The sequence below is a fragment of the Dysidea avara genome, chromosome 8 (assembly GCF_963678975.1).
Source record: "Dysidea avara chromosome 8, odDysAvar1.4, whole genome shotgun sequence".
Classification (NCBI taxonomy): Eukaryota; Metazoa; Porifera; class Demospongiae; order Dictyoceratida; family Dysideidae; genus Dysidea; species Dysidea avara.
In genome coordinates, this window is record NC_089279.1 from 27,833,609 (window position 1) to 28,075,836 (window position 242,228).

A 242,228-nucleotide genomic window follows, 5' to 3' on the forward strand; every position below is an offset into this window, starting at 1 on the left:
TGGCATCTCAAGCTTCTCCATTGATTTGGATAACTTTTGGATGGTTCCATCGATCTTTCCAATGATTATAAGTTTATTGCTTTCCTCCACATGTATACAATGGCACTCACCTTCTTTGCGAGCTGATCAAAGTATACTACTTGTGTAGTTTCAATTTCTTTCTTGTATTCTTCATAACTATTTAAGTGTATTTTCGTATGGTAGGAAACACTCTACTCTTACTGCTGTACAAATCCCTCATCAATTCCTTTCAATTCTTTGTCCAGCCATTTTTACAGTTCAATGATGTTCTATCAAAGAGTGCATATGTAGTTTCTCTCGTGATTCATCATGCATTACTAGAGCTATGTTTTTCCAAAATCCTAATAGAACGCTCAACTAAACACTTCCTTAGAAACCTTTACCAACCTCAAAAGAAGTTTTAGAAGTTAATTTGGAAGAAGTTTAGGTCCACTAGCAAAGATGAAGTCAAAAGGACTTGATAAAAGTACTTTAAAGAACTGAAATCTGCCATTTTGTTCATCTTCTTATTATTATTATTACTATTATTTTTTCTCACAGCAAAATGTGAGTAATTTTTGGGGATAAAAATTACATAACTTTCCTTCCTATGTCTTTCTTCATGTCCATGACCTATTTTTAAATGCACATTATGATGATAACACTCATTCTCAAGCAATTTTGCTTCTTGTAGGTTCACTTAGCCATTGATCTTCTGACTTAGTTTCTGCAAGGGTATCTAATGTGTTAATTGTGTTAATAAGTATCCAATCTATTTATGTTAACAAGTTCATTTGGAAACCTTATATCATTACCTTTGAGTTAATTGTGATCACATAGCTGTACAAATCAGAAGCCATACTATTGCTGACGACAACATGCTATACACTGCCTATGGTTGGATAAGTATAGTACAAAGTACATTCAATAGTATGGAAACATGTTTGCTAACTAATAATATTAGCTGACTACTTAATAGCTACTGTACATGATGGCTAACTTGATATACATGTTTAGTCTGTGTAATATCAAGCACCACCAGCACCTCTTATTATCATGTTAGCTAGCTATCCATAAATGGATTTATAAAAAGTAAACAAACTAGTGTAAAAATAATTTTCAAAAATTAAAACATGGGAATAGAGATTGCAGAAACAAGAGTCAAACAAGCCAGCATGTTAAACACACAGCAATCTCTATTTGGACTCAAATAAACATTAATAGAAGCATTCTCAGTGCTTACTGATTATTTCAGTACTTATCTACCCCTATTTATATAAAACTACTCATTTTCCTTAGTCTCTAGCTATACCGTATCCATTGAGTCCAAATAGAGATCTCTGTGTGTTCATAGATTTATAAACCCCAGGTACCTGGAGTTAGTCTATACTCTATGGTGTGTTTCACATGCTGCCTTGTTTGACCCTTGCTTCTTTACTTTTTCAGTGATCTCTATTCCCATGTTTTAATTTTTGAAAATTATTTTTACACTAGTAATCATCGATCTAGTCTGGCGCGGCCGCCCCTTCGCAAATAGAAATTTGCGAAGGGGCGGCCGCACCAGACTAATCATTATCAGGAACAAGCGAACCATGAGCGAACAAAGGTGTGAACAAAGAAAGAACTAAGTAATATCTGCAAAGTACGTCGTGTTCAGCGTCAGACAAAGTGCAAAGACACAAGAAACTTCGTCGGTCGCTATTACCATCATTAACGCTCACGTGACCAAAAAATGATTACATATTTTTACGATTTACGCTACTACACCGTGACCGAACACGGAAGGTGTAAGTATTGTAAAGCATGGGTAGCGTATTAAGTGCGAATGGAAAGAACTCGAGATGCTGACCGTTCCCATTTAGTTGTGTCATGTTCACAGAGAGGGCGCCACCGTTATCATAGAGAAGAAAGGTTTGGATAAAATAGGAGACGTGAAGGTGGACGTCATTGCAAGGAACGAGCATGCCGGAGTTCCACGTGACCATCAAATACTGAAGATTGCAAGGAAGCCAGACCTTATCCTAGTTGATTCTTGTGAGATAAGTGAATACCATAAGTGGACCCACACTGTGCTTGACATGATCCTAGAGATAATCAGTGGAGAATTCTATGTTTGTGTATGCTACAAAATAGATGACGGTGAAAATTGTCACTGCTCTAAAAAAGTAGTTTTGAAGGTTAACAGCTTGGTCACCATACTAAGATTAAAATATCTGATATGCACTAAACTGAACATAAAACCAGAAGTTCAGCATTTGAAATATGAGCCATTGTATCAATATGTATCCGAGAAATGTAAATCAACCTCAAGTTTGGGTGAACAACATGTGTTTTATCCATTTGAACTAAATAACTTGTGCACATTAGAAGATCACAACATTTCATTGTTTCGTCACTTGTTTAAGGTTAAGGTTAGGATCTGTTTACTTCGCATTGAGGATGATGGTACGAAATACATTTATTTAGTACAAATATCTGATGACTTGGACTCTGAGCATCGTAGTCCTAATGACTGTCTTCTAAAGGTGGAGTACAACACTTCAGTCAACAAGCTCTATTCAATGGTAGCAGATCATTACAAGATTTCTGTGGAACATGTTGTGCTTATGGTGAATAATCAGATTGTTCATGGTAACACAGAATTGCATGATTGTGTTGTTTTATCCTCCAATTGTTCTAAGAAGGATAATGTGGGTAATAGGACAGGCAGCCACATCTGGAGATTTGTTTTCTTATGTTCCTGATTATCAAAGCCTAAAACATTGTGAACTTACAAAGAAAGCATGTGATGATCCCATCATTAAACAGTTAGTTGATAAAAGAGGTGATGCCTGGGTGGTAGTTCTCAATGCATTTAAGTTTGGTGATGATGTAAAGACAAAGACACAAAAAAACAGTGAAGATAATCAAATCAGGTGTATGGATGTAATACATCGTATGTACCATCAAGATGATGATCTCCAGGGGCGGATCCAGGGGGGGGCTTTGGGGGCTGAAGCGCCCCCTTTCATATTTAGGCTTTACTTGATCAATATGCTGAGTATTATAATGAAATTTTGTCTTAGCATAATTATATGATCACTAATAATACAAATACTCATAAAACCACCTTATAAACATCCTTCCAAGGTATTATCAGTGGATTTATGCTAAAGTTTATTCAACAAGGACCTGGATCAGCATTGGAGGTGTACAAGATCGAGATACTCTAATAGAGCAGTCAGCTAACTACTCTAATAGAACATTCACTGGAAACATGTAGTTGGTTCTGTTATGGAATTTTTCCAAATCTGCCTGCACCTATACATACAATGAAGTGCATTGGTCTGTTTAAAGGGCTTCATTCATCTACTTGTGTAGTTAATATGTATGGCAATATTTAATTCAGGTACACAATTTCCATTGAAAATGCTCTCAGATTCAATCTTGTATTGTTCAAATTTCAAAATTTTCCACTTTCAACATTCTTACTCTAACATGCACCTATTCAGTGTTGTGCAATTGTGAGAGGGGTGCATCATGTACTTGGTTGTCTGTACCTACCCAAACTTTTCCATTAGCAAAATGCTTCAGAGAGCCATACCTATAATCTAAAGGCAGTATATAAAATATCTACAGGTATGAATTTTATGTGGAAATGTCTCCAAATTGCAGTATTTTAGCATCTATTTTTCAAAAATTTCCAGGGGGGGCATGCCCCCAGACCCCCCTAGTTCCAGCATGCTTCGCATTCTGGGAAGTGTGCTTCGTACACCTCTGCCCAAGAGATTAGTACCTGAGTTAGCCCCCCCTTTTATAAATCCTAGATCTGCCCCTGATCTCATGTGGGAATTTGTTGAGATACAAGTGAGAAAAGTTGATCCAGAATTAGCAGATCTTATAAGGACACTCCTGTAGTTGTAATGCAATATAATAGAGCATATTTATGTAACTTGCGTTATGAATTTGTAGCATAAGTTGACATGAAATGAATGTGTATAATTATTAATCTAACAAGTGAATCTGTTACTACAATACTCTCAATAGCACAGCTTGATGTATTATTTTGAAATACACCAAGCAATCAGCCACTAGAATTAGTATTACGCTTATTTGTCAAGATCCCTTGACAAAAAATCTATAATATACTAATCTGATTGGCTAAAATAGTGTGGTGTGTTTCTATTGGAAGTACATGTCTGATTACAGTACCCACAGACACGCTGTGTTCTTGTTCAGTACACAACCCTACACAATAAACAATGTAAAAGGAATGTCCACGCCTTCGAACCGGCCTTCAAACAAGCAAGAGAAAGCCAAGCAGCCACTCAACAAATTTCCCAATGTATTAGTGCACCGTAACTAGGATAGGAAAATAATTTCACGGGCGTTTCCAATCCATTATTATTATTATTAATAGATGAATTTCATAATAAGGAGTTTTAAACCGCTGCCCTTAGCAACCTGAATTTTGCATTATTTTGTAGGTGTGAATGTCAAAAGTAACAACTCCAATTTTTAAATAGCATCTATAGGTCATGAGATATGACATTTTAAAGTTTGCAGCTTCCCCATACATTATCTATGGGAGGGGGTAACAGTTGCTCCTTCTGGGAAATCACATGGATAATATATGGGAAAACCACAAATTTCAGAATGTGATATCTCATGATCTATATACTCTGTCCTTTTAAAATTTGGAGAGGTTAATTGTGAGAGTCACACCTACAAATAATGTTAAATTGAGAAATGACATTAATTGAATTTGTTGTTTTCCCACACATTATTTATGTGATTGCCCAGAAGGGGCAACTGTTGCCCCTCTCATAGACAATGTATGGAACTTTAAAATGTTGTATCTCATGACCTTTTATACTATCATTTTAAAATTTGGAGATGTTACTATATATCCCTACAAATATTGTAAAATTCAGGTTGCTAGGGGCAACTTTAGTTATTATGAAATTCATCCATTAGCAAAGCCCACCAGGGACAACACACTAATGACCATTACAATTACACACAATACCAATCAGATTGTTCTTAAAAGTGTCAATGTCAATCTTGTCAATATCAGAAATAGGTAGTTGGTTCCATTGAATGATTGTTTGTGGTAAGAAAGAGTACTTGTAAACATTGATCCTTGTTGGTAAGTGAAATAGCTTGAGGGGGTGGTTGGAACGAGTGTATGATACTGGAACTGATGGAGGTATACAACGATCAGGTATGACTATTAATCTTCTCAAAATTTTGAATAGCAAAGTAAGTCGAGTCATTGTCCTTCTGTCTTGGAGACTAGGCCATTCAAGGTATGTCAGCATGTCTGTTACTCTGTTGTGCTGTTGCTCACTAGATCTGAACCACGGTTTGTTTAGAACAAAACGAGCAGCTCGATGCTGGATCATTTCCATTAGGAACACATACATTATCTATGCTGGAAGTGAGTTGTTTCAGCACCTCCTAGCTGTATAACTAAATCCTCCAGGCTAAATAAGTTTATAAGGTGAGTGATTGGACAGCACTACTGAATCAATCAATCCTTTATTTAATTGGGAGAGCAGTAAGAATTGAGATATTGATCATAATAAACTAAACCAGTTCAAAGCTTCAGACTAGATCACTGATGAAGTATGTGGTACACAGCATAGGCGGTGGAGACAGGGGAGCCATGGCCCCCCCACTTTTATGGGATACTGTTTGCAAGAAAAGATTGAGATACTCTAATAGAACAGTCAGGATCTGGATACTCTAATAGAGCAGTCACAGTATTCAGAGAAGCAGTGTAGCAAGCTACTTAGCTACGTATGTTCATGTGTAGTTATAAATAAGGAGGTATAATTGGTGGAGAGCAGCTATTGTCAGCAGGCTGTGACTTTTTTTGGTCTTCAACTTACAGGTGGACTGGCCCCATCACCGTTTGGCCTGCTCCACCACCCCTGGTACACAGTGTTGGGCAAGTTACTTTGTAAAAGTAACTAGTTACATATTACATATTACTTGCAACTGAACTATTTAGTTACAGTTATTACCCATAAAATAAAGTAACTATAATAATATTGCACATTATATTACTTCGTGCGGGTCCACAGCCTTAAGTTGTCACGTGTAAACTACCACCTTATCACATGACATGATCGTGTTGTTGGACAATGTGCAAATCTTGGTTATAAGTAAGAAGCTGGTGAATAAGCTTCATTCAGTAGGTTTTGTTACTTCGTTGTGGCTAGACGTTATTCAGAGGATATTACTAACGAGATTAGTAACTTCCGTGTTACTTGTAGTAATAATATTACGTAATATTAGACCCGTTACAGTAACTATATTACTTAGATAACGCATTACATTTGTAAGTAAAGTAATTTGAGTTATATTACCCGTTTTTATAGCGTATTTCGTTATATTACTTAGTTACCACAAAAGTAATAATATTACGTAACGCGTTACTCCCAACACTGGTGGTACACATGCATGTGCTGGCATACATTACATATTTCATCATTTATTTTAACTATAGCTACTAGGTCAGGGTTTCTATGACAACGTTGAACCGGGTCACTACTGCTGACCCGGATGACCCACTGACCCGGATGTGACCCGGATTAATTAAAGCTGAGACGTGTTTCGGCTAGTCTCGAGCGAGCGAACGAGTCTACATTTTCAGCGTTCGATTCGTGTTGAGTAAATATTGCAACTTCAGCCTAGCTGTAGGTTGAAGACCAAAAAAAAAAAAGGTCTTTACCTACTGACAATAGCTACCCCTCACCATAGATACCCTCAATTTCGTGCTACATACTACACTTACTAACGAATGAGCGTGGCTGAGCGTATGTTGGTAATGCGATAAGTGGGCGTGGCTCACGAAAGAGCTACGCGATAGCGTTTATAAGTTTCTACGTCGTCAAACGAACAATTTCGTTTCTCACGTGATCCAATCCGGGTCAGACCCGGAGAAAATGTGACCCGGATGACCCGACCCGGTTTCAACGCTGTTCTATGAGACATCGCTCTGTAATATGTTACTTAATGAAAAGTTATGGGAGCACTGCTGGATCTACCCAGTGAGAACTGAAGATCATAGAATAAGACAATTCAGCTCCTTAATTGTAACGCCATTTGGGAGAAATGCCCTGAAGTAGTTAGTTGGGATCAGACTCAGATGGTATCATAATTATGTGCTATGCCGTCATAAAAGTTTACAATAAAGTAAACTACAGTACAGTTCTACTAATGTGATACATATAGAAAAACTCAACTTTGCATTTCTTTGAGTACTATTTTTCTTGGATGCAATGCAAAGATGGAGTGGAGTGTTGACCAAAAACTGAGGAGCCAATTGTTATCATATTGTTGTGGCTATTGGCTCATTCACCTAGTTAATCTTCAGTTTCTGTACTACACTATTGTATTATACAGAATACATATGTACATGCACAATACAAGCAGTAGAATGACAACTGGTAGCAAGGTGTACAACTTCAGGGATACAAGTACAGTACGTATAATATAAGTTGCTAATATGTATAGAGTACTGAATTGATACACCAATTAGGAAGGTATCAGGGCCGCCCACAGGGGGGGGGGCAACTGGAGCATTTTGCCCCGGGCCCCAGCCTGAAAGGGGCCCCAGGAGGCCCCACGAAGGGCCCCCTGAATACCTGTTTAAAAGATCGATATACTCTAATAGAGCAGTCAGATCTAAATACTCTAATAGAGCAGTCACAGTATTCTTCAGAGGAGCAGTGTAGCAAGCTTATAGATAAGGAGATATGGTTGGTGATGGGTAGTTATTGTCATTGCCAGCAGGTTGTGACCTTTTTTTTTTTTTTTTTTGGTCTTCACCTTACAACTTGGGTGAAGGGCCCCACTTTAACTCTTTGCCCTGGGCCCCTTAATTTCTCTGGGCGGCCCTGGAAGGTATAATCATGCAAGCAATGAATGAAATACTGACCCTCTCTGTTATGCATACATACATGTATTATTTATATAATTATAGTAAAGCAAATCTGATCATCCGGCATAACACATGTAATGTATGTACAATACAGTAATGTACATAATTTGTATCTATTCAAATATTTTGCATAAAAGTTCTGTATAGTATCTTAAATCCCATCCAAAATAAAAAACATGCACATAGTTAACTGTGACAAAAAGTATTGATATCATAATGTGGCCATGTGCGAGGTGTGCAGGTTGTAAAATTAATATTAGCTAATCAGATAATACAATATTATTGTTCAAGTGTTAATGAGAACTATGTGATGTTGCTAGTTTTTAAGTGTGTGAGCATCTTCATAAATGCTACACAAATTTGATTCTCGGCAATAAAGCGATGTGTATAGATTCTATGATAGCAATAAATAGTTTGAGTTTGGCCATCTTTCCTGTATACGGCAATGCTATGAACAAAGGAAAGGCATCCAAACTCAAACTTTTTATTGCTATCATAGAATCTATACACATTACTTTATTGAGAATCAAATTTGTGTGGCATTTATGAAGATGCTTACACGCTTAAAAACTAGCAGCATCACATAGTTCTCATTAACACTTTTATTAACAATAATATTGTATTATCTGATCAGCTAATATTAATTTTACAATTTGCACATGGCCGCATTATGATATCATTATTTTTTGTTGCAGCTAACTCTGCTTTACTTGAATGCACACTTTTTTTGCAGCTACAAGCTGTTTTTGGATGGGGTTAGCTAACTACTAATCATAGTGTACATGATAACTGACTTGATACTGAGTAATATCAAGCACCACCAGCACCTCTAATTATCATCTCAGTATATCCGTATTTATAAAAAGTAAACAAACTAGTATAAAAAAAAAATTAAAATATGGGAATAGAGATTGCTGAAAAAAGTAAGGAAATAAGAGTCAAACAAGCCAGCATGTTAAGATCTCTATTTGGACTCAAATAAACATTTATACAGAAGTATTCTCAGTACTCATGTATCTGTCCCTAGTTTTTGGAGAAACTACTGTTTTTTTCTTAGTTTCTACCATATTCATTGAGTCCAAATAGAGATCTCTGTGTGTTTAATATGCTGTATGGCTTGTTTGACTCTTAATCGTTCCTTTACATTTTTCAGTGATCTCTATTCCCATAATATAATTTTAATTTTTTGAAATTATTTTTACACTAGTCTTGAATTGGGTCAGTATCATATGTTATAATATCATCACAAGTAAATAAGCAGTGCAGTATTATATACTAACATGATATATAGAAAACTATAAAGTTTCCATTCTTTGAGCACTATTCTTCTTAGATGTAGTGCAATGCTGGAAAGGAGTGTTGACAAAAAAAAAAAAAAAACCAACAACAACTGAGGAGCCAATTGTTATCATATTGTTGTGGCTATTGGCTCATTCACCTAGTTAGTTTTCAATTTCTGTACTATTCATGTGAATTGAATTCAAGATTCAAATGTCTGTGTATTCCTGTTGTGCACACTGGTAAGTATGTGTAACACATAGCCACACAGTTGTGTGGACACTTGATAAGTATTGCAGCTATATACTATGCTAAAATGCAGTACCTAGATGTTATAGTATATTTCATCATTCTCCTGCTTCCTAGATCTAATTCAGAATTTCATTTCAGCTGCTGGATTGAGTCATGCAGTAAGTGTGTGTATCTTTCTTACTATGCATGTTAGTATATGCAACCACTTATACAGTTACTGCAGTTTCCAAATTACTATAATATATATCTCATACATGCATGATAATTGCATATGCATATATGCACACAGTTGCAGTATTTTATACATAACTTTTGCTATAGAACTGTACTTGTATTATGCTTTTTACTAATTCGCAGCCAAGCCAAATTCACTGATGCAAAATGTGAAGATAAAGTATTACCCCAACCCTCCTGTAGTGGAACAAAATATTACATTTGAATTACGCGGCACCATAAGTAAGTCCACACATGCACACGAACACCTATACAACACACGCACCGCACTGCACCACACCGCACACACACACACACACACACACAAAACACACACACAAATACATACACAAAACATGTAGCTTTATACAATGTTTCTTTGATACACAGTGGAGAAAGTGACTAGTGGTCGAGTATATACAAGTGTATATTTCAACAACTTCCCACCATTAAAGGAAACTTATGACTTTTGTTATATTTTGTCATACATTGAAGATATACAGTGCCCAGTACCAGCAGGCAAGTGGTTTAAATATTATAAACAATACAAGTATACTGTATTGTATACCATGTATACTCATTGCAGGAGATGTACACTACAAGTACGCGGTTTTTGCTAAGAATTCTATACTCCCAGTAAGTTCCATCACCCAGTAATGTAACTACCACTGCTGTTAACTTTTATTTATGCACATATGTATGTATACACATGATACAATGGTACTCCCTCTGTAACACAGTGTGTACTCTCAGTAATATACATGTGTATACAATTATGAAGATGGTCTGTTTACAAATGCATTTTTATGTATTCTTAATGTGCAAAGATTGGCATTATAGTATGTATGTAGTACGGGTGCATCTCTATAATGCTTGTATACACCCTGAATGTAACACACAATACATGCATCATGTGATATGCGCAATGTGAAGTGGTTACATACAGTTTTCTATCTACACAGGGCAACTACTCTGCTACTTTTACATTAACAGATCAGATGAATGATGAAGTGTTATGTATAAAGTTAGGATGTGAAATTACTGAATAGCCACCAATCAATGCATACGCAGGATGCATGACCATAATGCCCACACTATACCATCACATATGTGGTTTCAGTATGTTTAACACATTAACTAAAGCCTTACACAAGATTGTTATATAGTATACTACAAATTATAAAAATCAAGCTTTTTTTGTATTCAATGAGCCACTGGAAATACCATCTTATATCCCTCATTTTTCACAGTGTGTGTAATTATATTATTCACTTTAGACAATATAATATACCCGCTACTAAACCTGGCTTTATCACACACTAGTGATTCAAACTTCAATGAACAATAGCATATATATGTATAGCTGCATAAATATGATCATTCAAGTGCACACACACACAGAAATTTAGTCACTTTACACTCCTAACATAGCACTGTTCCTGAATGTAATTTTAAGACAATAGGTTAAACACTTGATGAGTTAATATGACTCACCAAGCTTGGAAATTTGGAAAGGCTATAAGACCCCTTTCACAGATCCGATCACATATGTGGTACTACAGAATGATATATATAATATATCCATAATTTTCAAGCTATGTGCATAATTATGTTTTCATCTTTAGATCAAAAGTATGTAGAATGAGACCATTATGCTGACAATTAATTGACATGCGTATATTTTACATGTTAAGCTGCCACACTGGTAGATCAATAGACATTGCTGTATTTAGCTATATTTTTCATTTTACACATTGTGATTTATTTGATCATTCATTATAGCTACAATGGAGAACCACAAAACAGACAACATTTTAGCCACAAACATGAGTTGGCAGTAGTAGTAGTAGTAGTAGTAGTAGTAGTAGTAGTAGTAGTAGTAGTAGTAGTAGTAGTAGTAGTAGTAGTAGTAGTAGTAGTAGTAGTAGTAGTAGTAGTAGTAGTAGTAGTAGTAGTAGTAGTAGTAGTAGTAGTAGTAGTAGTAGTAGTAGTAGTAGTAGTAGTAGTAGTAGTAGTAGTAGTAGTAGTAGTAGTAGTAGTAGTAGTAGTAGTAGTAGTAGTAGTAGTAGTAGTAGTAGTAGTAGTAGTAGTAGTAGTAGTAGTAGTAGTAGTAGTAGTAGTAGTAGTAGTAGTAGTAGTAGTAGTAGTAGTAGTAGTAGTAGTAGTAGTAGTAGTAGTAGTAGTAGTAGTAGTAGTAGTAGTAGTAGTAGTAGTAGTAGTAGTAGTAGTAGTAGTAGTAGTAGTAGTAGTAGTAGTAGTAGTAGTAGTAGTAGTAGTAGTAGTAGTAGTAGTAGTAGTAGTAGTAGTAGTAGTAGTAGTAGTAGTAGTAGTAGTAGTAGTAGTAGTAGTAGTAGTAGTAGTAGTAGTAGTAGTAGTAGTAGTAGTAGTAGTAGTAGTAGTAGTAGTAGTAGTAGTAGTAGTAGTAGTAGTAGTAGTAGTAGTAGTAGTAGTAGTAGTAGTAGTAGTAGTAGTAGTAGTAGTAGTAGTAGTAGTAGTAGTAGTAGTAGTAGTAGTAGTAGTAGTAGTAGTAGTAGTAGTAGTAGTAGTAGTAGTAGTAGTAGTAGTAGTAGTAGTAGTAGTAGTAGTAGTAGTAGTAGTAGTAGTAGTAGTAGTAGTAGTAGTAGTAGTAGTAGTAGTAGTAGTAGTAGTAGTAGTAGTAGTAGTAGTAGTAGTAGTAGTAGTAGTAGTAGTAGTAGTAGTAGTAGTAGTAGTAGTAGTAGTAGTAGTAGTAGTAGTAGTAGTAGTAGTAGTAGTAGTAGTAGTAGTAGTAGTAGTAGTAGTAGTAGTAGTAGTAGTAGTAGTAGTAGTAGTAGTAGTAGTAGTAGTAGTAGTAGTAGTAGTAGTAGTAGTAGTAGTAGTAGTAGTAGTAGTAGTAGTAGTAGTAGTAGTAGTAGTAGTAGTAGTAGTAGTAGTAGTAGTAGTAGTAGTAGTAGTAGTAGTAGTAGTAGTAGTAGTAGTAGTAGTAGTAGTAGTAGTAGTAGTAGTAGTAGTAGTAGTAGTAGTAGTAGTAGTAGTAGTAGTAGTAGTAGTAGTAGTAGTAGTAGTAGTAGTAGTAGTAGTAGTAGTAGTAGTAGTAGTAGTAGTAGTAGTAGTAGTAGTAGTAGTAGTAGTAGTAGTAGTAGTAGTAGTAGTAGTAGTAGTAGTAGTAGTAGTAGTAGTAGTAGTAGTAGTAGTAGTAGTAGTAGTAGTAGTAGTAGTAGTAGTAGTAGTAGTAGTAGTAGTAGTAGTAGTAGTAGTAGTAGTAGTAGTAGTAGTAGTAGTAGTAGTAGTAGTAGTAGTAGTAGTAGTAGTAGTAGTAGTAGTAGTAGTAGTAGTAGTAGTAGTAGTAGTAGTAGTAGTAGTAGTAGTAGTAGTAGTAGTAGTAGTAGTAGTAGTAGTAGTAGTAGTAGTAGTAGTAGTAGTAGTAGTAGTAGTAGTAGTAGTAGTAGTAGTAGAGTCACGTGATCAAATCGTGAGGCGTGAAACAACGCTGCTGGCCGGGTCAGCCTTCCCCCAAGCTCCTTTTGGGTGTGCTTAGCCGTTCCTGTGAAACTATGAAACTTCATAGCTCAAGAACTGTCCGGTCACCGAGTGCAAGTAGTGAACTTACACCTGTAGTCCGAATTAATGCCCACCTGGATACTGAAGTCTCCCATCGCTGTGCGTCCGTGGAAGCCAGCGACGAGTCCTCTGCAAGTTTTCCTGGTGAGCGCGTCGATGCTGGGTTGTCGGGAGCTGAATGCCTACCGTCAGACACAACTCATGGTCGTCGTAAGTGGTCCTATGCTGAGAACATCGAACTGATGCACTGCTTCTATCTCGCCAAGCGTGATGGAGTAGGTTACTGGAATCGACTGAAGGCTATTTGGGATACTAGAAATTCATCTAAAGCGTCGATAAGTGTGAATACTCTTTGCTGTCACGCTAGAAACATTCAATCGTCTCACATGCTCTCTGAACATGAGTTATCTAATATCGCAACTTCTTGTACCAGATCGTCAGTGGATATCACACATGTGGTGGCTTCCCAGCCAACTAAGCCTGATGTAGTGGATCCTAAGCCAGCTGTCTATTCTGAATCAAGTTTACCAGATTCTCCTGAGAAGGTCTATCCTGAATCAAGTTTACCAGATTCCCCTGAGAAGGTTAATTGTCCAAAGTCTGAGGATATATCTGTTGTGTGTGTGGTGCATTTTCCTGAGGATAATGTCTCACAATGTTTGGAACACAAGTTTTTTGAGGCTTCTGCCCAGGGGTTACTAGCCCCTAGTCTCCCTAGAGTTACCATCAACAAACCAGTTTTGGATCTTGTCACCAGTGTAAATGACTCTCTTGAAAAAGTTTTGGAATATTTTGATCCATCATTGCAACAGTGTGTGCATCTTCTATATGCTGCTGCTGCCACTGTGAATACGCTGTTATCGGGATCCCCAGCTCGACAATCACACAATTCATGGAAGTCACGTTTGGAGAACACTATATCAATTTTAAGAGGAGATTTGTCTCGTTTGGTGGCTGGAGGTTTCCCTCCTAGTGGTAGTAAGAAATTTATGCATAAGTTAAGACAATTACATTCTAAACATTGTATAACGTCATTGTCAGATTTTTCTGTAGTAATTGAAACACTTAAACAGAAAATTTCAAGTTATGCAGCCAGGTTAAGGAAGTATAAGTCAAGATTATTGAGACAATGGCAAAACAAATTGTTTCGCCAGAATGAAAAGAGACTGAGTTGTTGAGGGGTAGGGATGAAGTTCACCCATCCCCTGATTTGGCTGCCTTGGAATCTTTCTGGAAAAACATTTTTGAGAATCCAGCAAAAGCAAACTTGGATACCTCTTGGCTCAGTGACCTTGAGGGCAAGATTGCAGATAAGTCATTTATTGTGGAGCAGTCTGTCATTGATGAGGCTTGTTTTAATGGTTGTGTGTCTAGGTTACGCAACTGGGCTGCTCCAGGTCCTGATGGCGTTCAGGGCTTTTGGATTAAACGATTCACAGCTTTGAGGTCAGTGATTGTCTCCCATTTTAACAACATGTTGAAGGATGGGTCTCTTATACCATCATGGTTTCCGAAGGGCAAAACTATTTTAATTCCCAAAGCTTCTGATACAGAACAGCCAAAGAATTTTCGGCCAATAACCTGTCTGAACATTTTGTACAAGCTGTGGACAGGATGTATTAGTGAAGTAGTGCTAAGGCACTGTGTTGTTAATGTTTTACATCCAGCACAGAAGGAGTGTGCTAGAGGAGAGCTTGGATGCACAGATCATTTGTTGTTGAATAGTCATATTTGGAAGCAGGTCAAGTCTAAGAATCGATCACTTTCTGTTGCATGGCTTGACTATAAAAAGGCCTATGATTCTGTACCCCATAACTGGATTGTTTGTTGTTTAAAATTATTTCGATTTGACACCACCATAGTACAGTGTATTGAACAATTGCTCTCACTATGGAGTACTACTTTGTACCTTCGAATGCCTACTTGTGACCCAGTGATGCTGGCAGCAGTCTCTATTAAGCGCGGTATTTTCCAGGGAGACACACTTAGTCCTCTACTGTTTTGTCTTACTCTTACACCATTGAGTATGCTGTTGGATTCCTTGAGTGGGTATCAGGCCACCACTACGAGAAGAGTAAATCATTTGTTGTATATGGATGACATTAAATTGTTTGCAAAATCGGATATCCAGCTTGAAAGGCTACTTCACAGTGTTTATATGTTTTCCAATGATGTTTGTCTCACCTTTGGGCTTGACAAGTGTGCAAAGTCCTCTGTAGTGAGGGGAAAGGTGGTTTCATCTGATGATGTTCCCCTATCAGACGCTTGCTCTATACATGTATTGGGTGTTGGTGAGTCATACAAGTACCTGGGTTTTTATGAATCTGATGGACTAGATTGTGTCAAGAGTAAGGAGATGCTTACCGATTTATATAACCATTGATTGAAGCTAGTATGGAGCTCATTGCTCAGTGGACCTCGTAAGACAAGAGCTACAAACTCATTTTGTTTCCACTCTTGTCCTTTGGCTTTGGAATTGTTCCCTGGACTAAGAAAGAGATCCAGCAATTTGATGTTAGCACAAGGAGGATCCTATCAGCCACTAACAATCATCATCCTCGTAGTGCTATTGAGCGTATTTATTTGCCTCGTTCTGCTGGAGGTGTTGGGTTGGTGAACATTGAGAACTTGTATAACAGAAAGTTAGTCTCACTTGCTCATCATCTCTCTGTTTCTTCTGACCCTCTGGTCTTATTGTGCTGTGAGATTGACAGTGATTTGCCAAGGCGGAGTTCTGTGTTGTTCAGGGCCAATACTGTGCATCTCTATCTGTTACATCAGACTTCCAAAACATCTTGTTCTCTTCACTGAAGTCTTTGATTCGTGACTGTCAGTTTAGCCGGCTAATGTCCTCTATCATTGACAAACCTCTTCATGGTCAGTATTATGCACTTTTAAACAAGAATTCAATTGACAAGACTAGAAGTGTGTGCTGGCTGAAAAGCCATGTTCACTCAGAGTCGGAATCTACAATACTTGCCATTCAGAATCAGGCCATCACCACCAGAGTTCTTCAGGTTAAGATTATGAAGATGAGCATTCCTTCTATAATGTGTAGATTGTGTGGAGAGCATGAAGAATCTGTTGTTCATTTGTTGGCAGCTTGTCCATCATTGGATGCCACTGCTTATTTATATCGTCATAACTTAGTAGCTGGAGTGGTGCATTGGCATTTGATGAGGCTGCATGGATTTTTACCTGGTTCCTCGTGTTGGTTCACTCATAGACCCCCTGCTGTGGTTGAATCATCGGCAGTGAAGATCCTGTGGGATTTAGCTTACAGTCTGCCAGTCACCACCTGAGTAATCGTCCAAATATTGTTTTATTTGACTATGACCTTAAGAAGATCTACTTCATTGAAGTTTCTTGTCCAGCTGATGTAAATGTGTCCTCTAAGGAGCAAGAAAAGTTACAGAAGTATCAATCATTGGCACATGATTATCACATGATGTACAGAATGCCGGTGATAATTATCCCTGTGGTGGTTGGATGTACAGGTGTTGTATCTTCTAACTGTATTACTCACCTTCGTCGTATCCCAGACTTTTCTAACAATTTATTTTGTACCATTCAAAAGGCAGCCATAATTGGAACTGTTCATGTCTTACGGTGTACAAATGTGATTTAATGAACATTATCTTATGTACTTGTACATGATTCTGTTCTTTCTCTGTACAATTGTGTGTACATGTAATTCTTTTAATGAAAAGTAGTAGTAGTAGTAGTAGTAGTAGTAGTAGTAGTAGTAGTAGTAGTAGTAGTAGCGGGCATCGAGGGATGATCTTGTACAGGCCTGCTGTGAGCTGATGTTGCAGAGTCCCTCACGTAGGTCTGTATTTTCTATGGCTGATGATGTTGCTTCTTCACTAGCTTTATGTGATGTGTTGAATTTTAGCTCGGACCAGTTAAGGACCGCTGTGGTAACTTCTCAGAGGAAGAAACTTTTGAACACATTGTATGCCAAACCATTGCATGGTAAATTCTTTACATGGGTACATTCATCCGTTATTAACACTGCACGTAGTTTTTGATGGTTGCAGTGTTCGATGCATGGCGAGTCCGAGAGCAGCATATTTGCTATCCAAGATCAGGTCTTATGTACAAGATCTTATCAGGCCAAAATAATGAAAATATCTGTCCAATCCATCTTGTGTCGTTTGTGTCAGGAGCATGAAGAGTCAATTCAACATCTGTTATCTGGCTGCCCTGCACTTGCATCAACAAGCTATCTTCGTCGACATGACATGGTGGGCCGGGTTCTCCATTGGTATCTGAGTAAGTGTTTCAAATTACCATTATCTGCTAAGCACTGGTATGACCATCAGCCTTTGCCGATGGTTGAGAATGATTCTGCAAAGGTCCTATGGGACTTTAGTTTACAAACTGATGTTCATGTTCCTTCGAATCGACCTGACCTTGTACTGTTCCTGAAACATGAACATAGAATAATGTTTTTTGAAGTATCTTGTCCTGCGGACGTTAATGTACCTAATAAGGAGCAGGAGAAACTAACCAAATACCAACCACTTATCCGGGAGTTTTCTGAGTGTCATGGTCAGCCTGTTGGCATCATACCTGTTGTTTTTGGTCATTCAGGTGTGGTGTCAGTTAATCAACAGGATTACTTGAAGCAAATCCCAAATTACAATGAGAACTTGTTTAATAGCCTCCAGAAAGCTGCTATCTTGGGGACCGTAAACATCTTAACATCTTTGAACATTGGCTGTACTTAGGCTTATGCTTGTATTGTCATTTTATTCTGTACATACTGTACATGTGTGTCAATTCATTTGAATGAAAAGTAGTAGTAGTAGTAGTAGTAGTAGTAGTAGTAGTAGTAGTAGTAGCAGTAGCAGTATATAGCAGTAGTAGTAGTAGTGGTAGTAATTGAGACACAAAATGTTAATGGACTGTATAAATATACAAACAATGGCATGGCAAAGAAAAGACTTGCAAAGAAAGATATAGGCTATAGTTCATTATATAATATAGTTCTACAATTACGTAGCTTGTGGATACTCTTATTGTACTAGATGAATAAAAAAATGGAAATTTTAAAATGGGAATAGGGATCGCTGAAAAAAGCCACAAAACAAGAAGGGATCACTGGGGTGGTAATGTAAACCACAAATCCCTATTTTGACTCTCTGTCATAAATTTTTAGTTACATGCTTTGTCATTTTGAAGTGAGTCAAAATAGGAGTTGGTGGTTTACATTACCACCAACAGAGAGTCAAAATAGGGATTTGTGGTTTACATTACCACCCCAGCGATCCCATCTTGTTTTGTGGCTTTTTTCAGTGATCCCTATTCCCATTTAAATTTTTTTTATTTGTCTAATTTATTTACTTTTTATTAATCCAGTAATGGATTATGAAGAAGATTGTTGTAAATAGTGTAATTTTGCATTCTGCTAGTAACACCGTCAACATTTCAGTACACACATGAAACTGATCAAATTGCAATGTGCATACAGACTGAGAGTCTCCTAATATGAGCTACAATTTACATTACTGGTGCCTTTAATAGCTGTCAAATTCAGTACAAGGATTGTTGTTATACACTTGACTACATTATACATCAGGGCGAACTCCCTTCAGACTGGAAGAGGGCATATGTAACACCAGTATACAAGAAAGACCCGTGTACTAATCCATCGAACTATAGACCTATATCATTGACTAGTATTTGCTGCAAGTTGTTGGAACATATCATCTCCTCAGCAATATCTTCTCACACTATTGACTACAATATCATGTGTACAAATTAACAAGGATTTCTTTGATTGATAATGAAGACTGTGGTGTAATTTTGCATTCTGTGTAGTAATTCCGTTAACGTTTCAGTACAAACATGAAACTGATCAAATTGCAATGTGTATATAGACTGAGAGTCTCCCAATATGAGCTACAATTTACATTACTGGTGCCTTTAATAGCTGTCAAATTCAGTGCAAGGATTGTTGTTATACACTTGACTGCATTATTAGAGCATTTACATGACTGCTCTATTAGAGTATTTAATCTGGATAACTCGCCCACGTACAATAATCACGGAGCGAAAAAACCACCTTGCAACAAAGTCATCAGCCAAGATTAAGCTTCCTGGCCAATAATAAAGACAGATTCTATTAGCTACAAGCAGCGCACATCAAAAACCTAACTTTGAGCGCGATCTTGTATGGCTTCTCGAGCGTAATGGCGCTTTGGCAAGAAGAAAGGGCCCGGTTTGGGCTGTTTCCATCCGAAAACGAAGTCAAAAATAGATCATGGACACGCACAATGATCCATTCAGCTAGCCTTGCTACGTTTTATTCCAGGATTCTCCTTGTAAACTTCGCTATGCCTGTGAAAGAATAATAATAATTATACAACCAGTATACTAAGAATATTATTATTATTATTATTATATATTTGATTAGCAGAGCCCACCTGCATGGGGCATGAAGCTAATTTACAAGTACAATTACAAATATGGTTGTCCTTTAACTCAGTCAGTGAAGGACATCCTTATTGACAAGCATCCCCCTGCAAAAATGGCAGTTCCCAAATCCCTTTTATCATCTGATAATGCTAATGCACCATCCTATGATCCTATTTTATTTGACCGTTTAACTGGAGATCTAATTAAATTGACAGCTTTTCATACCCAAGGCGCTGCTGGTCCATCTGGCGTGGATGCATACTCCTGGCGTAGGCTGTGCTCATCCTTTGGACGTGCTTCAGTAAGCTTATGTAACTCTCTAGCTGCTGTGGCACAACGATTGTGTACACAGGAGGTTGATCCCAAAGAACTTATGGCTTTTGTTGCCTGCCGGCTTATTCCACTTGACAAGAAACCAGGAGTACGACCAATTGGGATTGGTGATGTTTCAAGGAGAATTATTGCTAAAGCTATTCTCTGTTATTCGTACTGACATTCAGTTGGCTGCTGGTGCATTACAGATTTGTGCTGGCCATGATACCGGAGCAGAAGCTGCCATCCATGCTATGAGAGAAATATTTACACATGAGAATACTGATGCTGTTTTACTGGTTGATGCCAGTAATGCCTCCAACCAGGTTAATCGCCAAAGTGCTCTGCATAACATTTCAATTCTGTGTCCATCTTTTGCAACTATTCTTAAGAACACCTATGGGGTGCCTATTAGACTATTCATTACTGGAGAGGGAGAGATAACTTCGACGGAAGGCACAACACAAGGTGATCTTCTTGCTATGGCCATGTATGTTCTGGCTGTTATCCCCTTAATACGTTCTCTTCGTCAGTCTCAGCCAGATGTTTCACAGGTGTGGTATGCTGATGATGTCACTGCAGGTGGACAACTTGCCTCTTCATTGCATTGGTGGAAACATCTTTTGGCTTATGGCCCTATGTATTGCTACTTTCCAAATGCTGCTAAAACATGCCTTATAGTGAAGCCAGATCAACTCAATTTGCTCAAACACTGTTTAATGGCACTAATATACAGATTTCTTGCAAGGGTCAACGTCACTTGGGTGCTGCTATTGGAACTAGATCATTTACAGAAAGCTATGTCTCTAACAAAGTAAAAATGTGGTCTGAGGAGATTTTATCTTTATCAAACATTGCTGAAACTCATCCTCATAGTGCGTACAGTGCTTTTACCCACAGTATCAAGCATCACTGGAATTATGTAATGCGTACCATCGAATCAGTGGGTGCATTCTTTCAACCACTTGAAGAAGCTATTCACCAACACTTTCTTCCTGCTTTAACAGGTCGAATTCCCAGTTCTGAGGTGGAGAAAGAACTACTTTCACTTCCTTGTCGCTTTGGTGGACTGAACATTGCCAACCCCACCTGCTGTAGTGATTCCCAGTTTTCATCATCTAGGTTGCTGAGTGCTAGTTTAGTTGCTATGATGCAACAGCAAACTGAGAACTTTCATATCCCTTGCCTTCAACAGGCTCGCTCTACCATCTGTCAGTCCAGACAACAAATAATGACTTCTAGCTTAGCCAATATCAAGTCTCATGTAGATCCTCTGCTTCAATGAACCATTGAATTAATCAGTGTTAAATGCTCTTCACTTTGGTTAACTGCTCTTCCACTTCAAGAGCAGAGATTTCATTTGAACAAACAAGAATTTAGAGATGCACTGTGTCTGAGGTATGGCTGGCAACTAGCAAATATTCCAAGTCACTGTGTTTGTGGAAGTGTTGATCATGCCATGATTTGTGGACATGGTGGCTTGACTTTCATCCACCATAATGAACTGCGAGACTTAACAGCAGAATGGTTACAAGAAGTGTGTCATGATGTTATTGTTGAACCTCCATTACTGCCACTTAATGGGTAACTAATTACACCATTTTCAGCTAACTGCAGTAATACCGCAAGAGCTGACATCCATGCAAGGGGCTTCTGGGGCAGACGACAAAGTGCATTGTTTGACGTCAGGGTTTTCCATCCCAACGCACCAAGTTATCGTCAGACCCGGGTTGCTTCCCTTTTTCGTCGACATGAGCTCGGGAAGCGAGAATATGGGGATCGTGTACGTAATGTTGACTGTGAATCTTTCACCCGGCTAGTTGTTTCAACTTTTGGTGGTTTGGGCAAGGAGGCTACTATTTTCTACAACCGTTTGGCAGATCTTTTATCACAGAAGCACAATACGTCTTACAACCAGACACTCTCCTGGATACACTGTGCTTTATCATTTTCCCTATTATGTTCCGCTGTACTGGCCATTCATGGGAGCAGAAAGCTGCAGTCAACAGAGCTCCCAGCTGTTTCCACTGAGCTGCGCTTAATGGAGAGCCGTATTCTTACTGATTAGAACAATTGTTTTTTTTTGTTTTTGTTTTTATGTGTTGTTAAAACGTGATATATTAGGCCAGCATTAAAAAAAATTACAAATATGAATTATAGTATCTGTTCAGCAAAGTTCTGAAACTATCTAATTGATTGGCATGAACAATATAATCGGTTCCATTCGGGAATGGTGCGTGGAAAAAAGGAATACTTAAAACAGTCTATGGTAGGCTGGTAATGGAGAAACTTCATGTCATTTCTTGATCTGGTGGTAGTAATTGGTGATGGAGTTGGTAGATAATTTGTTGGAATTTGTAAAATTAATATTATTGATTATTTTATAAAGTAAAATTAGATGAGTGCTCTCTCTGGAGTTGTAAGGTTGGCCACTTAAGTGATGACAACAATGAACTAATACTATCTCTAACATTCCTTCTCCAAGGTTGGTTCAATACAAAGCGAACTGCTCTATGCTGAATCATTTCAAGTTTATTAATTTGATTTTGGTGGTAAGAATCCCAAATAGATGAAGCATAATCTAGTACTGGTAACGCAAACTGCTTGTAGCTTAATTCTTTCAATGCTTTTGAGCAAGTGCATAAGTTACGATTCAAAATTCCAATTAATTTCATTGCTTTGCCACATACATAGTCAACATGTGGTTGCCAAGAAAGTTTATGGTCAATGATAACTCCAAGATAGGAATGTTGTTCAATGATGTTAAGAACTTGACCTGACATTGAGTATAAGAATTCACTTATACTCAATGTCAGGTCAAGTTCTTAATACGAAACGCGGTTAAAATTACGTAATAGCTAAATAAATAAATAAATAATTAATGTTTGAGAAAGACCTAGAGACATAAACTAACCGGGAATCGATTCGCCTGTGAAGTGTGAACAAAGGCATCAACGTATAATCGTTGCGCCCGTTCGTGCTGATGACTTGACCATACGTGTAATTCTATATAACGCCCAGCACCACACCCTTACTTAATTACAGATTGCGCAAAGGAGAAGATTAGCGAATGTCCGTGGAGCAAGGGGGTGTCACGTCGGCTCACGCTGTAGATAGATCTGCGACCGCGGTCAAAGTCTTGACCTTTACCTTTGACTTGCAGCATTTATCATCTTTGACCTGTGACTTGAGCATTTCTTGTCGAACTTTTGACCTTCACATATTTCTCTATTTTCCTAATACGAACCTGCGCTTGCGACTTAGTATAATACTTTCTTAGTGCGTGCTACCAGCAGCTGGGAGAGAAAAATCATAATTACGGCGAAATTCCTGCTGGAGCTTTAAAACATCTTCTTGGAGATCCTTACTTCTTGTGAGTTAAGTATAATTTCGTAAACTTGATAGTAGCTACGTATAGTTTTCGATTGTGGGTTTCAAACCTTCCGTATCGTCTTGACCCTTGACCCACTGTAAGAGCTATTTTGTGGCCTTGATTGTTGACTTAGAGTTTGATCGCGGTCGCAGATCGACATACAGCAAGAGCCTGAGTGACACCCCCTTGGTGGAGTGACTGCAGGAGAGCCAGAGACCACTTTACACGTAAACAAGAAGAATACAAGTAAGTTTTTATGTTTGTAACGTCTCAAGTCTCCATGCCAGCTGCCAGTCACATAAAATATGTAATTAATTAACAATACAAGAAAACATTAAAACACATGTCACCGGTGCTCTTTACAATATAAAATACAAGTAAACAATCTTGTCTTGTGCAGCTGGCATGGCGAATTTCCTTTGTGTTGGTGTCCAATGGCGGATCCAGGATGGGGCATTTGGGGCAAATGCCCCCCCCCTCCTCGTGGAAGACCCAGGAAGAGTCAGCCATACTTGTGATTAAAATACTAAACTTTGTCAGGCCTTAGCTATATAACTCATGAAAGTATGTACATTTTACTAGCACTTATTACAATTTCACCTCAAACTGAAGTAAAGCAATGACAAACTAGCTGTTAAATTGTTACCCTGCACCTTCGTGCGTACTAAGCGCCTCTAAAATTAATTATCGTGTTGTTGTTTAAGACGTTTGGAGCCTTTTAACACTCCACAACCATCTTCAAAGGCCAAAGTGACAAAAAATCATCAGTGAGACACTACTAAGAGGTGATTATTTGCTGCTTCAAAAATGCAGCAACTAGCAAGAGAATCTGGATCTCCCCAACCACCTACAACTTAGCCTGTTTGTGCCCCTCCCCTTGCTGGCTCCTGGATCCGCCCCTGGTGTCAGGCAATATATTCGATAGCTACATGCTTAATCTTTTTTGCCTTCACCTGGCTTAGCTACTAGGTTCTGTTCCTTTATCTGGTTCATCTGGCTTTCATACACCTACAGCATAGGCGGCGGAAAGAGGGGGGGGGCTAGGGGGCTGAATCCCCCCTCAGAATGATATCACCCCGAAATTATCTTTCTTGGAGTGGGGCGATAAAAATCGAGATACTCTAATAGAGCAGTCACTCTAATAAAGTAGTCAGTGTGTAGCGAGCTACGTAAGGATTTTTATGTAGTTTATTAGCTAGAAATGGTAGCTGGTGAGGTGGAAAGCTCTTGTCAGTTGGTTGTGACCTTTTTTTTTGGTCGCACCTTACCAAACTATAGAAATAAGTCTGGGTCAGCCCAGCCCTCCCCCCCCCCCCCCCCCCCCTCCCTAATATCAACTACTTGCTCCGCCGCTGCCCTACAGTATTGTGTAGCTATCTCCTGCAAGTTGTGTATGCATAATTATAGTGTGTCACCCGTTGCTGTGCCATTGCTACACCACTAATGAACCTTATTTAGCTCTATAGCTAGTTGATGTTGATACTGTACTGTCTGTATATTGGCTAATAATTTTTACCTGTTGATGTTGCCTATAATGTATTGCTACATACAATACTGCAATAATGTATAGTTCTCTCCTGTATGTTTTGTATACATAATTACATATGTGACCCAGTCTGAGAAAACCGGTCTTATCGCCCATGTCAGCAGATTCGATTTTTCACCCAGGACACAAAGCTACATGAATAAACTATCTAATTCCACAATCAAAATCAGCTAGACTTGAGTGGTCTGGTTTTGCTGGCTGCTTTTTCCAAGCCCAGTGGCGATCCGTGTACGTGTGGTGTGGGGCCTTAATGGAGCTCTGGTCAGCCTGGGGATGACTGTATGTGGCTGTACAGCTCTGTGGTGTTGAATAAGCACATTTGCTGTGAATTTCCTTTCATTTTAGCCAGTTTGAGACCTCAATGGCCCAAAACTTGGCCTAATTCATCTCCTGGCCTTCCTTTTCAATTTTTAAACACCATCTTGCCCGCCTTCCAGGATCCCCCGCCTTCCACCCAATTTGCAGCTCGCCTGATACAGTCAACCTCAGTTTAAAAACTATCTAAAATGGCGGGAAACTTAGTTGTTGGCTACTTGCACAATGGATTCTCTGGAAGGTAATGAATTGGTGTAAAACGTGTGAAAATTTGGTACACATAGCTTCAACCATTGGCGAGCTACAACTAACTAAATACTTAAAACCGGTGTTTCTCAATACTTTTAAAGCCAGGTTTTCTGAGACTGGGTCACATATACTGTGTACACATCACCATGCCATTACCACACCAATGATGTACTGGCACTTAGCTACTGGTGGTCTTTAGTTACGATGCCACTATTGTGTTGTATTTGTCACTACTGTGACATATTGAGTTGATTTGGGGATCATGCCTTCACCACCTAATAGCCTCATCAGGGGGCTGTCACGTCAGTGCATGTACTTGGTTGTATGTGACGCGGTCCTAGTAATAATAATTCACCCCAAAAACACCTTCGCTGTAAAAAAGGCGTGCCCAAGAAACTACAAGTACCTGAAACCCAATGTAAATAACAAAAAAAACCAGCTCAGCTGAAGTGAAAAGTAACTGGTAACTTAAAGAGCTGATATCTGAAGCGGCCAAGAATACAATTACTAAAGTTTAATCCATGCAAGAACACCTTGGCTATAAAACAGGTGTGTACATGAAAGTAACTGGCAACTGAAATGGCTGATATCTGAAGCGACCGAGAATGAATGGTCATATACAACTAATTCAAAAATTTAACACTGAACCTTTATAATTCAGCTGTGTTCTATATTCACTCTTGCTGCATCGTATAGTAATTTCTTTTAACTCTAATTGGCTGGTAATTTGGCCGCCTTTTTTAATAGTCAGTATAATAGAGCAAAAAAAGGCGGCCAAATTACCAGCCAATTAGAGTTAAAAGAAATTACTATACGATGCAGCAAGAGTGAATATAGAACACAGCTGAATTATAAAGGTTCAGTGTTAAAATTTTGAATTAGTTGTATATGACCATTCATTCTCGGTCGCTTCAGATATCAGCCATTTCAGTTGCCAGTTACTTTCATGTATACACCTGTTTTATAGACAAGGTGTTCTTGCATGGATTAAACTTTAGTAATTGTATTCTTGGCCGCTTCAGATATCAGCTCTTTAAGTTACCAGTTACTTTTCACTTCAGCTGAGCTGTTTTTTCTCTTTGTTATTTACATTGGGTTTCAGGCCTAGGTACTTGTAGTTTCTTGGGCGCGCCTTTTTTACAGCAAAGGTGTTTTTGGGGTGGATATCACTCATTTTTGTCAGTGATAGACTCTACATTTGGTTTAAAAGGTTTTTTTTTTGGAAATGAGCAATTAACATTAATGCAGAATATTATCTTGGAGAGTCAGTAAAATCCATACATAATAGTGATTGTTTCATAACACCGTAAATTCGGAAATATGAATTTACGGTGTAGTATGACTGTTCTATTAGAGTAAATCTATCTTTACTGCCTGCATGTGACGAATATATCTCATATCTGTGCATGTTAAATGTTTCAGACACCTAATTATACTTGCAAGTGCCTAATTAGTTCACAGTTGCTAAACAGCTATAAATACATTTGTAATTGTTATCATCATAATCATTTATCATGTTATAACCATTTTTAATATTTTGGTCACAACTTCAGGATTAGAGCAGCAGAGAAAGGAATAGAGGACTCAACCATCAAGACTTGTATATGGGAGATGGAACAGTATTGCGATGGACAATGCCCGTACTAACCCCTCAAGGGTGTTGCAGTACAGTATAGATGCAAGACCAGAGCCTCGATCATCACCTTTTGACTGTGGTCACAACTTCAGGATTGGAGCAGCAGAGAAAGGAATGGAGGACTCAATCATCAAGACTCGGGGAGATGGAATAGTATTGCCATGGACAATGCCAGCACTAACCCCTCAAGGATGTCACAGTGCAGTATTGATACAACCACTCCAACCAGTGCATAAGACCAGAGCCTCGATCATCACCTTTTGACTGAAATTTTTATACTTGATGAAGCAATTAAAACAAAAAAGTTGTAGAACTTATACTTTCCTGAGGGAGCATGCCCCCAGAGTCCCAGACTCCCTTGCCTGTTCAGCAGAATAATAGGATTGAGCCTTACTACCACTTTCACCTTTATTCTTGGCCCGGTTGTACATATCAACAACATAATACAGTAGCTGTAATAATGCTAGTTAATGCCCCTAGGCAGAGCTATAGGGGTGGGAATTTTTCCCTACTATCACACTATCACAGTAGTTCTTCTCGCAGTTCTTTGCCTGGCCATCATCAACTGCTGTCAAAACATTAGTCTCGTCCCCCAGACCCTTCCTCAAGCATGCTTATCACACAAAAATAACTTAGTTTAGCAGTGCACAAACAATTATTGACAGCTTATACTATATTAAAGTACACTTACCGCATTGTTGAACCATGTATACCACCAGAATCCACCGGATTGGACAACTAACACGTGATCTATTTAGGGGAAATCTCGTGGAAAGTCCCTAATTACCTTAAGCGGACACTCGTGATACGTGGTTTTAAATTGAATGGTTTAAGAATGTAACTGGATGGTGAGGTGTACTTTAATCGGCTCGACTTTAATGAGAAACTCGAGCCCCTCGTGAGAAACTACATCGCTTGAGCAACGCTTGAAGAAGTAAGAGTCAAGAATACTGAGGTACTCTATGATATATCGTGCCGGTCTTGAATGCTAACGAAACGAGGAGTGAAGTTTGTGCAACGTGTCACATCGCCACACACTCATTCGCCGTGTTTGTGCGATAGGGTTTTTGGACCTGTCCACCAGATGTTGAAAGGAAATTCATTCCAACTTGTCAAGTTATTGATATACTCATTGTTGGGATCCACGGGGACATCGATGATCATTTACCAGTCAGCTGTAAATAAGGCCCCTATTTGGTGATTATTAGTTTCTCATCCACCCCCCGCATCCTTCTTAAACTACCGCATGGTAAGCCATTATTTACCCTGCGCATGCTCAGAAGAACACGTGATACCAAACTGTTATAATTTTTTGTTGATGAAAGCTACACTGCGCTATATATCGCCAGGAGAACCGTTGTTTTCCTTAACAAATTGCTGCAGTGCCAGTTGCAATCGTGCTCTATCGACTTCATCAAAGCAGGTTTTCAGTTGACTGTCGAAAAACAGTTGGCGATCACGAAAAGTAGAATCAGCTGGTGAAGGAAATGTTTGTAGTAAGAAAGAAAGACAATTTGGACAAGGTCTGTACATCAGTGTGTTAATATTATAAAATAATGGCATAATGGTAATACCCTCCCGCCCGCATCATAATAATTAGAAAGGCTGGATGAGAAACTAATAATCACCAAATAGGAGCCTAATGTCACAACAGAAGGAAAGGAACCATTTCCATACCCTATGGCATACTGATTTTCCAGTTCAGTTTATGTACACTCAACCACAGAAATGTAGAACTTTGGTTGCAGGTGGAAAATAAATAAACACCTTTTACTCGGTTACAAGAGATTCACCCAGCTAGGATAAAAATTTAATGTTGAAGTGAATGTCATTAGTACCAACTTGTTCATCAGGTATTGGACAATTCCAAGTGTCCAGATTATGCAGTTGTCCTCATGTTCAAGTTTACACGTTTAGGCAAGTTCCACAACATCCTATAATCTATTACTATATCAGTGTGGAATAATGCTTATATAATATTTTTCATATTCCAGGCTTTAGGTGTATTGTATTTAACACCTGCTTGTTGGTTTTTGCAGGCCATCTGGTCATACTGGTTTATCCACTAGCAGTTGAATGTGATCATGGTACATATGTAAGTTGAGACCATGCAAGAACAAAGATACAGGTGTCATGAATTTCAGGTCAGTTAACGTTCAGAGGAATTGTATTATTACAATTGTTCTTTTTGTAGTTATCAATTATCAGTGACCAGTTTGTGATAGCGTACTTTTGTTTGACTGATGACCTAATGTTCTGGTTTACATGCTTACCCAACAGTTATGTTACTCACTTAACCTGCATATGGGATATATTTTTTAAGTTCATTTTGATTATCCATCCTTTATTGGTACAGCCTGGCATATTGATTTTTTGCACATACTCTTTTTAATTCAGTGCCTGCTGGATTGTTTAGTCAGATATCGAAACAGGTGTCTTGGTGTTGCGACCGATGTTCCAGGTCAGTTTGCATGTGTGTTTACAGGTTTTTGCAATTGAATTCGGCGACTTTGCAATTGAATTCGTCCCGTTTGCAATTGAGTTCGTCGCTGTTGCAATTGAATTCGTCCCGTTTGCAATTGAATTCGTCGGTTTTGCAATTGAATTCGTCCCGTTTGCAATTGAATTCGTCGCTTTTGCAGTTAAATTCGTCCGTAACAAGAACGGCAGCTGGAGCAAACACGAAAACATGATGTAGCAGCTGCTACAAGAACTTGTTCAAGTACAACGGTAGTAAACAACTCTTTATAAGGCAATAATTCTTCCTCTACAGCCTATCCAGCAACATTCCAAACTCTACTACGCCATTCGCGATGGGTGTGGTCACTCGCGAGCAAGTTAATTAACTTGTCAGACAGCTATCAACTTCGCGTACTACCAGCTTCAATTACCTTCTAGTGTCTCAAGTGTAACTCTCCAAGGCATAAATAGTTCATCTCGTAATGAACGGGTTGGTTTCTTGGAGCCGTTTTGTTTATGACGAATTGTAATGCAAACGCGACGAATTCTATTGCAAAACCGACTAATTCAACTGCAAAACCGACGAATTCAATTGCAAAACCGACGAATTCAATTGCAAACGGGACGAATTCAATTGCAATACCGACGAATTCAATTGCAAACGGGACGAATTCAATCGCAAAGGCGACGAATTCAATTGCAAAAACCTGTAATTTAAGGTTGACTTCAGTGCCTGCTTATTCTTTTACAGGTCTCGGTATCGAGTGTCGTGAATTTCAGGTCAGTTGACGTACAGAAGAATTGTATTATTGCAATTGTTGTTTTTGTAGTTATCAATTATCACTGTATACTAGTGATGTGAATTTGCAGGTCAGTCTACTCAGATGTATCAGGCATAGTGTTGATGGGTTCAAACAAATATCCAGTGTAGACTGTAGTGGCATCAAGGGTGTTAATTTCCAGGTCAGTTTACATGTTGTGATGTTAGTGATTTTTCCTAGTACCCAGATGTTAAGTGTATTGTATTTAATGCCCACCTGTTATGTTTTTAAATTATGGTATATTAGTGTAGACAGTGCAACAGTAGGCCTTCTGTGTTGCAGTAACTATTTGTTTCATAATTATGCTGTTGTCCCGAAATGGCACAATTTTTGGGCAACCAGTGCGAAGTCCAGTGGTACAAACATTGTATTATGACCAAGTTGTGATAGCGTACTTTTGTTTGACTAATGTCCTAATGTTCAGGTTTGACATGCTTACCCAACAGTTATGTTATTCATTCACTTAGCCTGGGATATAATTTTTCTTCATTTTGATTATCCATGCTATTATTAATACAGCCCGGCATATTGATTTTTTGTACATTCTCTTTTGATTCAGTGCCTGCTGGATTGTCATCAGATATCGAAACAAGTGTTTTTGGTGTTGCGACCGATGTTCCAGGTCAGTTGCATGAGTGTTTAATTTAAGGTTAACTTCAGTGCCTGCTTATTCTTTTACAGGTCTCAGTATCGTCATGCTGACATACAAGAAATCATCACTATTGTTGGAACTATTTTTAATCAAGTCTTGATGTGATGTTGATTAACGTTGTTGCACATTGTTGTATGTTTACCATATGGCAAGAAATTTTCATGGCCATCATGAAATTTGAATATTATATAAGTTGTGTGGAACAACCCCAACTCATACATGGTCACTGGCAAACCACGAACCACATTCGAACCACAACACCACCAACAACATTTGAGCAATACATTACAAAATTTTATTGCACCATTTGTGTGTGCATAATACTTAATGAAAGCCACAACACAAGCTACATGGTACACACTACGTAGAGGTGGTAACCCCTAAAGGCTTGTTACCTTTTGTATTCACCTTATCGGCCTTTGTGGTTAATCTATTAAAAATTACATGTAAATAGAGAATTGAAGAGTATGCTTAAAGCACCTTCACTAGTGATTTTGTTCTTCAAACCGTAAGACAACTGGCGATTTATAAACGCTTGCATGGGGTGTGGCACTAAATCGAATTTAAAAGATTTCTGCTTAAAACGCCATCCCTAGGGAACTTACGGTTCAGCACGCTGTCACAACTTGTGTATCAGGCAATAGAGTTTGTGTCCACATCGTGCCTTTAAAAGTTATTGTAGGGATTAGAGGTTTGATTGAAGAAAATACGCGTATAGGCAAACCAGGATTGGATAATGTCAGTGTTAGATGGACTATACAAACACGGCTATGTTCACTGGTATAATGTGACAGTAGTTGTAACATAAGGTAGAGAAATAAAGTGAAATATGCCTATTTTTTTATTTTGCGATGGTTACTTTTTTATTTTAGCGAGGTCGCAAGAAAACTATGATGACGACTCCTAAAGATTTTTTTATCACGTAACGCAGTACAAATCTATTGAGAGATGTTGCGTAATCTAGGACTAATACTGCGAAACCGGACGTACACGTAAATAACTCACAGTAGTGGCCGCGTGTCTTTTAATTGGGCGTGCGCTTTGTAGTTTCTTGGCCGCGACTCACTACCGTGAGTCTTGATATGAAGAATAAGAAGAATCAATACACACGGTAGTGTGTCGTGCGGCCCAAGAAGCCGGCGTGAAAAACCCATGAGTATATTGACAGGAAGAACGAAAATGCAATTTTCGCACCTCCGTAGCTCTTCGCTTCCTTAATGAAACAAGATGATTTTTGCTGTGGACACTCCCACCAACTCCAGTACTCCAAATACCAAATTTGAGCGAAATCGCTTCAAGCGTTCCCGAGATATGCGACTTCAAAATTGGCTTAGTTTCTTCGTTTTTATCAAGACACACGGCGTGCGGCCCAAGAAGCCGGCGCGCAACACCCGTGAGTATATTGGCAGGAAATAAGAAAACGCAATTTTCGCACCTCCGTAGCTCTGTGCTTCCTTGATGAAACAGGACAAATTTTGCTGTGGACACTCCCTCCAACTTCAGCACTCCACATTCCAAATTTGAGCGCAATCGCTTCACGCGTTCCCGAGATATGCGACTTCAAAAATTGGCTTTTTTTCTTCCTATTTTTCTTCCTCTTTTCGCACACTTACAAAAACTGCTATAAAACGCGAACGCCATATCCGATTGCCTTGAAATTTTGCACACAGAAGGGGGGGGGGGTATAAAGGCGCATCTCTGTACCAACGTTTGCTGGAATACGATGAACAGGCAAAGAGTTATGATCGATTATGAGCGAAAAATAACACCAATGTTGTCACGCCTACAACGTAAGCCGCGTATGGGAAGAAGATGAAAATCGGTCGGTGAATAGATTAACTATTGAACCTCAAACCTTTTGTGGTTTGAATGAAATCGAGCTTAAAACCAGGAAGATACAACGAAAAAACCAACAGTGTGTAACAATTACGCAATCGAGATCAGCTATTAAAAAACGACTGCTTGCCACGCCTACCAGATAGACCGCTTGGGGTAATGCTTTGGAAATCACTGTACAGATGGAGTAATCATCTTAGAAAGGCTATTCAATGGTGTAGAAGAATCAGACTTAAAGCCACGGAGTTATAACACGAAATCCAACTTGGTGTAGCAAGTGCGAGATCGGGATACTCTAATAGAGCAGTCATCCTAATAGAGCAGTCACCCTGAAGAGAATTCAAGAGATCAGCTAGAAACAAGTAACCTGTATAGAGATCAGCTACAAACAAGTCACCCTGTAGAGAGATCAGCTATAAAGAAGTTACCTTGTGGGGAGTTCATGCAACTATGGAAAGAGATAGTTCAGCTAGAAGAAATCACCTTGTAGAGTTCAGCTACAAAGAAACCAGCATGTAGAGAGTTCAGCTACAAACAAATCTCCCTGTAGAGAGATCAGCTAGAAGAAGTTCCTTGTAGAGAGTTCAGCTTCAAACAAATCACCCTGTAGAAAGATCAGCTAGAAGAAGTCACCTTGTATAGAGAGTTCAGTTACAAAGAAACCACCATGTAGAGAGCTCAGCTACAAACTAGTGACCTTGTAGAGACGTCAGCTAGAAGAAGTTACCTTGTAGAGAGTTCAGCTACAAAGAAACCATTCTGTAAAGAGCTCAGCTGCAAACAAATCACCTGTACAGAATTCAGCTACAAACAAATCACCCTTTAGAAAGATCAACTAGAAGAAGTTACCTTGTAGAGAGTTCAGTTACAAAGAAACCACCATGTAGAGAATTCAGCTAAAAACTAGTGACCCTGTAGAGACATCAGCTAGAAGAAGTTACCTTGTAGAGAGCTCAGCTGCAAACAAATCACCTGTACAGAGTTCAGCCACAAACAATCACCCTGTAGAGAGATCAGCTAGAAGAAGTTACCATGTAGGGAGTTCATGCAACTATGGAAAGAGATAGTTCAGCTAGAAGAAATCACCTTGTAGAGTTCAGCTACAAAGAAACCAGCATGTAGAGAGTTCAGCTACAAACAAATCTCCCTGTAGAGAGATCGGCTAGAAGAAGTTCCTTGTAGAGAGTTCAGCTTCAAACAAATCACCCAGTAGAAAGATCAGCTAGAAGAAGTCACCTTGTATAGAGAGTTCAGTTACAAAGAAACCACCATGTAGAGAGCTCAGCTACAAACTAGTGACCTTGTAGAGACGTCAGCTAAAAGAAATTACCTTGTAGAGAGTTCAGCTACAAAGAAACCACCATGTAGAGAGTTCAGCTGCAAAGAAATCACCCTGTAGAAAATTCAGCCACAAACAAATTGCCCTGTAGAAAGATTAGTTAGAAGAAGTTACCTTGTAGAGAGTTCAGCTACAAAGAAACCATTCTGTAAAGAGCTCAGCTGCAAACAAATCACCTGTACAAAATTCAGCTACAAACAAATCACCCTGTAGAGAGATCAGCTAGAAGAAGTTACTTTGTAGAGAGTTCAGCTACAAAGAAACCACCATGTAGAGAGTTCAGCTGCAAAGAAATCACCCTGTAGGAAATTCAGCCACAAACAAATTGCCTTGTAGAAAGATCAGTTAGAAGAAGTTACCTTGTAGAGAGTTCAGCTACAAAGAAACCATTCTGTAAAGAGCTCAGCTGCAAACAAATCACCTGTACAGAATTCAGCTACAAACAATTCACCTGTAGAGAGAGCATCTTGAAGAAGTCACCTTGTAGAGTATTCAGTTACAAAGAAACCACCATGGAGATTTCTGTAATCAATATCACCATGGAGATTCCTGTAATCAATATAATGTATTATATATATATATATATATATATATATAATTTGTACATTTACTGATAAAATATTTAAAGTACATCCACTTAATCTTTTCTTCTTCCTGTGGAAAAGAAAAAAAGATAGGTTAGAAAAGTCCCAAAGCTGGCCATAGGCCAGCTTTGGGGTATACAAATACAAAAAGAAATGAAATCTAATCCAAAACAGCCAAGCTGTAAAAAAACAGTGGAGCCCTAAAAAAGGCTATGGTGAAAAAAGATGTGAAATCCAAGGTGGCGGCCAAGAAATGGCTGTGATGGTAGGTTAATGGTAAAAATTTTAATAATGACAATTCAGGTGAATTTTGTGCCAATTGACCAAGCGGCACCAAAATTCACCTGAATTGTCGTTATTAAAATTTTTACCATTAACCTACCATCACAGCCATTTCTTGGCCGCCACCTTGGATTTCACATCTTTTTCACCTTAGCCTTTTTGAGGGCCGCACTGTTTTTTTACAGCTTGGCTGTGTTGGATTAGATCAAGACACACGGTAGTGTGTCGTGCGGCCCAAGAAGCCGGCGCGCAACCCCGTGAGTATATTGACAGGAAGAAAGAAAAAGCAATTTTCGCACCTCCGTAGCTCTGTGCTGCCTTGATGAAACAAGACAAATTTTGCTGTGTAGATTTCTTTTTCTTCTTATTTTCTTCCTCTTTTCGCACACTTGCAAAAAACTGCTATAAAATGCGAATGCCATATCCGATTGCCTTGAAATATGGCACACAGAAGGGGGGTATAAAGGCGCATATTGGTACCAATTTTGGCTGGAATACGATGAACAGGCAAAGAGTTATTATCGATTATTCACGAAAAATAACACCAATATGTTGTCACACCTACAGGGTAAACCGGTTACGAGAAGACGCCGAAAATCGGTGGGTGAATAGATTAACTATTGAACCTCAAACCTTTTGTGGTTTGAAAGAAATCGAGCAAAAACCAGGAAGATACAACGAAAAATCCAACAGTGGGTAACAATTACGCAACCGAGATTAGCTAATAAAAAACGACTACTTGCCACGCCTACCAGATAAACCGCTTGGAGTAATGCTTTGAAAATCCCTGTACAGATGTAGTATTCATCTAAGAAAGCCTCTTCAATGGTGTAGAAGAATCAGACTTAAAGCCACGGAGTTATAACACGAAATCCAACTTGGTGTAGCAAGTGTAAGGTCGAGATACTCTAATAGAGCAGTCATTCTAATAGAGAAGAGAATTCAAGAGATGAGCTAGAAACAAGTAACCTGTATAGAGATCAGCTACAAACAAATCACCCTGTAGAGGGTTCAGCTACGAAAAGATCATTGTGTAGATAGTTCAGCTATAAGAAGTCACCTTGTAGAGAGTTCAGCTACAAAGAAACCACCATGTAGAGAGTTCAGCTGCAAACAAACCACCCTGTAGAGAATTCAGCTACAAATAAATCGCCCTGCAGAAAGATCAGCTAGAAGAAGTTATCTTGTAGAGAGTTCAGCTACAAAGAAACCATCATGTAGAAAGTTCAACTACAAACAAGTCACCCTATATAGAGAGATCAGCTAGAAGAAGTTACCTTGTAGAGAATTCAGCTACAAACGAGTCACCCTGTAGAAATATGTGTTGGAAACAAATCACCATGTAGAGAGTTCAGCTAGAAACTAGTCACTCTGAAAAGAGTTCAGCTACAAACAATGGGAGTTTCAGCTACAGTTCAGTTATGTATAAGAAGTCACCTTATACCTACAGTATGATTAAGTTTCTTTGTTTAATATACAAATATTTGTAATCAGACAAAAACTGTACACAACATTTCTTTCTTTGTTCCACAATTCCTGCAGAAAAGAAAAAAAAACAAGTTAGAAGGAAGCACCAAAGCCAGTTAATGGCCGGCTTTGTGACTTGCTATACAAAAAGAAGTGATATCTAAACCAAAACAGCCAAGATGTAGAAAAAGAGTGCAGCCCCCAAAAAGGCCAGGATGAAAAAAGATGTAAAATCCAAGGTGGCGGCCAAGAAATGGCTGTGGTGGTAGGTTAATAGCAAAAATTTTAATTATGACAATTCAGGTGAATTTGGTGCCAAATCCTAGTAGAGGGGGTAACGCAAATTCACCTGAATTGTCGTAATTAAAATTTTTGCCATTAACCCATTTCTTGGCCGCCACCTTGGATTTCACATCTTTTTTCATCCTGGCCTTTTTGGGGGTCGCACTCTTTTTTTTTACAACTTAGCTGTATAATAATAACAAACTGGCATATTTCAGTTTTGTCTGAAATACACATACTGTTTCCTTTCCACTTGATACTTACTAGTGGGCCTATACTCATTGCAAAGAACCATCAGTGGGTTGTTTTGAGTTGAAACATGCTTTTCAAGGTGGTTTTTAGGTGTGCATTCTATTAGGATTTTTGCAAAAAACATGGGCAATCCCTATTATGAACCCACTATCGTGGCTCATGATATGAATAAAATAATTATTTTGTTGTGCATACTACTATATTTTTAATTGGTAAGCTCATTCAACTAGTTAGTTTCATTTTCTATACTATTGGTGTTATCTCTGAATTGAGTCCATTCAACTCATGTGTACTGATGTAATTGTGTGTCAAGATACACCTGTCCAGTATAATTATGTTCATTCAGTCTATAGAACTGTTTAGTTGACAAGAGTTGATTGAGTTTTGTGGCTATACATATTAAAACGCAGAGCCTGCTACTTTTCATTATTCTTCTAATTGTGGAATGTAATACAGAATTCCAGTTCAAGTATTGGGCTGAGTCATGCAGTGAGTATACATCTAAATGCATAATAACATAATCGCCTTAATCCGCCTTAATGAGCCCTTTAAGTGTGCCAAATTTCAGCCCGATCTGAATACGCATTCGTGTTTTATGGCGGATTTTGCGAAGTGTGTGAAATGAAGATGAGGAAGAAAACATGAAGAAATTAAAACGAAACTTTGTTTGCTCGTATCTCGGAAATGGCTGGGGCGATTGTCTTCAAATTTGGCATGTAGACTCCCCTAACTGGCCAAAACTTGTGTTGCAAATTTGGTTACAATCAGAGTAGGGATCACAGAGCTACATAGGTGTGAAAATTGCATTTTCTTTATTCCTGTTAATATACTGACGGTGTGGCGCGCCGGCATATTTAATAGTTATACCATGGCCACGAGGGATTTGCCTGATATATATGCCCAAGCCCAAGGGCCGCTGGCATATATATCAGGCAAATCCCTCGTGGCCATGGTATAAGTAATATATACCACTCTGGTATACTCACCTAATAGGTGAAGGAAGACAAATCTGCATTCACCACATTACTTTTTTACAGAGGTTTGCAAACATCGATTGTGGGTTTAAATTGTGGGCACAAAAAAGAAATGATTGTGGGTTTCACTGATTGTAGTGATACCATTTTAAACCAAATAACCACTTTGTGGATGAATAAAGTAACCTAAGGTGCTAAAATAAACACTTGACATATAGGTTGTGAATGTTTGAGGCATCTTTTTATGCAGTTGAAATGTACTCTGTAGAAAGACAATCCCCACATTACAAAAATGATTATTTAGTGATGTCTTGTAACTGAACTATGCAATGCTGACTCACTCAATTCTTTTTGCTTCACAACAATGCCCCTAACTAAACCAACATGTTTAACTCAAACCCACAATGCAAAACTTTAAGCATCTCTATAAATAATCAAAGGGAACTGATGCTTTGTAGCTGCCTCAGCATCAAAGGCAGTTGTGGTCAGGGCTATATCATGATATCGCCCTAACCACAGGGTGATATCTAGATATCACCCTGTGGTCAGGGCAATATGTGATATATAACCCTGTGGTTTCCTTTGATCTGAGGTGTCAAAGTGGTATATATATACCACTTTCACACCTCAGATCAAAGGAAAGCCAGAGCATATATATCACATATTGCACTGACTCAAAATGTTAACAAGATATACGCACTGCTACCAGTGCATATATCTCGTTAAGGCAGTGCGTATTATATCGTTAAGGCAGTGCGTATTATATAGTTATACAACGGCCACGAGTGCTCTGCCTGATATAAACGCACGAGCCTGAGGGCCGTCAGGCTCGAAGGCAAGTGCGTTTATACAGGCAAAGCACGAGTGCACGTTGTATAACTGTTATGTACCACTCACCTAATAGGTGGGGAGAGTCTCACAAGACAGCTGTAACACTTATAAAGGCCAGGTTTCTAACTTTGATTGTGGGTAACCAAGCCGGACGTTGCAGTGACGTTCTCCCTGCAGTAATGCAGCCACCTGAGATATTGAAAGCTAGTGCGTTATGGGTTATATCACTAACCTGCATTCGCAGTTCGACTCTCATCATGTAGTGCTCAGCATGCCATACAGACTAAGCACCAGACTAATCACCATAGTGATTCTCTTGAGCAAAAAAAGCAGCTAAATAGACGGTTTAAGTAAACAATACCTAACTACTAAACGACACTAGTCTAATACTTACTATTCACACTGGCTAAACTAGAATCTGGTGACATGACAAAACTGGTTACCACAATCGAATGTAAAGGTTAGTATTATTTAGAATATATTTGTTTTATTGAGTCATTGTCGAAGTGGACTACAGTTTAATCTGGGCTAAGATGGCACCAGACTAGTAAGGTGTATAAGTACGTTTATATATATGTAGACTAGAGTTGTGGCCACCCGTGTTGGCTTTTTCGATCGCCATTGGCTGCTTGTAAACATTGTACGTATTGGTGACGTTATGGCCCACAGTCGACCTTTACATGTCAGGCTATAAAAGAATTCGAGTGATCTGTGAAGTGTCTTTCCACCTATTAGGTGAGGTGTCGTAGTGTTCTTCGCCACCGGCACTTGTGCTATGCTGCACAAAACCGCAGCCAGTGCAATATCTGTAGATTGCACTGCGGTCGGTGAATTATAACTTATAATGCACTCGTTGTGGTCTACAAAACCGCAACCAGTGCGTTATAAGTTATAATGCACTCACTGCGGTCTGCAGCAGTGCAATATACAAATTATGGCACTGGCGGTGCCTTTGAACTGCCCACGCAGAGTGGTACATATCTTGTTACACACTGCCTGAACCAGACATATGTACTGCCACCAGTACGTATATCTCATTAACTTGAGACATTACATACCTAATAGGTGTGCAACTGTGCATGCTATATCCAGAAATCATCAGTTTTCTTTCATGTTATACTGTTATCCTCTTCTCTTATATAGGGAATCAAGTAAGCTGTGATTATGGGATTGAATTCTGCCAAACAACCTGTGATTGTGGGATTCAATTTTAATACATCAACAGTAGTTTGTTTTTTACTTTTGTAAATGTAGCAATTAAAGTAACATAATTGACACTAGTCTCTTACAATTGCTATATAAATCAAACTACTGTTTGATGTATTAAAATTGAATCCCACAATCACAATTTGTTTGGCAAAATTCAATCGCACAACCACAGCTTACTTGGTTCCCTATATAATAGAAGGGTATAGCAACTAAAGATTTTGTCAATTAGGTGAGTCTACATGTTAAAGTAGAACATATTAGTTATACCACGGGCACTCGTGCTTTGCCTGTATATACGCACTTGGGCCTGTGGCCCTCATGCTTGTGCGTATATATCAGGCAAAGCACTTGTGCCCATGGTATAACTATTACATACATATATATATTATATATTATATATATTTATAACAAATGAGCCAAATTTCAAGAACGTATATGTAATTGCATCCATTATAGATGAAATAACTCGTTGCATTGCAAAATAACTCAATGCATATGTAATGAGTTATTTTTAGGGTTTAGCTCAACGCTTTACCACATGTATCCGTACAATTATAGGGTCATATTTATGCAACTAGCTATAGCTATTACTTTCATTAGCGAGTATATAAAATATTATCTATACTAGTGAAGAATAATACACATACAGTTGATTTACAGAATTCTACGGGATAAAGTCATGTGTCCTACATACATGATGTTGATTGATGACTATTCAGTAATTTCACATCCTATCTTTATACATAACATTTCATCATTCATCTGATCTGTTATTGTAGCAGTTCCAGTGTAGTTGCCCTGTGTAGATATTAATATGCAGAACAATTATATGTAACCACATTGCTTCATGATGTTATACATCTAGTTGCTAAGTAAATTCAGAGTGTATACAAACATTATAGAGATGTACCCATGCACATACATACTATAATGCCAATCTGTGTACATTACATAGAAATGCATTTGTAAACAGTCAATCTGTTGAGAATATACACTGTGTTATGGAGGGAGTGTCATTATCTCTTACTCGTATCATTTTGTGTACAAGTAATAGTTATGCCATGGGCATGAGTGCTTTGCCTGATATATACGCACAAGCCCGAGGGCCACATACCATGGGCACGGGTGTGTATATACAGGCAAAGCATGAGTGCTCGTGGTATAACTAATATGTTCTACTATAGCATGTAAAGCAAAAGCAAAGCCTTCAGCTACCGCTAAGTGGTCACACTGCCCAGTGGCCAGCACTGGGGCACCTGTGTGCTACTCAGGTGCTATGAGTCAGCGCAGGCATGCCCTCCTGGGGTAGGACTAGTAACTCACAGGAGGCTGTACCATGTCTCACAGTTGAAGGTGTGGGTACCCAAAGTCCCACTTGGACCTTCAACTGTTATATGATACATGGACAGTTGAGCATTTGCTCCCCCAGTTTACACCAGGTACCCATTGACGTTACAGCTGGGTGGGCTACTTTAGCATGTAGACCCACCTAATTGGCGAAATCTGTAGTTGCTATACCCTTCTGTTATATAGGGAACCAAGTAAGCTGTGATTGTGGGATTGAATTTTTCCAAACAAACTGTGATTGTGGGATTCAATTTTAATACATCAAACAGTAGTTTGATTTTATTTTTGCTAATAGAGACTAGTGTTAATTATATTACTTTAATTGCTACATTTACAAAAGTAAAAAACAAATTACTGTTGTTGTATTAAAATTGAATCCCACAATCACAGGTTGTTTGGTAGAATTCAATCCCTCAATCACAGCTTGCTTGATTCCCTATATAAGAGAAGAGGATAACAGTATAACATCAAGGCACTGGTGGCAGTGTGTATATCTCATTAAGGCAGTGTGTAACCAGATATGTACCATGAAACCACCTAACTTCAAAACCAAATTTCAGGGTACATCTCTTATAAACCCTGGCTGGCCATGGTACATTTAAGTTAAACCATGGCTGGCTATGGTACATTTAAAATAAACCATGGCTGGCCATGATACATTTAAATGTACCATGGCCTTGATATATCTGATGAAGTAACGTTGTTTGTTTTTATAAGAATCCTGGCAGTATTTGATTGTGGGGGTTTATTATTACTCACGTGATGAAAACCATGAACCCGATTTTACATTCTACAGCACTCATACGAAGGCGATTCGACACCCTTACCACCCTATGAATTGACAAACGGAAGTTTAAGGTGAGAACTAGTGTCATGGTTAATTTACAATCACGTGTCCGCGTGTTTGAATACGTACCACGCCCACTTTTCGTATATCACGAGGTAACCACTCTACAGCGAAGCTTACCCCTCTGAATGTTTAGAAAACATTGTAAACAGTGGTTAAAAGATGTAGCAACTTTGAAACACTTGTTAAATCGCAAAATTGAGTGTTTCCGTGATATTCATAGGATTTTCCCGTTTATGTTAACAAACGTAACTGCAACGTTACTTGCTGCTGACCCATAATCGAATTTTACAAGACTCTCTATATAATAAATCCAGTGGGTTGCTTTGTATTGGCTTGGGTGATTAGTCGCCCACCACAGTAGGCTATTAGCCTACATGGTACATATCAGTTGTATCATGTGCCCTCGTGATTTGCCTGATATGTACACCCACGCTCTCGGGCCTAACGGCCCTCGAGCTTGGGTGTACATATCAGGCAAATCACTCGGGTACATGATACAACTATTACATACGTACTGCTTTAAGGAGATATACGCACTGGTAGCAGTGCATATATCTCGTTAACATTTTGAGTCAGTGAGATTTGTGATATATATGCACTGGCTTTCCTTTGATCTGAGGTGTGAAAGTTGTACATATGTATATATATATGCATAAATTAATGTCAACAACAGTGGTAGCTACGTACATTACTGGATGATGAAACTTACTGGGAGTACAGAACTCTTAACAAAAATTGAATACTTGTAGTGCACATCTCCTGCAATGAGTATACACAGTATACAATAAAGTGTACTTACATTGCTTATAATACTTAAACCACTTGCCTGCCGGTACTGGGCACTGCATATCTTCAATGTATGACAAAAGATAACAAAAGTCATAGGTTTCCTTTAATGGTGGGAAGTTGTTGAAATATGCTTTTGCATATACTCGACCACTAGTCACTTTCTCCACTGCGTATCAAAGAAACATTGTATAAATCTGCATGTTTTGTGTTGTGTATGTTTGTAGTGTGTGTATATGTATATGTAGTGTGTGTATGTTGTAGTGTGCGTGTGTGTATGCGTGCATGTGTGTGTGTGTATGTGTATGCGCGTGTATGTAGTGTGTGTGTGTGTTAGAGTTGTACCAATAATTAGATGGATAATCGGTAGAAGCCAATACTTAGTTTTTTATTACCATAATCAGAAATCAGTTGTAATGGGCTGTGGCCAGCAGATTATTGGTCTATTCAGCTTCAACAGCTGCAGTACCACTGGAGGGCTGGTGTCAAAGGCTCTGGTATGAACTTTGGTAATTTGCTTATGTTTTGTGGTAATCACAATAATAAATTGGAGCCCTAGCCCACTTGTCTGACTAGCAATTTTGAGTTGAGGAAAGTGTACAACCTCACAGCATTGGGTTTATTAACTGCACTTTTAGTAGAGTATGCACAAGTGTAATTTGTCGAGACCTAAAATCGGGGATCAGTTAACTATCAATAAAATAGGGTAAAAAATATTGGATATCAGTTTTTGGGAATTGGTAAAACACTGTGTGTGTGTGTGTGTGTGTGTGTGTGTGTGTGTGTGTGTGTGTGTGTGTGTGTGTGTGTGTGTGTGTGTGTGTGTGTGTGTGTGTGTGTGTGTGTGTGTGTGTGTGTGTGTGTGTGTGTGTGTGTGTGTGTGTGTGTGTGTGTGTGTGTGTGTGTGTGTGTGTGTGTGTGTGTGTGTGTGTGTGTGTGTGTGTGTGTGTGTGTGTGTGTGTGTGTGTGTGTGTGTGTGTGTGTGTGTGTGTGTGTGTGTGTGTGTGTGTGTGTGTGTGTGTGTGTGTGTGTGTGTGTGTGTGTGTGTGTGTGTGTGTGTGTGTGTGTGTGTGTGTGTGTGTGTGTGTGTGTGTGTGTGTGTGTGTGTGTGTGTGTGTGTGTGTGTGTGTGTGTGTGTGTGTGTGTGTGTGTGTGTGTGTGTGTGTGTGTGTGTGTGTGTGTGTGTGTGTGTGTGTGTGTGTGTGTGTGTGTGTGTGTGTGTGTGTGTGTGTGTGTGTGTGTGTGTGTGTGTGTGTGTGTGTGTGTGTGTGTGTGTGTGTGTGTGTGTGTGTGTGTGTGTGTGTGTGTGTGTGTGTGTGTGTGTGTGTGTGTGTGTGTGTGTGTGTGTGTGTGTGTGTGTGTGTGTGTGTGTGTGTGTGTGTGTGTGTGTGTGTGTGTGTGTGTGTGTGTGTGTGTGTGTGTGTGTGTGTGTGTGTGTGTGTGTGTGTGTGTGTGTGTGTGTGTGTGTGTGTGTGTGTGTGTGTGTGTGTGTGTGTGTGTGTGTGTGTGTGTGTGTGTGTGTGTGTGTGTGTGTGTGTGTGTGTGTGTGTGTGTGTGTGTGTGTGTGTGTGTGTGTGTGTGTGTGTGTGTGTGTGTGTGTGTGTGTGTGTGTGTGTGTGTGTGTGTGTGTGTGTGTGTGTGTGTGTGTGTGTGTGTGTGTGTGTGTGTGTGTGTGTGTGTGTGTGTGTGTGTGTGTGTGTGTGTGTGTGTGTGTGTGTGTGTGTGTGTGTGTGTGTGTGTGTGTGTGTGTGTGTGTGTGTGTGTGTGTGTGTGTGTGTGTGTGTGTGTGTGTGTGTGTGTGTGTGTGTGTGTGTGTGTGTGTGTGTGTGTGTGTGTGTGTGTGTGTGTGTGTGTGTGTGTGTGTGTGTGTGTGTGTGTGTGTGTGTGTGTGTGTGTGTGTGTGTGTGTGTGTGTGTGTGTGTGTGTGTGTGTGTGTGTGTGTGTGTGTGTGTGTGTGTGTGTGTGTGTGTGTGTGTGTGTGTGTGTGTGTGTGTGTGTGTGTGTGTGTGTGTGTGTGTGTGTGTGTGTGTGTGTGTGTGTGTGTGTGTGTGTGTGTGTGTGTGTGTGTGTGTGTGTGTGTGTGTGTGTGTGTGTGTGTGTGTGTGTGTGTGTGTGTGTGTGTGTGTGCATGACTCAATGCTGTATTAGATGAAAATGGTGATACTTTGAATAGTCATGGTGATGTTTGTGCTAGATGGCGACACCATTTCTTAAATATTTTGAATATCCCTAGTAGTTTTGATGAGGAAGTTGTGAACTCTATAGTACAGTTACCAGTGAGAGACCATCTTGATGATGTCCCAAGATGCGAGGAAGTATACAGGTAGCTATAGGTCACCTGAAGAGTCACAAAGCTGCAGGAGAGTCTGGTGTACTGCCAGAATTGTTAATGTGTGGTGGTACAGTGATTGTTAAGAAGCTGGTTGAGCTGTTTGACTTAGTGTGGAGAGATGGATGTGTTGTTAGGGATTGGCGTAATGCTCTTATTGTTCCAATACCTAAGAAAGGTAAACTTAAGTTATTGGAGGGGGATCAGTCTACTCGACGTTGTGGGGAAGGTGTTGGGTAGAATTGTACAAGATAGACTGAAACTGGTTGCAGAAGATGTTCTACCTGACACTCAGTGTGGTTTCAGAGCTGGTAGGGGGTGTATTGACATGGTGTTTGTAGCTAGACAGTTAGTTGAGAAGGCTAGGGAACACCAATCAGATTTGTTTGTATTGTATGTAGACTTAAAGAAGGCATACGATTCAGTACCTAGATCTGCTTTGTGGTGTGTGCTAGAGAAGTTAGGTGTTCCTCCTACAATAATCTCCATCATTAGGTCCTTTAATGAAGATATGTGTGCTAAGGTAGTTACTGGTCAAGAGTTTACAGTCTTTTGGTGCGTGCAATGGACTACGTCAAGGTTGCACAATGGCCCCTGTCTTGTTTAGTTTGTATTTTGGTGCAGTAGTTGATGATTGGAGAGGCAAGTGCTCTGCAGCTGGGGCAGAGTTTAGGTATAAACATGGTCATAAGTTGGTGGGTGATAGAACTGCAAAGTCCAAGCTACTTCTTGATTTTATCACAGAGTCACAGTTTGCAGATGATGCTGCTTTGTATGCCAGAGAATTTTGTAACTGTGGCTCAGTCTTTTGTTGGTGTAGCAAGTAGCTGGGGCCTTACAGTTAGTTTAGTCAAAACTAAAGGAATGAAGATAGATAATGAGCCAAGTTTTGTGGATGGTGTGCCAGTGTATGACGAATCAGTAGAAATGATTAGAGAATTTTCCTACCTACTAGGTAGTACTATTTCTTGTGATTGTGGGAAAGATAGTGATGTTAAAGTAAGAATTGCAAAAGCAGCAAATGCCTTTGGTTGTCTCAAGAAGTCAATCTTCACTAACAACTGCTTATCTATTGCTGTTAAGCATGCTGTATACAAGGCAGTGGTATTGGTCACACTACTGTATGGTTCAGAGTGCTGGGCAGTCAAGGTTTATCAGTTGGAAGTGTTTCACCATAGGTGTGTACAGTGCATTTTAGGAGTGTCTAGACATCAACAATGGACTAAACACATTTCTAATCATGAATTGTTAAGAGAGTTCGGAATGATTGGTGGTTTAAATTGTGTAAAAAGAGAGACGTATGAGATGGTTAGGTCATGTTTGTAGAATGGATGATGGTCGACAACCAAAGAAGCTTTTGTTTGGCGAATTGATGAAATCTAGGCCTTTTCATGGTGCAAAACAACATTGGAGAGATGTGGTGAATGCTGACCTAAAGATACTCAATATTCCATTGAACAGCTGGTATGATTTAACATTTAACAGAATTGAATGGTTCCAGTTATATACTAGAGAAGTTGTGGATAGCCAACACCCTGGTATGCAATGTACTGTGGAAGACTTTAAATGTGGATGTGGCCGTTCCTTCCATCATCAAGGTGATTTAACTCGACATTTAAGATTCTGTGATGGCCACCCTAAAGTGGTACAAAGAAAACTTTTTGAATGTTCTTGTAGATGGATCTTCCATTGTCAAGGTGATCTTACACGGCATTTGAAGTATTGCAAGGAGCATACTCCGTCCAGAAGTTCTCAAGGACAAGCTATCATCAGTTGATGGGCTTACAAGGTTACAAGGTGTTTGTGTGCGCGTGTGTGCATGTTATCTGTGTTTGGTTATTTATGTGCATATGTGGACTTACTTATGGTGCCGCTTAATTCCAATGTAACATTTTGTCCCACTACAGGAGGGTTAGGGTAAAACTTCATCTTCACATTTTGCATCTGTGAATTTGGCTTGGCTGCAAATTAGTAAAGCATAATATATACAAGTACAGTTCTATAGCAAAAGCATACAGCAACTGATATGGTAGAAATGTGAGCATATGCAATTATACATGCATGGCATTGCATGCATGAGACATATAATATATATATATATATATATATATATATATATATTATTTAGTACATTTGGAAACTGCAGTAAATGTATAAGTTCATGGCATTAATTAAATTGCATACACTGGTAACGTGGAATGCGCACACACTTACTGCATGACTCAATCCAGCAGTTGAAATGAAATTCTGAATTAGATCTAGGAACTAGGAGAATGATGAAATATACTATAACATCTAGGTACTGCATTTTAGCATAGTATGTAGCTGCAATACTTAATATGTGTCCACACAACTGTCTGGCTATGTATTGCACGTACTTACCAGTGTGCACAATAGGACTACACAGAGTTATTATTAATTGACTTGAATTCACGTCACATGAAAAGTACAGAAATTGAAGATTAACTAGGTGAATGAGCCAATAGCCACAACAATATGATAACAATTGGCTCCTCAGTCTTTTTGTCAACACTCCTTTCCATCTTGGCACTGCATCTAAGAAGAACAGTTTTCAAGAAATACAAAGTTTAGTATTTCTATATACATTATGTTAACAGAACTGTACTATATCTTTACTTTATTGTATATAAACCATTATGATGGCATAGCATATACCATCTCAGTTCTCCCAACTAGCCACTTCAAGCCATTTCCCCCAAATGGTATTACAACAATTAAGGAGCAGAACTATCTTATTCTATGATCTTCAATTCTCACTGGGTAGATCCAGAAGTGTTTCCATAACTTTTCAATAAGTAACATATTGCATAGTGATGTCTCATAGAAATCCTGAAAACTGGTAGCTGTTAATTATAAACTATATAATAGCTGTATGCATACGTGCACCACATACTTTGTCAGTGACCTAGTCTGGAGTTTTGAACTGGTTTAGTTCTTTATAATCGATATCTCAATTCTTAATGCTCCTCCAAATAAATAATTAGGGACCCGCCAATTATGCTGGCATAATTATGAGCATAATAGGTGCCTGAAAGCATTGAGCATAATGCTAGCATAATAAGTAGAATATTTGTGTAATAGTATGAATTCTAGCTTATTAAAATAACGACGTGCTGCAAGATGGGTCCTTTCTGATTTTAGTTGGTACAGTAGTGTGTCAGATATGTTGAACTTCCTTGAATGGCCAACCCTACAAGAGAGAAGACACATTAATAGGTTAAGCCAATTTCACAAAATTGTTCATCAGCTTACTCCTTCCATACAGCTACCATCTTATTTCTTACCAACTCAGTATCCAACTAGACAGCTCCATCAACATCAATTTATAATCTCAGTCAGTTCCACTGTATCGTATCAGAAAAGCTTCTTTCCGAATACTTTAAGAGAATGGAACACTTTACCTAACAACTTTATTGAAGAGCAATCCACAGAAATTTTTACCAACCACCTTGTCATCACACAATAAATAATTTTATGTATGCATGTATATGTTAAATGTTTTTTTTTTGTCTGTAATTACCTGGGTCAATTATCAGCTGTGCTGTCTCGACCCAGTATATAATCATAATCATAATCACAGAAAGATCGATATACTCTAATAGAACAATCAGTAACTCTAATAGCACAATCACATAGCTGACTGTTCTATTAGAGTATATCGATCTTTTCTGTGATATGCATTTTGACAAGTAAGTTAGTGCTTCAGCCACTTATCATTTATCCATAAACTGGAAATTATTAGCAGAGCATGAGAACTGAGGCATAAATAATTGAGCATAATTTGAGCATAATAGGTAAGTATTGAGCATAAATTTAAGCATAATAGGTAAATTTTTGAGCAGTGCAGCATAGCATAATAGGTAAAATTGTGAGCATAATCGGCGGGTCCCTATGAATAATGGAATGATTGATCCAGCATTGCTGTCCAATCACTCACCCTGTAACCCGGCTTATCTAGCCTGGAGAGCTACGAGGTGCTGAAACAACTCACTTCCAGTATGTGGTTATGTCTCAAGCACATGACAATGAAAAAATTGAAAGAGCAGGGGAAGAGACTAATCTCTTCTGAGAATCAATTAGAGGTAGTCAAAATTACATTTTAGAAGTATGACCCAGATGCTAAAATCAAAATACTCTAATAGAACAGTCAATTAATCTCATAGAGCATCCAAAACAATAATAATCTCACTCCTCTAAACTATAAGGGAAAAAACTCTTCATTTAACGTGACCTCTTGACCCATTTATTGCTTTCTTGCATTGTATAAAACATCCTGCCAATTGCTTAAAGTTGAAGTTTGATACTAAAGCAGTTATGTACTAAAGTTAGATGTATATTAGGTTAAGTAACAAACTTATATGATTGATCCTTTGCACTATATAAAATATAAAAAATTACATTCAGCAATTTTTCCTAAAGTTAGCTACAGCTCCAGACAGATATTGAGATTCTATTTACTCAATCAAGCTCCACACATCAGATCTAAAAATTAATATTCTTAACTTTAGTACAACAGATTAAAATGTGACCAGTGTATACATTTGTCACTTCCAAAAGGCTGCATTGAAAAAGGTGAGCAGCTATATAATCATAGAGTTTTATAGCCTAAATACACCATCTCAAAGTAGATGCTCTAGAATAACCACAGCATTAATACCAATAACTTATCAGTTAGGCTATCAAGACTGCTTTACTAATATCACTGCTTATAAAGGTTCTTAATAGTTTACTAATTTGTTAAGGTGCTTTACTGTAGTTATACTGATATATACTGATAGTAAAATATCAGTAACTTTTAGTGTATGGCCGGAGCATACTGTTTCACTAAATTTTAAACTCTCAGTAAAACATCAGTGAATGCGGGTTTACTGAAAAGCTACTAAAGAGCAAATTATTAACTGTTCCATATGTTGGGGATATACCACTCTAGTAACTAAGAAACTTTAAGCAGTGTATGTATATATATATGTAATAGAACAGATGGCTGTGGTATTTGGGATTAATAATGTGAGCAGTGTAAGAAAGGAGTAAAGGTAAGGCAAACATAACTTTGGGACCATAGCAACAATTGTTAGCTAAATGTGATTGGTCTTTTACAGTGGTTATTTTTTTAATTTCTGCTGCTTAGTAGCAGTTGTTATGGTCGTCAGATTATTATTTGTGACCCAGTCTGGGAAAACTGATCTTATCGACAGATTCGATTTTTCACCCAGGACACAAAGCTACATGTATAAACTATCAAATTCCACAATCAAAATCAGCCAGACTTGAGTGGTCTGGTTTTGCTGGCTGCTTTTTCCAAGCCCAGTGGTGATCCATACATGTAGTGTGGGGCCTTAAAGGAGCTCTGGCAAGCCCGGGTATGGCTGTATGTTGCTGTACAGCTCTGTGGTGTTGAATAAGTACCTCTGCTGTGAATTTCCTTTCATTTTACCCAATTTTGAGACCTGACTGAATGGCCCAAAGCTTATCCCTACACCTTCCTTTTCAATTTTGAACACCATCTTGCCCGCCTTCCAGGACCCCTGCCTCCCACCCCTTTTGGAGCTCGCCTGATACAGTCAACCTCGGTTTAAAAACTATCTAAAATAGCGGGAAACTTAGTTGTTGGCTGCTTGCACAGTGCATGCTCTGGAAGGTAAGGAATTGGTGTAAAACATGTGAAAATGTGGTACACATAGCTTTAACCATTGTAGAGCTACAACACTTAAGGGTACTCTGTACAGTTCATACAAGGCTTTCCAAGACATAGTCTGTAGTACACTAAAAGAAATATTATGATCACTTAATTAGTCTGTGACATGTTGACATATTTTAGTACTTGTAAATTAGGTATCCCATAGCAACAAGCGCATGCATCTCGCTATTCTACACCCTCTCACTTAAATTAGAACTACTCCGTCATTTTTAATCCAATAGACATGAAATTTTCACACAAGCTACTTTAGTACTTTTTTCCAAAGAAGAGCATTTGTCATTTTGAAATAATAAGTTCAGATGATGAATAACATGGAAGTTAAGAAAAGGATTTCTGGGAGTGTCAACCCGAAAGATAAATATGTGATGATTGAGAAGCTAAAAGAAAATAATAAAAATGCACAATGGTTTGTGCTGTTTAGCATAGTGTATCATAAAAGTATCAAGGCTCTTGTGCGTAAACTGTAGGACTAGTTCTAGTATAAAGGGAAAAACTGTAATTCATGTTCTAAAGCAAATTTAGCAGTTGGTTCTGGACTAAACTGTGTACTAGTGTTAGGTTACATCCAGTAAAAAAGTACAGAACATTTGCTAAAACCATTTGTAAGTTATAGAACAAATTAAGTTTCATGGGAAGCCATATAAGTGGACTGTACAGAGCACCCTTAAAGCTGGCGTTTCTCGATACTTTTAAAGAGGCGATAAGACTGGTTTTCCCAGACTGGGTCACATTTGTAATAAGGGAATTTGTGATTTGTGCATACTCGAAGTATACGGAACAAATAAAACTGACCAAAACCGGACGTATAAATTTACGAGGTGACTGGATAAAACGTGAAAAACTGAGCAGCCCTATGATAGGGGTTTATTGCATCATCACCTTCAAGCTGTTTATTTTCAAAGGAAACCATGATGAGTCTAAGTACTTGTGTGCTATTTGTAAACTAAAGAGCCTGAACAACTCAAAGTAGTGAACTAAGTACCCATATAGTTTGTAAGCTCTCTGTGCTGTAGAGGACCAGAAACAGAGCTATGTTGAAATCATTCTTTTAATTACCCTACCAGTATTACTGACACCTCGACTGACACTCTATGGCTGCATATTAACTGCTAGCACCTGTTAACATAAACAAGCAGAGCTCAGGAAATTACTGCTCTCTTTATAAGGATATGTTTCATTAACTAAAGATAGAACACAGTTATATCCTGAGCATTACGCTCCTTTGCTCCTTGTGGTGTTTATGAGCTCCTGATAGGACAGATGGCTGTGGTATTCGTGATTAATGGTGTGAGCATTGTAAACAGGAAGGAGTAAAATAGTGCGAGGCGAATCTGAGCATTATTTCCTTAATCCCAAATACCACACCCATCCATCCTATTACAAATTAAAGTCAATGACCATAGCAACTGTTACTAAGCTACAGAAATTCCAAAAAACCTACTGCAAAAGACTGATCACACTGTTGCTATGGTCCCAAAGTGACGTTTGCCTTACCTAGCAGCCATATTGTTGCTACTGTATGTATGGGGCATCTATCACTATGGTAACATTAGTTGTCAAATTGGAAATGCACTTACAATAGAAACATACCACACTATTTTAGCCAATCAGATTAGTATTACAGATTTTTGTCACTTAGGGACCTTGACAAACAAGTGCAATACTATTTCTATTGGCTAATTGTTTGGTGTATTTCAAAATAATACTTCAAGGTGCTATTGAGAGTATTGTATAGTAACAGATTCACATGTCTGATTAATAATTATACACATTGGTTTCACGTCAAATTATGCTACAAGTGCATAACGCAAGTTAGATATGCATACAGGCAGGTATTCTATATTGCATTACAACTACAGGAGTGTCATTATAAGATCTGCTAATTCTGGATTAACTTTTCTCACTTGTGTCTCAACAAATTCCCACATGAGATCATCATCTTGATGGTACATACGAAGCATTACATCCATATACCTGATTTGATTATCTTCACTGTTTTTTGTGTCTTTGTCTTTACATCATCACCAAACTTAAATGCATTGAGAACTACCACCCAGGCATCACCTCTTTTATGAACCAATGGTTTCAGAATGGGATCACCAAATACTCTCTTTGCAAATTCACAATATTTCCCACGTTGACAATCAGGAAGATCAGAAAACAAATCTCCAGATGTGGCTGCCTGTTACATATGAATATCTGCCCTTATATCTCTTAGACAAATTGGAGGATAAACAACACATGCAATTCTGTGTCATAAGAAACAATTTGATTGTCATTCACCATGAGCACAACATGTTCCACAGAAATCTTATGAAGATCTGCTACCATTGAATAGCTATAGAGCTTGTTGACTGCAGTGTTGTACTCCACCTTTAGAAGATACTCTTTAGGATCATGATGCTCAAAGTCCAAGTCATCAGATATTTGTACTAAATAAATGTGTTTTACACCGTCATCCTTGATGCAAAGAAAACAGATCCTAACCTTAAGCAAGTGACGAAACAATAACATGTAATTGTTGTGATCTTCTAATGTGCATGTGTCACACAAGTTGCTTAGTTCAAATGTCGGATAGAATAAATGCCGGTTGGCTTACATTTCTCAGATATATGTAGGTCCACTGACTCATATTTCAAACGTCGATACTTTCAATTGGTTTTATGTTCAGTTTAGTGCAAATCATGTATTTTAATTTTAGTATAGTCTCAAAGCTGCTAACCTTAAAAATTATGTTTTCAGAGCTCTCCCCATCTATTTTGTAGCATACTGTACACTAGTGTTGTTTTAGTAAGGAGTTTCAGTTATAGTCATAGTCAGTTTCTTCAATAATTTAGTTTTAGTTAGTATAGTAATCCTTCTTAATTCATTTTAGTTATAGATTTAGTTATGGTTATATTGTCTTTGTTGTTTTAGTTTTAATTAAAAACATGAAAACGTTTTAGTTTTAGTTTTAGTTGTGCATAAGAAAATCTTTTGGTTTTAGTTTTATAGTTTTAGTAATCTTTCTTAGTTTTAGATTTAGTAAATCATTCTGCTGTTTTTTAGTTATAGTTTTAGTTAACTAATACATATTTGCCTTACTAAAAGTAGCTACTTTTAGTTATAGTTAACTAAAACAACACTACTGTACACAAATCAATGGCGGATCCAGGATGGGGCATTTGGGGCAAATGCCCCCCCTCACCCCCCTTCGAGAAATTGCATGCAAGATCGAGATACTCTAATAGAGCAGTCAATTACTCTAATAAAGCAGTCACAACGTTCATGAGGCAGTGCAGCTTACTTATGAAGCTATAAATAGGATTTTATTTAACATACGTGATATAATATATTTGGTAAAGGATAACTAGCTATTATTGTTGCGACCTTTTTTTTTGCTCTTCAACTTTTTTCAGCAAGGTGCCCCCCCTCTTTCCAAACTCTGGATCCGTCCCTGCAAATATAGAACTCTCCACTGATTATCTCTAAGATCATGTCAAGCACAGTGTGAGTACACTTTATGGTATTCACTAATCTCACAAGAACCAACTAGGGTAAGGTCTGGCTTCCCTGCAATCTTCAGTATTTGATGATCACGTGGAATACTGGCATGCTCGTTCTTTACAATGACATCCTTCACATCTCCTATTTTATCCAAGCCTTTCTTCTCTATGATAACCTTGTTACCATTTGGCATTTGTATACATAAAGTTACCGGTGCATTGTTCCTTAAACTCCGCATCCTTTCCTTGTAGTATTTCCAGTCAATGGCACTACCCTCTCTGTGAACACACAATCATATGGGAACAGTCAGCACTATCGGGAGTTCTTTCAATCTTACTAGTGAGTCAATATGTTAGCCAAACTTGACCGTACACTTGATTTTTCTGTCCACTTCAGCATCAAAACCCTTTTCACTGTTTTCAGTACTGATAAATGAAGTACCGTAGATTCCCTAAAATTTTGGCATCTCTAAATATTCGGCACTCCCTGTGCTTTGAACGCATTGTGCTCTAAATTTTGGCAAACGCAAGGAAAGTTTCTAGTTAGAGTAGAGGCTGGTATTATGGGACAGGGGGTAATATGGGTCACATAGCTTAAAACAAGTGTAGTGGGTTAAATCCTGCAGATTTAGGAGTAAAGAGATAGTACCTATTCAGATCATCACAGATAGTGATTATAAGTCAACCACAATACTAATTAGGGAATAATATAGCTCCTAAAATTTGCTATATCATAATGGAGGACTGTCAATGATTGTCTTTGTACCACTCACTATGCAGTAAAGAATACGAAGATGTGAAGTGCATGTACTAAGTCAACTAATCTACTTTGACTGTCTACAGTGTCCCTGCTACCTTTTACATATGAAATTTACCATAATCAAATACGAAATAGTCAACTTGCAAGCACAGCGTCTCATAATACCCCCTTATGTCTCATAATACACACACCTACAGTGTTCCAGAAAAATGATTAAACAGACCATCAAATGTTATGAAAATTTTTGAAATTTTAGGATAATATAGTTTATGGGCATACCTTTCCCTATTAGTATTGTGAAATACCAGGGTTACAGTTTAAGGTAATAGCAATGCTTTGAAGTTAAGTGTCTCATAACTACCACCACTACTCTATAAGCGCTAATTTTTTGGCACTTGGAGTGCTATAGTTGACGGAGGTCTTGAGTACTGAGGATTCCCAGTACCTCACAAAATAAGCTACCTCGATGCTGGATGAAGCACCAAGTGTGGAATTGTTCAGGGAACGTGCCCAACGTCAACGATATCATCATGTGACAACACGCGCGGGAGGCTATACTGTAAAACGGTCCAGTTCATTTCTGTAACTCTGTTCACAAAATAACATCTTTCCTGGAACCCACAAACATGACACACTTTCAGATAATGCTCTGTTAAGTCATGGAACACTTCATGCAGCATCTGGTAGTGAGATTTAATTAATTGAAGATATTCAAGTGTTACTTACATGTTGTCTTCTCTTAATCTACCATTGTTACAGGCAAGAAGAACCCAAGATAAATTAAGTACTTTTTCCAAAATAATTAACGGGTATTTGATTGTGCCTACAGATGATCTTACCCCTAAACTTTCAAGTTTAAGGAGTGGCTACTATCACCAACCAATGACTCTAATTGATGTAAACAAATTTTCCTTTTTGCCATCAACCATCAAATTATGGAACCAACTCTCTGCTGATGTAATTAATTCCTCTACCCCTAATGAGTTTTGTAATAACTTAAGTAACTTTTATGGTCACACCTGTGCGTTATAATCTTTTGATTGCTGCACAGTAATAAATATATATATATATAATTGTCATGAGATGCGTAGTTCAGTAATCATATTATTGCTTGTGGTTTTTATTTTTAGTAGTTGCGTCTGAGTGATTGTATTCAAAAGCGATGTACCGTACGTAATTCGCTTTATTATCGTGATAAAAATTTTCGTGTAAAAATATTTTCGTAGAATGACTGCTCTATTAGAGTAGTTCGATCTTATGCAAAAATTTTGGTGGGGACTATTCTACGGAACGGAACGGAACGGAATGATGGACTAAACCACGGAACGGAACGCTTTCTCAAACTGAAGCTTGCAACTTACCATTGCTGGAACTTCCCTTATAAGTTAGCAGTGGCATCTCCAGTGGGTGGTTAAACATAAGATAAAAAGAATTAACGGATCGATTGTGGGTTTTTGTTGGTTGTCATTAGTAACGAAGTATTATTGTGGGATGAGCTGTATCAGTGATGTTCATCCATACCGAAGGGAACTTTATGTGAGCTGTTTTTCTTATTTAGACTTTACAAAACAGTCTGGGCCGGTCTTTCAAGTCATAAGTCAGTGTATAAATAAAGCAAGCAGGAAGATACTGGTAACAGGAAAGAGCCAGCTGAATTAAAACTTGAAGAATTTTGTGCAGTGTGTGAGGAGCAAATGTTTTGGCAGACCGCAAGGAGGGTATATTCTGCAAACATCACTGAAGTGTATGCATGGAGTTATTTATATATTAACAGCTGGTGCAGTGGACTAATGCTGTATTCAATAGTGAGCTGATTTTATCTGTTGCACAATTCAAGGATGTGTCTGACTGCTAGCCTTGAATCAGGCTAAATGTCAAAACTCCAAGATCAGCCAAATCTCTATTATAAGCCGCATGTGAAACCATGCCCGTAGCCACCAGGCAAACGTGATTTGGACCGGGATGTGTGTGTAATTTCAATGTATCTAGTCAGACCTGAAATGGAACACTTACATTAATTACATACCACCTAAGAATCCTAGGATTTCTTAAGTGTAACATTTCACATGCTTCACTTCAAACAAAACAGGTTAAATTTGTTCGTCTATTTTCAAGTGATTCCCAGTCCAGCTGGTCCATGAAATTACAATGGGATCACATGTATTTGTTACAGTGCAGGCTGTCCTGTGTTGGATCTACTCTAGAGTTGAGATTTCAAGGTAGACTCACTGCCAATTTACTGACACTAGCACTGTTGTAGCATGTTTAAGTGGAGGACAAATGAAATAGTAATGCTAGATTATTTATGTATACAAATTTTTCATAATGAAATTGATATCCCATTTTGATTTGTACTTCCACTTTGCAACATATTCAAGAGCAAGAAGCTACCACACTTAATCTCCAACCACTGTCATTAATTAACCAAGATCTCACTAGTCTGTAATTCACCTTACTGTAGTGATTTTATTGATTCATCTGTATGCTTTCTTCATTTCCTTTGAAGTTGTACCAAGAGTTCATAATAAGGTGGGGAGTGTCTAACTTGAATGCATTCACCAAACACCCTGCTTAAAGTAACACCTCGGCCTTATTTCAGAACAAAGGCTTTACCTTCTTCAGCAACTCTAATCAACAGTTTTCTATCCCCCAGTAAAGGTGTTGATTTGATGAAAGGTGAACTTTACACAGGGTGTTTGTACAGGCCATACTGAGAGTTAGACACTCTCCCCATACAAATCAGTATTACGAACTCTTGGTTGTACAGTATAGGTAAACAAAGATAAGCTTCTCTCCCATCTTATTCTAGGATTTCTATTGACAAGGAAAATTCAATTATTTGTATACAGGCTCAAAATTGAGAAAATATAAAGAAAGTGAATTAATATTATACAGTCAGTTTGCTTTTGGATATTTAATGTCTCCAACCACAACAAAAATTCGATGAATCCATGCATCTCATCACTGGTCGTCTGAACATTCTGAAAGTGATACCTCACTCAATCAACCATATATTCTGTTTATTAGACTGAATAAAGTCATGATTACCTAAACAATCACTTAATTAATGTTTTATAATTATCCTATTCCATTTTCCTGGAGGTTCCACTGATAAAATGCAATTTCAGCAATGATAGCAGCTAGCCAAGCTGCAAGTTGATTCAGAAAGCACTCCATTCTGTAAAATAGACCCCATCCAGAATTCAACTCAGTACTCAGGCTGAGATATCTGACAATAGTCCACTACTCTGTTAATGAATCATTTATGTTCACACAATATAGCCTCCTTGAGGTATCTGAATGTTTGATCCTCACACACTGCACAAAATTCCTTTAGATTCTACTTAGACTGAGCATGTCACCATACTTGTTTCCTTTGTAGTGTAGCTATACACATACTGATTTATGCCAATTAGAAAGGCTGGGCCTCAGACTGTACATTCTAAAGTCAAGTAAGTAAAAATAACTCACATACTAGTAAAAAAAAGTCATGCATTAAGTTCCCTACTTGATATATCCGAAGATGAAATCACTGAGTCAGCTATTCCCACAATTAGTACTTCGTTACTAATGACAACCAACAAGAACCCACAATCGATCCTTAAATTCGTTTTATCTTTCTTGGGGTACGTTTGATTACCTGCTGGAAGTGCCACTGATAACTTGTACAGCAATGGTAAGCTGCAAGCTTCAATCTGAGAAATCATTCCGTTCCGCAGTTTAGTCCATCATTCCGTTCCGTTCCGTTCCGTTCCGTAGAATAGTCCCCACCAAAAATTTTCGTGTAAGAAATTTTCGTACAAGTTTTGCATACGAAGATTATTTTACAACGAAAAAAAGCTAATTAGTATAGGTAATCACACACATTTGAGTGCAATTAGGGAATAATTGTACGAGTAAAAGTCAAAATTGCACGAGGCGAAGCCGAGTGCAATTTTGGCTGTTACGAGTACAATTATTCCATAATTGCACGAAAATTCGTGTGATTGCCTACTAATCACATAGTGACCACCCTTCGTGGTTTGTAGTACACATCTATCCAGTTCTATGTGGCTATTAACTTCTACCAGGTGATTGCATCATCCTTCTTTGTATTACATCATTTGTTGTTGCACTTAAAAGGCTTCACGTGTCAGCAATTCTGATTGGCTACTCAAAATGTCTACATATGTTGCACTTGAAAGGCTTCTATTGTCAGCTTCTTTGATTGGCTATTCATTATATCACTTTCTTGTTGCACTTAAAAGGCTTCTGTTATTCTGCTATTTTATTGGCTACTTTACAGTGCAATTACAGAAACAAGGCCATGCGATTTGAGATTAATTGCACTCCTACTATTGAGACTAATGTATGGCAAATTAAATCACTATGTGATTACGGTAGTAATAACATTGATCATCTCTCCTGGATAATGTAGGCAATCACGGTATATAAGTTAGTGCTGCAGCCAAGTGAGTGTTGCGGCCATGCAGTATCGTCCGGCAATTCCTCCGCAAGGTCTTCCTGCAGTTGGTCCCTGTAGAAAGAAATGCAGAAAGTAAACAGTAAACGGATCACAAATAACATAGCCATGAAGCGTGTAGACTATATTAGGGATGGATCCCTAAAACTTCGACAATAGCACCGGGTTGCATTGGTACATTTTTTCCTAATTGTTCGGCCAGACACGAATGGAATTAATTTATTTCTGCCGAATTTTTAGGGAATCTACGGTAGCCAATAATCTTCCGTAAATCATAAGGATATTTACAGTTGGAATTCGAGGAAAACACAAAAACCGGAATATAGTAGATTGCAGACAGAAGCTTTTTTGTGCACTGGAGGACTCTCCTGCCCTATATAATTATGTAGCTATATACTAAAGTAGATATGTATTTTTGTATATTGTCTACATGTACTGAAGTTGTTAAGTAATTACAACTAGTAATTAGTTTATGTAGTTGGCACATGTTGCCATCTGACCCTCAAGTTGGCCTCAACACCACCACATTATTTTTGTACAATCATTTTAATTCTGTAATCTTACATCTGGTGCTGTAAAGCAGCAATAAATAAATAAATCAGTAAATAGCTAAATGATGAAAATGCTTAGGAGATGTGGAGACAAGAGATGGTATCTAAGACTGGACTGAGTCCAATATTTCAATATTGGGATAGGGCAGTTTTGCTGGAACATGCAACTGTTGGACCTCATGTTTATTCGATCACGCTGTGAAAGAAATTTTCCATTGCATATTGAAGTCTAAAGGCATTGCCCCATGGTTCTTTGCTCTAGCTAGATCACCACAATCTTCATTGGTGCATGGATTCCAGCACACAATTGACACATGAAAAATCTACCTATAATAAATTTTAAAAATTGTGAGAAGCCAACTAAATACATATGGTCAAGAATGATAATTTACCGTATGTATATATATGAAAACCTTAAGTAATGTTAGTAGCCCATTAAGTGTCATCACTCTCAGTATTAGCTATAGCTATGTTTCTCAATCTAAGCAGTGACAGGTACAGAGCTCCTGTGCATTTCCAACCAGCTTTTCTGCATGAAACATCTGCCACCGCATCTCTTACATTTACAGTCACTACAAGCTTTAGCAGCTATAGGTAATGTGCTCCACACCGGAACGCAGACATTGAACTCATCAAGTGTCCTCTGGAGGTGGCATCTGTTGCTCACTTTGCTCACTGGTGTACCATATTGCATCTTGGTATGCTATACATGTTTGGTATGCTGCAAGAGTGCATTCTGTGTTGGGGGAAGCTTCTCGCCTTGTGGCAAAATAAATCCTTTCTAGCTTCATTCATAGCTCTCCTTTTTGTCACACGTTGTTACTGTAAAATGTTCAGGTATTACAGACTATTGAGAACACTATACTGAGCATTTTTAATGATCTTTTTTGGTATATGGTTAGGTTTCTATGGTAACAAGATAAGTGTTTAGGTTTCTGTGGTAACATTCTACATTGCATCATACTATATATGATTGAATATATCCCTACCATGTCTTAATGATGAACTGATCAAGAGTTTGGCACCAAAAGCTGTATTTGTAATTAAATACATGGGCGGGACCAATTCGATAGGTTTCTGGTTTCTATACATGATCACAACTCCGCAAAGGAACAATCTATTGACCTCAAATCAAAAGAAGTTGTTTCACATTTCACAAAGTAAGCTCTATACTATTATGCCAAATAGCTATTGACAGTTTAAACAATGCCTAAGGAAGAAAAAACAAAAAGCCATTCTACTAGTATGCTTTAGCAATCACCTCAGGGTAATTGGATGAATTGGTTCCTATCAAAAACTGAAAGTTACTGACCTGGGTAGTATGTAAAAAAATATTGGTACGTGTTTTTGTCAGAATGTCCACTTCTACCAGTTAAGCTGCCCTAGTAATACAGGGGCAGATGGCAAGGGGAGGGGCACAAACAGGCTAAGTTGTAGGAGGCTGGAAGAGAATAGATTCTCTTGATAATTGCTGTGAAATCTTAAAAGCTGATTAACAGGCTATGGGATGTCTCAAACACCAGGAAATAATAATTATTTTTAGAGGCGGTTAGTACGGAAGAAGTTGCTGGTAGGGTAGCTATAGGTCGTTTTGATATTGCTTTCAAGTTAGTCCAGGGACGCCGACAGTGGGGGATAACTGGGCCCCCAAAGGTGGGCCCCATAGCTATACATTGTTTATACATACAATAAAAGAGCATACAACAGTGTAAATCTTCTCTGTAGACTCGAAGACACAGAAGTTTCAGGTTTCAGTGACAATGCTAATAGATAGCATCAATTAGATAGCAAATTCAATATCCAGCATAGTTCCAGGGTCAACAAATCATTACATGGGTAATAATATAATGATATAGGCGCTTAAAGAGCACTGTGACGTAGATCCAGATTAAGATACTCTAATAGAACAGTCACCTATACTCTAATAGAGCAATCAAGTGCACTCTAAATGTCCTAATACAAGTACTAATGCCAGTAATGGATTAATGTGACAAGAAACTTTACTGCATTGAATTTCTAAAGCAGACATTGTAGCATTACAAATAATGAGTGATGCAAGACTGAGTATGAGATTATCACTAATATGGTTTGCAGTTGTATTTTTAGTCGATGATGGGTATATAATTTTATATTATGCACTTGGGTGTACAAATATCCTCAATCTACTTATTAAATTGTATAGCAAAAACTCTAATTTGTCACTGCAAAATTCTTCTGTACATGTGTAGACCATCTGCCAGTAGATAACTGTGTCCCAGCTGTAAGTTATACAAAGTATCACAATAATTCATCCATAAGTTATATTATAGCAATCTATTGAGTTTTGGACCATTAAATTATTCAAGATCTTTAAGCGGCTGGGGACAGCGCCCCCAGACCCCTGCCTCTAGTATTATAATTATAAACTTGTGTTCTGTTGGAAACTTCCTTTGAAATCCTGCCCTAAACAATAATACATTAAAAATCAACCTCACATTCAAATTTAAAGGGTGCAGTACTTAGAAAATTCCTAGGTGGCATTGCATGATATCTAGAAAAAAAGGTTTAATTTAAGCTTCAGATATCCTGCTGATAGAGTAATACAAACAATCAATTATACTGTGATAACTACTGTGATAACTACTCAAATCACTCTCATATTCATTCTCAGAGGGTCTAATTTTCAAAAATTTCTTGGGAGGTAGGGATGCCCCCAGACCCCCTATCAGTCATAGGGCCCCACATTCTTAACTTGCCCCGGGCCCTCTAAAGTCTCTTGGCGGCCCTGAGTGAGTCTACAATAAATGACTAATATAGTTAGGAATATTTTCATGAGATCTTGGCCTGACATATAAAGTTTAGTATTTCAATTAAAAGAAGTATAAGTACATGATTAACAACTTCACAAAGGGGTGGGGGGGAGGGGTACTTGCCCCAAATGCTCAGACACCTCAACTCTCATGCATTACGTGTGAGACACACTCATTGGATTGTTGTCTCACGCATGGTTTCCATCTCACGCATTGCAATTCCTGGAAAATTAAGCTCTTACGTAAGTTAATTTCACTTCAAACCTCTTAGAAAAGCACTAAACAGTGCTCTAATGGCTAAAAATGGAGAAGTATAACTGAAAATAGCCAAAGAAAGTTGCGAATTTTGTAATTTTTGCAGTAATTTTTCTACTAAAACGAGACCTCACGCATAAATAAGCAAATCTCACTCATTTCAACCTCAGGTCTCACTCCTAGTGCACTTAATAGGTTGAGGTCTCTGAATGCTCCATCCTGGATCCGCCATTGTAATACGTATTCTTTATACAACAAAGTAGTAGGCTAATTTAGAAATAGTGTGGTGGTGTTGAGAGTAATATGGCCAATCACCAAAACTAATCACTCATAATACTATTATGAGTAATTAGTTTTGGTGGTTGGCACATGTTGCCATGTTGACGGTAATATGGCCAACCACCAAAACTAATCACTCATAATACTATGAATAATTAGTTTTGGTGGTTGGCACATGTTGCCATATTACCCTCAACACCACCACACTATTTCTAAGTTAGCCTACTACTTTGTTGTATAAAGAATATGTATTACAATGGCGGATTCAGGATGGAGCATTTGGGGCAAATGCCCTCCCTCCATGTACTTATACTTCTTTTAATTGAAATACTAAACTTTATGTCAGGCCAACTGAATACATTAGCATGCTTGAAACTGTACACTCGACTTTCATGTCCACTTCGGTGTCAAAACCTCAGTTCTGAAAAATGAAGTAGCCAGAATCTTCCGTAATTAATACTAGTTAGTTACTTCTGTAGCCAACATACAAAAACACATTGCTACTTAGCTACATATATGATTAAAATTTACAGGGCAGGAGAGTCCTTCAGTGCACAAAAAAGCATCTGTCAGGTTTTTTGTGTTTCCTCAAATTCTACTTGATTATTCTGAAAATTAATATCCTTATACGATTTACGGAAGATTACTGGCTACTTCATTTTTCAGAACTGAGGTTTGACACGGAAGTGGATACGAAAGTCGAGTGTACAGTTTCAAGCATGGCTAACGTATTCAGTAAGATTGACAGAACTGCAGATAGTGCTGACCGTTCCCATATGATTGTGTCATGTTCACAGAGAGGGCGGCGCCATTCGTTTCACTGGAAATCTTACTGCGAGGAAAGGATGCGGAGTCTAAGGAACAGTGCACCGGTAACTTTATGCATACAAATGCCAAATGGTAACAAGGTTATCATAGAGAAGAAAGGTTTTGATAAAATAGGAGACGTGAAGGACGCCATTACAAGGAACGAGCACGCCGGAGTTCCACGTGATCATCAAATACTGAAGATTGCAGGGAAGCCAGACCTTACCCTAGTTGATTCTTGTGAGATTAGTAAATACCATAAGTGGACTCACACTGTGCTTGACATGATCGTAGAGATAGTCAGTGGAGAGTTCTATATTTGTGTATGCTACAAAATTGACGGAGAGAGCTCAGAAAACATAATTTTGAAGGTTAACAGCTTTGACACTATACTAAAATTAAAATACATGATTTGCGCTAAACTGAACATAAAACCAAAGTATCAACGTTTGAAATATGAACCTGAGAAATGTAAGCCAACCTATGGCGAACAACATATTTATCTGGTATTTGAACTAAGCAACTTGTTTGACACATGCACATTAGAAGACCACAACATGTTATTATTTCGTCACTTGCTTAAGGTTAGGATCTGTTTTCTTCGCATCAAGGATGATGGTATAAAACACATTTATTTAGTACAAATATCTGATGACTTGGACTCTGAGCATTGTAATCCTAATGAATGCCTTCTAAAGGTGGAGTACAACACTTCAGTCAACAAGCTCTATTCAATGGTAGCACATCATTATAAGATTTCTGTGGAACATGTTGTGCTTATGGTGAATGATGATCAAATTGTTTCTTGTGACACAGAATTGCATGTATTGTTTTATCCTCCAATTTTTCTAAGAGATATAAGCGAAGATATTTATGTACTACAGGCAGGCACATCTGGAGGTTTGTTTTCTGATCTTCCCGATTGTCAAAGTGGAAAACATTGCGAATTTGCAAAGAGTATTTGGTGATCCCATCGTGAAACCTTTGGTTAATAAAAGAGGTGATGCCTGGGTGGTAATTCTCAATGCATTTAAGTTTGGTGATGATGTAAAGACAAAGATACAAGAAAACAGTGAAGATAATCAAATCAGGTGTATGGATGTAATGCATCGTATGTACCATCAAGATGATGATCTCACGTGGGAATTTGTTGAGATAAAAGTGAGAAAAGTTGATCCAGAATTAGCAGATGTTATAAAGACACTCCTGTAGTTGTAATACAATATAGAATACCTGTATGCATATTTAACTTGTGTTATGCACTTGTAGCATAAGTTGACATGAAACGAATGTGTATAATTATTAATCTGACAAGTGAATCTATTACTATTTAATAATACTCTCAATAGCACTGATGTATTGTTTTGAAATACACCAAGCAATTACCCAATAGAATTAGTATTACATTTGTTTGTCAAAGTCCCTTGACAAAAACTCTGTAATACTAATATTAATCTGATTGGCTAAAATAGTGTGGTGCGTTTCTATTGGAAGTACATGTCAGATTTGATAACTAGTGTTAGCATAGTGATAGATGCCCCATACATACAGTAGCAACAATCTGAAGGTAAACATCCCTTTGGGACCATAGCAACAGTGTGATTGGTTTTTTGCAGTAGTTTTTTTTTGGGATTTCTGTAGCTTAGTAACAGTTGCTATGGTTGTCGGATTTAATTTGTAATAGGATGGATGGCTGTGGTATTCCAGATTAATAGTTCCCTCGGATTTGCCTTGCACTACTCCTTCCTGTTTACTATGCTCACACTATTAATCCCGAATACCACAGCTATCTATCCTATTGTAAATAATAATCTGACAACCATAGCAACTGTTACTAAGCAACAGAAATTTAAAAAATAACCACTGCAAAAGACCAACCACACTTAGCAACAATTGTTGCTATGGTCTCCAAAGTGACATTTACTCCTGTCTGTTTACAATGCTCACATTATTAATCCCAAATACCACAGCCATCTGTCTTATTACATATGTGACTGGTTTTGCCTTTTCCACACATTTGACATACCAGCAAACAAAATGATGTAACACTTTCCTCCGTATAGCTACTGATTAACTTGCTCTAAGCATCACAATGTAGCTAGATATTGTAGTTACATTCTTTGAAAATTTCAAGCAATTATATGCCATGATCAAAAAGTTACGAAGCATTAAAGTTAAAAAAATGTGTCAAATTTTGCGTGTGAAAAATGTACCTTTTCGCAAATCCGGTCACATATATTATGTAAAGCAGTCTTGATAGCTTAACTGATAAGCTATTGGTATATATTAATGCTGTGGTTATTCTAGAGCATCTACAGTGTATTTAGGTTATAAAACTATTCACCTTTTAATGCAGCCTTTGGAAGGGACAAAAGTATACACTGGTCACATTTTAATCTGTTGTACTAAAGTTAAGAATATTAATTTTAGATCTGATGTGTGGAGCTTGATTGAGTAAATAGAATCACTGGTAGTGGCAATCTGCAGCTTTGTGGTGCTGTAGCTAACTTTAGAAAAAAAATTGCTAATGTTAATGTTTTATATAGTGTAAATGATCAATCATTAAGTTTGTTATTTAACCCACTGTACATTTAACCAAAACAAGTTTTTTTTTAGTATCAAACTTCAACTTTAAGCAATTAACAGGATGTTTTATACAATGCACGACATTTAGAGAGAGCAATGAATGGGTCAAAATGAAGAAGTTTTCCCTTATAGTTTAGAAGAGTGAGATTATTATTGTTTTGTATGCTCTATGAGATTAATTGACTGTTTTATTAGAGTATTTTGATTTTCAGTATCTGGGTCTGTACCTCTAACTGATTCTTAGAAGAGATTAGTCCCTTCCACTGCTCTTTCAATTCTTTCATTGCCTATATGCTGGAAGCATAACCACATACTGGAAGTGAGCACCTCCTAGCTGCATAACTAAATCCTCCAGGCTAAATAAGTTTGCTGGGTGAGTGATTGCTGGATCAATCATTCCAGGGGCGGAGAACAGTACTCACAAGTCATGTGAGTTGGCTGTAAGTTACAAAGTGTTTTAAAATCATTAACTGTATCTTAGTGTGCTTTGCACTCTAGCATGCAAAGCACACCAGTACTAAGGGGGTCTGGGGGCATACCTTCACAGCAAAATTTTGAGATTTGGGTGCTTTGAGATTGAATCTAAGAGCATTTTCAGTAGAGTATGTGTACTTGAATAGGATACTCCTATGCAATGACTATCATTGAGACACTGTACAATTAGATGCATCAGTAAATGAAGGCATTTCAGATGGACTCATGCTGTTGATTATACATATAAGTGTTAGTGAAGGCATATTGAATTAATTGCATATAGCAGGGCAAACTTATGATTCCGCTAAATGTTCTATTAGAGTAGTTAGGTGACTGCTCTATTAGAGTATATCGCTTCTCATGCACTCCCAGCACTGATTCATGCAATGTTCCATGCTTGCATAACCTTTAGCACAAATCTCAGTAAATAAAGACAAAGTAAGTTGGCTAATGACTAAAATATTTGCTATACTTTGGCAACTGGGTATTGGAAAAAGTGAGGGGGCACTGTTGTAAAAGTGGATGGGGGGGGGGGGGGCAGTTGTCTCCTCTGCCCCCCCATTTCTCCGCCCCTGAATCATTCCATTATTTAATTGGGGGAGCAGTAAGAATTGAGATATTGATCATAAAGAAATAAACCAGTTCAAAACTCCAGGTCACTGACGAAGTATGTATGTGGTATATATTTCATTATTAAATACATGCAGTTACCAGTTCTCAGGATTTCTATGAGACATCACTCTGCATTATGTTACTTAATGAAAAGTTATGGGAGCACTGCTGGATCTACCCAGTAGATCGTAGAATAAGACAATTCAGCCCCTTAATTGTAATTGTAATCCATTTGGGAGAAATGGCTTGAAGTAGCTAGTTGGGAGAATTGGATCAGACTCAGATGGTATCATATTTGCTATGCCATCATAAAAGTTTACAATAAAGTAAACTACAGTACAGTTATACTAACATGATGTGTATAGAAAAACTATACTTTGCATTTCTTTGAGTACTATTTTTCTTAGATGTAATGCAAAGATGGAACGGAATGTTGACAAAAAAGACTGAAGAGCCAAATGTTATTATATTATTGTGGCTATTGACTCATTCACCTAGTTAATCTTCAGTTTCTGTGCTATTCATGTGACTTGAATTCAAGTCAATTAATAATAATTCTGTGTATTCCTATTCTGCACACTGGTAAGTATGTGTAACACATAGCCAGACAGTTCTGTGGACACATGTTAAGTATTGTAGCTATGTACTATGCTAAAATGCAGTACCTAGATGTTATAGTATATTTCATCATTCTCCTAGTTCCTAGATCTAATTCAGAATTTCAACTGCTGGATTGAGTCATGCAGTAAGTGTGTGTGCATTCCATGTTAACCTCCAGTGTATGCAATTTAATTAATGCCATAAACTTATACATTTACTGCAGTTTCCAAATATACTATATAATAATTATATATGTCTCATGCATGCATGTATAATTGCATATGCTCACATTTCTACCATATCAGTTGCTGTATGCTTTTGTTATAGAACTGTACTTGTATATATTATGCTTTACTAATTTGCAGCCAAGCCAAATTCACAGATGCAAAATGTGAAGATGAAGTTTTACCCTAACCCTCCTGTAGTGGAACAAAATGTTACATTTGAATTAAGCGGCACCATAAGTAAGTCCACACATGCACATAAATAACCAAACACAGATAACATGCACACATGTGCACACACACACAGCACACACATGCATGCGCACGCAAACATGTACATGCATGCACACACGCGCACACAAACACCTTGTAACCTTGTAAGCCCATCAACTGATGATAGCTTGTCCTTGAGAACTTCTGGACAGAGTGTGCTCCTTGCAATACTTCAAATTCCGTGTAAGATCACCTTGACAATGGAAGATCCATCTACAAGAACATTCAAAAAGTTTTCTTTGTACCACTTTAGGGTGGCCATCACAGAATCTTAAATGTCGAGTTAAATCACCTTGATGATGGAAGGAACGGCCGCATCCACATTTAAAGTCTTCCACAGTACATTGAACTATACTTGTATTATGCTGTACTAATTTGCAGCCAAGCCAAATTCAAAGATGCAAAATGTGGAGATAAAGTTTTACCCTAACCCTCCTGTAGTGGAACAAAATGTTACATTTGAATTAAGTGGCACCATGAGTAAGTCCACACATGCACATAAAAAGCCAAACACATGTACAGATAACATGTATGCAGATACACACATGTGCACACACACCACACACATTCATGCGCACACAAACATGTACACGCATACACACGCACGCATGCACACACGCATGCATGCACATACACACACACGCACACACACACACACACATCCTACCCTCTAAACTGATTGGCTATTGATCACACACCTCAACTGATCTGCCTGTCATGTGTTTGGTGTTTGGTATGCTGACTGTCAAGCCAAAGTCCTTGCTAACTTGCTGATATGTACACACTGCGGTCTCAGCACCAGATCTTGTTGATGCCAGAAGAGCAGCAAATAAACACTCTGTCAACCACCTTAACATTGCATTCCTAGTGTATCTTCTAAAAAGCCGCTGGTCATACTTATAATGGACTGTAATACCAGTACCATCTACACCTTCTAATTTGGCAAGCCATCTCTCTACCACTAAACATGTATACAAATTGAACAACACTGGCACCATGCAACATCCCTGTCTCAAACCATTCTGCACACTAATCTCCTCTAAAACCACTTTATTTAGTCTTTGGCCTTAGTATCCTCATGAAAGGATATTATCAATTCAACTAAAGCTAGCCACATCGCCTCCCTTGGAACTGAATCATAAGCTCTCTTCAAGTTGATGAAAGTGAAGAAAACTTTAGATTGATGCTCCCACGACTTCTCAATCAACTGCCTAACAGTAAAGATCATGTCAGTGCAACTTCTCCCCTTCCTAAAGCCACACTGAGACTCTGGTAATTCATCTTCTGCCAACTTCTGCAATATCTCCTGTATGACTCTAGCCACAACTTTCCCAACTATATCAAGCAGACAAATACATCTCCAATTGTCACAACTGGTGAGATCACCTTCTTAGGGATGGGAACCAATGTTGCATCCCTCCGGTCATTAGGGACATGACCCTCTCTCCATACACTGTTAAAAATGAAGTGCTATGATAGCACCTAAAAATGCTATGGTAGCACCCTAAAAGTGCTAAAGTTTGACTGCTCCGGTCAAAAAATAGCACCTCTAGGTGCTACCATAGCACTTCATTTTTAACAGTGTACATTATGTACTAACTCAAGTAATCTATTAAAGAATTCACCTTGACTACAAGCAGCCTTCACCATCTCTGGTAGTATACCTGATTCACCAGCAGCTTTTCCATTTCGTATTTTACTGATAGCTCTATACAACTCTTCCACAATTGGTAATTCCTCCATTTCATCTCTTATTGGTCTCTGCCTTACTTCATTTAGCTCATCTATAGAAAATTCACTATGAACATTTTAAATCTTGGTAAAGTATCTCCTGCATTGTTCTTGCTGCTCTTCACTAGAAGAACACACATTTCCTTCCTCATCTTTCACCATAGTAGATCTTTTTGCCTTCTGAATATCACTAATACACTTCCATAATACTTTACCATTATGCCTTCCTCTCTCTGCTTCCTCTGATCTGCCTTACATAGAAACCATTTCACCGTAGCCAAGCTTATGGCTCGTCATGCAACTCCACAAGCAGCAGCAAACTTGTGTTTACCTCTCTCTTGTTTTGTACTCAACCACAAACTGTACATTCTATTCCTCTCATCAAGCAAAGGCTTATCTCAGTAGAACTATTTCCAAACCAGTCAGGTCATCTACTACTTGAGAGACCTAGTTCTATTTCAGCTGACTTACACAATGCAGACTTCATAACATTCCATTTCTCATCAATATCATCATGCTCATTCCAGTGCACCTCCAACTGCTCATTCCCAGACATCAAATACCTACCCTTAGCTGTCAATTTTCCTTGATCACCAATAGCATCCTGAAGACAAGAAATATTCCATTTCTTCCTAGATTATGCAAGTGGTCTCCTAAAATACTTCTTCTTACCAACTAAGATCTTTTCCCTCAATAGCCTGTGATCACTATTACAAACAGCTCCACGCATCACAGACACATCTAGACTTCTCCTTCAATACTCCTTCTTAATGATCACATAATCAATACAGTCCCACTTCTGTGATTTTGGATGTTGCCACGTTTGTTTGTTTATTTCTTTTTTCTTAAACCAGGTATTGCATACTGTAGCCTGTAGCCCCATTAGTAACCAAAAAGCTCAAGAACTCTTCACCTGTTTCGTTTAACTCACTGTAGCCAAAGGCCCTCTTTCATACCACCACTGATCATCTATGCTTCTGGATCCAATGCGAGCACTGAAGTCCCCCAACAAAATGTATGGTTCGTTTGCTGGTACTGTGGAAAGAGCATCCTGAAGAACATTATAGAAACTTTCTTTTTCTTCTCTACTTGCAGCAAAAGTTGGTGCGTAGCAGGAAATCGCATGAACCCGATCACAACAATCTAGTATAGCAGAGATCAGTCTTGATCCCCACATCTTCCATTGACTACCACTACTGGTCCAAGCATCAACTTCTGATCCTTGTAGAACTAAAGCCACGCCTTCTCCTCTTTGATGACTCCCTCCTAATGTAGGCACTGTCCTTCCAGATGTCAACACAACACTGTCTCTTACCTTATACATTTCTGCCCTAAACCACTTAGTCTCTTGCAGCCCAGCTACATTAATTTGATACTTTTTCAATTCATCAACAACTTGATAAATCTTTCGCTCATCAAAGACACCACTTATTTAGCAGTCTCTATTGATCCATGTAAATCTAAAAGTGTTCTGACATTCCAAGATGCGAAATACCATACAGAATGAAGTGTTTTACGTGCTCTAAATGCACTGAAAGATGGCTCACCCTGAAAGGGGTGCAACGCCTCTGCAGGAGAACAGTCTTGGTATAATAAGAGTGATGCCATCGCACGACACCCTGTGCTCAAAATCACAAAACTCCAAGACTGCAGTCATGCAGCTTTAGCCAGCTAAGTGAACTGCCCAGGGGTCACTACGAGGAAGTGCTGACTGAAAATAGTCTTTAAAAATACTGACCCCAACACATGTACACATACACGCACGCACGCACGCACGCACGCACGCACGCACGCACGCACGCACGCACGCACGCACGCACGCACGCACGCACACACACAACACACAAAACACGCAGTTTTATACAATGTTTCTTTGATACACAGTGGAGAAATTGACTAGTGGTCGAGTATATGCAAAGCATATTTCAACAACTCCCACCATTAAAGGAAACTTATGATGTTTGTTATCCTTTGGCATACTTTAAAGATATACAGTGCCCAGTACCAGCAGGCAAGCGGTTTAAATATTATAAGCAATACAAGTATACTCTATTGTATACTGTGTATACTCATTGCAGGAAATGTACACGAGAAGTATTCATTTTTAAAAAAGAATTCTATACTTCCAGTAAGTTTCATCACCCAGTAACGTAGCTACCACTGTTGTTGGTATTTATTCATGCACATAATATTATATACACATTTATGCACAAAATGATATGAGTATATAAGAGATAATGACTGTTTACAAATTCATTTCTATATATGTAATGTACACAGATTGGCATTATAGTATGTACATGGGTACATCTCTATAATACTTGGATACACCCTGAATGTACTTAGCAACTATATAGTTGTACATATAACATCATGAAGCTATGTGGTTACTTATCATTGTTCTGCATATTAATATCTACACAGGGCAACTACATTATAACTGCTACAATAACAGATCAGATGAGTGATGAAGTGTTCTGTCTAAAAAATGATGGGATGTGAAATTCTGAATAGTCATCAATCAACATAATATTATATGTATGTAGAAAGCACGACTCATACCCCATAGAATTCTGTAAATCAACTATATGTGTATTATTCTTCACTAACTTAAATATCGCAGACTGCGCGGAGATATGATAATGTTCTATCAGCTATTACACAGCCATTTCAGTCTAGATACATCAGATTTGTTTACTTCTGTGACTTCATCAACAACTAGGGGTCACAATTACAAGTTATTTAAACCCCAAGCAACATCAAGAGTGAGATCTACTTTTTTCACTGTACGAGTCATCAATGACTGGAACAGTTTACCCAATCACATAGTTAATGCTCCCACACTTAATGATTTTAAAAATTTTCTCGACAGTGGCTGGTCTACTTTATTGTATGATTATTAATTTGTTAACTATTATTGTATATAAGTTTTTGCTATGTAGTTGCCAATTTGTTAAATTCTTTTTGTACAGATCAGGCTTTACAGGCTCCTTGAGCCTTCTTTACCTGTAACACAAATACTAATACTAATACTAGTACACTTGTATACCCACTAATGACAGTAATAGCTGTATATATAGTTGCATAAATATGACCCTATAATGGTCCAAATACATACACACACTGCATGGTAAAGCCTTATAGCTGCAGTACTGTAATTACCCAACACATGATGTAATGTTTGCTTGTATCACTGTATCAAGACACACGGTAGTGTGTCGTGCGGCCCAAGAAGCCGGCGCGCCACACCGTGAGTATATTGACAGGAAGAACGAAAACGTCATTTTCACACCTTTGTATCTCGGTGATCACTTATCTGATTGGAACCAAATTTGCTACACAGTTGCCCGCCAGCCAAGGGAGTCTACATTCCAAATTTGAAGGAAATCGCTCCAGCCATTTCCGAGATACGAGCTGCCAAAGTTTCGTTTTTTTTTCTTCGTTTTTTTCTTCTTCTTCGTCTTTTCGCACACTTGCAAAAATTACTATAACAAGCAAACGCGTACTCCGATCGCCTTGAAGTTTGGCACACAGAAAGGGAGTCCAAAGGCGAATCCTAGCATCAACTTTGGTACAAATCCGATGAATGGTTCAGGAGTTATGACCGATTATTCGCGTAAAACAAGATCGATTTGTTGTCACGCCTACAGGGTAAACCGCTTCATGGAATGAGTTGAAAATTGCTATGTAGATGGAGTAACCATCGTAGGAGTGCCTTTTGGTGGTTTGAAAGGAATCGAGATGAAGACCACGGAGATATGACACAAAACCCAACCTGTGTCACAATTACGCGATCGATTTTTATGAATAAAAAAAGTATTAGTTTTCACGCCTACTAGGCAAACCGCTTAGAGCAATGAGCTGAAAATCGGTGTATAGCTGGAATAATCTTCATAGAAAGTCCTTGCAGTAGTACAGAAGAATCGGATTACAAACCACTGAGTTATGATTCGAAAGCCAACTCCGTGTAGCAAATGCGAGATCGAGATACTCTAATAAAACAGTCACCCTAATAGAACATTCGGCTAATTTATTTACTCCATTATAGAATTTTATTACATCACAAGTTATTCTGTAGGGAGTTCAGCTGCAAATAGTTAATCTTATAGACAGTTCAGCAAGAAGACAGTCACCATGTGGAGAGTTAAGCAAATATACCACTATAGAGATTCAGAACATTACAAGTCACACTGAAGAAAGTTCAGTTATAAACAAGTCATGCACTGTGTAGAGAATTCAGCTACAATTAAGTCACTCTCTAGAGAATTCAGTTACACAGAATTCTGCTACACACAAGTCACTGTGGAGAGAGTTCAGCTACAAACAAATTACCCTTTAGAGTGATCAGCTACAAACAAAACACTTTGCAGGGTGTTCAACTGCAACAAATCAATTACCTTTAGAGCGATCAGCAATGAACAAATCAACACAAATCTACCTGTAGAGAGATCAGCTAGAAACAAATCACCCTGAAGAGAGTTCAGCTACAAAAAATCACCCTATAGAGACATCAGCTAGAAACTAGACACAATGTAAGGAGTTCAGCTGCAAGCAATCACCCTGTAGAGAGTTCAGCTAAAACAAATCAACCTGCAGAGAGATCAGCTACAAACAAATCAACCTGCAGAGAGATCATCTATATACACACAAATCAACTTGTAGACAGATCAGCTACAAACAAATCACCCTGTAGAGAGATCAGCTAGAAACAAATCACCCTGAAGAGAGGTCAGCTACAAAAAATCACCCTGTAGAGAGATCAGCTACAAACAAATTGCCCTGTAGAGAGATCGGCTACAAACAAATCAACCTGCAGAGAGATCAGCTATATACGCACAAATCAACTTGTAGAGAGTTCAGCTACAAACAAATTACCCTGTAGAGAGATTGGCTACAAACAAATCAGCCTGTAGAGAGTTCAGCTAAAACAAATCAACCTGCAGAGAGATCAACTACAAACAAATCACCTTATAGAGAGTTCAGCTACAAACAAATCACCCTGTAGAAAGATCAGCTAGAAGAGGTCACCATGTAGAGAGCTCAGCTACAAACTAGTGACCTTGTCGAGACATCAGCTAGAAGAAGTTACCTTGTAGAGAGTTCAGCTTCAAACAAATCACCCTGTAGAAAGATCAGCTAGAAGAGGTCACCATGTAGAGAGCTCAGCTACAAACTAGTGACCTTGTCGAGACATCAGCTAGAAGAAGTTACCTTGTAGAGAGTTCAGCTACAAAGAAACCATTCTTTAAAGAGCTCAGCTGCAAACAAACCACCTGTACAGAATTCAGCTACAAATAAATCACCCTGTAGAAAGATGAGCTAGAAAAAGTTACCTTGTAGAGAGTTCAGTTACAAAGAAACCACCATGTAGAGAATTCAGCTACAAACTAGTGACCCTGTAAAGACATCAGCTAGAAGAAGTTACCTTGAGAGAGTTCAACTACAAAGAAACCATCATGTAAAGAGTTCAGCTACAAACAAATCTACCTGTAGAGAGATCAGCTAGAAGAAGTTACCTTGTAGAGAGTTCAGCTTCAAACAAATCACCCTGTAGAAAGATCAGCTAGAAGAGGTCACCTTGTAGAGAGTTCAGTTACAAAAAAACCACCATGTAGAGAGCTCAACTACAAACTAGTGACATTGTAGAGACATCAGCTAGAAGAAGTTACCTTGTAGAGAGTTCAGCTACAAAGAAACCATTCTTTAAAGAGCTCAGCTGCAAACAAACCACCTGTACAGAATTCAGCTACAAATAAATCACCCTGTAGAAAGATGAGCTAGAAAAAGTTACCTTGTAGAGAGTTTAGTTACAAAGAAACCACCATGTAGAGAATTCAGCTACAAACTAGTGACCCTGTAAAGACATCAGCTAGAAGAAGTTACCTTGAGAGAGTTCAGCTACAAAGAAACCATTATTTAAAGAGCTCAGCTGCAAACAAATCACCTATACAGAATTCAGCTACAAACAAATCACCATGTAGAGAGATCAGCTAGAAGAAGTTAACTTGTAGAGAGTTCAGCTACAAAGAAACCATCATTTAGAGAGTTCAGCTTCAAACAAATCACCTGTAGAGAGTTCAGCTACAAAAAAATCTCCCTGTAGAGAGATCAGCTAGAAGAAGTTACCTTGTAGATCGTTCAGCTACAAACAAATCACCCTGTAGAGAGATCAGCTAGAAGAAGTTACCTTGTAGAGAGTTCAGCAACAAAGAAACCACCATGTAGAGAGTTCAGCTGCAAAGAAATCACCCTGTATAAAATTCTGCCACGAACAAATTGCCCTGTAGAAAGATCAGTTAGAAGAAGTTACCTTGTAGATAGTTCAGCTACAAACAAATCACCATGTAGAGAGATCAGCTAGAAGAAGTTAACTTGTAGAGAGTTCAGCTACAAAGAAACCATCATTCAGAGAGTTCAGCTTCAAACAAATCACCTGTAGAGAGTTCAGCTACAAACAAATCTCCCTGTAGAGAGATCAGCTAGAAGAAGTTACTTTGTAGATCGTTCAGCTACGAACAAGTCACCCTGTAGAGAGATCAGCTAGAAGAAGTTACCTTGTAGAGAGTTCAGCTACAAAGAAAACACCATGTAGAGAGTTCAGCTGCAAAGAAATCACCCTGTAGAAAATTCTGCCAGAAACAAATTGCCCCGTAGAAAGATCAGTTAGAAGAAGTTACCTTGTAGAGAGTTCAGCTACAAAGAAACCATTCTGTAAAGAGTTCAGCTGCAAACAAATCACCTGTACAGAATTCAGCTACAAACAAATCACCCTGCAGAGAGATCAGCTAGAAGAAGTTAACTTGTAGAGAGTTCAGCTACAAAGAAACCATCATTTAGAAAGTTCAGTTACAAACAAATCTCCCTTTAGAGAGATCAGCTAGAAGAAGTTACCTTGTAGAGAGTGAAGCTACAAACAAATCACCCTATTGAAAGATCAGCTAGAAGAAGTCACCTTGTAGAAAGTTCTGTTACAAAGAAACCACCATGTAGAGAGTTCAGCTACAAACTAGCTACCTTGTAGAGACATCAGCTAGAAAAGTTACCTTGTAGAGAGTTCAGCTACAAAGAAACCATTCTGTAAAGAGCTCAGCTGCAAACAAATCACCTGTACAGAATTCAGCTACGAACAAATCATCCTGTAGAGAGATCAGCTAGAAGAAGTTACCTTGTAGATAGTTCAGCTACAAACAAATCACCCTGTAGAGAGATCAGTTAGAAGAAATTACCTTGTAGAGTGTTCAGCTACAAAGAAACCATCATGTAGAGAGTTCAGCTGCAAAGAAATCACCCTGTAGAAAATTCTGCCAGAAACAAATTGCCCTGTAGAAAGATCAGTTAGAAGAAGTTACCTTTTAGAGAGTTCAGCTACAAAGAAACCACCTGTACAGAATTCAGCTACAAACAAATCACCTGTACAGAATTCAGCTACATACAAATCACCTGTAGAGAGTTCAGCTACAAACAAATCTCCCTGTAGAGAGATCAGCTAGAAGAAGTTACTTTGTAGATAGTTTAGCTACAAACAAATCACCCTGTAGAAAGATCAGTTAGAAGAAGTTACTTTGTAGAGAGTTCAACTACAAAGAAACCATTCTGTAAAGAGCTCAGCTGCAAACAAATCACCTGTAAAGAATTCAGCTACAAACAAATCACCCTGTAGAGAGATCAGCTAGAAGAAGTTACCTTGTAGATAGTTCAGCTACAAAAAATCTCCCTGTAGAGAGATCAGCTAGAAGAAATTACCTTGTAGAGAGTTCAGCTACAAAGAAACTATCATGTAGAGAGTTCAGCTGCAAAGAAATCACCACTGTCCAAATTTCAAGGCAATAGCTCTTTCCAATCTGAAGTTATCAATTGTCAAAGTTGGCAAATTGGATGTGTGTGGAAGACCCCTTTTCGCAAATCTGATCACATATGTATTATATATATAATTTGTACATTTACTGATAAAATATTTAAAGTACATCTACTTCATCTTTTCGTCTTCCTGTAGTAAAGAAAAAAACATAGGTTAAAAAAGTCCCAAAGCTGGCCATAGGCCGGCTTTGGGGTATACAAATACAAAAAGAAATGAAATCTAATCCAAAACAGCCAAGCTGTAAAAAAAGTGTGCGGCCCTCAGAAAGGCTATGGTGAAAAAAGATGTGAAATCCAAGGTGGCGGCCAAGAAATGGCTGTGATGGTAGGTTAATGGTAAAAATTTTAATAACGACAATTCAGGTGAATTTTTGTGCCGCTTCACAAAATTTACCTGAATTGTCATTATTAAAATTTTTACCATTAACCTACCATCACAGCCATTTCTTGGCCGCCACCTTGGATTTCACATCTTTTTTCACCATAGCCTTTCTGAGGGCCGCACACTTTTTTTACAGCTTGGCTGTTTTGGATTAGATATATATTCTCAGCACGACCTGTACCCATAAAAAATCATAGTGGTCCAGTAGAAATGTACTGTGACAGACTGACAGCTGTCTGATTGTATGTATATGGTGAGTTACATTAGTTTGTAGCTACATGTGGTTGATCTCTTCCATTGTAAAGTTATCACTACACATACATAATTGTAAAACAAGTTGAACAACTGAACAAAAATTATAGCGAAGTACAATTTGATCACAACAAAAAATGCTCAGTCAATACAAACATGATACTATAGTATGAATGCGTTGCTAAAAGTAACTCAAAGATGCAATTAAACATGTTCTTGAAATTTGGCTCATTTGTAGTACTGCTTGACCCACTAGAAACATCTCACAATCTTTTCGTTCACAATATTTATGTCCAATCAAAAGTTTCACCATACATCTATAAGTAGGCCATAGAAATACACTATCCTTTCCTAAACTTGTAATGGAGTCAAACTGCACATGACTGTTGTTGACACCTTCACTATCACCACTGGTTGGCTGAAATGCTAATCTGCTTGAGAAAAATGCACTTTTCTTTTTAGATGTTTTTCAGGATTCAGTTCAACTTGTACATACTATAACCAGTAATACATAATGCAATACAAAAAGAAGTGAAATCCATGCAAAAACAGCCAAGCTGTATGAAAAGGGTGCTGCCTTTAAAACCCTAGGTGAAAAAATTTGTGAAATCAAAGGTGGCGGTGAACTTTTTCACCCAGGCTTTTTAAAGGCCACACCCATTTTATACAACTCGGCTATTTTTGCATGGATTAATGTTAACACCATTGAAACCATTAATTTTGTTGGCTGACACTCTGGTTCACCCTTGAAGCCCACACCTATTTAATAGCTTGGCTCTGTTTTCATGGATAATTATTAGCAGTGGAACTATTGTTAGCTAGCATGGAGATATATATATGCAATAGTATAGTTCCATGATTTTCAAAGTTATGTACATATAGCTACTTTATCTTTAGAACGGAACGTGAGACCATTATGCTGACAATTAATTGGTATGCATATATTCAGTGATATTTTTGCATGTTAAGCTGCGAGACCAATAGACATTGTTGGAATATTAGCTATATTTTTTATTTTGTGGTTTAATTATTCACAATAGCTACAATGGAGAAACAGTAATTATACAAAATAGACAATATTTTTAGCCACAAACATGAATTAGTAGTAGTAGTAGTGGTAGTGGTAGTAATAGAGACACAAAATGTTAATGGACTGTATACATATAAAATAAGATTTGAACAATAGCATGGCAACATGCATGATAATATATTCAAGAAAAGACTTGCAAAGAAAAGTATAGGCTATACCCTGTAGTTTACTATATAATACAGTTCTACAATTACGTAGCTTGTGAATACTCTTATTGTATATGAATAAAATAATTATGTTGTTGTGAATACTACTATTTTTAATTGGTAAGCTCATTCAACTAGTTAGTTTCATTTTCTATACTATTGATGTTATCTCTGAATTGAGTCCATTCAACTCATGTGTACTGATGTAATTGTGTGTCAAGATACACTTGTCCAGTATAATTATGTTCACTCAGTCCATAGAACTGTTTAGTTGACAGGAGTTGATTGAGTTTTGTGGCTATACATATTAAAATGCAGAGCCTGCTACTTTTCATTATTCTTCTAATTGTGGAATGTAATGCAGAATTCCAGTTCAAGTGTTGGGCTGAGTCATGCAGTGAGTATGCATCTAAATACGTAACCATATGTATAATAGCTCTGAGATCAACTTTTGTTTATGATAGCAGGTGTAATAATATGTAGTCATGTCTCTTACATTCTTTTCACTAGCAAGCAACATGCAGCACATTGTATTATGCACTTTTACATAATTATGTACACACTGTGTGTGTGCTAATGTGTGCATTTATATTCATACAACATACATGTGTATGCACATGCGTATATCAGTATGCAATAAATGTGGTAGCTATGTAGACAATTATGTGCCTTTACTACTGTTATGTAGCAAAGCCAAATTCACAAATGCAGAATGTGAAAGTGAACTTCTATCCCAACCCTCCTGTAGTGGGACAAACCATTACAGCCGAACTGAGTGGCACCATAAGTTAGTCTGCATGCAATGCACTCCTGCACACACTTACACATACTGTACACACACAGCACATACACACACACACACACACACACACACACGCGCACACGCACACACACACACACACACACACACGCACACACATGCACCCATCCATAAACCATAGAGCTTTACAACAATATGTGACCAGGCCTGCAAAAAAGGGCATGTAGGCACATAAAATTCCTACCTTTTAAAACTTTTATGACTCATATTTTTTGATGCCATTATGCTACTGTATGGCCACACAACTTCCAGCCCTTATTAAACATTTAATTGGCACCTTGCAGAATGTAGATAGCTATTCTATCCTGGTCCTGAGATATGATCTTTTATGTGATGGGGTGTAGCTTGTGCCCACATGCCCTGTTTTTGAGGCCTGTTCACATTTATCTTTGATACACAGTGGAGAAAGTGACTAGCGGTCGAGTGTATGCAAAGGTATTTTTCAACAACTTTCCACCATTGAAAGAAACATATGACTTCTGTTATCTTTTGTCATACTTAGACAAAAGGAAGTGTCCATTACCAGCAGGTAAGTGGCTCAATAAGCAATGTAAGTATACCATACACTATACTCATTGCAGGAGATGTGCATTTCAAGTACTCGACGCTACTTAAAAATTCTGTACTTCCAGTAAGCTTAATGTATTTCCAATGTAATATTAAATGTTTGCTGTAACATGCAAGGGAAAGTTGATGGCATTAAAGTCTTTAAAGCATAGTTTCCTATTCATAAACACTGTCAATCTTATACAGTATAACCAGTAGATAAAGTCAATTTACATGCATTGGCTATTGAATTTGGAATAAGGCTTTCACTGCAGATACAAAACTATTGCAAAAGGTTTCACAATTCAGGTAGCTATACATGTAGACACAGTTATAAGCTACAATGTATTTTCCAAGTTGCAGCTGCCATATTGCTATACAGACCATATTATGAGAGCTATTATGTTAGTTCACTACTACGTACATGCCTGCACATAGTATATACAGTAGTTCACCTAATTTAGTATACAATACAGCCAAAACAAAATTGTGCATTGGTGGAATCTATAGTTATTTATATATATATATATATATATATATATGTGCTAAACTACTATATAATAAAAGAATTGAGATTCGTGTGAGCAAATCATATGGCTTTGTAGTGAACAATGTTCTACTATACAGGGCAACTACAGTGGAACAGCAACGATAACAGATCAGATGAATGATGAAGTGGTTTGTTTAAAGGGAGGATGTGAGATTACTGGATAATCATCAATATAAGCCATTAGCATGTTTTCCTTTTTATAAATACTCTGTGTATACTACATGCAGCAGTGTTAGTTGCAGTTTAGGAATAACTCATCTGCTGTTTACATGTTCTAGCAGTCAAGATTTTGGTCATTTCAATTATTAATTTTGTTGTCATGAAATCCTTTGCAAAAGATATAATTGGGTAATTAAATGAGTGCATGTCTACTGAGTATTAATAATAATGTAAAATTGTTGGCTGTTTGGCTTAACTGAGTGACAGTCTGACACTAGTAGTAGGCATTCCAGTAGGGATGCGGCGATTATGCCAGCATAATTTCGGGAATAATAGGTATGTGTGGAAATCAGGAATTATGCTAGCATTTTGAGGTGATTATAAAGCTTTAACAGTAAGAAAATCTGCAGAATGCACAATTCCGTTAAAAAAGATCGAGATACTCTAATAGAGCAGTCAGAATCTCTAATAGAACAGTCACTGAATATTATTTACTCTAATAAAGCAGTCATATTAAAGTCAAATACTCTAATTCAGCAACCATCTAAAGAATTCAAGACTATTTGAAGCTTAAACATCAATGAAAATAATCTGATACAGCAATAAACTGGCATTATTAGCCAATTGTGGTGGCATAATTTTGGGAATAATGGGCAATTCTCAAAAGCATAATAGGTGATTTTTTGAGCACTGCTCAAAAGCATAATGCTCATTTTTTGGAGCATAATAGCCTCATGCCTACATTCCAGCCTGATTTTAAAATTTTGGAAAAATGGACTTTTTATATGCTCAATAGATAGAGTATTGAATGCCGATCTCAGAAATATATAGTTTGTTGGGTTGGAATTAGCTACTTTGGCATGCACAGTGCTTAAAAACTGAAAAAAGGTATATTTTTTCTCCAGAGCTCCCCATACATTTTAAAGGGAAAAATGGCACAATTGAATCAGGAAGCCATCTAGCAATCTGGACTGCCTTGAAACTGCAGTTGCTCCTAGCTGCAGGTTTGTACATGTAATGGGAGTAACTTCAGATCGTATCGGATCTCAACAACCTTTGTATGTTTTGTGGTGAGCAAATATGTTTCTCCTATTGCACATTTCTCAATACAATGGTGTATACCCATAGGCAAGTGGCTATCTCAAGTAAGTAAAAACATCAAGTTAACAACTTATAAAGGTAAACAACTAAAGTGGAGGTGCCACAATGATGCAACAATACCTAAGGTGGAGTTGTGGTTTCAATTACGGCATTGTTATGCCGATTTTGAAGTGGTTTGTATTTTTGAGCTTATGACACAGCCATCAGAAAATTACTCTGGAGCTGAAAATTGCTAACCCGAGCGAAGTAACTACGTACTTTAAAGTAAGCACCAGTGACTACCTTCTATCCGACAGTACGTTTTTTTTAAGTTTTAAAGTATTCTACATACATCACAAGGCTTGAAAAGATTACAAAACAACACAAAACTTACTTATATGTAATGCGCACGACAACACTAAGATTTTTATGACGATCAGCGTGTGGACAAACCCCATAGCGATTTTCATCCTCATTGGAGCTCGCACTACGGAGCAATCCCAAGTTAAACAAGAGTTGTTATTTTGTGCCAGGGTTCTATTGGGGAATATACGGAGAATTTTTTTATTTAAAAATCTCGGATACTGGAATGCCTACTAGTAGGTATTCAAAGTGTATGTGTGTGTGTGTGTGTGTGTGTGTGTGCGTGTGTGCGTGTGTGCGTGTGTGCGTGTGTGCGTGTGTGCGTGGGTGCGTGCGTGCGTGCGTGCGTGCGTGCGTGCGTGCGTGCGTGCGTGCGTGCGTGCGTGCGTGCGTGCGTGCGTGCGTGCGTGTGGCTTAGCATAGCGGTTTTGGTCTATTGACACTAATTAATAACTTGATGTGTGCAGTTAGTGGACTACATACATGGTTGGATGGTATGAGGAAATGATAGCTAAAACATAAAACAATATAGCTGGGTACTTTATACACAATAAATAGCTAGAGCATAATGCCTAATGTACTACGTATTTAAATAATGCACTAATTTTCTTCTAATTATAATTATGCCTATAAATTATTTTGCTAGAAAATGGCTGCTTTCTTTAGTTATTTAGGGTATTTATATGTAACACTGTGTTAAGTGTTCTATATTATATTAGGATAATTTCCACACATCATTACATTTGCTTTGACTCATCTGTTTTAGGGTATAACAATGGAAGAATAATTGTTCCACAAATGGCAACAAATTATGTTCTAAATTCGTTCAACTTAATAGTACTCCCAAACAACCAGCTTAAGCTCAATAGCAATACAAAACATACACAATATGCACAATATGTTATGCATGAGAAGTGAGAACTGGCATTCAACTGTGTAATACAGTCATGTAGATAAACCTTGTGTGTAGATTTTAGTGTGCTTTATTAATAAATACAACATTAATACAAAGAAAAAAAAACAAACAAACAAAGCTATACCCATTGAAAGTACTGTAAATGCACTGTACCTTCCTTGTAATGAGAAACTTATTTACACTGAATTGCTGGATGTCTATGATCAAGTAAGTTTGACGATCTCATGCTCCAGATGAACAAGTGTAGCAACTGGTGAAAACTAGTAAACTCAACATTTTCCAAAATGAGAATTAAACAAGATTTAAAAAAGAATCTGACTACTTGTATTATTCAGGCTTTAGAGTCTCTAGTGAGATATAGTTCAGTAGAATTTCCAGTAATTATTAGTAGTGGTTGTATGCAAATTGTTTCTGCTAGATTGCAGTATAGTGGAGGAAAAGATTGATATAACTGTAGTGCATTACTTGACTGAAAAAATGGCCTATAGCTACTAGTAAGAACACAGGGGTGTATCCTTTTATACATGGAGGTTTCCAGATTTGGTAGTAAGTTTGATACAGGGGTCTGGGGCACAGCTCCCAGTTGCTGACAGATTTTGAACATCAAATGCTTCAAAATTTACTACTTCATGTTCTATGGAAAATATAAACTATTGCTATCTTTAACATAGTGCTTAGTTGTTTAGCTCCTTTAAGACCTATCAGTTATGGTTGTAATATGGCTGCATGGTTAAGAGTATTGTAGTGATCCAAATAGCTAGCTAGTCTAGCATTTACATTATTCTTTAATAAAACTATACCTGCAATCCGTTATGAATGTTCTATTAGAGTACTTTTGACTGCTCTGCATCTGACTGCTCTGCATCTGACTGCTCTGCATCTGACTGTTCTGCTACTATATCACAAATGCAAGTTGACAATTAACTGCTGATAGCCTATAGCTACCAGTAATGTCATACCTGTTTTCCCTCAACTTTCATGGCCACAATATAAATGTGGAGTAATGCATTCAGCTGACAATTATGTATTTCTTATACACGCTTGGATATGTAACAGCTAAGTTCATAAATTGTATCACCTCAAACTCTACTCAGCACTATTCATATCAATTATTATTGACGGAGAACATCAATAAGACTATGAATGGAATGTGCTGAGTGTCTTAAAGCAATTAATACTGATAAATGTCTTCCACTATGTGTATACATGTAACAATAAACAGTAAACAAGTGTACATGTTATGTTTATGCCCATGTGTGAAATTGTATCCAGAAACTAAAATTCTATTCAAAGAAAATAAATTGAAACTAGGGGTTGTTGTGCTCAAACTAAAAAACAACAACCTGACTACGTAGAGCTGTCAACTACTACAAAAATTTAATGTTCATATATAGTATATTAGCCTTGTACCACAGCAGTGTGCAGTTATATACTTTCGTGACTGAAAATTTAAAGCAAGCATGAAGGTTATTGGAAAATTACTCCTACTCCTTGTTGCATGTACAGCAAAAGAAAGTTTTGGTGGAAAGATAAGTTCTTGCAGTTAAGTAGCATATCATAAAACATACATGTATAGCTAATATCATCTAATTATGTACATGTATTGAAAGACAATCATGCAATTAAATATTGGGAATGGTATTAGCTTGTAATTGATAAGAATATGTATAGACAGATTGCATACAAGGACTCTGATTAAATTAATGCTTATCGTGTACTATAAACAGGCAAAAGCAGTGCAAAACTCCAAAATATTCAAATGGAGTTTGAACCTGATTATCCACAAGCAGGTGATGTCATAACAGTTTACCTTGATGGTACTTTGAGTGAGTTAAAACAATAGAAAGTCTAATTATTCACGTACACACATTGTTATAGCTGACACAGTGACTGAAGGACATCTACAAGTGGAACTAAGCCACGAAAAAAGACCAGCACCTATTAAGGAGACTTTTGACTTGTGCTATTTTCTCTCATTGGCTAAAATTAGTTGTCCTCTAATGTCAGGTGAACTGCAGTTTAGAAATTAATAACAAACATTTCATGCAACAACACAGATTCATTTATGCACATCAAAAATTATGTAACTTGATAGCATTTCTTACAGGAAAAGTTCATTATAGATTCAGACAGTCATTGCCTTCTACTGTCATTTCGGTAAGCAAACTTGATTGAATATACATTGATAATGTGAGTATGTGCATGTGTCTGCTGTAACAAATGTGTGTGTATACAAAAATATTTGTTTATAATCTGTATATATAATTCTCATAGGGCAATTACACTTTTAGAGGTGTAGCAACACAGCAGAATGGTCAAGAACTATTTTGCTTGAATGCTGAATTCTCTATAAAATAATTGTTTAACACAGACGTTTTATTAACTGTTGAAATTTGTGGTCGTGTACTCTGACTTTAATATGTACATTTTCAGTTTTTCAATTTCATTCCATAAAATACTCATTATTACAGTGTGTTTAAATGTGATGAATACTGGTGTCATGTGACCATTACAGAAAATAAATGATTAATGCATATATCATAACTTTCAGAGTTTATGCCAGCAGTGAAAATTTTTCAGTTTATGGCATAAAATAACAAACAACTATTATGGACCATTTTCATAAAGAGAATGCAATGGGTGAGTAGTAGCTGTCATATCCTAAAATAGACTAATCAAGCATCAGACTCACCTGTCAGAGATAATAATAAGGCAACACTCAGAAAGTATGTGACAATGGCAACTGCATGCTCCAAGTAATATATGCAAACACAAATACAATTCCAAATCAAATAGAAATAGTATATAGTGATTCAACAGTTTTCTATTCAGTCGGTCAACAGCAGTCACAGCATACAGCTTTTCCTCACTATATAAACCCATCGTGCACCAAGGCTACAAGGACACACAAATTCTTTGTTGTACATCATATAAACAAGATTCATGCAGTTGTTCCAGTGATGTGGTGTATGCTTACATGGATGTCCCCAATGGATCAGATGAGAAGAGCACATCTGGTAATTCTAGCGAGCAAGCAATAGTTACACACAAGTAGATAATGACTACTTCAATAAAAACGTGCCAGTGTGTACCTTGGGTGTGCAGTATTGTATGAATAATGCACTATAGTGAGCATGCAGTGATGACAGTTTGATATCCAGTGTGTGTTTCAGTGAATAATTACATGGTGGTTACAGTGTGGAGTACTTGAAGCATGATACCTGGATTGACCAATGGCTAAATACTCCACTGCAAATATAATAATTCATGCAGTGATGGATCAGGGAAATGGTTTCATGGAACCCCCTTCAGTTTTGGTGAAGAGCCTTACTTAGATACATTTCTTTGATATATTTTAAAGCCAAAGTCGGTTTTCACTAAAGGGAATTATTTTAGTGGTAATAGAACCCATTTATCTAATTTAATTTCAAAACTTGCATGCATGTTTTCATCATGCAATACCAGTACCTTCAAAACTAAGAGCCTCTGAAATGGCTTCCACACTGTTAAAAATGAAGTGCTATGATAGCACCTAAAAATGCTATGGTAGCACCTAAAAGTGCTAAAGTTTGACTGCTCTGGTCAAAAAATAGCACCTCTAGGTGCTACCATAGCACTTCATTTTTAATAGTGTACTCTAGCTCACTGTATATGTGAAAATCCACTAAAACATCTGTATGTATGTGTGTACAAAGTATGATAACATGTTTACACTAGATTGTTATCAATCTAGGCCTATATAGAAAATATAACAGTCTATTCAAGGATATCATTATACCCTACAACCTGGTATACACATATAAATGTAGTGATTGTGCACCACGCTTGGGCAGGTAACATGAAGTTTGTTGGAATATTTCTCCTTATACTCATTATTAAATGCTCAGCAACTTATCATTTTAAAGGACAGATAAGTTCTTGCAGTTAAGTAATATATGTACTGTATATGGTCAACTTTTAGATAGAATGCTGTAGTACACAAGTATTATATAAAGCTATGTGTACAAGATTTTGTGCATACTATACCATATATGTACTATATGTACAGGCACAAGTAGAGCAAAGCTGCAAAATATCAAAGTGGGGTTTTATCCACAGTATCCACAGGCAGGGGATGTTATGAAAATTTACCTTAATGGCACTTTATGTGAGTTCTTCATACTAACTATAGACGCCTATACAATTGTAATTTGTGTACATTGGTGCAGCTGAGATGGTGACTGAAGGGCATGTACAAGTGGAATTATATCATGACAGTATACCTCCCCTTAAGGAAACTCACGATTTGTGTTACATACTTTCGTTGGCTGAAATAAATTGTCCTCTGAAGTCAGGTAAGCTGCAATTAAATTTTCATAATTATTTCAAAATGAAATTGTAACAACTGAATCATGAATATACAACTGCATGTAATATGGTAAATGTTATCTTACAGGTCCAGCCAGTTATAGATTCAATTACCCACTGCCCCCTTACATCCCTCTGGTAAGCAGATGCTGCAGACGCTGCAGACCACTTTATGATAACTTATAACCAAATTGTGCAGGCATTATAAAAGAATGTACTAATACTGCACTGTCAAAGTTATACATATGCACATGTAGCTATATGGCCCTGCAAGAATAGACTATCTTAGTTAGTCCAAGGTAAATATAAAGCCGAGATGAGTGTCAATAACTAACTAAAGGTATCTTACTGTGATAAAACTAACTGATTTGTATCTCAGTCTTTATATCTTTGTCACTGCTATGTAAGGCTAAGTAATCAGCTACCGATTTTTTTAAAATTAAGAAATCCTTCATAAAAGACATCTGGGGTCTAACTATATGTCCCAATGAAGTTCATATTTAAAGAGTTTACTGGGTCTGTATGGTAGTTATTGCCCACCATATGGTCCAGTAAAGTGTTTAATTCCCACCATTGAGATAAAACGAGTGTTTTATTACAAATAGCAAACAAGAACCATCAGCAATGCAGCATCAGCAATTTTAAGCTTGCCTTTCACCTGGATAGAAAACAGTTATATTACAACAGTCAGAATATCAACACTTGTCCTCAGCTCTGCATCAGACTCATGTCATCAATAGCTACAGTAAAATAATCTGTGCATGAATAACTATAACATATTCCCAGTTTTTTACTTTAATGTATACAGGGCTTCAGTGGAATTGAAACAATATTTTTACATGTAGCTAGTGTGTACATACATATGTATATACAAGCATGATATATGTATCATCACTCCTTGTAGGGGAACTATAGTGCAAAAGCTGCAGCAACGCAACAGAGTAACCAAGAATTCTTCTGCTTGACAGCTAGAGCAGTAGTGCAGTAGTCAACCAGAAAATTTGTAAGCTGTTGATCAACACATTATTTAAATATCCATTTTAACCAACGAACATTTCCAGTGTGTGTTATAACTATGTATAGTTACAAGCTAGAGATGGAAGTTTCCTATTAAAAGGTGTACGATGACAAATTTAGACTTATCTCAATATTTCCTTTTGGACTTATCTTGATTATCTAACGCATCTAGATAATTGAAACAAGTATATTTTAGTTAACTATAAAATAATGTAACCAGTAAAGTGAGCAAATTACAATTTGGAGAGTATAAAAATTGAAAAAATGTTAGTTTTAACACTGTGTCCAAATGGTGGGAGAGTTGGAGGTGTCTACACCATCAGATGTATTCTTTGGTATACAAGTATTTACAGAAGTTTACTATTATCTAGATTAATAAACCTATCATCCTTATCTCGATAAGTCTTATGATATCTTGATAATCGGATATATCTAGATAATCAGACACCTCTACCTATTATACATACATACCAAACATGTACACGCCAAAACTCACATGAGCAAGCATGCATATGTTAACTCTAGAACTATGGTACAGGGTTAAACGGGATATGTTTTTGCTGAAACTGACAAAATGCATGTATGTTTATATACCATTAGTGTACAACTGATACATATGCAAAAGGTGGTCACTGTGTAAGACAAAATCCTCTTTTGTCAATAGTATTAGTTTGCATAACAAAATACAGAGCATTATACTAGCTATACTGTACAGTATTCTAAGTACGCAAGAATCTTATATATTTCTAAGTTACAGATAGGTAATAAGTATATAATTATGAATACCTTACACACATTGTACATGCAGGATATATGAAGTAAAAATTTGGCACAACTTTGAAATACCATGCAGGTGGCTGTGGTGTCAGTAAACGTAACAGTAAATTCCTTTTGTATGTGCAGTGCAGGGGCAGATCCAGGAGCTGGCAAGGGGAGGGGCACAAACAGGCTAAGTTGTAGGTGGTTGAACTGAATTTAAGCCACATTCTCTTTGTTAGTTGCTGCATTTTTGAAGCAGCAAATAATCACCTCTTAGCAGTGTCTCACTGATGATTACTGCTATTATGGCCTTTGCAAATGGTTGTGAAGTCTTAAAAGCTGTTTTAAAGGCTCTGAATGTCTCAAACAACACGATCATTATTTTTTAGAGGCGCTTAGTACGCACGAAGGTGCTGGGTGATTATTTCACAGCTACGTAGCTTGACTTTGGTTTGCTTTAGTTTCAGGCGAATTTGTAATAAATGTGCATATTTTCATGAGTTTTAACTGATCTTGGCCTGACATAAAGTTTAGTATTTTAATCAGAAGTATGCCTCCTCCACAAGGTGAGGGGGGGCATATGCTCCATCCTGGATCCGCCATTGAAGTGATGTTACTGAGGTACAATAAACTTTTTGACATCATTTAAAAGTTTTCTTCTACATGTGCTTGCAGCTTCAATGTGTAGTTCACTTCAGCTTAGGTTTTCATATATCATACTAGTTTTAGTAGAGCAGCATAACACCAAAAAATGAGCATTAATTTTCATGTCACAATTATGAAACTTTCCACGCAAATTATGCTCCTCGTGACAAATATTTTTTTGATATAATAGTAGTGCCATCATGGATTTGACTTTTGGTGATCTTTACCACCATTTTTTCATTGAAAATTAATCAATTTGTCTTTTTCTCCTTGCAGCATTATTTTACACTGTTAAAACATGGTTTCAAATTAATGTGTTGATCTAAGAACTATATTGACTTTTGTTTGAAGTTAGTATCTCATTCCACTACAAAGTTATGATCATTTTTATAAGTCATAAAATTCTTTGCCCTTGGGGTGCAAATTACTAATGGACAAGTAATTTGGCATAGAATTTCATGGCTAATATAAATGATTATATCTTTGGAATGTAATCATGCACCTATTGACTTCAAATAAAAGCAGAGTAGTTCATTTTAGCAGCACCTTTCAGTGGCGTAGCTACCATTGAGGCAATTAACCGAGGCAGCTGCCTCGGTAAAAAAATGCCCAACAACAGGCTGAGCAGGCCTGAGTTTTGGCACCCCAAATTTTCTACTCAAACTTTACTAGACAGCATTACTGTACCCTAGGAGCTGAAAAGTAGTCCAGCACCATGCAAGGCACCATGTCACCATAGACTCCAGCCCGCTTAGTACTACACCCATAGATTCTATTTTGTGTGGCTTGAATTCGTAAAAGATCGAGATACTCAGCCAGGATTTTTTGAAGGGGGGTTCCAGCACCAGCATTGAGTTACTAGAAGCAGGGGGTCTGGGGGCTGTGCCCCCAGGCGCTGAGAGACTTTCAATATTTTAATAAATCAAATTGCTATATTTTATGCAAAAAGTACATTAATTATGATGCATTAAGTGCCCCTAGGATGAAGGTAGTACTAGATAAAGTCTCCAAGTGGAAACAGACAGCATAACACATAGAGACACATATAGTAATCTGTAAGTGATGGTTATATCTCACTGTGGTATAGGAGCCATGAATCCACTGATACAAATGACAATCAAAACAATATAACTATACAAATATGCATAGCATAAATTCATTTTGCATAACACAAGTGATAAATTACTGGAGCTCTATATCTTTAAACACTGCACACCAAAGCTATAGCAGTATAAGGTCATGCTAAGTTTTGCATTAATATTAATGTTGGAATGTCTGAAAAACTTCATATGGACATGAATATTTACATGCATGTTCTATTAGAGTATACCTGACTGCTCTATTAGAGTATATACTTGACTGCTCTATTAGAGTATATCGATCTTTTTAACAAGTTTTGGGGAAGAGGGCTCATGTTACCTCTGTAAATCCTTCCCTGAGAGATGAATGCAAGCTTTATCAATTGTTGTGCTGTGCCATTACACTATATTGCTCACTCATTTTGTCCTGCCACACTAAATGGTGTGTTAGGATCCTGCTTGCAGAAGTATAAATTTTACAGGGGGGGTTCCTGAACCCCTCGGAACCCCCCCTCCCTACGCCCCTGATGAGCAGTCATCGTAATATACTCTAATAGAGCATTCAATACAGATGATAGCCACTGTTCTCATTACACTGCTTGATCATTTACATTTATGTTACATTATTTTTCAAAAGTTCCAATGAGTCAACTGCATGGCATTACATTGAGCTAATTGATCATGCATATCATGCATTAGCAGTTACAATCAAAAAAATAACCTCCACATGCCATTTCAAAGCATATATTTTCAAACGTTTCCTTGAGGGAGTATTCCCCCAGACTCCCTAGCTCATAGGTGATTCTAAGGGGGGGCCATGGCCCCCCTGTTAAAAAATAACTTTTTAAAAATCTTGGGGAAAAGTTGCTGTATAGATTGGCATTGTTATTTTTAGCATTTTTCATGTTTTTAGAACAAATTTTAGGCTGTTGTCAAGCCTTTAAATTGCAAAAATCCTGCAGCTTCTGGGGGTTGCACCCCCAGACCCCCCTGAAAATTCTACTTTATACAGCCAAACAACAATAGTTATGCTGTTCCCTACTTAGCCCCCCCTGTAGGTCAGGTCTAGAATCGCCACTGCCCTAGCTTTACATGCTTAGCTCATGCAGTTGAGTATTGCATGAAAGAGATAATTATCTCTGACTTAAACATCACATCAGATCAATAAAAAGTAGTGTGCATGACTATGACCTCCGTTGCAGTCCATGGATGGCCTGACCACTCAAAATATCTCTGGAGTAAGTTGTGTTGCATGCAATTAAACTAGTATAATAATTGAAGCATGGTATACTGTAGCATTAACTAGCGATGCTGAAGCATTGCTAATGACATGTAGAAAAATGCTCAGAGTCTTCTGAAACAGTTTCCTCTTTCCAACCAGATAGTCAACCTGCAAATGCTGTACCACCCATACTTGAAAGTATTTGTGAACCAGTTGAGTCAGAAGCAGACCCTCTCAATTTGGTCAATGTATAGCCAAACTTTGCCTTGGTAAAAAATTTTTTCTGGCTACGCCACTGCCTTTAATTTGAAACTGTGCAAAATAATGCCTCAGGGAGATAAAGACAGAAACGATGAATATTCAATATAAAAATGGCTGTAAAGGTCACCAAAGGTCAAATATACGATGGCACTATATAAAAAATATAATTATGTCACAAGGAGTACAACTTATATGGAAAATTTCATAATTGTATCAAGAAGTGCATAACTTTTGCATTATGCTGCTCTACTATTTATCACTTATCAAAATCATTTACTCTAATAACAGTTACATGATCATGTGTGTATAAAGCCACAACAATCATTGTATATACACAAATTTGTAGTCTATCATGCTTAGTAACATTAATTGTCTTCACGTATACACACAATGTCTCACAGAGATTTTGAAATGAGCTGTGGGACTGGAAAAAACTTTTGAGAGACTGAAAGGTTATATAGTCAAGTAGTATTAGCTACTCCTCTGTCATTATAAGTGTAAACATACGTAATGTAATATTTCTGCAACTGAATTATTATATAACAACCTAAAGCTACATAGCTGAACTATAGGGTAACAATTAGTAGACTTGATATTGATAATAACCAAACTAAACTAATGTTTGGTGAGTGGTAATTAATCAATCAACCAGATAAATCCTGCTGTCAGCAAACAATAATATAAAGATAACGCTCGACAAATAAGGGTGCTTTATGCTTACCCACAACCTACACATCAAGGTAATATGCAGAAACCGACCACTATAGATTACCAATCTAATATTGTAGATTGTATACATTTTATAATCCAAAAATACAGCATTTAAAATCATCTACAACAATACAACACATAACATGGTAAACAAACTTCTCTTCTCACATAAAGTACAAAAGTTAACTACTGTAATTATGCAAATATCAGTGTTCAGTTAAAAACGTATACAGATATGCACATATTTAGGCATTGCATAATGAGTAATCTGGTAGTAAAGAAATTGAATATCTAAATCCCTACTCCAGTTGGTGTGCTTAAGGTGAGAGTAACATAGTCTTCTGATGCTTTCACTGCTGCTACTACCTCAGTATGGCTCATGTAAAGAGCTTCTTTGTCATTGACTGCAATAACATAATCATCTTTTTTCAAACCAGCCATCTGTATTAGGGAAAATGTTATATAAGCAATGCAGTGCTTTACTTACTAAACATACAATACTGTATATAAGTGATTGATACCTCAAGTCAAACCAATAGCTAAGCATTACTACTAAGTACTTAATCCATTTGAACAGTGCTTCATTAGATATTTTCCCTACATGCACCAACCACCTCTACACTATACACGAAGTGCTAGCAAGCTACTATTTGGGATTGCCTGTATGAGACAATGGTGATGGAAGTTTCCACTCACACTGGCACAGTGATATGGATTATAAAATGTCTGAGTCTGACCCTGGTTGTGTATTGGATTACATGTGTCAATTACAGTGTCTTGCTTGACAGTGACAGTTGAAGAATATATTTACAAATGATAGTGATTACATTATGAAGGAGGAGATTATGATAGCAGTTTTGAATTGAGTTATGTGACTGCTCTATTAGAATATTGACTGTTCAATTAGAACATTTTCAGTGCTCAGATAACATACATCTTGTAAGTATAGAGATTACCTATTCAATTCGATGATCAAACATTAGTACAGCATGAAGAAGACTACCAGTTGTCCGGTTGAAGCCACACCCAATTTTTGCATACCAGAGTACTTATGCTCTGTTTAGTAATGCATTACCTTTTTGTCTTGCAAAACTCTTGCTATGAACAATATACTTGAATTGTAGGTTTTAGCATAGTGTACTTTATTTGAATCGGGTCGTATCCAGGTCAGTGGATCATCTGGCTCAGTGATGATGACAGATGATAAACACATAAAGACAGAAAGCCTTACTCCTTGGCTTATAAATTAGACAGAGAAGCTTCCTGACGCTAACAGAAACACAAAGAATTTACTTCAGAGGTTTACTTTGAGTCCAGTCTAAGTCAGCGATTTATAGTGTCATTGTTAATGGAACTTGGTTTATGTTGTACAACTTGATAGCAAGTCTAAGTGTTATAGCCTTAAGCTTGATGCTGAATGTTATTTACCAACTGAAAAATTCAATGGGTACTATGTACGGCCATACATAGACACTTATTAAGGATCGTAAATAATTACAGGGATCCATATACATACCTCAGCCTCAGTGCCTTGATCAACTCCAGAAATCCTTACTGGTTTAGAGCTACGAACAGAAAATCCAAATCCAATTTCTGTCCTTTTAATTTTCACACAGCGAGGTGCCTCCCAATTATTAGCACCAGAAAATGAAGGGAGTGGTCCCTAAAAAATCAGTGTAAAGAGTCACATGCACCTGCAAGCAACCAAACCCTACCAGATCATGGAATATATCTTTTACACTGTCTGCAGAAGGAAAATCTGGTGGAATAGTCTGAAATTCCAATTCGATCTCTAAACATGACAAAAATAACACACAATTTATAGCCATGAACTGTACCTCTTGTAGTTGGTGCCATAACTGATGGACCTTTTTCCTGCTTAGCTGCTTCTGCCATCAACTCTAAACTTCTCTCATGGTGATGACTAAGTATCTAATGAAGAACACATCAAGTAAATCAACATACTGTCTCTAAAATTAATATTACTGTCAGTAGTGGGCAAAGATAAATGCGATTCAGTGATTGGGTGATGATATGGTGTTTGCTGGATTCCTACCTTGTGCAAATATGTCATTGATTGCAGAGACTTGTTCTGTTTCTCATAACGGATGCTGTCACCATGAAGAAGATTTGCAATATCCAACTGAGAACGAGCTACAAATTACGATAGAATATTTTATAATATAGGAGGCACTTAAACAATATGACAAAGATCATACATAGCACTAAATTTCCATACCTACAGATACTTGTTGCGGTACTTTAATTGTGAGGATCTCATCAATGTTATCCGTATTATCTGCATACATTTTTCTGATAATTTCTTTCAACTCTGAAGTACTAGGCAATGATGTTTCACCACTGCTATCACCTAGGATGGTTAACACAAACAAAGATGGTATATACTACCACAAATGACTGCTTTATTAGGGCATTTGGTGCACTTTACAGGGAACATGTCAAAAATCCATAACACTATTCAAAATATGATTTATACATAGGTACATCAGTGTTATCAAAATGGTGAACAATCGATGGAAGCAAACTACATAGCTTACATGTTATGCATATGTTTTATAAATTTTCATGCTTTGATGAGACCACCTCAACCATTGTGATGTGTAGACTGTAACATCACATATTGCTCCCTTATCATTCGCTCTTGTTTAAACTGACAGAGCCTCACTTAAATTCTTTATTATTTTGCATAATACAAAGTCCAGTCTTAGTAATACGCAATACGTCTGTGAAACATGACATTCTAGAGATCCTTTAGCCCTGCATCCAAACGTTGACAATGGTGTGTAATATGCTTGGTTGAATGAATGACCCACCAAATCGACTTAAGTGTGTAGATGTGCTGTGTGAACTGCAATTGTTGGCAATATCTGGGTGATTACTCTAATACAGCATACATCTTGTACACTAAACGCTCTAATAGAGCAGTCTAAAAGACAAAAACAAATAATCTTCAATATATTAGTGCAGAGGCTACTGTGTAAAATAATAGTTTTTGTGTAATTTTTTTTTGTAAAGTTTTATTCTGGCTCCTTTATACCCCATGTCTCTACCCAGGTTTATCCAATCATCAGTGCACCACAGATATTCAACTCACCATTAGACTTGATCAATCCCTTAACAATTGTCATATGCACCAAAGCTGCGTAATAGTGCGATATGGCATCCATGTAAGCTCCATGTACCTGTACACAAAAATTATACTCATCATAGCAACCATAGTTTCTTTGTGTTGCATGATTATATTGTGGGAACATAGACTCCGGCTTTAGGCTATTAATTGTGTCCAAAAATTTAACTGTTGGGTAGAGGGATAGAGCAAAGGGAGTACATAAGAAAGCAATGGTAACGTGCAGCCTCTTGGGCACAGAATTTGGAGATTAATATCACCAGGCAGCTATTGGATCCCACTACATACCAACAAAACATTCTAATGCAACATACACTTGATCACCTTTATCAAGCCTGTCCATGCTTCAGGGATGTAATCGGCATATTCCTTGGTCTCCACTGTCTTACGAATACCTTGATATGATAAGCTTACAGTATTGGTGAGTAAGGCATAGTGAGCCAGAGAAGCTATGTCTTCCTTCAGACCTATCTTGACTTCTTTCTCCCACAGAAGCATGTCAGCCTGCCCCTGAAAAATATGAAATACCACTTCAAAAATACATCAAAAGTTAAATAGCAATCTGTGAGAAAAACAAATGACTTCTCAAAAATAAAACTGCAAAAATCCTCACTTTTACAAAAATATGTAACTGTATACCTAAATATGTTGATATTTTATTTAATTACGCAGTGTGCCAAGAATTCTCAATACGAAACCCTTTCTCTAATGGAACATCACACTAACACATACTACAATGGATTCCAAAAACATTCAAAGCAGTAATGTAGAAAAGTACAGGCATTTGTTTGGCAATGCATAACACGTGCTACTCTGCAACATTTTCTTCTATAGGGGAGTTCTGTAAATATTTCTCTTAACAGTAAAAATGTAAAATTGTGTGGTGTTTAGCTATGTATTATCTACTGCGTTACCTTCATCATGACAACGAACAAGTCGAGAGTCTCTTTCTTCGTATCAAGTGTTGGTGACTTGTGGAAGTTATCTCTAATATATTCAAACATCCCTACAACCAGTTCAGTATAAAAGGATACTAACTGGCTATGACAATACCTGCTGCCTTCTGTAATCTTGTAATGATGTTGTCTATATCTTCAACAGTATTACGTTTCTAAATGGATAGTGAAAGTGACACTTAGATTAAATAGTGTACTCAGCAATTCTATTAAGTAGGTGTTCACATTAAAAATCACATAATTAATTTTGGATACCTTGGGATTAACCAACTGTTTACCAAGGTGACTGGATTTTCAGGTAACAAAGAAAACGAATATACCTCAATATGTAAGTATTCCCATAATCGAGTGCTCATTGTGGTTGGAAAAGAGGCAGGTTTGTTATTTTAATAGTCTCCACAAAATTTTACTATAAAAAACACCTGATTTGATCAAATCACATACTTAAAACATACTAAACTTTGAAAAATTTTCCATTGAAAATCTTCAGCATTTAAACTTTTAAACAGCCACATACACAATATACTCACCTGCCTGGCACCACACTGACTATGCATAGCTCCAATGTTGAATAAGACTGAACACTGCAGTGAAACATAAAATAATATATATTAGGAATTTATGTGTTATATGTGACTGGATTTTGAAAAATCGATCCAAATCGCACATTAGAAGTTTCGAGATAAACGGTTTTAAAGAATTGAAGCCAGCATAACTCTCCGAGAATAGCAAGCACGCGTATGAAATTTACACAAAAGATGCATCAATCTGTTACCTTTCAGGCCACTTCTAGTACTTGTAGCTGCTTGTAGAGATTCCCGCCAAATAAGATAGAAAATCTGAGCATTCGGACGAGCAAACTAGTATCACGAGTGCTCACAAAGGGGTGGAGGGTGGGGGGGTGGCGGGGAGAGCAAGAGATAGACTTCAAAATGGAGGCAGACCACGATTGGAGTCCAGACACCAGATTACAGTGCTGTGCTGGCTCCTTAGTGGCTGATATGTAGCAAAATCAACAGAGAAAACGTCTGGCCAACATTATATGGCTGTCCACCAGTAAACCACTGATTCTTACCAAGCAAGGTCCTTCACAAGGCTTGAAACCGCCATTTGAGCACTCCACACGACCCAGAAAAGACGCCTGTTAAAACCAGCCTCGAGTAGTTTGAGTAGTACTGAGGGTCAAAACTAGTAGTACGATAGTGTAGCTATCCACTGGTAGTGTTAGTTTGATTTTGCCTGATGTGCAATTTGGATCGGTTTTGTAAAATCTGGTCACATATATTGAGAGGATGAAGGGACAGATCCACAGTTTGACAAGAGCAGGGTGTCTAACCAGAAATTATATTTTTTGCTGTAGATTAGCAACAATTATTGCACAAATTTTTAATGAATTCTAATGAAAGTGACAAAAATATGTTGCATCAAAATTTTAATGAACGAAAAATTTCCACTATGCTGAAAATTTCCTGATTTATGGTATTCTTAGAATAACAGTGATGTCACAGTTCAACTTGTGTTTGTAGCAGCATGCCATAGGAAAAATTACTTGAACAGTTTTATAAATGGGGTGCAGTTAGAGGATTCTTTATTAGCATTGCATGTGATGACTGTTCTATTAGAGTATTTGGTCTTTTATTCTTTCATAAAAGTACTAAATGTTTTGTGTATTTGCTTAATCTGAAAGATAGAAGGAGGGGAATGTGCTCCCAGTCTGTGCCTCTTAGTTGGTTGCAATGTTAAAGTGGTATGGAAGGGGTAAGGTGAAGCAAGGAAGTTTACTAGATCTTTGGATCTACCCTACACATCATAGATCATAATACCTTTTCAAATGCAACACTTTTCTGAGCTGCTGGTATTCCATTTACTGCGTCATACCTGTAACACAATGCCATGACATATAGCTACTCTAACAGCAATAGCTAGTCACTCCATACCACACAAACACCACATGACTGGAGCTAGATGTACCAAAGAATCTCTTCCCAACAAGGTACAACTGACTGTAGTACTCATACATGCTGTCAATACCACTCTGGTCCTTTACTGGATTACACATAGTCTGCAAAAACATAAAATAAACACGGTATTTAAAATTACGAGTGATAATTTAATTATATATTAAATACAATTACAAATATTGAGGATCCGGAATGTGCTTTTCAGAGAAGAGGATTGTTGCGTGTTGTAGACTGGTTAAGGAGAGGCAGCTCGCAGTACATTCTCATTTTAACGATCAACTTTGTTACCGATTGTACTCCCGACTGGAAACGGTGAATTACATCGAAACTACACGCCCACATGGCATGATCTACAACTTGAACTTCAACCAGCTTGGAACTTTATTGGCAGCGACTCGCTCCAATAATTCCTTCGTCTTGTACGATCCACGGTTCAACCGTCCCGTTGAGTCAAAATATTGTGCTCACGACGATGGTGTTAATTGTGTGACGTTCTTATCACCAGGACGATTTGCAACGGGTTCTGACGATGGACTGGTCGCACTTTGGGACACTAGGAACATATCTACCCCTGTATGCCTACTACAGGGCCACGCGTACTCTGTGAAAAATATTGAATATGATGGGAAAAGTAACAGACTGTTCACTATAGGATTTGACGACCAAGTACTTTCCTGGGACCTGGACAGTGTTACTGCACCTTTGAGTGAAGAATTCAATGTGATAATGCGTCTACCTGACATGTGCAGATTACGTTTGTCACCTGACAGCTCTAAACTCCTTGTTACGACTCGTTTCAACTGTTTCATAATCATCAACGACTTCGATGGAGGCCACATTGTTAGAGACATGTACAGCTCATTTGGAGTGATACAGAAAATTGCTTTAACCTACGACAGTGTTGTTGAACAGGGTGAAATGTTGGAAGAAAATGAACGACAGTTCCTAACAAGGAACAGAAATGCAGTATCCTTCCATATGGCTTTGCCCACTGAAAGTGAGTCACTTTACATATCTCATCCAAGCATAATGTCTGTCTGTTTTCATCCCAGTAATAAAATAATAGCTTACCGAACCTTACAACAACGTTATGATGCCTTACAAGAAACTACTTCTCTATTTGATATTCGTGATACCAATACGTTTCGTATAAAATCAACTATTTCTCAATACTATCAAACTTTTCCTTACCGAAGAACACTTGCTTGTTACAAACACGAATCACATGCACAACATTTTATTAAAGAAATAAACTTTAGTCCAGATGGAAGACTGCTTGCTAGCCCAGTAGCAAACTCTGTACAACTTATGGAATTGACTTCACAACCTGATCAACACAATTTTGATCCAGTACGTGGTTTACTACCAAGTAGCATGCGTGTACTTGATTGTAAGCTAACTCGACACCATGGTCCAGTACTCTGTTGTGCGTTTGCTCCAGGAGATATTCTGTTAGCATCCGGTGCCATGGATGGTACTGTATTCATACATCAGCCAAAATTGTGACCAATATTCAAGTAATTTTTTTTTGTAGCAAAATTATAATTATTTATTGCAATGTGTAAATAACTATGTGTTATTAAACATTTTGTCCAGTAAGTGTCTACTTGAATAGGGGACAAAATATGTATTTGGTGACAAGTTGTGCATACGTAGATACTGTGTGTGGGATACAATTTTAAATTCTGGTGCAAGGATAGTGAGGTTTCTGTACATGAACTTACATACTGTATTTAATGTTTTCATGAATCTCCACAAATTTTCCCTTGACTACCATTTACATAAAATGTAAATTCCCATACACATTATTTTGTGGTTATTAGCCTGTGTGGAAAACAAGTAACCCTGAAGAATAAACCCACTGAAATTTGTATGTTCCTGAAAACTTGAAATTGTCTGTATATAACCAGAAATTTATGCTAATTAATATTATTTAACCAACAGAAGGGAAACACCTAGAAAATAGACCACAAATGTTTGTAAGTGTAAATCTAACAATGTTACACTACATCTGTGTTGATTTGGTGGCTTGGACAGAGATATGGGTAAACCAGAGTGTGTGTTGTGTGTCGTTGTGACTGTGATTACAAAGAAGTACGTGCACATGCACACACACACACACGCACAAACAAACAGTGCTGCTCCTAGCTGAGTAGCCACCTTTAGTAGGGACCCGGCCCACAAAATCAAAGGCTCTCAAAAACATGAAGTGTGTATAAGCCTTGTTATGGTGGACCCTGGTCTCAACCACATGGATAGATAGGCCTCTTGCTTAATAAGAAAATAGCAACAGCTCATCAAACTTTGGGGAACTTTCACTTACTGAATCAATAATTGTGCACACACACACACACACACACGCACACAAACAGTACATGGTTTATAAGTTGTTTTCCAAAATCAGTCTACAACATTTGGTATTCACTGTATCGATTCATGATACAATAACTTCTAGCTAGCTCTATACATTTATACCTCTAAAAGAAGGTATTTTGATAGACCAAAAATTTTAGTTTTACTAGAAAGGTTCCACTTGAATAATGGGTGAAATGTTTACCTGTCAAAATCATCAAAAAAACCTACCACTAACCCCTCCCATTGTGACACAAGTGTTACTAAATAACACAAGCAACTAAAATGCTGATAAGCTTACCAGTCTCATTTCAGAAAATTCATACAGACCTTCTTGATATTTACCAGCGTCCTCATAGTAATGGTTGCATATAAAATCCTGTTACCATGGATACCACCAGTATATCATTCAGTAATATGGACGGTAGCACTTACGGTAAATGGTTTAATAAAATTAACTTTGCTGGTTGTCTTTAGCAGTAGGGGAATTAGTGGGATCTGATTATCCCTGACACTAAAGAATTACAAGATATTTGCATAGTAAATTAAGATTTAAAACATTTAACTATAGCACTTTGTGTAGAGGTACCACTGTGTATCTTATTTCTATTAGGTAACAAGAATGCTACGTATACGGAAAATACAGTCATTGAATGCACACATGAAATTTTATCCACTCAACGTAATCCTATCTGTTTGTTCTCCTACTTAAATAGATTGTGTACACACTTACTGACTGATCATATCATGTATACAACCTTGTAACAACACTTCAATGAACTTACAACAATTATTTCAACTATTAGAAACCATAAAATGAAAAATTACATGTAATCAACTTAACCAGTTATGGGCACTGGAGGGCGAACACAGAAGGCAGAGCCTGTACGAGGTGTTAACCACTAGCCTAGGAACCATAATATTGAATTTAAAGGGTTGACAATACATAGCTATAGACTTTAGCATCATAAACACATCAGTTGTTAAATTTTGATGGTTACTGTAGTATTTGACAATTTCCCACCATATCATTCACATGATAAACATCTCTATCATACCCTAAATTTGTATAGAAAGAAACCTTATCAATTGTTCCTCTCCAAAAGAGTACCTATTGTTTTAATGTTCAGACAGCTTAATCATAATCATTACAAAGCATGAATTAAGTGTTTTTATTACTTGCTCAACACAATGCAACACATAACCATGGAGCCAACATCACAATCATCATGTCTCAATATTACCAGTGCATGGTTAACACAAAAGAAGTGAATATTGTAGTGTAGATGAGAATTGATTACCTTTCATCTTGATAGGCTTGCAGGGAGTTGTTGACAGTCGCTAGTTCCTGTTGAAGTAGTTGGATCTTTGAATCAGAGTAGTGTGCCTCCAACATGGCCGTCTCTCTGGACTTCAAATCAGATGACACCCTTGAAACATGATCATAACATCCATCAATTACCACACACAGCTCCAGCCAAACTATGCCAAAGCAGTTAGCTGAACATAATGTATTTCAAACATCATTGCATAGTTCTTTTTCTGTCATGTGATTAGGTAATGAATATTAAATTTGGTATAGTCTATGGGCCGGGATAGAAATAGCATTACACCACATATTTTTGGTTTACCATTTTAGGTTACATGAAGTTACAAAGTGCAAATGGTGTGGGCATGACACATTTTAATACCAACACAAAAATTATAGGCATCATATTATCAGCATACCAACACTAGCTACATATCAAATCCCAAACAAACCTGATAGCAGGAGTGTCGTCATTTACACATGATTTACTGTACAACATGCAAAATAACTTTCACAAATTTGTCAAACTATATTTCGTTGAATTATCCAACGTACATCTATGAAATGATTCAGATATACCATGCACGCTTTTGGGTGTTCGGTGGACAACATAGATCTATCACTTCCACAGCATGTAGCTATTCGTGTTAAATTAAGCTGGTAAATTATACAGTAAGCTATCAGAGCTTTACGGATACATGCAGCAATGATGATGATGATAAATGTCTTATTGATTATTAAGACAATATATAGTATACAAACAGGGGCCCAGACTCAGGGTTACCGTACACTGATAGCCAAAGGGTGATAAGTGTAAGAGCCCTGGCAAGACTTACATTACTTAACTTACAGTACAAAATTAACTACACAGTAACAAAGTTCAGGTCATGACGTCCAATAGATCCCACTCCGGGGAAGCTCTAGAATTGAAAATTCTGTACGAGTAGGAGATGGCAATACGAGCAGCCTGCTCAAACAGTGACCGTACAGTTTTCTTCGACATACAATTAACAAGCAATAGCCACTTGAGCAAGTGTTTCTGGCATAAAGTGACCCAGACATCCTATCTCAATAGAAATGACTATCTTCCTTCCGAGCTCTTGCAGCCAATAAGTGTTGCTGGGTATTATCAAGAGTTAACCTCTGCCCTCCATTGCCTAGATCTTTACAGATTTCACTGATAAACATTAACCACTAGGTTTCCTTTGAATTCAATTACAAGCTGGTACCACTCAACTCCCTTTTTATACTTGTATGTATGCACTAGGTGCGATTTCTAGTCACGCTTACCTTATCAATCGTTTGGCTCCTTTCTTTAACTCAACTTCATGTCCAATGTTTTGGTTTATTGAAGCCCTCTTCTTCTGTAGATGTGTCCTGATTGTCTCGTGTCCCTGCGGAAACATCATGATTTTGTTTTGTATGACGCGCCTCGACCCACCTCTGTCTTCGCGGGCGCCGTGTACCTTCGACCGATCTTCTTTCCTTTCTTGTTCTGAAACTGATCGATAGCTGACCCAAATGTATCTTCATCTTGCTCATGTACACCATTATCCACTGCAGGATTATCACTCATACCATTTTCCACGTTGCTGCCTTCCTCCATGTTGTACGTGCCCCGCCTATTTTTGATTAACAAACAGGCGCTTATAAAAATAAATACAAGGCGCTTAATAAGTAGTAAGAATGGAATTATTTGAATGGCGTCAGTAAGCGATTCTCAATGTGACAAGAAGTTTGAGTTTCATCCAGACTACCAGCAGGACCACCGGTGAGTGCGATGCTTCCAGGATCACGGATGGTTACCACTTCGATGTAATTTTGAGTGATTAGTATACGAGCCATGACTTTATGTCTGTTTTTTTAGGTGGTTTCCCTGGTTACGATGGTGCCCTACATCGTCAGATCAACTAGCCCAAGCTGAGTCAAAGATTCTAAAACGTTAGTAAAATGTCTTAATTGTATGTGATGCCTTAATTGTATGTGATGCACAAAATATAATCCTGCAGACATCAAGCCTAGTTACACAACCAGTTTTATCACAATTGAGAAAGACTGTCACATCAGAACAATCGATGTGGAAGCACAAGAGAAGGTAGAAGGAAGTCAGAAGACACCTTTAGTGATGGTTCATGGACTGTGTGGCGGAATTGGGGTACTTGTTAAAAGTTATAACCCACTAAGTCGCTGGCGTAAAGTACTTGCCTTTGATTTACTTGGATTTGGAAGAAGCTCACGTGTGCCATTAAGTGATGATGCAAATGAAGTTGAAGAACAATATGTCACGTCAATTGAACGATGGAGAGAACGTATGGGACTAGATAGTTTTGTTCTTGTTGGTCACAGTTTAGGAGCATATCTTTCATGTGCATACACATTACGCCACCCTACGAGAGTAAAACATTTGGTGTTAGTTGATGGCTGGGGATTTGGTGTCAAACCCGATGAAGATGTTGTCTGGACACGACAGGGAGAGAATGTTTATTCAAATGAAGTTTCTTGGTGGGCGAGGGGTTTGATTGGTATCCTTGGTAAACTTAATCCACTGGCACCACTGAGGATCACAGGGCCGTTAGGTAAGTCTCTTTGGTGTAAAGTACAGCACGAAGTAGTTAAATGATGCTAACTCATGTATACAGGGCCTTGGATGATGCATGTGATACGTCCTGATATTGACATGAAATACAAAAGGGATATTGGAGATGGATTGATGTCTGGATACCTCTACCATGCCAATACTCAAAACCCAACGTATGTGTAGTGATGTGTAAGAGATTAAATGGTACGCTATTTTCTTCATAGGGGTGAGAATGCCTTTTGTGCTCTCCAAGGCTCAGTAGCATGGGCAAAGAACCCTATGTTGAAGAGAATTGGTGACATAGATCAGCAGGTTCCCATCACTATGATTTATGGTTCCCGCTCATGGATGGACTCAACACAAGGACAGGCAGTAAAGGAATCGCGACCATATTCTTATGTTGACGTGCAGTTGATAAAAGGGGGAGGTCATCATGTTTATGCTGACTGCCCAGTAGAATTTAACGAGTCCATTGAAAAAATTTGTCAGATGGTTGATGAAGATACTGAGACAAGACAATAGTTCATACATATCTACGATAATATATTGTATATTTAATATCTATATAACAATAAACAAGACTTTTCAAGTGGGTGCGTGTGGATATGTCTGAAGAAAACAGGAATTCTTATCCTTCACTTGGGTTCTGTATTACAATCAGCAGATAGTCCTTCTCTATAAAAGTAAAAAGTTAATGCCAAATTTGGGTGTATATCATTTGTTAACCTGGTGCCACCATGATCTCATGTTTCTTCGAACGGATTCTGAGGAATGTCAGGTCATTTTGTGGGTCAATGTCTCGTACACATGTCCGAGACTTGCAGGTTAACTGATGAATCAAACCAGCATACTGAGTTGTGGTAGAATTGTCCATAGTAGTACGGATAGGAATGCCTATATACAACAAAATATCACGTGAACACTTAAAAAGTGAAGGTCTCTTAGGATTCTAATAAATTAGTTCGCAAGCATCGATTACTTTCCTACTTCACTCACCTTCTTGGTTTACAACTATTGTTCCAATTACGCCTTTGTGCGACTGTATCCGCTTGAGAGTTTCTTCAACCTCCGACTAAAAAAAGAACAATAAAATGAATTAGAAGGCTGAAGTCGCAATTACTAAGTACCACTAACCATTGTTAACTCAAGTTTTCGTTACTCGATCTTTCAAACAAAGGGAAACGAAATTTACCACAAGCGATTTATCCCGGTGTTATGGTAATAAGCGCACAGAAAATTTATATGGAGTTTGAAAATAAAAATAATTATTTTTGCGCCGTGCGCGATGTCAAAGTATAAGAATCTAAGAAGTCGCCTTTCTGGTGTTTTAAAACTTGCAGGAGGTACTAGAACTACTTCGCTACAAACTCCTAAACCCACTGAAGTTGCACCGAATGGGAAATCACTAGTTCGTGTCACAACAGCTAAAGGAGTCATTCCTGTGTCTAAAAATACTCTACTGTCACATCTAATTGCTAAGGAGAAGTTTCTGTACTTGAGTGAGAAGCAGCAACTCACATCGTTTGTGTCGGCAGTAGATGCACTGCTGTACCGTAAGAGCTTCTCTGAAGTGAATGAATTGAAGGTAAAGTGGCGTTTTTGAATGTTCACTCACCATTACTATTTCCCTCCACTACTGTACAGAGGGTAGGCTGTATAACATCTATGTTCATACGTTGTCGCAGTATTCCAACACTATTGGTTGACTAATTCTTTTTTCCTTTGGCAAGCTTCTTGTTGAGTTTGTCCAGATCACATTTCCTGAGTAGGTGTTTTTCTGACTACTAAGTAGGAAAATAAAATAGCTAGTGATATAAATTTCCCATTCTGGTAAAGAATGGGAAACAATCCTGTCATACGACACTAACCATATGCCTCAACGGTACTGTTTTCCGTGTTGTCAGCTACTGAATTTAACAACATGCACAGATAATATTCAGCCAGATACTTAAAGCAGTTAGTCAGTATTGGTACCCTTATATAATCAAAGGAAGCTACTAGATGGTAGAGTCCCTCAAAAAGGACATAAACACTGAATTTATCCATGTCACTCTTGTATTAGTGTGCACACACACTTGAATCCCTAAAAAATCAGGGCATCTCTCTAATAAATGCAAGCATGGTCCCAAAGTTCTAGAAAAATAGTGGGAGTTCCTCTGTTCTAGAAAATAGAAAATGCCTCAGTTGTTGTATACTGTGGTACTGATCAGTAATGGGCATGCATGGGGTTTGAGTGGTTTCATCATAACTTGTGTGTGTGGGTGCGTGTGTGCGTGTGTGATGAGTATTTAGTTTGTTTAAATGTTGCATCTTCTATTAAATGCTATCCCACTATTGACTTGCGAGAAGGCTAGACCTGTAAATACGGGAGTCAGAAACATGTGTCTAAAACTGTGAAGAATGCAGAAAAAAATCCCAGACCCAGTGGTAACTTGATCCCCTGCAACATGCAATCTTGGCATGCACCAAGGGAGCCACAACAGCCGGGATCTGAGATCTCTGCATTCAACCACTACTTGAACATTGACTTATCGCCATCAAAGGTTTATATATCAAGTGCTATCCCAGTAGGGACCTATGAGAAGGCTAGCCCTGGGAGTCAAAACCATGATCTAAAACTGTCTTGCAACAGTACTTATACAAGACAAGTTGTTAAAGTTGTTTACTTCAGTCTGAAAGGAGCCTTACATAACATTTCCAGCCTAGAAATTCCTTTCAACAAATATAGTGGAGAGTCAAATTATCCAAACGTTTGAAGAGTATTTTGTCAAGAAGTGTATGATTTTACATACTATTCAATTATACGAACGCCCTTCCCCCATATTAGTTCAGATAATCGACTCTTTACTGTAGCGAAGAAATTTTTTGGTAGCTACATACATAAATCATTGTGTGTGCGTGTGGGTGTGTGTGTGACAATGAGTATTTAGTTTCAATAGCTTGTAGTTTGTTTAAATGTTGCATCTTGCATCAGTACAACACAAGTTGTTAAAGTTATATACTTTGGTCTGAAAGGAGCCTTACATAACATTTCCAGCCTAGAAATGTCTCAACAACCAAGAAAATACTTGGAAGCTACATACATAATGTTTGCTTGAATACAAACATGTAACCCAGTGTATTCAACCTTCAGCTGGTAGCACATGGTTTAGGAGGTAGGGGGGGCTATTTGAATCAGTATCCGAAGATGGGACTAAAGTATTATACTGCATAATCTGTAGTTTTTCAAAAAGAGAATGAATGTGACTTATAAATAAGGAAAAATTTGTTTTGTAAGAATATATTCCCTTATAAGTAACATATTTACTGGCAGGAGCTGTATGATGTAATCGACCCTGACAAAGAAGTGACCAGGAGGCAGCCACTGACTGGAAAAGAAGTCTTAGATGCTGAACATGAAATGTTGCAGAGGATGAGTGGCATCTTAGAGCATGGCGGGTTTGTTGAAGTCCCACTCAACTCATTGTTCACAGACAGAAATCAACATGGAGGTATCTGTGTCACTACTAATGCTGCCAAATATGAAAATGTTAAGATATGGACTAGAGGAATGTATGAAGAGAAGGAAAATAGAAAATCGTTGCCTTTCTACAAGAGAGCATTTAGCTATGTTTGGCAGCCTGTAGCACTCCCATATACAAATGTTGTTACTGCTGTCCGTCGAAAGTCAGAGAAGAAACTCTGGGTGAAGCACTATAAGTTGGTGCCTAAAGAAGAACTGTTAGGTCTGCTTCCAGCTGGGTTGATGAAAATGGCTGATTTTAACAAGTGGCTCATAAAGATTGCAGCACTGACAGGAGCATCAGCAGCTGGTCTCACTTACCTGTACCAGTCAAACTATCTTTGGGCCATTATAGTTACAAGCTTGGCAGCTGGTGGATGGTCTGTCACAAACTACTTTAGTGGACGCAATAGATTTGTACATCGTATAGCCGCAATACAGTATCACCATTGTGTTGCTAATAACTGGAGAGGAGTCATGTCAGCCAACGATGTGATACGAGAGAGCAAGGTGAAGGATATTCTACTTGCATACACCTTCCTTTTGGCATTACCAAACAGGCCTGATAATCCCAAGGTTATCTTTAGCTCAGAGAAACTAAACTACCACACTCTGAACAGCTTACAGATTGCAGTACAGGATTGGCTGAATCAGAAGTTTAATTGTGCTGTATCATACGATGCCGAAAGGGCTGTGCAAGACCTGGACGATCTTGGGTTGTTGGTCCGCAAGCATGATGAAACATTGAGTGCTGTATCAATGGAGGATGCAATGGGCATACTCCCCCAGCCTCCACTGCCTTGGGAAATGAAGCCATTATCAACTACTGACTCTGTAGAAAGTGAACTAGTGCAAAATAGATGGCCGCTATGGCTACAATGGAAGTAACCGTACCCCATTAGATTTGTGATTATGTTATATATGCCATGTTATCTTTATTTTATAATTATTATAGGATGTTTAGATTCATCAAATGCACTGAGATTTGACATTGGTAAAACTTACTTTGTTCAGACAAGTTCTATATATATATGTAATGGTCAGACAACTAAGGAATAGCAACTCAATCTTGTTACAGCAGTTACAGGTCCTCATGTCACAATGACCAGAAGTAGCCTATAAGCTGTGGTTTCTGAAGGAGATCGACTTGTTTTTAAGTGGTTGCAAAGTTATTCAACATGTTCTACCATATAGCTGAATTTTTGAGGTCGAGCAATGTTATAATATATATATTTTTGCAGATTTGCAAACAATCCTAGACTCTTTGGAGGTCAAAATATTTCAAGGACAAATTTTTTGCTGTTAACTCCCAAAACCTCAAAATTTTCTCCCTCAGCTATATGGTATGTCAACAACAAATTAAAGCACTGTGATATATATGACTGACCTTCAAAGAAAGTAAGTAATTATATATTTACATATAACCAATACAATACAGAAATTGATTAACAGGCCAAGTTATAATACAAGCTTTGAAACATTAAAATCATTTTACACCTACCTAACCATTTATTTCAAAATAAAAAAGTTATTTTACAGTAGCATAGCTTTAGTCAATTATTGCTACGATTTATAGTCACATATGATTGTTGTTGTTTTGGATCCCTTGCACCTAGTGATGCATAACCACCCGCCATGTCAGTTGGTGGTTGAAGTGATGTTTCATTATGGACTCCCTCATATGTAGCATCAGTAGTAGCAGGACGGTTTATAGACTCATATGCCTTTTGTTTGACATCTCTTGCCTCCAGTGAGGTGTACGTGCCAGATTGCATTAGAGGTGCTGTGCCACTGCTGATGCCTACATTTGCAGTTTTTGTGTGATCACGGCTGTTGGTATTTAGTGATTCATAGACTGTTGGCTGTGGTTTCTGGTCATTCACATTCAAGGTTTGATAGGTTGGTGGTTTCCCTGTCAGCAAAGTATCACTACTGTTTTTGCTTAGTGACTGTTGTCTCATTGGTTCATATGTGTCTGGGAGTTGTGCAGGTGGTTTATTCAGTGGCTATAAATGTATTTACAAAAAGTAATGCATTCCTAACTTCTCAGTTATGTCAGGAGGCATACAATACACTATTGATTTTAATACCTGATAGGTGGGCTTGACCCTTGGTGGTAGGGGTAATGTGGGTTGTTGTAGACGTCCCTCTGGTGGCTTCAGCAGTGGTCTTGGTGGAAGTTCAATACTCTCCTCCTATTCATAATAAACAATGGGGGAAAACTATATACAAGTAATAGAAATAAAAAGTAGTGAGTGAAACAAGGGAGGTCACCTACAAAATCAATGAAGATAATATACTAGTGAACATTTAATCCCTACTTCAGTCTACTGAGTTAGGGCCCACTAGTATATCTGCAGGTGTAGGCAACCACCTTCATGTTTCACCACTTTTATTTCCATAATCCCTAATCAAAGTTAAAATTCTAGTATTTGTTGGTTTATTTTTTGTAACATAATTACAACTGGTTAACCAGCACATACCACATCAAAAGAAAGAATGGCACCATACTTTAAAGTGATTGCCAAAACATAAAGTGGTTATTCTGCTTCATTATCAGCTATGTTCAGCCTGTTACATAGCACTACAAACAAAGAACAGTACAAAAAACACACTATGGAAAATATGGATGATAACCGTTACAAATGTAGGGATATGCTACTGTGAACTGATGACATCTTGCACTGTCAGCAAAGATAAATGAAAGACAAAGGTAAGTCCATAATGAGTGCATGATGTGTGCATTGTACGTACTGCGGTATGCCAAAGGTACCTGTCGGGTTGAAGTGACGTGAAAAAAGTTAAGTCTGTAGCCTTTGCCATTATTGAGTTATGCTTGTCTGAAAGATCAGGCAGGCAGTTATATAGTTAGTAGAAAATTCTAAGGAATGAAATGTTTTGTAGCAACCTACTGGAAGCATTTTGGGTCTTACTGAAGGCACTTTTGGGCTTGGGTTATTCCTAGCCAATACTGCCAAGGTGCTGTGACATGCCGGTTATTTTTTTTGTGAGGAAGTGCAACCCTACTCTAATAAGTAGTACTGTATCATAATACAGAGCTTTGCTCAATTACTCTAATAGAACATACACCTGTTGACAGAGTACATACATTAGCTGGACAGTCATTTTGGCATTTGAATACTCCACTGTAACTGAGTTATATGTCACAAATGTCTTAGGTTGACATAGTAATGTGTGTAACTGGGATGTTGCGCACTAAAGTTACCTTATTTAGCTTATTGTGAAATTGGGCAGTTTTGTAGTTGAAGCTTTTATTAATAATATTAGACACGCCGTGATTATTGTCAACCAAATGGGATGGGTGAGTTATCAGATCAAAGGTTAGGTTGATAGGCTTTTAGCTTCGAATGGTATGCTTGGGAACTTAAACTATGAATTCCACACAGCCTAAACGCCTTCCACTACACATAGAGCAAGCACTTATCATACATTATACTTTCTAAAATCCTCAATTTGTAATTATTAGTAACTTAGACAGACTCCATGATCTCATAAACATCTGGAGCAGCAACTCACTCTATGCATTGGAGAAATTGGAGGGGACACGGCAGCATCTCGTGATGGAACAGAACTCAACAGCTGTGCCCAATGGTGCATAGCCCTGTGAATCCTATAGCTGTCTGGGGTCTGAAAGGTGAATAGGCCCACACCAGTTGTTGTCCGACTACGAAAAAGAATAAGACCTATTACGACGTGTTTATAAACTTCATCTCATTATTGTATTACACATAATGCACAGTTAAGTGACAGAACGATTCTCTACAGTATTATAATATTCACTACTCACCGTCCAGTTTGTATCTTCAATATACTTTCACTAGAACCATAACCTCTTAGGTGATCTATTTGCCACTTGATTACAAGCCGCGGTGGTTGATTCATATCATAGACGGCAATGCTGTATATCATATCAGCAGTATTGGGCTGTATCTCAAACTGACATGGACCATAAAATGATAAGTGTTCAGACTGTTGAAGAGTGACCATGAAGGGACCAAGGTCATCCCTAACATCTGTCATCACTAGTGGGACAACAATGGAGACAGTGAAAATCGCATAGATAACTGTTAATTGTGACTTGCTGAGCAACAAACCCAACTAGTTTGCATTAAATTATTTTAATGACTCTTTGTTTTCTAGAGGAGAAAAAACAATGGGCTGTTGAAGTTTCAGCCTCTTCTAGTGACTACTGTGGAGTTACAGTGGTAGACAGTATAGGAAGAACAATCAGTTTACAGTCCTTATATGGAAAATAAATTACAGGTGTTCATTTAATTCACGAGTGCAATAAGCAATGGAGTTGGGATTTGTAACACTGTGGTCTCCGTTAACAGAGGAATTTGTCAAGGTATAGTTTTTGGCCTATATTCCATGATTCCAGTAAAAAGACTGTTCAAGCTTAGAAACGGCAATGATAAAGTTATATTTTACTGCAACGTAAACAAACACACATAACTCACATTTGCTGAAACTAAAGATATTCTAACTCAGGTGAATCCAGTGGTATACAATTTTGAGCATGTTTTACTGTTTACTGAAGAAACCCACAAAAAATTACCTTTGAAGCATACATTTTTTCAATGTGATTCATTTCAAAAACAGGATAGTTTGGTCGGGTCAGACAATTGAATATTTGTTTAATGCACTGACTAGAATTGTGCTCTCAAAATATCCTAACAGAACATCCAAAACAAGGTGATGACACTACACAAGACTTACATGCACACACAACACTAACAATACGTCCACTATTTTAATACCTAACATTTAGCTACTGTAAATATCAATATTATTTTTTCATTTCAGTTCTGAAATTTCCATGAGCTTTTTGTGTTGTATAATAAAGTGGTCATGTTGCTTACCAAGAAACATGTAAAAGAACTTCTTAATTATACAAAGTACTTTAAAGCACATGAAAAAACTAGTAAATTCATGTGGAATGCAACCATTTGTTAGTAAATTGGTTTTAAGAGTATGCCATTGGCTGGTTGCATATCAATATCCAACACACTTCATTGGACTAGTTAAGTGACAACTACTAACCTTCATATGTCTGCATTGCATACTCTGACAGTCCATTCACAGTTGGCTGTACTTCATGGATTTTAGTCAGCCATTGTTTAAGATCAGCCTCAGACTGTGCTGAGAAGACAACGTTGCCAATGGTAAATAAATATTTCTCTTTCTTCACTTTAATTGTACTGCGTGACTGAATGCTGATAACTTTGTGAGCAGGCTGCTGAGACCTGGCCTGATCTTCTGTCTTGAAGATCTCAATGCGTATTCTTTCAAGTGTGCTGCCACGCAAGCAAGCAAAGTATTGTGGCTTGGATCTCTGCAAAAAAATGAGACATAAATACATCATCCATGTGCTGCATGATAAAGAGAAATTTTTTTAGTACCATTCCAGACTTGGATTTTATAGTTACCATGCACATAGAAACCCATACTTTATTTCTTAAAAGCACTTTGGACAAAGAGTCCAACACTTATTTTTTAGAGCTCATGTGACTGCATATACACATGGTATTTTTAGGTAGAAAATTTAGATAAGAATTATCATTTGGTACCTCCACTTGTAACAGTAAAGCTTATGATAACACGCATCATATTACATGAATAGGAAGGAATGGAGAATTCTTCTGTCACCCATACACTAGGAAAGCACCACACTCAAAGGTCAAACTTGAGAGATTTACCCCATTCAATTAAAGATTGTAAATTATTACACCCACACGCACACACAGGGACGAATCCAGGGTGGGACTTGAGATACTCTAATTATCGAGATACTCTACTAGAGCAGTCACAGTATTCTTAAGAGGAGCAGTGTAGCAGGCTGCGTGTGGAGTTATAAATAAGGAAATATAGTTGGTGAGGGTATCTATGGTGAGGGGCAGCAGGTGAGGGGCAGCAGGTGATGACCTTTTTTTTTAGTCTTCGACTTACAGCTAGGCTGAGGTTGCAATTCTAGAGTGGAACTCCCCTTTTAAAAAGTCTGGATCCGCACACACACGTGCGCACAAATAAAACTGTGTAGATGCAACTGAGAAACACTACACAGAGAAGAATCAGGCAATCACCCATTTTCTGGCCTTCTCGAAATTAGGGGAGGGGCTTCAATATGCAGATTGGGACAAAACCACATTCCCAAATCATTTGATCCTTTCTTCGTATTTTAAAGGAATTGTTATTAATAATACACCACATTTCAACATTTACTCACCTTAATGCTTAAAGAACCATCCGAGACGGTGAGGAATCCAGTGTGGTGCGTTTTCGACATCGCGGCGGTATATTGATTTAACTCTCAACAATCGGTTAATATTCACCCTTCTGCCTGTATAACGGGCTACATTTAGACCGAGACACCATACACGAACAGTGACGAAGGAGAACACGCCTATTATGAAGCGCCACTAAACTGTGTAAATAATTTATCACACGTTTGTAGATACCATCATGATCATTAACTTTTAGTACACCCAGTGATCTGTGGTGTTTAACGAAAACAGTTCACAGAGCACAAACACATGCAACTTGTAGCAGATTAACATAGTCCCCAACAGCTATAAACCACTAAATGTTGTCAAATCCAGTTTAATGCTTGCACTCATAGCTAGCTCATGGAAGTCAACAAAATTAAATCACTCAATGTTTCAGTTGGAGGCCTAGGTATCTTACTTTCTCAGGTAGATTCTGTTTGATACCTAGGAGTTATAATTGACCCTACATCCTGGACCTTACATCTATAATATGGTCTCTAGAGTACAATCCTAAATTGCCTCCATTCTTCGCTATGGGTCACTGCCACCTGTGCTCTGTGTACTTTATACTGCTTTGGTGTTACCTTTGCTTGATTATTGTGTTGTTTGGTGTCCTACTACTGCTAAATTGACCAGTATGACTGAAAAAGTGTATTCCAAGTTTGTTAAGAAAATTTCATCATCTATTACCCCAAGATTATCCTTTACTTTAACAGAGCATTGACATTATCATGCTGCTGTTCAAGATTTTAAGTCCATGCACAAATTTTCTCCATCATATAATTATATTTACAAGATATTTATCGATACTCTAAAGATGTAACTGGTCGTGTTGCTGTAATACCAATCGTCTCTTTATTCCCAGTCAATTTTGGGAAAAGGTCCTTTATTATCGTGGTCTGTGAAACAATCTACAATCGACTGTTGTGGAGGCTACTTCTCTTCTTCTAATTTATTGGTATCAATATTAGTTAAGTATTATATTTCTTTGTATTGGCTTTGTGTGTGTGCATGTATAATTATTCATCCAACTATATAGCTACGTACATTAGGCACACATGTATGGATACAATGACAGGAATGACGATATGTGACTGGGCCTGCAAAAATAGGGCATGTGGGCACATGATTTTTCCCCACTTTGTTAAACTTCCATCACTCATACATTTTTATACCATTATGCTATGGAAATGCAATTTTCAGCTCTTAGTAAGAATGTAATTGGCTTTATGATGCAAGTTACAGATTTCAAATATTCTGTTCCAGCACTGAGATATGACCCGTAGTGTGACTGGGTGTAGTCTGTGCCCACATTCCCTGTTTTCGCAGGCCTGGTCACATATTGGGCTCTATAGCTACAAGGATGATTTTCCCTTTTCCTTGCAGCTATTTGCTGTATAGTTTGTAGTTGCTATAGTTATTATACGTTGTCTTTCAAAGCTCATGCAGGAACTACAAAAATCAATACTCTTGCATCAAATAACCAGTGCCGGAATTATTAATTGAATTTTCAGCTTTGTAGTTGACAATTTGGAAAATTATACCTAGTAACAGGTGTGGTGACACACCGTGTGGATCCAGGGTTTGGCAAGGGTTGGGGGGTGCACCAAGGTAGTAGGTATTTGGAGGACTGAAATAATTTGTGATGAGCTGGCTATTAGTTTTATGCACAAAATAATACGTAAATCATGGTAATAGGCTGCACTGATCAAGAACTACAGGGATCAGTAACAGTCATGATCATGAGTAGTTCAGTTACTGTATAGCCTAAATATCTGAGGGAGAAGATTAGACCTCTCTCTAATACATTTTGGAATTGTTTGCAAATCCATGAAAAATTTATGTCTAGCAACATTGCTCAACCTCAAAAATATTGTCTGCGCTATATGGCAGTAAGAGCCTAAAGTAAGTCCTTTAAAAGGACCATGTGTATTTCATTTGTAAACAATACCTAGCATGCAGGCTAAGTATGCCCATTGGATAGTACTGTAGATGCAAGTTTTCCTATTCAGCAACTGTGGAGGAGTGTTACAGTACATGTGGTCATGTTATACTGCAAAAAATAAGTAGTGAACTTCACACACTGAAAACTCTTCATGACGGTCACTAAAAAAACGTACATACATGCAGTGCTGTCCACAGTATACACTACGTGTATTCCTCATAGCTTTATTTATAGCAAACCTATATTAGTTTGTAATGCTATGCCTTTTTGCTCAATACAACAACTAGCTTCTGACTGACAATACATTCATGTGTGCCAAGTGTTTTAGCTAAACTGCAGTACCACATAGCACTGTATTATAGTGACATGCAGTAAATTATGTATACCTGGCTTTTATAATAGTATATATCAGTTTGAAGGCACATGCTTTGTCAAATGGTGTGCATGCATTGAGAACAGTTACAGTAGCGAACAATACTCCTAGCTGTGGTATTGTTATTACAAACATAGCTATACCAGTCTGTTCAGACTGCATGGATTACATCATGGTTATGTAAAATCTTGTCTTGCTTCTGCTGATTCAAATACACCTGCAATAAATGCAAATGTTGATAAAATATGCACTTAATATTTTCTAGTAAGGCCCTATAGCAGTTATACTGGCTGTTGTACACTATAAGCATGACTTGTAATATGCGACGTATGCAGTAATGAAATTCAACTTCTTAATTGTTTGTTTACTGCTGCAATAAATACCTCGAAAAATTTGCCCCTTCATATATTTAGGCTATATGGTATCTCATGATATATGTACTCCACCAATTTAAAATTTGGAGAGGTTAATTGTGAGATTCACATCTACAAAATTTAATAATGTTAAATTGAGAAATGACATTAATTGAATTTGTTGTTTTCCCACACATTATCTATGTGATTGGACAACTGTTGCCTCCTCTCATTGACAAAGTATCGAAAAATGACAAACTTTAAAATGTTAGATCTCATGACCTGTATATGCTACTGGTATCCTTATAAAATTTGAATATGTTACTACAGACATTTACCCCCACAAATATTGCAGGTTGTTAGGGCAACTTTTGTTATTATGAAATTCATCCATTTACTCACCGCGTTGTATAGAAATTTTAGTGCTTAAGTAAGAGAATTACCTGCCCTTTTAGCTTGGACCGCTTGTCTTATATCCTCAGCTAATGTAAAGTTTGCTTCAGCTACTACAGCAGATATTAGTTTGCAGTAACATGCTGAGCTGTCAAGTTTCAGCCACTCCTCTAACATACGGTAGCACTTATCTCGTGACCTAGTTTGGTCTTTGTTGATCTCATTTAAATTTTCTGGAGGAATTCCTAAACCCAATCCAATGTAGAACCAATCTTGGTTAAGGGGCATCTTGAACCTTGACAACATAACTAGCTTTGGCATATGTCACCTAAATAATAAAAAAAAAACATTGTTAATACCAGCATTAGTGCAAAAGATTCCTTCACAGATTCCAAGGATTCCTTATGTGGTACACACATAAAGCATGCATGCATTGAGGTACGCAAACATAAAGTATATTGTACCATCATGTTTCACATCAGATGGATGCATAATCACTGGAAAGTTGACTGTTGAAATGGGCTGTCCTGTAAGAGATTAACAAATAACGGATAAATTATATAACACAATTGATATATTTACCTTTGATGGGATCACAATTGTATTGAACATGAAACATCAACTCATTTTCTTCACTAGATACAACTATTTTAGAATTCAGCTGTGCACTGGGATCTTTTCTTGTGTAGTTGACAATAAACCGTGGAGGAAAACAAAAATTGCTCTCCAGTTTTTGCAAAGTAGATTTTTCATATATGCGAAAATCAAAATCGTCATACTTGATCTGTAAGTAGACATGCATAATTATTTACCTTAAGCAAACTTTTACCCTAACTGTCAATGACATAAGCTTGGCAAGACTAAACTTATTAATTAAGCAATTTGATAGACAAAAGTTTGGCAAATTCAGCCAATATGATTTTAAAACAACATTGATTATTTGCTTTCTGATTTATCTAATATGGAAGGGATGGCACCAAACGGCTAGGCCTGTACAAGGATGCTTCATGGTAAGCAATTTCCTTAGGCTCACCATTTAGCCAGCCAAACTTTAGTCCTGCCAAGCATTCATCATTTATGACTGTAAAATATTTAATTTTAAGGTATCAAATTTGAAGAAATTTACATCGGATATATTTTGCTTATATATCTATATGGTTTGGAACCTTTAGGTGATAACGTCTATTTACTTTAGTATGCCACAATAGTTTGCATTGATGTCTCAGCATTACTACTATAGTTTAACCACAAGCAGACATGAAACACATTAAGCAATGCTGTAGTAAACTATGAAAACAACTCATGTCTGAAGAACTAAAAATATAAAAAAGTGGAGCATCATTCGGTATTTTATAATATTTGTCACCATGTCATCAGAATTTTCAAGTAAAATCCTTCAAGGGTACTGTAAACTACAGCCTGTATGAAGGAAATTCAAGGAGTTGTGCATGTATTCTCACTCAGTAATAGGTGATTTTATTTATGTATGCAGTAACTTCCATGCAACCATCTGTTATGACATTAGCCACCCTCCTCCTCTCCTTGTATATCATTTACCATACAACAGGAAATTTTGACGAAAGAAAAATTTGATGAGTTGCGGTTACATTCCTCAAATTTTAACTCAATAAGTGCCTCAAAAGTCAGTAGTGTTCAGATGTGTGATTTCTTACTTAACGTCAAATTTTAATTCATCAAAGCCGATTAATTGTGAATTCGCCAAATTTTTCCTGTTGTATAGTACACCACAAAGAGCAGAATTGGCCATGTATGTGGCATAGTGTTACCATGATATCACAGGTTTGCTTCATTCTATAATGAACAAACAACAAAATTGTTCACAATTGTTTTGGAGACACTAACAGTTACATGCCATTTCTTGAAAGGTTTGAAATCAATCATGTTTACTGTTTTGTGATTTCAACATCATGGGAGCCTTAGGCCCTAAACTTTACCAAAGTGATTTTTGATTTACCTGAGTGGTATACAAGATTTTCGTGAGTATCAGACACTTGGTTATGACTATAGCTTTGTCAAAAAAATAGCAAAGGAACAAAACTGTAAAATAAAGGAAATGATTATAACTACATATATACAAAAAAGCAAGCACATGATGTGTTTGAATGTTTTACTCAGACTTGAGTCATGAACTCTTTCACAGTACTTTCATTATTTGAACCTTGCTAACACAATATTGTAGTTAATGATGTTACCAACAGTTTGTTGAGCACCTTCAAAAATTCTTATCCCTACTACAAAACGGATCTGATATATCATAAACAGCAGTCACCACCATGATTTATATAACAGAGCATAGAATAATTGATTGTGAGAGCGGGTTTATAAACAAAACCTGTGTATAGGATTTTCAAAACCTATTGTTTTAGCACTACGTATGGTAATCCCTACTAGCACAAGTTAATATTACGGGAGAGGAGAATATCTAATGTCATGTAGTCCTGTAAACAAATGATGCCTGAAAATTTAAGACTTTCTTTATCGTGATATACGTACATGTAGTGATATAAACGTTGGTGATATATTATATAGAGTTTTTCTATATCATGGCAGCACTAAGGAATGCATGGCTGACAAGGTATACTTGTCTGCTTTTGCCTCCACCCACCACAACTTTATGCACAATGGCATATACTTCCATGGTCGTCTTTAGTTGGCTGGCAATGGCAATTACACAAGCCCACAGTCACATATTAATACAATACAACTAACCACAATTAACAATGATACACGGCTTCTACTACAGTAAGAGAAACATGGTAGGTATGCTATGGTTACAATAACATTTCACATTAATATAATATGTGGCATGTAAGAGTCAGTCACATCCAAGCAGTCCTTGGTGTATGAGGGGCAACAGTAGCAGTGTTGAACTTCGAACAACAAAGCAACATTTTCATCCTCTTCATCATTGGCTGATGGATTTCCTTAAAATACAACCCATAAACAAACGGGTGTAGAAGGGGCACTGCATAAAATGTATTCGGATAAACGACCAAGTACATCACATCATGATAAACTGGGGATGTTACCACTGCTGTTTCTACAAGGTACAGTAACGATACGAAGACCGTAATCAATATTCCTCCTGACATGATAACTATAATGGATTTCATGTACTTCTTTATTCTTGCCCTTTTCAGCCTAAAAGTTTCATTTGCTGAACACTAACAATTCTCATTTCTGTGAATGTAGTATACTTTAATGGTCACATAAACATTAAAGAGTAGTGCAGCAAGAGATGAAAGGAGGCTCGGTATTGTGAGAATTAAAATGGTCTCGGTTACAGCATTACCAGTGGCAATGCAGGTGCCATACTGTGCAAAATCAATATACCCGTCAACACACCATGGACTAACATAGGAACGAATGGTATTATTGCCAATATCCATGCAACTATGATCATGCCTGCAATAACACGAGGTGTCATAGCTTGTTTGTACTTGAAAGGAAAAGCTATAGTTATCACCATATCTCCTGATATTATCACGTATGAGGAGCTAACCACAAGTCCTGGCACATACAGAAACCAGAACAGATTGCAATCAATCAAATCTTCCTTTCCTACAGCAAAGCCAGCAATCATTACAGTAGATATCAAGCATCCCATTAGCACCAACATCATATCAGCTACCATCAAGTTAGCAATAAAGATGCTGTGAGGTTTGTACAAACTTCTTGTAGCTTTGATAGTGGCAATAACCAGACTGGCCAGTAGAGTGGTCAATGTTGTGGCTAACAGTTTGAAGCCAAGGACAGGTAGGCAAAATATCCTGGAAGACAAGGGTCTTGATGATTGGTAATGACTGTCCCTTGATCCAATCCTGATCCAGATATAGACATCATCCCAGTAGTTTGATCGCTTGCTGTCATCATCAACAGTAAACACGTCCACGTAGAGCAGTCTCCTCCAGTACAATTTGTCTTGAACTGAACAAAATGTTACTAACGCTAGTCTTATATATACATGTTATAACTACATAGATAAATCATCACTTAACATTCCTACAGGTAACACTATTTCTTATGTAGTACTGGTCAAACTACATTAGTGCTACAAGGCACCTTGCACCATTTACATGTAATGATATAATGCACATAATATTATACTATACTAAGGATGGTATTTACAGTTTCATTACAGAAAGAGCAAACAAACTTGGCAGATGACAAAGATAATATTCGATGATGTGTAAACATGTTATAACAGACAATGACAAGTTTAAAGTAATGGCAGTCACTCTTGAAAACTAAAGAATGTTGAAAGGTGAGCTACATAGAAGAGCATACAAAGAGTTTGATACTAAATTTTCTTACACAAAAATTCATGCATGTTGTTGTCACATGTTGATTTGTTGATGTAACAAACAACACTGCACAAATAGAGGATATGCATGCTATATTATTCGAACGAAAAATGATCAGCGGCGCGGCGCTTCCAAAAAAAGTTGATGGTGAACGACTATCGAAGATTTACGAAAATTCCATATAAAAGTACTGGGTAGTGAATGCGGCTCGAAGTATAACTCGCCTTTTAAGCTACAAGCAGACTTTCTGTTGTCGTGAACGATTACCACAAGGTCACGAAAAACTCATATAAAAGTATGGGCAGTGAATGAATGTTCGAACTGGAACTCGCCACTAAAGCCATGGGCCAGCTTCTTCTCGCCAGATGTACTACTTCTTAGGCACAAGGATATGTCACTTAGTAAGAATTGCTCGTAACTGATCTACCGTCCATGTAATGAATCGATTCGCATTCCGTTCACCGTCATGACGTATGAAAAAATCACGTGTTCATTAGAATGTATTCGGCAGTGCATATCCTCTATTATACAGTTACAGCCTGTTTTTTAGCCTTATGTTGTTCTTGAGGCTGTCTTCACCTAAATACTGTATATAAATTAAATTTGGCGGTGAACAAAATTTGGCGAATTGGTGGTTCGTCACCAAACCGCCAAATTTAAATTTCATCAATATTATTTTCATACCTTAGGTCCAAGCTTTTTTGATAGTACTGTAGTTGTTGAAGTAACTTTGTGGATACTACTTGAACACACCTTACTGGTAAATTAGTATGATACCATGCATGTAAATGGGTGTGGCTTACAGAGTAGAACTCGTACTCAATTAGTGGGCATCGTTCCACATAAGTTTGCAGATAGCAAGACATGAATTCGTGTGCAGCCACTGATAAATGAGTGTATGCCTACAGACAGTAAATGATCCTGATAAGTAAGCGTGGCCCACAAAATAAATTGGGCTGACCCATATTCTTTAAAGCATTCAATCATGAAAGCGACTCAGCCAGACTGATGTATGCAGTGACTGAACCCATACAATTTCAGCACAATAAGGATTGTACACTACAGCATGCACGTTTTGTCCTTACACCACTTGTGTGCACCATCAATTTTTCAGTGAGAGCATTTTGCCAAATTAAAGTTTCACCAACAGCAATTTTATAGCAAATTGAAAAATATTAGTTTCGCCAAAATTTGTTGTTATACAGTACTCTTCATTTCATCATCACAGTCACCAATTTAGCTGTAATTCTCCAATCTTTACTCCAAATCGAACTGCTGGGTTGCAACTTTTTACACTGGTTAAGTGCAGTGAACTAGATAGAACCAGACCTATATCCGTTTTACACAGTTCGGTTTGATACGGTACGTTAACTTGGAAATTACTCTGATTCGAGACAGTTCAAACTAGATACATATGTAGCTAGTGTAAACAGGCTGTTAAACATTGCTAACTATAAGTAGCTCAATGCATAATACTTCATGTTACTAGCTACTGAAGAATACACCACACAACATCATGATCTGAGGTTCATTAGCACCATCGCAGGTTTGTTTCATTTCTATACTGAGTAAACAACAAAACTATTCACAGCATTTTGAAGATCATACAGAATTCTTTTACAGGACCTTCCCATTACACAACCACAGTATTGTAAGAGGGGCATCACTACTCAGTAACCCTCTATGTAACGTAGTTATCAACAGTTTGTTGAGCACCTTCAAAAATTCTCTGATAGACAGAGGAGCTAATATCATAAACAGCAGTCACCACCATCATTTATATAACAGAGCATAGAATAACTGATTGTGGGAGTAGTTTTTTTTTTCCAAATTGTGTGTGTATCCAAATAGACTATTGCTTTAGCATTATTTATTATAGTAATCCCGACTAGTACAAGTAATATTATGGGAGAGACTACAGTCCACTTATAACTTCACATTTCCATTTGTGGTCCCACATGTGCTACACAGCTACACAGCCATGTCACATTTGCCATGCAGCAATTTTGCATGGCACAAGTGCATAGCCACACATGTATAGTATGTCACACATGGTAGCACTAAAAAACAGTGAACGTGTCAATAAAGCCTTCTTGATTTCCAAGTCAAAGGCTGTGACATAATGCTATAAGTACATAATGTACCACTCTGCGTGGGCAGTTCAAAGGCACCGCCAATGCCGTAATTTGTATATTGCACTGCTGCAGACCGCAGTGAGTGCATTATAACTTATAACACACTGGTTGCGGTTTTGTAGACCACAACGAGTGCATTATGAGTTATAATGCACCGACCGCAGTGCAATATACATATATTGCACTGGCTGCGGTTTTGTGCAGCATAGCACAAGTGCCGGTGGCGAAGACCACTACAACACCTCACCTAATAGGTGGAAAGACACTTCACAGATCACTTGAATTCTTTTATAGCCCGACATGTAAAGGTCGATTGTGGGCCATAACGTCACCAATACGTATAATGTTTACAAGCAGCCAATGGCGATCGAAAAAGCCAATGCGGGTGGCCACAACTCTAGTCTACATATATATAAACGTACTTATACACCTTACTAGTCTGGTGCCATCTTAGCCCAGATTAAACTGTAGTCCACTTCAACAATGACTCAATAAAACAATATATTCTAAATAATACTAACCTTTACGTTCGATTGTGGAACCAGTTTTGTCATGCCACCAGACTCGAGTTTAGCCAGTGTGAATAGTAAGAATTAGACTAGTATCGTTTAGTAGTTATGTTTTGTTTACTTAAACCGTCTATTTAGCTGCTTTTTTTCGCTCGAGAGAATCACTATGGTGATTAGTCTGGTGCTTAGTCTATATGGCACACTGGCATGCTGAGCACTACATGATGAGAGTCGAACAGCGAATGCAGGTTAGTGATATAAACCATAGCGTACTAGCTTTCAATATCTTAGGTGTCTGCAGTACTGCAGGGGGAACATCATCGCAACGTCCGGCTTGGTTACCCACAATCGATGTTAGAAACCTGGCCTTTATAAGTGTTACAGCTGTCTTGTGAGACTCTCCCCACCTATTTGGTAAGTGGTACATAACAGTTATACAACATGCACTCGTGCTCTACCTGTATAAATGCATTTGCCTTCGGTCGTGCGTTTATATCAGGCAGAGCACTCATGGCCGTTGTATAACTATATATTATCTAGGACCGGGGTACATAGAACCAAGTAAAACCATCAACAGGACAATCTACAAATGGGGCATGTACAAACAATGTATGACCAGCACAGTGTGTGTGGGTAGAAATAGGTGCACATACACAGTAGCACATACAGTAAACATAAGTGATTGCAATTACAATCGTGAGGAACTGTATGCAACAATATATGGACCTTATCTGCAATAACGCTAAAGCACAAAATGGCGGCTGATAGTGTCGACACTTTTGTACAGAGATTATTGGGAGAGATGGCGGTTCGCTATGTTAACATTTACATACTGCAGCAAGGGGCAAGGTGAGTCATACATACTTAATTATAAGACAAATGCACGTGGTTTTGCGTTGATACCAAAACTTAAGCCTGGTTTCATCTGGTGGGACTATTTCACACTGCCACATTATGCTAACTAGCCTCTTACCTTTATTATCCAATAGTTCCATGTTGTGAAATCCGCAAACAAAGCTTATTTTAGTGACTACATACGAAGTACCCACACTAAACACGACCATTTTGTCAATTAACGTCATTACAGATAAGGTCTATTATTGGCACGAAACACTGGAGATGGAAATAATTCAGCTAGCAAGCCAGGTAAAGGATGAACAGAAGTATACAAAATAATACAAACAAAGACACAACAAACAAACAATCATGTAAACATGCACGAAAACACACTCTTTTTTTAAAACCAGGTGTGCACCCACAGCCAGCTTTTCGGCTGGCTTTGGGCACGCATCTGGTTTATTGAAATTGTTTTTGTATGTGTACCTATCTACTTATCTATCTACCTATCTATGTTCGTCCGTATGCACCCATGTGAACAAAATCATTAAATGGTAAAAGCAGCTTTTACGTGTAATAAGTAAAAGCGAAATGAAGTCTGTATTAACTTACACACTGGTAAACTTTGCTTTGAGGTGGTTTCTTTTCGGCGGTCTGAAAAACGGGTGTGGTGACTCTCCTCAGACTGTGTGAATTACCTTCCCTTCGGCTTTTACAGGCATTTCACAATTGAGAAACAACAGTGCAGGCCTCCTAGACTACCAGCAATAGCCAGTTGGAAAGGGGGCATATCCCCAACGTATGGAAATGAAAATAAAGAGCAGCGTTGAGGCTTTGTCAAGAGAATTTGAGGAAAAAAAACACTACAGTCAAACTAGTTTAGAAGATACTTCTGTGCGTAATATGTTGTTAAAAGCAGTTTATTTAACAAGCGCTTCCTTAGCAGTGCGTAGCAACGTAATTGAAGAATTACAAAATTTCATGAATTACGAAATCCGAGAATTAAAATAAATTAATTATGCATTATTGCACAACATAATAAAATAGTTGATTAATTCCAGATGAGTTAGCTAGTTGCATGGCGCCTGGTTTTAGAAGTAGCACAAGTTTTCATCATGTGGAGTGTGTCCACTGGCATCTGTTGCATGGTGACTCGGAACTCACTTTACCACCTAAAAACAGCTTAGAAACATCAAAACATACTTGTAATCTTGTTGTTTACGTTTAAAGTGGCCTCTGGCTCTCCTGCAATCACTCACAGCCGTTTGCTAATCTTCTCCTTTGTGCAATCTGAAATTACAACATAGGTGTGGTACTGGGCGTTACATAGAATTACACATACGTTTAGGTCATCATCATGAACAGGCGTAATTATTATACAGTTGTGCCTTCGTTCACAGGCAAATCTATCCCCGGTTAGTTCATGTCTCTAGGCCTCGTAGTTTTCAAGAACATTATTTATTTATTACCTACAGTACTTGGTTGTATAATAATTGAAACATAATCATTTCATTTGAGCTACACATTACACAGAGAGGAAGCTGTTTAACTTCCACGCATCATTTGTTACTGGACTACAAGGCATTAAATACAGTACAGTCCACTTGTAACTTCGAATATGGATGACATTTTTCATGAGACACCATGCGTTGCACGGGAAAGCTAAAGCCATGTATGGGTGCACTTAAAATCCCACTTGGGTTGCACAAAAAGCCACACTCTGGAGAATGCCATGCCACACTTGGGCTATTCCCCATGCATATGTCTTGGAGTGACTTTCAAGCCTGTGATGAGGCCTGTGATGCATTGCTCTAGTGAAGAAAATGCTTGTTACTCATGTACGTATGTATGGTTAAACTATTATGGCTAAGTTCAATGCATTTTTCTTCAATGCACGTCTGCTTGAAACTGGCATTAGTGTACAACAGGATTGGCAGCAACAATGTTTTGGCTCTCTGTGATATATATATATAATTTAATCACATTTGGGCTGAGGCAACTCATTTCAGCTTTTCACCAGGTTTCAAGATTCCCTTGTGGTAGAGGTCAATGTTTGTGTACAGTGAAGCTGTACAGTAACTATTAGTCAACAACTCAAACAGCTACTTACCAGCAACTTGCATTGGTGTCTCAACGTTACTACTATAGTTTAACCACAAGTAGACATGAAACACATTAATTAACCCTCTCACCACCACAACCGCCATATGGCGGTTTCGATTATAAATGCTCATAGCATCACATTCTAAATGCTCTATAAATTCAGTTGAGCGTTTTAGTAGCCCCTACGCTTATCCTTTAGTGGGCACCCCCTTAAGTGAACGGGAACAGGGATAACCGGTCTCTCGCACACTATTGCGTGGTTAGATGATGCAATCGCGTACTTTCGGAACGTTGATAACAAGCGTTGTAGACAATTCTTCAACGTGATAATGGCACTACTAATAAAGAGAAACAGTAAGGAGAGGGATTATATAGGTTGGAGTGGGGTGTTGCTATTTTTGTATGCCTCGAAACAGTGACCTCGTGTTTGTATGTGCATGCGCACTTGCTCAAATGTTGGAAAACTAGACTTAGAGATAATCGCTTCAACTGTAAACTGGTTAGTGATGTTTATTGTGTTATTATAAACAGTGTTAGCCTGTAAAGTAGTGAAATTTCATGTTTAATTTCGCTTAGATCGATTTTCGTACTTTAAAGTTATATAATGGATTTGTGGTTGCTCTTGTGTAAACAACAACTTCATAATCGAATTCCTTGTTCTATAGCGAGTAAATTGATATATAGTTTTATAGGATTATATGGTATGGTGTGCAAGTTATAGCAGTTTAGAAACAGTAGATTGGAGCCTCTACAAATTTGGCGGTGAAGGGGTTAAGCAGTGCTGTAGTAAACTTTGAAAACAACTCATGTTTGAAATTTTAAAAAAGTGAAGCATCATTCGGTATTTACTATTTTGTTACCATGTCATTAGAAGTTCAAGTAATCTTCAAGGGTACTATAAACTATGAAGGAAATTGTGTATGTATCCTCACTCAGTAATGGGTGATTTTATTAGATAATCTAATTCTCAGAGTAAACAGAAAAAAAAGGAAAAACAACAGCAGATCTTGAGCCATACAGTGAAGAAGGACGAGCAAAATGACACACAGGTATTTTAACACTTTTATTAGAGCTTCTTTGTATATTTTACTCTTTTACTAGCATGTCTGTACACATGTAAAGTACATTAACCAGTGAAGTCTGCCTAAATTGCCATGTTAATACACTTATGACATAGTAGCAATGCATTTCATTAAGTGATTTGTAATAGAGAAAAGTGTTGTTGACGTGGGGAGAGATCAAGGGAAGCATTCAAATGCTCTTGAACCTTCTCCACCTGGGCTAAGGAAAACGCAAAACTATACGTTAGCAAAAAGGAAACTGTATAATTTTCATGCAATCATCTGTTATAAGACTACATGACATTAGCCACCCTCTTCTTCTCCCTGTATACCATTTAAATTTTACCATACAACAGAAATTTTGACAAAAGAAAAATTTGATGAATTGTGATTACATTCCTCACATTTTAACTCAATAAGCACCTCAAAAGTCAGTATTCCGATGTGTCATTGATGTGTCATTTCTCGCTTATCGTCAAATTTTAATTTGTTAAAGCTGGGTAATTGTGAAATTTTCCCTGTTGTACATGTACAGTACCCCACAAACAGCAGAATTGGCCATGTCCACAGATTTGTGGCATAGTGTTACCATGATATCACAGGTTTGTTTCATTCTATAATGAACAAACAACAAAACTGTTCACAGTCGTTTGGTAGAATGACACTAACAAAGTTACATGCCATTTCTTGAAAGGTTTGAAATCAATCATGTTTAGTGATATCAACATCATGGAAGCCTTACTCCCTAAACTTACCAAAGTGATTTTTGATTCACCTGAGTGGTATACAAAAATTTCAGTGTGTGTTGGACACTTGGTTATGACTATAGCTTTGTCAAAGAAATGGCAAAGGAACAAAAAAGGAAATAATTATAACTACATATACAGTGAAACCTCAGTTATCCGGACCCCACTTATCTGGATTCTCGGTTAACTAAACCACAGAAATGACTGTTCTATTAGAGTAGTGACTGTTCTATTAGAGTTGTTGAAAATACTGATATTTAAAAAAATTTTCTTCATTTTTTTTTAGGTTATTTATACACAGTTTCAGAGATACAGACTTTTCAGACTTATGGGTCACCCCTGGTCCCAAGGGGTTCGGATAACTGAGGTTCCACTGTATACAAAAACTAGACTCCTGTAAGTGTTCGAGCGTAAATCGGATGGCTGCAGGTTCGAGGCTACCTAGGTCCAGCCATGGATTTTTTCTCCTTCCTGCAACTTTTCAAACACACCTTACGTAACTACTGTCTTTGTGTCTAGTGTCTTTGAGCAGGCTGTAGGACCTGGTGTCCTACAGACCTTCAGCACTTGTGCTGTAAAGCTTTAATAAAATAATTTTTTTTTTTTTTTTTTTTTAAAGCAAGCACATGATGTGTTTGTGAATGTTTTACTGAGACTCGAGTCATGAACTCTTTCATAACACTGTCATTATTTGAACCTTGTTTAAACACAATATTGTTGTTAATGGTATTATCAACAGTTTGTTGAATACCTTCAAAAATTCTTGTACCTCATAAAAAATCAAGCTAATATATCATAAACAGCAGTCACCACCATGATTTATATAACAGAACATAGAATAATTGATTGTGGGAGTGGGTTTATAAACAAAACCTGTGTATGTATGCTAATAGGATTTCAAAACCTATTGTTTTAGCACTATGCTGACTAGCACAAGTTAATATTATGGGAGAGGAGAATATCTAATGTCATGTAGTCCTGTAAACAAATGATGCCTGAAAATTAAAAACTTTCTTTCCAACTGTATGGTTGTACTGTCTCAGGAGTGAAACAGTTATCATGCCCCTCAGTTACCACGCCCCTTAATTAGCAATTTTTAAAAAATCTCAAGCAAAGTTGCGTGTGCAAGCAAGTGCGATGTTGCGCTTGGGCAGTACTGTATTTCCTGTTACTTCACACACACATGATGTTTGATTCGTGTGAGCTTTATATGGCGAGATTTGTAACTGAATGGAAAATTGACCAGTTGTCCATAGGACACACTGTGAAGAAGTTATTAAATGTTTTCTGAAGGTATGTAATAATTTGTTGTGACAGCTTGTATTCATGGTGAGTTTTAGCCTTATGCTTTTACCAACCCTATGTACTGTTTTATTCCTTACAAACAGAATGGTGCAAAATTGCGTAGCCTTAGTGCTTACAGACATTACTGTATGGAAGTTACAGCGCTTTGTTTACAGCCATGCAATACACCAGAAATATCGGCCTATGCATTTTCAGTGCACTTTTATTAAAAAATACAAGCAACTTTAAGAGTTAACCACCAAGATCATCCCAAACACAAGGACACATGTTCAAACAGAGAACAACTCACATCTGAAGAACTAACAACAGAAAGTGGAGTATTGCTCAATATTTAGCCACCAATAGTGAAACCTGTCGATTATATATCCCAACTAAGTTATGGGTGATTTTCTGGTTCATTGGAGGAGGGGGAATTCAAATGTACTCACCGAATGGCAAAATATTCTCACCATATGGCGCATGGCTAAGGAAAATTATAGAAAGAAAATTGTCTGTGCGACCACCAGAGGGTTGTTTTGAGGCGAAGGATGCTATTAAAGGTGGCTTTTAGGTGTGCGTTCTATTAGACTTTTTTGCAAAAAAACAGGTGATCCTTATTATGAACCCACTGTTGTGGTTCGTGATAGCCGTTTTACATTTAGTAATTAGATAAACAATACCCCACAAAGAGCAGAATTGGCCACACAGAATAATCTGTGACTTGTAACAATTTCCAGCTTCTGGAAGAAGAGTCTTAAAGTAAACAACATATTATAGAGGGGAACCAATACAAAATGTTTATTTATAAGAGAGTATAAACAACACTTCACTACACTAGCACATCATTGGTACTTACAGTTAGCTCCTTGTATAATTTGACATTGGCCATCCTCTCCAGGTAGGCTAGGTCATTATCTGTACACTGTAGAGTGGCTGGTAGCATGGCCTTGTCTGGTAAGATGAGATTGAGGTGAACACGTGTGTGTACGTGGTAAATAACATAGACAAAAATACATATTTATGCTATACACACACACATATACGTACATGCAGCAACATACACAATCTACAAACCTTTGTTGTAAATTGGGAAGACAACAGAAGTATTAGAGACAGCAGAAGCACCATCATCACACACTACCACAACATCACTAACATTTTCAACATCAACTGGTGACTGTGCTGATGTCAACTTCTTCAGCTACATCATCCACTCTATCAATTACTGCTGCTTCTTTACTGGTTACTACACTAGTATCGACTGGTAGGGTAGCAGTTGATGTTGTTGTAATATCAGTGTTACCAGCTGCAATGTTTAGCTCACTACTAGACACTTCCCTCAATTGTTGTTGAGTAGTATTACTGTCATCACCAGCCTGTACACAATATAGTATGTAAAAGTGGGATATACTGTGTATGCACAAATACATATTGAACTGCAAGCATACCAGTTTAAAGGAGTATTTGTGGTTACAAACTTCTAGTTTAATGAATACTAAATACTACAGCATATGTTTTAGCTATTCCCTTGACTCACTACTTTTATTTTCCCTAAGGCCATTCCTATTTGAAAAGTTCTTGTTACAAGAAAAAGGGTCAGTAGGTAGGTTGGATATTAAAAAGAAAAATATAACATTTCATACACCACATAGCTATTAATCAGGTATAAATGTCGCTGGTAGCCACATTCATAGCACACTAAAGATCAATGTTTTTGCATAGCATAGATTTCTTTCATCAGGAAGTGGGGCAAATTTGTAACTACAGTGTATGTGTTTTCTGTTTATTCCTATGAGAAGCCAAGAGATTAAAATTTAGAGCAGCTCACACAGTGACCATTCTATTAGAGTATCGTAATCAATTAGAAATTAAATTCCACATCACGTTATCCATAGTTAATCTTTTAATTATACTCTGTGCAAAATTGGGTTGGTCGGGTCCATGCAGCAACTTTTCAAGTAGGTATGGCCTAATCCAAATTTTTCCTCAACTTGATAGTAACTATGAGTTATTACAATTCCATACTGCCATATATATGACAGCTACAGCTGATATAGTAAGACTACAATAATACAGCCTCCTATGGTACCACAAGATAATGAGGGAAGGATGGAGGGATCGACAATCGAGATAGTCTACTAGCGTTACACCGATGAGATTTTGCTGATATTCCGATAACCAATATTAGTTAATATTTTCAAACCGATAAACGTAGCCGATCCAATATAGCACAGCATGTCTATTTTGTAGCAATTTTTACTAGAAATTTGATTTTAAAGGACCAAATTAGCTTGTTAATAGTGGCAGAATTGCTACAACAACAGCTGACAGTACACTGAAGCAGTGATAATAATATTGTAATAGAGGAAATGCAAGTCAATGCATTTGTAAACATCATTTGGTGCACACAAGCATGTATTTCTAAATAAATACATATATCTGTATCTGCTGCTTTTTTTCATCTTGGTGCTGATATGCAAAAAAAACACAGCCGATAAATTATATGGTTTTTCCGATAACCGATCCGATTATCGGTGCAACACTATAGTCTACTAAAGAGGTGGCTCCTAAGTGAGTTATCACTACAACTACCCATGTACTACAAACACAAAACCTTAAGGTAACTAAATTTAGCAATACACTAAATTTAGCAATTTTGTATATTGGCGAAATTAGCACATACAAAATTTAGCAATTTTATGGATTTGTGAATTGATGTAATGAATTAAGCATAAATTTTGCAGGTTTAGCGTGTACTAAATTTAGTGCGAAAACCAAAACCACTAAATCACTAAATTTAGTATATCGCTAAATTTAGTCATCTTAGGTATATGACTTACATTTGCTTTCACTCCATCATCATTCCTTTTCACTGGAGGTGTTCTAGCTAACTGAAATTTTGGCTGGGGAGGTATCATGGTAGCCCAGTCCTGCACACACAATACATTAAGATAATTTTAAGTCAATATGCACAGAACACACGAGTACGTATATATGACTTACTTTCAGTCATATTTCTCACCAAAAATATTTTATTGCCCTAAGGTTTTAATCTACATAGGTCAACGAATTTGTATTTGTGTTTTGTACTCTTCTTCTTTTGTTCATAGGACTCCACTGAAAATCACTATTTAGTTTGAGTGTGGACCCCCTGTTTAAAAGTTACAACATTGAACTGTTGTTTTTCTCTCTCTCTCGATATTTTAATGCCAACTATCTCATTAATTTCACAAACAACCTCATAATCTTAACCACCAAGTTTTAGGATAGTATAAAATATTTCGACAATTTCATGGTGGTCTGTCCATATGATTCAGGCAATAAGGAATTCTACATGGGATACAATCAAACCCAGTGATTCAATGCATTCTTGTATTCTCAAATACATATAATATAGTAGACCTGCATAGCCAAACCGCTTCTTTAATTTGTAAATGTGTGTGTGTTTGTGTGTGCGTGTGTATAGCCAAAGTTGAAACCGCTTCTTTAATTTTGTAAGTGTGTGTTTTTGTGTGTGTGTTTTTGTGTGTGTGTGTTTTTGTGTGTGTGTGTTTTTGTGTGTGTGTGTTTTTGTGTGTGTGTGTTTTTGTGTGTGTGTGTGTGTGCGCGTGTGTGTGTGTGTGCGTGTCATCCTATCCAGGGGGGTTTACCCACCCAAGGGTACTGTGATCTTCGGATGGGCAGCTACAGGCTACAGGTGTGTGTGTGTGTGTGAGCATGCGTGTACGTGTGTGTATACAATATGAATCATGAGCAATTTCTACCCATGCTAATCAACAGAACTGATCGAAAACCAGTCACGAACTAAACAATACAAGTGACCAACTATTGCTAAACGTTGTCCTTCAGAACCCAGTACTTAACAACATCACAAATCACACTATGGCAATCCCATGCTTAAATTTTCGAATTGAAAAATCATATTATCAATCAGTTACATACATGATTGTGAATGTGTCACACCTCTCAGTGTACGCATGCACACACACGTGTGTGGGATGTGCTTACTCACACACTGAACAGCAGCCTGGATTTATGAGACTTCTATTTACTACTCACCAAATCACCATCTGACAGTTGTGCTATACCATAACTTCCAGGACGGTGGTTCTCAGTTTTGCTTCCTCCCTTCATACCACTAGACCTAGTCTGCGATCTAGGGGCTTGCCTGGAGCTGCTAGGTGTGGTACTGCCCTTCTTCCTTAAAGGAGTGACAGTTGCTTCATCACTTTTGTGTCTCTTAGGCGTTCTACTTGCACTGGTGGCAGTTTTCCGCTTCTGAGAATTACTAACACTATCCTGTATCGAGTTGGCCTATGTAGAGTTGAAGTGGGTTAATTAATTCGAGCGATAAACGATGCTGCTCTTTCTCACCTGTAAGCGAACTGACCGCCTTCTCGGAGTGGCTGATTCTGAAAACACCACTGCGTCCATTTAATGAGGAATTAATCAGTAGGTCACAACATAGGTATGTACAATCTATGGTCACACTCAGTCAACCTCAGTTCAAAGTCAAGACATTGGCGCCACTAGTCTCGTGCCCATCGGGGCTCGCGCTAATGCAATACCCATCGGGGCTCACGCTAATGCAATGCCCAGCGGGGCTCGCGCTAATGCGGAATTAGCGCTAGCCCGTATGGGCACGAGACTATAGCGCCAGTTTGAGCAATACCATAAAATACAGAGCTCCGTTTCAGATAACTATTCTTCGAAGAAAGGAAGGTACAGACACGCCACGACAGACGCTACGTGTAAAAATCTACCTGGTCCAAGAAAGAAACAGAAACGCTAGACGCGATTCACCGACACTTTTCAAAAACGGTGAGGTCTTAATATCAGGAGCTTAGCTATATAGCTAGCTAGCTAAGCGCTGAACCTGATAATATAAACCTGATAGGCATGTAGCTAGATTTCTTTGAATCACATCGGACAAAATACGTACATATTAGATCATGCAATTATCCGAGTTGTTGTTGCCATCATTTAGAACTAACGCTACAAGAAATGAATGCCGGACAAGATGCTGAGTTTGATGATCGTTTACAGCGAATTGAAGAAACTGCTCGGTGGAATAGACGTGTATTAATTGGAATTTCCGTATGTGGATTATCCATTGGAGTTGCGGGTATTCTAGTGTGGAAATATTATCATGATCGTGATCTACTTAACCAAGCAGTTGAGAGGAAATTTGATGAGTTTAAAGAAGCATTTGTGAGTGCTCAAGATGGTCAACTGCAGCTTAAACAAGCAGTTGACAGTACTCAATTGAAAATTGAGGATATTCAAGCTAGCAGAAGTATTAGGTTATTAAGATGGTGTGGAAGTTGGGTTGGGCTAGGCTAAAGATTAAACTTGACTCGTCTAATTGTTTATGTGCTTTGTCCTGTATCCCCCTTTTCTTTTTATAGCTTCCTTGCATGTCATGCCTATACTGTGCTTTTTGTACAGTAGTATTGTCGCATGTGTCTTAGATGTATTGTAACTGTGCATGTGTTTTTGAACATCTTGATGAATCAGATAGTTTTCTCTCTTACTGCATGTACACTGTAGATTTTGAGCTTTAGGCAAATTACACATTGTAAGAATCACTAATACATCATACATGCACACACCATAGATACAGTATACTTTCCAACTAGATTGGAAACGGAGATTCGTGCACAAACATATCTATATGTTTCGCATGACGTCAACATGTTGTAAGCGAGAATTTTTCTTTTCGGATGGGTTGCTGTGCATGTGGTATAGTCCAGTCATTTTATGATTTAACCTTTAACTAATTGCAACACAAGCTTTCTTAACAGTTTCTAGCACAGAAAATTGTACTCTATAACATATCAAAAGTCCTAAGGAATCCCATGACGGGAAAGTGACCTTTTAGTGACCTTTTACAGCCAATTTTTGGCAAAAATTGAGAATTTTGCCTCTATTTCATCCAAATATCAACCAAATTGGTCAAATGTGGTATCAAATGAATGGTCTCACTGAAAGGAACAATGTGATACTTATTTGAAGTCAATAGCTCATTTCGTTCAGAAGTTAGAGCCATTTAACTGATCAAAAAATTGGCCGCCCACGCACTTAATTAATTTTGTCTGGCTACTGTGTTTTGATGTAGCATTGGAAATGCATGATTTGATTATGGTAATAAACATGATTGATAGCAAGGGGTAACTAAGAAGCCTTTAGCGTTGGTCTGTTGTCATGGAAACCAAATTTGTGTTTGAATTGATGCTAACATGATTGTGACATATAGACTGGTAATTTTTCAGCAAATAATAATATTATAGCAATTTCTTAGATTGTACGTAATAAGCTCTGATATAAATGTAAACTTATGACTTATATAAAACAGCATAAATTCCTAAGAAATTCTGTAAGGATAATCCAAAGTCTACATCAATTATCATCATCTTCAAGAATCACACCATCAACATTGGTACAAGCTGTTCCTTTGCAATTGCCACATGCAGGAGAACATTTTACATTATATTTCTTGCATGTGCACCTCATAGTGCTACAATCTGTGTGGCAATTACATCTTATTATCTTAAGTAGGTCATCTGGAGCTGGTGGTAAATCAGTGAACAATGGCATTAGAGTCCCATCACACTCTTTCCACCCCCATTCAAGTGGCTGAAATTCTCTGCCACAGCCTTTCCACTCCTGTATTTGTAAATACACACGTAGGCTATGGTATTTGGCAGCTGCGGAAGTAGGAGGTAGAGTTTGTGGATGAATAAATGTATTATTCGTAGCCACTTTCTCACAGAAACACTTATAGCGTAAACAGTCCAATGTTTCTCCTGGTTTTCCGTTGTACATTGCCACTAAAGCTTGCTCTCCTGCTGCAATTATTTCTTTCGGTGTAGCAGATGATGTGCAAAATACTTCTGCTTGCTCTTGAAAGTTTCGAATTGACCGGAACTTCTTAAGGGAAGCACCTTTTCCAATACCATACAGTTGTGAAGTAGTATCACATCCAAGTATAGCATGAAGGAAAAGAAGATTTTTACATACTTCAGGACCAAGTTTCTTCTTGGCAGCACTAATGTTCCATACTCGAAGTTTCTTGGTGGTGGTTCTTTTTGGCTCAGGTTTGAAAAATATGGTATGAGAATTTAAGCAGGCATGATAGCATAACAATACCAGAAGATCGGTGTCATCACCAACCAGAACAGTGTCTGTTACTGTGGCTGATTCTACAGCTTTCTGTACTATCATTACATCAGCATCTCCTGGACTATGATACACTTTGCAATTTCTTCTTTCTAAGTACTTCCCAAGCATAATAATGAACTTCTGCTTGTTTGTACAGTTTGCTAAAAAGGTTTCTTTTCTCATGTTGAGTTTAGTACTATCTGTAAATGAAACAGGTACTCCTGATCGTCCTTTAGCTCTCCTTTTGTGTGCCATATCTTTTGTTGATGACTTCTGATATCCATCAAAAACAACTATAGCTTCTCCATATTTCTTTGCTACATAATCTGTGTATATTGTACAAATATCCCCATAAGCTGATCCTTGTGTCCATGGAACACGTTGTAGGAGGGCTCCTCCATCCAGCACAAATTGGACCTCTCCAGGTATTTCCTGACTATCTAGTGACACAACACTCCAAATAGCGTTACTTAGTGCAGCTTTCTGTGGCTGTCTAAGCATTAGTGAAGAATCAAACAATGCTGGTGGATAGCTGCAAAGCTCATACTTGAACACATCTTCAATTCTATTAGTTGCATTTGCTGCTACAGTTAACCGTTGGAAGAGAAGTTGGGGATCAATCTGAACTGTAACACCTTCAATTTTCAGTGCAGACGTGTAACCTAGTGTAACAACTTGATGGCTTTTCTTGAAAGTGTACTCATTTTGAGCATTTTGAGCATTTTGCTGACAGCTGAATGTGATTTGTTGACATAAATGTGCTATATAAATTTTATTTGAACTTCCCATATACTAGCCACCTTTGCATAGCAAATTCAAAATTGTACAGTTTGCAATATAATTGGTGGATCTGTGTGTTAGGCCTATATACAGTGTGTAACTGCTTCAAGCTAACAATAGTACAGACTGGTTTCCATGGTAACAGTCAAGTCCTGAAGTGCCACAAATCTCCTTTGTCATTTTTTGTCTTTTACCACAGCTTAAAGTGTGCTTCCAGTCAAGAAAAGAACACTACTATAGTGAAAACCTTAAATTTAATTAAGTGCGTGGGCGGCCAATTTTTTGATCAGTTAAATGGCTCTAACTTCTGAACAAAATGAGCTATTGACTTCAAATAAGTATCACATTGTTCTTTTCAGTGAGACCATTCATTTGATACCACATTTGACCAATTTGGTTGATATTTGGATGAAATATAGGCAAAATTCTCAATTTTTGCCAAAAATTGGCTGTAAAAGGTCACTAAAAGGTCACTTTCCCGTCATGAGATTCCTTAGGACTTTTGATATGTTATAGAGTACAATTTTCTGTGCAAGGAACTGTTAAGAAAGCTTGTGTTGCAATTAGTTAAAGGTTGACCCCTTATTTTCCATAAAATGACTGGACTACTGTGAAGTGCTTCTTGTATCTCCATTTCATACGTCACTCTAAGGATGTACATACCATGCAGTAACAATATAGTCAATATTTATTAAGTCACATTCTTACCTATTCATAGTGCACTTTGTGGTCTTGTTAAATATTAGTAGCACTTGTATTTTCACACCTAAAGAGTAGACCACTTAAATTTAGACAAAATTGCACGGATTACACCCTTACCAATTCTAGAGGAAAATGTTTCGCGTCTAGGATTTAATTGGAAAATGTTTCTTGTCTAGTATCGATATTAACAGTTGATCTCATCAAAATTAGGGGTATCAGTAAAATGTGGTATCAGTACACCTCGACACTGAAAGTATCGCACACATATCACCATACGCACTCACTCATACATGCATACACGCACACACTTTCTACACATATGCACAGAAAACAGACACGTGTACACTTTCACACATGCACTAAGACACTGTACACACATATGTACAGATGCAGTCTTCAGTCATTAAATACTCCCCCATCATAACTTCATTAATCTCTGTTAAAAGCAAATTTCTTAGTTTCATTAGAATGTTCCACCAGAATTGGAGAAAGGGTCTGGAGGATAAGATTTAAAGATGGCTAGTGAACAGGAACATGCACAGTGGTTGGCAGCAGCACCAAAATATCTCTATCATTACCCTCACGAATTGCTACAGATTTATTACTACGTCGTGATATGACATAAACAAATACTAATATCATTGTTATTATTATCGATATGTATTATATACATTGTTTGACTGCATAAGCTTGGGTATTGGGCATCTAAATCTTTTGCCATTACTTCAACACTTTGGAAAGCAGAATTTCATGGTGATGACATATTGTCACATACATAGAGAAGTGAAGTATCACATCATGTGTAAAAATAGCTTTGTAGTTATACACCTAGTACTGTATGTAAACCACTGATGATCACCTTTAGTTTGTTGTGGAGGGTATACTAAATTTGAATAAGTTACAGTATACCACTGTGGTGATGGTAAAATAAGTATATACGCATAAAGAAATGAAGTATGAGAAACAGTCAGGTGACCATACCATGTAAGAAGCCACCAGCCATTTAAGAAACAGTAAGCATTACTACCACCAATACAAACTTCTTTTATTGCAGTAGACAGCATGCAAAAGCAGATATAGCAGAAGATAAACACAACTGAAGAGGAAAGAAGCACTAGAACTGGTCTGCAGCAAACAGACTGTGTTAAGTTCACAAACATGCTGAAGTATTGCACCTTTGTGACTTACTTGGCATGCCCACCACACGGAGGTGGTCTCCTGCCTCCAACGTATAGTGCCATCAACATTTACAGCCACCTAAGGGCCAATAAGATAAGCATGTCACAGTCATTAGAATTTATTGTTTCATACAGATGCATATATATAAAGGAACCTTGTGGCTACTTGTAATTCTATCCCTGATTTCTTAGGTCCAGTGCAATGCATTCACAAACGAAACGTACATGCTGGACTCCTTAACTTGTCAAGGGACAATCCAACAAACACTTATACAAATGGATAGCCTGAACATGCATGTCACCAAACCCCAGGGATTACCCATTATCACAGAGGATGTAAGGACACCATTACCACATCACCCCACCATTATTATGACACGTTGTACCTGTTCAGTGATACTCGAGGTGAATTATCCATCAAGTTTGGTCTTCTTGCGATGCCACACCACCATAGCATAGCTGCATATAATAAAACAACGTATTTCTCAATAAGGATAGTATTGACAACTTAATATGACTGCTCTATTAAAATATCGTGGAGGGGCTCTAGCCCATAGGTGAACCATCAAGTGGGCCCCCTTTAATGTTGTGCGCATCACAGCACATAATAAGTTAGTACTGAGCTCCACAACACTCATTCAGATATGTACACATGCCCAAGCACTGCATGTACATATATCTCTACACACTTGCATCCATGTTGTGTACTGTATGCACTCTCTGGTAATGAAAAATGGCTATTGAAAAACGGCTATTCCAAAGGTCGTAATTTAAACCAAATCATGCACTAGAATCTTGTGCGGGGTAAGGACTAGACTAGTAAATCATAGGAGGAGTGAATCACAGACTGTCCAGAGAGACGCTACAGAATCCTAGGTACCATAAGAGCCTCAATACCATGAAATGAGACAAGGACAGCTTCCCCAGATGTAACAGTTGGGAGGGTTGTTTTCCCAGTTGACACTAGGTAACCAGGTCCCAATAAAAAGCTGGCTATACTGAGCTGGGTTTCCCATTGACCACAACTAAAGATACAAATAATCAACCCAGGTGTCTGGTCCCATTGAGTCTCTTGCATTCCCATTTGACCATACCTAAAGGTAGAAACACAGTCAACATTCGATCACATCCTTATCCATTCATAACGTGTCCATTCCCATTATATATAGTTCCAATTGCACCACACCTAAAGCAGTGCAGTACACCAGTTACATGTTGAGTGTGATTATCACACAAAAAGATTTTCACGTACAAGACAAAGTGGCTATCACGAGGGGTCCGACACGACTCTAAAATTCTCAAGAATCCTGTACGAGATTCCGAATCCCACCAAATTTCAGGCAAGATTCTGGATTCCAACCCAAGATTCCAGATTCCAAACGTAATTCTAAATAGAGAAATCCAGTTTTAGCTAACCTTGTAGCCAACTAAAAAAGCTCAATAATACTGTAAAGACATGTTAGAAAGCTTTCTTATTGTGACGATAATCCAGAATGCTGCTTTCCTAATTAACAAGCAAGTACAAGTGCCGTGACACTAGTGACAATCAATCAAATGCGAACTTACAAAATATGCCAGAATATGCATGTAAGCTCATATATAACCATGAAAATGTATGCTACCAGTGAGTGGACAGCTCGCTAACTTCTGTGAGACGATACTCAGCTCGATTTCACTCGAAATCCCTAGCAGGCCGACTCTATATAGCTATACCAATCCACGCTGAAATTTGTCCACACTTTACCTTCTGTTCTTGCTTCAAATTTGCAAGTTTAAAACTCAGCTCTACCTGGGGCAGACTGGCTTTGAGAGTAGTGGCAAAGATAATCTTGGTATGGTTACGAAATTCGTGTGCTTGTGCTTGGGCTCTAGTTATTACACACTCTATGTTTTCTTAAAATCCATAATATAAACCATTTAACACCTTGAAGTTCAAAGCGACCCTTCAATTAACAACTCGAGGCCAGCCAAACGCTATTAAAGTATCCGGAAGTCTATTGAAATTTACAGACTTTTGTCCCTAACCAAAGATTCCAGGATTCTTGGTTTTGTGTGGGATTCCGAGGGATTCCAAACGAGTTGTATGGGATTCCAGCTCGTGTCGGACCCCTCGGGCTAACATCACGGAATTATGCAAGTAACTATACGTATACAGGCTTACTTGTTATCTGCATACCGACGTTAGGTGAGACCGGCAGTCCTAGCCAGGTGTCCCTGAGATTTTAGCGTTCAGCCATGCTCATAATTCCAGCATGCTTGCAGGGACCATATGCAGGGACACAAACACTTAGTTGGTAGTTAGTGAAATTTTCATTGGAAACCTTATCTAGAATCTATAGATGTTCATATACCATCGAGACTCACAAGTATAAACAGCTTACCAGTCTCGTTACGAAAAGACAGCACTGGGGCAAGTCCTCAAGTTTAAACGCATCAATTTCAAAGATAATAAATCTTTAATTCGAACTAGTGCCCATTAGTGGCACTTAAAATCAGTTATCCTGCCGTCATACCTAATGCGCATATGATGTGCGTTAATTAGACCATAGGAATTGCTTCATCACAAGAACCAGTAAGCATTTCTCTGTGATGTGTGGAGTGTGTATATGGTACTGTGTGTTGCTCTCATAGATGACTTGTATATTGTGTAAATAGAGGGCTAACCCTATATTATCTTTAGTCTCGCATGGCTAGTCCACTTTCTCGGTAGAGAACCTTGTGTGTTGACCTAGCAACCTGCATGTGTATGTGTGGTGTGTCCTTTGGTGTTAGTCTTACAGGGGCGGATCCAGAGGGGGGGCTTTGGGGGCTGAAGCCCCCCCCTTCATATTTAGGCTTTACTTGATCAATATGCTGAGTATTATAATGAAATTTTGTCTTAGCATAATTATATGATCACGAATAATACAAATACTCATAAAACCACCTTATAAACATCTTTCCAAGGTATCATCAGTGGATTTATGCTAAAGTTTATGCAACAAGGACTCGGATCAGCATTAGAGGTGTACAAGATCGAGATACTCTAATAGAGCAGTCAGCTAACTACTCTAATAGAACATTCACTGGAAACATGTAGTTGGTTCTGTTATGGAATTTTTCCAAATCTGCCTGCACCTATACATACAATGAAGTGCATTGGTCTGTTTAAAGGGCTTCATTCATTTACTTGTGTAGTTAATATGTATGGCAATACTTAATTCAGGTACACAATTTCCATTGAAAATGCTCTCAGATTCAATCTTGTATTGTTCAAATTTCAAAATTTTCCACGTTCAACATTATTATTCTAACATGCACTTATTCAGTGTTGTGCAATTGTGAGAGGAGTGCATCATGTACTTGGTTGTCTGTACCTACCCAAACTTTTCCATTAGCAAAATGCTTTAGAGAGCCATACCTATAATCTAAAGGCAGTATATGGAATATCTACAGGCAGAAAATATTATGAATTTTATGTGGAAATGTCTCCAAATTGCAGTATTTTAGCATCTATTTTTCAAAATTTTCCTGGGGGGGGGGGGGGGGGGGCATGCCCCTAGACCCCCCTAGTTCCAGCATGCTTTGCATGCTGGGAAGTGTGCTTCACACATCTCTACTCAAGAGATTAGTACCTTGAGTTAGCCCCCCCTTTTATAAATCCTAGATCCGCCCCTGAGTCTTACTCCCAGACCATGGACTAGTATTATACCAGGGACCAGTATTGTACTGTGTGTTGTGTACCAGGGACCAGCACTGTACTGTGTGTTGTGTACCAGGGACCAGTATTATACCGTGTGTTGTGTACCAGGGACCATTTTGTACTATGTGTTATGTACTAGGGATCAGTGTTGTACCAGGGATATCGATCAGTACTTTTACCATGTGTTGTGTACCAGGGACCAGTATTGTATTGCGTGTTGTGTACCAGGGACCAGCATTGTACTGTGTGTTGTGTACCAGGGACCAGCATTGTACTGTGTGTTGTGTATTAGGGACCAGTATTATACCGTGTGTTGTGTACCAGGGACCAGTATTATACCGTGTACCAGGGACCAGTGTTGTACTGTGTTGTGTACCAGGGACCAGTATTGTTCTGTGTGTTGTGTACCAGGGACTGTGTGCAGTTGTGTACCAGGGACCAGTATTGTACTGTGTGTTGTGTACCAGGGACCAGTATTGTACTGTGTGTTGTGTACCAGGGACCAGTATTGTACTGTGTGTTGTGACCAGTATTATACCGTGTGTTGTGTACCAGGGACCATTTTGTACTATGTGTTATGTACTAGGGATCAGTGTTGTACCAGGGATATCAATCAGTATTTTACCGTGTGTTGTGTACCAGGGACCAGTATTGTATTGCGTGTTGTGTACCAGGGACCAGCATTGTACTGTGTGTTGTGTACCAGGGTCCAGCATTGTACTGTGTGTTGTGTACCAGGGTCCAGCATTGTACCATGTGTTGTGTACTAGGGACCAGACATGTCCACTGCTGCCGTAGACTTTACAGTACTTTCCAAAGATGCAAAAGAATAATGACAAACATGCAATGCAAGGATGTACAAAGTATTGGACCAGGGGGTAGCCTCTGCCAAAAGTATCCATGGAATTAATGGATAGTCTGACCATCCAAGGATATACGAAGTATTGGTTGGTAGGACCAGAGGGTACCCCCTGTCAAAGTATTCAATGGAATCCATGGATACTCCGATCATCCGAGGATGTACAAAGTGTTGGTTGGTAGGACCAGAGGGTACCCTCTGTCTGTGGAATCCATAGATACTCTGGCCATCCAAGAATGTCCAAAGTATTAGTTGGTAGGACCAAGGAGTACCCTCTGTCAAAGTATCCGTGGAATCCATGGATACTCTGATCATCCAAGGATGTACAAGGTATTGGTTGGTAGGACCAAGGGGTACCCTCTGTCAAAAATCCATGGATCCGACCATCCAAGGATGTATAAAGCACTGGTAGCTAGGACCAGTAAGTACCTCTGTCAAAGTATCCACAGACACTTTAACTATCCCTCCATATGTCTTATAGATAATGTTGATGCCCCTTAAAACAACTGGTTCATGGTCCCCAGGTGATATTTGGGCTTCGTTGGTGTGGAGAAATGGCTTCGGATTTGTGCTAAATAAGAGCAATATAGCTAGTAATAACCCTGGTTTTAGTGTTTCACCTTTTACACGACTGATCCATTTTTTGTAGCACCGTTTACCCTTTCTTCCTGTTTGCAGCTTCATTTTGTTGAGACTCTCATTGGACCATGTGCACTTATCAACCAGGGTTAATTATAAGAAATGTACATGCGTTTGACAAATAATATGCGCATAATAGACATGCGTGCTTAATAACCTGACTCTACGGTACGTATTTCTTGAGTTTAACTTCTTAGTATTCGAATACTTACTGAGCTATTTGAATACTAACTTAAACAAGCAAATATCCAAGCAAATTGAACATTTGTTTTAGCTCTAGTCCACATTGTGTGTTGTGCTCTAGTGTTGTGTGTTATGCTGTGAGGTGCTAACCCCTAAGGTACACCCCACTTTACTGTATAGTACATACATGTTGAGAAAATCTCAATATTTTTTATAGAGGTTTTCTGTCAGGGGTGAAAAATATATTGACTTTATTTCATGTGAGAGAAGGAGACAGAAAGTGCAGTAGTGTGTGTTTGTATTGTTTAAATTTTTTTTTTTTGACTTTTTTAATAGTGAGTGACAGTACTGGAGAATAGGTACCTCTAGACAAGAGACAGGTACAGTAACATACATATACGGGCGGCCCCAGGATTTTTGGTGACTGGTTTCCAAACCTCCTGTTACATAAACACTAAGGGGTGCTTCCCCAGAAAATTTTGGAAATCATGCATTCTGAAATTGAATTTCGTAGCAATTCTAGCCAAAACATCTTTAAAACACTAAATAAAACGTAATATAACATTATTTGATTTATTGTTATAGGCTTGCTTCTGCTGGTATAGTAGCTAGGAGCAGGCAAAAGAGGTGGAGCACTTTGAAGTTAGAAGTACACAATGCCATTCCAGGGGCATGAACCCCAGGAAAATTTTCAGGTTTTTAACACTCTGAGATCAGATTTTTTACTGTGTTGGTACTGTTTTAAAATGTGACTGTTCTATTAGAGTGATTGGTTGCTCTATTAGAGTATCTTTATCTGAACCTTTGTAAATGCTTGACCAGTTTCTGGAAACCTCAGAATCCCCCCTAGATCCGCCCCTGCATCATATCTGTACTGTGCTGTATGTGTGTACAGTAGTGTACAGTACCTCATATAGTAGAGCGCACTAATAATATAACCATGTTATTTGTTTATCATGCCTACCATGGCACCAGCTGAGGAGTCCTGCCATGTAAAATATAAGGGACGAAAAGCCTCATACTTTTGTGTGAGGCTTCCTGGTTGTATGTATGTATGTAAAGTCATGCAATTGTAAAAATTATATTTGGCATGCCATGTAGTGCTGGTGGCATGTTCCTCATACAACCAGCCGCTGCTACTATGGAGAATTTGATTGGTGATTTGTTGACTTTGCATACTTAACTACGGTCAATTTTGCAAGTCATTCAAATTCTGTATTGTCTTGTTTATTTGAAGCCATATAGCTTAACAGCACTAGCACATGTATCTAGTGTACATTGCAACTCAAAATGATTATATAGATACATATTACACATTATGCATACACAATGATATCCATGATAGTGCTAGTATTTTGTTGGCTGGTAATAATAATAATCTATCTATCTATCTATATATAGCTAAAAAGCTGTCTGTCTGTCTGTCTACATTCCATGTCATTTTCTCACCAGTTGCTGCATGTATCGGAGCGATTTTCCTTTTTACTACATGTTTTTTTTGCTTATTGGGTGTAGTGGTGCTGGGAGTATGTTACCTGGTTAGGCATAACAGCCCCAACCTTAATAATAATAGCCAGGGGGAACCTACTGCAACGTAATACAGCTTCGGTTCCCCATACAAAAAAACAACAACCGCACCTGTTGGAATGCTGTCTGCTGAAGCTCACAGGCTGTTCTGGACCCCCCCCCCCACACCCCACACACACACACACACACACACACACACACACTACACACAGCGGTAATACACAGATTTACACTCTGGTAAGTTTTGTGTGCGACTTCCAAAAAAATATATACACGAGGTACGTTGCATACGCTACATACTCAGGGAACGGGTCGTTTGGCCTTACAGCTCGAACATGCCCCTCCACATCATGGTTTGAAAGAACCCATAACTTTTTTTTATGCTCTAGCCAATTAGAATTGATTGTGGGTTGGAGATTATGGACCACATAGGCTGCAAAGCACACACACACAAATACACACAAAAAAACAAACCATAAGTGAGCGTACCGTTTGTAACTCGGTAGTTGCCATCCCCGACGCCATCTCAGTCCAAGTGACTGACTTTATTTGAAAATTCGCTCAGGGGGGCGTGCGCTATGCCGATTGCGGCCTTGCGCCGCACATGTTTATAGTTCGTATAATTAGAAATTTGTTTTGTTTTCGGTAAGTTGTTGCGTGGCTGTGGTATTGTCGGTGTATGATTAACTCGTGGCGGTGTTGTTAGTAGCCATGGCTGAAGGAAGTTCTTCTCAGCTAAACGGTGGGTACGAACATAGAACTACGACTATAGTCTATGAATAGCTGTAACTGTTGAATTATGGATATAGAGGTTTTACTGTGTGTACCTTTTGTATACTTTGCAGAAAATGAGGTTGAAAGTATCTTGAAAGGAATTGCAATATTTTGTTTCGGGTATACCATGTGGAAGAAATGATTAGCCAGTCGAGGTTTTCAACTAATGATCTTCTGTTAGCTCCAATTCAAAGAATTCGTATCCCAGCTCTTTCCTTGCTGGATTTAGATAAAAACATGTTGACAGAGGGAGCTAGTACAACTCAAGCTATGAATAATGGAAGGTCAAAGGCAATACAAGCACTTGTAGATGTTTTAAGCACTAGTGCAGCAAGCCTCGATTGCATGAACCAGTCATTTTCGAGGGAAAGTTCTGCTTTTCTTGCAGATAGAGTACTGAGCAAATTGTGCAAATGCATCATGCTTGATGTACTCTCTTACAAAGAAATGTTAAAAGCAAAAAGGGATGATGGCTACATAAGTGCTAATAATATTACTTGTGAAAAAATTGCAATGGGAGCGGCTAATCCATGGTATGGGACCCCTGATGCCAGATGCCAAGGGTTCATTGACGACAGTGAAACTGTTCTGATTGATGTTAGCCCTCTGACCTCACCATCTACTTCAGAAGAAGAAAGCGATGGTACCAGCACAGTATGTGAGGCTAAATTAGCCTCTATAGATACTGAATCTGTTTTGTCACAACTTGTAAAGACTACTGTGACATCAGCTTTTATTGAACATACCCAGCACCTTTGCCATAATCCTATGGTTCCAGTCATACTGGTGAATACGGGAAATGCTAGGATATGTTTATATGATGCTAGCCAAGATTTACTGCTAATTAGTGAAAATTTTCCATGGCTTGATGGCGTTACACTGTGCAAGTCAGGAACAACCTTGCTGTGGGCAATGTTAAATCACAGGTAAATCAAATTGCATCCATACAGTGTATATTATAATCAATGTTGTATCTTGTTTTACTTATACAGATACTTCTTGAAAACATTGGAAGATGGAACAACACCTTCTTTAAAAAGCTCATTACACGATAAACTAAAACAGTTAAATAAACTGGATGGATTCAAGACCATGAATTAGACCAGTGTTTCTTGCTGTTCTTTTATCTTTCTAGGCCTACGTAGCTCTAGGCTGCCCGAATTCTTCACCCAACAAGTTGATGTTGTGCTACTTCTAAAAACCAGGCGCTAATGCAGCTAGTACCATCCTTTTCTAGCTAAACAGCAACTAATCAATCATGTATAAAGTTTACAGCTTGTATAAATGCTAGATACACGAGGTATGTGGCATACGCTACATACAACAAAGCAATTGCTAGAGTGTGTGGTTAATCTATAACTATAAGCAAGTACCACATAATTTGTAATAGGCATTTCAAATATTCTCATACATGTCAAAAAATCAAACTTTTCTTGATTTTTGAGGATGAGGTAATATACTGGGCTTAGTTCTTAGCTGAAATTTCTCAATGCAACCTTCTAATGAATCATCATTTTTGTGTTTCCTGAACAATTCATTCTTTAGTGCCATTCCTTTATACTTTACTGATTGTTTGTGGCCTTTACAAAGGCCGTTTGTGGCTACACCGCCAAAGCAGGTTGAATCTATTAGTATTATTATTATTGATTGTTGTGCAGACCTCAAAAGAGTATGGTGCACAAAAAAGGGTACAATTGCTACTGTCAATTACAAAAGAAAAACAAACTTATATCTACGATGGAATGTGCCGAAAATGCTTCCATAATTTGTCCTGCCATGCTTTCCTTCTGATACCAATGGCGTGGAGGTTGGTGTTAAAAGCTTTGTGATCACCAAAATGCTTTTCAAACGTTGTTTTTCAGCATTACATAAGAAATACTCAGCTTCTTTGGGTGTTTCGCCATGGCGATGGTGCAGTATCGCCCCAAAACAGTGTACTGTTTCAGTGTGGAAAGATTCTGGTGTTTGATTTTCCACTCAGCAACCATTTGAGATTTGTCTCGGGAGTGTTAAATACGTGAGTGGTCTTGAAAGGAGTGGTTCCAGAAATGAGCAGTTGAATATCCTGTTCATTGCTTTACAATCATCCAAAGGTCGGTGAGCTGAAAAAGAAAAAAAAGGTACTGTACGTATGCGATTGCATCTTACCATTGTATGTTTCCTCAGGGAAAAACTTCTTGTACAAATTTTCTAAACCTAAACTATCATCCTTGGACCACCCATCAAACAATGGATCCATGCACCGTATCAACTGAAGTAAGTACATAATTTCATGATTAATACAATATCACTTGAATACCCTTCTAACGTCATGTAGAGTGTCGGCAAAATAGATGTTGATGCTGTCAAAAAAGGTCAGGGAAGGACGGTGTTTTACTTCCGCAGCAAGAAAGAGATAATCAAATGCAAAGCCGTTATGAGCTACTAAAACTAACAGAAAATACCAGGAGTTTTTCATGTCAATAGTTCATACCTGGATAATATTGAATTCCATTCTGCTTTGCCTGATTCACACAACTTACCATCCATGTGACAAACCGTGAGAATACTGTTGTAAAATCTGGTTGGTCAACCAAATCAACAGCTTTTATACCACACAGTCTTGTTGCTACCAAACACCTTTATATGAATTATATTTAATGAGTAACACAAACCTTGAGCAGTAATGAGTCTGGAAGTATGACACAAAGTAGAGAACTCTGGATCAGTGATGTGTACTCCATCTGGTGGTAATACCATTGCTCTGATCTCAATTATGTGATCCATCATATGACTTCCTCCAGTAGTTTCACAGTCAACATTCTAAAAGTGTGGAATACTAAAGATTCACATTTCAAGAGTGACTTACAGTGTCATGGATAGCAGAACTTTCAAACAGGTGAGGACTGCTGACATTTTCATCTATCAGCATGGTCGATGATTCATCATTCTGTTCTAATGTGTCCCCTTCCAATGCTGTGTCACCACTGTATTCAGCTGTTGTTATGCCAAATGCATTCATTGTAACCATGTAGTCCTTTTCTATTTCGTGGCGTTGGCTAGCCTTTTGTTTCAAGCTATTCCTACATTGTATGTATACTCGTTGGGAGGCTAAACATATATGTCTATATACTTATTTACTTATATTTTAGATAATTTTCTGTGTGCCTTTTCTCCTGCTGCTTCTGCCATTGCCTGTGGTCTTTCATTATAGTAGTCACAGCAGACTGAGGGACATCGACACCCATACTCCACAGACAGACTAATTTCCACAGTGGTCCAATGTTCTATAATAAAAGGTATCAATGTGTGTATGTATGTGTACACTGTGCACCTTATGACAAATGGCCATATTTGTCTTGCAGGTGTAGTGAGCATGATGGAGGTCGATTCTCTTTCCTCGGTACATCAACGCAAGACTATGGAAACCCTCAATACTATTGGTTGTTACTCTACCAGTACTACTGATGTACTAAGCATTCACAGAATCAACCATGTTAGATGCCAGTAAAATTATGGACAGAAGCTTTCGTCCATTGGGAGCAGCAGCTAAATCTGATCCTGTATTTACAGTGCCATGAGGTATGTGTACAAATTTATGATTGTTACGTATGCAACTTCAATAGAAATTTAAGTACGAACATATGACATACGTACAATATTTGCATGTTCAGACTACTTTGTTTTTCTTTAGCTTGGTACCAATGTGCGAACGGTGTTGAGTGAAAAGGTTTTCCCTGAGCCACGATTGGTGATATTTGCTAATCAGGAAAACATGAATGGTGCACAGGGAGTACTAGTAGCTGAAAAAGAAGTTTTGCTATCAATAGAGAAATTCACTATCATTAAAGGACTCACATTGTTGATGGCAGCTTACTATGTGTTCATCATGAGCTACCCAAAGTCAACTGCTGCCAATAGCTTTTTGTTATTTGTTCAAGAATTCCTGTTAGGGATAAAAGATACCAGTGTGAGACATTCTGCTAGGTACAAATCATTTGTCAATGCTTTACTTTGAGAACACAAATGTTTGACATTGCTGTACAGATGTATGAATACACCTTTCAATCTTTTAGTAATAATTATTATGGCTATAACATTTCTATGGGTTCAATGAATATTGTGTGGTTAATTAACACAGTTAAAATAGCACATATATATAGGTGTGCTAAATATAGCACATGTGGGAGATTGACACTGAAAATGTGTTAAAATTGGAGACATGAGAATAGCATACATTGTGTGTCAAATATAGCACACCAGTTTTCTCTGTGTATACCTGTACACAGAACTGTATAATCAATCAATGAATACACATTATTTTAGACATTACCAGAGAGTGGAAAAATACTGGGTGAGGCATAGGCGAGGGTATAGGAGTATACTATATGGTGGGGTCGAGACCCCAGGAAGGGGCATTTGCGCCGTCCTCTCCGGATAGTTCAACAACATAAAAACTCACCGCTATTAGAGAATACAGTCCAGTCGGCGTCATCCATTCTTCTGAGGGACCCTTCTTCTGCTGTTTACCGCAGAGTTTCATAATTCGCGAGACACACTGCCAAATTTGGGCAAAATGTATCAAGTTTCATACACATCCGGTTTGTGAAGTTCTAACCAGAATAATTTAATTGATTTCGATTGTTTCAGCGATGAAGATAAGATGCAAGACGTAAGGAATAATATTATTGCAGAAATAATTTTTGTTAGCGATTCATTGTAGATGTGCTGTTCTCCACAGGAGAGTAAAGGGTCTATAATAGTAAGACTTGCACATGTACACAATGCTATTGCTATAAACTGACTCCCTGTATTCACAGCTTCTCAAAAGTCCTAGTAGGATAGCATTTACAGATTCAGAGAGCCAACAACCAAATGGAGCAAACCACATGAAAGCATGTCAGTCAGTGCTTATTATGCACCTATCAATGTAATCCCCGACTACCACAAATACGGGCTGAGGTGGGGGGAAGTGGTACATGGTAGACCATACAGTACTCCATGGTAGACCATACAGTACACCATGGTAGACCATATAGTACTCCATGGTAGACCATACAGTGCTCCATGGTAGACCGTACAGTACTCCATGGTAGACCGTACAGTACTCCATGGTAGACCGTACAGTACTCCATGGTAGACCGTACAGTACTCCATGGTAGACCGTACAGTACTCCATGGTAGACCGTACAGTACTCCATGGTAGACCGTACAGTACTCCATGGTAGACCGTACAGTACTCCATGGTAGACCGTACAGTACTCCATGGTAGACCGTACAGTACTCCATGGTAGACCGTACAGTACTCCATGGTAGACCGTACAGTACTCCATGGTAGACCGTACAGTACTCCATGGTAGACCGTACAGTACTCCATGGTAGACCGTACAGTACTCCATGGTAGACCGTACAGTACTCCATGGTAGACCGTACAGTACTCCATGGTAGACCGTACAGTACTCCATGGTAGACCGTACAGTACTCCTAGTCTCGCGTGGCCAGACCGCTTTTTCTCCGTCACGGCGCTTATCGATTAGAGATTATAAGCGCCTACTCCGAAATAGGGTCTGGTCCAGAATCAATACGTAAACTCGTTTTCACACCCCAAGCAAGAGCTCGGGGTGTTTAATCAACTTTCGTCATATAACGTATACTTCCTTTTGATTTTCAAGCTACGTACGCACTGGAAATGCCATGAACGATAGCCGGCCAGTAGAGTCGATGAGAAACACTGAGGCTGGTTTTGATTCCTTGCTCAGTTTGCCTTTAGCCTTTTGTTTTCACAAGGAATCGATCCGTGACCTTTTTAACCGTAGAAAACCAGCCTCAGCGTCTCATCAACTCCACTGGCCATCGTTCATGGCATTTCCAGTGCGTACATGGCTTGAAATTCAAAAGGAAGTATACGTTATATGACGAAAGTTGATTAAACACCCCGAGCTCTTGCTTGGGGTGTGAAAACGAGTTTACGTATTGATTCTGGACCAGACCCTATTTCGGAGTAGGCGCTTATAATCTCTAATCGATAAGCGCCGTGACGAAGAAAAAGCGGTCTGGCCACGCGAGACTACAGTACTCCATGGTAGACCGTACAGTACTCCATGGTAGTCCGTACAGTACTCCATGCAGACAACAGATAGTGCCCATTAGGGGAGTTTCGAGTGGGGCATTTGCTCTGTGGAGTTGTTAATTCCCCACTTTGTCCCCACCCTTCCCGTACTGGGGAGGTAGGGGCTTAACATAGATAGGTGCATTAGCATTTACTGCAACAGTGAACACCACACGATACGCACATCTACAAGAAACTTACCAAAAAACGCCGCCTTGACCTTTAGGGTACCCTACATCTTCAGACTGCTTTGTTAGGCGCAATCTGTGAATTTGCGCAGTTTATAAATTACGCTGCGCATTTTGTGAATTCATAAAATGCGCAACAATTTATAAATTGCGCAGCTCGAATGAGGACACGGTGCGGTGCGATCGAGTGTGCAATTTACGACCTACTATCGTTTCACACCTGGTAGTTCACGCGATTTAAGACCTAATTTCGTTTCACACCTGGTGGTTCACGAGACCTCCTCGTGGTCCGATAGAGCTTGCGAGGTGTGAGCTTCAACGAGTTAGCTAGCTAGTCAGTATGTCGAAAGAAGGTCACAGAGAGCTGTTCGAAAAGTTCTGCAGAACGAAATATTTTGATCACACCACTACAAGCAAGACAGTATCAGAGGAGAAGGCTAAGAAAATCATAGACGTTTTGAATGGAATTGAAAGAAGCGATATTTCAAACTCCTTCAAATTCTGGGTTATTAAAACGAAGAAGTTTGCTTTATTAAACTATATCCAGAGTTGAAGTTAGAAAATGTCCTATGTCTGCCAGCCAAGCAAAGAGTAAGAAATGATGGTTTTTGTGCCTCTCTTCACAAAACTATATAGTTACAGAATGATAATGACAAAACTGTCTTTGGTCATCATCCGAGTCATCATCGCATAGTGGCAACAGCTGAGAAGTTTATGATATATTAGAGCATGTACACTCAACGGAAAATTGGCATGTAGGCTACAAGAAAATGCTTGCAGAGGTATGGGAATTGTGTATGCTGTCATATTATTAAAGTGTCACCAAGTTTTATGGTTACTGAGACTGCATAATATAGTGAAGATGGGGTGGTCCTATGTTTATAATATAGCCACGCTTAATTTAATTTTGTAACTAAACATGTGAGCCCATTCCTTGGAGTATATACTGAGTTGGAAATAATACTGAGATAATAAAAGAAATCATTATGTGTGTGCAATGCAGGCTTTTGCTGAGATGATCAACTAATGTTGTAGCCTATTGTGGAAGTAGTTTTGGGAATATAGTGCTACACAGTAGAAAATTGAGCAAAGAAATCAATTTGAACAGTGAATATACTGACTACAAGTGCTTATATTCACAGCCATAACTTTAGAAGAGTTTGAAAATTTGGTTTGGATGTTGACCATATATTGGCATATCTATCAGGGATATAACGAATTGGTTAAAATAGTAAAATAGTAATACATAGTTGGTTAATTCCAGATGAGTTAGCTAGCTGCATGGTGCTTGGCTTTTAGAAGTAGCACAACATCAACTTGTTTCTGATTGCACTAGTGTGTTAACTGTTCTTGTTATGGCATAGCTATGTTATACACATTTGGCTATGACTGCTTTATTAGAGTGCCTTGATTTCAATACTTAAAGGTATAGGAGTGCAGTTCCCATTGTTTTGCTTTCAACAGCAGCTGACTGCAATTAAAGGACACAATTGTGTGGCTCTGAAGTGTGGCATGTATGTGTTCTGATTGTGTAAGAGTGTGGTCCAGTCATGTCATTGTATCATTGAAGCTACATGTATTGTATCTGTCAGTAGTTTAAATGTCAAATAGTTGTTTGACTTGTTCTTCTAAGGAAAGTGTCTATACAGAAATTTAACACCTTATTATTATGGTTTCCTTGCATGAAGGAGATGATCATGTAATATAACAGAAAACAGACACTTGTCAGAACCAGAAAGGTTTATTCGTGAGTTTGTTATTGTGGTGGCCATGTACTGCTTGCTTTGGTTTGGCCTCTGACATCGTGACAAGTCAAACAGACAGTCAGGCAGACAAAAAAAAAAGGGTTTTGGCGATTTAAAAAATACAGGATTGATGTTTGATACACTAAGACTATTCAACTCATTTTCAGGGGCGTAGCCAGGATTTTTTGAAGGGGGGTTCCAGCACCAGCATTGAGTTACTAGAAGCAGGGGTCTGGGGGCGCAGCCCCCAGCTGCTGAGAGACTTTCAATATTTTAATAAATCAAAACTCAGCAAATTGGTATATTTTATGCAAAAAGTACATTATTTTTATTTTTATTTTTTATTAGCTTAACCGAAAGGTAAGGTGAATACAAAAGGCAAATATGCCTATATGAGTACCACCTACAAAAACAATACAATACAAAACCAAACAACTAAGGATACATTACAACAGTACATTGAAATAAAAGCCTACATTAAAAACATACATGACTTAATCAGAAACAAAAATTGTATAACATTCGCCTAAAAGTAGTGCGGCGTGTAGTTGACAGAATGTCAAATGGGATGGAGTTCCACCAAAAAACACTGTTCACAAAAAAGGAGTAACGGTAAGAGTTTATGGAGGACTGCTTGCATAGAATAGACAATGAGTGTGATCTGGTAGAGGCAGCAGAAGAAAAAGTGAAGTAATTGCTAAACTTTAGAGATATATGATGGTGAAGAATATCATAGATAATTGTCAATGACAGATGTTTACGTCGGGTGGAAAGAGATGGCCATGATAGCTCTGTACAGCATTCCTCAGATGATTTAGACCATTTATAGGTCCTAGGACAAAATCTGCTGCCACAAATCCAGCGAGAACCACGGTTTTGTACTCGTTCAAGGGCAATGGAGTTTTTATGAGTGTGTGGATTCCACACAGTACTTGCATAATCCAGAATAGGAATCACAAGTGACCTAAAGGCCTTTTGTTTTGAAGAAGCTTTACATTAATTATGATGCATTAAGTGCGCCTGGGATGAAGGTAGTACTAGATAAAGCCACCTAGTAGAAACAGACAGCATAACACATAGAGACACATATATATAGTAATCTGTAAGTGATGGTTATATCTCACTGTGGTATAAGAGCCATGAATCCACTGATACAAATGACAATCAAAACAATATAACTATACAAATATGCATGCATAGCATGGATTCATTTTGCATAACACAAGTGATAAATTACTGGAGCTCTATATCTTTAAACACTGCACACCAAAGCTATAGCAGTATAAGGTCATGCTAAGTTTTGCATTTAATGTTGGAATGTCTGAAAACTTCATATGGACATGGATATTTACATGCATGTTCTATTAGAGTATACCTGACTGATCTATTAGAGTATATACCTGACTGCTCTATTAGAGTATATCGATCTTTTTAACAAGTTTTGAAGAGGGCTCATGTTACCTCTGTAAATCCTTCCCTGAGAGATGAATGTAAGTTTTATCAATCGTTGTGCTGTGCCATTACACTATATTGCTCACTCATTTTGTTCTGCCACACTAAATGGTGTCAGGATCCTGCTTGCAGAAGTCTAAATTTTACAGGGGGGTTCCTGAACCCCCCCTCCCTACGCCCCTGATTTTCATCTCATATTTGTATGGTTTTCAACTACAACATTCTGAGAGGCGCCATTTATTTTCGTTACTATTTGATAGCAGTACCTATTTCACACTTTGCCCACTTTTGTTTGTATGTCTAATTATATTTCCCAGCATTCTTAAGTATGTGTATTTAACAAACTTGCCCACAATTATAATTTCTAATTGTGTTACTATTGTAGGTCCAAAGAATGTATGAAGGTTTGCCAAGGGAGGCAGCTCAATATTTTTGTAGCACATGCCATATTTGCCAGCTGAAGCAGCCACAGAATTGTACTGCTCCTTTGAAGCCAATCATTTCATCAGGATTTTTAACACGTTGTCAGGTTTGTTGTGGGAGAGAGTATAATTTACATAGAGGATTATTCACTCTTGCTTATTTTAGATTGATTTGATAGATATGAGGCACATGCCAGATGATTCTTATTGCTACATTGCACATTACATGGACCACTGGTCAAAGTTTCACGTGCTATGGCCACTGATAAACAAGAGTGCCGTTGAAGTAGCTAGTGGGCTTGTGCACAAGGTTTTCCCATATTTTGGGCTCCCCAAAATATTGCAGTCAGATAATGGAAGGGAATTTGTTAATGAAGTTATTAGAGAGATATTGAAATCGTGGCCAGGAGAAGTGACAATAATCAATGGTATAGACCTCGCCATTCACAGTCACAAGGTTTAATTGAAAAGGGCAACCATCTTGTAGAAATGCAGTTGCAAGCATTTAAATGTGAGCACAAGGATTCCAACTGTGTACCGTGGACTGACTGGCTGCCACGTATTCAATGTAAGTACTATAGTATGAGCCCAACTAATATGTAATGTGCTCTTGCAGATAATTTAAATGTTCAAGTGTGTCGCACTTTAAAACAAAGCCCATATGAAGTGGTGTTTGGCCAGCCACCAAGGTTAACCCCATTTGCTGAACTTCCCGAAGGAGTTGACCATTGTATAATGGAAGAGGATTTAACTGATCTTATCAAAGATGGTTAGTGGTTCAATAGTGATGTAAAAAAATCATGTGGCGCTTTCAACTAGATGATGTGTCACTGCCATTTGATGAATTACCACCAACTGTGTTTCCACCAACATCTAGTTCAAGGATGTCACCACAACAACTGAGTAGAAGTACATCACCACCATCAAAGGTTAAGCAAGGATTAAACGTGTAGAGGAAATTCCATATAGTGCTGTGGAAGATGATTGCCGGCGTAGAAGTCACGGTTGATGGTTTCTTTTTAGTGTAATGTATAAATTTCTAGTAGTTTGTTTTTTTACCGCAATTGGTTTAGCCATATGGTGAAGAAAGTTCAAGAATATTATCCTACTGAACCATCAAATCAGAAGACTGAGCAAGGATATGTAATGGACAGTGTTGCTTAATGCTTAAAGCAGATTGCACTCCATTGTCTTTCAGACATGCTCACAGCGTTATCCTTGATTAACAGCCATGCTCTTTAATACAACAACGCTGCTCTTAAGTGCTTAACAGATATGGCTAAACTTAGACAGGCTTTAGTTTTGAGAAAAATGCTCAGCAAGTCACATTTGGTAACTGCCTCTAAGTTAAACATTGTAGACAAAACTTATGTGCATGCATTGGTTTGACATCCAGGTCAATAGTATGGTGTTCACATGCATTTAGTAGTAGTATAGTGCATCAATAGAAGTCAATGCCTTGTGATAATTATAATCCTGTGGAGAAAAAAAAAATTTTTTTGTTTATTTAGAACCATTGAATGACTATTGCCATTCTTGTGGAATGATTGGTTTGGTGGGTGATGATACAACTCCCTTGGTGAGCTCAAGTTACATTAACGAATCTTGTATTTATGTGTGTGAACTCTGTAGGTCAGGTGCAATAGTTGCTCATGGGGGTACCACAGACAGTGCTTAAGAAGGCATGAAGTGACAATCTCATAGGACGAAAACAGTTTTAACTTTGTAGGGCCATGCTGTTCAAAGAATGGTGTGTATAGCTAACTGCTGTATTGGAGCTAATTCCAAGTTAAAATTGTAACTTTGTCACAAGCTGAATTTGAATATTAAAAAATCAATCAGTTAGATCTACACTGAATATAAATATTGTGTTCTAGCTAGTACATCAGAGGCGTGGTGTTGGATGTGTGCTCCATGCAGGAACTTGATCAGACAGAATGCACCTTATCCAATCCAACTGCAGAGTACGCAAAGGAACCTTGGAGGGAGAGATAGTCAATACAGAGAAAGCGGAACCGTCTTGACCCATGCTCCTGGTATAGTAAACGTAGCTATTAAGGGGCCTTATTAAAGTTATATAAAAGAAAATGAAAAAATTGGATCACATCAGACCATTAGAATCATTAATAACCAGGCGTAAACACAATAATTATTGGTAGCATCATTTGCAATCATGCAGCCATGCCATCTATACCAATCTGTGGGCAGAGCAGCAAACTTCCCAATCTGTGGGGCTTATTACACCTCTCTGAAAGCAGCCATAATACGCACTTGATCAGCCAAGAACGTAACGGCGGTACACTGAATGGACCAGAATCCAAAGAGTTCATAAAATGCGCAGCTCTTACGGTAGTTCACAAATTGCGCAACAATTTATAAACTGCGCAAATTCACAGATTGCGCCTAACAGCTTGTCGTGTTTAACGCGCACTTCTGAAGCGCACTTGATATTGGAAAACCGGGCCACACTACAGCTACCTTAACCATCTCCGTTCACGTATGAACCTTTAACCTTCGTGGATAGTGACAAATGGTTTGTACTTTGAAACTACATCAAGTGAACAAGATCAAATAAGCGTACACATTCCTTATAAGCGCCACATTAACCAAAAAAATGTTTCCATGAGCTACATATTTAAAGGTAGATTTCTCATTCATGACAACTTGAAAGCAAACAAAAATTGCTGCATAGCTCTACCACACATAATTCTATTTCACCAAGAGAAATCAGTTTTGTAGCTGATTGGGATCCAGCTACCTGCATGTTTGAAATTCAGCTTTGATCAATTATACGATGCTACTTAATTACATAACGGATTAATCAACAACTACAATTTTTTGTAGGATACATTTACTTCATCCTCTACACAATTTTATTAAAAAATGAAGCTTTTCAACAATGGCACTATGATATACCAGAATCCGCAAGTATTAATGCCGAGTCAGCAGTCGGGATATTCTCAGTTTTTAGTCCTTCTCACTTCAGAACATTTTAAATTTTGTTGGCTACATACAATCCAAATTTGGAGATAATTGCACTTGTCATCTTGGAGAATTTAGCAAAAGCAAAAAATTTTAGTACATATTTTTAAAATTTGTATCTCTGGACAGTAGACATGCATCCACATAAAAACCAATGTATGACATGAACAAACACTACTGTATAAACTGACAAATTTTCATATAATTTGATGCACTGCTTCTGCCACAAAGAGTGCATCTTTTTGTCCTTGATAATATACCATTTGTGTTTGATGACAAGCCACGCCCCTAATGATTTTTATGATATGGGCATCATCACCATGACCTAAACACCCATTGTTTTAGTAAAACAAAATGAATAGTTTAGTGTGCAGGCATTTATGCAATGAAAGGACTGAGCACAGAAAACCTATTAGAACTTGACGAAGGCTACGCCCCCAGGCTGTTTTTTTGGTGGTCAATGATTAGGGATGCGGCGATTATGCCGGCATAATTTCGGGCATAATAGGTATGTGTGGGAATCAGGAATTATGCTAGCATTTTGAGGTGATCATAAAGCTTTAACAGTAGGAAAATCTGTAGATTGAACATTTCCATTAAAAAAGATCGAGATACCCTAATAGAGCAGTCAAAAAATACAACAGCCACTATTATTTACTCTAATAAAGCAGTCACATTGAAATACAATACTCTAATACAGCAACCATCTAAAGAATTCAAGACTATTTGAAGCTTAAGCATCAATGAAAATGGTCTGATACAACATTATTAGCCAATTATGATGGCATAATTTTGGGAATAATGGGAAATTCTCAAAAGCATAATTGGTGATTTCTCACTGCTCAAAAGCATAATGCTCAATTTTTGGAGCATAATAGCCTCATGCCTATCAATGATAAATGGACATCATATTGATGTAATGGTATGGATATAGACTGCCTAAAATCAGTTTCTGGTATGTACAACATTGCCAAACTTGCATGGCAACACTAGATTTTTTTTTACTTGCACCACCACAGACAGGTATATACTCTCTGTGCAAGTAAGTACATTAATATTTTATGCACACATAAAGATGAATTGATCATGATGCAAGTATTATAAGTTTGGCAATGTTGTACGTACCAGAAACTGATTTTAAGCAGTCTATCCATACCATTACATCAATATGATGTCCATTTATCATTGACCACCAAAAACTGCCTGGGGGCGTAGCCTTCGTCAAGTTCTAATAGGTTTTCTGTGCTCAGTCCTTTCATTGCATAAATGCCTGCACACTAAACTATTCATTTTGTTTTACTAAAACAATGGGTGTTTAGGTCATGGTGATGATGCCCATATCATAAAAATCATTAGGGGCGTGGCTTGTCATCAAACACAAATGGTATATTATCAAGGACAAAAAGATGCACTCTTTGTGGCAGAATCAGTGCATCAAATTATATGAAAATTTGTCAGTTTATACAGTAGTGCTTGTTCATGTCATACGTTGGTTTTTATGTGGATGCATGTCTACTGTCCAGAGATACAAATTTTAAAAATATGTACTAAAATTTTTTGCTTTTGCTAAATTCTCCAAGATGACAAGTGCAATTATCTCCAAATTTGGATTGTATGTAGCCAACAAAATTTAAAATGTTCTGAAGTGAGAAGGACTAAAAACTGAGAATATCCCGACTGCTGACTCGGCATTAATACTTGCGGATTCTGGTATATCATAGTGCCATTGTTGAAAAGCTTCATTTTTTAATAAAATTGTGTAGAGGATGAAGTAAATGTATCCTACAAAAAATTGTAGTTGTTGATTAATCCGTTATGTAATTAAGTAGCATCGTATAATTGATCAAAGCTGAATTTCAAACATGCAGGTAGCTGGATCCCAATCAGCTACAAAACTGATCTCTCTTGGTGAAATAGAATTATGTGTGGTAGAGCTATGCAGCAATTTTTGTTTGCTTTCAAGTTGTCATGAATGAGAAATCTACCTTTAAATATGTAGCTCATGGAAACATTTTTTTGGTTAATGTGGCGCTTATAAGGAATGTGTACGCTTATTTGATCTTGTTCACTTGATGTAGTTTCAAAGTACAAACCATTTGTCACTATCCACGAAGGTTAAAGGTTCATACGTGAACGGAGATGGTTAAGGTAGCTGTAGTGTGGCCCTGTTTTCCACTATCAAGTGCGCTTCAGAAGTGCGCGTTAAACACGACAAGCAGTCTGAAGATGTAGGGTACCCTAAGGGTCAAGGCGGCATTTTTTGGCAAGTTTCTTGTATCGTGGTGTTCACTGTTACAGTAAATGCTAATATTCTGGAATGTCCTATCCTTTCGGAAACCCTGGGCACCAGCTCTTGACATTAGCTGCCAGTGTGCCAGGCAAGAGGATAATCAATTGTACGTTTGTTCTTGCAAATATTGCGCCCTCCCATGTATTTATATGCTGGGCTGTTGACAGAAGCCAGTCCATATGTACTCTCTGCCCAGACCGCTTTTTCTTTTTTGTATTTGGGTGGGGGGGAACTACCCTAAAAACTGAGGATTCAAGATGTGAGGCATTCGAAGTGGATATTTAGCAGGTCATAGGCTACAGTTTTTGAAATTTATGTAGCCAGTCATTAGCTACTAGCTAGAGTGTGTTACGAAGGGGCCACTCTTGTTGATAGTCTCGCGTGGCCAGACCTCTATTTCTCGGCACGGCGCTTATCGATAAAAATTATAAGCGCCTGCTCGAAATAGGGTCTGGTCCAGAATCAATAGGCAACTCGTTCTCACACCTTGAAAGTGTTAACCAGTATTTCGTCATAAAACGTAAACTTCCTTTTACATTATAAGACACATGTGACTGTAACAAGGATATTTATTGTCATTAACACATGTGTTAGCATGGTGAAAGCACTTGAAGTTCGAGCGCGAACGGACGAGGAAACCAGGTAGATGACGGCCGTGTGTGCGCTTTGCCTGGTTTCTGTGGAAAATGCCAGAGAGATCAGAGACAGAAGGAGGTTGTATGGCTCGATCCTTTGTCACCTCCATCAGACTCACGATACTGCGATATAAAACTTCGCGGTAAACACTCTAGTAAAGACTAGACAAATTCAAGCGCCCTCTGTGCTTATAACTTAAAAGGAAACAACGAGTTGTGACGATTCACTAATTAAACACCCCGAGCCATGGCTTGGGGTGTGAAAACGAGTTGCCTATTGATTCTGGACCAGACCCTATTTCGAGCAGGCACTTATAATTTTTATCGATAAGTGCCGTGCCGAGAAATAGAGGTCTGGCCACACGAGACTATCTTGTTGATACTGTAACATTGTTGCCTAATTTTAATGTACTACCAGCAAGGAAGACCATGTGGATATGCGATGAGCCTGCAGCATTTTCTGTGAATTTTCTCAGCTTCCCACTAGCTTGGCTTCTATCTAAACTTCTATATTCCCTACCTTACAATAACTTCTTTGCTTGATTGCTCCTTTTATCATGTGTTGGTTGTTACGATCACGACTGATTCATCATAACAATGTTAAACACATATACTACAGTCATACAGTATAGTTACATCATCAATCATTACGTAATCAGTCATACATCATTGCTATAATGCATCATCATAGAATACATCACTATGTTACATTGGTAGCTACATTTAACTCAGTCAGTGCGTGTAGAGAGTTCAGATGTGTGACAAATCGTCCTGTAGCTAGAGAGCTGCTTAACTACAAGAAGGTGCCGTACTAGAGGTGCACTGATATCAATATTCCAATAACTGATATTAACTAATATCAACAAGCCGATAAACATAGCATAGATTTTTCTTTAAACATTTTAAATTCTGTTGTAAAGCAACAGAGAAACACATGTTTATGGGTAGCTGTGTCAGTAGAAAAACATGATTATGTTCAAGGTTGTAGTCTCAATTTTTGTATAAGCTATGGAAGCCCTACATGATTCAACCAAATTGTATTTGTGCATTGTCACACATCTTGCTGATCCCATGCCGATACACAAAAAGAAGGCCAATATAGCCAATCCGATTATCGGTTGAGCTCTAAGCAACACTGGTACATGCATTTATTGATTTTGATGCTTGAGTTTAACTGTTAGCACACATTGCCAAACCTTAGTTGTTAAAACCATAAAATTTAACTTTATTATTTGGTCAGCCAAGTGAATTTGTCACATTTGTAGTTCAGCCTGTTTAGATATATGTAGTAATGCTTGGATATAGATATGTCATGCATTTGTAACAAATGTAATAGACTACATCTAACCATGCCTTCTATGCAGATTGACGATACCTCAAATAAGGAGGGTAGCTTTTGTGTGTGAAGTGTAATGACTGCAACATAGATGACATCACTCATTCTACTGTAAGGTGTAGAATATTGTTTGTCTAATGCTAATGAGTGCTTTTATATTACAGGAGCTATTTTAAAGTCAATGTGCACGTAGGAGGTCTGGAAAGGATGACGAGGTAAGAAAAGACTACAATATGTATTATGTAGTATAATGTAGTAAGTACTAATATTCAGGACAAGCCAGTGTCCTAAGTTTCAGAAACCCAGAGGCATCAGCCCTTGAGTTTTTAGCTGCCAGTGTGCTTGGCAAGAGATAATTGTTTGTTTTAATTGTTGTGCCCCTTTCATGTATTATATGCTGGGCTGTTGACAGAAGCCTGTCCACAAGTTTTTAAAATGTACTGTGTAAGCTAGTGCTGAAAACAGTGGGAATGTATTGTTGTTAAATTGGATTTAAGGCTCGATTCAAGGTGTGTGACATTTGACATCAACCTATAAACCTATATTGAACCAGGTTATGCATTGGACACGTGACACCATTTTAAGTAAAGATTTATAAATTACCAATACAGTGGAACCTCTCTATTATGGACATTTTGGGACCTGACTAATTTTAGCTGTGATATTCAGGTTTTCTGAAGTAAGACTTTCCCTGTTGACAGCAAACTTTTTTTTTCTATTCCTTAATAGAGAGTTTGTTAAGAGAGGTTCCACTGTACTCACAAGAAGGTAAATGGAGGTAAGTCCATGAATATTTTGCGTTCGCGCTCATAACTTATGGCTAACAGAACCAATTATAACCAACTTTGGGTAAAAGCAACATACAGTACATCTATGCATACCGAATTGTAAATGATTCGACAAAGCCATTAAGGAGATATGGCACAAAGTATCTGCCTGTGTTGAAAAATGCGTATGGAGTAACTTCATGAGAATCATTGACAGTAAGCCAGCAAACACCACCAATCTTGCTGTAATGTAAGGAAACAGTCTTACTTTGTTATCAAACCTGCTAGAAACATCAGTCCTTAACTCAGCTGCCATTAACTTGTAGTGCTGGAGGTAGCGCTGAAGGAAAATTTTGTGCAAGCGTAGTCACAATATGCCACTTTTATCAAACTGAACTGTGTTAATAGCTAGAAACTTCTGCTTTGGTACAAGTAATCAAAATGTCATGGTGTATCTTCTACAAGAAAGTTAGATGATTTTGTCGAGTGGTTCAGGTGTCACTTTTGTTCAGGTGTCACAGTGGTTCAGGTACCCCAGGTGTCACTTTGATAAAACCAGGCTGTCGCAAAAACCATAGTAGCTAGAAACTTCTACAGGTATTTACTGTACCTGGTGTATCTCTAGTTCACAAATACCATAAGCATATTTAATTTCGTGGGTAAATTTTCGTGGTTTGCCAAAAACACAAATTTGAAAGTGTATTAAATTTTGTGGGTATAATTTTTGTGATTTAATCTCGACGAGCGAGTTGATTTTCTCAAGGAGCCGCGTGGGGAGCAAATTCATGCTGTAAAGTTTACATGTAACCTTTACCTCGATATCAGTAGCTAGCTCAGTCTAGTAACGATTGATACATTACCGATGGTGCCACGAGGAGGGGGTGTGTACAAAGAATCTTGCAAATTTTACGCTATGGTAACTACAGCTGCAGCTCACTGATTCCAATGGCTTAGCACTGGAAGATTGATACATATGTATTGGCTAATGATTCTGTTTTTCTTTTTTAATCTAGATGTCAGTTGAAAGTGGTTCTATAGAACAAGTGATAAAAACCACCCCTTGTTTACTCTTTGCAAAAGGACAGCCAAAATCACCCCCCCTCACCTCACATGCTGAAATTACTAGTGACAGGGGCAGAGCTAAGGGCCAATCAATGGGGGGGAGGGCACCCTAGGGGAAGTGACTTTGCAAATGCCCCCTACCTCACGATTCGGATGGCAAGTGCCCCCCTGCTCCACTACCCTTGACTAGTGACTATTGTTGAGCCACAAAAACCAGGTGAATATTGAATTTTGTAGGATGGTGATGCACACAGATCTGCTAAAACTTTATTGGCCATCCTCCATCAACACGTTGACCTGTAGTGCACCTTACAATGGTTTGTGTGAAGCAGTTGTGTCTGCTAATTGTCTTTCTAATGCAGTTGTGAAAACTGTGGTGTATATGTTGCCTAAAATTTCTGTACTCTGCGTGAAGTGGGGTGATCTAATTGTGAAACTTTGTAATTTTGATGAAAATGAAAGTGATACCGTATGCCTGGTACATTTGGCGAACATTAAATTTGGCGATTTGAAAGAAACAACGGTTTGGCGGACATTTAGTTTGGCGGATTGCATGAATGTTGTACTATGCTAAACTAGTACTGGGTAGATAATTTACATTGGCGGTGACTTTAATTTGGCGATTTCAGCTAAGTTCGCCAAACCACCAAATTAAAATCACCGCCAAATGTACCCTGCATACGGTATGATGGAATGGTGCATGTGAAATTTGTGTGATGTAAATGTGAATCATGTGATGTTGACGTGATCGATGTGTGGAATGTCTGCCACTGTAGTGAAATTCAACTGTGATCATGTGAAAGTGAATTGTACAAATCTTAACTATGTATCTCAATTGTGAGATGTTAAGAGGACCACCACAATAAGACCACCTCATTATAGCATTATAGTGACCATGTCAAGTGTACTTCATGACCTCATTAATAAGACCCCCTCCATGTCAAAAGGTTCCAAATTATCAAGGTGTACTTGATTACCTCAAATAATGACCATCCCATAAAAGACCACCTTATTATAGTGACCATGTCAAATGTACAGCTAAGGTGTACTTCACGACCTTGTAAATAATACCACTCCGTGATAATGACACTTTTAAATATGTATGCACTATGGATAGTGTGTGCTTTTTGTTAATATAGCCTGGCACCTCCATTGATGAAGGTAGTTGGTAGGAAATGTGAAACACATCTGCTGAGGAAGGTAACTGCACTGAGGTATCGAGTCTCAACTGTATACAGCTACTTGAAAGATTCTCCGTGATCATGATGTGATTCAGTCAAGGTATGGTGTATGCATAAAATTTGTAACATTTTTAATGAATGTTTTTTTTTTTAGTGGAAATATGTATGACATTCTTTTTACAAGCACAGCAAACAAACAGACCACACCACACACAACTATGACTATGTATATCATATAATATTGTGGTCTACCTGTATACCTATATTGACCTCATCTATTACAATATACAGTGGATCCTCACTAATCCGAACTCCAGTAATCCGAACAGTACAAATGACTGTTTTATTAGAGTATTTGCAAACAAATGTATGTTCTATTAGAGTAATTGAATTAGGTTCTGTATATAATCAATGGGTTCACTAATCCAAACAAATTCACTAATCTGAACAGACTTTTGTCAACTTGAGAACAGAGCTGTTCGGATTAGTGAGGATCCACTGTATCACAAATCTGCATGTACGTACATCACCTGACGTACATACTTGTGTGTTGTGCGGTTGTATGTACACTACTGCATGGAAGGACCACATTTAGAAGAGAGCGTACATCTGTGTGTATATGCAGTCTATGTTTTCTCCTTCAGTTTAGTCATGTTTGCTGACATAAGACTGCAGCTTCTAGCTATGATTATTAAACATGATGAACCTGACGCCAATAAGTTTTGGGAATATCCAGCTTTGGTTATTAAGTAATTCCTTGAATAGACTTGTGGCTATCTGATGGTAACTTAATGCCATTACTGTTATGAGCGTGATTTATCAGGGTAGTTGGAAAACTGAGGCGGGTACGGTCGGACGCGGACACGGACACAGACACGGACACAGACATTTTCAAAAAGGACTTTTACATTTATATAACAGTTATTTTTCATACCTAACGCTGTTTTTACAGCAGTCTTCGATCTTTTCATAGCGCTTATCCATTTATAAGCGCACGTGCGAAGGATAGACTAGCACTCTAAAGACCATTATAGTGTTGTATACGTGCTCTAGAAATCTAATTCAGAGTCACAGAGATTAATCTAGCATGTCCCAACTTAATCTCGTAGGCCAGGTCCTTGAAATCCTCAACACTCGGTATAAGCACCTGCGCCTTATACTAAAAAGGCGTAAGATTGTGGATTTGGCCTGCTAAGCTAAGTTTAAGATTAGGTACTGGGCAGTCAGCTCAGCTGGTTTGCCCAGGGGGTGAAAACCCCAAATGGTACAATCAAATACATACATACATACATGCAATTTGATAATTAATTACAGTAGTGAAGGTTAAGTACGTAAATAAATTCATCCAAATTTCTTGATTCTATTATATTAATTGGCAACTCATTCCAGTCTTTAACAGTTCTAGGATAATAACTATATTTATAGGTGTTGAGGGTTGCTTGTGGCAGAATGAAATGATTGGGGTGATGTTGCCTGGTACAAAATTGAGTTCTTTGATAATGTGAGGGGATGGAGATCGGTAGTGTATTATTAATTATTTTATAGAATAGTGTTAATCTTGATGACTGACGGCGTTGTTGTAATGTAGGTATACTAAGAGAGGACAATAATGACGTAACACTATTTCTGGAGTAATCTGATAAAATCCATCGAGCAGCTCTTCTTTGCACCTTTTCTAAGTTGCATGGGGCATACAAGCTAATCTCTACAACTATAAAACTCTGTATTAGACTTTAGAACATGTGTACAGCACCATTATGGTCTTTGGCATGCTGTGGAGTGCTGGTCTAGTCCTTCGCACGTGCGCTTATAAATGGATAAGCGCTATGAAAGGATCGACGCCTGGGTCTCGAAGCGAAGACTGCTGTAAAAACAGCATTAGGTATGAAAAATAACTGTTACATAAATGTAAAAGTGCTTTTTGAAAATGTCCGAGTCCGTGTCCGCGTCCGGCTGTATCCGCCTTTTCCAACTACCCAACGGCTATTGTGCCGGCACTAGTAGGTTGCCCCGAGCATTCAACTTTAGGGGATGCGAAAAGTAGTTCCTTAGCGTTAGGGGTAGGCTAGGGTTCAGCTTTGGTTTCTTCTTCACATAGAAGTCACTTCAGTCGGATGTTTATAACGTAGAAACTAAATAATATGACTAGCTGCAGCACCGGTGGTATAATCGTTACAAACATTGCTTATGAGTACGGATGCCCGGGTTCGAACCCCCGCTTAGACAACTTTTTTTTTCGCTTTCTTAGGTTTTTTGTACAAGTTTTTTTTTAATGCACGTAACATTCTAAGTATTATACCCTCCACTGCCGGCAAAATAGCCGGCAAAACAGTGTAACCGGTACCGGCTCTATATAACCTGCCTTTCAAATAATAGCCGCTTGCGTCAGCATCTAAAGCTGCCTTTGAGGCGATAATAGATTGAATCGATTGTTAGTTGTTTAGGCATAGATCTTTTACTATGGTTTAGGTAAGTTAAGTCTTTGTTTATTCAGGGGGGACTTTATGGGCATGAGTTGCATACTTATGACGTACCCTCGTGACGTGTCAAGACGATTGTGGGATTCGAACTGTTCCAGACCCTTTTTTCTCCCTACCCAATGACAAGTGGTTTGGCCACACGAGACTAAAAATCCTTGTCTGTTGCCGTGCTCACATGAACCTCACGCTTGTTACTACAGCCACCTCCCAAAACATCAAACCATCATAAACCATAGATTATTGAGTTATAATAATGATGATTCTCTCTCCCGGTTACAATCATCCTATGTCACACCAGATCACATGATCTCTTGCAATACTGTCCACGTGATCATCATAGGTGTATAAGGAGCCTCCCAAGCCTATAGCTGGTGAGTGCCCCCTTCCCTCACCATTAGGCTTGAGCCAATTATGATTTGAAAATTGCCTATTATGCTTTTGAGCAGTGCTCAAAAATCCAGCCTATTATGCTCAAAATTATGCTATCAAAATCAAGATTATGCTTGAGAGCTGACTGTTTTATTAGAGTATATCTGCATTTCCTGACTGCTGTATTAGAGTAAGTGACTGCTCTATTTGAATATCTTGATTCTATTTCCATAAAGTGTGAATAATCAGTCAAGAAATAGTATAAAAATAATAACACTGCAAGGTTTTTGATATGAAATGCAATAATAATGTGCAGTGTGTTAATGTCGTGCAGTATTTTTGGTGCACGCATTTGTGCGTTTTAATTAAAATTCTTGAAAATCGTCCTATTATGCTGGCATAATGCTTGATCCTTTTGCTAGCCTATTATGCTCGAAATTATTCTGGCATAATTGGCACAAGCCTACTCACCATGGAAGACTGAAGTTGCTGCAGAACTGTTTATAGCTTTTGGAAATCAGTTGTACCCCATGCCAAACTCCAGTCTCCATGCAAAATTTACTTTTAGTTTGCAAGCTGGAACTGCACTTCATATTTTTTTGTGACTTTTAGCAGCCTTAGTATGCATGTAGCTATTGATATAATTTATACAGTTATTGTGATCACTGGAGTGACATGGACTAGCTATAGGGACACAGCAATTTACCGCTATAATTTTATACACCACTGGAGTCCACTAAAACAGATTCAAGCTACCATTCACAAACAAAAGTCAACTTATTTAAATATTCTTTTTAAATCTAATCATAGAACTAATTATCAGAAAACCAATTGCAATTTGCACACATAACATACTTTCATGTATGCTTACACACTCACTTGTCAAATTCTGTACATTAACTACAATAAAATACTGAAATAAGTACCTAATTTTATACAGTTGCATTGTATATGGCTAAGCTATATTGAGCACTCATGATAGCTATTATAGTTTCAGTTAGTGTCTCATTTTAAAGTTATAATCTGCAGCTGATTCCAGCCAATGATTTTGATACTTTTTCTCCAAGACATGCAATACAGGCTATAGCTATATTTGTGGCTGGATTTTGGAAAATCAGCCTTAATGTCACATTTGACAACTCAAACATTTATGACCAAAATTTTAAACTTATATATCTAGTTGCCAACTTGCCATTCAGCATTACAGTGATTGCAATCATTAGCCAGTGGCTTGAATTGCAATGAATTCAATATGAAATAATCCAACAGATGCATAACAGTCTTTATGGTAACGCTAAGTCCAATTGTTTCACAATCACATGTGTGACATGTTCTAAAATCCAGTCACGTTATGTACTTGATAGTGTCCTAGACTCTTAGTTTAGGTGTACTAATGACATATATACTGACTACCAACTAAAGTATAGCTTACATGCATACACTATTATATGTGTTGACAAGAAAATGGCAAGTACCCAAAAGAAGGTGCTATATGCCCACTACTCCACATATCATTTTGGCATTATCAGTGATTTTGTGGCTTTCATCTTAACTTTCCGCTATGTATCAACATGAATGCAGCAGCACTATTCTCTCCATTGGTATATAACCAGCTAGCACTGACTGATACAGCTAAAGTGGCAGTGTCATGATTTTGAAAACAAGCATATAGCAGTATAGTCCATCCCAGCATTCCAACCATGTGTGGTCTGATGTGCAGCTCTCTTTTAAACCTGCATGCTTGCAATATGATGGATCACATAATATTGATGGGGCATGTCAGGTATATGTTCTAGAGGACAGCTATCTGAAAGTTAATAATGATTTACTTTTGTTCATTCTAGATCTGTTACCTACTGTATGTTTACAGTATATAGTGCTAGTTTGCATGCCTATAATATTATAAAGGAGCAAACATATACTCATTTCCATAAGTAGAGGTATACTTTTCCAGTGTTAAACAAACACCCGGACCATAATTCAAGACAAAACACATACACAGGATTAGGTATACCTATACACATAGTTATAAGAAAACCTGAGCTGCATGTATTGGTTACTCATGATATATAATCACTACTACATGGCTCACTACTCACCAATCTGGACAGTGCGCAATGCAACACACATATTATTGTTTCAATGGGAAAGGGAATCTATACTCAACAATTATTTTAAAGGGTATTGTGTGTGTGTGTGTGTGGGGGGGAGGGGGATGCTGGTCAGTATAATCCAAGTCATAACATCAATTTTAATGCTAAGATTTCAATTCCCTGCATTTTCAGTGGCAAAGCATGCAGTCACTTACAAATAAACTTTGTGTAAGAGAAGATTCCAGATCTCAGCTGTTGTGGTAAAGTTCCCTTAAAGCATGCATTAAAGGATCAAGTCGCCACTGTCTGGAATACCTTCTACACTCAACCTTCTTGCAGATCACTAGTGCAATACAGTATTATACTGTACCATATGGTGGATAATTTTGAATTTATTTTCAGATATTCCGAGGAGGCTATTCTTTTCAACAATAAAATTTCCAAGACTTGAAAATAAATTCCCACAATTAAAGATAAGTTGATTCATGTGATCAAACATATATTGGTCAAAACTTATGTTTTAGCTCAGTGTGAGCGATTAATGGTTAAAACAATATAATTATACTGATAATACTGAGTCAGTAGCCAGTAAACAGATCAGATATGCCATTATTGGATTTTGACTAGGCATGAGGCTATTATGCTCCAAAAATTGAGCATTATGCTTTTGAGCAGTGCTCAAAAATCACCTATTATGCTTTTGAGAATTGCCCATTATTCCCAAAATTATGCCACCATAATTGGCTAATAATGCCAGTTTATTGCTGTATCAGACCATTTTCATTGATGTTTAGGCTTCAAATAGTCTTGAATTCTTTAGCTGGTTACTGTATTAGAGAATTTCATTTCAATATGACTGCTTTATTAGAGTAAATAATATTCAATGACTGTTCTATTAGAGTTTCTGACTGCTCTATTAGAGTATCTCGATCTTTTTTAACGGAATTGTGCAATCTGCAGATTTTCCTACTGTTAAAGCTTTATAATCACCTCAAAATGCTAGCATAATTCCTGATTTCCACACATACCTATTATGCCCGAAATTATGCCAGCATAATCGCCGCATCCCTAATTTTGACACCATCTGTAACAATTCTAGCCATAGGCATGACCACGCCAGTGGATGATTAAAATTTGCTCCACTCATGACTCCTCCAGTATTCTCTTTAGTGCATAGGGAAGGGAATAATTTCAATTTTGACCCAAATAACTCTTGCATATTACATTTCTTATGTCCCTGTCTAGATCCATTCCACCTAACTTTAATGATATAAGTATAGTAACTGTAGTAGCAGTAGTTAAGCTATTGGACCAGGTATATTTGCAATTTGTACTGTAGTTATAATTACGTGTATAAAATAGTAAGTCAGGCATGCATGTGTATCTTTCATTATTTGTGACACGAATTTCCATTTATTTGAATCCACCAGATTTTGAAATAAATTATACATTGTATAAAATTTAAAACCTCGAAATTCAGATTTTGCCTCTACTTTAAAAATAACCCACTATATGGTAGCACTAATGTTGTTTCTATGCAAGCCAATTCAATCCCCAGACAAGCATAATATGATAAAATAAAATCATTTATGCATACTGTATACAAGAAATTTAAACTGTGGCAGTATAAAACATTGGCAAATATTATTGTTTTTTTAATTCGCCAAAGTTTTTCTGCCAAAGATTATTTCCAGTCACTGGTAGCTATATGCCACTATGCAAGTGATACATGATGACAAAACATGTAACATTTTTTTGGCAGTTGGATTGCCATCAAAGTTTTATACTATCACAGTTTCCCACTATTCGGTACGCTAGCTGAGGTATATGTTCAAACAATCTATTAGATCAAACACTTATTCTAATGAAGTGCACACTTTAATATTCTAATTGAGCACAGAGCAGTCACTTTGGGCACTGAAATAATTGACATTTAGATAATCCAATTGTGTATTATGCAAATAATACAAATTAAACTACTGCAGTGTTTTAAGTTGTCCAAACACAATTGTCAGTTAAAGATAAACTATGCAGTAGCCAGTGAGACAGAACAGAACATTCTGGTTTGCATCGGTAGCGTTAACCATTCCAGCATATCTACCCTGAAACAAAATCAACCAATAATATCAAAAGAATTTCACTGACAAGAAAACTGTAGAGGTGTGCAATAACATTAATGTATATATAAAGAACTTTGCGTGGGAGTATCAAAGCAAAAAAGTGTTCTATATTGGGCAGTTATAGAACACTTTAATAGACCACAGTTCTATATCAGGTAGTTATAGAACTGTTAGGTCTATTTTGTAGGCTGATAGCCTGACTGTGCTGGCTGACTAGTCAACCCAACCAGTAAGAGCAAAACCACTGGATTTAATTTATAGACACACTTGAAGATTTCAATGGTGGTTAGCAGCAGTGAACGTTCTTAGTACGTTTTGCTCACATAAATGGATGAGTCCTAGGAATATCACGTAAATATGCTTATTAAAGTACCACAATCAAAAACTTTTGGTATTGAGAAGATGGACTAGACTCACAAAACGACTACTGAAGGCGCAGCACTGTGCAACGCAAGCGAAACACAAGTGCAATGCCTATTCTACCGATGATAACACTCCTCCATGAGTTTCTAATTGTTTCGTGTGTCTTGTGTGCGCCTCAAGTTGACAGTTCTCTACACCAGATAAAGCACTGCCTTTCGCTTGTGCCATACGGGAAATATAACACTCAAAGAATGGTATCGAGACGAAATATAGCACTCGGCTTTGCCTCGTGCTATATTTGTCTCTTGCCCACTCTTTTCATGCTATATTTCCCATATAGCACTCGCGGCAGTGCTTTATCTAATATAAATATATATATATATCAAGAGTTCCTTTTCAACTTGTGTATCTCAATTTATAACAAATACAGAATAGAGTTAACTGGGAACTGTGATGTTCTAGTGTCGCACAGTGGAGGGATTCGAAGGATCACACTTACAAGCAACAATCACTGAAATGATTATAACAATATGGCTACCACGCATGTGTACAACATCTTACATCATACTAACATTACATCATATATATCTACAATACCTCCACTCTTAAGCTTTGTACACAGCAGTAAAACAAACCAAAAAAATTACAATGCATAATCATAATAACTGTACAACTGATCAAAAAAAAATTAATATATAGAAAAGTCAGTCAGTTTTATAACGTTTTGGTGTTTGTCTCATTCTTACTGGATTCCTTCTAACCGTGGATGCTGGTATGTTATCATTCTAACTTGGTTTAATTTGTGGAGCACTGACAGGAGCTACTGGTGAGTTCTCAACCACTTCAGAATTAGGTGAGCCAACTGAATTGTCTGTATCGATGTCTAGGCTTGTCACTACTGGTGCTGACATGAGTACTGTCTCATCACTACGCATTTCCTCTAGGTAATGTAACTGATTTGAGTGACGCTTCCAAAACTGTCCACTATCTAACTGCACCAGAAAATTAAGCATACCCAACTGCTTGACTATTACTCCCAGCACCCAGGTAGGCCCATCCCTAAAATTCTTATCCATTATATGCTGCCCTATCACAAATCTAGCCACTTTAGCTTTCTTATCATAATTTGCCTTTTGCAGTCCTTGATACAGAACACTCCACATCAGGGTGTATCAGATCGAGGCGTGTTTGCAACATCCGATTCATAAAGAGTTCAGCTGGTGTTGTATTGGTGGTTGAATGAGAGGTTGTTCTATAGGACAACATAAAACTAGCAAGTTGCTGTGGTTTTGTTGCATCCTTACGATTGCTTGTAATCATGGCCTTCTTAAATGTTTGTACTAACCTCTCCACAGCACCGTTTGATGCTGGATGATATGGCGAGGTTCTTATGTGTTTGATGCCATTCATCTTCATAAAAGAGTCAAACTCTTGTGACACAAACTGTGGGCCATTATCTGACACCAATTGCTCTGGAAAGCCACAGGAAGAAAACAATCTTCTTAATTCTTCAATGATTTTGGTTGCTGTGGTGCTGGACATTTCTATGATTCTGGCCACTTTGAGTGGGCATCAACTATAAGCAAATACATTCGGCTTAAAAATGGTCCAACAAAATTTACATGTATTCTTCTCCAAGGCTTTGTAGGCCACAACCATGGATGCAGTGGTGCTGGTGGTGCTGTATTTCATATGGACTGGCAGGGTACACAAGATTTTATCAATGATTCAACATCAGAATCTAGTCCCGACCACCACACATGGCTACGAACCTTATTTTTCATTCTTACTATTCCCGGGTGGGCTGTGTGCAATTCCTTCAGCACACGCTTCTGTAGCTTATCTGGTATAATGACACGGATCCCCCACAGCAGGCATCCTCCTTCTATGGTAATTTCCTGGTGTTTATTGAATAAGCCTGTAAACTGTCACTCACTATTGCTGGCAAACCATTCTTTGTAAACTGCATTACCCTACTTAGTACAGGGTCCTTCATAGTAGCTGTGCATTCCTGCTGAGCTGATACAGGCAAGCAGTTAATCTGTGCAATGTTGAACAGGGTGGCTTCAACATCAACAACTGCATCCTCAGTATATACTGCTTCCTGCTGGCAGATGCGAAAGACCATCAGCATTCCCATGTTTTTGGGTGGGTTTAAACTGAATATCATAGTTGTAGCCAACAAGGAGCAAGGCCTAACGTTGCAGTCGTGCAGCTGCAGATAAGGGTATACCTTTAGTAGGTCCCAACAAAGACAGCAAAGGCTTATGATCGGTTACTAGTGTAAACCTACGCCCATACAAATATGCATGAAACGTCTGTACTCCAAATATTAAAGCCAAAGCTTCTTTGTCCATTTGTGCATAGGTTTTCTCAGCTTCGGGAGGCAAAGGCAATGGGACGTTCACTGCCATCATTATAAGTGTGTGAGATGACTGCCCCAATTCTGCATGCCGACGCATCAGCAGCTAGCTTGAGGGGGCGGGAGGGGTCATAATGTGCTAACACTGGGGCTTGTGTTAACCTTTGTTTTGCTTCTCCAAACGACTTATTACATTTGTCATCCCTACACCATTTCACATTGACTTTTACCAATTTGTACAAGGGGTGTAGCAAGCCAGACAAATTCTGTATGAATTTACCATAAGGTGGTGGTATACTGGAAGCCACTGAAATTACGAAAATATGCATACTCTCCTAAAGTTAATTCTAGTACACAGACCTCACAGGTTACACACACAAGTCAAATTGCAATTGAAGAAGTAATGTACCCTCTACTACTGGCTACTAGTTCAGAGAAGTGGGATCTTTACTTATGGACTTACGCCACAGGTAAAATGCACCTTCGAAATAACCACTTGGTGTCAAATTTCAACGAAGGGAGCACTACAGATCTATGATCACCACTCTGTACATTAGTATGGGCTACTAGCTAGTGCCCAGTAACAGAGAAGACTAGGTAGCTTTCAACACACAAGAGTTATTAACCATTATAATTTTTGTGGCATCGCAAAGTTGCAAAAACATCATGAATATTACTCACAACAGCACTAGAAACCATTTCTTTACACTACTGGTCACTACGCCTATGTATACTACACAACCTAACACAAATACAGAGGTCTAACTCACTAGTATGCTAGTGATGCACTGATACCGATACTAGTATCGGTATCAGCCCTATTTTGGCGGTATCGGACTTGTATCAGTAAAGCTATAAATGCCCGATACCAACCGACTTTAAATGACATCATTTAATTACTTATCAAGATGGTGGCGTACATAGTGCATTGACGGGGTTGAGCAAAAGCTGATATAAGGTATGAATTCCTTTAAAAGAAGCCAGCTACTAGCATCATTAGTACAGTGGAAACTGAAGTAACACTCACTGAAGCTGCTATAAAATGGATCAAAACAGCAGTAAATGCACCAGAATATAACAACAGGTAAGTGTGAAGCCATGTAAGGCTGGTATCACATGCCAGTCTCCACTTTTGAAAAGATTATGCTAACCTTGAAACTTATATTGCAATTTCGCACAAGACAACAAACTGCTCACCTTCAAACTATACTTGCATCGATGCAGAGAGATGCCTTGAAGTCCCGGGCGATTGTAATGCTGAATTCTGAACAGTGCTAGATGGCAATTTGACTTTTAAAGGGCCATATTTTCGTCGTAATCCAACTTAAATCGTCCTCCGATCAAAAAACACACAGCAGATTCGAATTTAGCGTATACGGTTTTCCCAGGAACACGTTTTTGTCCTCATCAGCCACAGATTCATGCGGAAACACTCAGAAACTTTGGCTATCACCGGTGCCATATTCTTCCAATTAGAATTACGTATGCAATTATTTGTATGGGCTCCCTATGGGGATTTTTATTTCTCAAACTTTGATTTGACATATTTCAATAAATACTGCATGGATTTTAATCCAGTAAAGTGCAGTACGAAGTACGAAGCATTGACTACCATTAACTGGAACGGCAGCTTGTGAAACATTTATTGAAGGTGTGTAATTTAAGTAGCAAAAATATGTGTGAAAAATTGGTTGGTTGGAAATTGCTATTGATAGCCACAAAACCAGTAAACTGTAGTTGATGGTATTAGCAAATGAGTTTAGTAAGCTAAATCACTAGCTGTTTCTTGTGAGAAATGCCTGTGAGACAAAGTATCGGTATTGGCCATTTCCGGCCTCAAATGTATCAGTATCAGATCGGTAGTGAAAAAGTGGTATCGGTGCATCACTATAGTATACTAGAGAAAACTGATGCCAAAAAACTATCCTCATTATTTGGGATACCATACTAAAACCACAAATTACCCTTGCCGCAAAAATTCCACGCAAAGGATACGAATCCTAAGTTCCTATACTACTCTACTTACTTTTGTGAATGTCTTCTTTGCTACTATACATTAAACAATGATGAATTTCTTCTTACAACAAAGCCACGCGCTTTAACGTGCAGCGTAGATTATTATTACGTAAGTGTAATCGCGTGATCTAATACAACAAATTATTGTGGTAATATTATGGCTTCACTTCATAAGGCTTCCCATTAGATGGGTTTCCGGTACATCCCCACCATAACACTGGACCAGCCCCAAAAATGACCACAACTGTTTAACATTCTTAAGGATTGGCGCCTCTGCAATTGCTCCAACTTTATCAGGTGTAGTGTGTACCTCCTTAGCATCTATACGGTGCCCTAGATACTTTACTGACTCTTGCATGATTGCACATTTTGACTTCTTGAGTGTCAGCCCACTAGTCTGCAACCGTTTCAGAACTTCTTCTAAATTTCTACAATGGTCCTCATCATTCTTGCCTGTCACCAATATATCATCAAGGCAACAGATGGTGTTCGGAATGTCCTGAAGCATAGTGTCCATTATCCTCTGAAATAAGGACAGGGCCGACGCTACACCAAATGGCAACCTTGCATATTGGTATAGACCCTTCACTGTGTTAATTGTCACATATTTACGTGAATTCTGATCTATAGGGCACTTGTTGGTAGGCCTGACTTAAATCTAACTTGGTAAACTTTTGGCCTCCAGCTAATCAACTCATCAGGTCTTCAGGCCTTGGTAATGGATACTTGTCTACCAATAGCTGTGGGTTTATTGTTGCCTTGTAATCCACACACAACCGCAGTTTCCAATCTCCCTTAGGCACTGGGACTATTGGGGCTGCCCAGTCAGAATGCTCCACCTTCTCAATAATCCCAGCAGACTCTAGCCTATCTAGCTCATGTTCTAAAAGCTCTCGTATTGCATATGGTACAGGTCTGGGTTTAAAAAATTTAAGAGTGGTGTTAGGCTTAACATGCAGCGTTACTGTAGCTGTCTTAAGCCTACCTAGGACCTCAGCAAAAACCTCCTTGTACTTCTGGAAATGCCCTTCTAAATTGCTCTGGCCATCTTTTATGGCCATAGCTGCTATTGACTTCCAATCTAACCGGATATGTTTCAACCAGTTCCGACCCAACAAACACGCACCATTACCACTCACTACATACAATGTAAATGTACCTTGTTGATCACCATATTTTACATCAACCTGAGTTTCACCCTGTACCTGCACTTGATTCCCAGTATACGATTTTAGCAATACTGATGAAGGTTGTAGTACTAGGTTGGGAAACATTTTCCTGTACACTTCCTGAGATACAATTGTCACCAGTCCACTTCGAATATCACTGGGCTGCCATTGATCACTAGTTTTACTGTAAATGGTGGGTGTGACTTCTCCCTGACTTTAAAAATTGGAACTTCATCCACTTCCACTTGGTCTTCTGAAAGAAATTCTTTGTCTAACCACTTTGCTGTCTTTGGGCTTGCTGTTTTCCGTTCAGTAAACTTCTTGGTGTGGCACATTTTTGCGAGATGCCCAGTTTTCTTGCACTTATGACACTAGCTCTCCCTAAAACAGCAGTCCCTTGCTGCATAGTTTGTACCACCACACCTGTAGTACTGTCCTGACTGGACTAATACTTTCCTTGTTGCTTGCTGTGACCCTTTCTGTGCTTGAACCTTCATCACTGCTTGCTGAGGTTCTGGATTAATCTCTTGTGAATTCTTCTCTGCTGCTTCAACACTCTGTGCTATTTCAATAGCTTTGGTTAGGGTCAGCCTTGGTTCAGTTAACAGTTTCTTGCAAGTGGGCTCGTGTCATAGCCCACACACCAATCGATCCTTCAATGCCTGCTTGAGATAGTTGTTGAACTCATGAGTAGATGCCAGGCGTCTTAACTCTGCCACGTACTCTGCGATACTTTCGCCTACTGCTTGCTGACGTCTGTGGAAATGATACCGCTCAGCAATTATTATGGGTTGAGGCTGAAAATTTTTCTTCAAAATTTCGGACAGTTCGTGAAATGACATCATGTGGCTTGGCAGGAGATACCAGGCTAGTTAACAGTATGTGTCCCCTCTAATTGCAGTCAACAGCACTGGTACTTGTTTTACTGCGATGACACCATTAACTTCAAAGTACAGTGACACGCGGTCCAAGTAATCTAAGACTTTCTCTTTGTCCGGTCGAAATTCTGTCAGACGACCAACAGAAGTTGCCATCTTTTATCCTCGTCGCCAGTTGTGATGTTCTAGTGTCGCACAGTGGAGGGATTCGAAGGATTACACTTACGTACAAGCAACAATCACTGAAATGATTATAACAATATGGCTACCACGCATGTGTACAACATCTTACATCATACTAACATTACATCATATATATCTACAACAGGAACAACTGCCAATAATGTAAGTTTATTTATCTAGATATCAGTAAACTTACTTGCATACCAAAGATTATCAGGTAGTGCCAACACCTTGAACTCTCTCACCACTTTGGCACAGTGCTAACATTTTAACATTTTTTGCTTCTTTGCATTCTTGTAAATATAATTTGTTCACTTTACTGGTATCTCGATAAACTTTACACAATATCTCAGTAATCATATATATCTCACAGCTCTAATAAATTAGAGCTTCTTATATACATAGGTACTAGTCATGAATGTTGGTTGATATAACTATGTAGAGTTTTCTCATTACATAACTAATTGTGGGGCTATATAGAACACCAAGATATTTATCTTCATTTCAGTCTTTTATGAGACTGCACTTTATTTATTTAGAACATGACATGCATAGTATGCTTTGATCTTTTAATGAGGTCTCCAAGAAACTTCCTGGCATTTTAGAAACCTGTTATGAAAACTTGTTTTTGATTGTGGGTTTCAAAAAATATAATACAGTTGAAATTAAATACCGAGCCATGTTCTAAGTTGGTTAGGAACCACGCCCTTGGTTCTTCACAGTTCATAATTTTAGAAACCTCAGTTTTGCTTCGGTTTCTAAAACTATGAAGAACCTTGGGCTGGGTTCCTAATCTATACATAGCACATATACAACTAAGAGTACAATTATAAACATCATTATACGTATCCTGTACTATACAAACTTACTGGTGGAATTTTATAACTAGGAGGAACATGGGTGACAATTGTAAACCCAAATGGACCTGTAAAATATAGACATGTTGATGCATGTGATGTTTCTGCATACTGGCATGTTTATACTACATAATTATAATAAATGTAACACTTTCACATCTCAGATCAAAGGAGCCGCCTGGGCTACATTCACAATGTAGCCACACAATGTAGCCAACTTGTCAACTTGCCTGGGCTACATCTGAATGTACGTATAGCTTGGGCTACAACTGGACAGCAATGATATAGATCAAGGTCAAAATGAATTGTGGGGATAGAATGACTAGTATGGATTTGGCTGGCCATGAAACCACTCAGACAGAAAGCATTTTGTTATCCTTGCTACCCTACGAGTTGAAAAACGTTGGGCTAAGGTGAGAACTTGTACTATAACAAGTATTTCCACATGTTTTCGAATACAGACCACACCACATTGCTGATAACACAAAATTACCATTCAACATGAAATAAGCACTCTACAAGCAATCATACCCACCTAGGCTTTTAGTAAACTCTGCCATAAACAAGTTAATTAAAACATTAAAATCATGTAACCAAAATTCTCCATGATATCTCTAGGATTTGTTCATTCATCATAGCCAAATGTAGCCAGAATGTACCTACTGCTGACCCATGCTCAAATCTTTCTCACGCAAGTGTATAATATAATATAATATATTCAGTGGTTACACTCGTATTGCCTTGGGTGAATGATCACCTATGGATCGGTAGTGTTACATATTAGCTGTAACATGGAGTATTCGAGCTTTAACCTGATTTGTAGTGTGGTGCGTGGGAGATCAGAGGCTGCCGCCAGTGTTACAGATCAGTTGTAAACGGGCAATTGGAAACAGTGGAAATGGAAACTGGAAACGGAAAGTGGAAAACGGAAATGGTTAAATTATCATATAAATTTACCCAGATAAAAACCTTTGTTTAGTGGCCACTTCTTAAAGACCACCTTCTTACAAAGACCACCTCCATACAAAGACCACATTGTAATTACATCTCAAAGATGGCTAAGGCATACTTAATGACCCTATAATACCAATTCGTGGCCACCTTTTATAAGACCACCTTCTTTACACAGACCATTTCTTCACATTGCAATAATAGCCAAGTTCCAAACATCTACTTCATGGTTTTATCAAATGTGAATCCTAGAGTAAAACTCTCACATAGAGTCACCTCTTCACCTTTCATAAAGACCACCTCTGTAAAAAGACCACATGTAATTAGGTAATGACTCATAGAAAGGAGTCATAGTTTGGTATACACTTCACTCAAGTGATCTGGCTATCTGTTTTGTTTTGGAGTGTGTCATACAAAAATAGTCCATGCAAGTGAAAAATGAGGTCTCATAAGGAGATAATGACCTTAAGAGCCTAACATTTTTAGCTGACCTACTATAGCTGTTTTTAAAATAGATGTTTGGAACTTACCAATTTTTACAATGTGAAGAGGTGGTCTTTGTAAAGAGGGTGGTCTTTATAAAAACTGACCATAAAGTAGTCTGGTGATTAAGTATTTCTTAGCCATTTTGAGATGTAATTGTAATGTGGTCTTTGTATGGAGGTGGTCTTTGTAAAAAGGTGGTCTTTAAGAGGTGGTCAACTAAACAAGAGTTTTACTTAGGGTACATTTATATGATGATTTGACCATTTCTGTTTTCCATTTCCACTTTCCATTTCCAGTTTCCATTTCCACTGTTTCCAATTGCCCGTTGTAAACTGGTTTACAAATAATTGTAATATGGCTAAGTACCTCCTTTTGGCCACACAGTCTGGCCACTAATTAGTTCAAAGACATCAAACAAATACAAACACCAGACAAACACAAGAAGTCACAATACAAGGCAATGAATTTGGCTGATTCAAGGAGATGAATCATTCTGGAACGAATAAACACACAACACTATACTTGTCTGAATGAATGGGAAGCAGTACAACTGAGTTCGTAGCTATCTATATACCAAACGCTCGTTTACCAATAAATTAAGCTAACCAACTTCAACTACACCCACATAAATGATGCAAAGCAGTACAATGGCTGGTGTGACTGGCATCAATGATGGCACCTTGTGCTTGTGCATGGGAAATGCACTACCAATGAATAACCTAGCAAACAATGAATCAACTAACCATCAAGGTGTAATTAGTGAGTAAAATCGTTCCTTGAATACAGCACTCAGTGATAGCCAACATTAGCCTTGCCTTCTCGTGTTACAAATGGGCACCTTTGATCTGCACATGCCCCATACCACTAATCAGTTATAACACACCCATTTGGTTTGTATCTGATTTGTAAACATTTCACCCTTGGGCCTGCAGCCCTTGGGTGTCATGTTTACAAATCAGATACTGTAAAGTTTGGTTGTTAAGCGCATGCGCTTATAATTTTTGGAGAAAATTTTTTTTGTAAAAATCATACTATCTGTTATGTGCATACGCCTAATAAATAATTGTGGTGAGTGTAACATGGAATCACCACATTGTGAGAGTAGTTAATAGTCGCGACTCCAGTGTGTAAGAATATTTGACTCCATTTCTTGGTGAAATCCTTCGTGATAAACAAGATTATCACTATCCAGATGACTCATTTGCTGTATACATAGCGAAGGGAGACCTCAAGGGAGACGTAAGCGCTTGAGGAGACATTAATTTTTCAGTACTTTCAGCTTTTCTTGACGTTTCTTGCTGCGTGTAGCTTTATTGTTGCATTTTCCCATGTGCGCTTATCATCTATGGTTAATTACAAGAAATGTGTATACACTTAACAAAAAAATATGTGCTTAACAGATGCATGCGCTTAACAACCCGACTCTACGGTACATACCTCATGGGTGTGTTACAACTATAACATGAATGCCCTCATTCCCATGTTACAACATTTCAATATGTGGGATTGTCAAAGTGCTGTGCTGGGTGATAACTACCATATAGCTAGACAAAGTGATTCTGCTATTGTGCAGTAAGTTAGGAGATGACTAAAATGCAGAAGTAACTAGGAAAACAGATTCGTAAACGGACTGGGATACCTTATTCCAAATTTCTGTTTATCACAGCAAAGCACACTTGATAACTCTAACCAATTAAACCAAGTAATACTTTTTGAATCATATAATTCATTTTACATTATAAAAAAATATTTTTTTCAACTTCTCCAAATCATTCCAGGAAGAGGTATGGACACTTTCATCAGGAGGACTGATTCGATTGACCTGAAGGTCTGCTTGATGACTCAGCAGGAGTAGCGGCTACTGTACTATGCTACATTGTTTCAGGATGGGAACGTCGTTGCACTATGTTACCATTACGAATGAAAATACCACTTTCACCATTTGACCTTCTTCTTTTTAGCTCTTCAACAACTTTTTTATGTCTTTCTCTTTCCAGTTTAGTCATATCCAGAGCAATAAACACCTGTTTAAATTCTGTTGACAGCCGTAGTCTGAGAGCGACAGACAACAAGCATGCTCTGTCATCTTCGGTTTCTACTCCTACCAACAAAGGGCGATGTTTGCTCTCAACCCTCTTTCCAAGTCGAAAAGTTTTGGTAATTTTTAATTCAACATCAGTAATTTCTTTACACATTTCAGTAAACTTAACCTTGTCAGCAGCTCGTTCCGTTTTTTTCGGGAAGGTTGTAAACAATAATATTTCTCTTGCGTCGGTCACGTTCAGCAATTTCATTAGCTACATCAAAGGTAGATGAAGCTGCATCAGAGTCACTCAGGGACGAAGTTGACTTGGTTGTCAAATCAGACGAAGCCACTTGCAACTGTTCCTGAAGTGTAGTGTTCTGAGTACACAGATCTTTGACTTCGGTTGCAAGGTTAGAAGTAATTGTTTGAAGAGTTGTTAGTTCTGCTTTCAGTCCCTGAAGGGTGGAGGTTTGCATATCACTGATTGATTTCTCAATGGTTGAGACTCTTGAGTCTACGAGCGAAAAACCGTCATAAGACTTGAATGCTTCTGGAAGTGCTTCTAGACAGGGGGTACAGAAAAACACAACATTTCTAGTAGCGTTACCAATTAGAATACACTGCTCTTCACTTAGCTTTGCACACTTCGCGTGCAGACGAGCCTCACACCATATACACTCCATAACACTATCTGTAGCTGGGTTCAGCAAAGTGCACAGTCCTCGTCTCTAATCCTTTTGCCGTCTTTATTAGGTGGTGAACTGGCAGTTCGCTTAAGGGTTTCCATCACTCCAATTAACGCATCCCGGGCAAAACTAGCAAAAGCACGCACAAAAACAATAGTTCTGACGAGACGATGCTGCTACCTTAACATGTACTGTTAGTAGACACAAAAATAACCACGGTACCACAGTCTTTTAAGTTGGGGAAGAAGAGCAACTTGATAAGCTGTCATCGAATGGTCACGTGATTCCGATCTAAAAACCACACTAATCACCCCTTAAGGCCATAATGGAAAACATTACTAATCATTTGAATAAAACAAAACCAACAATTAAAATTTTGTAACTGGAGATACAACCCACAATCGAAACTGGTTTTTTGAAGAACTCTTAAGAAAAAGGAAGTTATACTCTCTAGGAACAAAGTTGAACAATAGATATAGTTACGTAGACATTATTTCCATTATGGTATCTTGAGAACAGTGGGGATATAACACTTCTTATTGTCGTTTTACTGTGATTTAATATTGAGCACTACTCCAGCTTGTTTCAGTACTTTTATTGATATGCTATGGTCCCTACTCTAGTTGAAAATTCTAAACTTTTTATAGCAATGGACAACTTTATGAAGCAGCAGTGTCCAAATATGATTCGTCTTTGTCTGAGGTTGGTGTAATGGCATTGTACTGTATGGTATACAAGAGCCAAAAAGACTGACAAGAGGGAGGATTATTCCGAGATAGAACAATGGAGCCAGGAGTTAATGGAAAAGGTTGCTTCTTCACCGTATGCTGCTGGAACTGATGACCAGGCCAAAAATCAATCTGTTTCTTGCGAGGCTTTTTGACATTCGTTACAAACCATCAAAGTAGTATTATAGTGTCACTGTGTGAAGGACCAATTATGTTGTCTCTGACACACACACGCACCACACACACAAACACACACACACACACACACACACACACGCACACACACACACACACACACACACCACACAAACACACCACACACACACTACACACAAATACACACACAACACACACACACACACACACACACACACACTACACACACCACGTACAAGTGTTTTTATGAAAGCAATTTCAGTAAGCCAGGGGTGCACATATAGCAGGTCACAGGCCAGCTATAGGCATACACCTGGTTTAACATGTAGTACTAGTGGCATACCTGGACTAACTGGACAAGTATGGTTAACGTCTGGCAGGAGAGTACACAGATCATAGGTTTCATTTTTCACTAAACGTGTGGCAAAGAAAAACTGTGCATTAAGTTCTCCTTTATCAATTGGTTCAGCTATTAAAAATAACAAGATAATAACGAAATGCACTTAAACAAACACACACCGATACATAAAACACATTAGTAGAAGTTGAAAACCAAATATGTATGCATGTATGTTATGCATGTAGAAAAAATCAAAATTGAAAATTACTTTTGTATTCATAATAATATGAAGTGGAAAATATTAACTTCAAAATGGAGGCAGACCACAATTGAAGTCCAGACATGAAACTACAGGGCTGTGCTGGCCTCTTAGTGGCTGATATGAAGCAATATCAACAAAAAAATTGTTTGGCCAACATTATCAGGTCATCCACCTGATTCTTGCCAAGCCAGGCTCTTCACAAGGCCTGAAACCACCATTCAAGCTCTCCACACCACCCAGAAAAGATGTCAGTAAAACCAACCTCGAGTAGCTGGAGTAGTACTGAGGGTCAAAACTAGTAGTATAATAGTGTAACTATCCACTGGTGGTGTTAGTTTGATTTTTTCTGATGTGCGATTTGTAAAATCTGGTCACATATGCAATGAAAATCACTTTTACAGAATAGCCTAGTTACTTCAAATCCAGTGTTAAAAACAAGAAAACAACTAACAGACAGCGGATATAGATTTGTTAAACAATTGCCAAAACCAAATTTTTGGTCTGCCTGCCTGCTTGCTTGCCTGCCTGCCCTGCCTACCTGCCTGCCCTACCTACCTGATCACAGTCGCAAGGCTGGAGGCCAAACAAAGCAGCGCATGGCCATCATTTTATGCCACAATAACACACTCACTGGTGGCATTTTCCTTTAAATATCTGCATTTTGTACCTTGCCTTTCCTCATGGTCACCTTCTCCGCATTGAATATACCACGGGACTAATTTTCTGCATCAACACTTTGCTTAGAGAAGTGTATTTAAATGCTACAAAAACTACTTGAGGTGCTTAGGCTACTGTAGGTGGAGAAGGTAGCTGTACTAATAAAAGAACGCTGGTCTGACCATGCATGCCCCTAACAATCAGAACATGCTGCCTCACACTTAGCGATCAGAGCATGTCAACCATGCCCCTTAACACATACGTAGTTGCATGGTTTTGCTGTAGAAAACTGGACATGAAAAACTAAACCCTTAATCTATTGCATAGCTCACTCGAGGCAAGCAGCAGGGAGATCAAGATACACATGTATACCATAGTACGACATAGCTATAATGAGAGAAAATCCCTACTTTGCATTGGACAGGAAGTTTCACTACTTTTTATCACTCGAACCCTGCTTCATTTTAAATGCAATAGTTTATAATGTAACAAGAGGAAAAGAAGTGTAAACATTTTTTAAAAATTATTTGCTACAGTTAAAAGAACACAGAGACAGACAGACATGTGTTCATTTGGAATGCCCATAACCAGTCAATTTAAAGTGTTTCATATCTTTGAACTTTAAAGTTATGAGCAAACTGTACACATTATAGAACTCGTAAGTCTTTTTGTTAATACTTTATGGCATTGTGATATACAGTGTGCTTAACATAAGAGACTCTCAAGAGAAAATGTGGTATATTAATAAGTAGGGTAGAAATACCGAGCTTTAGATTGTGGGATTTGAGTTTAGAGGTTTAGCTAGGCTGAGTGTGGTTGCAAAGTTTCGATTACTTGATTATTAATAACTTATGTTCTATGACGGATGATCACTAAATGTATATTTCTACCAACCACATGGCAGCCATTGAACAGTCCATGGAACAATAGAACTAAGACTGCTACATTGAAATAATTAGTAACTTTTAGTCCTAAGTATTTTACTTAATATAGTAACTTACATCCTTTCTCAATAGTATTGTAGGCATAATGCAGTACAAACTTAAATACTCAATCCCACAATCATAAGTTTACTACTGAGCTTAATGACATAGGAATAATATTCTGAGAGCTATTAGCCAATCAATCATCAGTTGCTAGTGTATAAAACAATAGGGTGAGTGCTTGTTAGTTCTTTTACCTACTGTATTAGTGAGTGCACCCTCAGTGGTGTATCACTTATACTGCAACTACTCAAGATTTGCTAACTTTTAGCCCTAGGGTCACAGGTATCACCAAATTCATTGCAGCCATGCATTACATACATCATAAATGTAAAAGATCAAAGCAAGATATCAATATGATATATTATATTTGAAGCTATCAAGTCAATAAATCAGGTATCTCATTATAGTTTTCAACATCCTTAAATTTTAATGGCTAGATTTTTGTGGTGAAAGAAACAAAATCTTCAGTCGACAAGAACAATTAATTTAATTATATCTTTTCACTATAAATTACATGTACTACTATCACTTATACACAAAACAATCTTACTGAGAGTTCCCATAAAATGGATGGTGACATTTTTGTTTGCTTGAGGTGGGTCTGGAGCATAACTCACAGTGACGTTCTGTATTTTGTCACTTGAAGTACCTGCAAAATGTATACACAGATGATGATATAGATGAACGGTGTCACTGTAAATTGAAAAGTGCTACCTATATAACAAGGTAGCAACTTGTCTAAATAAATTGCAGCTGATGCTGCAGATGTGGATGATGATTATATCTTCATATCCATACATTCACAAAACTTAAAAGAAAAAGAAAAGCCTTTGGTTACAATTGACAATGACATAGTAATATTGTTGATCAAGAAACTGGAATTCACAATTATATACATCAAAATGGCAGTATTTCAGGATACCAATTCAATTATTCCAGATGCAGTCAATTACAGACACCTTTTATAATTTTTAATAGGTTTAAACATCGTGTGAGACACTGTCATAGGAAAACATGGAGAAAAGGTGGATTGGCCATGCAAGACTGCTTGCAGGGGTACCTAGTATAAGGCCAACATTTCTTGTTTCCTGTCACCCACTTGCATGCTACTTTGCCTGGTAATTATTGTTGTAATTAAGATTTAAGATTATTTAGAAATACAAATAATTTTTGTGTTGAAGATTGAGATACTCTAATAGAGCAGTCAGCAACTCTAATATAACTCTCAGTTATCTATTATTTATTTGCTGGGAGGCATTTCACTAGTTTCAAACTCCTCTAAACAGTTTTACTTTGTTACTAAATTCCTTGGAAAGTGCTTTGATGCACGTATGAAAAGCCACAGCCCTTTGAAATATCTAGCCTGTTGTTTGAAACAAGTTGGTACATTGATTTTGAAGACTCACAAAAATAATGAAATTTTAGCATTAATAATAATAACCACCGCCTCACTACCTGATTACTATCAAGGTGACAGGAAACAAGGAATCTTATTAAGTTGGCCTAAGTATAGAATATTTGTGAAGTGTATAAATTCCAAGAAGAGTTGTATCCGTGTGGGTCCCCGGGTCTACTGTTTTTAATACCTATACAAGCCAAAAAATGGGTACGTATAGACAGTGGACCCAGAGACCAGGGATCCAACCTGGGGACCCAACTTTTCATGGGATTTTACATACTTCGCAAAGTTTATATACATTCTGTACTGTTACTAGACACCTCTGCTAGTCACAGTGGCTAATCTCACATGGCCAATCCACTTTCTGTCTGTTGCAATTTAATAACAAGTTCCTCTAAAAATTGCCTACATGTACAGTAGGCTACTCATGTTGCACAATGAGCACACTAGTCTATTATGTCACCAGTTAATAAAGTTCAGTGCACATGAAAATGGCTTCAGTGAAGTGGTCACTGTAAAGTACACTAGCAGCTTGATAAACAGACTTTGTGCCATGTAGCACACAAAGACAACAACCTGTTAGAAACATGCAAGCTCTTAGTTACTGAAGGTATGAAGAATAAGTGGCCTATGGGGCATTTACAATTTCTCAGTAAGTATTGTGCAAGGAACCCTCATAGGACAGATAAAGAGTGATCTAGGCTATTTAAGACTAGCCACTGTGACTTGAAAGGTATCTCGTACAAGGATAGCATGTAAAAACATCGCGTGAAGTATTGAAAATTCCACAAAACGTAGGGTCCCTGGATCCACTGTTTTATACCTACCCCCAAAAAAACCATTGTTAGGAATCATGTGACTTCGTAAATATGCACCTGTCAATGTCATACCCCACCTACCCCAGAGGTGGAAGCTTGCAAAAGCCAGATGACAAATTTCCCACCCTTGAGGACAACCTCGAGTTACAAATCCCCTAATTTGTACTATTTATGCACCTATTAATGTCATACCCCACCCCCACGTAGGGTGGGGGAATACAGGAGATCTGACAAAGTCTAGTGTCAAATTCCCTAGTACTGGGGCCAAGAAGCTTGTCAAAACCCCACTATATCCCCACCTCGAAAGAGGGGTTTCTATAGGGATTTGATTTTATCAAAATAATTTTTGGTGCAGCAAACTTCTGCCATTAAGAGTCCCAGGGTGGGGCAAGATGTAGATGTCAAATCTCCAATAGGTGTATGGGGATTCCTGGGGGTGGGGGTGGGGCTTAACATTGATATATAGGTGCATTACCTCGAAAATCACTAACACATGCTAATGCACCTATCAATATTATTCCCCACCTCCCCTCTGCGGGCATAACAGGGGAAATGGGAAAAATCAAATTCTCCACCCATGGGGGAACGACTAGTGGTCAAATCTCTATATAGTATGGCTGTAGTACACTTTAGGAAACAGGTTAGTGCTTATGTAGCTTACAAGTTAAACAAACACCTAGAATTTCGAACGGTCAAATGCAGAATTTCAGATCAAATTGGACCAACCCCCCCCCCCCCAGTAAGCCCGGGAGGGGGTTGTGGGGATTAATATCGATAGATGCATAACAACATAGTTTATCTGCGTTGCAAATGCCCCTAACGAGTTAGGGTGACAAATCCCCACCTGGGGGGGGGGGGGGGTAGGTGGGGCGTGACATGGTAGGTGCATAATGCACCTATCAATGTCAAGCCCCACCTACCCCAGGTCGGGCAGAGGTGGGGATTTGCAAATGTTAGATGACAAATTCCCCACCCCTGGGGACAACTTCGAGTTACAAATCCCCTACTAATTCGTATTATTTATCCCGGGAATCACTAACAATATGCATGGCCAATTTTGTGTTGCAAATGCCCCTACCCTGGGGATGAGTTTGGGTGATGAATCCCCTACAAATCCCCGCCCGCTGCCCAACCTGGGGTAGGTGGAGCGTGACATTGATAGGTGCATAACTTTACCGTAAACACCCGACTAACCACAAGAGCTGTGATGACACTGGGCTTCGATCTCAGGATTCTTCATTAACGGATTGGCTGAAATCACAGTAAAGAGTACTGTCAACCAAACGGTGTTACTGTATTTAACCGCGATGAGCATTGCCACTTTAAGGTCAGTCAAGTAGGTCAGTTAAGTAGGTCAGTTTCACGCAGTACAATTTTCCGGGAAAATCCGTGTAGCTAGCTAAACATGCGTGACTTGGGGAGGGTCCAAGTAGCGGAAGTCCACGAAATGCTGGATCCAGTGGAATGGAATGGTGGACTGGGATGGTGGAATGGAATGGAATGGTGGAATGGAATGGAATGGTGGAATGGAATGGAATGGTGGAATGGAACGGTAGTTGGATAATTTCATCCATTTTTATAAGACCACCTTCTACCAAAGACCACCTCTTTATAAAGACCATATTTTAAAATTGCTGCTATCTTGTTGTTTTAGAGTGTATCGCCACAGGATGGTAACATGCCTAGAAAAGTCAGAGTGATATACAGCAATACCCCATGCAAAAATGCTTGGCACATGGCTATACAAAAATGACATGTCCAAAATAACCGACAACTAAATGAGCTAATATCTGTTGAGGCCAAGAAATGAATGTTATAATACCGGCAAATATAATTAAATTTTGGTCCTTTTTTATTGACTCTTGCAGTCTTGCTGCATTCCTAATTGATTCCCCATAACTCTAATTGGCTATTAATTTGGCCACCTTTTTTCTCCTCTACAGTGACTATTGGAAAAGGTAACAATTTACTAGCCAATTAGATTTACAGTGAATTAATCAGGAATACAGTCAGACTGCCTGAGTCAATGATAAAGGATCAATGTTATTGTAAATTATAATTAGTTGCAAGTATTAACATTTATTTCCTGGCCTCACCAGATATTAGCTCCTAGTTTTAGTTGCCAGTTACTTTTAGTTTTGTGGACACATCTTTTTTTTGTACAGCTAGGTTGTTTTGTATGGGTGTATTATTGTATCATAAATCAGATACCACTCTCTGGTTGGCTTTTCTAGGCATAACATGTGTGGGCACACTACATTGATAAGACTGTCCTATAGAGGTACACTCTAAAACAACAATTTAAGTAAAACGGTCTTTATAAAGAGGTGGTCTTTGTTAGAAGGTGGTCTTATAAAGAGGTGACCACTAAGTGAAATTACCTAATTACCATTCCAGTCCACTATTCCATTCCACTGAATCCAGACACTCACCAAATTCAGCTGCTTTTGAGTAGCTACTGTCTGTCTAGACCATTTCATGCCAGTGAATGTTACAAAACTGTAATTTACCAAATTGTTTATCTGTGCCTTTATAGCTACTCTTTGCCCAGTAAAATATAGCAATGTAGCTATGACAATAATGCCATCTACCAAAGAGTACAAACGCTGCATACTTCAATAGGCAGCTTGTATTGCCATTTCCTGTTCATACAGGATATTTAACTCACAGCTGGCTTCAGCATCATGGGGTGTAGTTGATCTGTTGATATGATTATTTAGTTTTATAAGTAGCTACAATTATTTTTTTTGTCTTGCCAGGGCTCCAGTTATTATTACTTTTTTATTACTGATTTGATAACCCTGAGACTAGACTCCTAGCCCCTTGTAATAAACTGCATGTATTTTGTCAAATTATATAATTATATCATCATACAGTATATAATTATTTTCAAACGTTTTCCTGGAGACATGCCCCCAGACTCTTTAGCATATCATATACCACATAAAAGGGCCACTTTCACCCAGTCTAAAGAACGGTCTGGCTATGGGCCTGAGAGTGGTCCTGGCCTATTGTTATCTATTCCAAAGGGTCTTCAACTCACAAAAATCATATACGAAATCTGAGATTGTAATTATTTTAATGAAATATTCAAGTAGACTATTTAAGTATAATTCAATGAATTTTATTTCTGTATCATCAAGCAAATGTGAGTTATATGTGTTTCAGTGTTTAAGTTGCAACTATATTGTCACCATTTAGATTGATTGATAAAACCCCAATGCATACTTACAACATACAAACAACACATGATACACAGATATAAACACACATGCACAGGAAATGTAGCTATACAACCACACTCTAACACTACATGTAGGCCGGGTCTGAGTCAAATATGCTCAAACTTTTGCCCAAAAATGCTTTCAGGAATTTCCTAAAATTTCACCTATTATGCTCTTCAGTGTTCCCATTATGCTTGCATTATGCTCCTAGGTAGCAACATTTCTTACAATTATCTTGGAACATTTTATTCAGTGAATTCTCTATTAGAATATTTCACTACAAAGTGACTGTTCTTTCAGAGAGTATTGATCTACTCTCTAAAAGAGTATCATGCCAAGTACAATGCAGTTCGCAGTTTCCACTGATTGCTCTATTAGGGAGTATCAATCTATTTTCATGGAATTAAGCTCCATAGTTTGAAATATCCACCTTATAATATAATGGCATTATGCTGTCATAGCACTCCAGCCTATTATTATGCTGGCATATTTGACGCAGGCCTACTACAATCATCTACATGAATATACATACACAAATATGTACACACAAAACAACTCCATAACATAAAAACTCAAAACATAATCAACACCAGCTGCAGCAGAAAAGTTAGATGAGGCAGCAACGTCTTCTGGCAGTTCATTCCACATCTTCCCAGCTGCATATACCGAAAAGATCTAAGCATGCATGAACAGCCTATTTGCTTGTGGCTAAGGTATAGGTTAAAACTATACCGTGATGGATTTATCATGCAGTTCATGTATGGTGAACACAGTATTATGCCAAGTCCCAACTACATAGACTGTCATTTATCAATTAAATAAAATGCCTGTGGTTTATTACCAGTATAATATAATGAGTCAATGTACAAATCGATAGTTTTGCTGTTCCTATGCATGTCCATCACTATAACTTCAAGAGTATTCAACAGGTATAAGACTGAAAGTTTAACAGCCATTGGCTTTCCCTCTAGAAGTTTTAAAGAGTAATTCTAGAAAAATGGAAACTAGTAGGGGGGTTTTGCTCAATGGGTCACATATAGCAAATAATACAAAAGGCAATGGGGCTCATTGAACCAAAAATTGGTGCAATAATGTATTGGCTATTGAACCAACAGTCACATGAAGTAAGCTATTGTCTGTATGTATGTGTGCATTCATGGGCAGTTTTAGGGTGGTTTCTGGGGTTTCCAGAAATCCCCTCTGAAATAGTGCGTGCCCCTACAATTCGTCTGGATGATAAAAATTACAAAGAGTTATACATACTGTTTTATATTATGGCTTTTTCTATTGGTTAAACATCACCTTCACAGCGTTCAAAACCACGTAGTGACTTTTTTTTTGGTCTTCAACTTGCAGCTAGGCTGAAGTTGCAATTCTAGAGAACTAGAAACCCCCTCTGAAAATTTCTAGATCCGCCCCTGCTGCATGCAGAATGAAAGGCATATCATCTATTTGTAGCACTGCATGGGGGAGGTACAAGCAATGACTTTATCTAGCTAGGTTAGTATGCCTATAACAATGATAATAAAAACTTTATCGATTTTCTGTGTTTATTGCTCCCATGGAAGTATATCTATATGTATGGTGGCTTATAGTAATGCTGTCTGGCTTTATGAAAGTGGACAATAGTAGTCAGAATTTGTGGTCTTGTAGCTAATGGGATATACTTTTGCTACAGTCAGTTGTAAGCTGCATTATACCATATTTATTGGCAACATTTGATCCAGTGGAACTTCTATTAAATTGGAGGAAGGGAGTGTTCATATAATTGAAAACTATGCAAGATCAAACATCTTAAATTTTATAAACATAGCTTACTCAATCACTCCAATGCATGTTAACAAAATACTCTAATTGAGCAGTCAATTTGGTATTTAGATAATGTACTGTTCGGATAATAGGCTTTCAGATATTCAAAGTTGATTCACTGTACATGCTACAGTACAAAGTCTTTTGTTGCACAGCGATCATGCATGCCTATCAAAAACAGATCTTTTAGGAAAGTGGCTTTGGTAATAAATACCATGTGAGGAAATACACTGCACACATGATATACCATCATTACATGTTTCAAGTATAACATTAAGGTTATGAGACTTGGTAATATATGTTATAGTTAATCCCCACCATGAGGAGGATATTGTTGTTATCAATCCGGGGGCGAAGCCAAGGTGTTGATAACTAGATATCCTACGAGTGCAGGTGGGGTTTAACTAGCTTCTATCCCACACTTTGAAGTAGCAAGTTCATAAACAATGTGTTAATAAGCATTTCAGTTGTGTATGGCTTAATTGTTTGCTGAATATGTAACTTTTGTAATGATATGGCTTCAGTTTTTCTTCAGAGGTCAATATTTAACCTTTTACTGTGCAAGAATATGTTTTTTTTACAGTCATATGTGATAATATAAACTGGGCTATAGTGTCATGATGCACATCCCTACTGTACTTTAGGTAGTGATTCTTTGTTTAGAGCAATCAACATGTATAAACTTTTTGGAGAGCTTTGGTTAGACTTGCACACTTTTCTGGAATATTGTTACAATTGATTGGCTGTATTACAATTGATTGGCTGTTCACTGAAAGCAGGAGCGGATCCAGGGAGGTTCAAAGGGTTCCATGGAACCCCCCTTTTGAAAGAGCCTTTCTTACTCGAGATACTCTAATAGAACAGTCACAGTAGCCTTAAGAGGAGCATTGTAGCAAGCTATGTATCTAGCTACAAATAAGAAAATATAGTTGGTGAGGGCATCTATGATGAGGGGCAACTATTATTTATTTATTTATTTATTTATTACTGATACTGTGCAGACCTCCATTAGGGAGTAAAGCACAGATGCATACATGAAAACATAGATAAGCACAAAGCATAATACATTTTAGTCTATAACTGGGTTAGTACAAAAATAGTCTACAATCTTTTTCTTAAAGTCATCTATATTGCTTGCTTCAATTGCAGTAGCTGGGAGGCTGTTCCATATTTTAATAGTGGTAGGAAAAAATGAGCGAGAATAAATGTTTAAGTGAGCTAACACCTGTCTGAATCTTTGAGAGTGCCCTCTTGTACATGTAGTTATTGACACAGGAAGGTGGTGACTGGGAATGGAAATTTCATTATGCAAAATTTTAAAAAGCATAATAAACCGTGAGATTTCTCGCCTACATTCCAAAGACGTCCATCCAAGTGAGTTCAACATCCCTGTGACACTAGATGTAAAGCCATAATCACCGGTCACAAATCTTTATTGTCAGCAGATGATGACCTTTTTGGTCTTTGACTTACAGCTAGGCTGAAGTTGCAATTCCAGAGTGGAACCCCTCATTTTAAAAGTCTGGATCCGCCCCTGGAAAGTATACCCCTGTATAAAGCGTGAAATGTTTCAGTAAAATTTTTGTAGCACAAGCTGCACATACAATTACTGTGCTTCTGGACTATTTAAGAACAGTACAATGTTACTACATGTAAAAATGTGACTGTTATTAGATGCATAGACAAGACAGTAGTAATATTTGCTGATAGTTAGCAGTATTCTAACAAAATCTAGCTTTTCTAGTCTATTAATTTATGATGCAAATAAGTAAGTGTGGAAAAGACAGTTGAATCATGGGTTACAAGTAAATTTCGTGACAGTGTTCTCTGTGCTGTTGCTGCAAATATCATTTTTCAGTTACAAATATTACTACTAAAGTTTATATGTAGATGTACATACCTAAAGCGTGATTCTGTACAAATTTAGTTTGAGGACTTCAACTCACTGCTAAAGTCATATTTGCTATACATGTTCTTATGTTCACGCAAATGGTTGGATATTGCCGAACTAGTAGTATGCAGATTGCCAAATTGATTTCCTGTTTCCTGTTCACTGCCCGCATGGTTTTTAGTCAAGTTGAGAAAATTTTATTGTTCTGCAAACTGACGTATTCTAAGTATCATGATCAGGTGATCTTTTTAGTCTGGTTTCTTATCAGACACAATTGAACATGGTGCAAGCCTATATAGGTGAACATGCTGGTTAATCTGACTATTTTACTTGCAACTTTATCCATGTATTGTCTACCATGTATAGCTATATGTATATGTAATAGACATATACAAAACATGTGTAGCTGTATACATGGGTAGTAGTTAACGTAAGTGAATTTATCGCCCACCCACAAATTGAAGTAACCATGCCGCAAGATCTACTATATATCCTTATCTTATGAGCGCTGAATACTCCTATGATAACCCTTGCTCAGTGAGTGTACCACATAGAAATAGGCATGAGGCTATTATGCTCCAAATATTGAGCACTATACTTTTGAGCAGTGCTCAAAAAATCACCTATTATGCTTTTGAGAATTGCGTTAATTATGCCACCAGTTTATTGCTGTATCATACCATTTTCATTGATGTTTAAGCCTCAAATAGTCTTGAATTCTTTAGCTGGTTACTATACTAAAGTGTTTCATTTCAATGTGACTACTTTATTAGAGTGAATAATATTCAGTAACTGTTCTATTAGAGTTTATGACTGCTCTATTAGAGTATTTCGATCTTCTTTTAACGGAATTGTGCAATCTGTAGATTTTCCTACTGTTAAAACTTTATAATCACCTCCAAATGCTAGCATAATTCCTGATTTCCACACATACCTATTATGCCCAAAATTATGCCAGCATAATCGCCGCATCCCTACATAGAAATAACTCATGACAAATAAACTATTATTAATGTAATTCCTCAGGTACAATATCTCTGGAGACAGAAATTCAATGACAGGTATCTCAACTGAATATACAAACACACCACATGCACACAAATATGAGTACCATACATATTCCTGTACAATAAAATTTTCACCCTCCGTATACGTAATGATGGCAATGTGCTTCACCAATAATTTCACGGTACGTGTCTCAGTATGTTTGTTGTACTGGCTCTAGTATATACCAGCTATTGGTTGGTTCTTAAGCAATTTTCCTCCATGAACACAAGTGTTATTTTAGGCTGTTCTTTAGCCTTTTCCACAATCCTTGGTGTTGTCTACTTATCATGTAAAATCCTAGCTCTGATGTAAACTGAGTATAGCTACATATTTTCTGCACTGAAAACTTTCAGTGGACAGAGTTCTAGACTAGCTTATCTAGCTATATAACTAAGTCTAAACTTTCATACTTGTGGCCATTGTCATAGACTAATTTGTGACCATCCATAGTTACACCATATCCTCCAACATTAAGTGGTAGATGCATTCCTGAAGAGTATTACTGCATGAGTGGTATAGCATCAAGTCAAGTTGCATTTGGTCACAATCAATTTCACAAAATTGTCTACTGCATGGATTATTAAAGCAGACTAGATTCATTAAAACATCCTTAATTTGCTGTTTGGAATTAGTTGACCTTTCTCATAGCCTGCAAAAGTCTTTAATTCTTGCATATTATCAATTACTTCACTGAAATAAAAACAATACTGAGTGAATTTCACCAGGAGATGAGGCTGTAGCCCTCCCCCCCTTCCTTTCTAAGTTAGTACTTGGCCAATAAAATCCTAAATCTTCTATGTGTATCAAAAGCAGACTTACTTCAGGAACTATGCATCACTACCAACACAAATAATGCTTCAACTCTGTTTCAGGAGAGTATAGCTTCCTTTTCCTCAGTTCTTCCAAAAACAGGTTTCGATTGTGGGTTGCATCTCCAGTTACAAAAGTTTTAATTATGGGTTTTGTTTTATTCAGATAATTAGCAGTGTTTTCCACTATGTGGGCTGTAAGAGGTGATTAGTGTGGTTGTTATTATATTGTATGATTCAAAAAGTGTTAGTTGGTTTAATTGGTTAGAGTTATCAGCTTCAATACTGTATAATATGTAGCTACTAACTCAACCATTTAGCAAACTGTAGTCTTTTGGTAAATTTACAGTCTCATAAGGTAGCTATAGCATATTCACACACTTTTGTCTATGAATGTAAAATTTGTATCAGTTACCATCTGATATATGACCAATGCTGTGGGTTATGGTGCTGGCATTTGTAGCTAGCTATAAATCAGTCTTCATAACCCGGCAGATCTAGAAATAAGTTGACTATCACAACAGCAAATTTAGAAAGCCCATAAATGCAAATATAGTTGCACTTTGCTAAGGCTTGCCAGTGGACTAGCTAATAACTGCTAGTACCCTTCACTGCATTCTGCTTTTCAGTACACTTTATTGGTGTTAAGGCTAACAAAGGCTAAGGAGCATGCATACTAATAATTGTGACATTTAGCACCACTACTACTTAGCTATATACATATTAAATTTTCTACCTCACAGATTTAGCTGATTAGAGCGTGGCTAAGAAGAGCTGATGCATTATGGTATAAGCTAGCAGTGTTGGGCAAGTTACTTGTAAAAAGTAACTAGTTACATATTACATATTACTTACAACTGAACTATTTAGTTACAGTTACATATTACCCATAAAATAAAGTAACTATTATTATATATTATATTACTTTGTGTCCACAGCCTTAAGCTGTCACGTGTGAAACTACCATCTTATTACGTGACATGATTGCGTTGTTGGACAGTGTGCAAATCTTGGTTATAAGTAAGAAGCTGGTGAAGAAGCTTCATTCAGTAGGCTTCACTACTTCATTGTGGCTAGGCGTTACTCAGTGGATTACTAGTGAGATTAGTAACTTCGTTACTTGTAGTAATAATATTACGTAATATTAGATTCGTTACAGTAATTATATTACTTAGGTAACGCGTTACATTTGTAACTAAAGTAACTTGAGTTATATTACCTGTTTTTTATAGCGTATTGCGTTATATTACTTAGTTACCACAAAAGTAATAGTATTACATAACGCGTTACATAAGTAATGTGTTACTCCCAACACTGATAGCTAGCTATATCTAAACGCTTGGTAGCTACAAATGAAAACATTATTATGCATGCATGATAGCTACTCAATGCATATTGCAATCAGTTTTGATTTAATAGTCTTAATTGATTTAATGAAAAAGTAAAATTTAATGATATAATGAAATTCCATTATTTTCCACTGAAAAGCTGCTAAAAACACTCAGATTCACCTTTAGATGGCCTAATTTCCTAGGAGAAGGGAGGGCATGCCCCACAGACACCCCTAGATTGGCATCACTAATGTAGTCAATATTCCAAATAGCTAATTTGACCATGGATACTACTTGAATCTTACCACTAGGATCTTGTGAGAAGGCTTGGTATCTTCTAATGTCTGGCTAGATACCTATGTCCCTATCTAGCTTGGCCCCCCTTTCTAGATCCGTCCCTGTTCACTATGGATTTCTGTCACAACACTTACTATTTTTAAGCAGTGATGTTCACCATTTTTGTAGTAATCTTCACTGCTTTCTTGTAGTGACTCTCACTACATAGTATAGTGAACGTCACTACATAAAAATAATGAATATTATATTGCAGACATTTCCAGTGACCTTCACTACAGTATGTTTAGCAATAACTGTTTTACTGTGATTAACAACTAGCTCCATCACAATTCACAACTAGCCAAAAGTCACTAGCTATCACTCATCATGTAAACTACTTCTCTGCCGGTACTAGCATAGATGACACCAGTAGCTAACTACAAGACAGTAAGCAAGAGGCCTTTTACTACTATACACTGTGGAACCCTCAGCTATCCAAACCCCTGGGGACCACCTAGTATTCAAATAGCTAGCAACTCTGCTTTGTGCGAAGTCACTTTAACTCTATTTAACACTGTTTACAGCCAATAAAAAGGTTATAAATTTTTTAGACTGCTGTAATAGAACAAACATTTTTGGAGCTCAGTAAAATGAAGTTTGAATAACTAAGTATGCATAATTACTTGTCACAGTTCAACAACATACTGAAGAGTGTAGTATATATATATATATATATATATATATATATGCATGGGTATTTTTATTCAGTGTAGCTATATCATGTTATAAACAGTTTATCAGTGTGCCGGTCCTGTTTTCTGGCATGCATGCATGTATTAATTCTGAATTGTAGCAATGGTATATTATATGCACTGAATGAGCTGAACCTTCAAAAAAACATTAATAACTCAAGGATGGAGTTACACAAGTTCTTGAAATTTTGCTCATTCATAGTAGTGCTTAACCTGCTAAAAAGTTTCAAAGTCTTTTCATTTAAATGTATGACACAATATTTATGGCCAATCAAAATTTTTACCATTCATTTCTTATTGGAAGCCATAAAAGTGTACCACCTGTTTTGTCCCTTTCCTGAACTTGTATTGGGGCCAAACTGTACATGTATGGTCTTGCCACTTTTACTGTCACCACTAATCATATGATTGGCTGAAATGTTATTTCTCTTGAGAAAAAAAAAAACACTTATATTTTTTAATCATTTTCTCAGGATTCAACTCAACTTCGGGCCAGAATCCACTGTAAGTGCATGTGTATTTACATAAGTTATTATTGGATATTTAGCATCATACTGTTTATCTCAAACTATCTGTCAATAATAATGCACAAGCTAGAAACATACAATAGCTGTTTAATTGAGTATGTTGCCCAAATGCAATCGTTAGTAGCTACGAGACTAAACAAGATCCTTTCAGGCAAAACAGAACATTGTGATTCTGATCTGTACAATTGGCCTCTCCAGCATATCTTCCCTATAAAATGATAGTGAACCCATGCATGTTGTTAATGTCAACCATCAGCAATATTAATTATGATACCAAAGGAATAACCACATGTATTAATGCTAAGTTTTATAATCATGCCGTACAGGGATATTTTAGTATTTTAGAATGTAGTACTGAAAACTCAGAGGTCACTTACATGGTTATACCTGCAGCTATACTAGTGCACATTTAATTTCTACTTCAATCATATAACTTATTAATAGTATGATCATGACTGAAGGAGGTATTAAATGTCTGCTAGTATCGCTACAGATGTAGGCTAAAGAAAGGATATAAAATCCTCCCTACCCCAGGATTCGAACTGCAGGCTATCCGATATCTAGTTGAGTGCCACACTCAGTCTCCTCCGTATATCACTAACTTCAGTTAATTCTCTGTTTCTTGGCATACAAAATTATATAGATTCTGCTACATGCTATTGGCTGTCTGTGAATCTATAAGCTACATATAATGTGCTACCAATAAAGGCAAGCAGTTAGTTTCAATTCAGTGCAATTCTAAGAGCTGCATCATATATTATATATAGCTATCTCTTGTGTGCATCGGTTATGTACATGGAGCTAATGTACTTGTGTGCATGCATGCTAAGTTCGTACTTGAATAATTTTTAGCTATGTACTTGAGAGATTTTCACTGGACAGGTTTTGTACTTAAATTGAGTCTCCTTGAGAGATTTTGGACAAGTCAAGATATTTTACTTTAGACCAATTGTGACATGTTCAAGTACTTAAGAGACTTTAGTTCCCCAAAATACCTAAAACTGCTTGAGAGCTTAGAGATTTTGACTACTCGAGAGATTCTACTTAATTAAGAGATTTTACTTGAGAGACTTAATTTATGTAATCGAGAGATTTTATATAGGCTATGCTTAGAGCTTTTCACTTGAGAAGTTTTTGACTACTTGAGAGATTCTACTTTAGAGATTTTTACTTGAGAAATTTTACTTATAGTTATGTGACTACCTGAGAGACTGATTTTCACCTGAGAGCTTTTGACTGTTTTTGTATTTGAGAGATTTTATATCTGAGAGATCTCACATTTGTGCTTTAGAGATTTTCCAGTCAGTTATGTAATGCTAAAGTCACTTTACAGTACGAATCTATTGCAAGATATCTGGATAAGATATGTGCGGAGCAGGAGAAGAAAGATTAAGCTATCTATACTATTGTGATGAGGTATATGTCAGCATAATGTGAGTGTTGGATTTAGCAGTAGTTACACTGTTTAAAGTTGTTCTTGTTTTCTCTTCACAGGTATAATGTGACAGATGTATAAGGCATGGACATACATGCTATTTGGCAATGGCTGAAGTCAAATTCTATGCTGTTATAGAATGCCGTTACATGCAGAAAACATTAGACACTTCAAAGTATAGTATTTTATACACTGAATACTAGCTAACTTAATTTTTAATATTGTATGTGTGCTTGTTAAAGCTTTGTTTTTCACTTCCATTCTTATAAATATTTGTCCTCACTTAGCTACTAGCTAATTAAATAAATAATGTTTCTATCTTGCGTGAAAGTAAAACAGCAGATAGCTTTAGCTGAATGTTCTCAGTTCAACATGATCTTTGGCTCAATAGCTAGTTAGCACTAGAGGGTTAGTTGCAGAGCAGCAGAAATGCACCCCGTAGCTATTAAATGCAAAAGAGCGGGGGGGAGCTGCAAGTAGTATAGCTAGTAGCAGCAACAAGTAGTAGCAAGTAGTAGCAGCAACTATAGTAATAGCATGCAGCAAGTAATAGCTAACAAGTAGTAGCAGCAAATAGTAGCAAGTATAGTAGCTGGCGATAGTAAGTAGTAGCTACGTGTATAGTAGTAGTAGTAGTAGTAGTAGTAGTAGTAGTAGCTAGTGGTAGTAGCAAGTATATAGTAGCTGGTAATAGCAGCAAGTAGTAGCAATAAGCAGTAGCTATAGCAGTAGTATTACCAGCAACAAGCAGTAAGTAGGGCAACAAAAGGAGCTCAGGTCATGCATGCAGTAGCTGGTGCAGCTAGTAGACAAGTAGTAGCAGCAGCACCATGCAGTAGCAGGCAGTAACTATACATGCATGCAGTAGGGGGGCAGTAACTACTAGCTAGGTAGTAGTAGCAGCAGGAGAAGGGGAAGCAGTGGCTAGTAGCTGTAGTAGAAGCAGCAATAGCAGAAACAGTATGCATGCACTTTGTAAACACGCATCCCTAGGAATATGTGTCTGGGGAACTCCTTACCTTGGGAACATAATACCTGGGGATACATAAGGTATATCACTGTGACTTTTAGATTAATAGCCAGTTAGTGATATGTGTGTGGGGAAACACGGATTCCTAGTGATATGTGTGCAGGGAACATGATACTTGGGGAAACACATATCACTATGACAGCAGCTCGGGTCACTGCCAATAATGGTGGCTTCCTGACTCACTGGTAGGCTTCCTAGATGAATACGATCATCTCTATTATCCAGCGATGTTTTCTTCACACTCTAGCAATGATTTCTGATGGCTGTTGTGACTGGAATCCAGCAAAACACGTGGCGCACGTGACAAAATAATTTTGTCATGGGTATCTAACCAGTTTAGATACCTACCCACGGGTATGTATTGGACTTTAAATACCTCATTAACGACCATACTTCAAAGCATACTATGTGTATCATAGTCTAGTAAGTACCTACCATCAGAAACACCGAGGTGTGCCAGCCATGATACATCACTCTGCAACCACCAAATTAAAATAGAAGTATGGCTTTGAAAAGCAGAACTACTGCTAATGCCCCAAAGTATTTCTCCATATCATGGAGTGTTGAAATTTACTTGATGCGTATGTTGTTAAAATTTCCATGTACGTATACAGTACCAATTTAATATTACTAATGAAGAACAGCACCCCTGCAACCAATCTACTCACTACAAATTATGGAGAATTCTGTTATAATTGTAATCGTCAGAAAACAAATCCACTATACTACACAATACCACCATATTGCATGATGCATGAATAAACTTAAAGTGAACTTACCTTTAGAACTATGCGAGGAATGGGTAAGGTAAGCATGAACTTTAGAGGACCTATAAAAAGATCATACATTTATAAGTTACCATGTATAGGTCTAATGTAATTACCTGGATGAAAAGGACAAGATAAGTTCACAGGATGTAAGTTGTGACACAGGTCGAATGTTTCATTTAATATCTGTCTAGTGCCGAAACTCAAATTTGTCTGTATTTGTCCTTTATCAACTTGTTCAGCTATTTTCATAACATGTATGTGTTAGACATTAAAAGTTATGATATTTATACAGTATTAAGTTTTTGCATTGCATGAAACCCCAAGATGTAAACTGTTGCTGAGAACTAGTACTATAACTCCAAACTGAAGCCAGCACTCATGTATTCTGTAATAGAATTTTAGCATATTATGGCAAAACATACTTAATGGTTATAGCTACCAATAACACCCATGCAGTCTTTGAGACAGTGGTGGCAAGACTAGTGATTTGAAGCTCCACCATCTAATCTATTGGCAAACCTATACACTTATACACTTGCAAAGTGTTGGATCTGCATGCCACAACTAAAATCTTAATTCTAATTATGGACGTATTTTCTTGAGTTTATTTGGCATACTGCGCTGCATAGCAGCACCAGTAAATCTACTGTAACATAAGCCACCATGCAAGTTATTTGTACTTTTACATACTTATGCAACAACAGTATAGTGACAACTCTTACTGAGATTTCCACTGAAATAGATAGTCACACTCTCACTTATCTTTGGCGGATCAGGAGAATATGTGACACTAAAACCCTTAACTTTATCATTTGAGGTACCTAAATACAAAGCAGATGGACAATCATATAATATATTTTCAAATCTACTTAATGTGCATAAGTAGAAGAGGCAAAAATTAAAATCTAAGCATTTCTCTTGTAAGTATATAGGTAAAGTGCTAAATTGTTTACAGGAAAAGAACTTTTACAGTATGCATGGTGGCCCATTGTCTAATTATAAGGATTAGTAATTACGTTTCTACCCACTGAAACATGTTAGATTTCAGATACAGTATACAAAGTCTACATTGATTATAAATATATAGGAAATGAACGATTATCAATGAAAACTCAAAAGAGCATTACAAAGTAAAGATTTGCTGATTATCAAGAACATAATAATAACAAGTCGCAGAAGTATCAAGTATAATGCTAGCATAATAATAGGCAGACAATTGTTTCTTACTATAATCCTGCCTGTGAAAACGCATCTTTAAAAAATTACTCAACTGGAAAAAAAAATTGATGGATTTGATAATTTATTTGCAATTTGTCAAATATTCCCTCTCAAAAGTTTACATTCAGTAATGCAGTATTGTGTTACTTTTTCCATTATAGAAATTTTTCTACATCACTATTGTGCTGCATGGAACCTGTTTTAACACTTACCTGTGTAAGCTGTGTATAATGGCCTTGGAAATGAGATCTGACCTATAGTCCTATACAAATGTATGTATTGTGGTCTACAGTGGTGTCACCTGTCTATAATAATGACCAGGCTAGAATTTACCTCTGAATTACTGAATGATACAAAATTTCAACTCTCACTGAGATAGTGATCATTGCCATATGAAAACAGTTAGTGGATAGTTCAGTTTACAATGTGGCTATTAGATCACCCCTCAGTTAGTGCATACGTAATTATTACAGTAACTTTAATGATTATGGTTCCATTGTTTAACAGTATTCTATGATCTCTGACATCATTCATAACAAGCTTACCTGGCCTTTCTGTACTCCCTGATAAATTGTCAAATACCTGGGTTAGCGGGCTGGGAGTCTCTTGTAGTGATTGTATTGCCACAATAAATGCTACTACCACCCTATCATCCTTCTGATGGGGTTTCTGTATAGCTAGCTAGCTAGCTACCTGTCACCTATATATGTGACCCGATTTTGGAAAATCAGTCTTAATGTCACATTTGACAATTAAAATATTTATGACCAACATTAAGCATTCCAACCAATTACTCAGCTTTACAATGGTTGCAATTGTTAGTCAGTACCTTGAATTACTACAAATTCTGTCTAACAGGTGCCAAACCGTCTTATTGGTAACACAGCGAATTGTGAACTTTTCTAATTATTTCATGCACGTGTGACAATAAGAATGATTTTCAAAAATCGGGTCACATATACTTCGTTGGGCCGGAATTTTTTGTATCATGCACAGGTTCCACTGGTATGCAGCCTCCCCCAAGCTTTTATACTATTCACTACTTCGGTGGGGGCACCCACCTGCCCACATGATAATCGCCGCCCATTATTGACAGTGAGGGGTTTTTTGGCTGACCACAAAAACACCGAAACTGAGAAGCCTCTCAGTTTCGGGGATAATGGAGGAATACCTGTTTAGTACTACTCGATTATGCTTTTGTTGAGGTGCTGACAGAAGGTGTGCGAATAGACTACAATATTAAATTTTATCTACTTGTCACATAGTATTAAATAACAGTACTCGGCGGCTCTTACCACATGAATCCGAGGGGTCCGACACTCTTGAAATCTCGTACGCTTCGTCATAAAATCACATTTGAAATCATGAAATCACACACTCAAAAGAAATCAGAAATCACACTTTTTGAAAATGAAAATCGTAAAACTCCGTATATTTCCGTAAATTACGGACGCATTGAATTACGCGATATTATTAATTGGAACATAACAGAAGTGATTTAAGGCCCGAATCACTTGATCTGGCACTGGTTCGGCTGCCAATCTCTAGAATTTTACAGCCCAAGCTGAGTCCACTAATGGTCAAAAGCTTCCATCACTGGAGCCATAGATTTTAGAGGCGCAAAATCTATGCTGGAGCCACACGAGTGATCTGAGAATCCATCTCGGAATCTTATTCAGTTTTAACTAGCAATTTAGGCTCTACTCGCAGCCACAAGTGACGGTACATCATAGTGACTGCATGGGTTAATGATGAAACGGGTAAACCATTTAGAAGGGCTGCAAACTATAAGCACACTTTTGCAAAGAAAGTAGTTCCCAGCATTAGCTTCAGGACAAATAATCATGCAGCTTGTCTAGAAAATATGTATGTCAGTACTGGTTAGTAACTAGCTACTAGGTGTAACTTTTCAAAGATTAGCTCACATAATATGATTCTGCTTGTTCAGCTGACCCACTAAACATCTTTACATAACTCGCAAGCAAACATTTCATATAAAACAATCCTGGCATACACAATGAAGACCATGGATGTATCCAGATCAGTTGACTGTGTACTTAGGTGTTTCCTGCCACTGTGGTTGTTAGTCAATATGAAATGAGATCAGGGTTGTTAACAGAGAGCCATTCCAGTTTTCAATACCATTGTGAAGGAAGGGATGTGCACGTTACTGATGTTAGCAGAGATATTGTTTGTCAACTTTCAGGTGTGATTTAATCTATTGTGTATTATAAAACTGGTATAGGTAATATATACAAGTAGCTATCTTTCTGCATATAGCTAAGTCAGCTTCATGCAGATTAAATACATCACATATTGATCAGATAAGGTTTATAAGTTCTGCTAAATTTTGCAGGTATGTTCATTGCTGGCAATGCATCATATTGGTTTGCATTATATTATTTGAAGAACTGATAATGCAGGATGCATTGGAGCTAACAGTGTTTAGCACACAAATTTTACGGAGAACAATTACCTAATCAGTGACTTTATGGAAATACAATGCCAAAATGGTCCTCAGACACTATGCTCTTTGCTCGGAGGACATTATAGATTTTGTTTAGGTTTTATAATGTAGTTAAGTAGGTGTAGCTTGTAAGTAGTTTATTTTATTGTAATTAGTGTGGTAGTTTGTAATTTGCTAGTCTTTGTATTCTTTTGTGCTTAACTTTTCTGTGTACTTGTTTGTTATCTATTTTTGTAAATAATTTTACACCTTTTTCATTACCTAATCATTACTGATTGAGTCCAAGTCTATCTCCTACCAAAGATACTGTTTTAAATTCATCATAACTCAGTGATAAAAGTGTAACTGAAATCATGTGGACCCACTGATGACACGCAACCATGTAATAGTAACCAATTCCAATATACTTAATTAATCACATGTATCACCATCAGCTACTTTTATTATTATTATTGCTGGGCATGCCGATGTGCCAAGGGGACGTGAGTAATGCTCCAAGGAAAAAATACACAAGATAACAACAGTACTGCTTTATTATATCTACCGGTAAAGACGATACTCGACAATGCCTAACATTGCCTATACCATTTTTACTTTACAGCACAAGTATGTAGTAACTTTTTGATAATGCATGCTTTCTGACTCAATCACTGAAGTTGGCAAATTATTCCAGTCGATCCCGGACAGCTCTTGGAAAGAAGGAATGCCGGTTCATGTAGCTAAGTACCTGGATGAAGTGGTAAGGGTAGTGGTGTCTAGTTGAACATTGTGTGGCTAAGAGGATAATGGTATTGATAGGCTGCAGATAAGTCGTGGATTGCCTCGTAAAAATGCCGGCGGCTAGCTATAACTAGGCCAGTGCGGCATTCCTTGATCCACGCCTATTATTTTTTTACCCTTGTTAGAATATAACTTATGCACGAAGTTCTGGGACGGCTTCTATTCATTTTAGACAGCCTCTTTACACTGTTAGCTTGCCTGTTAATCATCAGCACTACCGTACGACCGCAACCACAAACCATCACCGCTACTGGTGCCTGGAATCATCTCAGCCAGACGGCTTTGGCCCCAGCATCTTTGCTCTAGATATAACTTTTACCATCCAGTTTACTGATGACGAAGCTTCTGGACCTGTTCTAGCTCCATGAGAGTCAACAATGGTGAAATCACGGAAATCACGAAATCAAAATTGAAATCATGAAATCACTAATGAAATCATTGATTTCAGAGAAATCATTGATTTCAGAGAAATCATTGATTTCAGAGAAATCACTGTGATTTCGAAATCTCGTACGCCCTTCGAGAAAGTGGCGGACCCCCGCATGAATCAATCAAGCATGTCATGATTGGTTGGGATTGACTCCGCTTTGACATTAACGGAATAGCCGGAATCGCCATAAATAGTGCTGTAAAACAAACGGTATACTTCAACATTGCTGACCACTCTCTTGACCCGTGATTGCTGCTGAAAACTACCAGATCACGAGACTGTATCCTCCCGGCGGCCTGCGCATACACAAATTTTATAGCTAGTTACCTTTGTATGTAGCTAGCACTGTTCTATGATCTTTGGTGGTTTACAAGCCTACTAATACAGTGAAGAAGAAATCAAACTCGATCCTGAGCTAGCTAGATATCTTTCACAACCGGTCTGCAATGACAGTATAATAGCTAGCTAGCTATGAAGATACAAGCTTTGCCTCCAGTATAACTGGTAAAGCACAAGATAAATTTTGGTGGGTTTAGCGGCGCTTCAAAAATGTGCTGTAGCTACATTTCAATTTTCATCATTCTAAAGACTGGTCAGTGTCATTATGTTTGCTATTAGTGATGCCATGGGCTTCAGTACATTTCAGCACACATCACACTGCGACCATTGTATACACCATATCAAAATTAATAAATCTAGGCTACTATATTTGACGACTTTCTGTTTTTCATCAGAAAATCAGTACTTGCCACAATATGACTATTTTGTACCTCCAGGGCCTGATAACTACATACGATGTAGTCGTCCTTCCGTTATAGTCCACAACAGGGGCGGATACAGGGGGGGTCAAAGGGGGCTCTTGATCCCCCTCCAAAAATTTTTAGTGTACCAAGATCGAGATACTCTAATAGAGCAGTCACTCTAATAAAGCAGTCACAGTACTAGAACAGTGTGTAGTGAGCTATTTAAGGATTTTTATGTACTTTATCAGCTATAAATGTGTGGTTGGTGAGGTGGGCAGCTATTGCTAGCTGGCTGTGACCTTTTTTTTTTTTGGTCTCACCTTATCAAACCAGAGACAATGTAGTGCCTCAGTTCATTTTTGACCCCCCCCTTTCCATAAGTCTGGATCCGCCCCTGCACAATGCATGGAACTAGCCGAGGATCTTGTTAGAAAATATTTAAGAAATTACAATTGGAATTATAATGTAGTGTACAGAATCTGCAAGCCATAGCTACAAGTATGCACTAGCACATAACTCCACAATATGTGCAGTCTTGAAAGCAGCAAGAGCATTACTATTATTATTATATTTATTACTGTGTAAGACCTCAAAATAGAGTATAAGAGCACACTATAGTTATAAAATTAATTAAGGATTTAAAATGTTCTACACTTGATGAATTAATTACAGATTCCGGAAGATTGCTCCATTGTCGAATTGCTGAAGGAAAAAAGGAATAGTGGTAGGAGTTGATTCTAGTGGGAAGTAGTAAAAATCGCAGTTGGTGCCCTCTTGTATTATGAATAGATGGTCGGGGGAAAAGGATATCATCTGTGTTTATTTCTACTAAATCGTTAACAATCTTGTACAAGTATATCAATTTTGATTCATTTCTTCTCTCTGCTAAAGTCTTAAAATCAATTCTTTCCAACATTTCTGTAACACTAGCATAAGGTGAGTAATTATTAAATATAAACCTCACTGATTGTCTTTGGACAGCTTCAACAAAGTCAATATTCCTTTGAGTATATGGAGACCAGATGGCAAAGGCATATTCTAGTATAGGCCTAATCATGCTGCTATAACATTTTGCTTTAATACTAGTTGGACAGTGCTTAATATTACGCTGGAGAAAACCTTTCACTTTGTTTGCTTTACTGGTAACAGTCTTAACATGATCATTTCATGTGAGGTGTTCATCAATTGTTACGCCAAGATATTGAGCTGATGTACTGCGCTTAATTTCTTGTCTTTGAATATAATAATGCATTAATATAGGATTACACTTGTTGGATACCCTGAGGAATTCACACTTTGCTGGATTAAATAGCATATTCCACTTTTTAGCCCACTGTTCAAGAGAATAAAGATCAGCCTGTAGTTTGTGGCAGTCATCTACTGTTCTGATGGTAGTGTAAAGCAAAACATCATCTGCATATAACTTAATCTTACATCTAACATTTGTTGGTAAGTCATTAATAAAGCATAAGAAAAGTAAGGGCCCTAAAACAGAACCTTGTGGGACCCCAGAGGTAACTTCAACTGAAGAGCTATGATTCCCCTCAACAACGACTTGCTGTTTTCTCTCAGAAAGAAAGCCAGTCAACCACAATAGGAGCTGCCCACGAATACCATAATGTTTTAGTTTGTGTAATAAAAGGTTATGATCCACTTTGTCAAAAGCCTTAGAAAATCTAAAAACATAACATCTGTTTGTAAACCATAATTCAATTTTTTGGCCAAATCGTGTACAGTTGATATAGTAGTTGAGTCTCACATGATCTATTTCTTCGAAATCCGTGTTGGTCATCACATAATATATTGTGGTTATCTAAGTGAGAAAATACATGTGAATATATGATATGTTCCAACTGTTTACAACATATGCTGGTCAGTGACACAGGATGGTAATTACTTGGTGTACTACGATTGCCTTTCTTAAAAAGTACCTTACCAACCAAGAATTGATGTATATAAATATTCCTTCCTCCCAAGAACTGTACCAGAATGGAATAGATTAGATGATGAGATTATTGAGACTGACTGTGTTGAAGAATTTAAGCAAAAATTAGCCCCTTCTATGTATATTGTTAAGTAACTTATCGTAATTGTATATATTTTTATAGTTTATTATTGTAATTGTACATATGTATATAATTAAGTAACTTGTCGTAATTGTACATACTTATATAGTTAAGTAACTAATGGAAATTGTACACATGTAATTGCACATCAGCATTATACCCCTGGAGGGTCCTGCTGATTAACAATAAATAATAATAAATAAAAATAGGAACTACATTCGCTTTTTTCCATTCAGTTGGTATATGGCCTTGTTGTAAAGATGCTTGAAATATGTGGGTAAGTGCTGGTGCAAATTCAGAACTCAATTCTTTTAATTACTGTATTTACCCAGCATAAGGGCATAGAGGCTGGTTAGCTACCCTACTAATGTCCGATCAAATGGTGCTGTAACACATGTTGGAGAAGTAGCTTGAACAGTGGTGTAGCTAGACTTTTAGCGACGGTAGGACCTAAGTGGGGCGCACCTTCGCATGAAGTCCGTCCATGCAATTATAAATACACGACAGCAGGGGCGGAAGAAGTAGTTGATATGAGGGGGGGGGGCTGGGCTGACCCAGACTTATCTCTGGTTTGGTAAGGTGAGACCAAAAAAAAAAAAAAAAGGTCACAACCAACTCACAATAGCTTTTCACCTCACCAGTTACGTATTAAATTTTATAGCTGATAAACTACATTAAAATCCTTACATAGCTCGCTACATACTCATTGCTTTATTAGAGCGACTGCTCTATTAGAGTATCTAGATCTTTATCACGGTTTTCAGCCCCACTCCAAGAAGGATAATTTGGGAGGGCTAAGCCCCCCTCAGCCTCCTAGCCCCCCTTTCCGCCCCCTATAGCTATGCACGACATACGAGTCCATCTCACTGTGGACTCTATACATTTATAGTCTCGCGTGGCCAGACCGCTTTTTTCCGTGTATTAGGTGGGGAAAAAAAGGTCTGGTGCAACCGAGTCCAATAGCTGTTTACTTCTGAGCCGTCCCCAGATTCCGGGGACGCTAATTGAATAAAACATTGGTCACAAAGGAGGTGCCATGACGTCAGTAAAACTATGAAGTATTCCTACACTCCTGCTCCGGTTGTGAGTCTTGTTACACGATGAGGATGAACTTTCAAGATGCTATAAAAGAGACATCGGAGCAAATTAGGATTCGTTTAAAGGATAAACAGATCTCGAGTTTACTTACTGACGTCATCGACGCCTCCTTTGCGGCCAATGTTATTCAATTAGCGTCCCCAGTGTCTGGGGACGGCTCAGAAGTAAACAGTTATTGGAGTTGCACCAGACCCTTTTTTCCCCAGCCAATATACGGAAAAAAGCGGTCTGGCCACGCGAGACTAATACATTTATACAGAAATCTGATTAAAGTGCATGACTGCATGTGCCTAGCTAGCTAAATATATATATACTGCTACACTGTTGTCTCTGCAGCCACGTATACATCCAACTCGCTCAAATTTGAACTTGCATCACATGATAGTGGGCATTAAATAGAACTCTAACTTTTTCTTTATCTACTGATGTTATTTATAGCAAAATTGTACTTGCAGAGATGATTTTGATAAGCCAATGATAACTTATAAAACACTGCGTTGTAGCGTTGTGATAAATCGTCGTGCATCGAATCACGTAAGTTACAACATTACTGACGGTGGGGTGGGGCACAGGCCCCAGTGTAGCTACGCCACTGGGCTTGAAGTGGACCGCTCTAGTTGGGAGAAGTTACTGAGAATTTGCCTCACATTATTTCCTTCTGTTCATCAGTATAATGTGAGAAATATTAATCCCGAATATCAGACTATTATTTACATTAATTAGACAACAATAAGAAATACTAAGCAACAGAAATTTTGAAAGAATAACCCTTGAAAAATACTACTTAGCAACCATTGGTATGGTCCCAAAGTGACATATATTAGCAACAGTTGTTAAACAACCATACTGTTACTATAGGGCAGCACACCTATCACTATGGTAACCAACTAGTTGTCAAATTGGACATGTATCCAACAGAAACACACCACACTATTTGTCAATCAGATTGGTATCACAGATTTTTTTGTCAAGGACCTTGACAAACAAGTGTAATACTAATTCTATTGGCTAATCACTTGATGTATTTCAAAATAATATGTCAAGGTGCTATTGAGAGTATTATAATTACTGTATTGTTGGATTATGTACTAAACAATAACTATAGTCTGTCCTAAGTTACATATACTAACTAGTGACCTCCAAACTTGACATGGAAAAACCAGTAGTCACTGATTAAGGTGCAATGGACATACTGCTGTGTGCTTCGTTTTACATGTTGTTGATTTCTGCATGTATAGTTTGATCTATCCTTGGATGTATTATTCTTATAGCTCCTTATTAAAATCATGCTCTATGTTATAGAAAATATTTAATGTAGTACGGTATGGTACTATGTTGCTGTACAGTGAACTGCACTCCTACAATATAATAACAATCAATAGTTACTTTGAGGTACATACCACACCCATGTCATCATTGATAGAGAACACACAGATTATAGTCACCCACCCATTTATTTAATTTTGGTCTAATATTATTATTTCACATTGAGTTGATATGCCTGAGAATCGAGTAAGAATGCAGTTCATGAAGACAAGAGGGTGTTGAGCTAAAGATAACCTAGTCCTTTAATGTGATGAGGCTACTACACACAATATCACACATATTTTACTGGAGTAACTGATTAACCATAATTTTAAAACTGGCTACGTGGAATTATATTCCAATTTCAACTTTTTCACAGACTACCGATGAAGTTACTGTAGCTTTATAAAATAAAATGATCACAAATGAAAGTGTGTATTTTTGATAAAACATATAACACACAAACTACAAATATTTAACTACACGTACATATGTCACCAAATGTGTTGGTGATCATGTTACTAAACTAAACAAGATCCTTTCAAGCAAAAAAGAACGTTGTGATTCTGATCAGTGAAATTAGCAACTGCACTGTATTTTCCCTATAAGAAAACCAAATAAATTATATATGCACAGTCACAAATGTCACACAAATGAGTTGGCAAGGAGCAACCTTATGTACAATCAGTGATACGTATCAAGGTTAAAACTGGATGTGTCTACATTTTTAAAAAATCTTGCAGAATTTTGTATTGCATCACATGCACTGCATCTTGCGTGATGGTGACAATGGAAGTGTATCATGTTCAAGGTGCATCAAAATGGATTACTGCCAATAAATATATCCTGAAGATGGGTTGAGCATGGGATGAGGCATGGGAGCTGTTCTGAAACAAGTTACTTTACTGATCTATTACAAATGTGACCCAGTCTGGGAAAAGGGTCTTATTGCCGTTTTAAAAGTATCGAGAAATGCCTGTTTTAAGTATTTAGCATAGGCGTCTGCTGAGAGGGGCTTAGCCCCCCCCCTCCCCTCCCCTCAGAATGATATCACGGCAAAATTATCCAGTGGGGCTGAAAACCATGGTAAAGATCGAGATACTCTAATAGAGCAGTCACTCTAATAAAGCAGTCACAGTCTTAGAACAGAGCTATGTAAGGATTTTATGTAGTTTATCAGCTATAAATGCGTAGCTGGTGAGTTGGGCAGCTACCATCAGCTGGTTGTGACCTTTTTTTCTTCCTTTTTTTGGGTCTCACCTTACCAAACCAGAGACAATGTAGATCATTTCCATAAGTCTGGGTTAGCCCAACCCCCCCCTCATATCAACTACTTACTTCACCCCTGGTATTTAGTGTGTTATTATAATAATAGTTTGCCAATGGTTATACCAAATTTCACACATTTTATACCAATTCCTTACCTTCCAAAGCATCCACTGTTCAAGTAGCCAGCAGCTAAGTTTCCCGCCATTTTATATAGTTTATAAACCGAGATTGGCTGTATCAGGCGAGCTCCAAAAGGGGAGGGAGGCAGGGGCCCAGAAGGAGGGCAAGAGGCTTTTTAAAAAATTGGCCACCCTCAGGCTGACCAGAGCTCCATTAATGCCCCATACCGCATGTACAGATTGTCACGGGGCTTGGGGAAAACAGCAGACCACTCCAGTCTAGCTGATTTTGGTTGTGAAATTAGATAGTGTATTCATGTAACTTTGTGTTCTTGGTGAAAAATCAAATCTGCTGATATGGGTGATAAGACCTGTTTTCCCAGACTGGGTCACATATTTCGATCATGCAGTACTTGGATAGCACAAACTTCTAATTCACAGAACCTGCAGATATCTTAATATTTTTCAACGATCATTCATTGGGGAAGCATTAATATCTACAACATATGTGACCCAGTCTGAGAAAATCGGTCCTATCGCCCTTGTCAGCAGATTCGATTTTTCACCCAAGACACAAATAAATTATCTAATCCACAATCAAAATCAGCTAGACTTGAGTGGTCTGGTTTTGCTGGCTGCTTTTCCCAAGCCCAGTGGTGATCCATACGTGCGGTGTGCAGCCTTAATGGAGCTCTGGTCAGCCTGGGGAACACTGTATGTGGCTGTACAGCACTGTGGTATTGAATAAGTACCTCTGCTGTGAATGTCCTTTCATTTTAGCCAATTTTGAGACCTCAATGGCCCAAAACTCGGCCTAATTCATCCCTACGCCTTCCTTATCAGTATTTGGACACCATCTTTCCTGCCTTCCAGGCCCCCCCGCCTCCCACCCATTTGCACCTCGCCTGATACAGTCAACCTCAATTTAAAAACTATCTAAAATGGCAGGAAACTTAGCTGTTGGCTACTTGCACAGTGGATGCTGTGGTTGGCAAGGAATTGGTGTAAAACGTGTGAAAATTTGGTGCACATAGCTTCAACCATTGGTGAACTACAACATACTAAATACTTAAAACCAGCGTTTCTCAATACTTTTAAATAGGCGATAAGCCCGGTTTTCCCAGACTGGGTCACATATGAGTCGTACAGTTGGAGCCATGCCAGGTACAAGAGCACTTCTGAGCAAAGCCTGCCTGCATGTGTTACCATTTGAGTGTGCCTCTACACTGACACACCTTTTAAAAATATTTTATTGTGAATACAATAGTGCCTGAAATGTTTCAGTGTATGCCTCTATCTTCAGGTCTTGTATTTGTGTCTGACCTGAATCACAGGGTCAGTGATGGTTATCCAGTTTCAATAATTACATAACTTCAATGTGAACTTACCGGTAGAACTATTTTGGGAATATGTGTGGTAAATGTAAACCTTAGAGGACCTAAAAATCACTCTGTAAAAGTTACTATGTGTTACATGATGGTTCTGTTACCTGGATGAAGAGGGCAAGATAAGTTCACAGCAGGCAAGTTGTGACACAGGTCATATGGTTTATCTGATATCTCCCGAGTGCCTAAAAACACCTTCAGCTCTATCTCTCCTTTATCAACTTGTTCAGCTATTTTCATAACAACAGTGTTATGTGCAATACAATTAAATGACTGTGTACAATAAGACATTAAAGTTTTGCTTTTTATCTTATTCATACCAAACTGTTGAAGAAAATATTGCTGTAATGTTTGTTTCAATATAACAAAATGGATAGTTCATGCATTCACTCTTTCTGTATACACTACTAAACAGTGTTGTAATTGTTAACTAAACAATAACTAGGTATAAATCAAAAGTTAACTAGTCCATCACAACAATTAGCAACAATACATGACTTTGGCATCATTGCACTATTAATGATGCTTTTAACATGGTTCATTTATAGCAGAGTACCATGCAGGTCATAAGGAAAGGTCATATACACAGGCTGCCTCAATATAAGTTCTTCTACATAATTTTATATAGGTCATATATTTGCAGTAGACCTGTAACAATCTGCAGCAGATTATTCATAACTCTTGGAATATACTGGCATCATCATTAAGAAAAAAGTAAAGCCTAGTTATGTTCATGTATTTACTGAATGTAAGCTGAGAAGGCTGCAGAGACAAATACAACAGTTGGTCACCGGACATTTGCCGTGCAAATAGCCTTTGTGTCTGACCATAACTCAGTTTGCTTAGACATAATGTCCTAGCTATACCACTTGGTTGCTAGGAGACATTACATTCTTACAACTCAAGGGGGGGTGGCCATGAATGTACTGTAATTTTCCGGTTTATTGTCAAAAATAAACTCCTCGCATGCTCATCAGCAATGCAGCACCTGATGCAAATATGTTCTTAACATTGTAGTAAACAATTCTAATCAAAGGGCGAGTGGTTAATTGAATGAATATGCCAGAGGAATCTCTTACTGGTGCATTTATCAGCTTAAATATTCACAAGAAGATTTGAATTTTTACTGCGCATACGTGAGTTTTTGATTTGACAATGAACCGGAAAATTACAGTACTAAGTCTACTCCCATTTAATTAGCAATGTTACAGTAGCTCACAACAAGAGCAATGAATGATGTGAACAGTTACCAGAATTAATAATCTAACTCTTAGTTGAAATGTCCCACTCTGTCCTACCACGACTGATCAAGCCTGCACATGACAGGACATTATGACCAGCTAGTCTACTGCAAAACCTTATATTTGTCTCTGCTCCGTGCATGCACATTCCACTGTGTCATATTCCATAGCAGGTAGAGATCTTTTTAAAACCCTAGATTTTCTAAATGCACACATCTATAGTGCTAAAGAAACATGCAAATACAGAAAGGTGGAGTAGATTCTTAAAATTGAAATATAGTAATCATGTAGACCTTAAAGTTTATAAAATAAACTAGTGTCTGCTATTCATGCAGAAATATAACAGTGTAAATATCAACACTAAACATAATAATAACAACTTCATAGCTTATGGCTGGGATATTATTACGGCAGACCTTCTAAGACAAGATTATATCCTCATCACAAACTTTCCCAAACTATTACTCAAACACACGATACCACTGTAACATAGATACACATATCATTGTGCAACAATGTTAGCAACAAATCTTACTGAGATTTCCATTGAAATAAATTGTGACATTCTTGTCTCTTTGTGGTGGATGAGGAGAATATGTCACATGAACATCTTTAACTTTGTCATTTGAGGTACCTATATACACAGCAAATATTCATCTTAAAGAAATTATACATGCTGCAACTGTCAAACTAAATTTTTAGCATTTTCCTAAAGAAAATAGCAACACATTGAATGGAATGCAGAATAATTGCCATGCAGTAGCTAGCAAGCAATTTTATAGAGCTGTAGTGCATGATGGGGGAGGGGCATAGCATAGATGTTGTAGTACAGCTTTGATAAGGCAATCATTTTTGTTCCTTGCTTCCCGTCACCACCCGAACCAACTTTTGGGTGGCCACACCAAATTTTAATTATTTGATTGATCACGTAAATGCACTATTTCATGATAGAGAGAGCCACTAAATGACTAAGTGATAAGACAAATGCGAAGATAAATGTGAATGGATCTGCAAAAACAGGACACAATCGCATATTTTTCCAATTTCTGTTTATTAAATATTTATAATCTCATTCTACTTAGCCAAGTGTACCCACTGGCAAAGTTTCAGCTTCATATGCCAATAGCTTTGGGAGTTACAGCCCTACAAAGTAGCAACAACAGAAAAATCGATTTGTACAGCAAGTATATGGAAAATAAATGACAGGCGCTTACATAAACACTTGTAACTTACCAACAGATTGAGGTACGGAGCTAAAATGTTCACCATCGTGTTCGCCATGTACAGGGGAATCAATTACTGGGTAAGTTTTTCCTTTACTTGCCCTTCTTCATTGTATACAACAGCGAAATTCGTGAAGAAAAACCGATCGCATATGATAGCTTCAACATGACGTAAACAAGCGCTCATGGTCTACTGCAATGAAACAAAAGATTTTCCAACTCTTCTTGAACAGGCGAATAAGCTGATATCCAGGTTTGTATTGTTAGTTTTTCCCTTCACTAAAAAAGAGGCGTTCAACCTCAATGGTCAAATTTTTTTTCACAGAAATCTAAGTTTTACCCTTAATTCTAAAGGATTAAACATTAAAAAGATGCAATATCTACTTTATAACCCTTTCACTACCTCAGGTTTGTCAAACAAGCTGATTAAAAAAACCTTGTCATTCCTTGTAATTCCCTTGTCCAATACAAAATACATGCGTTTTGTAATATATTCAGAAAACACAAAAGTACAGGCATTAGCACCCATAATTTCTACAGCACATTATACAATGAAAGAAAGCCTGTGAATTGCCCTATACAATGCCGCCCGTACTGGGATTGTAACATTACCACAGTGTCACTTATTCATTGTTGATTACGGCATAATGCGCACTCCATACAAAAGCCTATTGGAGAAATTAATTACGTGGGTGGACAAATCCCAAAAGTACAGGCTGTTATCCTCCACCAAATCCCCCAAATTTGGTATCATTGTATGTGTTGAAGCGTACTGATTAAGAATCCACCCGTACTAAGTGTTTAACTGGTAATTTTACAGAGAAGTACTCGAAAAACCTTGTTTTTCCAGCATTATTTTACATACCTGATGATGTGTAATCCACCAGAACAAGGCTCTTTCTGCCCTTCCTGTTCATCTCAGAGCAAAATCTAATATACCACAGGACTCGCCTGACATTAACGAGTTCGATAAACCAAACGGTGTTTCCGTAAACTGAAGTATGCGGAAGTTATAGTGGTTTGTTTACGAGGTGGTGTAATTTTTACCGGAAACGGGCAAAACCTTGCGGAATCCGGTAAATTTGACATTAGTTTTGATATGATGCTCTAATGGACAGAGAATTCTCAGTAACATCTACGTATGAAACAAGTAATTTAATAGTAATGGCTTAATGAAAAGAAGTTCAGGTGAAAATCCGTGTATTTTCGCGCTTATTCTTTATGCCGCTTTCATCCAATCATTTGTTCGCTTAGTGCACAAGAAAAACTGGAAGAATGCGGAAATTGTTTACGGCCAAGCTTGCTGTGTCGGGTAGTCTCAGTACAGTCTACTGACAACAAGCAGATCAAGTCGGTGGAAGGGGAATAAAACATTAAGTGAGTGGTCTACGTACATACATAATAATAGACTACTAACCACTTACATACCACAAAGATCAATAAAGCACGTTGCTTGAGAGGGAATCTTCGACATTAATGGATTAGCTGGAATCATCACAAAAAGTGCTGTAAACCAAGCGACATACTTCATTGCAGCTGCCATTGCTGACCGCTTGATTGCTGACAGTTTTCAGTGAAACCCTGATCACGCGATTGACCACCTCACCGCCGGGCCCGCGCTAATAGTTTTTTTTTTTTTTTGATATGTATATACATAAGATAAAACAGCACATAAATCATAATAATCAAATACAAGTGAACTTAAATATTGGCCTCAGCGACCTGCAGAGCCATCGGTGCCTCAGCAACGGGACAGCTCAAACTGGACCTGGCACTGCGAATGCACATAATTGCAAATCTCAACAAAGAGAAGTTTAATTTACATCTCAGCCATCCCATCACTATTCCATAAGAAAAACTGTGCTTAGCACTCAAAAGGTTGGCCAATCTCTTATAAAACTGAGTAGCAGCATCACCCATTCCACCAGTAGTGGTGAAAAGTAAATGAGGTATTCTCTACTTCATGAACCCATTGTTGGTATTCACGTCTCTTTTCCTTATCATGACATTGGTATGCAGAGTGTAGGGGTTGATTTGTATAGGTAATCACACACATTTGAGTGCAATTAGGGAATAATTGTACGAGTAACAGTCAAAATTGCACGAGGCGAAGCCGAGTGCAATTTTGGCTGCTACGAGTACAATTATTCCATAATTGCACGAAAATGCGTGTGATTGCCTACTAATCACATAGTGACCACCCTTCGTGGTTTGTAGTACACATCTATCCAGTTCTATGTGGCCATTAACTTCTACCAAGTGATTGCATCATCCTTCTTTGTATTACATCATGTGTTGTTGCACTTAAAAGGCTTCATGTGTCAGCAATTCTGATTGGCTACTCAAAATGTCTACATATGTTGCACTTAAAAGGCTTCTATTGTCAGTTTATTTGATTGGCTATTCATTATATCACTTTCTTGTTGCACTTAAAAGGCTTCTGTTATTCTGCTATTTTATTCGCTATATTACAGTGCAATTACAGAAACAAGGCCATGGGATTTGGGATTAATTGCACTCCTACTATTGGGACTAATGTATGGCAAATTAAACCACTATGTGATTAGAGGGTGAACTAGGATTAAAAATTCTGACATCAAAGTATGACCTCTCAAATCGTACTCCCCAAAAACCATTAGCTGCAATGTCAAGCCTTGCGTTATCATAACGGTTAGCTGTTTTCCGTACTGATAGTAGGCATTCCAGCCCGAGTTTTAAGGTTTGGAAAGATAAACTTTTATATGCTCAATAGATAGAGCATTGATTGCCGATCTCAGTTTTATATAGTTTGTTTGGTTGGAATTAGCTACTTTGGCATGCACAGTGCTTAAAAACTGAAAAAAAGGTACATTTTTCTCCAGGGCTCTCCATACACTTTAAAGAGAAAATGGCACAATTGAATTAGGAAGCCATCTAGCAACCTGGACTGTCTTGAAACTGCATTTGCTTCTGGCTGCAAGTTTGTTCATGTAATGAGACTAATTATAACTTCAGGTCTTATCGGATCTCAGTGATCTCTATATGCTTTATGGTGAGCAAACATGTTTCACCTGCTTCACACTTCTCAATACAATGATGTATACCCATAGGCAAGTGGCTATCTCAAGTAAGCAAAAACATCAACTTGACAACTTTTAAAGGTAAACAACTATAGTGGAGGTCACAGTGATGCAACAATACCTAAGGTAGAGTTGTGGTTTCAATTACAGCATTGTTATGCCGACTTTGAAGTGGTTTATTCTTATGAGCTGATGACACTGCCATCACAAAATTGCTGTGGAGCTTAAAATCGCTAACCCAAGCGAAATGACTATGCCCTGTAAAGTAAGCACCAGTGACTACCTTCTACCTGACAGTACGTTTTTTACAGTTTTAAAGTATCCTACATACATCACAAGGCTTAAAAAGATTACAAAACAACACAAAACTTACTTATATTTTATTAGTGCGCATGATAAAACTAAGATTTTCATAATGATCAGCATGTGGACAAACCCCATAGTAATTTTCAGTACCATTGGAGCTTGGATGATGGAGCAATCCTATAAGTTAAACATGAGTTGTTATTTTGTGCCTGGGTTCTATTGGGGAATATACGGAGAATTTTTAATTAAAAAATCTCGGATACTGGAATGCCTACTAATAGCACTGGGGGTAGCACCAATTTCACAATACTTGATTGACGCCCTTTGTGACTTCAGTAAAGAAAACTTGCAGAGATTTATTACAAGTTTAACAGCAGGTTAAACAGGGTTAACTGGCAGGTCAACAGCACTACATATCCATCCCTGCTAAGATGCTTCCAACACAGCACATTCCCTTATGAGGGTGTCCATCTGGTCGTTATGGCAGCATTCAACATTGCACATTCCTTAAAGCATTTGTCCCAGAGAGGACAGCTTGGTTGAGAAGGTAAACAAGTTATGTATAGGTAGGGTTTGGACCCCAGAGGAGGTGTCAGGTTGCTAAGGTAAACACATTCCTAGACAGGGTATAAAGGGACTCGCCAACATCTCTCACTCCATTGTGTTACTCGGCAAGTGCAAGAAGTTTTAGGAGTTCGTGTCTCTGAATTTGCTTCAAGACCACCAGACTTGAGAATGTCAGAAGAAGAAGTTCCTCCATTTTCATCAGCTGCACCTGCTCCACCAGTCACAGCTACAAGCTCAGCTTCAATCAGCAGCTATGCTGTTAATCCAGTCTCGAGTAGCTTCTCAGCAGAAACAATTCAGCAGATTGCGGGAGCTGTGGCACTAATTCTTCAATCTTCCCCATCAGCTACAAGCCCTTTGCAGTGCAGTTCTTCTACCACGGTAGGAGACCCAAGGCCATCATCAAGACCATCCAACACGAGCTCAGCCAGTGGAGGTAAGCCCTATAATGTAATCTAGTTACCAACCGATAGAGCTCTAATTTGCAAGTCCTGACAGCTAGGAGTAGTTTGCATTCTTATGTGGGTTTTTTCCATCAGTTTGGACAATTTGTCCCTCCAGCATTTTCTATGTTAGAACTTATACATTGAAGCAGACAAGAATTCTTAATTCTTGGCTACCGTATTACCCAAGAGGATTACCCTCCTTTTTCTAAAGCAGCAAACCTAACATTTTGATTGGTCAGCACCCACAGCAAGAGGTCACACCAGAGGGGGATGCATTTGTGGTTAAGTGTTATATATGACCAGGAAGCTGGTAGACATCAACTACCAGTTCCAAGCAGCAGAAGCTAATTGACATTTAGCTTCCAGCAGTATAGGCTGGCATTCATCAGCCTCAGACAAAGGCAACAGAAGCAGTCAAATGTTAAGCTTAATTATCAAGCAGCTTACCTAGCAAAACTAACAAACAAAATTTGAGAGTAACTATCACTACCAGTCAGTAGTCATCGGCCACTAAATGGCTCATACTTGCAAGGACCCACAGGTCCACTGTACCAAGGCAGCAACTCATGTCTGTGTATTCCTTTTGCAGGAGTACCCCTGGCATCCTGGCCGTCATTGCCTATTGATCCACTGCGTACCATCCATTCCCTCACTGCCATCTCTACTCAGCAGTGCCAGCACATCTGATGTACTACCCAGTACCCCAGCTCCCTCGATGGTTGTGGCAGAAGGAATGCCCCCTCTTCCAATTAAGCTGGTTGAAAAAATCAGGCGATGGGAATTTGTGGACCTGTCTTCACTACTCGAAGAGAATGCTACCCAACTAGCTGAACTAACAGTCACTGCCGCTGGACAGTGGATACTCTCTGATTCAGGACAGAGAAAGAAAAGGAGTCATATCACAGATATACTGTCATGGATCCAGGCTTTTTCCAGGTTTATGGCAGTATTACTTTCTGATAACAATACTACCAAAGAGGAAGCAACAGGGTTGGCAGCCCACCTACACCTAGTTCTACAGCTGTCCAATGATTTGGGAACACAGTGGCTAAAATATGATAAGGATTTTCGAGAATGGGCAGCAGCCAAGTCCTTAAGGAAGTGGGGGGAGCTGAACTTCCCCATATACGGACAATGTCTAGCAGCCGAACAAAAACAGACGTGGCTTCTTCCTGCTACAGCCAAAACACCACACAAGGAGGCAATGGCAAGAAAGAGGGCTACACCATATTCAATTCCTGCTGTGTGTTTAAAGTGGAATTTCAAAGGATACTGTGATCGACAACCATGCCAGTTTGCCCACAAGTGCTACCATTGTGGAAGACTGCACCAGGGAAAAGACTGCAAATCTACAGCAGGAAAGTATTACCCTCACTAAAGGGCACTGGACTGATTAACTTTATGCTACTCATGATTAAATAGTCACGTTTTATTGGTTGTTTTTCAATAACATGATAATACATAAAGGAAATTAAATATCACTTATAGGTAGATAGTTGTAAGCCTTTGAAGTGTTTGCTCTTGGGTGATCCTCTGTCTCAAAGTGACATAGGTCTATATAGCAGCCCAGCCTTAGTAATATTTCGCACCTTTCAGTCCCATCAGCATTCACTTATAAAGGGCCAGCATTTCCACCTTGGGGTGTGATCACTGCATGGTCCTTTCACATTACAGGCTTGCAGCTGAATCTATCTCTCTTCAAGAGTGGTATGGTGAATGATGGCAGCTACCATTACATGGAAGACCTACTAGCTCTGAGTAGTCACCAAGGGGCAGCAGGTGGTTCACCCTTGTATGCTAGTAGTCACTCTCCTTTAGTGTTGGAGAGCTGGAGGAAGCTGCTAATACACCACCCAGACAGAATGTATGTTAATTACATATTGAGCGGAATTGCAGAAGGCTTCCGGATTGGCTTTGATAGGACACATAATCTGCAGAAAGCATCTGAAAATATGCCATCCAAAGTGCCGTCAGTTATCTCAGAATACCTGGCCAGAGAGGTATCTCTCAACAGAATGATCAAGCTTCCTAGAGGAGTTTATCCCCAAGATGTTCACATCAGCCCACTGGGTGCCATTCCAAAAAAGAACAAACCAGGCAAGTGGAGATTAATTGTGGACCTATCCTCTCCTATGGATCATAGTATAAATGATGGCATCTCTCTCCAATTGTCCAGTTTATCGTATGCTTCTACTGACCATCTATCCTCCATAATACTGCATGAACACCAGGGTTGCTTTCTAGTTAAAGCAGATATCAAGGAAGCTTACAGAATGCTTCCCATCCATCCTGAAGACCAACCTCTCCTTGGAGTATGTTGGAAGGACTTAGTGTATATTGACAGTGCACTGCCTTTTGGCATGAAGTCAGCTCCCAAAATGTTTTCTGCTGTGGCTGACGCAGTGCAGTGGATCCTCCAGAAGAAAAAACTGGTATCCTTATTTGAGGAGTTAGGAGTTCCACTAGAACTATCCAAACTGGAAGGTCCATCCCAGTGTTTGACCTTCCTTGGCATAGAGGTAGACACAGTGGCACTGCAGCTCAGACTACCAGAGGAAAAGTTAATCATACTTAAAGAGCTGTTATGGGACTGTGTTGAAAGGTGTTGCATTCTGAAGAAGTCCATTCGCAAGAAAGACATTCAGAGCTTGGTGGGAATGCTCCAGTTTGCTACAAAAGTGGTCCGCCCAGGCAGACCTTTCCTCCGCAGATTGTACTCCATACAAGAGATTGGAAGCAACCCATCTCACAATATTCGCTTAAATGCTCCAGCTAAAGCAGATCTTTTGTGGTGGTTCCTCTTCATCGAGAGATGGAATGGCATATCCATCCTGTGGGATGTGCAAAGACAGACCGCAGACATGACAGTGTTTTCGGACGCATCAGGATCATGGGATTGTTGAGCCTACGGATCCCCACACTGGTTTTCCTTAAAGTGGTGTCAGAGACTTCAGCCACTCTATATAGCTATCAAGGAATTGATCCCAGTTATTTTTGCTGCTGCCATATGGGGAATGTTCTGGTCAGGCAAGATAGTACTGTTCAGAGTAGATAACTTGACAGTGGTAGAAGCAATTAACTCTACCTTCTGCAAAGACCTTCACCTCATGCACCTGATTCGTTTATTGGTCTTCTTTGCAGCCCATCACAATTTCTGGTTCCATGCAATTCACCTAGCTGGTAAAGACAATAAACTTGCTGATGCTTTATCTAGAAATAACACATCTTCTTTCATTTCACAGGCTCCCCAAGCACTGTCTCATCCCTCAATAATTCCTCCCCCACTAATCACCCTGGTGACACAGAACCTCACTTGGACATCCATCAGCTGGATGAAGCTGTTCGATGATACTTTGCAGCTGCTTTAGCTCCCTCTACTCACAAGACCTACGCTGCAGCCGAACATCGCTATCTCGCTTTTTGTAATAGTTTCAACCTCAATCCTCTACCAGCCAAAGAGAGTACACTCTGTTACTTTGTAGCATGCCTCGGTCAACAGGGCTTGGCCCACAACTCCATAAGCACCTACCTTTCTGGTGCTCGGCAACTACAGATCTCTCAAGGACTAGGCGATCCTCAAGTGGGCCAAATGCCATGTCTAAGGCAGGTACTAAAAGGTGTCAAAATTGAAGCTGGAAAAAAGGGAAAAGCACCCCGTGCTCGGCTGCCAATAACTCCAGCTATCCTTCAAAAACTGAAGGGAGTGTGGTTTCAATCAGAACCCTCTTTTAATACCACAATGTTATGGGCAGCTTCATCAGTGACATTTTTCTCTTTCTGCCGCTCAGGAGAGATTACAGTCAGTCCGACATACGACCCCAGAACACACTTGTCCCTGAGTGACCTCTCGACAGACAACAATTTCTATCCATCAGTGATATCATTGAAACTAAAACACTCAAAAACTGACCAGGGCAGAATAGGTGTCAAAGTTGTCATAGGGAGAACGGGGGATGACATCTGTCCAGTGACTGCATTGTTAGCATATCTGGCACAGCGAGGCCCCCAACCAGGTGCACTGTTCAGCTGTGACGATGGCTCACCTTTACTGAAGTCAAGATTTGTGGAGGAAGTTCAGTCTGCACTGACTAAGGCTGGCCTCCCAGCTCAGGACTATGCAGGTCACAGTTTTCGAATAGGAGCTGCCACTACCACAGCTACGGTGGGAATTCAAGATTCGGCTATACAAACTCTGGGCAGGTGGAAGAGTTCATCTTATCAGCTATATATCAGGACTGCTCCACAACACCTGGCTGCTGTCTCAGCAAGGCTATCATCATGCAGGATCTGACTCACTACTGGCCAGACTTTGAACTGTGTTATAGCTGATAATTTACAATCCATATAGTAGCTAGGTCATACATTTGTGTCTGTAGGGGTATCATTGAAACCACATGTGTCACAAAATTTTTGTACTAATCATCAATCAGTGTAAGTCATCATGCTTGAGTATAGCAATTTCACAGGTAGAGTCCCAGCAGTGAACAAAAGTACAACATGTTGTTTATATGGAATACCTGAAAGGGAAGTCTGGCAACCCAGGGATACAGTGCTGGCATTCACCAGCTTATGTGGCACTGGTATCCTTGTTTGTGGTTTCGGTGGTATCACGTGACCTGTCAAGAGGTAGGACATCAATGCAGTCTATATTGAAAGCCAATCAGCAAAGTCATGTGATTAAACAGGTCTCCAACCCTATGGCAATAACACCAAACTTCCCATATATCCATCATACTTACAACTGTTATGGAGACCGATAACCAGTTAATACAAGTTTAACAGCAGGTTAAACAGGGTTAACTGGCAGGTCAACAGCACTACACATCCATCCCTGCTAAGATGCTTCCAACACAGCACATTCCTTTATGAGGTGTCCAACTGGTCGTTATGGCAGCATTCAACATTGCACATTCCTTAAAGCATTTGTCCCAGAGAGGACAGCTTGGTTGAGAAGGTAAACAAGTTATGTATAGGTAGGGTTTGGACCCCAGAGGAGGTGTCAGGTTGCTAAGGTAAACACATTCCTAGACAGGGTATAAAGGGACTCGCCAACATCTCTCACTCCATTGTGTTACTTGGCAAGTGCAAGAAGTTTTAGGAGTTCGTGTCTCTCCCATACCCCACCTCCCTCTAAAGACTCCCTTAGCTTTAGGGACATGTCACTCCCTTAGGCCAGCTAAGGTGACATGGGAAGTCATTGCCTCTTAATTTGTTGGTTTTTTTTTCCATTACAGCATTTGCACTGGTATCCCTGTTTGTGGTTTCGGTGGTGTCACGTGACCTGTCAAGAGGTAGGACATCAATGCAGTCTATATTGAAAGCCAATCAGCAAAGTCATGTGATTAAACAGGTCTCCAACCCTATGGCAATAACACCAAACTTCCCATATATCCATCATACTTACAACTGTTATGGAGACCGATAACCAGTTAATACAAGTTTAACAGCAGGTTAAACAGGGTTAACTGGCAGGTCAACAGCACTACACATCCATCCCTGCTAAGATGCTTCCAACACAGCACATTCCTTTATGAGGTGTCCAACTGGTCGTTATGGCAGCATTCAACATTGCACATTCCTTAAAGCATTTGTCCCAGAGAGGACAGCTTGGTTGAGAAGGTAAACAAGTTATGTATAGGTAGGGTTTGGACCCCAGAGGAGGTGTCAGGTTGCTAAGGTAAACACATTCCTAGACAGGGTATAAAGGGACTCGCCAACATCTCTCACTCCATTGTGTTACTTGGCAAGTGCAAGAAGTTTTAGGAGTTCGTGTCTCTCCCATACCCCACCTCCCTCTAAAGACTCCCTTAGCTTTAGGGACATGTCACTCCCTTAGGCCAGCTAAGGTGACATGGGAAGTCATTGCCTCTTAATTTGTTGGTTTTTTTTTCCATTACAGCATTTGCACTGGTATCCCTGTTTGTGGTTTCGGTGGTGTCACGTGACCTGTCAAGAGGTAGGACATCAATGCAGTCTATATTGAAAGCCAATCAGCAAAGTCATGTGATTAAACAGGTCTCCAACCCTATGGCAATAACACCAAACTTCCCATATATCCATCATACTTACAACTGTTATGGAGACCGATAACCAGTTAATACAAGTTTAACAGCAGGTTAAACAGGGTTAACTGGCAGGTCAACAGCACTACACATCCATCCCTGCTAAGATGCTTCCAACACAGCACATTCCTTTATGAGGTGTCCAACTGGTCGTTATGGCAGCATTCAACATTGCACATTCCTTAAAGCATTTGTCCCAGAGAGGACAGCTTGGTTGAGAAGGTAAACAAGTTATGTATAGGTAGGGTTTGGACCCCAGAGGAGGTGTCAGGTTGCTAAGGTAAACACATTCCTAGACAGGGTATAAAGGGACTCGCCAACATCTCTCACTCCATTGTGTTACTTGGCAAGTGCAAGAAGTTTTAGGAGTTCGTGTCTCTCCCATACCCCACCTCCCTCTAAAGACTCCCTTAGCTTTAGGGACATGTCACTCCCTTAGGCCAGCTAAGGTGACATGGGAAGTCATTGCCTCTTAATTTGTTGGTTTTTTTTTCCATTACAGCATTTGCACTGGTATCCCTGTTTGTGGTTTCGGTGGTGTCACGTGACCTGTCAAGAGGTAGGACATCAATGCAGTCTATATTGAAAGCCAATCAGCAAAGTCATGTGATTAAACAGGTCTCCAACCCTATGGCAATAACACCAAACTTCCCATATATCCATCATACTTACAACTGTTATGGAGACCGATAACCAGTTAATGATCTCATAAACATCAGACACCTAATCACTGTAGCTACCACTGGCTGCAAACTGCAGTATACAACATAACGTAAATACAGTGATCTAAAGAATATGGTTGAAACCATCACAGTAAAAAATGAATAGTGAATACTGTGGTAAATAGTGAACATCACTCCACTCCAACTTGATTTCCTGTTTCTCGACCCAGCACTTCCCACATGGTTTTTTTGTCAAGCCAGAAAATTCCATTAATTCCATAAACTGACATATTCTAAGTATCACATGATTTAGTCTAGATTTTTAATTAGACACAGGGGAACGTATGGTGCATGCGATTGCCGATTTCTCTATACTGTTGTGCATATCTCTTAGACTATATTTAGATCTCCTATTTATAATAAACTAGCTGTAGTACCTGCCCTATCGTGCAGGGTGGTATACACATAGAAATTAAATGAAATTACAGTTGGTCATTACTATTTGCTTACATCAGTAATGGCCTGGTGATAATTCAGTAATGATGCATGAGGCACTGTAAGAATGTATTTCCAGACATAGGGTTTTGTAGACACTGCATACCATACAATTAAGGATTTGGTTACTGCATTTGTATACGCTGTAAGTGATAGGGTTATTGAGTCATATAGATATGAATTCACTTGGTAGCTATACATGATTATGCAAGATACAGTAGCTACTATGTATATAGTGCAACATTATAGATGGCATGCAGTTTGTGATGGATGTCCAGCATCTCATGATCAGTGTAAGGAACTGATAGGGTAGCTATGCCTGTTGCCAATGTTGACAGCCATGTCCATTCTATTGCATTGGATAGGCATTGTTGTTGACTACATAATATAGTTTTGCTGTTAGGCATGTATAGTTGAGCTATTTCATTAGCAGGATGATAAACAACACATTAAGTTTTTATACCTATATAAGGCACTATGTTATGTTGGAGGGGGCCTGCATAATCAATATCTATTTAGCAACAACTTCTTTGTAATCGTACAGTGAATTTGATTGGTTAAATTCAACATAAGATACTTAGCAACAACTTCCTTAGTGACTGCATGATGAATCCGATTTGATAAATTTATTACGTAAAATAAGTGGTTGCTCTGTAGTAGTTATAGTTGACTGCATGTATGCTGAATTGCAGTGAAACAGTGAATTGTTGCTTGAGTTATAGGTAGCTAGGTAAATAATTGTTGGTAATGGCAAAGAAAAGCAGTATCTTAGATGCAAATTTAGCTTGTGCTGAGCCAAGCTCTCATGCAAAGGTAGAAGGAGTGATCACTGCCTTATCCCCAATGAAGACTGAGTGCACGTGACAGAACTGACTGTAGCTCATACTATGATGGTGAGATAACAGATGATGCTTCGAGCATTGGTACCTGCCCTACATGCAGGGCCATCTAACTAAATAAGTGTACAGTGAACCGATAATTAAATATCAGACACCAGCACCTATCACATATGTATAGCATGCATGGTGATGTTACTTTAACGTACTGACTGTGAGCCTTATGCCATCCTGTAAGTATACCTTGAGCATGTTGGTAAGTTAAACAGCAGAACTCTATCTACCTATATGTCTACCACAGTAACCACACAGGTGCAAACTACTAAGTGGCTAGTACCTGTCCTATCATGCATGTGCATGCACTGCTTCAGTTTACATGACATCTAATTTACTAACAATAAATGAACTTGAAATGAAATAATTGTAACACTGGTATGTCCTGCCCCATCATGCAGGACTTGTACATTAAGCCTTAACCCTAAGTTTAAACTTATAGTAACTAAAGTAGAAACCCAACTATTTAAGCATCAGTACCATTACTTGTACTATACTACACCAAACCTTATTAAGGGTTGTGAGCACAGGGTTCAAAGCGCAAGATGAAGCAATTGTACACACACTGCTAATAGGTGCACCTATACATGCTTTTGTGTGTGATGTTTTATTAAACTTAGATGCATATATATATTCTACAAACAAAGTTGCAAAAAGATTTCATACATGATACCCTAATACAACACATGGGACAGACAAACAAATTGCAGATTTTGCCCTGCCCTTGCATGATCTACTCACAAATGTGTTAAACAGTTGTCTAAGTCCCCCTATGCCAATGCATTCAGTGGTACCTGCTCTATGTGCAGGACCATCTAACTAATAGCATAATACTGCATTGGGAACCAATTCAGACATCAGGTATACAGCATTCATACATGGTGATGTCACTGTAACGTACATGAGCCTTATAAGTATACTCTGAGCATGTATGGGTAAGTTAAGTTAAAGAGCAGAACTCTAACTACATACTTACATGTCTACCACACAGGTGAAACTGCTAATAGCTAGTACCTGTCCTATCGTGCAGGTACACTGTTACAGTTCTACATAGTGTTAATGAATTACTACAACAACAAAAGCTATATTTGAACTTTCAACAACTTACCTAGAGAAAAAAATTATACTGAAAAGGTACCCAGAGTGACTAAAAGATGCACTGAAAAGGTATGGCTGAACGAAAAAAAAAGTGCACTGAAAAGGTGCCCAATCGAAAAAAAAAAGTATCGCCAACTGGACTTGAACTCAGAACTTCTGCACGTAAGGCAGGTGTCTAACCCATTCACCTATCTGTCCTACACCCAACACTACACCTATATTTTTGTCTTATAAAGACCTGTACAAATGGACTGAGATAGGTGTTTACTTGTGGTTTATAGAAAGAATTTAAGCCATTTTTCTTCTACACCTTCGCGTTTAAAGAGCGGTAATGGACAAACGATAGCTTGCACGAACTTTTCGAAACCGTCATTGTAGAGCTGGATAATGAGCGCTTATTTAGACACAAAGATGCTTCGAAACGTGCAGCGGTTCAAGAGTACATGCCTGACATCAAATGGAATGCAGACAGACGGACGGATGGCTTTTCAGTCTTATAATATAGATGCTGGAGGAAAACTGTTCTTAGTTGGACTATATTACAAGTTAATTAATGACGAGGATATGGTCAATGATTATTTCTCATCTGTGTTGAACGATTCTCATGTTGAACTGAATGGCCAGTTTATCAGAAGTACATTAGATGCTGCAGGTGTAGCTGAAGTAGTAGCTAACACAGATTGTCCACATTGTAGTTGTGTAATAGAAATGTGCAAAATATGTGTAGGTGTGTTCATGTGTAGTAGCATTTGCTACCCACCTAAATGGCAAAGTTTTTTTGGCCAAGATGGGAATCAGGAAATCAAGTTGGAGTGGCCTAAGAATTTGCAGTGACATTCACTATTTGCACAGCATTCACTACTCATTATTTTCCTATGAAACCCTAACTGCATTAGCTAAGGCTGAACCCAAGCCCTAACCCTAACTTTGTATGCACTCAGAATCATGAGAATTAGTCCCTATCCTTAGCAGTAGAGAGAGAGAGGACATTAATGAGCCCTCTACTCTCTCTGAAAACAATCATGTTGGTCACTAATTGTTAACTTTATGTTTCAGATCCTCTGCCTGCATTGCCAAGTATCACCACCTATATTTGGTCATTATTATGACATCATGCAGGTTTTTACCATTATTTCATTATATCTATGTTTAATGATTGTATAGAAGTAAGAAACTAACTCACTTGCATTGCTAAGACTAGAGGAAGGCAGGCTGAAAACCCAATGTCAGGGGAGGGGGCTCATTGGTTAGGTAAAAAAAATCTTAATCTGAAAAATAGAAACAATGAGTGACCTAATAATATATGTGACACAGTCTGGGAAAACCGGTCTTATCGCCCATGTCAGCAGATTCACCCAGGACGCAAAGCTACATGAATAAACTATCTAATTCCACAATCAAAATCAGCTAGACGTCAGTGGTCTGGTTTTGCTGGCTGCTTTTCCCAAGCCCAGTGGTGATCCGTACGTGTGGTGTGGCGCCTTAATGGAGCTCTGGTCAGCATGGGATGGCTGTATGTGCCTGTACAGTTCTGTGGTGTTGAATAAGTACCTCAGCTGTGAAGTTCCTTTCATTTAGCCAATTTTGAGACTTGAATGGCCCAAAACTTGGTCTATTTCATCCCTACGCCTTCCTTTCAATTTTTGAACACCATCTTGCCCACCTTCTAGGTCCCCCCCACCTCCCACCCCTTTTGGAGCTCGCCTGATACAGTCAACCTTGGTTTAAAAACTATCTAAAATGGTGGGAAGCTTAGTTGTTGGCTACTTGCACAGTGGATGCTCTGGAAGGTAAGGAAGTGGTGTAAAATGTATGAAAATCTGGTACACATAGCTTCAACCATTGGCGAGCTACAACACACTAAATACTTAAAACCGCCATTTCTCGATACTTTTAAATAGACAATAAGACCATTTTTCCCAGACTGAGTCACATATACAGTATGGTAGTACTGTTTGAATAATCAAGGTTTGGGTGTGTCCCATGAGAAAATATCACCCAAAATCTGCTTCAATTTTCTCTCACAATGATATGACTGTATTCTGTCATGTTGCCACAGAATTTTAAAAAGTTTTCAACAGGATTTTCTACTGCCTGCCTGCCTGCCTGCCTGCCTGCTTGCCTGCTGCAGCCCTACTTCTTTTACAGAAGTGCTTCGGATTCACTTAGCCTTTGGCATATTGATAAACATACAATGTGTGTGCTTGGTAGGGCTTCCATTAACTGGCATGCATGTCACACATTATTATTGCTTCAACATAATTATATTGGAATACATGTGTTTACTAGCTGTTATTCATTGTAGACAAGATGTTGTCTACCACCAGAAAATGGACTGCTTTTAGATATGGTATACACAAAACATATGCAGGGACAATAGTGCCCCATACTGAAACAAGAGTAGTACAGCTGTAGCTGTGTAATGTCCAATTACTTTAAAATAATTAGAATATCCCTACTGTGTATTTCAGTATAATTTCCACAGCACAGTAGGGATATTTGTTTCTTATCATTTTACAGCAATTGGACATTACTCCAATCCAGTGCTTTTTATTGGGGTACTATACTGTCAGTTTGAAATTCCTAATATCATACAGTGTGGTAGTACTGTATAGTAGGGATTGTATTGAAACTGGGCTTTTCCAGCCCAAAACATCTCCCTATAACCAGCCTCAATTTCCCTTCATGACAACTTGGCAGTGTTGGTTAGGTACAGCCAAACCCAAAAATGTCTTCAGATTAACACTAAATGCTTCCAAAGAGCTTATATGGAATTCAAAAAAATTCTATTTAGCAGAATTTTATTCTGACTAACTGATTCCTTCAGCTAAGCATAACTCGACAATAGATATAGCTATGGGCTTGATTTCTTCACTGCTCAACATCGCTTTATCCTGAGATGTGCCTTTTCACCCAGTGTAGTATGTACAATGCATGCATCATGAACTTTCCTTTGTAACCAGTTCTTTTCACTGAAAACGCAAGGTGTTAATTTATTCGTGATAGTGGTGCATTAGTGCTAATAATTTATTTAGTACATGCTGCT

The 242,228-nt window shown here is 38.1% G+C and overlaps 18 protein-coding genes and 8 long non-coding RNA genes across 50 annotated transcripts in view; 15 read left to right on the plus strand and 11 right to left on the minus strand.

Moving 5' to 3' along the window:
- LOC136263033 (uncharacterized) overlaps nucleotides 1-548 on the minus strand; it is a 1,600-nt gene extending 1,052 nt beyond the window's left edge. The window contains exons 1-2 of the long non-coding RNA XR_010704427.1: nucleotides 111-548; nucleotides 1-54 (exon numbers count right to left, since the gene is read on the minus strand). The exon at nucleotides 1-54 is cut by the window's left edge and continues 1 nt beyond it. This is a non-coding gene — a long non-coding RNA (uncharacterized lncRNA). The remainder of the gene's footprint in view (nucleotides 55-110) is intronic.
- A 6,292-nt stretch (nucleotides 549-6,840) lies between these two features.
- On the plus strand, nucleotides 6,841-11,491 carry LOC136263315 (putative phosphatidylglycerol/phosphatidylinositol transfer protein DDB_G0282107). 2 transcript variants are annotated; one of them, XM_066057828.1, is made up of 7 exons: nucleotides 6,841-7,471; nucleotides 9,264-9,450; nucleotides 9,575-9,618; nucleotides 9,818-9,916; nucleotides 10,064-10,192; nucleotides 10,260-10,309; nucleotides 10,636-11,491. In XM_066057828.1, exons 4-7 carry the CDS (start codon nucleotides 9,835-9,837, stop codon nucleotides 10,720-10,722), a joined length of 348 nt encoding a protein of 115 aa, XP_065913900.1. In that variant the 5' UTR covers nucleotides 6,841-7,471; nucleotides 9,264-9,450; nucleotides 9,575-9,618; nucleotides 9,818-9,834; the 3' UTR covers nucleotides 10,723-11,491. The 2 variants fall into 2 exon arrangements, with proteins under 2 accessions (XP_065913900.1, XP_065913899.1); XM_066057827.1 differs by lacking the exons at nucleotides 6,841-7,471; nucleotides 9,264-9,450 and having other exon boundaries at nucleotides 9,459-9,618; nucleotides 10,636-11,490.
- Nucleotides 10,970-27,851, minus strand: LOC136263316 (uncharacterized). The gene is made up of 3 exons (XR_010704556.1): nucleotides 27,759-27,851; nucleotides 11,168-11,229; nucleotides 10,970-11,112 (listed from the first exon to the last, which is right to left on the minus strand). It is a non-coding gene; the product is annotated as an uncharacterized lncRNA (long non-coding RNA).
- LOC136263313 (uncharacterized) lies at nucleotides 27,814-31,192 on the plus strand. Of its 7 annotated transcripts, none has more exons than XM_066057823.1 (8): nucleotides 27,814-28,022; nucleotides 29,107-29,211; nucleotides 29,262-29,417; nucleotides 29,465-29,528; nucleotides 30,279-30,307; nucleotides 30,398-30,490; nucleotides 30,908-30,970; nucleotides 31,030-31,192. In XM_066057823.1, exons 2-8 carry the CDS (start codon nucleotides 29,176-29,178, stop codon nucleotides 31,048-31,050), a joined length of 462 nt encoding a protein of 153 aa, XP_065913895.1. In that variant the 5' UTR covers nucleotides 27,814-28,022; nucleotides 29,107-29,175; the 3' UTR covers nucleotides 31,051-31,192. The 7 variants fall into 7 exon arrangements, 6 of the variants coding, with proteins under 6 accessions (XP_065913895.1, XP_065913893.1, XP_065913897.1 ...); XM_066057821.1 differs by having other exon boundaries at nucleotides 27,816-28,001; XM_066057824.1 differs by lacking the exon at nucleotides 27,814-28,022 and adding an exon at nucleotides 28,032-28,920.
- Nucleotides 31,193-40,660: 9,468 nt separating this feature from the next.
- On the minus strand, nucleotides 40,661-48,959 carry LOC136263317 (putative phosphatidylglycerol/phosphatidylinositol transfer protein DDB_G0278295). 2 transcript variants are annotated; one of them, XM_066057831.1, is made up of 9 exons: nucleotides 48,674-48,959; nucleotides 48,283-48,579; nucleotides 48,147-48,232; nucleotides 47,751-47,924; nucleotides 47,583-47,633; nucleotides 47,231-47,329; nucleotides 43,080-43,208; nucleotides 42,963-43,012; nucleotides 40,661-40,854 (listed from the first exon to the last, which is right to left on the minus strand). In XM_066057831.1, the coding sequence occupies exons 3-9, from the start codon at nucleotides 48,169-48,171 to the stop codon at nucleotides 40,768-40,770; spliced, it is 615 nt and encodes a 204-aa protein (XP_065913903.1). In that variant the 5' UTR covers nucleotides 48,172-48,232; nucleotides 48,283-48,579; nucleotides 48,674-48,959; the 3' UTR covers nucleotides 40,661-40,767. The 2 variants fall into 2 exon arrangements, with proteins under 2 accessions (XP_065913903.1, XP_065913901.1); XM_066057829.1 differs by having other exon boundaries at nucleotides 48,147-48,579.
- Nucleotides 48,960-64,310: 15,351 nt separating this feature from the next.
- Nucleotides 64,311-65,788, plus strand: LOC136263822 (uncharacterized). The gene is made up of 3 exons (XM_066058445.1): nucleotides 64,311-64,403; nucleotides 64,466-64,540; nucleotides 64,587-65,788. Exons 1-3 carry the CDS (start codon nucleotides 64,388-64,390, stop codon nucleotides 65,441-65,443), a joined length of 948 nt encoding a protein of 315 aa, XP_065914517.1. The 5' UTR covers nucleotides 64,311-64,387; the 3' UTR covers nucleotides 65,444-65,788.
- Nucleotides 65,789-68,761: 2,973 nt separating this feature from the next.
- On the plus strand, nucleotides 68,762-73,868 carry LOC136263319 (uncharacterized). 2 transcript variants are annotated; one of them, XR_010704558.1, is made up of 5 exons: nucleotides 68,762-68,892; nucleotides 69,626-69,724; nucleotides 72,860-72,986; nucleotides 73,054-73,103; nucleotides 73,400-73,868. It is a non-coding gene; the product is annotated as an uncharacterized lncRNA (long non-coding RNA). The 2 variants fall into 2 exon arrangements; XR_010704557.1 differs by having other exon boundaries at nucleotides 72,860-73,103.
- Nucleotides 73,869-80,939: 7,071 nt separating this feature from the next.
- LOC136263951 (putative phosphatidylglycerol/phosphatidylinositol transfer protein DDB_G0282107) lies at nucleotides 80,940-82,943 on the plus strand. The gene is made up of 5 exons (XM_066058617.1): nucleotides 80,940-81,099; nucleotides 81,391-81,489; nucleotides 81,923-82,051; nucleotides 82,104-82,153; nucleotides 82,696-82,943. The coding sequence occupies exons 1-5, from the start codon at nucleotides 81,015-81,017 to the stop codon at nucleotides 82,780-82,782; spliced, it is 450 nt and encodes a 149-aa protein (XP_065914689.1). The 5' UTR covers nucleotides 80,940-81,014; the 3' UTR covers nucleotides 82,783-82,943.
- Nucleotides 82,944-86,520: 3,577 nt separating this feature from the next.
- On the plus strand, nucleotides 86,521-87,594 carry LOC136264077 (putative phosphatidylglycerol/phosphatidylinositol transfer protein DDB_G0278295). The gene is made up of 5 exons (XM_066058762.1): nucleotides 86,521-86,678; nucleotides 86,864-86,962; nucleotides 87,015-87,143; nucleotides 87,244-87,293; nucleotides 87,411-87,594. Exons 1-5 carry the CDS (start codon nucleotides 86,597-86,599, stop codon nucleotides 87,492-87,494), a joined length of 444 nt encoding a protein of 147 aa, XP_065914834.1. The 5' UTR covers nucleotides 86,521-86,596; the 3' UTR covers nucleotides 87,495-87,594.
- A 1,340-nt stretch (nucleotides 87,595-88,934) lies between these two features.
- Nucleotides 88,935-90,643, plus strand: LOC136264385 (uncharacterized). The gene is made up of 5 exons (XM_066059116.1): nucleotides 88,935-89,059; nucleotides 89,185-89,283; nucleotides 89,345-89,470; nucleotides 89,572-89,621; nucleotides 90,388-90,643. Exons 1-5 carry the CDS (start codon nucleotides 88,975-88,977, stop codon nucleotides 90,469-90,471), a joined length of 444 nt encoding a protein of 147 aa, XP_065915188.1. The 5' UTR covers nucleotides 88,935-88,974; the 3' UTR covers nucleotides 90,472-90,643.
- Nucleotides 90,644-95,243: 4,600 nt separating this feature from the next.
- LOC136262959 (rhophilin-2-A-like) lies at nucleotides 95,244-106,555 on the minus strand. Its single transcript, XM_066057378.1, has 18 exons — nucleotides 106,345-106,555; nucleotides 106,194-106,297; nucleotides 104,896-105,024; nucleotides 104,030-104,108; nucleotides 103,896-103,973; nucleotides 101,219-101,343; nucleotides 101,105-101,159; nucleotides 99,812-99,865; nucleotides 99,379-99,436; nucleotides 99,240-99,331; nucleotides 98,650-98,835; nucleotides 98,293-98,380; nucleotides 97,417-97,548; nucleotides 97,234-97,331; nucleotides 97,016-97,109; nucleotides 96,893-96,969; nucleotides 96,694-96,840; nucleotides 95,244-95,618 (listed from the first exon to the last, which is right to left on the minus strand). Exons 1-18 carry the CDS (start codon nucleotides 106,507-106,509, stop codon nucleotides 95,469-95,471), a joined length of 1,911 nt encoding a protein of 636 aa, XP_065913450.1. The 5' UTR covers nucleotides 106,510-106,555; the 3' UTR covers nucleotides 95,244-95,468.
- LOC136262962 (DDB1- and CUL4-associated factor 10-like) lies at nucleotides 101,406-103,286 on the plus strand. The gene has a single exon (XM_066057380.1). The coding sequence runs from the start codon at nucleotides 101,435-101,437 to the stop codon at nucleotides 102,746-102,748; it is 1,314 nt and encodes a 437-aa protein (XP_065913452.1). The 5' UTR covers nucleotides 101,406-101,434; the 3' UTR covers nucleotides 102,749-103,286.
- A 1-nt stretch (nucleotide 106,556) lies between the features above and the next one.
- LOC136262963 ((Lyso)-N-acylphosphatidylethanolamine lipase-like) lies at nucleotides 106,557-108,062 on the plus strand. Of its 2 annotated transcripts, none has more exons than XM_066057381.1 (5): nucleotides 106,557-106,674; nucleotides 106,771-106,844; nucleotides 106,913-107,479; nucleotides 107,543-107,654; nucleotides 107,706-108,062. In XM_066057381.1, the coding sequence occupies exons 1-5, from the start codon at nucleotides 106,604-106,606 to the stop codon at nucleotides 108,001-108,003; spliced, it is 1,122 nt and encodes a 373-aa protein (XP_065913453.1). In that variant the 5' UTR covers nucleotides 106,557-106,603; the 3' UTR covers nucleotides 108,004-108,062. The 2 variants fall into 2 exon arrangements, with proteins under 2 accessions (XP_065913453.1, XP_065913454.1); XM_066057382.1 differs by having other exon boundaries at nucleotides 106,576-106,718.
- On the minus strand, nucleotides 108,016-108,764 carry LOC136262964 (dynein light chain roadblock-type 2). Its single transcript, XM_066057384.1, has 4 exons — nucleotides 108,616-108,764; nucleotides 108,478-108,553; nucleotides 108,208-108,375; nucleotides 108,016-108,156 (listed from the first exon to the last, which is right to left on the minus strand). Exons 1-4 carry the CDS (start codon nucleotides 108,616-108,618, stop codon nucleotides 108,110-108,112), a joined length of 294 nt encoding a protein of 97 aa, XP_065913456.1. The 5' UTR covers nucleotides 108,619-108,764; the 3' UTR covers nucleotides 108,016-108,109.
- Nucleotides 108,744-112,001, plus strand: LOC136262960 (transmembrane protein 143-like). Its single transcript, XM_066057379.1, has 2 exons — nucleotides 108,744-109,066; nucleotides 110,795-112,001. The coding sequence occupies exons 1-2, from the start codon at nucleotides 108,767-108,769 to the stop codon at nucleotides 111,869-111,871; spliced, it is 1,377 nt and encodes a 458-aa protein (XP_065913451.1). The 5' UTR covers nucleotides 108,744-108,766; the 3' UTR covers nucleotides 111,872-112,001.
- Nucleotides 112,002-112,454: 453 nt separating this feature from the next.
- LOC136264071 (uncharacterized) lies at nucleotides 112,455-117,450 on the minus strand. The gene is made up of 6 exons (XM_066058755.1): nucleotides 117,231-117,450; nucleotides 116,048-116,339; nucleotides 114,792-115,026; nucleotides 114,521-114,668; nucleotides 113,074-113,178; nucleotides 112,455-112,989 (listed from the first exon to the last, which is right to left on the minus strand). The coding sequence occupies exons 1-6, from the start codon at nucleotides 117,288-117,290 to the stop codon at nucleotides 112,537-112,539; spliced, it is 1,293 nt and encodes a 430-aa protein (XP_065914827.1). The 5' UTR covers nucleotides 117,291-117,450; the 3' UTR covers nucleotides 112,455-112,536.
- Nucleotides 117,451-119,602: 2,152 nt separating this feature from the next.
- On the minus strand, nucleotides 119,603-138,460 carry LOC136262715 (serine/arginine repetitive matrix protein 2-like). 3 transcript variants are annotated; one of them, XM_066057080.1, is made up of 9 exons: nucleotides 137,709-138,460; nucleotides 137,394-137,648; nucleotides 136,175-136,264; nucleotides 134,491-134,710; nucleotides 134,191-134,285; nucleotides 120,917-121,118; nucleotides 120,799-120,861; nucleotides 120,385-120,662; nucleotides 119,603-119,805 (listed from the first exon to the last, which is right to left on the minus strand). In XM_066057080.1, the coding sequence occupies exons 1-4, from the start codon at nucleotides 137,766-137,768 to the stop codon at nucleotides 134,501-134,503; spliced, it is 615 nt and encodes a 204-aa protein (XP_065913152.1). In that variant the 5' UTR covers nucleotides 137,769-138,460; the 3' UTR covers nucleotides 119,603-119,805; nucleotides 120,385-120,662; nucleotides 120,799-120,861; nucleotides 120,917-121,118; nucleotides 134,191-134,285; nucleotides 134,491-134,500. The 3 variants fall into 3 exon arrangements, with proteins under 3 accessions (XP_065913152.1, XP_065913151.1, XP_065913153.1); XM_066057079.1 differs by having other exon boundaries at nucleotides 134,409-134,710; nucleotides 137,709-138,190; XM_066057081.1 differs by lacking the exons at nucleotides 119,603-119,805; nucleotides 120,385-120,662; nucleotides 120,799-120,861; nucleotides 120,917-121,118 and adding exons at nucleotides 129,190-129,312; nucleotides 129,363-129,430 and having other exon boundaries at nucleotides 134,409-134,710; nucleotides 137,709-138,190.
- On the plus strand, nucleotides 137,938-138,867 carry LOC136262716 (uncharacterized). Its single transcript, XR_010704285.1, has 2 exons — nucleotides 137,938-138,155; nucleotides 138,322-138,867. It is a non-coding gene; the product is annotated as an uncharacterized lncRNA (long non-coding RNA).
- A 481-nt stretch (nucleotides 138,868-139,348) lies between these two features.
- LOC136262717 (uncharacterized) lies at nucleotides 139,349-157,316 on the minus strand. Of its 7 annotated transcripts, none has more exons than XM_066057089.1 (10): nucleotides 157,109-157,316; nucleotides 154,676-154,744; nucleotides 154,133-154,618; nucleotides 153,940-154,085; nucleotides 153,668-153,881; nucleotides 153,474-153,621; nucleotides 153,293-153,427; nucleotides 153,119-153,249; nucleotides 152,968-153,070; nucleotides 152,302-152,921 (listed from the first exon to the last, which is right to left on the minus strand). In XM_066057089.1, exons 3-10 carry the CDS (start codon nucleotides 154,205-154,207, stop codon nucleotides 152,797-152,799), a joined length of 1,077 nt encoding a protein of 358 aa, XP_065913161.1. In that variant the 5' UTR covers nucleotides 154,208-154,618; nucleotides 154,676-154,744; nucleotides 157,109-157,316; the 3' UTR covers nucleotides 152,302-152,796. The 7 variants fall into 7 exon arrangements, with proteins under 7 accessions (XP_065913156.1, XP_065913157.1, XP_065913155.1 ...); XM_066057087.1 differs by having other exon boundaries at nucleotides 154,133-154,601; nucleotides 154,657-154,744; nucleotides 157,109-157,312; XM_066057088.1 differs by lacking the exon at nucleotides 157,109-157,316 and adding an exon at nucleotides 155,261-155,380 and having other exon boundaries at nucleotides 154,133-154,601; nucleotides 154,657-154,744.
- Nucleotides 151,919-154,895, plus strand: LOC136262719 (uncharacterized). Of its 2 annotated transcripts, XR_010704288.1 has the most exons (7): nucleotides 151,919-152,626; nucleotides 152,682-152,939; nucleotides 152,986-153,075; nucleotides 153,137-153,697; nucleotides 154,013-154,097; nucleotides 154,164-154,380; nucleotides 154,493-154,895. It is a non-coding gene; the product is annotated as an uncharacterized lncRNA (long non-coding RNA). The 2 variants fall into 2 exon arrangements; XR_010704287.1 differs by having other exon boundaries at nucleotides 151,919-152,939.
- On the plus strand, nucleotides 157,161-162,525 carry LOC136262718 (uncharacterized). 4 transcript variants are annotated; one of them, XR_010704286.1, is made up of 7 exons: nucleotides 157,161-157,686; nucleotides 157,732-157,877; nucleotides 160,678-160,821; nucleotides 160,881-161,282; nucleotides 161,331-161,483; nucleotides 161,534-162,293; nucleotides 162,347-162,525. XR_010704286.1 is itself a non-coding variant. In XM_066057091.1 (6 exons), exons 2-4 carry the CDS (start codon nucleotides 161,204-161,206, stop codon nucleotides 161,665-161,667), a joined length of 366 nt encoding a protein of 121 aa, XP_065913163.1. In that variant the 5' UTR covers nucleotides 160,656-160,821; nucleotides 160,881-161,203; the 3' UTR covers nucleotides 161,668-161,738; nucleotides 161,788-162,293; nucleotides 162,347-162,525. The 4 variants fall into 4 exon arrangements, 3 of the variants coding, with proteins under 3 accessions (XP_065913163.1, XP_065913164.1, XP_065913162.1); XM_066057091.1 differs by lacking the exons at nucleotides 157,161-157,686; nucleotides 157,732-157,877 and having other exon boundaries at nucleotides 160,656-160,821; nucleotides 161,534-161,738; nucleotides 161,788-162,293; XM_066057092.1 differs by lacking the exons at nucleotides 157,161-157,686; nucleotides 157,732-157,877 and having other exon boundaries at nucleotides 160,656-160,821; nucleotides 161,534-161,643; nucleotides 162,226-162,293.
- Nucleotides 162,526-165,739: 3,214 nt separating this feature from the next.
- Nucleotides 165,740-171,255, plus strand: LOC136263998 (uncharacterized). Its single transcript, XR_010704916.1, has 5 exons — nucleotides 165,740-165,959; nucleotides 167,986-168,068; nucleotides 168,122-168,172; nucleotides 170,926-171,067; nucleotides 171,122-171,255. It is a non-coding gene; the product is annotated as an uncharacterized lncRNA (long non-coding RNA).
- Nucleotides 171,256-177,835: 6,580 nt separating this feature from the next.
- LOC136263755 (putative phosphatidylglycerol/phosphatidylinositol transfer protein 2) lies at nucleotides 177,836-196,759 on the minus strand. Its single transcript, XM_066058391.1, has 5 exons — nucleotides 196,547-196,759; nucleotides 193,686-193,784; nucleotides 191,234-191,359; nucleotides 185,870-185,925; nucleotides 177,836-178,011 (listed from the first exon to the last, which is right to left on the minus strand). Exons 1-5 carry the CDS (start codon nucleotides 196,665-196,667, stop codon nucleotides 177,925-177,927), a joined length of 489 nt encoding a protein of 162 aa, XP_065914463.1. The 5' UTR covers nucleotides 196,668-196,759; the 3' UTR covers nucleotides 177,836-177,924.
- Nucleotides 196,760-207,006: 10,247 nt separating this feature from the next.
- Nucleotides 207,007-214,937, minus strand: LOC136263756 (uncharacterized). Of its 2 annotated transcripts, none has more exons than XR_010704776.1 (5): nucleotides 214,917-214,937; nucleotides 210,976-211,074; nucleotides 210,367-210,492; nucleotides 210,263-210,312; nucleotides 207,007-207,226 (listed from the first exon to the last, which is right to left on the minus strand). It is a non-coding gene; the product is annotated as an uncharacterized lncRNA (long non-coding RNA). The 2 variants fall into 2 exon arrangements; XR_010704774.1 differs by lacking the exon at nucleotides 214,917-214,937 and adding an exon at nucleotides 212,767-213,078.
- Nucleotides 214,938-220,779: 5,842 nt separating this feature from the next.
- On the minus strand, nucleotides 220,780-227,210 carry LOC136264196 (uncharacterized). 2 transcript variants are annotated; one of them, XM_066058904.1, is made up of 6 exons: nucleotides 227,148-227,210; nucleotides 227,026-227,082; nucleotides 224,910-225,008; nucleotides 223,238-223,363; nucleotides 223,137-223,186; nucleotides 220,780-220,962 (listed from the first exon to the last, which is right to left on the minus strand). In XM_066058904.1, exons 2-6 carry the CDS (start codon nucleotides 227,069-227,071, stop codon nucleotides 220,882-220,884), a joined length of 402 nt encoding a protein of 133 aa, XP_065914976.1. In that variant the 5' UTR covers nucleotides 227,072-227,082; nucleotides 227,148-227,210; the 3' UTR covers nucleotides 220,780-220,881. The 2 variants fall into 2 exon arrangements, with proteins under 2 accessions (XP_065914976.1, XP_065914975.1); XM_066058903.1 differs by having other exon boundaries at nucleotides 227,026-227,207.
- The window catches only part of LOC136264197 (uncharacterized), a 30,914-nt gene continuing 15,394 nt past the window's right edge, over nucleotides 226,709-242,228 (plus strand). Inside the window, exon 1 of the long non-coding RNA XR_010704999.1 lies at nucleotides 226,709-226,974. This is a non-coding gene — a long non-coding RNA (uncharacterized lncRNA). The remainder of the gene's footprint in view (nucleotides 226,975-242,228) is intronic.

Coding starts and splice junctions, on each gene's coding strand:
- LOC136263315 (XM_066057827.1), top strand. CDS start 9,525: ATGCAGTACCTAGATGTTATAGTATATTTCATCATTCTCCTGCTTCCT. Junction 10,193..10,259: donor ACAGTGCCCAGTACCAGCAG/GCAAGTGGTTTA, acceptor TACTCATTGCAG/GAGATGTACACTACAAGTAC. Junction 10,310..10,635: donor CTAAGAATTCTATACTCCCA/GTAAGTTCCATC, acceptor CTATCTACACAG/GGCAACTACTCTGCTACTTT.
- LOC136263313 (XM_066057823.1), top strand. CDS start 29,176: ATGCAAGAACAAAGATACAGGTGTCATGAATTTCAG. Junction 29,212..29,261: donor ACAGGTGTCATGAATTTCAG/GTCAGTTAACGT, acceptor TTCTTTTTGTAG/TTATCAATTATCAGTGACCA. Junction 30,491..30,907: donor TCAAGGGTGTTAATTTCCAG/GTCAGTTTACAT, acceptor CTTTTGATTCAG/TGCCTGCTGGATTGTCATCA.
- LOC136263317 (XM_066057831.1), bottom strand. CDS start 48,171: ATGGAAACACTTCTGGATCTACCCA. Junction 47,925..48,146: donor AACACTTCTGGATCTACCCA/GTGAGAATTGAA, acceptor TGTTCTTCTTAG/ATGCAGTGCCAAGATGGAAA. Junction 47,330..47,582: donor CTGCTGGATTGAGTCATGCA/GTAAGTGTGTGC, acceptor ACTAATTTGCAG/CCAAGCCAAATTCACAGATG.
- LOC136263822 (XM_066058445.1), top strand. Junction 64,541..64,586: donor GTCTAAGGAACAGTGCACCG/GTAACTTTATGC, acceptor AGGTTATCATAG/AGAAGAAAGGTTTTGATAAA.
- LOC136263951 (XM_066058617.1), top strand. CDS start 81,015: ATGCAGAGCCTGCTACTTTTCATTATTCTTCTAATTGTGGAATGTAAT. Junction 81,490..81,922: donor CGAACTGAGTGGCACCATAA/GTTAGTCTGCAT, acceptor TTTGATACACAG/TGGAGAAAGTGACTAGCGGT. Junction 82,154..82,695: donor TTAAAAATTCTGTACTTCCA/GTAAGCTTAATG, acceptor TCTACTATACAG/GGCAACTACAGTGGAACAGC.
- LOC136264077 (XM_066058762.1), top strand. CDS start 86,597: ATGAAGGTTATTGGAAAATTACTCCTACTCCTTGTTGCATGTACAGCA. Junction 87,144..87,243: donor TAGTTGTCCTCTAATGTCAG/GTGAACTGCAGT, acceptor CATTTCTTACAG/GAAAAGTTCATTATAGATTC. Junction 87,294..87,410: donor TGCCTTCTACTGTCATTTCG/GTAAGCAAACTT, acceptor TAATTCTCATAG/GGCAATTACACTTTTAGAGG.
- LOC136264385 (XM_066059116.1), top strand. CDS start 88,975: ATGAAGTTTGTTGGAATATTTCTCCTTATACTCATTATTAAATGCTCA. Junction 89,060..89,184: donor AGGACAGATAAGTTCTTGCA/GTTAAGTAATAT, acceptor CTATATGTACAG/GCACAAGTAGAGCAAAGCTG. Junction 89,284..89,344: donor TTACCTTAATGGCACTTTAT/GTGAGTTCTTCA, acceptor ACATTGGTGCAG/CTGAGATGGTGACTGAAGGG.
- LOC136262962 (XM_066057380.1), top strand. CDS start 101,435: ATGTGCTTTTCAGAGAAGAGGATTGTTGCGTGTTGTAGACTGGTTAAG.
- LOC136262959 (XM_066057378.1), bottom strand. CDS start 106,509: ATGGAGGAAGGCAGCAACGTGGAAAATGGTATGAGTGATAATCCTGCA. Junction 97,110..97,233: donor CAATGACATATTTGCACAAG/GTAGGAATCCAG, acceptor GTTCTTCATTAG/ATACTTAGTCATCACCATGA. Junction 96,970..97,015: donor TATGGCACCAACTACAAGAG/GTACAGTTCATG, acceptor TGTCATGTTTAG/AGATCGAATTGGAATTTCAG.
- LOC136262963 (XM_066057381.1), top strand. CDS start 106,604: ATGGCGTCAGTAAGCGATTCTCAATGTGACAAGAAGTTTGAGTTTCAT. Junction 106,845..106,912: donor TGAGTCAAAGATTCTAAAAC/GTTAGTAAAATG, acceptor ATAATCCTGCAG/ACATCAAGCCTAGTTACACA. Junction 107,480..107,542: donor GAGGATCACAGGGCCGTTAG/GTAAGTCTCTTT, acceptor TCATGTATACAG/GGCCTTGGATGATGCATGTG.
- LOC136262964 (XM_066057384.1), bottom strand. Junction 108,376..108,477: donor AATAGTTGTAAACCAAGAAG/GTGAGTGAAGTA, acceptor TGTTGTATATAG/GCATTCCTATCCGTACTACT. Junction 108,157..108,207: donor TGAGATCATGGTGGCACCAG/GTTAACAAATGA, acceptor TTACTTTTATAG/AGAAGGACTATCTGCTGATT.
- LOC136262960 (XM_066057379.1), top strand. CDS start 108,767: ATGTCAAAGTATAAGAATCTAAGAAGTCGCCTTTCTGGTGTTTTAAAA. Junction 109,067..110,794: donor CTGAAGTGAATGAATTGAAG/GTAAAGTGGCGT, acceptor ATTTACTGGCAG/GAGCTGTATGATGTAATCGA.
- LOC136264071 (XM_066058755.1), bottom strand. CDS start 117,290: ATGTCGAAAACGCACCACACTGGATTCCTCACCGTCTCGGATGGTTCT. Junction 116,340..117,230: donor ATGGTTCTTTAAGCATTAAG/GTGAGTAAATGT, acceptor ATTTTTTTGCAG/AGATCCAAGCCACAATACTT. Junction 114,669..114,791: donor TTGAAGATACAAACTGGACG/GTGAGTAGTGAA, acceptor TCTTTTTCGTAG/TCGGACAACAACTGGTGTGG.
- LOC136262715 (XM_066057080.1), bottom strand. CDS start 137,768: ATGGACGCAGTGGTGTTTTCAGAATCAGCCACTCCGAGAAGGCGGTCA. Junction 137,649..137,708: donor GGCGGTCAGTTCGCTTACAG/GTGAGAAAGAGC, acceptor AACTCTACATAG/GCCAACTCGATACAGGATAG. Junction 134,711..136,174: donor ATGATGGAGTGAAAGCAAAT/GTAAGTCATATA, acceptor TATTGTGTACAG/GCTGGTGATGACAGTAATAC.
- LOC136262717 (XM_066057086.1), bottom strand. CDS start 141,284: ATGGGAAGTTCAAATAAAATTTATATAGCACATTTATGTCAACAAATC.
- LOC136262718 (XM_066057090.1), top strand. CDS start 161,204: ATGCAGTTGCAAGCATTTAAATGTGAGCACAAGGATTCCAACTGTGTA. Junction 161,283..161,330: donor CTGGCTGCCACGTATTCAAT/GTAAGTACTATA, acceptor GTGCTCTTGCAG/ATAATTTAAATGTTCAAGTG. Junction 161,484..161,533: donor AACTGATCTTATCAAAGATG/GTTAGTGGTTCA, acceptor GCTTTCAACTAG/ATGATGTGTCACTGCCATTT.
- LOC136263755 (XM_066058391.1), bottom strand. CDS start 196,667: ATGCTCATCGCGGTTAAATACAGTAACACCGTTTGGTTGACAGTACTC. Junction 193,785..196,546: donor GTGTCATCACAGCTCTTGTG/GTTAGTCGGGTG, acceptor TACATTTTGCAG/GTACTTCAAGTGACAAAATA. Junction 178,012..185,869: donor CTAGTTATAAAATTCCACCA/GTAAGTTTGTAT, acceptor ATTTTGTTTCAG/GGTAGATATGCTGGAATGGT.
- LOC136264196 (XM_066058903.1), bottom strand. CDS start 227,140: ATGGCAGCTGCAATGAAGTATGTCGCTTGGTTTACAGCACTTTTTGTG. Junction 223,187..223,237: donor ATCTTGCCCTCTTCATCCAG/GTAACAGAACCA, acceptor AGTGATTTTTAG/GTCCTCTAAGGTTTACATTT. Junction 220,963..223,136: donor TTCCCAAAATAGTTCTACCG/GTAAGTTCACAT, acceptor GTTTTCTTATAG/GGAAAATACAGTGCAGTTGC.